Raw genomic sequence first — 281,027 nt, 5'->3', positions numbered from 1 at the left:
TTGAGGTCAAAAAAAATTTTGACTTTTTTTGCCCGAAAAAAACGCCATACTATACTATGACGTTTTTTATGACATTTTGAGGTCAAAAAAATTTTTGACGTTTTTTGTTCGAAAAAAACGCCATACTATACTATGACGTTTTTTATGACATTTTGAGGTCAAAAAAAATGTTGACTGTTTTTGTCCGATTTTGACGCCTTACTATACTATGACGTTTTTTATGACATTTTGAGGTCAAAAAAATTTGTGACTTTTTTTGTCCGATTTTGACGCCTTACTATACTGTGACGTTTTTTATGACATTTTGAGGTCAAAAAAAATTTTGACTTTTTTTGTCCGAAAAAAACGCCATACTATACTATGACGTTTTTTATGACATTTTGAGGTCAAAAAATTTTTTGACTTTTTTTGTCCGAAAAAAACGCCATACTATACTATGACGTTTTTTATGACATTTTGAGGTCAAAAAAATTTTTGACTTTTTTTGTCCGAAAAAAACGCCAGACTATACTATGACGTTTTTTATGACATTTTGAGGTCAAAAAAAATTTTGACTGTTTTTGTCCGATTTTGACGCCTTACTATACTATGACGTTTTTTATGACATTTTGAGGTCAAAAAAATTTTTGACTTTTTTTGTCCGAAAAAAACGCCATACTATACTATGACGTTTTTTATGACATTTTGAGGTCAAAAAAATTTTTGACTTTTTTTGCCCGAAAAAAACACCATACTATACTATGACGTTTTTTATGACATTTTGAGGTCAAAAAAAATTTTGACTTTTTTTGTCCGATTTTGACGCCTTACTATACTGTGACGTTTTTTATGACATTTTGAGGTCAAAAAAATTTTTGACTTTTTTTGTCCGAAAAAAACGCCATACTATACTATGACGTTTTTTATGACATTTTGAGGTCAAAAAAAAATTTGACTTTTTTTGTCCGAAAAAAACGCCATACTATACTATGACGTTTTTTATGACATTTTGAGGTCAAAAAAAATTTTGACTTTTTTTGTCCGAAAAAAACGCCATACTATACCATGACGTTTTTTATGACATTTTGAGGTCAAAAAAAATTTTGACTGTTTTTGTCCGAAAAAAACGCCATACTATACTGTGACGTTTTTTATGACATTTTGAGGTCAAAAAATGTTTTGACTTTTTTTGTCCGAAAAAAACGCCATACTATACTGTGACGTTTTTTATGACATTTTGAGGTACAAAAATATGTTGACTTTTTTTGTCCGATTTTGACGCCTTACTATACTATGACATTTTTTATGACATTTTGAGGTCAAAAAAATTTTTGACGTTTTTTGTTCGAAAAAAACGCCATACTATACTATGACGTTTTTTATGACATTTTGAGGTCAAAAAAAATGTTGACTGTTTTTGTCCGATTTTGACGCCTTACTATACTATGACGTTTTTTATGACATTTTGAGGTCAAAAAAATTTGTGACTTTTTTTGTCCGATTTTGACGCCTTACTATACTGTGACGTTTTTTATGACATTTTGAGGTCAAAAAAAATTTTGACTTTTTTTGTCCGAAAAAAACGCCATACTATACTATGACGTTTTTTATGACATTTTGAGGTCAAAAAATTTTTTGACTTTTTTTGTCCGAAAAAAACGCCATACTATACTATGACGTTTTTTATGACATTTTGAGGTCAAAAAAATTTTTGACTTTTTTTGTCCGAAAAAAACGCCATACTATACTATGACGTTTTTTATGACATTTTGAGGTCAAAAAAAATTTTGACTGTTTTTGTCCGATTTTGACGCCTTACTATACTATGACGTTTTTTATGACATTTTGAGGTCAAAAAAATTTTTGACTTTTTTTGTCCGAAAAAAACGCCATACTATACTATGACGTTTTTTATGACATTTTGAGGTCAAAAAAATGTTGACTTTTTTTGTCCGAAAAAAACGCCATACTATACTATGACGTTTTTTATGACATTTTGAGGTCAAAAAAATTTGTGACTTTTTTCGTCCGATTTTGACGCCTTACTATACTGTGACGTTTTTTATGACATTTTGAGGTCAAAAAAATTTTTGACTTTTTTTGTCCGAAAAAAACACCATACTATACTATGACGTTTTTTTATGACATTTTGAGGTCAAAAAAAATTTTGACTGTTTTTGTCCGATTTTGACGCCTTACTATACTATGACGTTTTTTATGACATTTTGAGGTCAAAAAAATTTTTGACTTTTTTTGTCCGATTTTGACAGCTTACTGTACTGTTACGTTTTTTATGACATTTTGAGGTCAAAAAAAATTTTGACTTTTTTTGTCCGAAAAAAACGCCATACTATACTATGACGTTTTTTATGACATTTTGAGGTCAAAAAAAATTTTGACTTTTTTTGTCCGAAAAAAACGCCATACTATACTATGACGTTTTTTATGACATTTTGAGGTCAAAAAAATTTTTGACTGTTTTTGTCCGATTTTGACGCCATACTATACTGTGACGTTTTTTATGACATTTTGAGGTCAAAAAATGTTTTGACTTTTTTTGGCCGAAAAAAACGCCATACTATACTATGACGTTTTTTATGACATTTTGAGGTCAAAAATTTTTTTGACTTTTTTTGTCCGAAAAAAACGCCATACTATACTATGACGTTTTTTATGACATTTTGAGGTCAAAAAATTTTTTGACTGTTTTTGTCCGATTTTGACGCCTTACTATACTATGACGTTTTTTATGACATTTTGAGGTCAAAAAAAATGTTGACTGTTTTTGTCCGATTTTGACGCCTTACTATACTATGACGTTTTTTATGACATTTTGAGGTCAAAAAATTTTTTGACTTTTTTTGTCCGATTTTGACACCTTACTATACTGTGACGTTTTTTATGACATTTTGAGGTCAAAAAAAATTTTGACTTTTTTTGTCCGATTTTGACGCCTTACTATACTATGGCGTTTTTTATGACATTTTGAGGTCAAAAAAATTTTTGACTTTTTTTGTCCGAAAAAAAACGCCATACTATACTATGACGTTTTTTATGACATTTTGAGGTCAAAATTTTTTTTGACTTTTTTTGTCCGAAAAAAACGCCATACTATACTATGACGTTTTTTATGACATTTTGAGGTCAAAAAATTTTTTGACTGTTTTTGTCCGATTTTGACGCCTTACTATACTATGACGTTTTTTATGACATTTTGAGGTCAAAAAAAATGTTGACTGTTTTTTTCCGATTTTGACGCCTTACTATACTATGACGTTTTTTATGATATTTTGAGGTCAAAAATTTTTTTGACTTTTTTTGTCCGATTTTGACACCTTACTATACTGTGACGTTTTTTATGACATTTTGAGGTCAAAAAAAATTTTGACTTTTTTTGTCCGAAAAAAACGCCATACTATACTATGACGTTTTTTATGACATTTTGAGGTCAAAAAAATTTTTGACTTTTTTGTCCGAAAAAAACGCCATACTATACTATGACGTTTTTTATGACATTTTGAGGTCAAAAAAATTTTTGACTTTTTTTGTCCGAAAAAAACGCCATACTATACTATGACGTTTTTTATGACATTTTGAGGTCAAAAAAAATTTTGACTGTTTTTGTCCGATTTTGACGCCTTACTATACTATGACGTTTTTTATGACATTTTGAGGTAGAAAAAAATGTTGACTGTTTTTGTCCGATTTTGACGCCTTACTATACTGTGACGTTTTTTATGACATTTTGAGGTCAAAAAAATTTGTGACTTTTTTTGTCCGATTTTGACGCCTTACTATACTGTGACGTTTTTTATGACATTTTGAGGTCAAAAAAATTTTTGACTTTTTTTGTCCGAAAAAAACGCCATACTATACTGTGACGTTTTTTATGACATTTTGAGGTCAAAAAATTTTTTGACTTTTTTTGTCCGAAAAAAACGCCATACTATACTATGACGTTTTTTATGACATTTTGAGGTCAAAAAAATTTTTGACTTTTTTTGTCCGAAAAAAACGGCATACTATACTATGACGTTTTTTATGACACTTTGAGGTCAAAAAAAATTTTGACTGTTTTTGTCCGATTTTGACGCCTTACTATACTATGACGTTTTTTATGACATTTTGAGGTCAAAAAAATTTTTGACTTTTTTTGTCCGATTTTGACGCCTTACTGTACTGTTACGTTTTTTATGACATTTTGAGGTCAAAAAAAATTTTGACTTTTTTTGTCCGAAAAAAACGCCATACTATACTATGACGTTTTTTATGACATTTTGAGGTCAAAAAAAATTTTGACTGTTTTTGTCCGATTTTGACGCCTTACTATACTGTGACGTTTTTTATGACATTTTGAGGTCAAAAAATGTTTTGACTTTTTTTGGCCGAAAAAAACGCCATACTATACTATGACGTTTTTTATGACATTTTGAGGTCAAAAAAAATTTTGACTGTTTTTGTCCGATTTTGACGCCTTACTATACTATGACGTTTTTTATGACATTTTGAGGTCAAAAAAAATTTTGACTTTTTTTGTCCGATTTTGACACCTTACTATACTGTGACGTTTTTTATGACATTTTGAGGTCAAAAAAAATTTTGACTTTTTTTGTCCGATTTTGACGCCTTACTATACTATGGCGTTTTTTATGACATTTTGAGGTCAAAAAAATTTTTGACTTTTTTTGTCCGAAAAAAACGCCATACTATACTATGACGTTTTTTATGACATTTTGAGGTCAAAAAATTTTTTGACTGTTTTTGTCCGATTTTGACGCCTTACTATACTATGACGTTTTTTATGACATTTTGAGGTCAAAAAAAATGTTGACTGTTTTTTTCCGATTTTGACGCCTTACTATACTATGACGTTTTTTATGACATTTTGAGGTCAAAAATTTTTTTGACTTTTTTTGTCCGATTTTGACACCTTACTATACTGTGACGTTTTTTATGACATTTTGAGGTCAAAAAAAATTTTGACTTTTATTGTCCGAAAAAAACGCCATACTATACTATGACGTTTTTTATGACATTTTGAGGTCAAAAAAATTTTTGACTTTTTTGTCCGAAAAAAACGCCATACTATACTATGACGTTTTTTATGACATTTTGAGGTCAAAAAAATTTTTGACTTTTTTTGTCCGAAAAAAACGCCATACTATACTATGACGTTTTTTATGACATTTTGAGGTCAAAAAAATTTTTGACTTTTTTTATTTGAAAAAAACGCCATACTATACTATGACGTTTTTTATGACATTTTGAGGTCAAAAAAAATTTTGACTGTTTTTGTCCGATTTTGACGCCTTACTATACTGTGACGTTTTTTATGACATTTTGAGGTCAAAAAAAAATTTGACTTTTTTTGTCCGAAAAAAACGCCATACTATACTATGACGTTTTTTATGACATTTTGAGGTCAAAAAAAATTTTGACTTTTTTTGTCCGAAAAAAACGCCATACTATACTATGACGTTTTTTATGACATTTTGAGGTCAAAAAAATTTTTGACTTTTTTTATTTGAAAAAAACGCCATACTATACTATGACGTTTTTTATGACATTTTGAGGTCAAAAAAATTTTGACTGTTTTTGTCCGATTTTGACGCCTTACTATACTGTGACGTTTTTTATGACATTTTGAGGTCAAAAAATGTTTTGACTTTTTTTGTCCGAAAAAAACGCCATACTATACTATGACGTTTTTTATGACATTTTGAGGTCAAAAAAAATTTTGACTGTTTTTGTCCGATTTTGACGCCTTACTATACTATGACGTTTTTTATGACATTTTGAGGTCAAAAAAATTTTTGACTTTTTTTGTCCGATTTTGACACCTTACTATACTGTGACGTTTTTTATGACATTTTGAGGTCAAAAAAAATTTTGACTTTTTTTGTCCGAAAAAAACGCCATACTATACTATGACGTTTTTTATGACATTTTGAGGTCAAAAAAATTTTTGACTTTTTTTGCCCGAAAAAACCGCCATACTATACTATGACGTTTTTTATGACATTTTGAGGTCAAAAAAATTTTTGACATTTTTTGTCCGAAAAAAACGCCATACTATACTATGACATTTTTTATGACATTTTGAGGTCAAAAAAATTTTTGACTTTTTTTATTTGAAAAAAACGCCATACTATACTATGACGTTTTTTATGACATTTTGAGGTCAAAAAAAATTTTGACTGTTTTTGTCCGATTTTGACGCCTTACTATACTGTGACGTTTTTTATGACATTTTGAGGTCAAAAAAAATTTTGACTTTTTTTGTCCGAAAAAAACGCCATACTATACTATGACGTTTTTTATGACATTTTGAGGTCAAAAAAAATTTTGACTGTTTTTGTCCGATTTTGACGCCTTAGTATACTGTGACGTTTTTTATGACATTTTGAGGTCAAAAAATGTTTTGACTTTTTTTGGCCGAAAAAAACGCCATACTATACTATGACGTTTTTTATGACATTTTGAGGTCAAAAAAAATTTTGACTGTTTTTGTCCGATTTTGACGCCTTACTATACTATGACGTTTTTTATGACATTTTGAGGTCAAAAAAATGTTTGACTTTTTTTGTCCGATTTTGACACCTTACTATACTGTGACGTTTTTTATGACATTTTGAGGTCAAAAAAAATTTTGACTTTTTTTGTCCGAAAAAAACGCCATACTATACTATGACGTTTTTTATGACATTTTGAGGTCAAAAAAAATTTTGACTGTTTTTGTCCAATTTTGACGCCTTACTATACTGTGACGTTTTTTATGACATTTTGAGGTCAAAAAATGTTTTGACTTTTTTTGGCCGAAAAAAACGCCTTACTATACTATGACGTTTTTTATGACATTTTGAGGTCAAAAAAATTTTTGACTGTTTTTGTCCGATTTTGACGCCTTACTATACTATGACGTTTTTTATGACATTTTGAGGTCAAAAAAATTTTTTACTTTTTTTGTCCGATTTTGACACCTTACTATACTGTGACGTTTTTTATGACATTTTGAGGTCAAAAAATTTTTTGACTTTTTTTGGCCGAAAAAAACGCCATACTATACTATGACGTTTTTTATGACATTTTGAGGTCAAAAAAAATTTTGACTTTTTTTGTCCGAAAAAAACGCCATACTATACTATGACGTTTTTTATGACATTTTGAGGTCAAAAAAAATTTTGACTTTTTTTGTCCGAAAAAAACGCCATACTATACTATGACGTTTTTTATGACATTTTGAGGTCAAAAAAATTTTGACTGTTTTTGTCCGATTTTGACGCCTTACTATACTATGACGTTTTTTATGACATTTTGAGGTCAAAAATTTTTGACTTTTTTTGTCCGAAAAAAACGCCATACTATACTATGACGTTTTTTATGACATTTTGAGGTCAAAAAATTTTTTGACTGATTTTGTCCGATTTTGACGCCTTACTATACTATGACGTTTTTTATGACATTTTGAGGTCAAAAAAAGTTTTGACTTTTTTGGCCGAAAAAAACGCCATACTATACTATGACGTTTTTTATGACATTTTGAGGTCAAAAATTTTTTTGACTTTTTTTGTCCGAAAAAAACGCCATACTATACTATGACGTGTTTTTTATGACATTTTGAGTTCAAAAAAATTTTTTACTTTTTTTGTCCGAAAAAAACGCCATACTATACTATGACGTTTTTTATGACATTTTGAGGTCAAAAAAATTTTTGACTTTTTTTGTCCGATTTTGACGCCTTACTATTCTGTGACGTTTTTTATGACATTTTGAGGTCAAAAAAAAATTTGACTTTTTTTGTCCGAAAAAAAACGCCATACTATACTATGACGTTTTTTATGACATTTTGAGGTCAAAAATTTTTTTGACTTTTTTTGTCCGAAAAAAACGCCATACTATACTATGACGTGTTTTTTATGACATTTTGAGTTCAAAAAAATTTTTTACTTTTTTTGTCCGAAAAAAACGCCATACTATACTATGACGTTTTTTATGACATTTTGAGGTCAAAAAATTTTTTGACTAATTTTTTCCGATTTTGACGCCTTACTATACTATGACGCTTTTTATGACATTTTGAGGTCAAAAAAAATTTTGACTGTTTTTGTCCAAAAAAACGCCATACTATACTATGACGTTTTTTATGACATTTTGAGGTCAAAAAAATTTTTGACTTTTTTTGTCCGAAAAAAACGCCATACTATACTATGACGTTTTTTATGACATTTTGAGGTCAAAAAATTTTTTGACTGATTTTGTCCGATTTTGACGCCTTACTATACTATGACATTTTTTATGACATTTTGAGGTCAAAAAATGTTTTGACTTTTTTTGTCCGAAAAAAACGGCATAATATACTATGATGTTTTTTATGACATTTTGAGGTCAAAAAAATTTTTGACTTTTTTTGTCCGAAAAAAACGCCATACTATACTATGACGTTTTTCATGACATTTTGAGGTCAAAAAAATTTTTGACTTTTTTTGTCCGATTTTGACGCCTTACTATACTATGACGTTTTTTATGACATTTTGAGGTCAAAAATTTTTTTGACGTTTTTTGTCCGAAAAAAACACCATACTATACTATGACGTTTTTTATGACATTTTGAGGTCAAAAAATTTTTTGACTGATTTTGTCCGATTTTGACGCCTTACTATACTATGACGTTTTTTATGACATTTTGAGGTCAAAAAAAGTTTTGACTTTTTTGGCCGAAAAAAACGCCATACTATACTATGACGTTTTTTATGACATTTTGAGGTCAAAAAAATTTTTGACTTTTTTTGTCCGATTTTGACGCCTTACTATTCTGTGACGTTTTTTATGACATTTTGAGGTCAAAAAAAATTTTGACTTTTTTTGTCCGAAAAAAAAACGCCATACTATACTATGACGTTTTTTATGACATTTTGAGGTCAAAAATTTTTTTGACTTTTTTTGTCCGAAAAAAACGCCATACTATACTATGACGTTTTTTTTATGACATTTTGAGTTCAAAAAAATTTTTTACTTTTTTTGTCCGAAAAAAACGCCATACTATACTATGACGTTTTTTATGACATTTTGAGGTCAAAAAATTTTTTGACTAATTTTTTCCGATTTTGACGCCTTACTATACTATGACGCTTTTTATGACATTTTGAGGTCAAAAAAAATTTTGACTGTTTTTGTCCAAAAAAACGCCATACTATACTATGACGTTTTTTATGACATTTTGAGGTCAAAAAATTTTTTGACTTTTTTTGTCCGAAAAAAACGCCATACTATACTATGACGTTTTTTATGACATTTTGAGGTCAAAAAAATTTTTGACTTTTTTTGTCCGAAAAAAACGCCATACTATACTATGACGTTTTTTATGACATTTTGAGGTCAAAAAAAATTTTGACTGTTTTTGTCCGATTTTGACGCCTTACTATACTATGACGTTTTTTATGACATTTTGAGGTAGAAAAAAATGTTGACTGTTTTTGTCCGATTTTGACGCCTTACTATACTGTGACGTTTTTTATGACATTTTGAGGTCAAAAAAATTTGTGACTTTTTTTGTCCGATTTTGACGCCTTACTATACTGTGACGTTTTTTATGACATTTTGAGGTCAAAAAAATTTTTGACTTTTTTTGTCCGAAAAAAACGCCATACTATACTGTGACGTTTTTTATGACATTTTGAGGTCAAAAAATTTTTTGACTTTTTTTGTCCGAAAAAAACGCCATACTATACTATGACGTTTTTTATGACATTTTGAGGTCAAAAAAATTTTTGACTTTTTTTGTCCGAAAAAAACGGCATACTATACTATGACGTTTTTTATGACACTTTGAGGTCAAAAAAAATTTTGACTGTTTTTGTCCGATTTTGACGCCTTACTATACTATGACGTTTTTTATGACATTTTGAGGTCAAAAAAATTTTTGACTTTTTTTGTCCGATTTTGACGCCTTACTGTACTGTTACGTTTTTTATGACATTTTGAGGTCAAAAAAAATTTTGACTTTTTTTGTCCGAAAAAAACGCCATACTATACTATGACGTTTTTTATGACATTTTGAGGTCAAAAAAAATTTTGACTGTTTTTGTCCGATTTTGACGCCTTACTATACTGTGACGTTTTTTATGACATTTTGAGGTCAAAAAATGTTTTGACTTTTTTTGGCCGAAAAAAACGCCATACTATACTATGACGTTTTTTATGACATTTTGAGGTCAAAAAAAATTTTGACTGTTTTTGTCCGATTTTGACGCCTTACTATACTATGACGTTTTTTATGACATTTTGAGGTCAAAAAAAATTTTGACTTTTTTTGTCCGATTTTGACACCTTACTATACTGTGACGTTTTTTATGACATTTTGAGGTCAAAAAAAATGTTGACTTTTTTTGTCCGAAAAAAAAACGCCATACTATACTATGACGTTTTTTATGACATTTTGAGGTCAAAAAAAATTTTTGACTTTTTTTGTCCGAAAAAAACGCCATACTATACTATGACGTTTTTTATGACATTTTGAGGTCAAAAAAATTTTTGACTTTTTTTGCCCGAAAAAAACGCCATACTATACTATGACGTTTTTTATGACATTTTGAGGTCAAAAAAAATTTTGACTTTTTTTGTCCGAAAAAAACGCCATACTATACTATGACGTTTTTTATGACATTTTGAGGTCAAAAAAATTTTTGACTTTTTTTGTCCGAAAAAAACGCCATACTATACTATGACGTTTTTTTATGACATTTTGAGGTCAAAAAATTTTTTGACTGTTTTTGTCCGATTTTGACGCCTTACTATACTATGACGTTTTTTATGACATTTTGAGGTCAAAAAAAATGTTGACTGTTTTTGTCCGATTTTGACGCCTTACTATACTATGACGTTTTTTATGACATTTTGAGGTCAAAAAATTTTTTGACTTTTTTTGTCCGATTTTGACACCTTACTATACTGTGACGTTTTTTATGACATTTTGAGGTCAAAAAAAATTTTGACTTTTTTTGTCCGATTTTGACGCCTTACTATACTATGGCGTTTTTTATGACATTTTGAGGTCAAAAAAATTTTTGACTTTTTTTGTCCGAAAAAAAACGCCATACTATACTATGACGTTTTTTATGACATTTTGAGGTCAAAATTTTTTTTGACTTTTTTTGTCCGAAAAAAACGCCATACTATACTATGACGTTTTTTATGACATTTTGAGGTCAAAAAATTTTTTGACTGTTTTTGTCCGATTTTGACGCCTTACTATACTATGACGTTTTTTATGACATTTTGAGGTCAAAAAAAATGTTGACTGTTTTTTTCCGATTTTGACGCCTTACTATACTATGACGTTTTTTATGACATTTTGAGGTCAAAAATTTTTTTGACTTTTTTTGTCCGATTTTGACACCTTACTATACTGTGACGTTTTTTATGACATTTTGAGGTCAAAAAAAATTTTGACTTTTATTGTCCGAAAAAAACGCCATACTATACTATGACGTTTTTTATGACATTTTGAGGTCAAAAAAATTTTTGACTTTTTTGTCCGAAAAAAACGCCATACTATACTATGACGTTTTTTATGACATTTTGAGGTCAAAAAAATTTTTGACTTTTTTTGTCCGAAAAAAACGCCATACTATACTATGACGTTTTTTATGACATTTTGAGGTCAAAAAAATTTTTGACTTTTTTTATTTGAAAAAAACGCCATACTATACTATGACGTTTTTTATGACATTTTGAGGTCAAAAAAAATTTTGACTGTTTTTGTCCGATTTTGACGCCTTACTATACTGTGACGTTTTTTATGACATTTTGAGGTCAAAAAAAAATTTGACTTTTTTTGTCCGAAAAAAACGCCATACTATACTATGACGTTTTTTATGACATTTTGAGGTCAAAAAAAATTTTGACTTTTTTTGTCCGAAAAAAACGCCATACTATACTATGACGTTTTTTATGACATTTTGAGGTCAAAAAAATTTTTGACTTTTTTTATTTGAAAAAAACGCCATACTATACTATGACGTTTTTTATGACATTTTGAGGTCAAAAAAATTTTGACTGTTTTTGTCCGATTTTGACGCCTTACTATACTGTGACGTTTTTTATGACATTTTGAGGTCAAAAAATGTTTTGACTTTTTTTGTCCGAAAAAAACGCCATACTATACTATGACGTTTTTTATGACATTTTGAGGTCAAAAAAAATTTTGACTGTTTTTGTCCGATTTTGACGCCTTACTATACTATGACGTTTTTTATGACATTTTGAGGTCAAAAAAATTTTTGACTTTTTTTGTCCGATTTTGACACCTTACTATACTGTGACGTTTTTTATGACATTTTGAGGTCAAAAAAAATTTTGACTTTTTTTGTCCGAAAAAAACGCCATACTATACTATGACGTTTTTTATGACATTTTGAGGTCAAAAAAATTTTTGACTTTTTTTGCCCGAAAAAACCGCCATACTATACTATGACGTTTTTTATGACATTTTGAGGTCAAAAAAATTTTTGACATTTTTTGTCCGAAAAAAACGCCATACTATACTATGACATTTTTTATGACATTTTGAGGTCAAAAAAATTTTTGACTTTTTTTATTTGAAAAAAACGCCATACTATACTATGACGTTTTTTATGACATTTTGAGGTCAAAAAAAATTTTGACTGTTTTTGTCCGATTTTGACGCCTTACTATACTGTGACGTTTTTTATGACATTTTGAGGTCAAAAAAAATTTTGACTTTTTTTGTCCGAAAAAAACGCCATACTATACTATGACGTTTTTTATGACATTTTGAGGTCAAAAAAAATTTTGACTGTTTTTGTCCGATTTTGACGCCTTAGTATACTGTGACGTTTTTTATGACATTTTGAGGTCAAAAAATGTTTTGACTTTTTTTGGCCGAAAAAAACGCCATACTATACTATGACGTTTTTTATGACATTTTGAGGTCAAAAAAAATTTTGACTGTTTTTGTCCGATTTTGACGCCTTACTATACTATGACGTTTTTTATGACATTTTGAGGTCAAAAAAATGTTTGACTTTTTTTGTCCGATTTTGACACCTTACTATACTGTGACGTTTTTTATGACATTTTGAGGTCAAAAAAAATTTTGACTTTTTTTGTCCGAAAAAAACGCCATACTATACTATGACGTTTTTTATGACATTTTGAGGTCAAAAAAAATTTTGACTGTTTTTGTCCAATTTTGACGCCTTACTATACTGTGACGTTTTTTATGACATTTTGAGGTCAAAAAATGTTTTGACTTTTTTTGGCCGAAAAAAACGCCTTACTATACTATGACGTTTTTTATGACATTTTGAGGTCAAAAAAATTTTTGACTGTTTTTGTCCGATTTTGACGCCTTACTATACTATGACGTTTTTTATGACATTTTGAGGTCAAAAAAATTTTTTACTTTTTTTGTCCGATTTTGACACCTTACTATACTGTGACGTTTTTTATGACATTTTGAGGTCAAAAAATTTTTTGACTTTTTTTGGCCGAAAAAAACGCCATACTATACTATGACGTTTTTTATGACATTTTGAGGTCAAAAAAAATTTTGACTTTTTTTGTCCGAAAAAAACGCCATACTATACTATGACGTTTTTTATGACATTTTGAGGTCAAAAAAAATTTTGACTTTTTTTGTCCGAAAAAAACGCCATACTATACTATGACGTTTTTTATGACATTTTGAGGTCAAAAAAATTTTGACTGTTTTTGTCCGATTTTGACGCCTTACTATACTATGACGTTTTTTATGACATTTTGAGGTCAAAAATTTTTGACTTTTTTTGTCCGAAAAAAACGCCATACTATACTATGACGTTTTTTATGACATTTTGAGGTCAAAAAATTTTTTGACTGATTTTGTCCGATTTTGACGCCTTACTATACTATGACGTTTTTTATGACATTTTGAGGTCAAAAAAAGTTTTGACTTTTTTGGCCGAAAAAAACGCCATACTATACTATGACGTTTTTTATGACATTTTGAGGTCAAAAAAATTTTTGACTTTTTTTGTCCGATTTTGACGCCTTACTATTCTGTGACGTTTTTTATGACATTTTGAGGTCAAAAAAAAATTTGACTTTTTTTGTCCGAAAAAAAACGCCATACTATACTATGACGTTTTTTATGACATTTTGAGGTCAAAAATTTTTTTGACTTTTTTTGTCCGAAAAAAACGCCATACTATACTATGACGTGTTTTTTATGACATTTTGAGTTCAAAAAAATTTTTTACTTTTTTTGTCCGAAAAAAACGCCATACTATACTATGACGTTTTTTATGACATTTTGAGGTCAAAAAATTTTTTGACTAATTTTTTCCGATTTTGACGCCTTACTATACTATGACGCTTTTTATGACATTTTGAGGTCAAAAAAAATTTTGACTGTTTTTGTCCAAAAAAACGCCATACTATACTATGACGTTTTTTATGACATTTTGAGGTCAAAAAAATTTTTGACTTTTTTTGTCCGAAAAAAACGCCATACTATACTATGACGTTTTTTATGACATTTTGAGGTCAAAAAATTTTTTGACTGATTTTGTCCGATTTTGACGCCTTACTATACTATGACATTTTTTATGACATTTTGAGGTCAAAAAATGTTTTGACTTTTTTTGTCCGAAAAAAACGGCATAATATACTATGATGTTTTTTATGACATTTTGAGGTCAAAAAAATTTTTGACTTTTTTTGTCCGAAAAAAACGCCATACTATACTATGACGTTTTTCATGACATTTTGAGGTCAAAAAAATTTTTGACTTTTTTTGTCCGATTTTGACGCCTTACTATACTATGACGTTTTTTATGACATTTTGAGGTCAAAAATTTTTTTGACGTTTTTTGTCCGAAAAAAACACCATACTATACTATGACGTTTTTTATGACATTTTGAGGTCAAAAAATTTTTTGACTGATTTTGTCCGATTTTGACGCCTTACTATACTATGACGTTTTTTATGACATTTTGAGGTCAAAAATTTTTTTGACGTTTTTTGTCCGAAAAAAACGCCATACTATACTATGACGTTTTTTATGACATTTTGAGGTCAAAAAAAATTTTGACTTTTTTTGTCCGAAAAAAACGCCATACTATACTATGACGTTTTTTATGACATTTTGAGGTCAAAAAAATTTTGACTGTTTTTGTCCGATTTTGACGCCTTACTATACTATGACGTTTTTTATGACATTTTGAGGTCAAAAATTTTTGACTTTTTTTGTCCGAAAAAAACGCCATACTATACTATGACGTTTTTTATGACATTTTGAGGTCAAAAAATTTTTTGACTGATTTTGTCCGATTTTGACGCCTTACTATACTATGACGTTTTTTATGACATTTTGAGGTCAAAAAAAGTTTTGACTTTTTTGGCCGAAAAAAACGCCATACTATACTATGACGTTTTTTATGACATTTTGAGGTCAAAAAAATTTTTGACTTTTTTTGTCCGATTTTGACGCCTTACTATTCTGTGACGTTTTTTATGACATTTTGAGGTCAAAAAAAAATTTGACTTTTTTTGTCCGAAAAAAAACGCCATACTATACTATGACGTTTTTTATGACATTTTGAGGTCAAAAATTTTTTTGACTTTTTTTGTCCGAAAAAAACGCCATACTATACTATGACGTGTTTTTTATGACATTTTGAGTTCAAAAAAATTTTTGACTTTTTTTGTCCGAAAAAAACGCCATACTATACTATGACGTTTTTTATGACATTTTGAGGTCAAAAAATTTTTTGACTAATTTTTTCCGATTTTGACGCCTTACTATACTATGACGCTTTTTATGACATTTTGAGGTCAAAAAAAATTTTGACTGTTTTTGTCCAAAAAAACGCCATACTATACTATGACGTTTTTTATGACATTTTGAGGTCAAAAAAATTTTTGACTTTTTTTGTCCGAAAAAAACGCCATACTATACTATGACGTTTTTTATGACATTTTGAGGTCAAAAAATTTTTTGACTGATTTTGTCCGATTTTGACGCCTTACTATACTATGACATTTTTTATGACATTTTGAGGTCAAAAAATGTTTTGACTTTTTTTGTCCGAAAAAAACGGCATAATATACTATGATGTTTTTTATGACATTTTGAGGTCAAAAAAATTTTTGACTTTTTTTGTCCGAAAAAAACGCCATACTATACTATGACGTTTTTCATGACATTTTGAGGTCAAAAAAATTTTTGACTTTTTTTGTCCGATTTTGACGCCTTACTATACTATGACGTTTTTTATGACATTTTGAGGTCAAAAATTTTTTTGACGTTTTTTGTCCGAAAAAAACACCATACTATACTATGACGTTTTTTATGACATTTTGAGGTCAAAAAATTTTTTGACTGATTTTGTCCGATTTTGACGCCTTACTATACTATGACGTTTTTTATGACATTTTGAGGTCAAAAAAAGTTTTGACTTTTTTGGCCGAAAAAAACGCCATACTATACTATGACGTTTTTTATGACATTTTGAGGTCAAAAAAATTTTTGACTTTTTTTGTCCGATTTTGACGCCTTACTATTCTGTGACGTTTTTTATGACATTTTGAGGTCAAAAAAAATTTTGACTTTTTTTGTCCGAAAAAAAACGCCATACTATACTATGACGTTTTTTATGACATTTTGAGGTCAAAAATTTTTTTGACTTTTTTTGTCCGAAAAAAACGCCATACTATACTATGACGTTTTTTTTATGACATTTTGAGTTCAAAAAAATTTTTTACTTTTTTTGTCCGAAAAAAACGCCATACTATACTATGACGTTTTTTATGACATTTTGAGGTCAAAAAATTTTTTGACTAATTTTTTCCGATTTTGACGCCTTACTATACTATGACGCTTTTTATGACATTTTGAGGTCAAAAAAAATTTTGACTGTTTTTGTCCAAAAAAACGCCATACTATACTATGACGTTTTTTATGACATTTTGAGGTCAAAAAATTTTTTGACTTTTTTTGTCCGAAAAAAACGCCATACTATACTATGACGTTTTTTATGACATTTTGAGGTCAAAAAATTTTTTGACTGATTTTGTCCGATTTTGACGCCTTACTATACTATGACATTTTTTATGACATTTTGAGGTCAAAAAAATTTTTGACATTTTTTGTCCGAAAAAAACGCCATACTATACTATGACATTTTTTATGACATTTTGAGGTCAAAAAAATTTTTGACTTTTTTTATTTGAAAAAAACGCCATACTATACTATGACGTTTTTTATGACATTTTGAGGTCAAAAAAAATTTTGACTGTTTTTGTCCGATTTTGACGCCTTACTATACTGTGACGTTTTTTATGACATTTTGAGGTCAAAAAAAATTTTGACTTTTTTTGTCCGAAAAAAACGCCATACTATACTATGACGTTTTTTATGACATTTTGAGGTCAAAAAAAATTTTGACTGTTTTTGTCCGATTTTGACGCCTTAGTATACTGTGACGTTTTTTATGACATTTTGAGGTCAAAAAATGTTTTGACTTTTTTTGGCCGAAAAAAACGCCATACTATACTATGACGTTTTTTATGACATTTTGAGGTCAAAAAAAATTTTGACTGTTTTTGTCCGATTTTGACGCCTTACTATACTATGACGTTTTTTATGACATTTTGAGGTCAAAAAAATGTTTGACTTTTTTTGTCCGATTTTGACACCTTACTATACTGTGACGTTTTTTATGACATTTTGAGGTCAAAAAAAATTTTGACTTTTTTTGTCCGAAAAAAACGCCATACTATACTATGACGTTTTTTATGACATTTTGAGGTCAAAAAAAATTTTGACTGTTTTTGTCCAATTTTGACGCCTTACTATACTGTGACGTTTTTTATGACATTTTGAGGTCAAAAAATGTTTTGACTTTTTTTGGCCGAAAAAAACGCCTTACTATACTATGACGTTTTTTATGACATTTTGAGGTCAAAAAAATTTTTGACTGTTTTTGTCCGATTTTGACGCCTTACTATACTATGACGTTTTTTATGACATTTTGAGGTCAAAAAAATTTTTTACTTTTTTTGTCCGATTTTGACACCTTACTATACTGTGACGTTTTTTATGACATTTTGAGGTCAAAAAATTTTTTGACTTTTTTTGGCCGAAAAAAACGCCATACTATACTATGACGTTTTTTATGACATTTTGAGGTCAAAAAAAATTTTGACTTTTTTTGTCCGAAAAAAACGCCATACTATACTATGACGTTTTTTATGACATTTTGAGGTCAAAAAAAATTTTGACTTTTTTTGTCCGAAAAAAACGCCATACTATACTATGACGTTTTTTATGACATTTTGAGGTCAAAAAAATTTTGACTGTTTTTGTCCGATTTTGACGCCTTACTATACTATGACGTTTTTTATGACATTTTGAGGTCAAAAATTTTTGACTTTTTTTGTCCGAAAAAAACGCCATACTATACTATGACGTTTTTTATGACATTTTGAGGTCAAAAAATTTTTTGACTGATTTTGTCCGATTTTGACGCCTTACTATACTATGACGTTTTTTATGACATTTTGAGGTCAAAAAAAGTTTTGACTTTTTTGGCCGAAAAAAACGCCATACTATACTATGACGTTTTTTATGACATTTTGAGGTCAAAAAAATTTTTGACTTTTTTTGTCCGATTTTGACGCCTTACTATTCTGTGACGTTTTTTATGACATTTTGAGGTCAAAAAAAAATTTGACTTTTTTTGTCCGAAAAAAAACGCCATACTATACTATGACGTTTTTTATGACATTTTGAGGTCAAAAATTTTTTTGACTTTTTTTGTCCGAAAAAAACGCCATACTATACTATGACGTGTTTTTTATGACATTTTGAGTTCAAAAAAATTTTTTACTTTTTTTGTCCGAAAAAAACGCCATACTATACTATGACGTTTTTTATGACATTTTGAGGTCAAAAAATTTTTTGACTAATTTTTTCCGATTTTGACGCCTTACTATACTATGACGCTTTTTATGACATTTTGAGGTCAAAAAAAATTTTGACTGTTTTTGTCCAAAAAAACGCCATACTATACTATGACGTTTTTTATGACATTTTGAGGTCAAAAAAATTTTTGACTTTTTTTGTCCGAAAAAAACGCCATACTATACTATGACGTTTTTTATGACATTTTGAGGTCAAAAAATTTTTTGACTGATTTTGTCCGATTTTGACGCCTTACTATACTATGACATTTTTTATGACATTTTGAGGTCAAAAAATGTTTTGACTTTTTTTGTCCGAAAAAAACGGCATAATATACTATGATGTTTTTTATGACATTTTGAGGTCAAAAAAATTTTTGACTTTTTTTGTCCGAAAAAAACGCCATACTATACTATGACGTTTTTCATGACATTTTGAGGTCAAAAAAATTTTTGACTTTTTTTGTCCGATTTTGACGCCTTACTATACTATGACGTTTTTTATGACATTTTGAGGTCAAAAATTTTTTTGACGTTTTTTGTCCGAAAAAAACACCATACTATACTATGACGTTTTTTATGACATTTTGAGGTCAAAAAATTTTTTGACTGATTTTGTCCGATTTTGACGCCTTACTATACTATGACGTTTTTTATGACATTTTGAGGTCAAAAAAAGTTTTGACTTTTTTGGCCGAAAAAAACGCCATACTATACTATGACGTTTTTTATGACATTTTGAGGTCAAAAAAATTTTTGACTTTTTTTGTCCGATTTTGACGCCTTACTATTCTGTGACGTTTTTTATGACATTTTGAGGTCAAAAAAAATTTTGACTTTTTTTGTCCGAAAAAAAACGCCATACTATACTATGACGTTTTTTATGACATTTTGAGGTCAAAAATTTTTTTGACTTTTTTTGTCCGAAAAAAACGCCATACTATACTATGACGTTTTTTTTATGACATTTTGAGTTCAAAAAAATTTTTTACTTTTTTTGTCCGAAAAAAACGCCATACTATACTATGACGTTTTTTATGACATTTTGAGGTCAAAAAATTTTTTGACTAATTTTTTCCGATTTTGACGCCTTACTATACTATGACGCTTTTTATGACATTTTGAGGTCAAAAAAAATTTTGACTGTTTTTGTCCAAAAAAACGCCATACTATACTATGACGTTTTTTATGACATTTTGAGGTCAAAAAATTTTTTGACTTTTTTTGTCCGAAAAAAACGCCATACTATACTATGACGTTTTTTATGACATTTTGAGGTCAAAAAATTTTTTGACTGATTTTGTCCGATTTTGACGCCTTACTATACTATGACATTTTTTATGACATTTTGAGGTCAAAAAATGTTTTGACTTTTTTTGTCCGAAAAAAACGGCATAATATACTATGATGTTTTTTATGACATTTTGAGGTCAAAAAAATTTTTGACTTTTTTTGTCCGAAAAAAACGCCATACTATACTATGACGTTTTTTATGACATTTTGAGGTCAAAAAAATTTTTGACTTTTTTTGTCCGATTTTGACGCCTTACTATACTATGACGTTTTTTATGACATTTTGAGGTCAAAAATTTTTTTGACTTTTTTTGCCCGAAAAAACGCCATACTATACTATGACGTTTTTTATGACATTTTGAGGTCAAAAATTTTTTTGACGTTTTTTGTCCGAAAAAAACGCCATACTATACTATGACGTTTTTTATGACATTTTGAGGTCAAAAAATTTTTTGACTTTTTTTGTCCGAAAAAAACGCCATACTATACTATGACGTTTTTTATGACATTTTGAGGTCAAAATTTTTTTTGACGTTTTTTGTCCGAAAAAAACGCCATACTATACTATGACGTTTTTTATGACATTTTGAGGTCAAAAAATTTTTTGACTTTTTTTGTCCGAAAAAAACGCCATACTATACTATGACGTTTTTTATGACATTTTGAGGTCAAAATTTTTTTTGACTTTTTTTTGTCCGAAAAAAACGCCTTACTATACTATGACGTTTTTTATGACATTTTGAGGTCAAAAAATTTTTTGACTTTTTTTGGCCGATTTTGACGCCTTATTATACTATGACGTTTTCTATGACATTTTGAGGTCCAAAAAAATTTTGACTTTTTTTGTCCGAAAAAAACGCCTTACTATACTATGACGTTTTTTATGACCTTTTGAGGTCAAAAAATTTTTTGACTTTTTTTGGCCGATTTCGACGCCTTACTATACTATGATGTTTTTTATGACATTTTGAGGTCAAAAATTTTTTTGTCCGATTTTGACGCCTTACTATACTATGACCAGTTTTATGACATTTTGAGTGGACAATTTTTTTTAACTTTTTTTGGCCAATTTTGACGCCTTACTATACTATGACGTTTTTTGGCATATTTTGAGGTCAAAAAAAATTTTGACTTTTTTTGGCCAATTTTGATGCCTTTCTTTACTATGAAATTTTTTTAATGACATTTTGAGGTCTTACTAAAATATAGGTTTAGGCATATTTTGACGCCTTATGGCTAGTGATGGCTGATCGAGGCTTTGTTGAAGCTTCGACATCTGATTCAAACAAAGAGTTCATTACCCGAGGCTTCAATGAGACAGTGCTCGTGAAGGACATCTAGTGGTCAGCAAAATGAAGTGCAATCAAGATGTGTCATTTATTGGTTCATGGATTGTTTGGGATTTTATTCGCCATGCACATTCTTGTTGTATCCTAAAACAAATCTAAATAGTCCATAGCATAAATGATGTTTAATACTGGGTCTTCAGTTTTCAGATGGCAAATCTGATCTCATTCCAAATGTCTAATTCATGAGTTAAATAACACGCAGCTCTGACGGGAATCAAACCCACGCTACATTGTTGCAAGACAACTAAACCAATGACAGGGTTTCGATACTGAATAAAGTAGTTAAATGGTTCATATGTCATAAATCACGTGATTTTTCCTAACCAAAACGCACACATCTGACCTCGAGTCAGATGTGTGGTTGAAGAACAGGGCAGTGGGTGTGCTTGTGTAACTGTTTGAGTTTTGATTGAGACTCAGTCGATTTCTTCTTTTACAAACTATTTCCCCAGCCTTGGAAAAAAAACATTCAATACATTAGTTATTTATTTTGTGTATATTTTTACTTTATTGCTGATAGTAAATTAATTTAATCAAACAAAACTATCTCAAGAGCCACTTGGGAGCCGAAAGAACCGGCTCTTTTTTTCGGCGGCAGCCAAGGAACTGCAGCTTTTTGAACGCGGAAGTGATCCTCACTGCTGAAACCTACAACTCCCCCCTTGGTTTGCAGACAATGTACGTGCGCCTCTCGTCTCGCTAGCATAGTAAGCTCACTCGCTGGCTCTGCTACAGGATGTTTTCTTATGACTGTTAGTCAACAGCTCCACCTTGCGTTTAAAGCCTGTATGACAGCCAGGACTGCAGAGTCAGTGCAACATATAATAAAAAAATAATAATCGATCTTTGGAAATTTAATAATCGTCCATAATATAATCGCGATTATTCAATAATAGAATTTTTTCCACCACCCCTAAGATATATACTTCGCATTTAGTGTAATTTCATGTTGCCTGTTTGCTGATATCCACCTGGCTCATATATCTGGCTTTCTCTAGCAGCTTGTGAGGATTATCCAGAATAACTGGACATGTTTGCTTGAAATGGCTGTTGGATTTTTCATTGACATGAGTAATTTAATTCACCTCCATTGTAATGGGTTGGCAGCTGAAATCTCAGAGGCGGAAGTCTACTATTTGCATGACTACCAGCACACACCAGAAGAGCTTTTTTTTCTGTCATCGAGAGGATCATATTTATGCCAGGAAAAAAGGGAAAAAAAATATATATATATATATTCACAGCACTCAGATCAGCCTTGTGTGAGAACTTTGAGCCATTTTTTGTAAACCACCTCTAATGTCGCCAAACAGCTCCATTCCTCTGGCACTGAGGAATCCCACAACTGTCAACAGCCGGTGCTGACATGAACCAGCATGTCAATGTGTTGCGAATTGTTTTCACCAACGTAGCAGAGAACAGCTCAATGAAAGCAAAAAGAAAAAACTAAACTATTCCCCTCACTCACAATCACCACAAATCACTCCTTTTGCGTTCACTGTAACATCATCATAGACTAGTGGTAAAGCATCCTTGAAAGGTACACTATTTATTAGAGTAATTATAAACAAAATAAACATGTTAGGACTATACATGGTAAGACAGTAAAAGCAGTCCATCATTACACATGCATACTTTCAGACGACACTAAAATATGGACTAAAATACAGATAAAAGTCTGAAGGACAGGCAGATATAATCTAACTCCAGTGTAGGTAAACAGCAACAGTCTTATCTGGCTGTAACAAAGTAGAAAACATTTAGCCTCCAAGGTTTTGTCACTCCAAGGACAGGAACGTCTTTGGTAGGCGTTTTTTAAATTTTGCAGATCTCTGTTGCAGCCTTTGCTCACTTTTCAGTCACGCTCACAGCATAAATTCTCCACCCCACAAATCTGAAACTTTCTTTGCATAAGCTTGGCATGGAATAAAAAAAAAAAAAACAGGGAAAAAAATTATATATATATATATATATATATATATATATATATATATATATATATATATATATATATATATATATATATAAAAAATCATTGCACGCTTTCAAACACACTTCACATGTACACAAGAACACACCACAAATAAATCGTGATTGAACACACACCGAAACTGAGAGACACACACAGACGATGGAGCTTCTGTTTCAAAAGGTTTTAGAAATCTCTGAATTTTTCAAAGCTGTAAAATTGTTGAAGTCCCCAAGTCCCAGAGTGGAGCAGGTCTAGTCTGAATTTCCAGCTAGTGGTTACTGCAGTGTGTTAATTTATCCTTTTTGTTCTCTGCCAGTCACATGTTGTAACGGACTGTGGTAACGGAGCTGCTGTTAGAGAGTGTAGGCCCAGGTTAGTAAGAGTAGCAGTGGCAAGTTCAGTAATGCGCTCATACAGATCCAGAGTAGTTGTAGTGGTTTCCAAGCTGCGAGTCTGGAGGCTGCGGGCTCGGTTTACGTTCCAGGTGTTCGTTCTCTGGTGCGTCTTGCTGCGTGCACGGCGGGGGTCGCTGCTTAAAGAAGTCTGACACATACCGAACCTGAAAGGGATAGAGATAAAAGCATTTCTAAACGATGTAACCACAAAAATACACACTGCTTCAAACTAATTCTAATACTTCAGTAGTGTAATAAAAACTACATTTGTGAAGTTAATCTTTTAGATTATTAAAAAGTTCTTCATCACAAATGGTAAATCGCACCACAGAATGAAGTTTCACACACAAATAATTACAGTAGTAGTAGTTTAAAAAAAACAGTGTTTTAATTGAGGTCATATTTCATACCTGGCTATTGTGCTGCAGTGCTATACATCCCAGACATGTTTGTGTTTGTATATAAACTGTCAAGGCCTGTGCAGTTTTTAAAGCCTTTATTTTGCAGGATGAACCTGCGCATCATTTGCAGCACATTTCTGCAGGTATTTGTGTTAAGATAAGTTCTCTGGAAAAAAGAAAAATTTAGAAACTCAAATCATATAATCACATCAATATCACCTGACCACATCATATAAATTATTTGCATTTCGATAGTCATAAGTCACTGGTATGAATTAGATCAGTGACAAAGTAGCTGCAGTGTGTGAATGATGGAATTAGGCATTAGGCATTAGGAGTCCATCATGTGTTTAACTCATACTAAATCGTATCACGGAAATTCCCACAGGTATTTACCGCTTCGTCAGCTGTGTGGGGAAACGTCCTGTAACAAAAATCACCTAAATGCACCATAATAAATAAATTTTTGGTCTTTGTGAGGTTGGATGTTTCATTTTGAGGGAGGAGGAGAAGGAGGAAGAAGAGGAAGAGCAGGCCTTCAGGCTCTGAACTGGGACGCATGAAATAACTATCAAAATAAAAACTAATGCCCTCATTCAAACTTTTGGGTATAAATGACGAAGAAACACACTCACAGTGAGCACAGCGATGAGAGCTCCCTGCAGCAGCCCCACCAGGACGTCACTCCAGTGATGTTTGTAGTCAGAAACACGTGTATATCCCACATACACGGCAAACGCCACCAGGAAGAACTGGATGGTTGGTCGAACCAGCCGTGTCCACTTCCCCTGCATCCGGGCCTGGACGTAGAGCTGTACACACACACACACACACACACACACACACACACACACACACACAAAATAAAATATAAATCTACTGGTAACCAAAGCTAAACCTGCGTATTTGTAAATTTCATGTACATATATGGATAAGCCATTTGTTTGGAGAAGAGTCAGCCACAGAATTTTTCAAATTAATCCTAAAAGTTCTGTTTTTGGCTTAATCCTAAAATTTCCCTAAACCTAACAAAAAAATTTTAAACAAATAATTGTTTTATTTTGATCACCATTATTTTTTGTTGGTTTTGAGAAGAAAATGTGTGCTTTTTGTGGCCAGTTTTGCAAAGTGCCACAAGAATATGTGGTCTTGTTTTAACCTATAATATTTTAAAAATTCCCAAAGGAGGTGCTAAATTATTAGTCTGAGCAGCTTTGAGTATTTCACTCCTTAATACTCCAAAAGGGATTAAACCGTTGAGTCTGTCATCTTCCGTCTATTGTACATAGTAGAGCATTACAACAATGATGTTTTTAAACTTGAGCTGTGCGTCCATGTTGACCACCTTCTCCTGTTTTGAGTCACTTGTGGGTGTTTGGTAAACAGACACTTTGCAGCTACAGAAAGTCACACGCAATGAGAGCACACTCACCGACAGAAAGAGCATGCAGTACATCCCAAAGGACGAGTGGCCAGAGTAGAAGGACAACCTAAGGAGCGGGGAATGGCAACAGGACACTGTTAACGTACACAATTTTTATTTATATAATATAATAATGAAGGATCAGTCTGCCCTATTTAATCTGCCACTGGACATTTTAATGTGCTTGAACTATTAAAGGATGAGTAGGAGCACGTAGGACAACCTATGGTGGCCTTCAGGTAAACTAAAAATCCAAAGGGCCCTCTCTAAGATCCAGTGCTTGGTTTGCCCTTTCTGGGTCACAGTAGAAACATGAACACGCTCCCTATGTAGATATGAATGGCTCATTCTGAGCCAACGAAAATACGATTCTTAGATTCAGGTGTATATACACTAGTGAAAATATAATTATGAATATTATATTCAATTTCTGCCAGTACAACTCCCCAAATCATATGCACTGGTCCGTAAACTGTGCCGATAAGATTATTACTGTCCTGGGTTGCAATAGGATTTTAGCAACTTGAATCTAGAAGAACAGGAGTCAGTCTTCACTGTATGAAACCTTGCTACATAATAAAGGCAGTGAGGGAGGTGTAGTGCTGAGTAAATCCACCTGGATTCAGTCACGTTGCGGTGGCTGCCGGTACAGTTGATGTGCAGCATGTATCCGTTACAGGTGACCGGGGCGCACACGGCCAAGAAGTTTGGACGGGGGCGACCTATGGTGAACTTTGCTAGGTCGGTCAGCGACTGGCTAACGGCTGCTCCAAACAGGAAGGTGCCCACCACCTTGTAGAGAGCGGACAGGTACTTGTTGAACTGGGAGTTGGAGTGGAGACGATTAGTGTGCACGAGATATGCCTCTCCTGTGGTGATCTGTGGCCGAAAGGGAAACAATGAAGGGTTTTTAGTTTATGTGGAAAGAAATATCTTTGCTTATGTTGTTTTTTGGGTGTAACCACATTTTTTTATGGGATCAAGATTTGGGGACTTACGATGACGATGGAGCAGGTGATGGTGACAGCAGCCATGGTCCCATGGGAGATGGTGTCCCTCCTGTATGGATAGCTGATGCTCTTGTCATCGCAGTAGATTCCTCTCTGGTAAGGGCTGAACATCAGTGTCAGGATGGCCGAGGGCAGAGCCGCTGGAGAAAGAAGAGATGACAGTCTGAGCTCTGCATTATCAGCACACACACTCGCACACAAATGAGACTAAAAACATGACCACCTGGGTGAGGCTAATTATGGTATTAAGTATGAAAAGAAAACAGTTTATAGCTTTGTGTCCTGCACTGAAACCACAAATATGAGCAAAAACAAAAGTGCAGCAGAACAAACAAATTTGCCCCCCTCAAAAAATAAAGATGCACTAAACAAATATTACATATAAATGGATCATCTATCGTCACAGAGTTATCACGCCGCAGTTCCTCTCGGTTCACCAGAACGACTCTAGCATCTTTCGGCTCATTGTTTTGGTTCCCTGGCCTGCAGCTTTCATCACAACTTTTGGAGGTCCCTCCTGAGAGCAGCTAAGACCCATGAACCATAACACAATGAAGTCCAGCTCAGGAAACAGCTAAGAACACACTGATGGACTACTCTTATGGCTTTGGGCAGAAGGCCCAACTCTGCCAAGTAAATTAATTTGTCATCAGCGAAGCTCAGTGGCAACAGCTTCACCTCTGCAGGTCGCATTTACTCTCTACAGAGGAACTGCCTGTCACCATGGAGACACACGGGACAGGACAACCGTGACCTTTGACATCGGGGCACGGTTTACACAGTGAAGGGCCTGGGAGCTGAGGACTGAACCAGGACACAGACTCATATAGGTACAAAGGCATGTGCACCACCGCGTGCAAGAGTGCACATATACACAATCTAGCCTAATAAAACGCAGCCTACCTAAAGAAATTAGTAAAAATAAAAAAAATGCATGTATTTATAGGTCTATATAGTCTGTGTGTAGTTTAACAGTTTCTTAGGGCACACAAAGGACTTAAGAGTGGCACAACAGCAGCAGAAGCACATAAAGCTGTCTCTTAAATCTGAGCAGGACAATAGTCCAATCTATAAGAAGGATGTCAGGAACTTTCTACACTACAGCCTTTAAATAGTTTTCCTGTTTTCAAGAACTCTGTGCTGAACTGCTGAAGCTAATAAGAGCGAGGGATGGACGGAGTTTGTTTTCATAAGTGGGGAGCTGTATATTTATTGGGTAATGCCACAAGAGTGGCTCTCCACTAACACAGATTGCTTCCTTCCTCCGGAGCGTGTGACCGTCGCTCTGACAGGCAGGACTAAATGAAACCACTCGAGGACACACAAACACAGAAAGGAAAACACGTCTCAAACAGGTAATTTGGCGACGATAGTTCCAGCATTATGTCATGCGTGCATATGTGGTGAAGGATGTGAATTAAGTCTGAGGTCATACACGCTGTGGCAGTCAGGTGTTAATATTTATATTCTAGTGTTTCCTCGTCTCTACTTCCTTTTACATACAAGCATATAAAACACATTAAGCATATCAAGCATGACTGTTTCTGAGCAAGAAGTTTAAAAACGGGTTCAAAATTGGTAAAATACATTTAAAAAAATACTTGCAAACCCCAAAGTCTTGATTTTGAGGCTTGTTAACACAATCTGATTTTTAATGGTGTGCTCTGGGTTCAGGAGAGTTAAAAGAATAAGGCTGATGACAATGTAAGACAAAAACCAACACTGTATTAACTAAACTAAACTTTCTTATTGACCTACCCTGTCTGTGGCTTCTGGTGTGTCAGAGAAAAGAGTTTAAAGAACTGCTGCTAATTAAGAAATCTCTTAATGTCTTAAGACCAAGTAACACCAGTGACTGTCTTTTACTGTATGAAAGTTCTCAGCCTGTCAGGCTATAACACAGGAAGCTGCAGACTGCAAAGTAAAGCATGGAGAAGCAGCATTTAGTTAATGACCACTGCAGAGCTGGAATACACTTCTGTATTAATCTTAACTGCCCAATTTCTTTTAAAAACAATTCTATTCATTTGCATTTTCATGTTTTTTCTTTTCTAATGTTTCAGTGCACTATGTGAATCCCTTTGAATCACCTTTGTGTATGAAATGTGCTACGAAAATAAACATGCCTTGACTCTTTGTGCCAAGCCCGCTGCTTCCTGCTGAAGGAATAAATAGTGAATTTGTGAGGGACGATTTCCGGCCACAGATTTGGTCCACTTGTGAGTATTTATAACAGCTGGACAGTGTGTGTGAGATCAACTCAAACACTAACTACAGCGCCCATGTTCATGGTGATGAAGGAACATGTCAGTTATGGGTTTTTAATAGCTTTTGGACAACAATGGAGCTCATTGGCACAGGCAAAAGAGCTGTATCATGCCGACAATACTTTTTAGTGTGAATTCATTGTTGCTGTTCGTCTTTTCAAGAGATCTGTTGACAATAAGAAAAATATAGAATAAAAAACACAGAACTTATCCTTTAACAAGTTTTGGAGCTGTGGTGCCTCAAAGGAGGAGCAGAGATCATACACGTGAGGAAAAGCTAAACAAAATGCAACACATATTTCAACTCATCAAATCCTGAGGCATAGTTAAACCTGCACACTACACGGCTCATATAATGGAGACAAAATTCAGTGGATATAGGTTGAAAGACATCCCCAATCTACGACATAATTCACGATAGTAAGACAAGCACATAATGACATGAACTAGGCAGCAGGAAGTCTACACACTTAACTCAAGCAAAGCTCTGTGCATATTTACAAAGCAGCAGGTACAAGAAAACACACCCAGAAATACGCAAATGATTAAGAACTCCTTCACAGCAAACCTGAGGAAAAACAAGGCATTTTTAAAAGAAAACAATTTTAGATGTTTATTAAAGTGAAATATGAGAAACTATATTCACCTTGTTTAACCTTTCAGTCTCATGATTGTTGCTACGTGTATTTCCTGCTATTCTGCTCCATGTGTGTTAAAAAGTGCTCTCTCAACAAACAATAAAAGAAAAACCCTCACAATCTTCTGTATTTTATAAAAAAAAAACTCACAGCAGATACTATTGAGTTTTGGTACTTTTTTTAAGATAGTGTTCAGTGGCATTGTTGTACTGGATTGCATTATAAAACTTGGCATGTCATTGCGTACATTCCCTTCTATGTGCATGTTTATATCAAGCACCTATTGGTCTGCCCTGCCCATAGGTTACGTTACTCTATAATAAAATAAGCATGCTGCACGCTGCCTTTTTAACACTGACTGAGGAAGACCTAAATGGGCTTTAATGCCGGATGTGATATTTGTCACCATCTCTGAACTACGAGTGTCACTAATGATCTTTGATGACAGGTAGTTTCCTCATTAAAGTGAATTTATTTTCATTGAAGGGAGATCCTCCCTCTGCTTTTCACATCTCAGAGTTCATTATTCCTGCAGGTCAAGCGTGCTCTCAGCTTTGATGTGAGGCCCAACCAGTGTTTATTCTGCAGGGTGCAAGGATAACATTTAGATAAGAGGCTGCCTGTTCGACAAGTCTCTGGTGGCTACACACTGCCAGGGTGGAGATTTGAGTAGACAGAGTTGGGCAATGGCCTTCAAAACACACAAAATACACACACACACACACACACACACACACACACGGTAACCACTGCTAAGCTTGTTTAACAACAGACTCAGCCGATTCCCCTTCATATCAAACATGCTCCAATGGACTCTGGGAGCCGACCCCATAGGGTGTTCCTATTATCTGAGCAGGACTGGCTGTTTTTATCTGCTCTATTATTCCAGAAGGCCTGGTATGTTTTTGTAGGCCTCTTCTGGCTGGGTCAAACTGGGGCAAACCAGGTTCATTCTCTAAATGTATCAAAAAAACAAAAACAAACAAACCCAAAACAAAACAAAACTATCCCATTCATTTATATTTCTCCTTTGTTTTTGTTTACTGTAGCTCACCATTATCTGAGATCCAGTCATAATTACGACTTGGAAAATGAAGTAAATTATATTTACAACTAGGAAACTGTATTTATCCTCACTAATGCTCTGAAAGAAAGTGAATGAGTGTTTTTCCTAAAATGTTTAACTATTCCTTTAGGTACAATTTTGAAGTAAATGTGTTTTTTTTAACAGCCTTGTTTCAGCTTAGTGATATGTTGTACTTTAAAAATGATCTAGAAGAATTTTATAGAATATTCTCACTTAATTTTTGTCATATTTTTATTCTTTATTTCTTCCTCAGTAACTTGTTTCCTTCCTTTTTCCCTATCCCTCCTCAAATCCTTCCTTTCTGTCTTTAACTGATCTGATAATTCCCAAAACTAGAGGTTTTTTACCAGAAACTAACACTAAACTCTAGTCTTATTCACCAACGTCACTTTCACTTTTTTGAGAATATTTTACTCCTAATACTTGTTCTACTTCTACTAACATTGACTGGAGGACATTTGCCTGTAATGGGGTGTTTTGATTATGTGGTAATACTCTGGCATTTCGCAAACTGCTGTTGAGGTTTTGTTTAGTTTACACTTTCTCCATGAACTTTTACAGCTGCAAACAATGTAGAAGCTGCTTCCAGGCCGCCTTTCTAAAGATGCACTCACACGCAGAGTTTCTGCTGAGTTTTTGTCTTCAGTCCACAGGAGAGATAAAAAAAGGAAGAAGGGAAAGTATTGTTTTACGCTTTCACAATCTCTTCTGGAAAGAGCGCACCCCCAATTCCTCTTTGAGAAAATAAACATGATGGAATCTGGGATCAGACACAAGTACAACTTCCCCTTGACCTCTGACCCATGGGGGAAGCGGTAAGCGTTCCTGTTATTCAGCTCTTAAGATGAGCGGCCGGGGCCCACTGTGACTTGTCTTGAGAGCTGAATAATTGAGACATTTACTGGAAAAACAGCCAGAGACAGGGAACAGTGTTGTGTGGGGACACTTGTTTGAGGTCTGCATGTCAAATCTCGACAAGCGACTGTGACATTTGTGGATTCTGCTGGGCAACCTCGCAGTCTGTTAGTTTACGGGGGATTCACGACTGGCGTACCGCATGACATTGAGGTGCTCAAAAAATTTTTTATTTAACTTGAAGATCCGCCTTTTGTTTATTTTAGCAACTTTTTCAGTCCTAAGCACTCGGTGCTGTGTTTATTCTCTACTGCATTCCAAAGAAATCCCTTGGCAAACTGTGTTTAGTGCTGTGATTTCTCTCATGGATTTTTTCGATGCAGTTTTCGTTTTTTGTCTACAGCAGCCATTATTGTTCATCGGTTTACTGGGGGGTCTAATGTACTGATTCTAAGCAAGCTGTTGTTCCAAATAAAGTGCATCACTTCCTGTGAGGCTGGGGATTTTTCCTGGGAAAGTCCTACATGACACTGGGTGATAAAAAGCTTTTTCTTGGTACATCCGCTGCTTTGGAGTCACAAAAGTTTTTGGGTCATTCCATGTCAAAGTGGCTGCTCAGATTTTGTTCTGAGTTTGTTGTGTTTCTGAGTTTTGGGTCCCAATCCTATGGCCTGTAAAATATTTTTATTAAATGCAAATGTTGTATATTTTTGGATATTTTTTTATTTTTACATTTTCAAAGACACCTTATCTGAGTAGCCATGTTTGGACATTAATATAACCAGATGCTGTAGGATGGGGGTGACGGACATGTTCTCAGTATGACTGAATCACTAAAAGTTTGTATTGCATGCCGACTGATATTCTATAGGGGCCAGATTTGGAAAAAAAAAAAAAAGCACAAAATTTCTAAACAAGGGAGATAGTGAGAGGATTATAAACCCATTTTTTGTACCCATGATATCAATCACTATTTTTTCTTCAAATAGAAGTTTTGCGCAAATATTTGAGGTCTCTACCGCTAATGCACATGAAGATATTAAGAATAAAACAAGGTGTGGTAGCATTTTTCAGTCATATTCATAGGACCAAAATGGTATGTGGGGCAACTAGAAAGAGTGGAGTGTGGAAATAGCTTGTTTGGTCATTTATTGTAGAGAAGTACCTACATTTGGTACGTGGCTCGATTCTGTTCAGAGTCAACACTTAATGAAGCACTGTATTTAATAATGGCAGTTAACAGGATGGAAGTATTTGGGGTGGATGGTGGGCGTAGCGCACAACTGTCACACCAGAGACTGGAGTTTGTATCTATGGTTAGGGTTAGGCAACAAAAGCACTTTAAGTCTAGGGAAAAATCATGGTTTTGGTAAAATGTAAACAAACGTCGTGTCTGAAGTCCCTGTGAAGATTTTCCACCAGACCATGATCTTTCCCAACCTTAACCAAGTGAGTGCCTAAATATAACCATAAAAAAAGCTCAATCATTCTGTAGCCACTACAAGTGGATGCTGTACTGCAAGATCAGATATTGTTGCAGAAAAAATATGTTGTCTATGAACATTTTAACCATCATGTTCAGCTTTAACATGCTAACAACACAACAACATACCATTAAGGATATAATAGAAAACATAATCCAGCTACAATTACTCAAAACATACTTGCTGTTGCAGTTTAGTTGTATAGAAACATATACAACAGAAAGGATGGACCACTTTATGGGAAGAAAAAGTCAAAAAAATTCCTCCCAGTAGCTTCATTTAAAAGAGTATGAAGTATGAATTAAAGTACTCTCAGCAGAATTACATGCATCACATTACTTTTTGAAGTATAACCTGTGGAACACCTCAAGCGGAATTAAGCCTTGCCCAGCAGGTGTGAAGCGCATATTTGTACTATCTTTGTCGTCCCGGTAATATTTTCTATTTTTAAATCAAATTTTGTGGCCTGACAATATCTGCTCTAGTTTATGTTACATTCAAGCCATCGATAATTAAATTTTCTGAACAATTGATCCTGCAGGGCTCTGGGGCTCACGTCTAACAGATTTTGATCTTTAATCAAAGACACAGAAAACAAGAATAATTCTTCCTCTAACAGTGAAACACTACCGCACTGAAAAGACCTTCTGAAACCACCAGGGACACTGAATTTAACCACGCACAAACACACACATACATGCACACACACACGCACACACACAAAGTCATACTTCTCACAGCGCTGTGTTTTACAAGCACACACACGTTTCTCTTTAACATCTCTCATTTTCACACAGGAATGTCAGGGAGCAGAAGTCAACACTTTACACTTGACTCTGACACGTATTTGGCAGAAGCAAATACTGTGTCTGTGTGTGGGGGTGGGGTGGGGGGCATGTCTGCCATTAAAACAGCTGAACGAGCATCTCAAACAAGTCGGGAAAATGTTAAAATGGCACATTAATAACCTTCCGCAGCGGCAAACAACAACAGCTGTTGTCAGTCACACGCTGTGTCGCCTCTCAACTGCAATGTCTCTGTAACCTTTCAGTCAAATCATAAGCTTGTAATGACTTGTAAGAGTGGAACTGTATTAATACACCTACACAAGCAAGACACACTTTCATTTCCTCATTGTTGATTCTCAGCTTAACAGAACTTTGACTTTGTGTCACTAGTTCCATGTTATCTTAAACATCAGTAAGAGCTGACATGACCATTCAATCCCATCAGCAGCCATAGCAGCTGTAGAGTACTGGCAAACTCTGCTGGTTCCAGTCAGAGCAAGATCGGTAGATTAAACTGAGTCAGCCCCTATACTACTTTAATGATTATGCACCACTTTCCATGCAAGGCTTGCCTACCATTCAACAGAATGTTTACATAAAAAGTCACACTTCAACACAACTGGAATTTGAAATAACTCATCATTCCCTTTCATTCCACTTATGAAAGAAAAAAGAATGGAAAAAAAGGAAAATTCATGTCCACATTTTGTGACTATTTTATAAACTGCCATGAGCCTGGGTTGTGAACTGTCTGAGATCATCGGACTGATACAAGAATTTTCAGAATGACTGGTATTCGCTTTCATGTTTTAGGGGTGGCTGACCTGCACCTCCCATATTAGCAAACAGGAGTTTGGCCCCTGACACCAAAGCTGGCATGAAATGTATTTGTGGATCCATTTAATGGCTCTTTTTAACCCACTCGATGGGCACAGCACAAACACAGAGTGCTACAAATGAAGTGAAATCAAGTCAGACACTTCAACTGTATAATTTGCTAATTCAGGCCAATTCATTTTTGGAATTACTGTGAAAGGCTCTTTTGACTCTGGAATCCGACCAAAGTACCTGGACAGAAATGAAAAAGGAGTTGCAAGAGTTATAAAAGTAATTAAACAGTGATGGTGAAACTATGATCCCAGTGACCTCGGCATAGTTGAAAAGTGCAGCGACAGCTGGGCTTGGTCTTGCTGAGAGGCAGCCAGAAAGACTACAGCTTCCTCAGTGTCTCTTTATGTACAAACACTGTTACTAAGAACATTGAACCATTGTCAGAGATGAAACTGATGAGTTCAGACAGTTATCTCGGGCGTATCTTCTCAGCTTTGTGGCCTAAACAATTAGAAATTATACAAGGTTTTTTCTAAACAAAATGCTGACATCTCTAAGAATAGTTTTGGGCATTTGGGAAAAATGCTTATTCACTTTCTTGCCAACACCACTCTCATCTCCATAAGCAAAACATGACCAGAGACGGCTAGTTTAGCCTACCTTAACTTCGCACAAAGGCCAGCAAAAGGGGGAAACAGCTTGCCTTACTCTGTCCAAATGCAGAAAAATCTTATCATCACCTCCAAACCCCATTATTTAACAACAACATTGTAGTTTTTCAGGGGGTCACGTGCTGGACTATTTCTTGGCCCTACAATTTCTTCATCTAAGTCTCAGCAAGAGAACTAATAAGTGTACTTCCCAAAAAATAAAAACTATTGTTTCAAAAAAGGAAACATGACAAGTTATTACCGGTATTACAAGGCAAGGCAAGGCAAGGCAAGGTTTATTTATATAGCACCATTCGTACACAAGGTAATTCATAGTGCTTTACAGATTACATTAAAATCATAGAATAAAAGCAAATCATATTACATTAAAATCATAAATAATAGATTAATAGAATAAAAGTAATATATTAAAACATTGGAGCAGAAAAAAAATAGAAAACAGTAAAATAATTAAGTAAGAAGAGTGCAGTTAAGACAATTTAAGAGAATGCGTCAGTAAAAAGGTGTGTTTTCAGGCCTGACTTAAATAAGCTGAGTGTTTGGGCTGACCTCAGGTATTCCGGAAGTTTATTCCACAAGTGAGGGGCAGAATAACTAAATCCTGCTTCACTTTGTTTAGTCCTGACCCTAGGAACACACAGTAGGCCTGTCCCTGATGATCAAACGTATCTGGTTTTCATCACTTGTACGGTTTTTGCCCTTTGAAAGTGTCATAAAATTACACGATCTAGACAGAGTCCAGATACACTACATGTAGGACACACAAAAAGACAGAGACCAGGGGAAAAGTGAAACAAAAAGATGAACAGACCAGCCTGTCTTATTTTAATGATCTTGATCATTTTACTGTCATGCAAAATGAAACTGGAGCCTAAATTTTATGGCTAAAAACACACTTTCTGTTGCGGTGGCATCTGTCTTTGTCAAAGTCAGATCTGGGTGTGCAGCAGTGTGCATGTACATTTCTGTCTGTGCTTGCGTGACCAAATATTGGTTTGAAACCACTGTTCCTCACAACTTTATGGGCTGTTTCAGGGTTAAGACTTGGTTTTAGGGTTCAGGTCAGATTTAGGCTTAGGTGTAAGGTTAGGGTTAGGCGTTTAGTTGTGATGGTGAAGGTTAGCGTAAGGGGCTAGGGAATGCACTGTGTCAACGAGTGTCCTCACAAAGACAGAAGTACACGTTTGTGTGCGTGTGTGTCATGTACACTCGGACGTTGTGCTGTATCTACTGTGTGCAGCGGTAACAAATAATGGCAGGATGGAGGTTTGACTGCAGAGGGGAAGAGGGAGAAATAAAACACTGAGCAGATTCAGACAGTTACAATCTGAACATTCAGCACATTCCTGTCACACACACACACACACACACACACACACACACACACACACACACACACACACACACACACACACACACATACACCCTTTCTAAATGAGGGGGATCAAACCTGATGATAGTTTACCCTCCAAACACAGATCAGCAGATTACTGCTCTTGTGAGAGCAACAAGAGTGGGAATGAAGCTGCGATGATTTAAAGACTGTAAATAGAAATAAAAAAGTAAATGAATGAAACACGCAGGAGTGTTAGTTTGTTCAGAAACACAAGCTTGTTATTGTAATTGTTTTTTTGAAAATAAATCCAGGAACATTATAAAATTATTATTATATGATTCCTTATAGGAAACTGAATGTCTTGGGTTTTAGGACAGTTGATTCAACAAAATTTAATATCTGATAACTTCCCTGTTTGCTGGCATTATGATGTTTATTGCAGTTCTAGCTCAATAAAACATTGAATCATTCTACTTGATTGATCTGGGACTACAACTAACTAATTGTTTTTGTTTGACTAAAACTCTAAAAGATATTCTATTTACTATAATGTTAGACATGGAAAAGCATCACACTAACATTTGAGAAGATGAAACCATCAAATTTTTGAGTTTTTCGATTAATGCTTTATAAGAAGTAATTACAGTGATTTTCTTTTGCTCGATTAATCGTTGTAACTGTAGTTTGATCATCACATTACAATTATAAATTCATCTTTAAAGCGGATCCTTAAGCGCAGATTGTGATCTCTATACTAATATTTGTTTTAAAACATCACCAACACCAACACACACCAGATGATTCAGAGCACAAAACTTTTAAAAAATGTTTTTGCTTTTAGAAAGAGAAAAAAAAAAAGAAAGGTGTATGACTGATTTTCACCTGCCGAAAACCCCACAGGTCACACTTTCACACCCCTGATTGCAAGATGAGAAGTACATGAACTTCAAGCTTAGTCAGCCGAAGACTTTGTAAGCTGAGAAATCTTCAGTGGACGAGTCATTAATCATCATTTGGAAACTATACCACATCTCTGATTTCACAACAGTGTGATTCAATGTTGAACAAGCACTTAATTTTTTTTTCCTATTTTCTTTTCACAAGATTGTATTCACCCAGAAAAGAAAGGACTCTCTCTCTCTCTGGCAGACTAACAATCAACTTTACTCATTAAAAAAAAAAAGATTAAAATTAAATCAGCTAATCAACGATTCAATCAATCAATGTTTAATAAATCCTTAACGTTCCTTATCTTCCTGTCATCCTCAAAAAAAACCATTAGACACTTTTTTTTCCCACAAAAATGGACATATAAGGCGCTGACAGAGGACTCCTCATCATGAGTGTACCTCTTTGAGTCAGAGGGGGTTGAACAGAAGAACGGTCATTATCATTCCCCCCTGTCAGTCACCAGATGGGTCCACAACTGGATATGTACACACACACACACACACACACACACACACACACACACGCGCTGTAATCTTTGGTGTTTCTTGCTGCAGGCATGTTCTCTAGTTTTGACCCCATATTTCACACTGAAAAACAGAAAATAAACTTAATAAAGCAAAATCATCATTGCTGTCAACCTCCCCTTTTCATCATCTCAACAACCTCTGTCAGCTTCACGGTGTCAAAAATTTAAGCAGATGTGACACAGAAATAGGGAAGATGTCAGTTCTGTTAATGGCCTTTTGTCGTCTTCAGAGAGCAGCAGCAGGTCGCAACAAGCTATTTTGTTCCCTGCACAGTAATCACACATACGCCACCAAACAGCCCACCCCCAACTGACGCACACGCACGCACAAACCTGGTCTACAGTTTCAAAAACAGGATTTTTACTGTCAGGGAGACAGAGAGAGAGATTCATTGTCAATGATCTTTGCTCTTCCTCCTAACCCTAAGTTTAAAAAAAAGAAAGGGGCAGGAGGAAAAACATGCAAAAAGCTTGAATGTATTCACAGAGACTGGAAATAATTCGTCAGAGAAAATAAAAAAAGGGGGACAGGTAGAGATGCATGCACACTAAATTAAACTGCACTTTGCGGTTACTTCCAACAACAACAAACTCCATAAACTCTATAGTGAATGTTTTGAAAGCCTGATATTGACATAAAATAATGTGACCTATCTTAACCTGAAGGAGACAGTCACAGATCAGCAAAAGCCCCCCCCCAGCAGCAGTCTTACACAGTGTTGGGAAAGACTCTGGCCTGTTTGAACAAGATAGAGACAAATGATGTCTTACAATGTTTAATTGCACAGCTGAATATACAATCACTGCCAATTAATGTGTCTACTCAGCTTCTTTTTTTCAACTGAGGTACATGTGTAAGGTACATGTTTTGATTTTTTCTGATTTTGCAGAAAGATCCATGAAGCAACATATGGATGAGCTGTGATAGATCTATAAATCATGTGTTGGGCAATCCCACGCGTCACCGTGCAAACGTCTCAGCTTATTCTTTTTTTTTTTCTATGAATATAATTTAGTAGTTGTATTTCTGATTCAGCAGCACAAAATCACAAGTTAACGCACGTTAGATGAGCCGTAGAGCCTGAAACTAATCATATTTTCAGCCATATTGTCAGGAGGAGGGAGGAACAAGAGCAGTAACTCACCAACAAAGACACAGAGAACATCCACCACGACCAGAATCTTCTTTCCTTGCTCGGTCATGTTTCCTCCGATGCCGCTTCCACTGTCATAAAAAAATCGCTTTTTCAAAAAAAAGTTGTGATCTAAAAAAAAAAAACACCTGGAGGAGTAACTATGGAAAAACGACTCAGAACAAGTCGACCTGCTAGTTCTTCCGGCTCCTCTGTCTACCTGCCCGCGTGTGTGTCTGTCTGTCTGTCTGTCTGTACTGCACTGTTTCAGGTGAGCCCCAGACAGGGAGAGCTGCGTCCAGGGTGTGGGCCGGTCTTTCTTACGCACGGCTGGGTGGGGGCGTGTCCCCCCGCAAAAACAGCGCTGATATAGAGGGCGTCTTCCCGAGATCCTTGCCCCCGACTTACTGCGACATATAAACACACGTTATCTACGCTATTTCTTTGTCTGCTTTGCCCACTGGATTTGGTTGATCTATTGCAAACTGTAAAATGAAAAACTTCCGGCTCCACCGCGTGGTTAGGTGTATGTAGTAAAGACATGGCACTTCCCATCTGACTTCAAACACAACAATAGCTTGTTATACTGGGCGACTTTTAACAGCCGAGATATCAGATTAGTAGTGGAAACTGCCACCGCCAGATTAAAGATTTTGATTTCCATGGTCGACAAAAAGTATTTGAAGGCTACTCCCACTGTATTGATGTATTTAGATTAAATTATGCCCCAGATGATGAACAGTGCGCTGAAGAAAGAAAGAAAGACAGAAAGAAAAAGAAAAAGAAAGAAATTTAGGAATGATAAAATGTAAATACTCATTATAAGTCATAATTACCAGATATTAAGTCAGACACATTAAGTCAGACGTGACTCCCTGACCCATAATATTGATCTGAAATGTAAAAAAAAAAAAAGAGAGATAATATTATGATTCTGACTTAGAGTCTCACCCAGAAAGTCCAAAATTTGACAAAAAGTCACAACGTTGACTTGACATGTTGTAACTTACCATGAGTTTTCTCTACCACAGTGAGTGAGTGTGAGACCTCTGATATTTAAAGTCAGCATTTACTATATATTTGCTATGGAGATTGTTGCTTCGTGCCTTTAGCAATACAAGTTTGACTCAGTACCAAATCATTTTGACTTCTGTATTTTAATTTTTATAATATCTAACATTTCATTTTATCTGTACCTCTTTTTCACATTTTGACTCATCACTGTGGGAAAAAACACAGGTGTAAGTATTAAACATGACGGCTGAATTCCATGTAGCTGCCACAGTTTGAGGCACATGGTATTGTATAGTAATCTGCTTGGCTGAAAGTGGCTCATTGTAAGACTGAATACTAGTTAGTAGCTTTTTAATGATAAAAGAAGTCTGAATCTGAGGTATGTGGATTGTCAAAGGAACATGAGCCAACTAACAGAACTCTAAAGGCCAGAAAGTCCCTGTCAGAACTACAAATACACAACAGAAACAAAAGTAATATCTCAAGGGCAAGATAATAAACTGCAACAACAAAGAGAAGCATCTGCCGCTGACCACAAGGTAAATAACAGATATAAAGTACACAGGAGGATGGGAAATACTGGGAAATGGTGCTAACTGGCACACAATCTAATAAGTCTTTGTTTGCAGTGTTGTTTTAGTTACATCAAAGTCCTCTTTTTTTTCTGACCCTTTGAAAATTCACAGATACGTTACAACCCCAGACATCCCAACACTAAAGCTGTCAGCTTCTTTTATCTATACAATAGCACATTCATAAATATAAATATTCTCCGAATAAAGAGAAATTAAACATGCATCTCAAATATCAGTGTAAACAGAATATACAGAAGAAAATGTTGAAGCCAGTGCTTTGTTATTTACATTCCTCAGTATTCAAGTGATGGCTCAACCATACATCAACCATGTATAGTAGCACAATGTGAAAAACACATGAAGACACCTTCATAGTGGCTCAAACACATACAAAAATATAATAACTCAACTAGGGGAGATGTAAGGGTCACACTCCACAGGACAGTAGGAGAAATCCACAAAAACAGGTGGAAGAAGAGATGAAGAATTGGCAGAAGGAGAATTGGGGTTAGTGAAGATGCTCGGCTGGAACGACGGGACCAAGTTGATGCCCCATTGAGACAAAAGGTGTTTGGGTGAACTGACCTCAGGTGGGTGAGAAAGTGAGAAAGAGGATGGAGACACAATGCTGACATCTGAGAAGGAAACGGGACTTTGATGGTTTTTTGGTAAAATATGGGAGGTCTTCAGTTCATCTGTTGGAGAACGAGGTGAATCTAAGCTTGTGGTGCTGTGGCCCTTTTGCTGTCCTCCTGCCCTCCTGCCCTCAGGCGGCTCACTGGCTCCAGCCAGCTGCAGCTTAACATCACTAACGCTGACAGCGCTGCGTTGCCACTCATTGAGCTGGTGATTAGAAGGGGACCAGATGGGTGCTGGAGGATTTTTGAGTGTCTGTGAGAAGACAACGCTGGAGTAGATGGAGGGGCAGGAGGAGAGATCAGTGTTGGAGGTTGTCTTGGCTCTGACTGGACTCCTGTTGAACTTCCTCTCTGATGTCCTGGTATTTTGAGGTGTCTGAGATCCTGAAACTGGGGGTGGAGAGTACCTGTGAGAGTAATATGTTTCTAGATTACAGATGCTCTGGTAGCTGGTGGCCTGATCTGGGCCGTTGTTCTGCAGCTTGCTTTCACCAAGCAAAATAACTTCAGAATTTTTAATTTCAGGCTTCTCTAGCACTGGAAGCGGCTTCATACTCTGAGGAGAAAAAAACAAACAAAAAACAAATCATTCAGTTTAATGTTTGAAGATGTTAGATTGGAATATATTAAGCATTAAATAGAGGAATGTAAACGCAGTGTAATTAGGTCCAAAACTGTTGCTGCAGAAAGGAGTTCATAATGGTAGAAAATGCTGCTTTTGCTGTCATCTAGTGGTTGAAATGTGAACTTTAATGAACATGAATTACCTGGTACCTGTGTTTTAAAATTCCACTCAGACATCTGAGGTCGACTGTTGACCAAAATGTGTTTTCAAGAGTTTAACTGGTTTACAGTCTAGAAATCAAACAATCAAACAATCCGGTGTACCGACCTGAGGTTGTGTGGTACTTTATGTGACAGGTAGCAAGAGAAAATAAAGTAGAAAAAGATCATATGATAATGAATCTTTTTGTAGACATAGTTACAGAGTACTCTGTCGGTACTTTAATTTTTTGATTCAAATTAAAATACAGTGCCCATCATGATGAAGTAACATGTCACCCAGTCAATGCTGTGGGTCACTGATGTGTATGGCACTGAAGCCTTTGGATAGACAAACAATACTTAGTACAATCCTTTCACGGTTGGTTTTCTTGGATTTGTGGATAAAAGAAAAATTCTGAATATTCCCACATTTTAAGACCAGATTCCTTTCAAAGATTTAGAGTACAGATGGGAAAGGACTCAGAGTTACCTCCAAGGTGGTTTTTGGTTTCCAGTGGGCCAGACTGCTGTTGGAAGGATCGGGAACAAATTGACACAGCTTCTGTTTCACCCTCCAAAGTTACATGTAAAGATAAAAAATTAAAATTTATTTCACTAAATGACCAACTCTTTCCAAACAAAGGCACGTGAAACAGTAAAGGTAAAAGGACACTGAGCTTTGAGGAGAAAAGGTATGTGTTTGTATTTGTGTTGTTTAGTGTGGTGGTGTCATTTGTGTGAGACAGAGATCTTACATGTTATTCTGCGCCAGGCAGGCCATCAGTGCCAGCACCATTAAAGTCAGTATGAGAGGAAGGACAACACACATCACTATGGAGATCTCTTCAGAGCCTTCACACACACACATACACACACACAAAGTTAAGTCATAGCAATATATGTTTTTTTCTTTGAGGGGTACAGCGATTGTGTGTGTGTGTGAATGTGTGTGCCCCCTCTTCACCTATGTGCACATTAACCATTCTCCCAGCTGCTCCAGTGCCAGCGTCGGTGTTGGCCTGCATGAAGATGTAATAGTTACCAGGTGACAGGTTCTCCAGGGAGTAACGGTGAACATGACCAGGCACAAACACACCTGAATAAACAAGAAAGGTACATTATCAGTATTAGTATAAGATGGACAGGAACAATTAATCTAGTTCTTGTCCATCCTGTGTCAATTAATCTTAATAAACTTATATTAAGCTACATTTTAGGATTAACTTAATATACTGAACGTGTCACAACTATACCAAAACACAGTAGACGTGTGTGTGAAATGTAGATATATCTTTAAAGCCATCGGCAGAGACAGGAAGCACACTTACGGACATGACTACAGATTACAAAAGCAGTTCAGCATTTGTGTGTGTGTGTGTGTGAGAGTGTGTGTGCGCATCACTCACTCCTGGCTGGTTGGTTTGCGGCGGTGTAGAACAGTGTGTAGTTGCGGATGAAACCACGAAGCAGCTCCACAGGCACAGGCCTCCAGCTGAGCTCCACTGTGCCTCTGGAGATCTGCTGCACCTCCACATTAGGACCAGCTGAGGGTGCTGTGCAGGCAGGGAGATAAGAGCAGGAAGGGTGGTGGTGACGATGATGATGATGAGAATGATCTCTATCTCTGTTTCACAACAATCTGATCTGATGAAGCAGTGTTTGTTTCAAAACGCTGAGGGGGTGATGTCTTGTCAGATGAACAAAGACAGAGGCAATTTTTGGCCTGTGAAGTTATTTATCACAGGGATTTCTCTTTTACAGTTAAACTAAATTAACACTGTCTTCTCACAAACAACATTCACATGTTCACAGTGAATGTGCTTTTCGCTCAGGGTTTTGCGGCCTGTGCACTCTGCATCTCTACCATTCACGCCCCCGGCCGAGGCCTGTGCTGTTTTTGCAGATTTTTTTATTCAGATCAGCACATTTCGGTCAGACCTTTACTGTCACAACTTCTTAGTTGGTCTGTGTGCAAAGACAAAAGATGCCAGTTAGCAAGTCAGGGCTACAATGTAATCCCAAAGGAGAAAACATGTTTTTTTTAATGTAACAAAATTAATTAAAACTATTCAGTCTAACTAACCGAGGTAGTTAAACATGGTGCCAAATCCAAGAATTTAAACTTAGCAGAACGCCCAAGAATGTCTGAATACTCAAATAACCTCTCATCGATGTACTGTTGGAAGTAGTCAGAGAGCTTCCAATTCTGATGAATTCTGAAACTTAAGTGATAAAGAAAGGAGACATATAAATTAAATCCATTTTTAGCAGGTATATGTAAATCAACAGGGTAAGTAGTTTGCCAAATCAGGCTTTTAAATGATTGTGTACTGTGCCTCTGTGTGTGTGTGTGTGTGTGTGTGAGTGTGTTTGATCAACAGCGTGAACAGTGAACTAAAACTGCTTTCATTTCCCTTTCTACACAATCTCCCTCCACAATTCTTAGCAAAATCCTCTCTGCCTCACTTAGCCCTCTGTTCCCTAATGTATTAAAAATTGGGGTTAGTAAGTCCTGATGTCCACTACAAAGGACACTGAATCAAAAATGTGTTTTGAACGGTTTGAAATTATTGTGCCTTTAAAAAAAAATCTTACTAAATTGAAGTTGAGACTTCAAGACTAAAGAAAAAAAAAGTTTTTTAGAAACAGAAACATGATATCTGCAAAAAATCAATGACTTATCTCTCTTGTTGCCATAAAATGTGGAAGTTGGAATTCCCGCCACTTTGAAAAGACAGTGCAATAACAATGCCAGGGTTATCCTCTAAGGTAAACAGGCACACGTGCCACACAACAAACACACTCCCAAACATTTGGCTGTTCTGGAGCTTCTTTTAGAGCTTGGCACGAGGCGACTAGATCACATACCTCCTTGGCGTGTATAAATGTGAAGCGTCCTGTTCTTCCCTGGTCCTCGCTCACCATACAGCACTTTGACAGAAACAGCATAACGCTCCATCGGCTTTACTCCCTCTAAACAACACAAAGATAAAAAGCACTTATCAGTGACTATTCACATATGTTGATTAATTGTACTTGATAAATGACAAATCAAAAAAATACATTCTCTGTAACTAACTGATTTCAGCTCTAAAAAGGCAAAAAAAAAAAACACCATAGTTTACACTTTAAGCTGCCGTATGTGTCGTATTACCTGTGATGACAAGTGACGTACAGGAACTATTCAACTTTTCCCAGTGTCGGATGCTGCTGTTTTTCTCTCGGACAACAAACCACTCCACGACAAAGCCGCTCACTGACTGATCAACTGGAGCCGTCCAGCTAACATCAAAGCTGTTATCATCCAGCGGACTTGCAGTGATTTGGCTGGGGGAGGGTGGCTCTGAACAGAAACAACGGAGAAGTTGACAAAAACAAGTACGTTTGTAAGCAAATGTCAGATTCTGAACAGTAAAAATCAATGGCTGATTTGATTTGAATTTTAATATTTTTAAATTTCAGTATTTCTTCAAATTATCATCAGAGTCATATATGGTTTTCACTTTTCTGGTATGTGTTGTTTGAAACTGCACCCAGCCCACCATTCAGTGATGAAGAACCAAAAGTAAAAAAAACCATTGTATTATGCTTCCAAAATGCTTTTGTATTATCCACAATGGGTGCATGGGAGTGTACAGACACGTGACAAATTAAACAAAGCAGAAACAAACCAGTTTCTACTTTGCAAGTGCCATCCAACTGTATTTAAAAGCGAAAGTTGTGTTTATACCTGTTCGGCACGGTCGGACTTCAAGATGGGCCAAAAAAGATCAGTTAAAAACACTGCACACTTTTCTGTCTGATGTTGTCATAAAGCTTTTGGATGGCTGTGCGCTTAAATGTAGCTGTGCTGTTGTAATAATTAGCTGTCATTTGTCTGTGCTTGTTTGGCACACCTATTGCCCTATTTTAAACTACAGCTTGCTCTGTTGTGCTGTATGATGAGACGAGACTGGGTGGATAGCAGCAGGCTGCTGTTTACAGGCTGGCAGAATTGTAAGTAGATTGAAAACATAGAACAACAATCACCAATTCACTTGTGAGTTTTTCCTTGAAGCCATTCACATTGTTGCAGTCCATTGTATTGCATGCAAATAAGATAGGTAGGTGTTTAAAGAACGACAAAAGAGACCTTGAAAGAATCTGCCTGCGCACACCTGGCCGGTAACTGCATAAAGCAGCTGTAATTGGTGGATTGTCTGTTTTGGAAAGTTACAAAAATTGCGGTAGGGTGCGGCCTCCGCCTATTCTAACATCAGAAAAGTGTATGTAGGGGGGATGATTTCAGAAGCCATGAGGCAAACAAAGTGTCACAGTAGAGACCTGGAGAATCTGAGGTGCACTACCCTGAGGCTGTTCCGGAGGCTCGAGGTTGAACAACAGCTTACTAAGACACTTTATGATGGATTTTTGTCATCCATTTGTGGTAAAAAGCTGTTTAATATGAACAAAGTAACACGCATTTTGAGTACCTTGAGTTGAGTTGAATTCATAATCAATTAAGACTTGATAAGAGTCTTAGGTGATGATCCAACATGACTGCACATGAGTGAGGTCCCACCTGTCTCAGAGGCTCCAAGGAGCCATATTTGGGCTTCAGGAGAGGTCCCTGCGGAGTTGGAGGCCGTTAGAGCACAGGAGCAGCGTTCAGTGGGAAGGAGCAACGTGCAGGATGTTCTTGTATGGTGCAAATCTCTGCAGCTCCCATGATCGTTCAAAATTTGAGCGCTTTCTGTCTGACAAGTCACATTATAGAAAAGACTTCTGCCATTGGCCAGAAAGTGAGGCAAGGGCTGAGTAGTGCAAACACAAACCATGAGAGAAAAGAGAAAACAAGAAGTAAAGGTGAGCTGCTGTGAGATGATGGAGGTTCAATTAGACTATCCTGTGATATAAACAGATGGTGTGACATTTTGTTCTCTCTTTCTCTAGCTATCTGATTGTAGCGCAATAAATGAATAATAATTTCAGGGGGGCATAAAAAAAAACAAATTAGGACAAGTTCATGACTGGATGGTGATTAAAAACTAATCAGATCCAAAAGTTATTAAACTCTAAATCTGTAAAGCTCAAAGAGATAGTTAGAAAATATTATGCGAGCACTCATGTCTCAAATTCAGACACAAACCCACAAACCTTCCAAAGCAGTGAGACGAGTCTCAACCCATTCTTGTCAGCTTGTTCCACTCGCCTCCAGAATGCCGGTGCTGCTGATGGAGCTGCCGGACAGAAAGGAGGGGAAACACAGTAAGACACACTTGGAGGTGATACAGCAGAACATGTGGGGGCTTCACTCCAGGTCATCACACACTGGACAACCATGTGAAGACAGTTTTTTATATCACCTTCTTCTTATTATTATCACTGCTATGAATCAGTGCTGGTTTCATTATTAATAAGGACTAAAGTGATCGAGCTCTTCAATAAACACAATGTACATGTTTGTCCACTCTGTGTCCTCTCACCGTCCTCTGCTGTCCTTCCCTGGCGTGCGTTGCTCCACGGGCTCCAGGGGCTCTCTGGACCCAGGTAACGGTGACGGAGCCTGACGGTGTATGAAGTGTCGGGTCTGAAGAGACAAACCAGGAAGCTGTAGTCTTCCACTGTCACATTTTTGACCTTAAGATCGAGCTGCGTGGGCAAGAGGAATAGGAAGAAGTAACGTAAGGACTGGCTGGTGAAGAAACAACACATTTTCTTTACTCAGTTTAGTTAAGTCTTTGTTCTAGAAAGGTGCTGTGGGAATGTTTTAATATTTGGGAGAGGCAGACCTGCCCCAGTGTTGTGACCTCAATTTGGGAATTCAGTTTTCCGGCTTTGATTTCCGAGTCAGACACAGGGAATACAGACAAGGTGCGGCTCCAGATTACATTCAGACACCGAGGAGTCCCTTTGACTGACTTCACGCTGTTCAAAATGGCTGGAGGCAACATCACTGAGAAAGACAGGGGAGGGCGGAGTGAGAGGTGAAGTAAGGAGGAGGGAAAATGAGGGCACTAGAAGGGGAAGCACAACAGCCTCACCTTCGATCCTACCAGGCTGACACCGAGGACTGGACGATATGTCCCGGCTGCGACTGTGTGCTGTGACGGTGATGCAAAACGTAAACCTCACGGAAGAGCTGCCGATTCCCGCCGTGCAGCTGGTGTTAGACGTGGTGCAGGTGAACGTCTTCAGAGAGCTGTTTGCTGCTAAGAGCACAGCTCTGCACATTCCCACATACATGTGAACACAGAAACACATACCCATAAACACACACACACACACCGATATAAAAACAATGTTTATCTGACTCCTACTCTTCTCTGTCCTCTTGGCACAACAGTCAACAAGCAGACAAAACACGCAAACAGATACCAAACCACAAGCCCAAACAGATGCATGCTCTGTTATGCAAAGAGACATACATGAGCCTGATCTGACCTTGCCCAAACACACATATGACAAGACTGCCTTTAATTATATTTGTGCAGAAATGCCTGCCACCGTATCACCATCTAAAATACCATGATGCAACTAATTTTGGGGGAAAAAAGGCACAAAATATTACCCAACAAACAGATTGGGAGGTGGAAACAATGCAACTCTTAATATCAAACACATTATCAAACCCTCACACGCATGAGAGATCGAGAGGTGATAATAAAACCAAGCATTTGCCTACAGCATAAAGAATTATTGTCAAACAATAGTACTGGCACCAACTTGCAAACATGCCTACATGCAAAAAAATATGGTTTGCTGCTGTTGAACCCAGACTTGGCTAGTTCAATTTGATTGGTCATTTTTGATCTGCCATAAACACCAATAATCACACTGCAGACTGCAAAATACTGCAGACGCTGGGTTGATGAGCAGCATGTTGGAATGACAATTTGAATGACACTGTTGGGGTAAAAGAAGTAAGACTAAGCATAAAAAAACAAACTATATTAGATATCAAAGGAACATCTAAGACAGTTTCCTGTTTGCATGCCACACAGTAGAAAATGGTTGTTTCAGCACTGTAGAAAGTCTGAACTTAGAGCATACAGATTTTTTTACACATGCTGCACACAAGTAAAATGGAAGCAGTTTTTTGTGTGTGCTGAATTTTACAGCCACATAAAGACTAAATTAAAACGATTTGTCTTCCTCTCTCTAGTAACTATATCTAATTACCAATATTAAAAGATGTGGCACTTTTGACACAAACTAAAAATGATTGGTAGCACAAATTTTGAACAAATTAAACCTTGAGTGACTGATTTTTGGCACTCGGGACAGAGGAAAGAGTTTCTTATTTACACGTCTAGAACTTACAGAACTACATTACGCTTCATTAGGGGTTATGTTTGGTAGTCTCATGTTTGTTGGTCTCTACCGACCCTTGAGTTAAAGAGTAGTAGAGACGGGGGGAGTTAACCAAAACAGTAAAGTTGTGGGCCAGACAGATAAACAATAAGCTGAAACTATAAAGCTCTATAAATTCGCTGTAGTTTCTTTACTATGAGCAACCACTTTCACGATGCCATTTGACATATCGTTACTTTAAAATGCTATAATGCTCTCTTAAAGCTTGTTTCTCTGTGATATAGAGCTCTATTGTTGTCCATTATTAAAAACACATCAATACACCACACCCCTGCACCGGGGGAAAGCTCCTTTATTATTAACAAATATCAGCATTGAATTCAATTCTGTGTCAGTCCCACACACTCCCTCCTGCTGTGGTAAATACTTACTAGCTCCCAAAACTAATAGGTGGTTGACAAGAGTCCCCAACAAATGCACATTTTACTTCTCTCTGAGTAACATTTGATAAAACCAGCAGAGCCTGTTACGAAAATGAACTTATATATTTATGAGATGGTTGTAAAGAACTACATCTTCAGCAGGAAAACACAGGCCTGAGGCTGACAGTAAGAAAACTGTAGAATAACACCATCTTTGCTCTTTGAAGAAAAAACCTGAGTGAGTGTGTGGAGAGACAACAAATGCAAATGTTTCCATTCACAGAATAAGGGCCAACTGAACGGGTAATGAGAATGAAAATTATGTTAATCTTATGCAATGACTTTCACAGTCACCAGCACCTAGCCCTGTTGAAAGATATTTGACTGAAGTGTGTGACAGCGTCTCCTCCACCAACAAAACGCCTTCTGTTCATCCCTCCAGCAGAGTTTCAGACAGTGTATGTTGATTTTTCCCTTAAATTTATCACCCATCTGTAAATCCACCTACAAACTGAATATCCTCAAAGTTGAAGAGCAAGTTCTTGAATTACTAAATCAAACCACTATTTAAATGTGCATTTTTAAGTCGCCTATTGTGAAAGCAAATCCTTGAATCGCCTCAACAATATTACAAAACAAGTATACATTATGATAACATAATGTAATATATAATATAAAGTACTCTACAAAATATGGATGAACTGAAGCTGAGGAATTTTCACATACTTGAATGTGTTCTACTGTGATCCTCTAACACATTACAGGAATGATTCGTCTCACCCAGGCATCCTCTGAATCCGAAGAGTGTAGTGAGTCGCTGGGGTGTCTCCAGGTTCCCAATGGCAGGTGATGTTGGCGCGATTCAGGAACACACACCTAATTAGCTGCAGAGGTCGGGGGAAGGCCTTGGAGGTTGTAATGGACAAAGCTGGAGGGAGGACTGAAGATGGAGAGAGGCTGGAGTTAACGGCACGAAGAGGCAGATGCTGCTCAACAAGTCTGGAGCTTTTGGCTTGTTATATAGATTTCTTCAGGCTAAAGAAAAGGCATGTGGTTTTGAATTCAATTTGTGAATTTATCAAAAGCAATGGTCCTGGAAGAAATATCATGGGTTAGGGTTATGATTTTAACCAGCATGAATAGATTTTAGAAAAAAGAGGAAGGTGTCACAGATTAGCAGGAAGGAAATAAGTAATAAGTTCCTCAGGCAAAATGAAATGTCTTATTGAAACCACTGGATTTATCTTGTCAAATATTTATATATAGAGGGCTGTAATTGCTATTTGGCCTCAGGTTTAAACAGAAGCTCAGTCAAGACTGTACAAGATGTTTGCCTACATCTGGCACCACCTTGTTGGCTCAGCTTCCCACTGGGTATGTGTGCAATTAATCAACATGATTATACTAGGGGTGACATAGTTTGAATACCTCCTTCTTAATAAATCTGTTACAGCCTTTTTTCAGTTGGATGCACCTTTTAAGGAAAAAAAATCTAAGGAGTTTGGGAACTACTACTTTCTATTGTTAAAGTTTGAAATAAAGTGTTAATAGTTCCTCACTGTGTAACTGTCTCTTTAAAGCAGCACTAATTAGATTTTTGGACACCACAGGGACAGAACTCCACAATAAGAGCATCACACACACTTTACACACATCACACACGATTTACGGCCTTTTGATACGGCAAACGCGTTAGCAAACTGTTGCCTCTTTACATATCTAGCAAGCACAAACATTAGCATTCATTTCGAGCCATGATCCTCAAACAGGGTTGAGAGATTCAAAGATTCAAGATTAAAAAAAAACTTGTGTGTGCCCCTAAGGGGCAATTTGCTTTACAGATAGTAGACCAACACATATATATATAATACAACACAGAACAAGATCCATATCCAAAGACATGACACTCAGGGTTATAGTTCTTTTAAAAAACTAATAGCAGGTGGCAGAAAGGATCATCTGTTTCTATTAGTTCTGCCTGTGGAGGAGACTAAACCTTCACACTGATGGAAGCATCTGGAACTCAACATGTTAAGGATTTTGAGAGGAGGAAAGACACCAGTAAACAAATTCATCAAAGACCGGGCCATGATGTTAGTGCACACGGTGCGAATGACTAGCAATCACAAAGTCATACTCGTAAATCTTGACGCTCTGACACTCATTTGCACATTAAACAAATAAAAGTGGTGATAGCACACAGCCCTGAATGGATCCAGTGGAAGATGAAAATTAACCCGGACCCTCTGAGATCTGTTTGTTAGGGAGTCTGTGAGCCAACATACTGTACTAAAATCCATGTTAAAGATAGGAGCCTGTGTGCAACAGCATGTGGCTGAACAGAAGAAAAAGTCAATAAGAGCAAAACATGAATGGTTCTTACATTCTTCCAGGTGCCCAGGTCCCCTCCTTGCCCTGTAGGCAAATTGTACGGGATCCAACACACACAGATTCCACACTATGTTTAAATATTTTCATAATAAGGGATGTGAGGGCCTCAGGGCGATATACATTCAGTGCGTTAGGAGACTTAAGCTTTGCCACTGGCACCACAATAGAGTCCTTGCACGTGGGAACTTTCTGTTGTTCCACGGAGGACTGGAAAACGTGAAAAAAAACAAAACGCTGCACATTTACCAGGTACAACACTTTAATAATTTCCCCCCTATGTCATCACCTCTCTGCAATACAAACAAAACATTTACACACAATCACCTCATCAATTTCAATTACTTACAGCCTACATTTCTAAAATTACAAAGCTCATTAAAATCATGGATATTAAACCTTGAGCAGAATTTGTTTCACTCTTCTGCCAATTCATCATCAGGTCTCCCAGCATAAAATACTCTTCTGTTCTTGTTTTGCATCCCAACCATGGACTTGATTCAGCTAATTCAGAACACGAGCCTTTGAATAAATCCCAATCACTAGAGTCAAAGCTTTCCTGCAGTTCCAGTGTACAGTCTTCCACAGGTTTGCACCATCAGGTGTTTACACTGAGGCACCCAGTGATTTTACTCAGAGTTATTATCTGTGCAACTGATTGGCTTCTTTGTCCATGCCACAGAGCTTATAAGAAAAACCTAATAAAAAGACATCAGTGAGCCACACTGTTTGCTTGCAAACAGTTCCACTAACAGCGGTAATCACTTTCACAGTGTCTGGACAGGAGGTTCTGTGATAAAAGCAGCCAAACCACAGTCTGCCTAGATGTGGTGTTAACATTCCTCTGCTTTGTGAAATGATCTAACATAAACACTGAATCATAATCCTGTTCCAGTTATTTCCTCCAACCCCGGCACCTACACTGGGTCTCACTCTGGTCTGGATTAAGAGAAGAAAAAGACACTGAACATTACCCAGTGCGAGTCCGGCCCCCAGCAGGAAGGTCCACACCACAGCCGGGTGCCGCTCCATGAGCACCTGGCACTGCAGTCTTTCTCACTCACTTTCCCCCATCACACTACCGGCAAATCAGCTTTTTCAGTCTCTGCACACTGAAAAGTTGAAAAAAAAGGATACTGTCAAAGTCAGAGCATAAGTGCGAGGTGAATCAGTTTAGTGGTTACATTCACTGGAAAGCCTTCTACTATAACGAAACAAGTTTCACTACAATATTTTCATTGCGGTGAGCCCCATTGGTTGACATTGCAACATAGAAAATGAATCAACCGACACAAAACATAGCCAGTTTGTCTTAGTATGGACATTTTGACTTCCCCAATTGGGTGTGGTGGGTTTGAGCGTGTGAATGGGTTGATTATCACTGGTTCTTTTCTCAAAATGAAGACAGAATCTCAGGTCTAACCTGAGTATAAACCTCATCATGCTGGTGCTGGTAACGTCTCATGCAGGCACCCATGGAGGCTGGTGTGTAAAGAGATTAATGACAATATAGTAAAACACAGCCTCATATCTGTGCACAAATAGCCTACATTATAAAGCATTTATTAATCAATTACTCACCTTGTATGCAGCTGTGAATGAATTAACAAAAGGCACCAGTGAGAACTACTACAGAGCTCAATCAACAACTTTTTTTTTTTTTTTACAGTGTCAGTAAATCTGAACAGTTCAAGCTAATTATTATCACTGATGCATGTTGGCTGATGTAATGTTCATTTAAACTATTGTGTGAATTGTCACCGAAATGCTGATTATCAAAGTAACTACAGCCATTACATAAATACAGTACTTCAATGTACTTGAATAACTTTCCACCTGTTAAATTGCTTTACACTGTAAACGTGTCCCTAATAAACTGTGATGTCAAGTGTCATATCTCACACAGACTTTTTTTTTTTTTGTCAGTTATCCAAAGTCTTCAAATCTTGTTTTTTTGTGTACACATTTGGCAGGTTTTCTTCCAATAAATAAATACATAAAAAATAAAATAAAGTATAAATAAAAAAATAACAATGATGTTGCTGAGTAATAAAACTCTGACAAAATATAAAACATAAGCACACAAAATTCCAACAAATAACATACCTATATATCTCTTACATATCTTTTTTTTTTTTTTTTTTTTTTTTTTTTTAGCGTTTAGTTTTCTCTTGTCTCCAGTGTTATATTAGGCTGTATCCCAGACCGTAGACACGATACGGTAGTTTTGTTGCTGTCAACAACAGTGCAAGAGCTTCAGTCAAAGTCACACGGTGCAGCTGACAGATGCCGGCACTACATGAAACACAAAATCCACTTACCGGGGCGAACTTGTGCAACATGTGCGTTTCACCTAGTCCATCGACTGCGATTACGCGAGAGTAGCAACCCCTCAGCTTTAGTAAACACATCTGTACCGCCCAGCTGTCGGCCAATGTGTGTCTGCGGTTCCCAAACTGGGGTTCGAGGTCCCCCTGGAGGGTCAACGAAAGCTTTCCAAATTTGATTTCACTTTCATTTAGCCCGGGTGACATTTACACAATAAAAATTAAACCTATTAAAAAGGCAGTAGGTGTAACTTTGTCCACAAAGTGAAAGACAAAGTGTCAAACATTGGCCCGTGTTTTAATCTGGATTTAAGGATCACATAAAAAAAAACAAAAAAAAAACATCTCTTTAAAACACCTCCCTGTCTTTACCCACCTTGTTTTATTTAGCCTTTGGAAAAAGTATTATTCATACTTCAACATGCCACTGTAGAGCTGACTCATTGGCTGTCTGCCTCATGTTAACAATAACTTAGAAAAAAAACAATTAAAAAGTGTGGCTACACGATGTGTGCTGCAGGATGTCTCAAAGCAATTTCAGCTGTAGTTAATAAGGATGTCTCCCATGCTGTTTGTTTTGTATCATGATCTAACTATGACGTTCCCCACAATTTAGGCAGGTTGTCTCATTCATTATTACCAGTGGCGCACATTATACACAAACTGATACAGAGGTGTGTGTCATGCACTTATGAGAGCATTCGACAGCTTTTGACTGATGTCTTAAAACCAGCATGACTATAACCAGCTTTATACCTTCATGTAATAACGGCTTTATTCTAAAACTATCCTGGTAGGTCGTTGTTTCAAAAGGGTTTGCTCGGTACCACAGAGGGGCATAGTTTTCAGTAGGTCTGGTGAATCCAGAAAGGCAGGTAAACAAGATCATACACAGTAGGGTGCTGCTGTACTGTTCCTAATCATGTGTACATTCATATAACAGCAAATAATAGGCCTCTGTCATGATTTTACATGGAAAAAAACTTATTCACAGTAACACTCTTGGCTGGGGAAAAGGGGAACAATCAACACTTCCGTGGGGACCAGACATTTGGCGTCCCTCCTACTTTGAGCTACATTTACGAGGTAGAGGCAAACAAAGTTGCTGTATCCGGGGCGAGGGGCTGGCTGAGCGTGCTGCCCGACTAACAATGTATGGGTCATATCCTTCAAACAGAGCCTTCCTCTCCTTAGGACTGGACAGCTCAAGAAGTCTCTGGCTGGCTACGTGATGTCTCGCCCCTCTGGAGACTGGCCAGTACACTGAGCGCTCTCCTTCAAACTTGGGGTGGTCGTGCTTAGGGGCTGAAAAGAAAAAGTAGTCAAACTGAGGTCAAACAGCAAATAGATGCCAAGAAGGAGTTAGATGAGAAGATAAAACAAATAAGTTTATTTCCCAAAATGTTAAGCCATTGCTTTAAAAATTTCACAATATAGCAAAAAAAAAAAAGGAAATGGAAAAGACTAACTTACTGGAAAGTAGCTCAATGTGTGCCGATGCTTTGCATGGCAGGTGGGTCATGGGTACAGGTTTTGATTTGGTGCCAGAACCCTCCAGGACCTGCCTTCTCTTTGGCTGGGCGAGCTGGCAAATCCTTGCGGAGGCGACTGCGGTCTGCGTCGCTCTGCTCAGCTAAAATCATGTTGTAGGTCATGAATGAGATTGTATTAAATACGAAAAAAGGACAATATCAGACCTGAGCTCTTAGGAATCAATCAAAAAAAATGAAACTCAGATTAATTCCACTCAGTCTTGACCCAACCCACAGTGCATAACATGCCAGGTACTTTCAATAGCGACTGAACAAGTAAGAGGGGTGATGACAATGAAATATTTTTAGCTATGCTAGCAAGAGGGCTCTGGGAATGGCTGTCATTGAATATTTTCTTATACATACCATGTGTTAATCCTAAGCTTACTTATTGCTACAGGAATAAAGACAAAACCAATGTCTTCCAAAAACAATCCTCAAGATTACAAAACAGCTGTTATTACTTGTGCTATCATAAAAATCAGAAAACAGTGATACCACAGTTGGAAAAGCAACAAAAAAATCTACTGTAGCAAGAAAAACCGGATAAGAAAGACTCAAAGAAAACCTTTAAAGGCTTTAAGTTTGGCTTTCATACTTTATAAGTATGTGACACGCTGGCTTTACTAACACAGCTGGCTGTGTTAGTAAAGCAGAGTAACCCCCTTGTGATCCACCACATACGCAGCAGTTTCTCAAGAAAGGATGTGCGTGTTACTCACAGGGGCCAACAGCGAACGGTCTGGCTCCCAGTCAGCTGCAGGAGCCCGAGGCTGAGCTAGGCTACACAGTCGCTTGGAGGGAACGGCCCTGAGAGCCCATTCACTCACCTCCCATATGGGAGAAAGTCTGGGGGAGGAAAGAGAGAGAGAGAGAGAGAGAGAGAGAGAGAGAGGTAGAGCAGGAAGTGGAAGAGAAGAAAGGATGAGGAGAAATGAGAGCAGAACAAGAGAGGACACATAAAGAGATAAAGTGGAGCGTTAGATAAGAGGTGGGTGTGGGATGGCAAGGTAACCACAATGAAAGAGGAAGATGAAGAAAGAGGAAAGAGAAAGGAAGGAGGCAGGATGGTAGGTGCTGTGTTACTCATCAAAACACATTGAGCATGTTTGTCTCGACTAGTTGTTATTTCCGTGACATCTAACAAACATGGTATGAATGTATTTCCTTCCTCATTAAACATCTGCAAAGCTGATTTTAAAAAATATATTTTAAATGCTGCATCGTGTAGATGCACGTTTGCCTGCCTGACTTATCCCACTCATTAAAAACACTGCTCCAGAGTTGTCCTTGTGGTCAAAAGCTCCACAGGGCACCTTTAATGAGATGAGTATTTTATCTATCTCTGTGATAAAAGACAGATGTCTTTTAATTTGGTTTAACTTTGATTGATTCTGATACATCTATCAAATACAATATATCAGAGTTTGTCTGCGATAAACCCATCAAGTCCTGGAAATGTCTGATAATCAGCCTCTGATGATTGAACGCAAAAGCTGATATTCGGATAATAGTCAGGGTATGGCCAGCACAAACAAATCAAATGTGAAAAATCTGGAGGACGTGTTGAGGTAGACCCGACACGACTCTTTCTGTACCAACAGAATGTTATACTGAATAGACAAGAATATAATAAACAGGTAAACACAGGATGAGGACGAAACCGTGAATCGTGTGCGCGTGTTTTGGAAACAGTTTTTCAGAAAGAAGACAAAAAAGAAATCACATGCACTAGTAGTCAGTCATTAGCAGTTTTCTCCATTAGTTCTAGTAAAACTTAATATATTTACATGACTTGAGTGTAGAGCTTTTTACTTCTACAGAGCTCCGACCAGCGAGGGGTTAACTCTGTGAAGGAAAACAAGTGAGCGCAGTGTCAGAAAAAAAAATGGTGGGTGGGTTGTAAATAAAGGGAGGAAAAAAAAGTGAGAGTGGTACCAATTTTGGTGGTGGATCCAGTTTTCTCAGGTGGCAGCTTATCCAGCCAGTAAACAGAGCGACTGGAAAACAGAGCAGAGGCCTCGTCAGAGAAGGAGGACAACAGAGGGACAGAGAGACAGAGGAGGGGGTCAGTCAGGCCTACCGGTCCGAATATCTCAGTCTGTTTGGTTTGGGTTCAGCAAGCTTCTGCGTCTGAGTTGCCATGGAAACAGCTGGCAATGATGGGGAAACAGAGCAAACTGCAGGTGAAACTTTCCCATTATACAACTGTTTAACGCTTAATACAGAGTCATGAACCTTCACAGGCACGATGGACTAAATGTTTTGTTAACATGCAGTATGAGAACAACAATAACGTAATGCAGCGGGCTTACTTTTAGGATTTGTGATGATACAACTAGTCAGGAGGCCAATCGTGGTCCAATATGCTTTCAGCGCACATACACAGAGACCCTTCTGTGTTTTAAGACATGTCTTTAGTTGTTTACAGTCATTTATCAAGCTGGTTTCAGGCTATGAAAATGTGAGCACCCACTATGGGCATCTTTTCTACTATTGATTTATAAACAATTAAAAAAAAAAAAAAAGGAGTCATTATGAAAACAATCATTAGTTGCAGCCTTGATTTACTACACTGACTAAAATGGTTCCTTGTAGTGCACTCGATTTGTAATACGCTTCAAAGTGCTTTTAACACATTAAAAACTTTGGCTTATCCTCTAATTCTTTTTTAAAGTAGGTCACATCCTCCCATTAGCAACCGTAAATAACCACACAGCCAATTTAATCTTTAGCTGATTACATTGCATTACTCAAACTCGCTGAATAGACAAATACTATTGATTTTTTTTTTTTTTTTTTTACTTCAACTTAAAACGGTACTTTTTTTTTTTTAGGTTCCCTTAAAGCCACAATGTTTACCTGTCCTGCACCTGCAGCCGCTCGCGATGACACTCGTTGCTATGGTGTCAGGTGTCGTTTGCGGGGTACAGTCAGTTTACCAAAGATCGTCTATATACAGGGCGAGTCGGGATAGCCAACTCTTCCCCCACGTTTCCTGCAGGGAAGCATTTGTCAGTTAGTATGGAAATAAGACCGTGTATGAATGTGTACGACATACGGTTTCCAGAAAAGGGGCCACAGTGAACTCCTCCTCTCAGTTCACAATGACAGTTAATTAGGGAGATGCCGGTTGAGATGTTCATTCAGCTTTTATCGAGCCTGTACACTGTGGTCCAACGTACGAACAATAAAAGAAAAGAGAAGAAAAAAAAAATTATATTGAAGCTTATGAAATTGCCATTGAAAGACTAGGACACATGTTAAAAGGATAAAGAAGGGCATCAAGCCAGCCACAACCCACTGAACATGGGATGTGAGGCTTTCACACAGTGTATGTCTGTAAACTGGAAAACATTTATAGTACATTAATAGATTTTTAAAATGAATTATTTTCAGTGATTTCCTGGCACAACCTTGAAGTGTTCCTCAATAATCTTAATATTTCAAGAGATTATCACTAAAAATTTGCAAATCTTTATTGACACTTGTTATATTTCTTGTAGTTTAGGTTCCAGGCAGCTTTATGCTTTGTTAAATTGTTAAAAGTGAGAAGTCAGACTTACAGTGCAGTTTATGCTGAAAAAAGGACACTATGCATGTGAAGTGAGAACAGGTTTAAAAAAAAAAAAAAAAGACAAAAAGGATTGCAGAGGAAACCAGTGTGATCCTAGAGAGTTAAGCCAAAAAAAAAAAAAAAAAAAAGTAAATGTTGGACACACATTTTTAAAATCGGGAGATCCAACTACAATTCCTCCTGCAGTTGACTCTATCTTTGTGTTAAAATATACTAATAATTGCAATTATGAAACAAAAACAAAATTTTATTTTCATCAATCGCAATTTACAACAGGAGGAAATGATGAACGGGACCACAAATGCAATAGGAGCCATCTAATCTACAATGGGAAATAACCTTCCGTGGCTGTGAGGCATGCAATGTTAAATTTTCAGCTGCTGTTATTTGTTACATAATGTTTTCACCGGGGCCACTTTAGAGGGCTGGATGATGCAGACATGTTCAAGCTCGCAGTCTGTAATTAACCCCAAACCACAGCAAACATGCAACAACAGCACCTTTACCTTATGTCTAATTAAACTCCATGCCTTTATTTACCTTTACCGACTTCTCCTTTAACATTGAAGGCAGAGTGAACATGACATAGTTTAGATTTCTGTGACAAGCCATCAGCTTCATTACTAATGAAGAAAAAAAACTCAGCAACCTGGTGCCAAGCTTTAAAGGTGTTATGCAACACTTATTATGAAGGAGGTGCAGTAAAAAAACTGGTTTCAAAACCGTTAAATTTGAAATTCACAAATTAACACAGAATACAAAATGAAACCAGGCACAGGCAATTTAAAAACAGGCAACACCTTTATTTTCAACTGACATTTAAAATCTTATAAAACAGCACAGTAAATAATCTACCAAAGCTTCTTTAATAACCATGATCACAAAGCCACAAGCTTTCAATATAATACTGTAGTTATTATTCTCTAAACTACTATTGCAGGAGTCTGTTATTGTGTGACGTCAACAAGGCATATCAGTCGTGACACTATACTGTCACTATCCGTTTTTCACACATTAACATGATGAACTGAGGAGAACACTGCAGGGCTCGCAGTTACAGCATCGTATAACATTCACAGGCCTCTGAAACACACATGAAGCCCAGAGTCAACAGACAGCCAGGGTTAAATATGTAGTGTTTGTGTGGTATTTACTAACATTTAAAGGATAATAATCAGTGTTGCTTAGAGTAACAGCACGTTTTTACTGCATTTTTCTACTGCCTATGTCTAGTTTAATGGTCCACGCACCACCACTGTTATTTTGTGTGATTTTTGTGTCACTTTAAAAGATAAAATTCCCATAAAAATAACCGTTGCCTTGGCTGAAAAAAAGAAAAAAATCAACCTGGATCATTGGCACAAGCTTAAGCCAAAAGGAAATACCACAATTATCCTTTAAGTCACCTGGCAGTACAGTCTATCTCTGCACTACTGTAACAGAGACAAATCTCCATGCAGTTTTCTGTAAATTCTACTGTCTTGAGACCACCTCGAGTCTTTTCCTCTTCTTACCTAAAAGTACTCAGCTACCAAACTTAATAGCACTGATCGCTGATTTTCAGGAGTCCGTGGAATTAAAATGCAGGAATTTCAGTGATAATACCAGTTCACAGGTATAGGTTCATGAGGCACTGAGCTCTGTTGTTAGGCTGCCAGTGTAGTTACTGGGGTTATGGAGAAAAGGAAAAGGAAAAGATGGCACCAAACTGTCGAATCTCTTGTGACTAGTGCAGGTAGAATGGCAGTGAAAAGGCATGTAGGAGAAGGGGGCAGAAACTGGGTAAATACTGAGTATATACTGTTTTCAGTAGCACCAGGAAAAAAAAGAGTTTGTGTTTGTCAGCGTCAGAGGGTCTGCACTATGACAGGATACAGTAGGGACATGTGTTCAGCGCCTCTGATTGGCAGCTTGTGTGTAGTGTAGTAGTGGATGACCTCCGGGATGGTGGAGAAGGGAGGGCTGTTCTCCCCGAGCACATAACGCCCGTCTGCGGACTGAGTGAACTTCATGTGCATGAAGCCTTTGCAGCTCCTGAGAAAGGGAGGGACAGGAGAGGTGTGTCTTCGCTTTACTGGATCATTAATTGCGACATTTACACAGCAAGACTGAAAGTGCACCTGTGGGAATCGCAGATACGAATGTTTTGGAAGGAACATGCAAAATCGTTTGTCTGAAAACAATTAGGGCCACATGCACTATTATGGGAGTAGACAAGGAAATAACAAAAGTTGATACCTACTGCTGCTAGTTCCCACAAATTTGTATGAACTCTATATTTCTTGTTGTAACACCCTCGCTGCGCTCTAAAACTCCAGTCTCCAGTCAATTTTCTTATGTCAATAATCTGCTAAATGACAACGTTCATAAAATATAATGAAAAAGAAACAAACACTAAAAAGAAAGTGCTATAATGGGAACTAGGAAGCAGAGAGCTGTCATTTGAACAGTAGTTAGTATCTGTGCTTGTCACTTGATGTGATGAAGGACTTGATCCTGCCTGCACTTGTTAATTTGATATTTGTGTTGTCTTCTTATGTTGCTTGTTTGTTTTTATAAAAACCTCCTCTACCAGCAGGAGATGTTCATTCCTCCTCCAGTTTTAAATTTTTCACTTCAGCTAATTTTGTGCAATTTCATCAATATTTTTATGGCTGGTGGCTACAGGAGATATTAAAGATTTGATTAGCAATGTGGTTAATCACATGTATGCTCAGATTGATAAATGTGTCTTAGTTTTCTTTTTCAGCGCAAAACTTTTTCACTCCTATGTGCTATTCTCAGAACTCTGATAAATGTGGATGAATAAATGTAAATACACTGAGATTTTAATTCCATCTTTCATTGGTGATATACTGTTGTCTTCTTTGTGACATTAAAAACTTGACAGACCCATTGTAGGATTATTTATTTGATTCTGATTGGCTACACGCAAGGGGTACAATGATCAAATTACACTGCTCCTCCGCTCACTGCTTTAAAGGAGTGCACAAGTGAGGTTAGGAACAATACGCAGCATGCAGATGACCTCTCAAGAAACAGCTGCTTTCAAGCTGATTTTATTCATACAAGCTCAAAACACAGTTGCAGAAAGATAATATGGGGTATGGGGAGGGAAAGAGCAACACGGGTGGTTTGGATGTTTTGATGGGAAGAGAGAGAATACAAAAATGGTGAACAATTAAAACTTGCCTCAAGGCTCAAATCTGAGAATATCTTCTAACCACCCACAGACTGCAACAATACCCAAATGAGGCAAAAACTGGATCAGATAATTTTGGAAACAAGCGCAGCGCAGTGAAGTACGCTCTGTTAGATTTCCCCTTTAAGAGATTGCAGTGATATTTCAAATTAAGCATGTGTTTTTGATCCACTACAGCTTACTGTTAAAGCTTAGTGAAGTGCCACAGTTGGTACAGAGGCAAGCCCAGGTTTGAATGGTCCAGAATTTGTTTTAAGTGACTCTTAATGTAAACAAGAGTGTGAGTAGGAGTGTCTACCTGAGTGAGAGCGAGTAGTCGTTGCGGCAGGTCTGGCTGTTCCTCACCAGGTAGGAGCTCTCTTTGCACAGAGTCAGTAGGGTTTCTGCCTCCGAGCGACTAAGGGCTCCATGGTACCATCTGCAGGTGACCAGGAGGAAACATAACAGAGGACACACCATTGCAATGATTAGTTCAGTTTTCAATTAGTCGACTGCCAGAAGGCAGCTGGACTCTGCAAGGCAAAGCGGCACATGGTCTGAATCTCTGATTTGTTCAGTATTTCAAAGAATTCTGGAGTTCAGTCAATTCAAGGATGTTTTTCGACTGGATAGAGAAAAAAAATGGCAGATCCTGACTTTTGCATGTCGCTATTAGGGAGAGTGAACTTGGTGATAAAAGTATAAAATTAAATCATGCCTCATCATCTCTGTGATACAAGTGTTTCATCTGAGATTGCTGTTGTTGCAAAAAAACATCAGCTTCCTTTAATTTCACTAATACATGAACTCAAGTTCTATAATGAAGGAAACAGCTCCGTAACCAACACTGTAAGTAAAAAGTAAATGAGGATGAAAGCAGCCTAAATGTTAACTGCTTACAGTTAGTCTCAGATTTGTTTTAAACAAAATCAAGAAGAAATAATGTAATAAAACAGACTAGAGCCAGGAGACACACACACAGAGAGATTCAGAAGAAATACAGGGGAAGAAAATCAAGCCTGAGCATTTGGAACACAGATGTCCACTTACACTTGTCTCTCCAGTGGCATAGATGGATCCACCCTCTCTCCCAGCAGAGGAGGAGTGTCGCCAACCAAACGCAGTGTAGTTGAGTCCGCTGTGGTAGATGTTGTGCCTGTCTTGGTGAGCCTGGTCTGTTCTGTCTGAGCTCGCGAGCGCTCCCTTTCTGCCCCTTCAAACTGAACTATGGCCAGACAGAGAGACGCAGCAGGTTAGTTTTTTTTAAAAATGAGTCTGAGACACATCTGGTACAGAAACATATACAACAAGAAAACCAATTTACCTGCTAGAGCTTTCGAGATGTTGTCCTTCTTCCACTCCCAGGGTTGGTCATATTCATCAGCCGGCCTCTCATCATCCTGTGGGAGTCTGCTCTCCCTGCTGTCTACCAGGCCGAGTCCACCCTCAACCTTCTGAGTTTGCTGTTGAGCTGATGGAGCAGCTCGGTGGTGGTGACGAGTCCTCTCCTCGTATGGGTTGTCATATAACTGGCCGGGATCTCCGCTCCCAGACCTGTTAGTCATCATGTTGTGCTGCAGCTCTTCAATGAAAACACACAGAGTAAATTACTTTCTGCTTAAATTTCACAAACATGAAAACAATGCAAGTATGTTGATAAAAAATGTGTACACTACAGTTACCTTTTTGCATTTACATTACCAAGTTACTCTTTATTCAGTCAAAATTTAATTCCCCACCCTAAATTCCCACGACTAGAAACAGTGTTTTCAACTGACTGTTGACCACATGATGCTGACTCACATCCTTTCAGTCTGTAGTCAACATAAAAAGTGAGGGCTGTTGGTGCAATATACTCCGCTGCAACAATTTAACAAAAAGTATATATGATAAATTTTTTTTTACCACTATTCAAGTGCACGGGAAAAAAAATGCTGTTGAGAAGTGGCAAACAGCCAGCAACTGATAGTAACTGTTCCGAGAACAATATGTTATTGATTGACTCTCTACATAAATAATTCCTTTTAATACAGAGCCCAAGTGTCTAGTGAAAGATATGGATCTTTTAATAAACCTGAGATGATCCGCTGGGCCTCAAATGGCTCCATGTAACTGCAGCAGTCTGTCGGTGCAGGCTTGGCCTCCCAGTTTGGTCTAGCTCGCGGGTCTGGACGGGCATCAAATGGGTCAGAATAGTCTGTGTCAGTGTCTGATGCCGCTGGGGCAGAGGGAACCACCTTGGGAAGGAGACAAACAAAGGGCATTTAACAATTAAATGAGAAAACACGTGGGACTTATTTGTGTTGTGGGAAAGGGCTGGAAGTATAACAGCGTGCTTGTGTGTATGTGTGAGAAACTGAGATACGTGGCAGAGAATGAAAGGATAAAATGGAATTAAACATCAAATAAAACAAAGCTGAAGACAAAAACAATGCTTACTGGTTCTTCTTGAACAGTCACAGGACTCAAGGGGATTTTACAGCGGCCAAACTCCTGTGAGTCCACTTTAATTAATCTGTGCTTGGGAGATACCACTTTCACCTGTAACATAACCAATGGAAACACAACATTTTTGATTATAATTCAAACATCACCTCAATACTAATCTTCTGGACCATGTGAGCTTTGATAGGGATCAGTCTGAGCTCAGTATTCATAATCCTAGAATACATTTATGTAGTTACACAACACACTGAATCCATGCACATGACTGTGAACGCAGGTCATACCTCCACACCATTAGGCAGCACTGAGCCAAACGCAGGGAAAGAGGGAAGGCTCACTGTGGCACTACAGGAGCTGAAACCGCCATTCTGGTGCTCCTTATCAGAGTGTTGATATGGGTCCTCGAAATCTAGCTCTTTCTGAGCTCTATAAGCCCTCAAAATCTCACTCTCACTGTAATCTGGCCTCGGGGGCTGCGGAGGGTCACGCCTGCTGCCAAAGTTTAGGTAGTCCTTCAGCCACTTTGCCATGGATCTGGGGATAAAATGTTAAAACAGACTGCACTGAATGACATACTCTAGAAATTAGCATTCAAAAAAGCTGACTTGATTTAATGCTTTATTCAGTCATCAATTATGATTATTTCAAACGGTTGTAGCCTAAAAATACCAAATATTTTCCGTTTCATCTTCAGACACTAAGTAACCTAGCTGCTTAAATAATACAATATTAGCCTAATGGCACAACTGTACCAGGGAGTTGTAGTCAGTTTGAGGTTTTAGTTTGCAGCAGTTAGCCCACATGAACTTGGCTGGAGTTATTAAATCCCCCTGAAAAACTGACCCCTGAAGAAAAAAATACCTTTGTCGTTGAAAAAATGAAATAAAAATCAACAGGTCAAGTGAAAATACCTTTGTATAATTAACTCCGATAACTTTTCCTCTGAGGTAAAGCAGAGATTAGGCTTTGATTAACGCTAGACGGCTAAGCTAACTATGTAAGAAAAATCACAGTAACCACTGACAATTGCTAGTTAGCATCAGGGGTAAATCAAAGGTTTCAATCAGATACTTATTCATACTAGTAAACTAAAGGTAGCGTTGACTTTCAGATTGTCTGTGTACCAGGCTAAACGGGTTAATAATCTCGTTCTTGTGTTATTTATTTATTTTTTTTAAATGGCGTGTAAAGTCATACAAGTCGAAAAATTGATGATCGACGAGCTGTAAATATGCCAAAGCTAAGTTAGCTAAGTCCGGCTAACGTCGAATCGTCTAAAGCGTTACCTGCTAACGTTACTTCTTTAAAGCTCACCCTCTCTCTTTGACGGTTGACGGTTCCCAGTTGCAGTTATGTTCTTCTGGTTACCATCCGGCGTTTCGTTTTAGCGTTATCGGGCCTAAAAGCAAAACATTGTCCTCCGTGAAATCTGCCCTGCTTTCGAGCCAAGCAGGTCAGTCAGCTAATGTTAGCTGGACCAGACCAGACCGTGGGGTAGACCGTCTCCGACACAACACTCACTGGCACGGCGGTCTGGCTTAAAGGGGAGTGGGGAGGTATTTTTGGTGGGTCGACATTAAAGCTTCAGAGATGTCCACAGATGCAAGCCTTTTGTCTCACACACGCAGTGATGTGCTCGGTGCCACCATTTGTGCAATATCAAAACCATGCCTCCTACTGTATACTGTTTCTCCCCACCAGATCTTGTCAACCTTTAAGACTGTAGTGTCTTCTTGTGGTCAAATCTGGGAAATACTGTACATCCAGCATCAAAATACCACGATTTGACTCAAAATCTTATGATCATTTAAGCAATATTTAGGATATATGAAAAAGGAACTTGGAGAAAAAAAAAACTACTAATATATACAGTGATATGCATTGTCTTTTCAGTGCAAATCTTGGTTAATTATGTTACTGTTCATTAAGATTATGCCAAAATTACTGATGCAAAATTTGAACATCTACATGACATTATCACATGAAAATCACATTGTCCCCTGGGCTTACAAATCACATTAATATGTCATGTCATCATCTGCTGCTTATCTCGGTCCAGGCCCAGGTCGCAGGGGCGACTCCCACCCAGTCCACAATGCACCAAAGTCCTACAGCACCTTCCAAAGGTGGTGAGCCCATGGGAGGTGGTGCTGTCCAGAGTGGGGCTCAAACCCACAACCCTGAGAGATTGAGTCTCGTGCTATACCAACCGAGCTAACCGGGCAGCACATTAATACTGTCCAAATAAATACTGAATTACATAAGTCAGCAACATTAACTCTAAAATACCACACTCAATGTGCTTTTACATGAGGTTATTTCACCCCTTAAAGCACTCAGTTTGTGTATCACCACTAGCTCATATTCTTGCCTTTCTGATCTATATAAATTCTTATTTGTGTGGGCAGCTAGACACTGTGCAGAACTGAACCTTAAGAACTCAATAATATGATTTCTCATTAACATTCAGGAAAGAAAGAATGTTGAAGTGTTGCAAGATGTCAAAGATTTTTCAAAAACAAAGAGTTAAACAGACTTTAATAAACACTAAAATAGCACAAATTTGTTTCACAAAAATTACCCTTTTTCTCTGGGTTAAATTCTCTGTAACAACAGATCCATGAACCAGTGGATCTGCTAAGGAAGATGGATTTGGACAGCAGACAGTACAGTTCCTGCTAACGACTGTCCACCAACACAATGGCTTCTCATCAGTCATTTCTTTACAGAAAGGTTTTCATAGAGAGAACCCACGAAGTGGTTTACACATGATTTTTGATTTCTGTAGAGAATTACAAAAAAGTCCACATCATTACATTCTTTTCTGCATCATTCATACAACTGTGTGTCAGTCACTAAAGTCTTCTGCCTCTCATTCGCTGTCATTGCTGTCACTGTCTGAGTACGCCCCCAGCAGGCTGAGAGATGATGACCCACTTGGTGCGGTAACGGGCTTCGAAGCATTTGTGGAGTCTGCCGCCTGTGATGCCTTTGAATCTGTAAAACAAGATACACAATGAGTGTTCCTCTTGAAATCATGTGCAAACCTTTAATTAAGGATGTGAACAAGCAGCAAAAGATGACTGATGTGTTACCTGTCTGTGAAGTGGCTGCCACTGGACTGGGTGTGCTGACAGCTGCTGTTGGTTTCTTTCGCACCACCAGAGACCCTAGTGCTCTTCCACCACCCAGCGTCCCCACACTCCTCTCCCAGCTCTCCGTCTTGGCCCTCTTCACTCCTCCAGCTGTGGCTCCCTGTAGAAACACAGCATGAGACAATCGCATACTCCCAGGTCACACCATCTTTCTTTGCCTCTTCATACCAGTACAGGGTATGTGCAAGGTTCAGTCTGTCAGCTTTCAAGACTTTTTACACCTTTTACACCCTGCATTACAATTAAGAATTGATGCTTGATGTGAGTGGTCATACATACCTGTGTCTCTGTGGGTTTGTCAGTTGTGAGGATGTCTGTTGGTTTGTCTGTGCTGGACCTGTCTGAGTGTGAGCTGCTGCTCTCCTCCTCTTTCTCTGAATCAGAGTCAGAGTCCCTTAGTCTTTTTATGAGGGCGCGCTCCAACATCTCGCTGTGAAACAATTTTGGAAATTCAGTTCAGCTGGGATTTTAATGACTATTGCTCAGAGTCTAAGCTGATTATAAGAACATATATGACAAATTTTAATACACACACGTAGAAATTGGGTCAGGTCAGTGAGAACATATGTAGTAAATATATAGTCTTTAGAAGGTTGATAAACAACCTATTATTACTTAATTGTGCAATACACATAAAATGTTAACGTTTTACTTTTGCTTCACTGCCCATTGTCTATCGAAACCTCACCCACTCACTTTGTCTCTCGCTCATCCTCCTCTTTCTCCCGTTCCTTCTCTCTTTTCTCCATTTCTCTGTACTGCTCAATCATCCCCTCGAAGTCTACCAGAGCCTGCCTCTGGTTAAGCTCCTTCAGCTCCTGGAGGTTCTCCAAAACCTCCATCTCCATCTTGGAATCCTTTGTGCGGTTTTCCAACACCTGGTAGAAGATTGGGAAACCATTTAACTCCTCATGCCCAGTGCCTGAATACAGTTCAAAGTCATAACAGAAGCTGACATTTATACACTGACCTTCATGGGGTTGTTCAGTTCCTCCTCTTCTCTCTCCTGCTGAATTCTCTTCTCCTCTTCCTCAATGAGTTTCTCAGCCTGAAAGTTTCGTGTGGCACCATGCTCCATTGCATAGTCTGTGTTCTCTGGGTCTGTCTAAAAATCACAAGATGAGATACGAATACGCAAGACAATTATTTTATGCATAATGCTGGATATGTCTCTTACAGAAAATACCTTTCTTTACCTTAAGAGTACTTGGTTTGTCTCATTTCAGTAAATATATTTGTGATCATTACAATATTAAATTCTCTCACCTTAAACGTAATCTCAGCAAGACATCGAGTACATTTGATGTAGAAACGGAAGATGGGCAGTCCCATGTACAGCTCATTCTGAACAGTTTCTTTACGTGCATTGAACTTCTTCCCTTTGTAGATGTATTCGCCACATGTTTTACATCTACAAAACAAAAGAGGTAATGCTGATGACACTACAGCCACATGACTCACTCAACCAAAAAGAAATAGTTTTTTGCCTTCAAATGAAACCAAGTCAACCAAAATGCCTGCTCTCTCCTCCTCTGCCACGCCAGCTGAGCGAGTTGTGTGGCATGGCGTTAAACTTGCTATTGATGTTATTCATGTCGTATATATGAGTAACATGCGTACTGAAACACACGCTGACACACACATAGATGAGAAAGACATACCTCATATTGAAAGGAGCCATCAATCTGACCACATACTGTCGATCTTTGGGGAGTTTCAGCTTTGGGATTTTGGACGGATCGAAATCCGGAGGATAGTATTTCTGTGGAAGACAAAACACAAATGTGAATCACGGAAAAAACTCCACTTAGGACAATATCACCTATATCACCAAAAAGATGGAAATGTGACCAATGCGGTTTCATTTGTAAGCTTTAAAGCAAACACATGGTGTACTTTCAATATGCAAATTTACCACTTCTATTAGCTACGACACACATTTCAAAGCTAACGTTAGCCTGCTTGGTTTCTTGTGCCGCTTATACATTACTATTTTAAACTTCGCAAAAAAGAGGCACGTCGTTGGCGGCCATGTACTTACATTTAACACTTTTCTTTCGGACATTGTTGCTTTTGCTGGAAACCCAACGAAAAGAAAACGATGGAAGAAATGGGTTGAGGGTTAATTCGGAACAGCTAGTAAACTGTACATTAACTTCCGCTTGTTCCTTCATTAGCTTCCGGTCTTCAACATGTTTCACGTGTGTGCTTTTGCGCCCCCCGCAGGAGGAAGGACAAATTACAACACGAACAGCAAACATTTAAATGGCCTAGTTCTACCCTTTTTATAGCATGTTTCTGATGGCATAAGGTAAAATTATATGAGGGAGGAGAACAAACACACAGCCAGGAAAAATGCAGGCTATAAAAAGACTATTAAATATAAATATTCTGTGAGGAAGAGCACAATTAAAAGATGTTATTAAACAGATGCATTATGATCAATATGTGCCTTTCTGCGGGAATCTCTGATTCAGCCACAAAAATATTCATTCATTCATTCAAAATATTCGTGCATCTATAAGTTTATGAAAATGCTGAAATATGTTGTTTTGTGTATATGCACACATTGGTTAAAATTGTGTTTTAACTTGTGATAAAAGCTGCCTGCTCCAGTGGAGGAGATCATGACCATCACGGTGGAGGAATTGCCCCCTGAGGATAACTTGAATTGTCAGTGACATGGGGTCTCTGACATGGTTGGTGTGTCAACATGAGCTTTCCAGCCACACACATATATTGCTTAGGGGGTGGTTAAGGTTATTCCAACAAAAGGAAATTGGATCCTGATTGCAGATTGGTGTCAGTGTGGGTCAGCCCGAGGTCTGATTTCAGCTTTATTGGACAGAGGTGACAGATGAGAAGATGGGCAGAATAGATTAGCAGCAAAACATGGGAGGGAAAAAGTCTGTGAATGTACTCTCCTCAAGATGTATGTAAGAGTAGCAGATTGTATTTAAGATTTGACAGTTTCAGATGAATAGTTTTGTTGGGTGGTGCTTTCATGCACTGTTTGTGTTGAGTTCTCAGACGTTTTCTGACACATCAAAATGACTCATCAATGAGTCAGATTGAGATTTTAAAAAAGACGATTTTGCTGCTTTGCCCTGTCAAACCAGGTTTTCATAGGGATCTGTGGCACAAGTTAAATAAATCAGAAGCTCACCATAAACGACGGGAAGGAAAAACTTACCTTCAGCTCCTCGATTACTTTGTCAAATATGTGTTTTTAAAATGTAAGTTCACCTTTAACCTTGATTTCATCCAGTCGCCCCTCAGTTAAAGATACAAAGGTGCCGAATAGCGTCACCCTTGCCAAAGTTTCCATGAATATTTCAGAGGCTGGCTGATGTCAACCGCAGCTGTAAAGCAGCTATAAAGAGGGGGCTCTCTGTACAGAAGACCCCCAGACCCTCCAGTCATCCGCCCGCTGAAGAGAAGGACTCCATCTGCTTGTCTTTCAGCACCATGATCAGCGCACGGGCTCTTCTCCTCGCGGCCACCTGCTGCTGCGCCTACCTGTGGCTCGTTCGTGCAGAGGACTCCTCACTGGAGACTCGCTCGTTGGATTTCCCGCTGAAAACCCAACAGGAGAAAGACCTGGTGAGAGATTTAATAAGGGTTATGGGTGTGGGTCTTATAAACAATTTTAGAAACATTTAAGATTTTAAAGAATAACATTCACAGTATACCTGAGATGTTGAACTGTTAATTCCATGTAGGCTAATGATTTCTCCATAATTTTCTCCACGCACAGGTCTTGTTTTAAAATCATGATTTCTTCGTATTGACATTTTTCCTGTCTAGATTGACGCTTTGCAAGAAGTTTTGGAGAAGCTCAGGAGCAAAGAGATGCCCTTAGAGAAAAAGCTTGGCTGGCTGCCCTCGGTAAGTAAACAAATTAGAAGTTACAGAACAGCTTAAAGAGTATTTTTATTTTCAGCACTGTGAATGGGTTACATTTCCTTATTATTATTCTTATTTTTCTTAACAGTATTATTATGATCTAGAAATATGCCAGATTAAAAAATATTGTCCTTGGATGGACTAAGTTATAACTTTGGAAACACAGTTCTTATTGTCAGGTCAGATTACGAAAATAAATCTAAAACCTATATCTGCAGTTTCATGAATTGATGTTGTTTTTATCTTTCCAGTGTGACGCGGGAGAACCGTGTGCCGTGCGTAAAGGCGCGCGAATTGGCACGCTGTGCAGCTGCCCCCGAGGGACTTCCTGTAACTTTTATGTCCTCAAATGTTTGTGAAAGAAAGAAAGAAAGAAAGGGGAAACCAAGGTGCAAGACATGATAGGAGAGAGTTCAGGGGTTTGGAGTGACAAGAATATTTCCCCTCCTGAATGTGTGATATGGCAGGGAGGGCTGCTACTGTTATTCTCTTTGTGATAAAAAAGCAACAACAACAATGTGATGTAATATGTGGCTAATAAAGGACTTTCTTTTATAAACGTGGACCGGAATGTGTTAGAATGTGTTTTGAATAGGTTCAGTGGTCTGTGTACGCGTCTCTTTGTGTATTTGTGATCCTGGCACAGGTGGAACTTATTCTTTATTATTTTAAATGTGGATTTTGTCATAAATCCTTGTTTTTTTTCATACTTTTGTTTTGGTTTATTATTGTTTCTGTTTATGGAAGAAGACATGGTTTCTGAAAAAAACATTTGTAAGATGAATGGGTCATTAAATTAACTTTTGAATTCAAGACTGCGTGTGTCTGTGGGCGTGTGTAAGAGAAAGAGAGACTCAAAAATAGCCGATTATATCCAGTATTGTATAAACTGTATATGGTCGCCTATTGGCACCTTTTTCATTTTGCCACAGTCGTCCCTGGATGGTTATTTGCATTTAATTAAAATGATAAGAAAAATTCTCCTCCTACGCATTCCAGCACATCAGCTGTCGTCTCCCTGTAATAAAAGGCGCTGTCAGGCTTTTTCAATGACATCACATCCAAGTGCAAGTTTCCAACATGGCGTCCAGCCGGGTGCTGGAGAGGGAGGTCCAGGAGCAGCCGAGGCGCGCTGCGACCGCAAACCTCGACTTCTGCCTCCACAAATACTCCCTGCTCATCATTATCGGACGGAGCGCTCACTTCAGACAGACGGGACACATCAGCAGGGAGATCGAACGAGGTACGTTTATTTCAACCCGCCCTCTTATAGCTAGTGTTTATGTCATTTTGCTTTTCTCTATATTCGGGTAGAAATTCAGATGCCTGCAAGTTCTCGTCACCTAAATCATCACCGAGGGTGTTACACTGACCTTATTGCAGTGTTTATGTAATTTCATCCACCCTGCTGACCGAGGATGCGTCACTTGGCGATGCTCCACCATCAGCATCACCTCATCCCTCTGGGCACGTTATAATTAAAAGAGGTCTGGAGCTGGTGGTTTGTCTTTCGCCTCAGTATAAATCGTTATGCAAGGATAAGCTTTAGGGGGAAATGATGCAGGGCGGATATACAGTCAACACATTGCCACTTGTAAACGATGTGCCGTTAACCTTTGTGATTCTGTGTACATCAGAAACTGTAGATACAGAAAGACTGAGTAGTAGGCAGTGCACGACATGCTATCATAACGCATTACAGTAGGTGTTTTACTGTGTGAGTACAGCCATAGATGTGTATGAGGAAGGGACATTTGATTGCATAATTTATGCAAAAAGGCTGTAAAAAGATAGGGAAACAGAAACGGAAACATAAGGCCAGATACTGCGAATGGGAAACAGAGACATAAAGATGTTTATCATTATCACAGGCCAACCAACATTTCACCACTGTCCTATTAAAACCATGTAATGCTGTTATCAACTTTTCATGAGCTAAGAAAAACTTGCAATTCTAGGCAATCCAGTGGTTTAAATGGTTAATTTAGCTTAAAGGAACACTGAACTTTTAAGTCCATTTGCAAAATTCACCAAATTTGGACTTTCACTATATTCTTGTTTATCATTGTCCTTTTTTCTTTCTTACATATACCAATTGTTGCACCATGTGACCAAATGCCTCTCTTGTCTACAGGTATTCGGTCATGGGACATTGACTTAAAATCCTGTAACCTGAACCTCTATCTGCAAGAATTCCTGTCCCATCACACGGCGTCATTCAAGGGTGCAGGTAAGAAACTGGTTGATTTGAGTGATCCTTTATGCTCAAACTCTTTGACCTCACAGAGAGCCCCGTCTCCATGGTAACCCACCAGCTCGGCGGGTCTGGGGTCAAAGAGGAAGGAAGGAAGGAAAGTGGAGGAGCAGTCAGATGATTGTTGAACATGGGTGGGACCTTTGGACAGAAAACAATAGAGAGCGGCATCCAAGCTGTGCCACCTCTCTCTCTCTCTCTCTCTCTCTCTCTCTCTCTCTCTCTCGCTCTCTCTCTCTCTCTCTCTCTCTCTCTCTGTATGGGTTACAGCCTTTTATTGTGAAGTGCTAAGGACAAGAGAAGCTGAGCTGTGAAGTAAGGTGACGAACACAGACGAGAACAGACACATCCCCTTCTAGAGAAGATGAAACTGCAGCCAAGAAGGTTGCCTGCACTGTACATGATGAACTGTAGAGCTTACATGTTATTTTTGGTGTCAGGGTGAAAGGAATAGTTTGGCATTTTGCTTAATTCGCTTATTTGCTTTCTTGTTAAAAGTTAGATGAGGAGATCAGTACTATTACAGTAAATTTGGTAAATGTGTGATTGGAGCAAGCAGCTTGTTAGCTCAGCTTTGCATAGAGAGTGCATAAAATCCATAGACCAGCACCACTAAGGGCTGTAAAAGTGTCATTTCTAAACTTCAGTTTTTGTACCGGCTAAACAAACAAGATATAACGTCTTAATTAATGAGCTGTAGAGATACTAGTAGGTGAATTTTGTTAATCAGGCTTGCTGTTTCCCCTTGTTTCCAGGCTTTGTGCTAAGTTAATCAGAGATGTAAAAAAAAATGTAATTCGGTGCAGTAGCCAGTGAGATTTGTCAGTTGTTTTTGCTTCTGTTTGTTTGTTTCTAACCTGAAATACAGAGAAAGAAACTTTTGTTCCTATTTGGGTCATTGTCTTCCAGTTGGCTGTGTTCGCCTCTGTATCCTCAGACGTTCATCCAGTTCCTCTCAGACTGGATATTCACTGCAGACTGAGCAAACTTGGCATCTCAGTTCCTCTGACTCAGCTGTTCCACTCTTCTTCCTTCCCATTTTTTGGCTCAGTGAATCAATCACCTTCCCGGTTCACTTTCACTTTGACGTCTTTGATTCCTCTCCTTCCCCCTATTGCTTCTGGCCTCTTGCTCACTGCTCGGATCCATGGGCTTGTTTTCTATCTTCCTCGGCTGTGACTCTCTTTCTTGCTTTCCCTTGGTTGTCTGCCTGTCCGTCCCTTTCTTTCTATCTTTTGTTTCTCTCTCTGCCTCCTCAGGGCAGAAGTGTCTGCGGCACAGCACCAGAGTGTTGGACACTCAAGTGCTGATCAGTCCACCTCAGGAACAGGTTCATTCGGAGGTGAGGGGATAAATCCTGGTTCTCTCAGAGATATGGTAGATCAAGTTCTTGGAAGACGGCTGGCCAAGTTAAACACATAATGATACAGTTTTACAATTATTCTGATTCTGACTCATTTTTATTACAATCCTTAAATGATAAAACGTCATTAAATTACAGACCTTTTCCAAATGAACTGATATGAGTCACAAGTAATATTTTGTTTTCATTATCATTAATTCTTTCAAATTTCTGCCTTATTAACAAAATATGTTTTGTCTAAAATAATTACTGAGCCAAAGCAAAGATAACATCTTTTTTCTTTGATTTTTCTCTCTCCCCTTTATTCTTTCATTTTTCTCCACTGCTGCTCTTTGAGTTTTGATTATAAAGAAGTGGCATTGAAAAACAACACATCTCACCATCTCTCTCGCCTGGTCAGGTGTTTGCTCTGCTGTCGCGGGAATCGGCTCATAAGCTGTTGATCTTGGCTGGCCAGAGCTTGGAGGAAAGCGGAGACCTACTGTTTCACAGAGGACTGTTTTCACCGCATCAACTGAAACAAATAATAACACAGCAGGTAACGGCCATATTCCTTCCTGACTCGTACCGTTTTACAAATAAACATAAACATGTGTTAGGTAATGTTACATCAGTTGCTTAAAATCTTGAACATTTACATATTTAGGCTTATTTTGAAGAAACAACTGTTTTCACTACTGGTTAATCTGTAGTTTACTTTTCCTTCATTTTGGTCTATGAAAATAGACAAAGAAATAGCTAAACCCATAGACAGTGCATTTACAGTGATCTAAAAGAGAAAATACAATAGAAACATTTTAAAGAAAGATCCTTTAAATTAGTTTTTTTAAATAATTATGACTAAGATAAGTACTGAGCGGGAGACAGTCTGTCTAAACTGCCTCAAACACATCTTTGCTGTGCTGGCTTTTTGCTGGCAGCGAATGTATTTTCCCAGGCAATATTAACTAAAAAAAAATACTGGATGTTGTCTCTGTCTTCAGTTCATAGGTCAAGAGAGCTCTGCCTCCTCCTCCAAGCTCAGTCTGACCCTAAGCTGTCCCAACATCGGTGAGTGGAGGAAGACTCTCTTGGGAAACCAGCCTCTACAGGGTCCTTTCACGCTTCACATCAATCCCCCAGAGGTGCTGCCTGCCATGGAGGCCCTGGGGGAATTCACCTCCCTCATCTCCAGTACCCTTTGCCCTCCATCCACCTTTGACCTCCTGCCTCCTCCCACCACCGTCGGTTTCCTCAAGCTGTCCCGTCCCTGCTGCTACGTGTTCCCTGCTGGCCGCGGTGACTGTGCCTTCTTTGCTGTTAATGGCTTCACGGTGCTGGTGGATGGCGGCTCGGACACGCTGGCCTGTTTCTGGAAGCTGGTCCGCCACCTCGACCGTGTTGATGCAGTTTTGCTGACGCACATCGGGACGGAAAACCTGCCAGGGGTCAACACCTTCCTGGAGAGGAAGGTGGCAGAGCTGGAGCTGAGCTCTGATGTCAAAGGTAATATAATAATGTTTCTTATGGTGCTGCAGTGAGGAAATGTTGCTTGGGTCCTCTTTATGGATCCTCTTCACCTGTTTCAAGTTAAAATTTCTCATTGTGTGTTTCTCTGCCTCTTTGTATATATATTTTTTTTGAACAGACGACTTGTCTAAAAGGCTGATCTCCCCAGAGCTTGGAGTCGTGTTCTTTAACGCCCCCAGCAGGTTACAGGTGGAGCAACAGCCCTGTGAGTTATACATTAAAACCCATTATAATACAGAGTAGAAGTGAATAAGACAGAACTAAAGAGTGCTATTGTATATGATTGATTTATAACATCAATCACAAACATACATATGTGCTTATATGTGCATCCTTGCTCACATTGCTTGAGATACAAAGAAAAGAGGGACCCTTTTGTTAAAATACCGTAAAATACGAGCTCCTCTGGTTATGAAAAACTCAACAGGATATCTTTAACTCATTAGTCCCTAATCATGTGGTAACCACCACCTATGCAAGGACCCCTGCTAGATTTCTAAATGCAAAAAACAGTGACTACAGAGTGACTACAATCAAGTACAGCTGTCATTATACTTTTCTCAGGTGTGGACAATGTACTGAAGAGTACACACCAGGCAGCCCTAACCCTGCAGTTATTAAAGAAGTTAGACATCAGACCACAACCAATGTTTCGACCCCAAGGAGTCCCCTTTGAGCCACTAACCCTGTTCCAGAAGATGGGAGTGGGACAGCTGGATTTATACATCCTCAATCCCAGCAAAAACAGCCAGGAGTACCAGACTCTCATGCAAAACTGGCCTGATGCAGTGTCATCAGCATCCAAATCCCAAACTCTCCCTCTCACTGCTCTGGCTTCAGTGTCTGCTCTGCTTGTGTGGCATCCAGCGTGCCCTCAAGAGAAGGTGGTCAGGGTGCTGTTCCCTGGTGTTACCCCACAGGCCAAGCTCCTGCAAGGGCTAGAGAAGCTGAAGGGCCTGGCCTTCCTCCAAAAACCCACTGTGACAACCGGTGACCTGGAGAGGCTCGGGGAAGACAGGAAGGCTAAGAGGACAGAGAGCCAGGATAGTAGTAGGTCACAAGGGAAGGAAACAACCTCCAAACATGGGAAAGAAAAAGGGGTTAGAGAAGAGGCTAAGGAGGTATCAGTGAAGGAAAAGGGTAAAGGAGTAAATGGAGTTGATAAAACCAAAATGAAAGACGTGGGTGTAAAGCAAAAGGCAGCTATGTCAGAGAAGAATACGTCAAAGAAAGGAGGAGGGAAGGATGGGAAAAAGGAAGAGAAGACTGGCAATAAAGAGGAGAACAGTGTTATGAAGAATGATCAGGTGAAAAAGGATGGTCTCTCTTCCAAACCAAAGAATGAAAATAAAACTAAGCTCAAAAAGGAAGCAAAAAATGACTCTAAAACAGGGACGAAGAAAACAAGAAAACCATCGGGAAAGGAAGCAGATGATGGAAAGAAGGCACATGTAAACAGTGAATTGCCAAATAACAACTCAACAAAACCTGATGCTGGGACTACGTTAGAAATCCCAAAGCCAGACTGCCCTGCTACAGAACAGCAGAATCAAAAACCAGAGAGAGAACCTGAAGAGAACCCCTGTGGCTCCAAAACATCTACCCCTGAGGATATGACTGCTGATTTTCTCAGGCTGCGGGAGGAAACTGAACGAGGAGGGGCGCAGGTGGAAATAGCAGATGAAGGAAAGCAGAAAAGCAGTGAGTCAGGAAATGAAAAGACCCTTGGAAGTCTGAGCAAAGAGACAAGTAATGAAACTGCTGATACACCAGGGAAAGAAGCAGCAGGTGGCACAGGGATAATGGAAGGACAGAGTGGTGATAATGAAGTGCAAAATAAAGCTGGGACTGGAGAGAATGCTGGTGTAGACGTGCAGAAAGGGTCTGGAGACCAGTCTAGAAGTGCAACCAAACCAGCAAAGGTTGTGGGATTTCCATCTCCCTTGAACAAGGAACCAAAGAATGAGCGCACCGTCCAGCTAGACTTAACCCCGACGGAGTACACCCTCCTGGATGGGGCTTTGAGACACAGCCCTCCCTCAAGATCCTCTCCAGAGAACCAGGCCCCTGCCAGCCCTGACGAGGAGACCGTAGAGCCGACCTCCCCTGACTCACGGCCCAACAGTGCAGGCCACACTCCCTACTGTCTTTCCCCAGATGATGTGTGGTGCAACAGGGCCACTCTTAGCAGGTTACAGGCCCAGATGGCTAACATAGAGTCCACTGATGTCAACCAGCCAAATGGATCAACCAGGCAAAGTGAGGGGCAGCTATGCCAGCCCAAGAACACCCCAGAGAGCCACACAAATCCCAGGGAGAAGCATCTAAGTTTTCTTTCTTTGGGTACATTTAAAGACGGATCCTCTGACCCTTCTCCTTCTGTGGCTACCACCACCACTACACACTCTATGCCAGCAGAGGTGAGCTCACCTCAGTCCACAGAAGTGGATGAATCACTGTCCATGTCCTTTGAGCAGGGACCAACCAATGTGAGCCAAAGAGAGGGGGATGACAGCGTTCATCACTCCCACTCCAATGGAGGCCATTTTGTGGGAATGTCCTTATCAATGAAGAAGCCTCCCAGATCTTTAGGTCAAGTTCCAGAGATGGGGCGACCTCCAGCTCCTAACACACTTCATTTTGAGGCATCACCTCATGATGTGGATCTTTGTCTGGTTTCTCCTTGTGAGTTCAAGCATTTCAAACCTCCTGACTCCGGCTCAGGTGCCAGTGAACCCTCTAGAGGAGCCTTTGCTCCACATCATCACGGGAACAACAATAACAACCCTAAGGACACATCTCCCAGTGAATCAAATGCCCCCGTTTGTACAGAGGACTGTCCATCCACCACAGCAGATGGAGCTCTGGACTCAGATGAGGATGAGTCGTGTAGTGAGCCGACTAACTCCCCTCACGACCTCTGCACCAGTCAGGCTCTGCCCCCAGACCCTCTTCCAGCGCCTCTCAGGGACAGTCCGCCTCTGCCCCCACATCCCGACGCCTCCATGCCTGTTCCTCAGTCTGACACTGATGCGCACGGGAAGAGAGCTAAAGCCGGCAGCATGCGAGGGAAAAAAATGCCAGGGGTGAGTTTGTCCTATTGGCATAGAAGAAAAGATGTATTTAGGCACTATTTGTTGGATGATAAAAGTGGCGTTACATTTGCAGGAGAATAATAGAATTTTTCAAATGTCATACCTTGTGTACAGTTTGGCTTTTTTTTCTGTTACTAGGTTACTGAGGGCTCCCAAAGATCAGGCTCAGGGAAAAGCAGGACAGGGAGCCAAAGTGTAGTTGCAAAAGGGAACGGCTCGTCCACTCGTACACCTTCCTCCAGCATTCGCTCAGCACCAGCAAAATCCTCAACCAATCCAGGTACAGATTTTTTTTTTCCTTCTCCCTTTCCTGTTCTCAAATAGCGACCTTCCAGACTTGTGTTTGTCCACGGACTCTTTTCGCTTGGTGTTGTTATTGTAATTCCGCAATTTCTCCTCTTCCTCCTTTAACAGGCTCTAAGTCTACCTCTGTTGGTGAGGTCAGTATGTACGTGGACCTGGCCTATATCCCCTCTGGAGCCTCCTCTCCAACAGTCAGTGTGGACTTCTTCAGGTGTGTGCGCTCCTCCTGCTACATCATCAGCGGCGACAGTCCAGAGAGGGAGGAACTTATGAGGCATACACTGGACGCTCTGTTGGATGGAAAGATATCCTGGCCTGACACCATGCAGGTAGAAAAACACATGCACAGTTAGATTCATGCACATTGAAACAAATATTACATGATACTGGTGGGTATCTTGCAGTGAGCAGTGAGGTTAAATGTGAGTGACTTCTTATTCATGTTTACACTTCTCTGTATCTTCAGGTGACAGTGATTCCCACCTTTGAGTCGGTGTCGATGCAGGAGTGGTACCAGCAGACCCTGGACAGACAGAGGGAGCTGGGAATCACCGTCCTGGGATCCAACAGCACTGTTGCCATGCAGGACGAGACCTTTCCTGCCTGCAAGATAGAGTTCTGAGGCACGCTGTGAGATGCAGAAGTGGAGGGTGAATATGAGCTAAAGGATGGAAATGTGTGTATGAGCGAGAAAGAAAAAGTGTGCAGTGAAGAGCAACAGAAATAGAGAGTTAGAAGCAGACATTATGGGGAAATAAAGGAAATATAAGGCTCCTTACTGCATGAAAACGACTGAATGGGTAATTAGATGGGGCATTCACCCCATCCTCTCCTGGTTTCCACTGCTTTGTGGGCTTCTTTTGCATCAAAAAGCCCTTATTTCTCTTCACCCGTGGAGAACACACATCCCTGTGGGGAGAACTGCATGATTTGTATTTTTATTTTATTTTTTACCAATGACCCTGTGCCTAACAGGAGAGGAGATCACATTGGCTGCAAGAGAAGCTTGTCTGCAAACATGTAGATTCACATGAAAGCTAACATTGTAGATTAGTCAAAATAGCATACATGGGGTTTTATGGCACTATGTGTAGGCTTGTTTTCTCAATATGTAAAGCACTGAAGTGTGACAGCAGCCTGTGCTATATTTCTGGGCCCATTTAGTTGCTTGTAATATAACATTTATCAATCCATGTGGAAGGAATTCAAGAAATAATCAGCTAGTCAGACAACATAAAAAAAATTCCCAGATGGCAACAGTATGCAAACTTTTGTTTATGAAAGCACTGTTTGCATTGTATTCCTTTTATTTACTAAAATTCACAGTGTATGGCCAGGTGTTTGTTGTGAGCACTGTGAGCAGATGTGAGGTGAGTTTTGCCGTGTGTTGTACCTGCTTTCAAAAGTATTGTGCCACTGTGGCTTTGATACCGAGCAAAACAGATGCAGACGAGTCCACTGCTGGAGAGCGATAATCTCCCACTGAGTCTGAGATTGCTGTACGCAAAGACAAATCTGTCAGCGGGGATTAGAGTATCAGATTAAATTTTATAGCATTACATCAATCATCCTATTAAAAATGGCACTGTAATTGTAATCCATTACAAGTGTTTAGAATCATGCTAATCAGGAATCTGGCAGCAAATGCATTTGTAGAATGTGTTGAATGTGATGGTTACGACCATAAAGTTTATTGCAGACTAATATTTTGCACAGCATAAACACAGTGGGTGTCAATGAGAGCTTTCCAAGTTGTAGTCTGTAAAGAAGAATAAATAAATAAACCTGATGTTATTTAAAACTGGAGGCAAAGTAATCCTGAAAGTTAAACTGAAAGTCATGAAAAATCTCACTGTTGAATTACAAACCACTTTATTTTACGTATATGTAATTGCCCAATAAATTCTAACAACTTTCCTGGAACAAACTATGTAATTTTGTATTAGATATAGGGAAAACGGAGGCACTGTTCAATTCATACATTTGCAATTAGTTGTTAAATGGAGCAGTACCTCAAAGGAAATTCCTGTTTCCTGTTCAAAGGAAATCCCTGTTGCTAGCTTGCCTTTAAAAGGATTAGTTCACACAAATGTGAATGTGGCACATAGAGTTTCATCAATACCAAAGCATGAGATCAAAAGGACACCACTGACCATTTTCCTCTCCATCTGAATGCTGCCTCCAAAAAAAAAAAAAAATGTAATGTTCATTTCATATCTCTAAATTATTTGAAAGATATTTTGTAATTATAGAATGCACTGTTAAACTTTTATCATTAACTTGTATTTTCCTTGAAAAAGAATGCAATTTTTTTTTTTTGTGCAATCAACTTTCTTTTTTTAAACCACTCTCTGAAGTGGTGTATATGGAAGTTAACATGTCACATATGTTGTCCAACCCAAATCCATTCCAGATCTAATGATTCCCCCAAAATATTACTTATTCTTCTCTGCAGAAGGCTGCCATAATTAGATAATTTACTAGGAGTGGAAGGTTGAACTAGATCTGAATTGTGACTTTATGTGTGTGTCCCGCATGTTTAAAATGCTGTTTGTGCTGTATGTTGTTTCATTCATGATATTCATGAAGACAGAGAGCAAAGCACTGTGGGAACGCAGCGGCAGGAAGGTGTGTTGGATGAAAAACTTCACTGCTTTGGTGAACATTGAGAAGCTTTCACTTTGTTATTGTAAGTTCATACAATATCAAACTGTGTGAGTTGTGGGGCCTGGAGTAATGTATGAATAAAGAATGTGCATCACCATTTGAACAGTCTAATTCTGGCACTACACTTATTCTGTCTAGTGTCTACAAAACTGATTACTGTGTCACTAAGTCCTCCAATCAGTTATAAGGTGATGCAACAATTTAAATTACAACCTGATTTAAGAAGGAACTTCTTAAATCAGGTTGTAACACTGGCAAGCAATACTTCTGATAAAATCTGATAAACAGACACACACACACACACACACACACACACACACACACACACACACACACACACACACACAGAATCAGTAACTATTAATCATTTATTCCTGATCTATGAATGACTTAGTAGCCACTAGGATAGAAAGCATGTTGATACAGCTTGTAATCAATGTTAAAAATAAAGCCCATATCAATCAACTGACACGTTTCACATGTAAATAATATACAGGAACTATTTTTTCTGGCATCACAGGAGTTGAATGCGAATTTCTAATATCTTTCATATGTGATGTGCAACACACTCATCACATATGAAAATAGTGTTGGGATATTTAAGAGTTTTTTCCTACTTATCAAGTATTTTGAGTTTTCCAGTATTGGGATTGTAATACAACTCTAATGTCTACCAATAACTAATCTTTGTGGTCAGTGGGCTTTCACTGATGGAGTGAAGGGTCCCAATGGGAAGGTTGCACAGAACTTTCTTTCCCTCAGTCAGCCACTAGATGTCAGACATACTTTTACTCAAAAAACTGTAATACAAAAATTTTGCTCTTACATTTTATTAACTTTTTTTAAGTCAGTCAAATTCGGAATGTGCTAAAGTCTACAGTCTCATTAAGGTTTGAACAAGTCTTATCTCCAGTTAACTAATTTAAGCACTGAAACGCTTGAAAACTCACTATCTCAGAGGACTCTTGTTTCACCTCAGCGTCCCACTGGTCTCGGTTTTATTTATGGGCTATATATAAAGAGTGGAAGCCCCACGGTGCTTGTCATGCAGTGTGACTGACAATCCACTTTCACTTCTGTTTGACCCTCGACGGGGAAACACACAACAACGGAACCACAGCGGCCTCACTTTTTTTTCCAACTGCAGGTAAGTTTGATCTGCAACCACTGTATTCAGATAAAACACGTCCGTGTGGCACGTCCAATTTGAATCCGCCCACGTTATCGATCAGCCTATTAATTTGTTGGGGGGGGTTTGTTCGATACTTTCGCTTTATTCGCTTGTGTGAGACTTTTTTTTTCCATCTGAGAGCACATTTGTGCATCATCATTTAAATGTAGTCGTGAGTTTGAACGATCTTTACTGCAGCGTTTACATTACGTGAAGTAGCTACAGTCTTATTTATATATAAAAAGGTAGTACAGGTATTCACCCAGGTGTTTCACCTGAAACTTGCTCCTTAGGGGACGTCGATGACTTACTTAAAACCATTTACTCTGTGCATTGTAAAAACTTGAACTTAATTTCTTTGGCATAAAGAGTAAATAGAGATTGATAGGCCCTAGGAACTTAAATTATCACAATTTAGAGTAAAGATTTAAATTGGCACCTGAGTCTTATTGCAGAACAATGTTCCTGAATTTATGACTGGCAGTACAGTTTGAGCTGTCATAAAGATAAGGCTTGACACAGTAAATGATTAAAAAAAGAATCCATGCTCATTTCTAAGCCAATTTTTCCAAGAGTGTTCAGCATGCGGTGAGAAACTTTAACTTGGTAAATTGACATTTTAGTTTAGGTAAAAATTCTGAGTTGTGATCATGGAAAATAACTTCTAACATGGAGTATTTTAATAAAAGCTAAAAAAACATAAAAAACAAACAAAAAACAAACAAACACTTAAGCTTTATACAATAGTTCTGGACCCAAAAGTGGGACCGAGACACTGAGACTGAATCAAAGTTCAAAAAGCAGGTAGTTTATTGTTGGAAGTGTTTAGGGCATTGAGTATGTACAAGAGCTGGTATCAGTATAGGCGAGAGCTGTTGTCAGCATTGGACCAGCCATATCAGGGATATGGCTATTTCCTGGAGGCGTTAAGTATGTCTGTAAACTTGATATGCTTGCAAAAATTTAAGTAGAAAACACTTGGTCGTTCATTTTGGCCCAGCATAATATGACAACAAGAATTTCACACCTAATGTCATATGGGACATCCCAAATGTCACATATTAAATTCATTTAAAATGTATATTTACATATGGCCACATGCTTATGATGAAAACTTACAGAACTTACGGACATATGGATGTGTGGTTTTCTTATATTTAACATGACATGATATTTCAAATGTCACATGACTACATGTTTTTTTTTTTTTTTTTTTTTTTAAGGGAAGGAAAGCTTTATAATACAACTCTACCTTAATATCTATTCATTGTGCTGCATCCTAAGGTGTGTTTAGACAGTCTACCATCATGTCTGTGGTCACATCCAGCCTGTCTAAAGATCAGCAAAAGAAGCTGCGCTCTCTCTTCGGTTACATCAAATTCCACCTGCTCTACAAAGCCAGCGTTCACGGCTTCACTGCTGCTGCTTTCCACAGCCGCTGTGACAAACAGGGGCCCACTGTCATTGTTGCCTACAATGCTGCTGGGTTTGTTTTTGGAGCTTACACCTCTAAGGACTACACCCAGAGCGAACAGGCCATCAGTGATGAGCAGGCTTTCCTCTACAGCATCAGTGCAGAGGGAAACAAGCTGCTGAGGGTGGCGGGTATCAGCGGACAGTGTGCTTTCACAGATGGAGGCACGGGTCCGAATTTTGGTGCTTTGATGTTCCTGCATGAGGACAGACCTGAGTTCCTGTCCAACCCAGGGACAAACTTCAACTTTCAAGCAGCAGCAATGCATGGAGAGGACTTAACACTGACTGAGTTTGAAGTGTATCGAGTTGAAGGTGTGTGACAATAAGCGCTTTGTCTTATCAAATATGGAAGGTGTCTTTAACACACAGGATTATACTTTCAAAAACAGACAATCGATGAAGATTAGAATCAAATAAGCCAACGTGACAAAAATATATTTCCTGCAGGTTTGGGAGATGTCCTGGCTAAACCCTGGAGGAACATCGAGTGGACTGCTGAGTATGTAGAAATACCAAAAGGTGTCCTGTGGAGTTTTTCTGTAGTTAAATGTTAAATTGTGCTTTTGTTTCTAACAAAAACACAGTGTGAATTCTACAAAGCTTTGACAAACATGTTGAATTTCCTTGCTCGTAAAACATTTGTAAAAAAAAAAAAAAAAAAAAAAGGCAAAACAAGAATGTAATTTCTGTTTGCTAGCAGCCTTCTTCTTCACTGCCTTTGTTGGCACACTGCTGCATTATCACAGGCCAATATGTGCAACTACAGTGTACTACTACAGTGCATGAAAGCAACTACAGTTTTAGCTTCTCACCTTGCTGCAGTGATGTAGAAGTGTACTATAGGGTGTGCCACCACACTGTGACATTACTGCTGCTCACAGGTAGGTGTGGTACAGACTTCAAATTTTCAGTCTCTCCACATTAAACATATCCATTAATCAAATCCTCTTCAGCTAACACATACTAGACCTGTTAATGTGATATATATTGTTTCTGTTACCTCTAGGAGAAAGCAGCAGTTGATGAAGGCCATCCAGACCTATAAGCCTGACATCAAAACAATTCATGAAGTCCGGGTGTTGTTGGTGGGTCCAGTTGGGGCTGGCAAGTCCAGCTTCTTCAACTCCATCAATTCAGCATTTCGAGGCAACATCACGTCCCAGGCCATCGCTGGAACAGCAGGGACGAGTGTGACCACTCAGGTACAGGACAAAGTTTTGCTCTGTAAAAGTCTGCAGAAATGTCAAAGGGGACATGTTTACATGTTGTAGGTCATATAAGAGGTTTCAATTCCTCAACTGCTTGTAATATAAATGCAAAACTGGCTCCACATGCTCTACATAACATAGAGTATACAGTACGTCTCATTAAATTACATTTCATGTCTCTTCTGTAGTTTCGCACCTACACCATCAAGGTTGGCAAAGGTGGTGGAGCTGTTCCTCTGATCCTGTGTGACACAATGGGGCTGGAGGAAAACACTGGTGCTGGTTTGGACATTGAGGACTTAGTCAGCATCTACAGGGGTCATGTCAAGGATCGCTACCAGGTCTCCCATCTAACCACCTACCTATTTTCCTATGTCTTTATGTAACTGATTTAATGGTAAACATGTAGGCTGATTGATTATTTATTGACCAATAACAAATGTTATTTCTCTTTCAGTTTAGTCCCTCTGCTCCTCTCCTGGAGAATGCTCCTGGCTACAAGAAGCATGTGACCCTGAATGACATGATTCACTGCGTGGCTTACGTGTTCGACACCTGCAAGGTGTCTCTCCTTACCCCGAAAATGTTGGACAAGTTTGCTGCCATCCGGAAAAAGACCAATCAACGGGGTTAGCAGCTGAATAATGCTATTGTCAGAGTATTTCTACCATATCAGTGTACACCTTGATAAATATTATATGTTAAGTACTGTTTTTACAAATCTACATTTATATATTACATTATATATACATTTTTAACATAACACAGTTGAGACCAGAAGTTTAATAAAGAATGTGCCCTTCAATTCTATTCACATTTACCTGTATATGTATGTAAGTATATGTAAGTATATTTCTTTTGCTGGTGTAATGACTCTGTTTGCTCTAAGAAGTCAGCAGGTTTTCATCTTCTCCTCATCATAATCTCCTCTTCTGTTCTGTTGTTCTGATTTCTTCCCTCGTCTGATCTTTTACAGGCATTCCTCAGATACTTCTGATGACCAAAGTAGATGAGGCCTGTCCACTAGTGGCAGAGGACTTGAAAAATGTTTATCGCAGCGCTTACATTCAGACGAAGGTAATGTTTTTACAGTCATTTTCTAAATTAAGTAGAAACTTGTTGTGCTGGTATCTGTAACTTAACATCTGTCTGTCCTCCAGGCTCGGGAGCTGAGTGAGTCTCTGGGCATTCCGTTGTCCTGTGTGCTGCCAGTGCAGAACTACAGTGAGGAGCTGAACCTGGACCAGGACACTGACATCTTGCTCTTTACTGCTGTGGAGCAGATGCTGAACTATGCAGACAGTTTCTTTGAGAACCAGGATGTTGAGGATCACGAGGTGCACGATCACCTGGATCTCTACAGATCCAACGATCACCAACATCCTGTTTTATCGGAACGTACTGAGCATAATGTAGTTTGAAAGACAGAATATTGTCATGCATCCACACCTTATTAATTCAAACGAATGAGTCAGTTGATCAGATATATTTGATGAAATGCAAGGTTTTGTGGAAAAGAATCACTTTTAGTTGTTTTTTTTATTTTCCAGGAGCATAACAACAACGAAAAGCAAAAGAATCAACTATGTTATATACTGGATTCACCTAAGGGGTCAGTTCACCCAAATATTGTCCGAGTGAGGTCCGATTATTTTGTCAGCTGCTTTGTCTGAAGTTAAGAATGAAGCTCAACTTTTGAGATGACATAGATAAAAAGTCTTCAAAGTTCTTAGACACCAGTTACCAAATGAACTTTGGGATGAGATTATATTGTCAGTTTCAGATGTCAGAGACATTAACAAACTGAGCATGTTCATACTTTTTGCTGTAGTGTGGTTTAACTGACCCTTCTAAGCCGCTTCGGTTGTGGCGTTTTCGGTTACTGCTTTTTGCTTCTTTTTTTTTCACACGTGAATGCTGGTTTCATTTTGATTAACTTTTATTGCACTTGCTCGGGTTCTATGCTCAAAGTGCATGTGACTTCACACTCCTGTGACTTTCAGTTTTGACAGGGGGAAGGTTACACAGAACTGTCTTTCCCTCTTTTAACCACTAGATGTCAGTCAGAATTTCATAATCACTGGGATTTAGTTACGGAATCATGGGATGTTAAGAAAAGATGAGGTTCATGTTGCACAACTGTTTTTCATCCAGCATAAAGACGTTTATTTTTTTCTAGGTTGATTCGTATTGATGAATTACTATCATGTGTTTTTGTGCACAGTTTTAGATCAGTAAGTTAGAATAACAAAGCCAGTGTACTTCTATGCAAATATACTTAAATGTTGTTATCACAGTTATCTGTGTAAGCAAACAAATAAACCCACGAGCACACATGACAAAGAGAGATGCTGTATTTTCTTTTCTTTTTTGTGCTAGTTGCAAAACTCGGGTAGTTGTCGCCGCCCTCTTTGCAGCCCTGGTATAAAGAGTGTGTCGCAACGTTGCCAACAACAAACGCTGCGAACGCTCCTCCTGCACGGGCAGGACAGACTGAGGGAATATTCAAATAACCGGATTACTGTCACGCTTTTCCTCACTGGGATTACGTTTCTGATTTTCAAACATGATTCCAGAGGAAAGCTTTGGATCCATCGAGAACAGGTGAGGTTTCTCGCTCGGGTTTCTGCACTCAATGCCAGATTTAGCGATAGTTTTCTGTGTGTCTGTGCCATGTGGATGGAAACCGTGTCTCGTCCTTTGACCCTTGTTTGGGAATTTGGATTTAAGACTGTGTGGCTGGAGTGCAGAGACTTTTCATGCACGAATCATTTTGGAGTTTAAAAGTCAGACCCTCTTTAGTCAAATGTTAAGATTTGTTGTTCTGTGCATGCATGTTGCACAGCCTGCAGTAAGGCTCTTGTCTGCAGCTCTTTATTTTATCCCTGTCATCAACATGCAAATTAAATGCTGCAACTCATGTGACTTTACATGAACCTTTCTCTAACAAGTTTTGGATAAAAACTGACCAAATGCAAAGGATGTTTGACAGGATCAGTGTTTTCTTTTTTGCAGAAAACAAAAGGCTAATATCTCTGTCTCCCCCCTCCTCAGGATGCAGTCAGTAGGTCTGGCTCTGGAGGAATTGCTGGTAACGGCTCAGAAGCAAGACTGCCTCACCATTGGTATCTATGAATCAGCTAAACTTCTTAATGCGTGAGTTGGAACTGTTTACTTTGGCTTCACAGTGCCTATAATGTTTCTAACACACAAGTATGTGCTTCTGTTTCTTTTCAAAGAACAACTCTGCCCAACCTAACCGTCCCAAGACATGTGAGTGCCTAAAACTCACCTTTCTCTCATTTTCTCTTTCCTCCTTTAGAGATCCAGACACTGTGGTACTGTGCGTCCTGGCAGCCGACGACGAAGACGATGTGGCTCTGCAGATCCACTTCACCCTGCTGCAGTCGTTCTGCTGTGACAGCGGAATCACCATCCTGCGAGTCTCCGGGATTCAGCGGCTCCAGCAGCTGCTGGGAGCAGTGGATGCCAACAGAAACCAGGAAGAGCACGGAGACCTTCACTGCATGCTGGTTACGGTGTGTTGACTCAGAACAACAGTTGGCTCTTATGTAACTGAAAGTGGAAATGTATAATTAGAGATCATGTTCATGCAGTAGCTAAAATGTTTCTTCATACTCTTGGGAGCTAAAGAATAAACTTTAGAAATAAACTTTTATTGCATTTTCTGGGAAGTCTCAACTAGTTATGTGTCATTTCCGTGTGATTTTATTTTACCTTATAAATTGCAAATGCTGTCTGCAGACCAAATTCTCCTTAAAGTATGACCATGAATTGAGTGTTGGTTATGTTTCCTGTGCAGAACCCCCAGGCTGACCACTGCAGGCTACAAGAGGTGGGGACCTACTGCCAGGAGAGCCGACGTCTTGATCAGTGGGTGCCTGAACTGGTCCTGCAGGAACGCTGAAGGGTCTGGCTGCCAAACACAGCAGCAAACACTTTCTGGGTTCAGACACTGATGAACTGAAATATCTACTGTAGGTTAAGCAGGGACAGTCTGGAGGGGGACTGAGACGGGCCTCCCTGACTGATGACAAGCAGGAACCACGGACTCACTTTCCGTGACAGTTGGAGTGGAGGCTGGTTTCTATGATCTGTTTTGTGCAAAAGATACAGACAGAAAAGCTGATTCCCATCCAGGCCACATTGTTTTTACATTACCAGTAAGACAAAATCTGAGCTTATATTTCGTGCCTCTGTTTGGCTACTTGCAATGTTTGCGGGGTGTAACATTAATCACCAGCGGAATAGTAGCTTTACAAACAAAACGTCCACACCCCAACTTGTTCCTGGGAGATCTATGCATTTCTATGGACTGGACAGGAATGCTGTAATGGTGAAACTATGCTCAACATTCCTTGTGTATGCTGACATGGGAGAGGTCCTTGGAGAGGAGTGTGTGTGTGTGTAGGTGTGTGTGTGTGTGTGTTTGTATGTGTTTGTATGAATGTGTGGTATGCATGTACAATACTTGAGTCTTTCTTTAGAAAAGACTGGGCGTGCAGCGTGTTCTTTCTCGAAATGAGCAGCCGAACCTGCAGAGGAATCGTCACCATGGAAACTGAAACAAAAATGATGTTGGAGTTAAAGTCACACAGGATTTACTGGCATTGCAGGACTTTAAAAGAAACTGCAAAAGGGGAATGAGAACATGTTGTAATTTGGTCAGAGAAGGATACAGATTGAACTGTGTTGTCTGATTTGATGAACAAGTCGGCTTTGAATTGTTATTGTGCAGAAAAAGAAACCAGTCAACATCTTTGTGCCTTCAAGAGTTCTGCCTTTTTGATAAAATTCTGCTAAATTAAGTGGCTACACTGTTAATTTATTGCTTGTATTAATTATTTGAGTAGTTATTTATTGTCTGATTTTTTTTTTTTTTTGCTCTGTTAACTAAGTCAATAAATTATTGTGTTCATAGCTGACTGCTTTATCAAAAGGTTTCTGCTCAGATTTCATAACAAAAGCCAAGTGTGTGTCATGGAACCAGCTGAGTGATGCAACTACAGTTTACATTTGAGCTAAAGTAATGGCAAAAACATGAGCACTTGGGGCAGAGTCTTTGTCATTAACAGAGCTCAGTAAATTTGCAGCTAAGCTATTCTATTGTAGTAAACATAGGTCAGTCATGGCGAAAAACTGGGGTGGAGACAGAAACTCAATTGTGTTAACAGGCAAAACAAGCTGATGCAGACTTACAATCCCTACAAGTCCTACAAGCCACAGAGCAGGGTGAAAATCTGCAGGAAATATGCAAGCTACCTGTTAAAACCTTAGATTTGATTTCTCAGAAGCCATTTGCAGTTTTCGTTTTCAGTGAACTTGCTTTACGTCAAATGATGCAGCTAAACCTGCAGATGCAGGCTCCAAAGGGCTGAATGCCAAAGCATGTGGAAGTTACTTCTGGTGTAACCCCACCCTTGCCACAGTATCTACTCATGATCAGGTATCAGGATGTTCCTGCAACTCAGTACAAGTGGTTTGTCCTCCCCTCTGCCCTCCTTTCACTCTGTTTTGCTTTTCACTCCACCCTCCGCTCTCACATGTCTCTTCACAACTCTGACCGCAGAGCAGAGGAGAGAGGGAACATTCAGGCACATGGGCCTCCCATTTGTTTACTATCAGTCGGACAGGGGAGTAACTGGTGAGTGGGACTGATTTCTCATTGGCTGTTGTTCATCCACCCTAAACCTGATTGGTTTTGACTTGCAGAGAGGTCTGGGGGAAGTATGGTTTGAAACTTGGAAGAGACTCGTGACTGTTGAAGCACAGCTTCAAAGGGCACACACTCACACACATGGCCTGAGACGGAGGACTTCTAACAATGGCATTCCTGTGAAATTATCCAAGTGGGAGGCTCTACCTTGTCATCCTCTTTGTTTACTGTGTTTTGTGCACTGCACACCATGTGGCCACTAGGCCAGTGACCATGTGTGTGCATGTGCATTTATGTATCTATACAATCAGTGTGTGAAAATGCGAGACCCCCTTACTTAGACGGAACGAAAAGGAAAAACAGAAATTCAATAAACTTCAGTTAATAATTAACAAGAGTCTACAGCCATTCTAGAGGCTCTGTGATGCTGTACTAACGCACGGAGGTGCTAAAAACCATTCTAACATGCTGATGTTCAGCAGGGATAATATTTGCAATGTTCTTGGTCTGAACTTTGCATGTTAGCATGCTAAAATTAGCTAAGTAGCACTAAAGGCCAAAGTACAGCTGAGGCTGATGGGAACATCATCAGTTTTGCAGGCATTTGGTCATATTCCAAAGCACAGGACAAACTGAAATTTTGATAAGATGCTGGCACCAAATGAAAAATATTCGTCCTGAGGGAACATGACTGAACTTGACATCACTTAAAAGCACAAATGTCAGCCTTATGGTAGAGACAAAGTGCCACTATCGAGTAGATAGTGAGATATAGGATAAGTGCACTCTGACCTGCTGGTGGTGCTAAAGAAAAAGGGGATTTCCCAAAGTCATTAAGATTTATCATCAGGGGACCATGAGTGTTTGTGCAAATTTTCACAGCAATCCATCCAGTGGTTGTTGAGATGTTTCAGTCTGGACCAAAGTGGTGGACCAACCAACCAACCGACGTTAGCACCCATGTAGCTATGCTGCTTGTGTGGGTAAAACTAAAACTTATGCAAAGCACATCTTATTATATCATCTTTTTATTAATGTTTCTACTTCTCAATATCGTCTTTTTTAACAGCAATATCCACAAAATATTAACAGTGTGCAAGAAAACATGAGTTATGGCACATCAGAGAACAGTTACAAAAAATAGATATATTTTCTTCATAATCAATCAAGGCAAAAAGATACATATACTGTATGCATACACAGGAGATCAGAACACAAAAGATGAGTCTCGGGAAGGGCTCAGAGCCGATTCAGTGATGTTTGATATGAAAGTCCACCAGTGAGGAGCTTCAACTCTCCCCACGTGACCAGATATGAATTTCACCGGGCTCGCTTTGTGTCACAACACCTGTGGATTTCCATCTCGAGCCATGTGTTCTACTTTAAGACTGTTCATTCTGTTGATCTGATAACCAGAAACACCAGCATTAACACAATATACGCCACTATAAGGCAAACTAACAACCAACCAATCAGACAAACCGTCATCCAAACCAGTAATTTAGGCCGGCTGTCTCTGATTGTAAGCCCAACCAGCTATGGAATGATTGAAAAACAATGATGATTAAACAAACAAACAAAAAAGAAAAAACAGCATCTGTCAGACACCATCAGGACAACATTGGTGTGTGCATGTGTGTATGTTTGTATGATATGCATGCTTATTTTGATAAGTTCTCTGCAGTTGTAATACTGAGTTTAGCAGGGGGATTACAAGGAACTACATTTCCTTTCCTAAACACTTAACAATGATCACAACAATAGATCAGTGTCTGGTGAAAAGTAAACTCCTTCCAGGTTAGTAATTCCAAGTAACTTCCTACCCGCCATTGTGATTTGCACACAGGTTTCTGTTTTCTCCAATTGGTTCCTTGTTTTTTTTTTCTTCTTCAAATATCTGCACAAACAAAAGCAGTTATTAAATTGAAGGGAATAGTTTGGCATTTTGAGATATGAGCTTTTTTGTTTTCTGGCTGAGAGTTAGATCAAAAGAACAGACACTTCCATGTCTGTTTGTTAAATATAAAGCTACAGCCAGCAGTCGGTTAGCTTAGCTTAGCATAAAGACTGGAAACTGGGGTAAATAGCTTGCCTGGCTTTGTATTAGGATAACAAAATCAGCCTGCCATTACCTCTGAAACTCACTAAATAATACTTTTACAGGGATTTTATTTACTGGACTGTTTCTTGACGGGTTGCAGCAATGTTGTGAGTCTTTGCAGCTTAATCCACAAAAATGACAAGACTGCAATGAGATAAGTCAATTAGCAAGCTTTAGAGGTTTACCTTTGGATGGAGCCAGGCCAGCGGTCTCCCCTGTTTCCAGTCTTTAAACTAATCTAAGATAATAGACTACTGATTGTAGCATTATATTTAGCAAAGAGACATAAAAATGGCATTGATCTTCTAATCTAACTCTTGGCAAGAAATCGAACAAGCAAATTTCCCAAAATGTCAAACTATTCCTTAAGGTCAGTAAGGCTTCAATGAAACAACCTGCAGATAATATTATATAGCGGAGACAGGCACAGATATAGATAAACTGACACAGAAGGTCTTTAAATAAATGAATTTGTCAGCTTTGTTATTGGTCATCACATCAAAAATAACTTCTTACACTTCAGAGTGTTACAGCATCCAGTTTCACGCCTCTCCAAAATGTGTGCATTGGCCTTTGACCAATAAAAAGAGCGGAGTGGAGGCCATACATGCTGTTCTGACTCACACAGTGTCATATGACCTCTCCTCTGGTCAGTATCGCTCTGACCTAGAATTGCAGAGCTGCAGTACTGTAACTTTACTATGTGGCACTCTGCACAGCACTAGAGGCCCTGTGTGTTTTTGTACACTGTGTCTCTCTTGCAAATACACAAATGTACACACACACACACACACACACACACACACACACACACACACACACATCTATTTTTCTCTTCTCTGCCTACTCCTCTGCCGAATCATCCTTTCAGCTACCAAACACTAGCATCTGACACACACCCACACACACGCACATGCACACAAAAACACACACAAACCCTCAGCCCTCACTATGGCCTTTCTCCAGCTCCTGCTCTCTCACTTTAGAAACGGCCTGCTCTCTCTGTAAGGAACAAAGGCAAATGAGAGCTGGAGCAGGGCTTTGTATCAGGAGCCATTGCCTACAGTGAAGAAAACAGTGATGTTAATTAGTTTGACATTTGGGGATATATATATATATATATATATATATATATATATATATATATATATATATATATATATATATATATATATATATATATATATATATATATATATATATATATATATTTCTTGCTGAGGGTTAGATGAGATAACTGATACCACTTTTATGCCTGTACATTAAAAATAAAGGTACAGCCAGCAGCTTGTTAGCTTAGCTTAGCATAAAGACTGGAAACAGGGGGAAACAGCTAGCCTGGTTGTGTTTAAAGGTGACAAAATCAGCCTGTTAGCACCTCTAAAGTTCAAAAAGGCAAACTGTCATTTTTACTATTTCAATAAATTAAACATTACATATAGATAAGCGAACTATAGAGGTGTTGGACGGTGGATTTTGTTACCTGTAGACATAGCCTGGTAATCTATTTCCCCATGTTTCAGGTCTTTATGCTGAGCTAAGCTTACTGACTATTGGTGATATCTTCATATTTGCCCTGCAGACATAAGAGTGGTATCAATCTTCTCTCACTCTCAGCAAGAGAGAGAATAAGTGTATTTACCAAAACATTGAACTATTCCTCTAAAGACAAGCTCAGAAATCTGTCAAAGAGATGCCTTATTACGATTAAGATATTTTCATTCTGTCAAAAAGATTCTGAAAATATGGAGAACAGTAACACATTAGGACTGAATATGACACAGAATAATTTTTTAAGGTGGTACATTTTTTGCAGGGTGTCCCCCGTGGCCTTTAGCACACCCACTCAAAGATGAGTAGGTGTGGAACCATCAACACACAAACAACCTCTCACCACCTCCAAAAAAACGCCTGACTCCCAAAAGTCAGTGTGTAACAGGTGGGTCATATTGACCTAGTGATTAGGGAACAGAAAAGCAGTGCGCTCAACCCCCATGACAGTCCATCAGCAGCGGTAAGTCCTGTTCAAGAGACCCCACCCTGCTCTGTCACTGTATGTAACTCCTGACAAAAGCCTCGGCTAAATGCTAAAATGTAAATATGATGGCACAAAGCTCTCTTCTTTCAGCAATTAACCGTCAAAACCAGCTCTCAATGCCAAGCCCTGATGGCTCCTTCGACTTTTGACCTCTCAGAGTCATCCCTCAAGCCTCAAAAGCAACTGCAAGAGAGAGTGTAGGTGTGTGTTGTGTGCATGTGTGTGTTGTCCATGTTGTCTGTTGCCCACCAAAACCAACACTTGAGAAAAACTTAAAATGTGAGGACTGCTCTGGTGTTAAAGGATAGATCAGGAGGTTGGTTTTCGCCACTGGAATGAGGTCCGATGTTGATTCATCCTCTAGCAGGATATAATCCTAAACCTAACAGGGCTTGCGTTTCTACCTTACATTATTTTATTCCTCATCAGGTGGTTGTATTTGTATCTGTGGTTAAAACCAACCTCCGCTATCGCAAGCCTCAAAAACCTGAATGACAAAAAAAAAAAAAAAAAGGGAGACAGACATGATCCTGACTGACAAAACAGAATAAGTAGTACTAAAAAAATCCAACATCCACAGAGGGGGATTCTGTGTTTAGATTTTGTATCTTACAAACACTGTACAGGGTAATACTCAACTGACCAGGTTCCATGGACTCCATAGAAAGAATAAAACTGAAAAATAAACCCAAAACAGCTACTCTTCAACTTATCACTTCTGCACGTCTGAAAGAAAGTTTATACACTTAGTTTGTTTCTCTTAACTTCATTTTTTTTCACTTTATCTTCAGTTTTTACAATCAAGTTTGGTTTTTCAGAGAGAAGGACCGCTGTGGAGGAGAGAAGGAAAGAAGAAGCTGAGAGGGGACCACCGGCTCTTCCAGATCCAGTCCCTGACCAATTTGAACTCACATTAAAAGAAGCAGTCACACTAGGGAGACTGGAAACTTTAAAGACTGGTACAGCCAGGCAATATCTGATTTATAGCCATAATTATTATGCATTAAAACAAGATCTCCTTCTCTACTGCAGAGGCAAATAAAACCCCTAAAACACCTCCATCTCTGCACCATCAAATGCAAACTATCTCTTCTTTTCCTTCCTTTAACCTTATAAAAAAACATAAGCGAAGAAGGCAGGGAATAGAAAGCTTCTTTTTCTTTTACTTTTTGGGACGGTTTCATTTTTTAGTTTTTAAGTTTGGACTTTCTCCTCCAGCCCTACAGTCCTTGCAGACTGATTCTCGGGTGTGGTCAGTCTGCGACCTCGCCCTCTCTCAGGATAAAGCACAGGGAGGCTTGATGTACAGTAGAAACCTTTGTTTAAGATTCTAGCAGGTATCTGGTTAGGTGTCACCCTTGGCTTACAATCAGATCTCCTGTCAGCCAGGGGCAACACCTATGTCAAAGCAAAACAATCAAAAAAATTGTACAGTATTATCTTATCTGTTAAGTAATGCTTCAACAAAATATCAAAACGTACATTGAGTTCACAAACAAGTATTTCTTAAGAAAAATGCAGTAAACGTCCGGGGTTAATAGCTTGAGTTCTGTGTAGAGCGGTGTTCCCCTCATAGGTGCAGATCTGAGGTCAGGTTAGACATCGATTACCGGCCAACAGCAGCCACAGTAAACTGCTGTGGAATCAGTGACAGCAGATCAGCATCTAGAGACGACTTTCTGTACAGGTTGGCACAGCTGGAGGTTTGGCCAAAGGCTGCAGACGGCCATAGAGAGGCCACAGGCAGAGAAGGTCTGCTGATACGGGTTTGGGTGGGAACATGCTATAGCCCGATAAAGGCAAAGGCTTTAGCCACTTGCTCCAACAGGCCCTGCCATGATTTAGCACAGGCAGGTTTAAGGACAAAGCTCTCAGACCTTTTTAACTCCCTCAAAAAAAAGAAGCATTTTTTGAGCTTTTAATGGGACACCAGGTCGTGTTTGGCACGGCTGGCAGAACCACCTACTGCCTATTTCTGTTGTCCACATGCATCCTCCCACTCCCTGCCTATGGCACAGCTGTCCACCCTTTACCCAGCCCCTCATTTCATGACAAAAGAAGGAAAAAAAATCCCAGTTTCCTACTGATTATTAACATCCAAATCCCTTTTCAAGTTAAGCTGACACTTGTAGTTAATTAACCAGCATATATGAATATTACCAAAGCACCTTGGATCATACTCAGTGATATACTGATCTCGGCCACTGTGAGAACATGATACCTGCCCCCTAGCTGTGGCTCTGGGGTATGGCGCTTTTCCAGAGTGGCTATTTTGGGAGTGTGTGTTTCTATGTGTGTATTTTTATGTGTGTTTATGTGTGTTTCTGTGTGTGTGTGTGTGTGTGTGTGTGTGTGTGTGTGTGTGTATGTGTGTACTAGATATAGCCCTGTAAGACTGGACAGGGTTGCTTGAAGTTGTGTGTTTGCATGTGTGTGTCTGGGGAAATCTGGGGATCAATATAAGTACTGAATGTGTACATTTATGTGTGAGTGTCTGTCTGTATGTGCATGAGTGTATGTGAATGTGCGTTCATATGTATGTGTGCGTGAGGGCAGGAGCAGTGGAGCACAGCTATAGGATGATGCAGGGTTTCTTGTCCTTAAAAGGGTTTTCGGAGGTGGGAACCCCAACCAGCAGAGGGTCGCTACGAGCGTGCTGCTCACAGTAACTCATTAGGTCTGCTGCTGCTTTAGACACCTGAGGGGACCAAGAGAGAGGAGGAGGTGAGGGAAGGCCAGAGGGGAAGAGAGATAAGGGTGAGGGATTTTAATGGGAGGATGTGTAGATAGACGTATGGCAAAAGAAAAAGATGATGGAAGAAGATTTAGGACAGGAGAAAAAGACGTTGAGAGCAGCATGAGGGAAGAGGAACAAACATAAGAAACAGAAGGAGCAAGAGGAAAAATGGGGGAAAGGGGGGAAAGAGAAAGGAAAGGGGAAGGGAGGTAAAGAGAGTATGGTCAGATGTTGAGGAATAAGTACACACAAACACACTCACATGTGGCAGTAAACTGTCATCCTACCTTAATGCGTTCAATCCCTGCCTCAATCCTCAGCTGTTCCACCAGTTTCCTGGCCTGGGCGATATTATTAGTGGTAGACATACTGATCCATCAGAATACACCAACACAGGAGAAAACTGAATGAAAGAGAGAAAGAGTGAGACAGAAAAATGTTCACTATGCAGACTTTGATGGATGATTTCATCAGATAAGCTGGCACGCATTAGGTGGATGTGCAGGAATGGCTAGGCCGAAAACATACTGGAAGCACACACTCTACTAAAACTGGACTTTGGAACATAGTTTTGCATGTACAGACTGACATGCTTTTGCAATGTTTTGATTTGTGTCTTGTGTGTAACCAGGACAAGACTGCATGGACTGTCCCACTGACATAAAGGTGAAATGTCAGTTCTGGTTTGGAAATTTATATTTAAACTGCAAATGCATGGTAACACTTTGCTTTAAGTTGATACCTCTTCCACCACTGTTTGTTGCAGATTAGAAAAAAAAAACTTGCTCTTTCTTGCTTTTTCTTTATGAAGCAATTTTTTAACATCTCACTATTAATCTTGTAAAACTTACATAAAGTAATGGTGGTATTATTGTGTTCTGTTTTTTTTTTTAAAGTCAACAGCTAAATTATGATTTACTATAGCCTCAATACTAGCATACTGAACATTGCATTGATATTGTACTGATTTATAAATCAAATCACCATTTAAGTCATCAATCGCTCCATTCAGGGACTATGTGGCTTTAGCTGTAGATTTATAGCACCACTGTGAGGTGAATATGTGGTGGTACAACACTAATAGTCGAGTAACTATAGAAATGTGGCAGCTTCTTCATTAAATACAGTTTATGGAGGCGATGTGCACAGCACAGCTAAGAACAGAGCTGAATATATAAAAAGCAGTTAAGCATGATTAGATCAATGTTCGTCATTTGTTCTGAATATTCCCCAAGCTTTTAGCATGTACCACACATTCTGTAAATATAGGGGAAAACACACACACAGATCAGTAACGTGCAAACAAGGATAATACATCAGGTCGGTAACAGATCAGGCTGAGATGTAAGTTTTGGATGAAAACAACTGCCACGATGTTGTGATCAAAACCTTCAAATCATCAGTGTTTTCCCTTGTCTCCAGGACTCGTGAGTACACTGTGTTAATTCACAAGAAAGCTGGATTTAGTTTAGTGGAACACAAATCAAAAACTTTGCAGGCTAAATGGTCTGGAAACAAACAGAGCATTACCTGACTGATGGTGTGCAGACAGGACTCTCTCTGAACACTAACGTGACTGGATGGAGAGGTCGATCTGAGCGGTGCAGGGACAGCCGTATAACAGTTGCCAAGTCAAAACGACAGAACTGGACGATGGCTGAGCTCACATTGGCTTGACTCTGAGTAGAAGGAGAACAGGTGACATGAACAGGTGACATTAGTTTCCATGTGCAGTTGTGTATACCCAGGGATCTCAACATTTTTTATGTCAGGACTGCAAACAGAGATAAATTAGACACTTACTGGATTTAATGTTTTGTCCCATGCATTTCTATGGGTAGATTTTTGTTGTTTTAGTAATGAGCTGTAGAGGTTTGCATGGGGAGATCAAATTTAAATTTGAAAGTGAAATTGAGAGTTAAACAGTTATTCTTTTAGTCTAATTTTCAATTTCAACTGAAAAACAATTGTCTTCATTTAGAAAAATCCCAAACTACGCCACGTTTTATGTTGGATATTGTGGAACTACATTACACAAGCCAGGGGTGAATGAATGAAACTGCAGTTCAAGTTTTCACATTTCAATAACAAGCCACACATTTTGAGATCCAGAGGATGGTTGATTTGCTTCTTTGCCAAACTGTCATCATCAGCCTTATCATCCGTTCTACAACAACGTCTGTCATCACAACTTAATTTGTCTTCCCAAAGCACCAGTAACACCACTTAATTCCTGCATCTCAGCTCCAAAACAAGGACCTTTCAAGTTTCTTCATACCTTTGCTGACCAAATCTTGTTTAAAAACTCCCCAAAACCTACATTTTCTTTCTTTTATACACAGTGTGGAAGTTTTCTCACCAGCACATATGATCAAAACACACCTCGCTCCTCACGTACATCACCATGAGCGTGTTACGACTGTGTCTCTCACTCTGTCTCTCTGTCTGTCGCCCTCTCTCCCGGGGAGAGAATCCTGCTTTAATTACTCCTACTGTGGAGTAGCTCAGAGATTCATGTCTGTAATTAGGGCCTTTGTGTGTGTGTGTGTGTGTGTGTGTGTGTGCGCATGTGAGAGAGAGAAAAAGAAAGGAGGGAGTGAATTTACTTATATTACTACACCTGATAAAATTCTCTCTCTATCTCTTCACACTCATTTGTCAACAGCCCTAAGCAAACCTCGACATAAACAATAAGCAAGTAATGCAAGTTTTAAACACACACACACACACACACACACAATGCTTGCCAGAGTTTAAGGAGTGTCCCTAAATCACCCCTTGTGCCGCATCACTGACAGTCAACAGATGAATATACAGTAGATATGCATATAAATATCAGCAATGACTTACTCTAAAACACAACATCACACACTGCAGCTTCAACATTGACCACAGAGCTGAATCACAAAAGCTGAACACCACAAGCTTATTGCAGGACTAGTTTTTGAGTGAAATATGCTCAACTCCTCCTCCAAAAAGATAAAAGTGACAGCGTCTCTGACAACATAAGGAGGATGATGCTGAAACGAGATGACAGAAACGGCATCCTCTTTGTTTACAAACTGTTGTAACTTTCAAATGCAGAACTTTTGTGTCTTTGAATGTGAACATTCAAATGCAAATTATTTTATTTATTTATTTATTTTTGCTCAGAAACGATTTTCTCATGTGGATAAACAGCAAATGTGGCAACAAACGTGACACACCTTTAAGGAATACAGTAAATGAGCTGTATCAGCAATTTATTTTTACACTTTCCAGGCGTTAGAAGCCTTATGCTTTGATTTCTTCAGCCTGTTGATTTTTCAAACTTTCTGCTATGGCGCATTCCGAGCCGAGAGAATGAAGCTGTACCCGTAAAAACCAGCACAAACATGAATTTCTGTCCCTCCATAGTCACATCTCTCCTCTCCTACGCCCCCAAATTGAAAATATTTTCTTGGAAAGCCGATGCACAGACGCAAAACCTATACAGTAAGCTGGTCATTTGTCTTGGCCTGGACCAAAAACATCACCAAAGCTGGTCAGGCCCCGGCCAGTCAGCCAGCCAGCCAGCCAACCAGCCAGCCAGCGAGCCCACGGCCGCTCTCAAGACGCGCAAAAATGCATCAATCCGTATTGATCCTAGCAGCTCCTGAGCGCCGATCGGGCCTACAGTACGAAGCCATGTCCTCCACTATAGGCCCTGCTTGCTGCTCTACCGTGTGAAAACACAATGCGGGCATTTTGATGGATAGAACAGCGTGTCCTCTCTCTCCCATGGCTATCCACACACCACACACACACACACACACGCATACGCACAGGCGCGCAGTCACAGGCAGACCTTGTGCACATATCAAAGCCAGAGATATTTTCCCAAGTGAAGACCAGACTAGACCGCTTCAGGTCTGCAAAAAGGCCCTGATTGTTAGCCGTGGGAGCAGGGTGGTGACATGTTTTGAGGGAGGCAGGCTCCAGCAACCAATGTAAACCCATCCAGCGACAATGGGCACAAGACTGGAGCGCATGCCTTTATGTTCCGCTATTATGCAAATTGATCGGCATTCGGCCTACTTCAGCGTATAAGATCCAGAGGTTTTTGGATACAGTGGCTTGTGCGTCCTCAGAGTCCAGCCGAGCTGTAGGAAATCTTCCACTGACCCTGTCCCCGGTCCTCCCCACCCTCTCTGCCGGCAAAGGGCTGGGGAAATCCGGATTCGTGACACTGATGAAGCCCTCCGCTGCAGCCGCCTTCGGTGACGAGATACCGGGGTTGCAGAGACGCGCAGACGAGTTACAATTATTATACACAGGGAGAAAAATAGCCGAATATCTCCAAACTCACCTCCGAATGCGCTGTATTGGTGATTTAAAGGGCCAGATCCGCTGGTTTCTCACCCTCTCTGCTCGTTCACTCCCCGTCTTCACCGAGCCAAACGCCTCCCCCTCCGATACCAGTGTCTGTCCACTCCTCTACCCCCCCCCCCCCCCCCCCCCCCCCCCCTCCCCCCTCCCTTCCTCCTCTCTCCTTCTCCCTCCCTCCATCCGATCCGGTGACAGCAGCTACAACCCATGGGCTCCCAAACAAACATTTCCAGACATTCACACAGATTTACATCGCCCGAATGCATCCTCCAGACAAGAGGATTTTGAATAGGTACATGTTCCATTCACATTTTCATAAGGAAAGAAACAACAGAAAGCCAAAACGTAAATCATCTATTTTGTTGAGGACTTCTGGCGTTTTACTCAGAACTCCTAAAGACTTGGAACATCCAAGTTTGGAAAATTTGGTGGATACCCCCTCATTCAACACCTGCATCAATGAAATCTCCATTCAAAATTAATTTGGCAAATGTCTTCCTCTACATCCTCCCACTGAGTAAACCTTATTTAAGGAAGAAGATAAAAAGTAAAAAAATCTCTCTTGCTGGATCTCCTCAAACCTTGATCTGTAAGACACTAGTTTAGTGGCTGAGTGGCATTTTCCTCCCAACAACAGATCTGATCTCTGTTTTTGTACCTATTGTAAATTGTAGCTGTTCTCAGATCCCAGGCCTGACTTCCCAGAATATGTTAATTGCATATGAAAAAAAAAAGTCAGTTATCTTTAGGTGCCTCTCATTTAAAATGCTATATAATTTATTTAGGATGGCCAAATATTTTATCATTTTTATCATATTTTATATTTTGATTATATTTGTCTCTGACATTGCTTTGCATATCCTTTTAGAGATCACATAACTGTACATTCAAAACTTCATTCTAAATGTGAAAGCTTAAAAAAAAAAAATCTTTTTTTTGATCCTCTGTTTGCGCAGGATTTGCTAAGGGAAATCAAAAATGAATACCTTGATTTCCCTTGAAGATTGTAGTGCAATCTTAGAATATCTCTACATTAAGTGTACTTTTAGAGCAGGGTTAGTTAGGGTTAGTTAACTGGCCTGTCCATTTTCTTTTTCCATGCAAGTTTAATATAAATTAATCCACATCACCTCTCTACTATGACCTTTGCTCCCTATTTATCCAACATGCAAGATGTAATTCTTTCCCTCTGACATGCACATCTGGATCTTTGTGCCACACAGTAAAAAGGACTCTTTGCGACAAGAGTCCTTTGCCATGGCGCCACGCGGTGGCGCCATTGGCTCAACCGTATTTCCGCCTTCTCCTGGGAGGTGTGGGCCGCTCCTTCTATTCCTGGCAGGCCCGAGAGCGAACACGCATACTCCGTTTCCACCGAGCTGTTGTCCGCTCCTCCACACAGAGCTAAAAGAGCTGCACCTGCTGCATGATTATAGGCCGAATTTGGACCGTTTCTCTATACCGGAGGGAGACAGAGGTCTGATGTCTGATGTCAAATGTCTATCTTGGGGCTTTAAAGCCTGCTAATGCTGACAGAGGTGTAGATGTAGGTACAATTAGGCTTTCATGCACACACACTGTAGAGGACTACAGCCACGTCTTCTTCGTGGATGTGTGGAAACCATTTCAAGCTGCTTATTATAACCACAGGAGAGCTATTTATAACTCACACAGATTTACCGCATTGGCCTCATTTCCACTGATGTGTGAAATTATGCTGATGCCTATACATTTTACTTACATTTCCTCACCTTTTTTCTCTACCCTTCTCCTTCTCCCTCCACTATTCTTCCCCTCCCTCCTTCATCTGTCTCACTTCCTCCCTCCATTTCTCCCTCTGTATTTGCCCTCCCTCTCCTTGCTTCCTGTGTGTGTGCTGTTGAGGAGGCAGTAGGTTACAGTGGATTACAGCAGGGCTCTTCATTTTCTAAGAAATAAGTGGTGGAAGCCCATGAGTCACGACTTAAAGATGCTCTTGGGCTGACAGAGGTGGCGCCTGAATCCACACACATTTGTTGTTTCCTGCTCTCAAGGCTGGATTACCACCCAAGCAAAGCAGGGAACTACCCAGGGTACCCACACCTGCAGGAACCCCAAAAGCCTGAGGTTTACTCTGTATCTGTCAACATAATCTGATTAATCACAAATTTGTTAGAATTTTTCACCCCTTTAGTGGAAAATCAACTATATTGGGTTCTCCATCTTCCATCTTGTGGCCCTGGTTCCTTTGTTGTAAAGTTTGTTTTATCAAATTGTGTTAATTTTTCTTTCTGTGTCAAGTGATTAACACACAGAAAGCCCAGGGCAAGGTTGTATTATTCCATCACAGAAGGACTGTAAGGCTGCAACCAACAAGAATTTCCATTATCAATACGTCTGACAATTATTTTCTTAAATAATTGACTGATTGTTCAGGGTAAAAAAACATTAAAATACAAACATTAGCATATTATTTTTGCATTGTTTTGTCTGACCAACAGACAAAAACCTCTAAACTTTCAGTTTAATATAATAGAAAAACAAAATCAGTTATCAAAATTATTGCCACTCATATTCTGTCAAACGACTGATTTCGAGTACTGGTGGGATTTTGGGTGTCTGGAGGTCAGTAGGGACCCACCAACAAATTTCTGCCCTGGCTTCCCCCCAACTGCCAAGAGCTTAATCTGTGGTGTGTGTACCGCAAGTTTATGACTTCATACACAGTTTTTCCTGGATGTCTATAAGCACATGTGTGTGTGTGTGTATGTGGACAAGGGGAGGGTTTGCCTCACTGGCCTGGGGTGGGTGTGGGGTAAGAGTTTTCTTTTCCCTGCTTTGTTATGCACCCTAGCACCAGCAGCAGCAGCAGCCTGGGAGACCTCTGCCTGTCGTAACGCATCTCAGTCCCCACCAGGGTCACACCACACTCTGATGCGACAACCGTTGTCAACGTCACTATGTCGCCATGGCAACCGCGCTGGGCACAGCATCCCCAAGCAGATGTTAAAGGGTTAAGGGAGAGTGAAAGGAGGAGTGGGAGACTGTGAACTCAGCATCTCTCTCTCTCTGTCTGTGAGTGTTGTGCGTGTTATGTTTGCAGTGTGAATTCAGCGAGGAGAAAACAGGAGCCTGCGGCCATACTGGCAGCTCTGTCAGGCTGTGCTCACAGGTACAGCAGTGCTTGGAGCTAAATGCTGACGTCAGCTTGCTCACATGCTAACATGTTAAGCAGCTGTTATATTTAATATATTCACCGTCCTGGTTTTGCTTTGTTGGCATGCAGTGGTGGAATGCACTCCACTACGCTTATTTGATAACTTCTTTGCAGATTAAGATTAACAATAAAAAACATAATCCACAGGTAAATTACGATGTATGTTTACAGGGTAAAAGAAGAAGGATAAATTAGCCCCGTCTTTATCAACTGCAACATTAAAATGATTTTATGCATTGTGATTATAATCCATTCACACACACTTGTCTAAACTGGGCCATTCTGCACAATAAGTACTTTTACTTTTGGCAGTGTATTTTCATACTAGTACTTGTGTACTTTTACTTAAGTAAAATTTTCAATGCATGACTTTTACATGTAACAATGTATTTTTACACTGCTGTTTCTACTTTTACTCAAGTCAAGGATACTTCTGCCACTACTGCATAAACTTATGATGAACTGAACCTGTTTCAATGAGCTCTATTTCAACCAGATACAACAGTAAAATGCTACTTACATACATACTTACATATCAGTGCATCAGTACATCCATCAGAGAATTTATTCACCTGCTGGTTGGCGCCAGAGGAAAAGTGGATGGATGGACTCACAGGCAAACATTGTCATCTCCAGAACTGCACTGCTGACATGCAAAGGACAATCAAACCTATGTTAGCAACGTTAGCAAAGATTGAGACAACATACACACAACAGACATCAACATCCATCAAAAAGGCGAGAAACACTCCTCAGTTCACATTTTTATTAGGAAAATCATTTTGCAGATTTGATTATTATTATTATCATTATATATATATATATATATATATATATATATATATATATATATATATATATATATATATATATATATATATATATAGTTATTTTCAGTTATTCAGAGGATGCATCAGCACAGTATATCTTAATAGGAAGACTATTGCTAGAATAAATATCTATACATCATAATTAGTTAAATAAAAAAGTTCCAACAGAAGAAAAAAAATCAGTTGAATAATTTACAAAAAACAATAAATGCGTAAAAGAAATAAACCATTTGCAAAACCGAAGCTGTAAATGCTGCTGAGGAATTTATTTAAAAAATACAAAGATGATTCACAGTTTGTGTCCTTGTTCTCATGCTGGCTGGAACACCAATAGGGACCATGCAGGAATGAAGCGCCAGAGCGACAGGATAGTACCAAACTACATTACCCACGAAGTCTATATGCCCCAGTTAACGCACCTCTCCCATTCCCCGTCCGCAAAAAACAGCTTGAGAGGATCTGAGGCAATCAGACGAGAAGTAAAGGGGTGAATCGGAGAGGTTAACGGGGTCAGTGGGAGCATTTTTTCTATTTCCATCCTCCAGAACTGATTTCCTTTCATTCTCTGACAGCCCTGTAACCTGCCCTCGTTGGTAGAAATGAGACTGATGGACTAGAAAAGCACAGCTTTTCCCCTGTATTCAGGTTCTACTGACTGCCCTTTGTTTCAGCGTCGCTGGGTCATGTTTCCCATCCTGCTATGGAAGAACACATGTGAACCAAGCTTCCTCTGCTGTACGAGACTCTTCAGCAACATGACCACTGAGTACCCTGTTACCTCACTGATGGCAAACAACTGAGGTGAACTCTGACTGGTACTAATCCAAAACTGGGATAAGTGTTTCCCATGTAGATTCTATGGAGACCCAAAGTTCTCAACATTCACAAGAAATATGATGTTATGAAATAAATACTCATACGAATTACATTAAGACAAACCATATAATTTAACCATGAAACTGCTGACTAATCATAAATGTTTTTAAAGCTCAGCTCAATATGATGAGAGGTTATTTCATCATTCTTTCCTCAAAGACAGACTTTGTTTTAATCTCATTTCAGCCATTCTGATATTCCAGTGTAATTTTTCACAATGCTTTTTTCTGTTTATGTAATGATTCAACTTTTGACCAAAGCAACCCGGGAAGATCCTGTCACGTGATTGCAGCCAATCCCATAACTGGCTCTGTCTTGTTTGTTTTGATTGACAGACAAAATGACAAATGTGGCATTATAACACAAATTCATTTGGGAAAATAGCAATGTGAAAAAAAAATGAAATTAAAACCTGTAATTATGAGAGGAAAGAAGATGAATGAACGTTTTGGATTATTTCAGATTTACATCTTATTTTTTCTTGTAATATTGGTCACTTTGGGTCTCCATGTATCTCCTGTTTTACAGAGAACTAGCTGTTCTTGCAGAGAAAATTCTAGCATACTTTGGAAACAGCCCAAAGTTTTAATGACTTCATGGCAGCTGGTGAAGTTGACATAAAGTCATCAAGTAGCTCTCTTCTGAAGTAAAGTAAGGTTTGATTTGCTTCCTAATGGATGCTTTGACTACAAGAAAGAAACGCAGGCACCTTCCCACCACAGCTTCCTTTCCTCTGCACACTATCCTCTTTCATCTCTGAAATATTAAGTCCTTTGGACACTATTTACAACTATCTACAATCGGATGTGAGCAGTGTCGGCCTTCAGTCTGTTTCAAGTGCAACCGACTCACAAACATAAAAAAAAACAAAAAGCGTCAAGGATGAATGTGAAATAAAGTTAGAGGAGAGATGATTTATGGAGAAGCAGTGCTGACAATAGCACCTGTACAACAACGCACAGCAGAAAAACAGCCAGTGATGAGGCCTGTGTGAATGTAATATATGTGTATAAGTGTGTGTGTGCAGCTAGAAGGCTGCCTATTTTGCCTCCATCCTGTTTTATATGCGTGTGCGTGTGTGTGTGTGTGTGTGTGTGCATTGAGCAGCGAGGGATGACTCATGCAGAATGTGTAGGCATTCTCCACAGGAAAGCTTCAAATATCTGACAGACACTTCATGAGATGCTACAACAACAGCACACAAAAAACATGCACACATACACACTCATGCAGGCCAGTGTGAAGAAATGCAAATAGGTGGCTGATTGCGCACATACATGGATGCACTCACAGTCACACACACATACACAGCAGCAGTGAATATGCTTCACTGATAAATTAAGTGAGACAAGCCATGGGAGGACGGGGGCAGAGGTGTCTGTCCTGATTCATGCCAGCGTTTAACTCACACAGCCCAGAAACTCGGCGCATGCACGCCATCTTCTTCTCTCACAGTCTCCCCACATGCAAGCACGTTTGAGTCCTATACAGGCCACGGTTAGTGCAGTTGCACTCCATATTTTCACACTATTTCTATTAATAGCACAGCTCCCTTGTTGTCCGTGCTGCTCTCGAACGCTGCCTCATTGTTTTTCCTCCCCGCTGTATCATATTCCACGCAGGAACATGAACAACCAAAGTCTCCTATAGACGTCAGCAGAACGACAGATTGCACAAACATGCGCTCACAATCTGGCATTTGCGTGAAGCAATCAGATGTGTCAGGCTGATATTTTATGCAGCGTGTGCAACACTGCTGCCGGTAGCTACACATCAGATCAGGCCACGACTGGGTCTGATGCAGATTATTTCCTGCTTTTGTTTTTCAGCTTTAGTGCTTCAGATGGCCACATCAGGTAGGTAGCATTCCGTCCATCTGGCATCTTAACAGGCCAAAAACAAACGGAGACAAACTATTACAAATGCCACTTAGCCCAGATCTGTTTCACATGTCTTGTTTCTTCAAAATAAACTGGGTGTGAATGAGCATCCCTGGTGTCTAACAGGTAAAGGGTGTGTTTATGATGCAAATTTTTGAGTTTAACAGGACCTCACATTAGTGCAAAAATACAACACATCGATAACAATGCATTCATTGAACTCTGAAAATTAAAAAAAAAGTAACAGCCATGGAGTGGAAGCTTTAGTTACATATTCACATTTTGCTAGTATTATCCGATTGATAGATCTGAAGAGTGGATGTGTCAAATACAATATATCATGAGCATCATTATTAAGCTGTATATTACAGTACATAGCAACATCGAACCTCCTACTGTAACAATATTTCCTGGTTACAAATGACTTATTCCCAAATACAGTTTATCTTTACATGGGTAACATCTTACTTGAAGCTCTTTTAAACATTTCATTGAACTACCACATGTTTATTTACAAAAACTACATGTTTGAAATAGTTTTATGTGAGTCTATGGGCATGAATAATGCAGGAGGGGCATTTTACATCATGCTTATAAATGAGGCATTGCTGATTGATAAGCAAAACTTCAAGTAAAATGTCACCCTAAAGTGCCCAGTTGTTGATTCTGCTGCACACATAACAACAGAGAAGGAGACAGACGAGAACTGTTGCTGTGCTTTTTCTTTTCTTTTTTTTTTTTGTCTTTTCTCCAGAGAGATGGACACACAGTTAAAAGGGGCATCATCTGTGTCTTTGGGTTTAACAGTACAGGAGCAGACTATCCACCGAATTGTTGTTAAAACCGCCTGAGAGATGGAGAAAAGTAGACAAATAATCTGACCCTCCTCTGCGTCCTACGACCTGTGATCGCGTGGGGGTTACGTCACATGTACACACTTCACGACCACAGCTAACGGGTCACATCACGATACCCTGTTGTTCAGCAGAACCGCAACCTCATTGTGCCATGTACCGGACAAATAAAACATTTTACAATCTACACTGAGACTGAGAGAGCTACCTGTGATCACGATGCAATTGCTCCTTCATGTTCAGGACTGGTGAGTAAATGCTAAAGATGGAAATTGCACACAAGACAAAAAGAAAAAAAATATATATACAAAAAAGAAAGAAAAAAATGTACAAATAGATATGTTGGTAAAAAAGTATTGTGCTTTTGGCTGTCCTGTGTACAGTGTGTACAATTGTCAGAGCTCCTGCATGGAAAAAAAAAAAAGGTGTGTTATGCACTTTGGACATAGAGCAATGGCTCCAGAATATTCTGTGTTAAGCAGAGATTATTAAAACATAATGTAGGCAAAAACATGGCAAATTAAAGTGTGTGTGTGTGTGTTTGTGATATAAAGTGCAATGTGAGGGCATTTAGGCTGAGTGAGCCCTGTTTGTCTTCATGTAATCCGTCAGAAGTGTTACTCAGATTGACTACCACAGCTCTGCGTGTCTGTTTGTTTTTTTTGACACTTGCATGAATGCATTTGTGCACATGCTGTGTGTGTATATATTTATGTGTGTGTGACCCATTCTGTTCCGTGAAGCCTGGATGAGCGTATGAGAGGTAATGTGACCAAACCAACCAAAGAGGAAACAGAATTACCGATTCAGGGTCACACTGAATAATCTGCTTGGAGCAATTTTACATCCATCCCTTGTTGTTATTATTATTTTTTTAATAATTATTGTTATTTTTTTTCTTCATGTGCTTTTTGTTTAGGGAGGTTTTTTTTTTTTTACTTTACATGAATTTAAAGAGCATCATAAAGCAAGAACAAAAAAGGCAAAAAAAGAGAAACCTTCACATGAAAAGTGCCAAAGCAAACTGACATTCTTGACCTCAGAACCAAAAACCATCCCAGTTCGCTTTCGTCTTACCAGCTTGGCAATGATTATCCACGTGTATCGTCCTCAAGGCAAACTTGTATTTCTGTTTCATATTTTGATGAGAATCCAGCTTCCTTTCATCCAGAGTTATCCTACACTAGATGAGAGTCTTAAAAGGATTGTTGCGTCGTATCAGTAGCGCGTTCACATGCCCTGCCGCTGGATGAGGACACTGACAGCTCGATAAAGGTAACAAGGGTTTTTCTTTAATCTTTGTGGAGGAATGATCAGGATGAGAAGATGGTCGAATTTGTCCTCTAGTCAGAAACTTAAGCGTTAATGCTTCAAACTTCACATCAAACTTTCTGCGACGGATATAATAGTAGGGGCAGGACATGTGTAGACCAGATGGAATATATTTAAATATCCCATGTTTATGTACACTGAGGTCCTCAGGTGTGGCTCTGGGATGTGGCTGGGTCATGTGTTTTTGCATGCTACCAGTCTCAAACCTTTGAGTCCTGTCCTTACTTGAGTGACGGACACCTAAAGACACCTCAGTTTCTTAAAATAGTGTTTCTACCAGATGAGCTTAACTAACTTTGTCGACTCTGTTACATATACATTACATTTCTCTATAGCTGCTATAATAGGAGGTATGCAAAGGATGAGGGTGCTGGGATGTTGAGGGGGTGTGAGCTGAGCAGGGATGGAGAGAGGGGTGGGTGTAGAGGTGAGAGAGGACACTAAATGTTTTGTGTAGATCAGAAATCTTCAGTCTTCATCAAGGGGTGCTCCGGCCTGGTCTTCATCGCAATCCAAACTCTTGGTGAGATCCTCAGCCAGGTTTTGTGGCACTTGGACAATGCATAAGTCCACACCCACTGTTTCCAATCATGGCTGATGTCCACGAGTGCTCTTCCGTGACACACGCTTCTTGTTTTGCTCAGATTTGCTTCTCAATATTCTGTGACAGGCCCCCAACAACTCTCCATTAAGTAGAATGCACATGGATGTAATGCTCCAAGCTGAAATCCGGTATGTTTCCGGTAAGTTGTAAGTTGTGTTTGTGAATACACCAATCAAACGGAGGAGGATGTGGATGATGAGATTCCCGTTTCCTTCTAGATGTTTTGCTCTGAGTGATACATTTAGCGAGTCTCTCTTTGCTCTCATCTCCCTTCTTTTCCTCCCTTTTCTCTGTATTTCCTCCCCCCTCTCTCGCCTCCACCTCCCCTCTCCTTCTCTCCTGGATTTACATTACACTGCATTTGCCCTTCAGTCTCTCGGCGCGGGACTGCTTCCCCGAGCGCTTGCCGTCGATGTTGAGGCTCATGTTCCTCTTCTTGTCCAGGTTGAGGAGCTCCTGGAAGAGCTCGGTTACGTTGTGGTTGGTCTTGGCTGATGTCTCCATGAAGGCGCACTTCCACTGGTTGGCCTGAGCCTCCCCGTCCTTGGTCTCCACTTCCCGCTGGGTCTCGTCGCTCTTGTTGCCCACGAGCATGATGGGGATGGCCTCAACGTTGCCCTTTATGGCCAGGACCTGCAGTGGGCGAGGAAAATAAGGGAAACAGTCAACAGTCAAAAAAATGTAGATTTCCAAGATAAAGTAAAAAAAAAACCTAATTTTTAAAAAAAATGAATTCAAGTTTCTTCAGGACTCTAGCAAACAAATCTGATATATTTCAATGGGGAAAAATAGCTCTTTGGTGACAAGCATACTCAGTGACAAATGCTCACACACTCCCCACCTGTTGGTAAATGGGTTTGAGCTCCTCCAGGGACTGTTTGCTCGTGATGGAGTAGACCAGGATGAAGGCATGGCCTTTGGAGATGGACAGGCGCTGCATGGCTGGGAACTGGTGGCTCCCTGTGGTGTCGGTGATTTGAAGCGTGCACACGCTCTTGTCGCAGCTGATCACCTGGCGGTAGGTGTCCTCTACTGTGGGGATGTAGGTGTCCCTGAAGGTGCCCTTCACAAAGCGCAGGACCAGGGAGCTCTTCCCCACTCCCCCTGCCCCGAACACCACCACACGATAGTCGTTGCTCTGCTCCGGCATTCTGCCCCCTCAGGCTTAAGACAGTGTTACACCTATGATGTTGAGGGTGGGGGAATGGAGGGGAGGCAGGGTCAGAGGAGGGCGTGGGGAAGAGCAGGAGAAGAAGATCAGAAGCAGCAGATACAAAGCAGAGGGAGTAAAAGGAAGGGTAACTGTTGGCGGGACGCGACCTCAGGTCAGTGGGTGTGAAAGCATTCTGTCTGTCCTCCTGGTCTGACCATGAGCCAGAGTACAAATTAGAGAGGATGAGTTTGGTAAGGCTCCAAGTGTTTCACCTGACGCAGACATTTCCCTGATCAATACTGTTCGCAGAGTCACAGTTTCTCAGTTTCAACCCCAAAAACATCTGAGCGCTTCCTCATTTATCAACTTAAGCAACTGCAGTAAACCCTGGAAGAGACAGAGTCCTTGCAGTTTAGGAGAATAATCTCCAGCAGGCCCCCAGGGGGTGGACACAATAACATGAATTGCACTGTCCCAGTTTAATTTAAGAGCTGTTATGATTTAATGTTTTGTTTTTTTTTTTAATACTTGCTGTGCGCATCTAGTGTGAATACCTTTAGGATAGCTTTTCCAGAAATGTGGGAACTGAAACAAAGTCAACAGGGTTATCATAGCTAATCTACAAGTGGACATAGTGTGCAAAAATGAACTAAAATCTAAGTCCACACTTTGTGCTGTCAGGTTATAAAAATTTAAATATATACACAATTAAGTGAAAAAAAAAAACATACAGATGAAAAGAAATACCTTCAAAGCTTCAATAACTGTGGCTGGTAGCAACACTGCACAACGAAGGACTCTATAAATCTTCCCTCTTGGTATTACCTGCTGCAGCTCATACATATGCATCTGAACAAAGTCCTCACACCTAATCTATTGCAATCTTTGTGAGCGCTTGTGTGTCTGCTGAGTGTCTGTGCATGATTACGCATTGCATCTTGTTACATTATTCATCTGTTGTGGTTCTAAACTTGCTTTAAGGTCCCATAATAAGATGCTCCTTCAGTTGTGATCATGTGCTGCTCTCTAAGCTCCAGCTGTAATGAAACAGTAAATTTACATCAATACTAGATGGAATAAGTGGATTTCTGTCATGCTTGCACTGCTGGAACCCACTATTGATGGCAGAGCCCCTGTAATTGCATTGCCAGGTTCTAGATAATATCAGTCAAGGAGTTCAAAATAAATGGAGATTCGGGGAGTGCCTCTTGAGTTTTATGGTCAATCTATAGCTGTAAGTCTGGGTGACGTATAAGAGTGTTTTATATCCATGCTGAACACAACCACTTTTTAATTTGCAGGTAAGTTTGTGTTTTCTGCCCATAAAGCCTGCAGACTGTTAACAGTTTTACTCTGTTCTGGCAAAGTATAAAATCTTACCTAATGGCTCTCCAGTGCCTTAGGATGATGATACACTCTGCACTCTACGCTACTTTTTTTTTGAGATAGTGAAGGATACTGTAAGAAAAAAAAACTGTCTGAATGGCCAGTTTTCCAGTGCGATTGAAGATTAAACTCTGAGATAAATGCTCAAGCTTCAAGCCTGGATTTCTCCTTTAAATCATGACAGATTGTTTTTAAGACTCTGGAAATAAGAAACTGTGAAGACAGGTGAATATGAAAAAACCCAAGAGGGTTAAAAGACTTAATAGTAATAAGAAACATCACAACCAGGCAAAATTGGTAAGAACAAATGCTCATCTGCGTTGCCTTAAACCTTTAGATTTAATGCGGCCTTCAGTAACTCCGAACAATTGCGGTCTGAGCTACCAGAGCTGCACAGTCATTTCTGCTGAGGCCTGTTTTATGTCAGACAGAAACAAACAAACAAACAAACACACACACTCACACAAACAAACAAACAAATAAACAAACAAACACATAATCACTATTGGGCATAATAACATTTCACTCTTTAAACCAACTGCAATCAACATTTTTATATTGCCAGAGGATCACAAATAACTAACTGTATGTGCTAGTTGTTGTTTATAGTGATGAACCCACAAAGCATTTTACTGACTTTCAGCTCATTGTTTTGGTTTAACAACCCACAACTTCAGTTTTAGGTAACTCACTGCACCCATCAGTGTCATTTCCAGCAAAAAAACAAAACAAAAAAGTCTGAAAACTACACGCTACTTGTTCAGCACCAAACAGAAGACAAACATTAGCAACTAGCTGTTGAACAAAGTCGAGCATTTCGTGGCTAAAGAGCCAAATGTGTCCCCTCAGGAGTTGGTGGACACCAAACATTGAGCTAAAAGAGCATGATTACCGGACTTGCATTCATTAGATGGGCACCAAATGGAAACTAATGAAGCTCTGTGTCTGCTGAATTTGTAATTAAGCAGCTATTTGCAAACAAGTTGGCCATATCTTTCTACGTCAATAGCATATCAATGATGTGTTCTTGTGCAGCCTCCAAGTGGCTAAAAAGATCAATTAATGTAGGTTTGAAATAACTGCAGAGATCTGGGAACAATTTCGATGATCAGGCAGTAAAACAAGCCAACAGCTTATCCAAATGATCTCGGTCCACTTTATGTAGTGGTAAAACTGAAAGTGAGTGCATCAGAAATGTTGGTAGTACTCCTGGTAAAAATGGTACTGGTAAAAATAGAACCAAGAAGTCGATCGGTGAGCCGTGATGGATAATCACAGTTTGCATAGTAATTTTACTTTTCTCTTCTAAATACATTTGGCTAAACAAGGGATTTCCTGTCATGTCTGAGTTGCTTTTAGCAGTGCAGCCACGTTCCCAGATCTCAGCCACTTGGTGAGTACAAGGTTATTATTAGAGATAGAAACAGTGGATAAAACTTCTAAAATAAGTTTAACCCAAGTTACAATAAACCAGAATTATCCTTTGAGGAAAATAAAGACTGCGGTGCTTCTGTTTTGTTGAAAATTTGACAGTTGTAATGAAGTAATGCAAGGGAAAGGATCACAAAAATACAAATTCCACAGTTGGCCAAATATCTAAAATGACTGGTATCATTTCTGTGTTTTAAAGCTGATGTATCAGTGCATCTGTGATGGACTCTTTTCTCTTAATTCATGCATCCTGAAAATGTTTTTCTTTGTCTTGCTCCCTCGGCTTGCTCTTGTTGTTTCTCCGCTGTCTCCTGCTCGCTCACTCCCCAGGTCTCCGTGCTGTTTGATCAATAAACTAAGGCTGCTGTGGTTTTGATCGATGTGGCTCGTCTGTCTGGGGCTCTGTCAGTCTGTCATCCACCCTCACTTGGTGCCTTGTTTTTTTTTTTTTTTTTTTTTTTTTTTTTTTTGGACGGGGGATTTCAGCTCCGTCACAACGATTCTGCTCATCAAAACCTTCCTCTGCTCCCTCCCTTCTTTCACCTGAACTAAAATTAGCTGTCTCCCTCCCTCTGTCAGCAGCTATAGCTGCACACACAGGTGCAACCTCACAGTGACACACATGCACATGAAAGCACACATACACACACTGTACTTCCGCTCCATCATTCGTCCTTGACACCAGGCCTCTGAGATTAATGACAACTCCTCCCAAATGCAAGCTGTCTCTCTCCCTTTCCCCCTCCTCTTCTCTTGTTTTATTTGAAATGAGAGGACTGCAGTTCCTTAATGAATTAATGGTATACTATAAATGCATCTGTGGCAGTGCAGCCAAACTCCATTAGCAGATAGCTTTGGCACAGGCCAAACAGGCCCTCCTCTCCTCTCAGTCAGAAAATAGATGCAACACAGCCTTCTCCACTCGTTTATTTCACAGAGCGAGCAAGGAAATGTCACCTTTAGCGAAAACATGCACATAATTTCCCTCAAGAGAGCCACTTACGCAGCGGCACAAAGGAAGCGCATTAACCAATATCAAACACAATGCCATTCAACAGATCAAGAGCGTGATTAAATAGACACCCACAAAGCGGTCCCATGGTATCTTGTGGAGAAAGGGTTTTAATCAAGCCACAGATACTGGAATGCTGTGGACACACGGCTATTTGGTGATGAGAGTTTTACAGGATCAACAGATTTTCAGCTCACGATATTTCTCAAATATTCGTCCTCTTCTGGCCACAGCTGTACACACACACACACACACACACACACTCACATACAAACTCATTACAATGTCTGAAACCTGCACAAAGTTTCTATCACTGCCAGACTGTCAGGTAGTGTATGAGCATGGGTGTGTGTGTGTGTGTGTGTGTGTGTATGGTTTGAGATGTGTGTTTGCGTCTGTGCAGTCAAGCAGAAGATTCCCTTCTCCCTGTGCACACATCAGCTCAGGCTTTTTCAAGTGTGTGTGTGCGTTTCACCACGGGAATGAATCTGCGTTTTTAGCAAGGCAATTTTTAGACCCGGGCGTTTTCATTAGGTTTGAGCAGACTGAAGAGGTTCAATTTATACATTTTGATTCAGTCTCACGCATTCAGTCATGCTCCTGCTTCGCTGCGTTCACACCTGCTAAACACAGAAATGGAAAGACCAGAGAAAGCAGCTCACATGTGCTTAATTTAAAACATTCGATGAATCTTTTGGGAGTTTCTAAAACAAAGACTGATAAGACCATGTATTTCTCTTCCTGCCTCACCAAGCCTGTGTGTCTGAGTGTGTGTTTGAGGGCGATGATGCAAAGAAAGGAAACATTCCCTTCATGTCCATCAGAGCTAGAGCTATAAAATATGTTCCATCAGAATTAATGGATCCTCACCACTGAATATGGACAGTACAGTGTTGTGTGACTGGTTTTGTTAAGTGTGTACTAGTGTGCACTATTAGTTATGTCCATACAAAGGGATATGAATTTAAAAAGTACCCTTCTGGATTTTTCTCTTAGTGCATGAATGTTTTGTTGTGGGAATACATGTTTGTTTTTAAATTGCTTCTTTTTGTTCTTTGCAGGTTTTAGGTCCCTCCAATAAATCTTAACACTGGTTCTTTCACTTCAGAAACTTGGAAAAGCCACATTATTTGTTGGATGACGGTGCATTTTTTTTTTTAGTTAAAAGGAAGGTTTTACTTCACTTATTCACTTGCCAAGAGTTTGATGAGAGGATTGATACCACTCCCATATGTGTGCAGTAAGTTATAGCCAGCGGCTGATTAGTTTAGCTTAGCTTTTGCTCCACTGTGTGATTCTGAATTGTTTAAGTAATAAGATGCCAATGTCAGCTTAAAAAAAAAGCTAGATGTGAAATATGTGCATGAGAAAATAATGTTTGTATTTATATATGTGTGCATACCTGCTGAGTTTAAAGGTGTGTGGGACTGGGTGTGAATGCCTCTCATCAGTGCCAGTCTATACTGTGATTGAGCTTATACTACTGTACGTGCAAGAACTAGGTGTGTTAGACTGTACAAGAGATTGCAGCACTGTGGTCTTGGCTTAGTAGCTAATCATTGAGCTTAACCTCCTCTGTGCTCCTGGCCTGCTCTGCATTGACCCAATTCCCAGGACTTAAGTTACCAGCGGTCTCCCTATAAGACTGCATGCAGCTCTTGATGCACACTGAAGCCCTCTGATACTCTATGCACATCCCTTTGACTCAGCATGCACTGACACTAACACCGTGGCATGGGAATATCAGCAGAGCCAGACACAAATAATGTACGTGACTATCATCTGTCTATTGTTATATCACAACACCACATTTGGCTTGGACCAGGAGGTTTGCAGCAGAATCTATTAACCACAGCATAGGCTCTGTCAAATACAAGAAATGTGCACATTTTTAATCTTTCCCAATATGACCAGTTAATTTAGAGACATACTGTTGGCCTGGAAATGTCAGACAATGATAAATTTCTTTATGAAATACTTTCAAATACTGGTGACAAAACTGAGCGTCATCATCCGGTCACAAAAAAAACTGTTTTCTTACAGTTTCTGAAAAACTGAGCTGTGAAATTTTCACCACAAAAACTGCAGTTTTCACATTCAGTTTGGCATGGATTGTTGCACATGACTGTTTATGGTGGTGAGAACTTCACACCTTACTTTTTAATTTTATGCCTTTGTTAGACAGCACCAGTAGAGAGATGACAGGAAATGAGGGAAAGAGGAAGGGAGGAAAAGATGCAGAAAGGATCCTCAGCCGAACTTGAACAAGGGATGTTGTGGTTCATGGTTTGTATCGTGACCCCTGAGCCACAGGGGTGACAATTCACACCTGATTTTGTGAAAATCTCACCTCATTCAGGTGAAAACAAGGCTGTAAATTGTCTTTTAATGTATTCACAAAGCCAGAGTTTGTAGCAATTCCTCACCATACTGAATTATTGACCATCTAGTCTTCCGATCCTAGATCTACAGTATATCACTGCAACGTCTGTACTGTGCTGCAACATGAGAAAGAATAAAGTTTGGCCCTAAACCATTATCATAAAATAACAGGGGGTACATTTCTTACTTGGAATTATGCAGGTCACGCCTAAATTGTGGCCAGCTCATTGTGGCACTTGCAAAATACTGCTATTGATTATCACATTTATGCTCAAACAAATAACATGTGTTTGTGCATTATATAGCATTTGCACACAAACAGAAATTCTTAGCACAACAACATCAAAATATCAGTGAAACAAATAAAACATAAGGCTCTGGGTTGAGAACAGAAAACTGCAGATTCAAATTTCTGGACAGGAAAATGAACTTTTAATGACTTGCCCTGATATATGTCTTTTATAAGCAAGATGGGGACTAAAGTGTGTAGCTAAAATCCATCTACCTGGAACTACTGTTTAAGTAATTCACAATGAAAACACGTAGCAAATGTGCGCTTGCACAAACATTTTCCCCTCTGGCGGACTGATTCCTGAGTTTTAATCAGACATTGTAATCGTAATCACACTGATCCTATGCAGCAGTTCTACACAGGACTAGATGTAAGATGCCCCTGTAATTAGTCTTTGAGTGTGTTTCAGTCCTGAGTATTAGTTTGACCTGTGGAACCCTGCGTTGCTCCGTCTGTACTCTCCATAAGACTCTGCTAATACCTCAGCCTGACAATCTGGGAAAAACACATGCACCTGGCTAATAACACCAGGACTTGGCCAAAGAAGTGTAAAGAAAATCTAACACTGGTAACAGAGAAGTCGTGTTTGTTTTCAAGTCTCCATTGTATATTCAAACATATTTATTTTTCAAGAAAGATTATTCTTAAAAGCTAAGAAGGCCCTGACATGAGTGAAGAGCACATTACAGACGGGTGGAGTGTGTTGCAGAAGCATGCCTGCAGTGACAGATGGTGACAGGGTTGGCAGTTTTGGATTGACTCCACTGGTTTCTACAGGCGAGATCAACCAGGCACAGCTTTTTTTATAATACCACTTGATCCAGGTCTGATAACAACGCAGATGGTTAAAAGCAGAAACAACAAGGGAATCCTGCTCCAGACGCTCTTGTGATGCAACTGGAATTATAAGACACTGACTATTAACTTTTCCTCATCTCCAACCACAGAATACTTTCTTTTTTTCTCTTTTCAATCCTCATAATTTCTTAAAACAGATTTAAAGATGGGTGGCATTTTACATCAAATGAATGGATGATATTTGAGCAAAATGTCAAATAAAAGGCTGTAACTCAGAGGTCACAGTGTGCATAATTGACCAGAACAGCCATCCTGGCCTGCGATTAGTTATGCACAAGACCAAGAAAATCCTGCCTTAATGCCATGTATAATGAAGAGTGTATGGCCCTTTCAAATGAGCTGATGCTGTCAGAACAACCAAAACACTTTAGCATTGATCTGTTCCAGCATTAAAGCAGAACGTTATACAGTTATATATAGCTCGGAGGTGCTCGACGGTGATGGTGCACTTGACTGGACCTGTGCTGTCAAAGCAACAGACAGACTTAAACATCCCGAGGAGACAACAGTTAACTATTTGAATCAATACAAATAACCAGGGGAAGATAAGACCTCTGCCGCTACTCGTCTTGAAAAGCATCAGAGCGGTAGGTGCACTGTTTGAGAGGAGAATCCATTTCTGTTTAATTCTTTTGCGATTAAACTGACTTGTAAATCAAGCCTGAAATAATATGCCGTGTCTATTTTCTGTGATTAAAATGCCACAAAGGTGCTGCAACCTCTCCGAGTTAAATGTGATGTTGTGAGTATCCACACAATTCTGATTTATTATTCAATTAAATACAGTTCACCAAATTGGTTGTTTACTTCTCACTAAATAAAGACAACAATCCATAAAAACTGTAAATGGACAAATATGGGCACAAACACAGATTGGGACACGTTGCATGCTCCTCTCACACAAAGCACAACACACCTCAACCTGACTAAATTAGCCTCCTGTAGTACTCCTCTTTACCAGTTACTGCAAAATAAGCATGTTCTACTGAGCAGTCCAAGGTGTAAGTACAAGGGATAGGTCATTGAGCATGCATGGTGTTCTTGAGCAGGAAACTAGTTTAAATTCAGTTTTAGTCACAGACTGTAGAAACAAGCTAAATATCCATCTCAGAAATGGCACCTAGATATTACTAATAATTAATGTTTTTTTTTTTTTTGAGAGCCACAAAAACTTCTCTGAGAGGCAAATTTGACTCGTGGCTGCAGCTCTGGATGGACCTGATCATGATAGCTGCAGAAAACTGGGGTTTCTGTGGGTGTGTGGAGCTGCAAAACTGTCCAGAAAGCCAGTCTCCAGACATTAGCAGGCATGAGTGAATTCACGTCTTTCTCAGCTTCTGGAAATCCTGATCTCAGTTATGTCACATGGCCTATAGTAAGGCACTTTTGCTGGGCCTTAAGTACAAAACAAAGCCACCAAAATCATTATCAATTATCAGCATCATCCCCTCTCTCTGTGTTTTTGTTCCTTGTTACCATATATTGAGTCATTTCTTTTTCCTGCCTCAGATGAGTGAAGTATTCTTATGCAACCGGTCTGTGGCCATTCAAGACAGACAGACAAACAAACGGATAGACGGGCAGGCAGGCGGGCAGGACATCGACACTCCCCCACGCTTCCATTTATCCCCCCATCCTCGACCAGCACATGCACGCTTTAATACATCCTGCATCTCTATGGTCCTCTCAACCACACACTTTAAAGCTTAATCACTGGATTTACAGTCAAACATCTCTCTTCTCCTCTCTCAAACCCTGCAGCCCCCCCCCCCCCTTGCCACCATAATACACACACACACCCATGACTGGCAGTGCTCAATGCATACAGGAAGTTGAGTCACATACATATGCACACGCACACACACACGCATAGAGAAGGCCTAAATGATTCACAACTCCTATTTCGTGTCATGTTGTCTTTCCTCTCCAGCCATGAGACCCACAACACACATCCCACCAGGATGGAGGAGGAGGCATGGAGAAACACAGATCCAGATGGAGGATTAACCATGGCATTTGCCACAGAAATCGGACTTTATGCGTCACGCTGGCGTCATTAGTAGTGTATAGTCTAATGTTGACGTGCATCTCCGCCTCGGCTGTAGTCAGGAAGGGGTGGCAGGAGAGGGCTTGCCGTCGGTCCGCAGATTGTTGCGCAACGCCATTACAGACCACCCTACTCTGCTTGGTTCATTCATAAATACCAGAGGATCGCCATCTCGCAGCTGTGCCATCATTTCGCAGTCGCAGCGATCCCCCCCACCCCTCCCTCTCCCCCTCCTCCGCCACCACCTCCCTTTACTCCTCAAAGCAATATGATAATCCCGACACCCTCATATCTTTGCCCTCTCTCTCCCTCTCCTGCTGACTGCCAATATGGCTGTGCGGGAACGGGCTACATACAATTCACACGACCGAGGTTCCTAAACACAAATAGACGCATTTAAATCAACATTAACAAGACGGATAGAGAAAATGAGATTGGAAAATGAGTTGGCCGTGAACAGCAGGAATCGTGTGCGCACAGCAGTCAGCCAGGCAGAAGGACCGCGGTTACGCCACTGAATACCAACATCTAACCTCCATGTAAGATGTGGGAATGAGCAGCATCTTCATACCTGGTCGTGAAGAATAGCTCCGCTTCAGGCTCGTCCTTGGTTTAGACGGATGAAAGACAAACGCCGAAAGCGTCCTAAAGCATTTTACGCGGTTCATGTAGAGCTCATGTCGTCCGATTTCTAACACCACCACAGCAGACTCTCTCTCTCTCTCTCTCTCTCTCTCTCTCTCTCTCTCTCTCCCTCTCTCTTTCTCGCAGATAGGACGTGGGAGGTGCTATGCCGTCTCTCCCTTTTCTGTCCACACTTGATTTTCTTTCAGTTCATACACTTCCTAGGGGTTTGATGCCAGCAAAATAAGCTATTTTAAACAGACTTCCCCCTGTAAAAAAATCGCGTTTATGACCTGGGTGGATGCAACCGTGGGAATTTGACCGCAGGATCACAACAAAGCGAATTAACAACAAATTAAGAAAAGAAAGAAAATGAGATTAATAATAAGAAACAGCCCAACTAATTCTAATATTCACAAAGAGCCACAATCTAATCGCATGCAATATAGAATATCTAAGAAATCTAGAGTTAAAAATATTGTCAGTCCCTGAGCAACAAATCACATTAAAGTAGCCCAATTGATGAAATTACATTCACGGTCAAAAATGTAACCTAAGCAGAGCCCCATTTCATTTCCAAATGATTTTTGTCGATGTTTCAGCCACAGCCAAGTATATTGTAGCCACCAGATACCTCCAGGGTCAGGGCCAGATGCAGCATGTGCCAGTTACACTTTGGTCGAGAGCAGGAGAAATGAAAAGACGACTAAAACTGGTGAAACCCTGAGCGAAATTTCGTGAGAATAAAAGGTCAGAATAGTCGGATTCCTTGGATCATTGGATTTGGCATCTGGGTACTCATCTTAAATTTTGCAGACATTGATACATGCGCTTCAAGTACGTTTAAAAAAATACTTTTTGATATAAATAAGAGTGATGGTGCCATAAAATCAAGCAATAGATCTGAATGAATCAGAGATAATGAACTATGGTTATTTTTTGAGATAGTAGACACGATTGAATGATTTGTAGTTAGTTTTATTACTGATGCCATGTGTGGAGTCAGCTTGGACAGCTTAAAAAAAAAATCACATCCCTGGTTGTCTGATCAAGGATCAGCACCACGGACAGAGACCTCATTGTGTTTCAGCACCGTGGACAGAGCCATGATTACATGAATGCAGTAGTGTATGCAGTATAGTACAGTACAGTACAGTATAGTACAGGCTATGTACTACTGTACACACACACACACGCACGAATAACAGAGCAAAACAACAAGCAATGGATCAAAGAAGGAAGGAGATGACACTTACGGGCTGGTAAACAGGAAGTATACCAGCCCAGCAACCACAAAGACGCTCAAATCACTTCAGTCCACGTCAGGAGAAACGAGCATATCTCATTAACTTCGAATGAACTCACAAATAAATGTAAATAAACCCGTCCCGGGTGCTACTAAAGGCCTGTGGCCGAGGCAGACCAGGCCTTGTTTTGAGCTGTGTGTGTGTACGTGACGGTCTCCCTGTATGACTCACCAACTCTCCATCAGGACAGGCTTGTGTTTGTCTCCCTCTGTCGGCGAGCCGGGGACCTGCAGAAAAGGGGGGAGGGGGCAGCGGTGGTCAGACAAGCACACAGGGTGATTACAAGTAGCATTGATTGTTTTAGTCCGGGGGATAATGAGCAGAAAAGCAGGGAGGGGCAGGGTGATGCAGGGTTAGGCAGGAGAAAAAAAAAAGCAAGAATATTCAGATGGAAAGTAGTAAGCTTGGAAAGAGGAAGGGAGGGATCCAGAGATTCAAATCAGGTGTCATTATTCACCACAAAACTGAGTGTTTCTTAAAACCCTCTTATGTGAGGCTGTACACTTGCGCTTATTTTCAGAATGAAGTCTTCTTATCATCCTAGGAGAGTAGCATTAGTTTATTTGTATTAAGACTATATGTATTATCTGCAGCAGAAAACAACAACTGAAGTTTCCAAATATCATTATTCAGTTTTAAGAATCTGAAAGCTGACAGCTGAAACTTGTTTGTGTATGTATATAAAACATGCTTTCATACATTCACTCCTTTCCTTCTTTGTCCCTTCTCTTCAGCTTTTCTTCTACTGTCCTAAGTCATTACAGGCCCCACACTAAATACAAAGCCTTGGATCAATCCACACAGCAACACAATGCAATTATGGGTTTCTGTGTCCCATTTCTGTTAAATCAATAACACGTCAGTGACCAGTGGCTCAGGGGATACATAACAAACACCCAGACACATCTTCACAGAAGCCATTTCCAGATGGGTGCCTTCCTCTCCCTGTGGCAGTGTGTGGCCATCACACCGGCTCCATCCACCATTTCCCATGTATTACACCCAGTGCACGAACACAAAGGGGCCTCCCATTCAGAGCTCGTCAAGCGCGAATACAGAGCCAAACACAAATTAAAGCGTGGGTGGTTAGGCTGTCTGAAAGCCGGTAAATGTACTTGAGGGTGACAGGTTAAAAGATCAAGTGGATATGTAGGATGGCAGAAACAGAAACAAATATCAACAAAAAAGAACATTTCCTTCTATACCAAATCTGAAAAAATACAAAATTATCTACCACTACATCTGGAAAATTGGTAGCAAAAACTGTAATTTACTACTGTAGCTTGGTGCTAAAAATTGTGTTCAGAGATGCTTAACAATAATAATAATAATAATAAGAAGAAGAAGAAGAAGAAGAAGAAGAAGAAGAAGAATTAAATTATTTTCATAAATGGTTGAAATTAAACCTTTAATGTTTCCTAAGGAACAGGGAGCCATACCTGGGCACTGTTAACAATCACTGCTGATGAAGTTCATTAATGAGAAATATTTGCTCCTGCAAAATTGACCAAACTAGCAGAAACTATGGATCCAGAAAAACAATTTCCCTGACTCGCCTCTGCTAAAAAAAAAAACAAACCCCCCCCCCCAATTACAGAAATTACTGGGGTGTGAACATTGTAATTTGGACCAAATAAAATCCATTTCCCAATTTGTGAGGAATGACACTGCTTGGAGAGGACGAAACAGAAGAAACGGAAATAAATCTCAAAGTTTAAAGTCAGACACAAAGACACTATTTTCAGTTCATCAGGTTCCAGTTTTACTGTTGCATCATTAAGAGATGATAAATTAAGACATATCAAAAGACAGAAGTCATTCAGTTAAACAAAGAGCTTGAGAACCTTCCCAACAGCTCAAACAGACTTTAAATTCTGCTTAGCACATGTGAGAATAAGGCTTGTAAGACCAATGCAGACACCAATGACATGTAAATGTTCCAGTTTTGATTAGCAAAGTTAGAAAATGCTGCTTATGGACACATTTCAAAGCAAACTCCTTTTAAAACTGTATTGGTATCAGCCTCAGTTTTCTGTCACAAATGGCTCAATCAGTCGTAATATTGAGTACACCGCGCGTGGTGCAGAAACCTGCAGGTTCACAATCATAAGTTTTACTATCAACATATTTCTTTCCACTTAATTTGTCACACTGCAACAACGAAAATAAGATCTCACAAAAAGGTCACAGTTTCACTGATTGTCATAACAGTACCAATGACAGTAAAGCGATGTGGATGCACAAACAAGATATTTAATTTAAGGACTGTGAAGCTTCAGTTCACCTCATGATAGGGAGGTCGATCATCATCATTTGTCACGGAAGGGGGAGGACAAACCAAAGGCAAAACGACAAACACACACAAATACTCCCTCAGTCACTCTTTCAACTACCCACACACACACACACACACACACACACACCCACACACACACACACACACACACACACACACACACACACACACACACACACACACACACACACACACACACACAAAGCCTTCCCATGTTTCTCACTGGTCCTTCTCATGGCTGAGGGCCCGGTTAACAGCTGATGAAACAAAGAAAGAAAGAAAGAAAAACACTACATTTTGTGGAAAAGTAAAAAAAAAAAAAAAAGATATAAATACAACTGATTATTGTATTTGGGAATATATTTTTACAATTTGAAACTGGGAGGTCGTGCACGTTTGTCCGCTGTGAGGATGCAACACTGCAGCACATACAGTATGTGAATGTGGTTATACTTGCATGTATACTGTGTGTGTCTCACCCTCCTTTGTGGCAGCCTCAGTTATGTTCCTAGCCTTGGCGCTCAGATCGCTGACGACATTGTCCATGGCAGCCTGGTGTTTCAAGAAAAATGGCCGGATCACACGCTTGTACAAGATGTCAGAACCGTTCCACGTCACCGGAGCCATACACCATATCAGGAACAAACACTGAAGAAAGAGGAGATAGCAGGTTTTATGTTGCTGGAACTTCCTAGACGAAGTAACTAAACTGGTTCTGTATTTTAAGAGATAAAAAACTGCTTACCTTTAGGTTTCAACAAACAAACAAACGATCTGACATAGTCACAGTGAATTTTTCAATTTAGCTCCTCCATTTCCTTTGTGCAATGCATTGTGGGACAAGTGTTCATGAACAGGTCACTTAAAAATCAAATTTAGTTTTGGTTTTAGTCGGAATATACTGACACTTTTGAGTATACTATCATTTTCAATCAAAACCTGGTAGGCATTGTGTACTGTGGGGCAAAATAATGAAAGAGATTTCTAAATGTTTTGACATTACACAAACTGTCCACAAGAGTGGGCTATTGGCAAGCTATGACATAGAAAGGCCTATAGACATCAACCCTTGTGATTCAACCAACACAGTGTCTGCGGTTTCACAGTGAAAGCAACTGGCTTAGGTCTGTTGCCAACTCACTTCATAAAAGAGACGACTGAGAGTGAATATAGTACAACAGAAAGAAAAAAATGGTGCCAAATATCACAAAAACAAAAACACCCTACAAACCAAAAGGTCAGCCTACCTTGCCAGCATAGTAAAAGGGGAACCAGAAGAGGAAGATGTCAGAGAAGGCCTCGACGATGCTGAAGAGCCCATAAACAACCCAGTAGGTCAACCACTGTGTGTCGTCATCCTTAACATTGCTCTCGATGGCCTTAATCCTGAATGGACAGGACAGGTTTGATTCAGGAGACTGATGAGGTTGTAACATCAACAGTACATAAAAATAAAAACCTGACCGTATCTAAAGGTACGCTCTGGATTTTTTGACAACGAGCAGTACTGCTCAGCAAAGTTTTAATGAAAGCACTGGCACAATTCGTTCAAGGATGCTCGTGTATGCCAAGGTTACGGGGCTGACATGACACACACCTTATCAGAAGCCTGTGGCAGTAATGTGTTTAAAAGGCAACAATGAGCCCATAAATGAGGGGGAAAGACAAATGAACAATGTAATAAAAAAAACAAACAAAAAAAAACTGTAAATCTAAATCAGTAATCAGTACTGTAAATTTTGTGAAGCAGTAAATCTACTCAACATTTTTGTTAGGGCCGAAGGATATTCACAGTATGATTTGGTGAGTGACACTCAATGTTTGCTTGTTTGTTTACAGTAAAAACTCCTCAGGGCACCTTTATGCAGTACGTAAAGGATAGCACTGAGAGTTAGTAGTCAGTGTAATCACTGCTTCTCTGTGTTGTAATGTGATCCCTTCCTTGAACAACTCCAATGCAAGCAATAAAATCCACAGTCCTAAGTAATCAGAGTTAGCCAAATAAAGTGGGTATTTTCCAACGTTGGAGTCTTTCTGGAACAAAATTCTCTTTTTTTAATTTCTCTGATAGAGCTTCTTTAATGAAATGCAGTGGAGTGGTAGTAACAACAAAAAAAGACTTTCACTTCATTAATAAAAAAGAAATCAGAGACTATCCTTTTCTCATTTGTCTAACTTATACTACGAAAAACAATGAAAGAAAAACATGAAAGAACAATCAATAAAGTACAGAAATTAAAATGACTATTCTTTTATTAGTTGCAATTCTAAAGGCAAAATGGACAGTACACATTTTGACATGCTGCAGCAGGAAAAGCACGGCTGTAATCAATGACATTTAATAATTAATAATGGCTGCATTCCATTAATATGTGTCAGTTCCAAAGCTCTGGTATCGTGCATACTGGCTGACTGGACAGAGCTATAGTTATTTTTAAATTTACTTGTGCTTTTCCTGCAACAAATCAAAATGTTTGCAAGCTGGTGCTGAATTTTGTATTAAAATATGCATTCACAAAGTAAAAAACAAAAAAACAAAAAAAGGACTTCAGTTTATAACCATTTACATATTTAAATGCACAGATTTTCTACATACTCTACGGTTTTGGTATTTATTGGAATAACGCTTCACTTCATACATACGAGAAATATGCTGGATAGATAAAGCCAATCAGGTTGCAGAGCAGTGAGGCTCCATATCCAAACAGAAGATACAGCCCGAGAAAACTCAGAGCACCTGCAGAGGGAGAAAGATGAGAAGTAACACTGAGGTGAGAGCAGAAGGCGGGACAGGAAGGGGGGGCTGGTCAGGCTATCCGGTTACCTGACAAACACGTCTAATGTCAAGCGACATTTAGCAGAGTGTGTGTGTTAGCAGGATGTCAGGACTGCACAGTACCAGGATTAGGAGGAGCACTAAACACAAGTTAAACACTGATATTCAAATCCCACAGTGGAAGAGCTGACTTTAAATACACCTCAGAGCTCACACAGTCATGTGGCCAATACACCTCATGTATGTGAAAGATTCCACAAATGCCAATCTAAATAGATGCTGACAGAGAATTTTAGCATTAGAAACAGGGGTACCTAATGAAGCTGTCACTGAAGTGACGTAGAGGTGAAAATAAGGTTTTTTAATGCATAAGCTCATCAACAGAATAATTTCAGTCTTTTTTTTTCCACGCAAAAATGCCAAATATTTGCTGCTTCCATTTCTCAAATGTGAGGATTTGATTCTTTGTCATATATGACATTAAACTAAATATCATGGGATTTGGGCTTGGAAAAAATAAGCAATCTGAAGATTTAAACTTAGGCTCTAGGGAGTTAGGATAGGTTTTTTTTTTTTTTTTAACTATTTCACATAATGGCTGCAGGGCACACGCATACGCCGATAAAATCTGCAGGACAATCAGCTCTGTGTGAACTATGTGTTGCTTACTCCCAACAACAGCACTTTGGCTTCATTGCTTACTTTAACCCCTGAGAGGGATATAAACAGCCTGTTTATTGGATGGCACTGAGAAGCTGACTTCACATAAAAATTCACTGCAATCTGACCAGCCATTTTAGCCTATTTCGTAAAGTAGTAACTGATTTCTCATTGAAAATGCAAGGTTCTTCTTAACTCTCAGTGATATTTGACATTTTCTTCAAAACACTCCCACCTGTAAAACAATTTCAGATCCCTGATCTTTCCCAGAGTCATCATGTCTGTGGGAACAACATTTTCATGCAAACCCGGAAATGGGTTTAGGTTAATACAGAAGATGAGAAATGACTGTATCACCCTTAAGCAGCTGTAGACACCAGATAATGCCAAATATTATTCAAATTTATGCAAAACTCAACTTCTGATATATAATTCAACTGCCATGAATGCCATAAAAATAATGAATGAATGAATGAATAAAGAATTCAAAGCATTAAAAGTCTTGGATACTGTTTCAGCCATTGTCTGCTCTTTACATCTCATTTGTTTGTCCCAGTTCATATACAAATATCCCTGCAGTTCCCAGTCTCTTTGATGAAGGAAACCGGAAGAACTGGTTGAAAAGGAAGACACCAAAGAGTCAACTGCTGACATGAGCTGACACTGGAGTGTGCACAGAATAAGGAAATCATAAACTGACGCTTTTAATTAGTCAGTGATGGTTATCAAAAAGCTAACTGCAGGATCTCTTCTTCTGTCACAAACATCTCCAAACCCGCATACCATCTGGCCCTGTGCTGTGAGTAAGCAGCTCCCGCACTGCTCTATGAAAACAAACAATGAATGCATCCATGCGACGTGCTGCAGATTGTACAGCCTAAAACGAAAACATATGTCTTTCTTGTGGAAAAACTGAAACCATAAAAGCCATTATACAGTTGTGTAATCCTGTAATGTACCTTATGACTCAAACTATTCATTACTGAGTTGCATGACTTGTAATTTAGCCACAAATCCAGTTCCTCATAACATCAAATTACCACAAAAAAAAAAAAAAAAAACCTAGTGTTAAATGTACAGTGGGTGACGGGCTGCTTCAAAAACGTCAAGTTAACAAACAACAGCCACTCACTCAGTGAGTTTGGCTGCGCACACGGTAGAGATGAGACCTCTCTACTCCAGTCAGCACATAAGTCTTTACACCTCTGGGTGTTACAAGGGTCAGCATGAATTTGAGACGTTCCTCGGCTAAACAGAGGACAGACACACAACTTTGTAACTGTGCTCAACTGACATGCCTGGATGAAGGCAAAGTACAACCGGATTTTATCGTGAGCCATCAGGGAAGAATTTCTTGTGTGCAACCCATTATCAGTGCACACGTTTGTGACAAGCCTTCAGTGCGGTCAAAGTACCAAACGAATGGCTGTAGTTGTCTCACTAACAAGCTAACAACACAGTTCTGCAAGCAGGACAGGCCACGGTGTAATTTGGCTGCTCTGTCTGGTTCTAACTTCTGCTAACTGAAGGGCAGAGATGAGTCAACTGGTATTTACATACAATCCACAATATTTGTTTTGCAAGCCAGTCTGGTGATGTGCGTGGGACAAAAAAAAAACATACAAAAAATTGAGGTATTTAAATGCAGATCTGACAGAGCTTCAAGACAGACACCAACTGAATCTGAAAAATTCACATTTTGTGATCATATATATAATTCTGAGAGGGAAACAGTGGCTAAAATAGACCCTGAAATGATCTGGACGATGCCATTTTTACTCAATACTTCATTAGGGCTGACGATGGTTAGACCCCAGGTCAATAAATCACCTGGACTCATATATATGCCGTAATTAGCCTACTGAAGATACATCTGTACTGTAGGAAATGTCAGCTGATAAGAAACAAGAAATTACAGTTCAGAAACATTTCATGTTAGTAATGTTTAAAAAAAAATGGGTATCTGTTGATATGTTATTAGATTTTTTTTTCCAACTTTCAAGTACTGACATGAGCCTCCAAACTTTAATACCCGTCGGGTTATAATGTTCCAGTTACATCTATGAAGTTATTAATTGGTACATCTGATGCGAGCTGAAAATAGCAAAAACCTTCAGGCTTATTTGCAAACATGCATGTGATCCAGATCTGATATAGTGCAACTAAATACAGACAAAGGATTTCACATGCAGCATGCAACACCCATAGACATTGACATGTGTGACGTTAACATCAGTGGTTTAAATGCATACTTGTGTTTCGCTGTCAATAAAGATCAATTCTGAGTAAAGACAGTGGGTCTGAATGTAGGCCGCCCTGGCTAACACGCTTCCTGTGGCTGAGTGGCATCGCAGGCGAAATGTTGCTTACATAGCCGGAGGTGTTTGGCCTTTATTGACTTATACTGTGCACACTGACAAGAGAGCAGTGTGAAAACACAACCCCTAAAAGCTAACGGTGAGAGTGGCCTCTAGTTGAATAACCAGTCATCCTAGAATCTCCTTCCCATCTGTGCCTACCACTGGATATTTCAGGACAAGATAAAAATACCCCTAGTGGTGGTGGTGGTGATGGCCCTGGGATATCGGAGGCAGTTCATTCACCAGCAATATTTTTTTTTAAATAGAAGTGTGCAAGGCAGATTATATACCAGCTCTAATCTTGTAATGTAGCACAAAGGTCTTGAGCTGGATGCACTTTGGTATTCGGGGCCAGCAAAACAGTGGCACAGGATATGAAACCAGACGGCAAAGTCAAGTACTCATGCAACAGCGTGGCCACAAACGCCTGCCGTCTGCCGTTGGCAGTTCGAGTGGCAACTTTTCAGCCAAACGGACTAACGGTTGGATTTGCGGCTTGAATAACGTGGGTTGTTTTCAACCCCAAACGAGCAGCATGTTTAAAGTACATTCAAGCATTTCGTTTTACTTTTCACCGAGCAGGTTAACGTACCCAAGGTGATATACTCCCGCTTCACTCCCGTTTTTTCCTCCAGCGCTGCCAGCTGATCTGTGACAAAGTTCTTCTCATGGAGCAGAGTCACGAAGCGCTCCTTCAACTGACTCATGTTTTCGGGCTATCCTGAGCCTGTGGTCGACACAAAACGCACCAAAAAAAAATTAAAACAAAGCAAATGTTATGCGTGTCGACGCTTTAGGTTTTTATGATAAAACAAGGCGCTACTTCACTAACCTTGGTTTGTTAATATGCCCGAAAACTTGCGGCCGAGCGGCTGAGTAGCTGACTACGGCGTCTTGCAGGGACAGTTGGGGGGGAGGGGTTTGAAACCGCCCGCTGACCAATCACAGAGCTCCGGTGTGTAACGTTCACAGCCGCAGGTGACCATAAAACAGGTTTATCCTGTGGACTGAGAGTTTACTACATACATAAAATTAAAAAGTTCTCCTTGTCCCCCGTGATTGATATGTCATTCTACACGACATGATTAAATTGTTAATGGATCGATGTGCAGGCACATCGAGATGTGACGAGGGGCTTTTTTGTAAACTAAAACGGGAGGGAATTACTGGTAACCGGAGTAAAAAGCACAATGTTTGCATCTGAAATGTTGTGGAGCTGAAGTAAAAAGTAGAAATACATAGATTACTCAAATACAAGTACTTTAAAATAAAAAACATTTTTAGTAGTTTAACATGGAAGTGTTTCTTTGATAGTGACGCAAAAAACTACTGGATTTGTGAAACGTGACAGGGGCTTTTTTATTGTAAACCTGAAACGGAGAGAATTACAGGTTTAAAAGGGGAAAAAAAGTTAAATGGGACCAATATTTTATGTGTGCACTTGTAATCCAAAAAACAAGTAGTAATTATAAAAGTCAGTTAAATGTAGTGGAGTAAAAATTACAATGTTTGCATCTGAAATGTTGAGGAGCTGAAGTAAAAAGTAGAAATGTACTTAGGAACAACACTTGAATGAACAGTATTAAAGTGCAAATACAATGGACTTGTTTGTTTGCTTCAGTATACCAAAGTATTATCTGACCTGCATGTTTGAGATGTTCTAACAAAAATAAAGCTGAAGTAGACAAAGGGAACTGATTCTCTGGGCAAATGTTCAGTCTCTATACTAGTTAATTTTATTTCTGTTTACACAAAGTTAAACAAGCTATAAGTCTTAATGTTATGTCAATTAATATTCAGAATGTTCAGAACTTCTAGAAAATGGTTCAGTTCTGTCCTTTAATGTCACAAGCAGCATTCCGGAACCGTCTCCTCCAAAATTCAAGACTTCAAGACCAAAGAAAAAAATTGTTTTTTAGCAACAGAAACATGATATCTGCAAAAAAATCAATGACTTATCTCTCTTGTTGGCATAAAATGTGGAAGTTGGAACTTCCTCTGACTACTTCCAACAGTGCATTGATGAGAGTTTATTTAAGTATTCAGACATTCTTGGGCGTTCTGCTAAGTTTAAATTCTTGGCTTTGGCACCATGTTGAACTACCTAGTTAGACTGAATAGTTTTAATTAATTTCAATGAATCAATGAATGATTTGTGTTTGTCTGCAGGATGCAGCGGTCAGGTGACTGTGACTCAGCCTCCAGTCGTGACATCTACTCCAGGATCCACTGTCACTCTGACCTGTAAAACCAGCCCTGCTGTTCATTCTAACTGTGGTAATGATGGCCAATGTATGTTCTGGTACCAACAGAAATCTGGAGAACCTTCAAAGCTCCTAATAAGACATGTGAGCACACGTCATACAGGAACACCAGCTCGGTTCAGTGGCAGTGGAAGCGGCTCTGACTTCACTTTGACCATCAGTGGAGTTCAGACTGAAGATGCAGCAGTTTACTACTGTAAGAGTATACATGTAATAAACAGAGATACTGTATATTAACAATACTCCTACCTGTGCAGTTAATATAAGAGCATTCCTCTACATTCCTCTACAGTGCATGTGTACAAGGCACAACCCCAACCCAGGGGGCTTGGCTGGGTGGGTGTGTGGCCTCCTGCCACCTCCCATCCTGCACCACCCCGGTCTTCCAGTGTCCAATGTTTGTGCTCTTTTGCCCATCTCAGTCTTTTCTTTTTATTGGCCAGTCTGAGATATGGCTTTTTCTTGGCAATTCTGCCATGAAGTCCAGTATCCTGAACTCACCTCTTCACTGCTGATGCTGACACTGGTGTTTGACGGGTACTATTGAATTCAGCTGCCAGTTGAGAACCTGTGAGGCGTCTTTGTCTTAAACTACTCAGATATTTGTCTTCTTTCAAAGTTGTGCATCGGGGCATCCCACTCCCTTTTCTGTCCTTGTTAGAACCAGTTTGTGCTGCTCTCTGAAGGTAGTAGTTAACAGCATGGTATGAGAATTTAAGTTTCCTTGCAATTTCTCACATTGAATAGCCTTCCTTTCTAAACTCAACAATGGACTGGACTGAAAGTTCTTTCTTTCTGGCCATTTTGAGCCTATAAATAAACAAACTGCTGATGCTTCAGATACTGAACTAACCTAAAGAATGCCATGCACTCTTTTCTTGCTCCCTTATTAGTACAACCGTTTTCAGGTGTGCAACACAATTGCAAAAAGGTTTTTTTTTTTTTTAATCAATTAGCCTTATAAAGTGATTAGCAGCCATACCAGGAGATTGATACAGAGGTCTGACAGTTACTGATAATAGGACTCTATGCAAAAATGTAGATCTTTCTTTAAAAATCATCTGATTTTAATTTTTTCTGAAATGGATAAACAGAGAGATCTATCTACAGAGTTCAGTGTGGCCTCCGGGCCACCTCCCGTCATGCACCACCCCGGTGCATGTGTAAAGGCACAGCCCCGACCCAGAATCTGTCCTTTTTGCGCTATTTGTTGATCTTGCTGCGTGCATTGTTCAAGACGAGGATTAAATGTTATTGGATTGGTGACAGGTGACGTAGGCACAGACACTGTGGGACGGGAGAGATTCAAGTTTGGATCTGTTCCCAGGTCAGCTGTGACGTCTGCAGACGTAGGGCGACTTCAGAATTAACAAGGCATGCAAACATTGCATAAGAATAGACAGCTAGGACAGCTGATAACAATGGCATGCTGGGATTTCTGTTACAAGCTTTTATTGGTTGCTTTTAGCCAACTGTTTTGTTTTTGTTTTAAAACAGTGCTCATTCCTCATTTAGATTGTTATATACAGTCATATATAAATAGATCTGATTCCACCTTTTAGAGATTTAATAATACCGGAATCACAGTAAAAGTGAACAGTTTATACCATGTTCACATGGCAGTGATCATTTGTCTCAGCTGGAGCAGAGTGCAAACACATTCCCCTCAGTTTTAAGCTCACGCTGACACCCGCAGGTTCATCTGAGGCTGGATCTCTGGGCCAGCCTAACATCATGGTCTCACCTTTGGCCTGTGCCCCCTGGCAATCCTGCACACAGAGTTCAGTTCTTTCGCTCCCACTCAGTGAAATCAAAGTCCAAGGTCACTGTTTGTCCCCAGGAAGCAATAATAGGACACTGATCATTTATGCAATAACAGTCTGATTAGATGTCATGTTACACTTATTAACACAGCACACTTGTTTATAGTTCTTTTTATTTGCGTTCCATAACTGTCCATCGGCTGTACTGCTCATCCTGTGAGGGTTGCCAGGGGACAAGAGCTGATTGGAGGATGTAGGTCCAAAAAGTTTTGTTGAAAATAACTTTTTCCTCAAAGTGCAAGCAACCGTTTTATGAATGGGATGACTTGGAGGCAGGAAGTAATAATTCATAATGAGCTATGAATGGAGGAGCTAATCAGTGCTGAGGACTTGTCTTCAGCTCCTTTAATAAGCCTGAGTGACTGGGAAGAAGCTTCTCTTACCATGGGATAGGGATAATCCTTTTAGGCAACGCTTTACCAGGAATCAGTCAGTCAACACTTCCTCTCTCAGACTCAATGAGCTCCTCAGTGTGAGACAGGACCCACATTTGATCAGGTTCGCTGTCTTGTGGGATACATACTGACCTACCACACTCACAAAGAGATCCGGATCTCTGTAGTCACTCAGGGGGGTGGGGGGGCCTGCTGGGATACGGACCGAGCCTGAATCAGGATGGAGTGGTTGAAGAAACCGTTGAAGGGTTTGGTCTCTGTGAAAATCAGGGAGTACGTGAAGGACTACTGCAAGAGGAACGGCCTTCTGACGCTCTCGGTCTTTGCTGTGGTGACGGGCTGTGTGCTTGGATTTGTCCTTAGGTCGCTCAACCTGTCCACACAGGTATGGATGAATGGATGGAAGTAGAATATTGAGAAATTAAAACAACATTCAAGATGGGAAGCAACAGCCAGTCTGTCCTGTAAAAGTGAGAGTGGAAGCAGTGAGAAGCAGAAAATCAGGGAACCAATGGTGTCAGAGGAAGTGAATAAATCAGCTATGAAAAATATTTTTACATTAGCACAGGGTCAAAAGAGTGCTTGTATGTGGACGGCGTTGTCTAAAATGTTAAACCCACAGAGAATTATTACCCAACTGTAGTTCCCCTCAGTTTTATTGTGTTCTGTAGCATCTGTTAACTCATTGTTTTGGTTTGAGTCCCACAGCTTTAAAATGTAGAAATGTTTGTCTGGGTGAAGGTCAGGGGAACTCCTGATATTATGTTGTAAGATGCTCTAAATGGACAGCGTGGCTTACGTATTTTGGCAGAGACTGAATCAGTGATTAGAGTGCACTGCAGTGTGTGCAAAGTAGCCTTTGTGCTGGCAGCAGCCCATGAAACATGCAGCATCCTCATCTGCTGAGCAAAGAAAGAAACTGTGAAACACAAACAGCAAATTGCAGCAAAGGGCCACATTCACAACTACCGCGACCATTCAAAGCAGTTGTTTGATCTGTCAGTTGGGAATGTCAGTGTCTTTACTGTGTTAAATCTAATGTTAATCAGAAATTAGCTACATGTGATTTATAAAACACCAAAAAGGTGACATTTTGATGTGGATCTCCTTCATTTGATCTTAAACAACTTGCATAAACAGTGTAGTGCAATTTACTAAACAAAAGCAGTCAATTCACACTCAAAGTTGAATTTAAACAGGAAAAAAAAATCAACAGAGTGCATGAGAATGGTAAATCAGTTTGCAAAACACATGCACATCTTTCTTGTCCAGGTGCTGACTCCAAAATGATCAAAATCATGAACATAAAGGGAGCGTTTTACAGTGTTGCAAGTCTTTGGGAGGCATAAAACAGGCACGAATATTCTCAGCATGTATCAGTGAAACGTATTTTTGCTCTGCTATACTGTACTGAAAGTGTCTCACACACAGTATTTCTAATTGTGGGATGTTACCTGGTGCTTAGAGTATGATGCTAAACAGTGGAAAGTTAAGTTATTTTAAATGTAGAAATAAGGTTTGCTGCAGGTGTTTTTTTTTCTCTCACATAGGCCAAGATTTATTTCTCCTTCCCTGGAGAGCTGCTGATGAGGATGTTAAAGATGTTGATTCTGCCGCTTATCACCTCCAGGTAAGCAGAGTTCTTCCCAACTGTAAACACATGCTGTGTTTTGAAGCTGATATATCACACCTGTCATCTTTTATCTTTACCTGGTCAGAGAAGATCTATGAAATCTGTCACTCCTCTGATACACCAACTTTCTGATATTAAAACTGTAGGATCAACCACACAATCCTTGACATAAGTAAGGGATGTTTTGCACCTGTTTTTCCCATCACCTGCAACTCTAGATGAAAAGTTTGTACTTGCATGGCTTAATGCAAACTCTGTTCAACAAACAAGTAAGAGCTGGGTCTTCAATTTAGCATGTGAAGGGTGTTTTTAAAAAAATAATATTTGTATAATACTCATAAAAATCATTCCTAAAGAAGAAATATGAGCATAAAGTTTTCCCATGTAACCTATTTGTAGCAAAAAGAAATATTCACACAAGATGCTTGGACTTGGAATCTGGTCTGGGAAAAAAACTGTTCCACATCATTCCCTCCTCTTTGTACCAGTGTCTTCAGTTAAATGTAATTAACCTGTTGATCCTAACAATAGAAAAACATCTAAATTGTGAATGAAGAACAGCTTTAATGAACAATCATCAGCTCATAGTTTTGGGACTACACTGAAACGAAATGATAGTTGATTTGAAAGTAAACATATCATAGTTCAAACAAGAGTTAAAGTTATCAGTACTCATCACACATCTGCTGTTCTCCAATCCAGTCTTATGTCCGGTCTGTCATCCATGGACACAAAGGCAAGCGGTCGGCTAGGAGTCCTGACCATCACTTACTACCTGTGGACGACCTTCATTGCTGTCATCGTTGGCATCGTGCTGGTGCTCATCATTCACCCGGGAACGGGCTCAGAGAAGGATGGTCACCATGCAAGCTCAGGGCCTGTAATGACCTCTGCTGATGCTCTACTGGACCTCATCAGGTAAGCATCACACTCTGACAGAGTGAACACAGTAATAGCATCGCTGTCACTCAAACTGCATGAATGGGTGAAAAAAAACAAACTGCTTGTGGTGCTAAGTGACAACTCATACAAAAAAAAACAAAAAACAAAAATGGCATTTCATCAATTAGTTGTTGAGGAATTTCAGTCCGGATCAAAGTGGTAGACAAACTGTCACTTCCATTCCTAGTGCATGGATAAAAGCTACTAATACAGACTGTTTGCATTTCATAAGAGCAGCTTATAGGACTACACAGCATTTTGTCAAAGTAAACAAACAACCAAATTAGTCTTTCCTGGTAAACAGATTTTCTTCCATTTGTTGTGTGGGGATTTCGCATTAGAACAATAAGAAGAGACAGTGGCACACTTGCATTCTCTACTATTTTTAGACAAGATCTGATAACTGGAATACGTTTCCCACCTTCACTTCTTCTGTAAGGATGGAGAAAATCCCGTCCTGCTTTGGACTTTTCAGGAGATTCCATGTTTCTTATCTTATTAGTGTTGTTTTCCAGGATTAAGATCTTTTAACACCTGGGGAAAACCAGTACAGACTAAGTAAATCCAGTGCAGATCCAGTTCAGAACTTGTAAATTCCCTGTGCTTCCTCAGGAACAGGAAGCACCTTAAGCACAAAATCTCAACGGATGAGTTAGATCCTGGGAGCTGACATCATAAGCTTTTACAACATAACAATAGGAAGTCAGAAATAATGAGATGCTTGTCAGAACAATGTGCCTTGTTCTGACATTTTCCTTTGTTCTCACATTGAGTGAACTCCAGTGACTCCAAAAATTATGATAAAACAAATAAAATGGCAGCAAATTTGAGTCATATAACACAAGACAAAAGAAATCAGCATCTGAATGTATATCTGACATTACACTCTTTTGTCAGTGCTTGCAAGACACTTGCGCTGTCACTCCCACGCAGCAGGTCAGCTAAGAATAGGGAGACACTTAATTGTGATCTGTTAAGCTTGTGCTTTCTCAGAAGGTCCTTGTGCAGCGTTACACTCTGTAAGATCGAGCCCACTGTCTGGTGTGTGTGCTCAGGCTTACTGCAAGGCCATTCATGTCAGAGATCCACTAATACCTTCTTCTTAAACCTGATTAATTTTAGAGAGCTGCAGCCAGTGTGTATCTGTTGCTGTAAGCCAAAGGTCAGGTGTACGTTTCAGTCCTCTTACGTGTTTGACAAGATTGCTGCCTGGGTTTGGTGTCATTGACGTATGCTGTATAAATACAGTCCCAGTACAGGATACTGGCTGTACCATCATCTACCAAAATCCACTGCTGTTTCTGAGGTCAACAATGACCTTTAAGACTCACAATAAAACACATACATAAGTACAAATACCATACTGTTTCACTACAGACATGATCTGATATACCTTGTTTGTCTGTATACTGTCTTCTTATAGGAATATGATCCCATCAAATCTGATTGAAGCAACTTTCCAGCAGGTGAGTGGACAACAGGACATAACTCACAGTGGATTGTAAAATACTGCTCATTCATTCATTCAGTGTTCAACATCCACATATTAACAAATCTCTGTGGTTGTTCTCTTTCATTCCACTCCAGTACCGGACAGACTTGGTACCAATTGTGCAAAACTCTAATGTAAAAGAGTCACAGGCCAACTATGTGTACGTCATGCCCGACTACCACAACCCTCAGCTGGGTCACCCAGTTTTCCTGGAGATCACCCCTGCACCTGACATTAAGTATAAGATCGTCCCTAGTACGAGCAAGGGCATGAACGTCCTGGGGATTGTCATCTTCTCAGCCACCATGGGTAAGACCATCACACAGCTCATTATATCACAGAAAACACTGCAAAACTCTAACCTTAGAATAAATACATCTAAAGGGTCATGGGAGGGTTAATGAGAGGGGAAGCTATACAAATCTTTTCTTTCTTTTGCTTTTTTGTGAATTTTACCTCATTAAATTGTTATTACTGGTAATAACTTACTGTTAATGTATTACTAACAATGTTAATTTCAGAGATGATAAACATCTAGAGGGAGTTTTCCCTGGCTAGAAATGCAAAAGTTTCTCTTATTAACGGCTTATGTCTGATCTGTAATTAGTAAATGATTTATTAACCATTAACCAAGTAAACATTTACGAACCCTGTCTCAGAGGTAAGAAAGTGGTACCGTAATTACTATCTACAAACACACGTGTCAATGTACTGTTTGTTCTCAGGTCTGCTGCTGGGGAAGATGGGACAACGTGGAGCACCGTTGGTCAATGTGTGCCAGTGCATCAATGAGTGCGTCATGAAGATCATTAATGCAGCTATGTGGTAAGGCTGCACTCTCTCTCTCTCTCTCTCTCTCTCTCTCACACACACACACACACTCTCAAGAATACACTGTCACGCACATATGTCCAAAAAAAGACTGACTACACACTGTTCACACAGCTGAGTCGGATTATATCTAAAAATAAATGTCACACAGCAACTCAGGGGAGAGTCACTCGTGGCATCTGAGGAGTCCTTACTGCTTCTCACTGGAGTTAACTCACAGATTATATTGTGTGAATGGAGCAATGAGGCATTTTCATAAATAAGATTAGTGTTAAATAATAATATATACAAATAAACATTGTTGGGGTGGTGGATAGTATCATACAGTGAATGGCTAAAAGCATGCCGACACCTGAGAAAACACTGGGGCCACCTGAACATTACACATACATGTGATTTTTGAAAATCTCATTCCAAAATTGAATTTGCTAATTTAACAGCCTCCACGCTTCTATATCCTGGCTTTAGGGATTTGCTGCTTTTCAGCCACAAGAGCATTAGTGAGGTTGACCATTAAAGTTGGGTGATAAGGCCTGGCTCGCAGTCGGAGTCCTAAGTAATCCCAAAGGTGTTTGGATGGGGTTGAGGTCAGGCCAATCAAATTCTTCCACACCAGACTCCTAAAACCATGTCTTACCATTCCACCATTACCTGGTGTTGTGTGCAGGAGTATTGTTAAAGGTTCCCTGTGGAGTTTTAAGTTTATTTACATTCAGTCTTTCTCGTCAAAACACATTGTGTGTGTCCATTGGGCATAACAAACTAGGGACAGACTAGGGCAAGGACTTGGACCCAAACGCACGACCCACAGACGAAATCAAAATAATAGTTTTATTCTTGCAAAGTATCAAATAATAACCACCCAAACAGGGAAGAAGGCAATGAAACAAAAGTACAAAACGTCAACACAAAATCACTCTATCGAGGAAAAATACTAGACTATGAAATAAACCAAACAAAGAGGCAACAAAACAAGACAAAAGATAGAAAGAACAAACTATGAACAAGACCTGACGAGATGAGGGATTTGCTAGTTCTACTGACATGAGACCGGACAAAAGACATGAGACAAGATGTAAGACCAGGGAAAAGAGACAAAACAAACTGACAAAGAACAAAGGGAGACGCAGACAATATATACACTCGGTAATGGGGAACAGGTGACACCAATTAGGGCAGGGCAGACAATCACAGATGGCGGGAAACAAGACAAAGACAGGAAGTGGAACAAGACAAGATACACAAGGGGCCATGACTTCAAAATAAAACAGGAACTATGAACAGAACTTAAGAAACTAAACAAGAGTCCAAAAGAGTTCACAACATCATAAGACGGTTCTGAAAACAGCCCCCTTAGGGGCTAGTCATGACACAAACATGCTGAGTGCATTCTTTAAAATATATAAAAACGCAGACGTCTTCTTCCTTGACTTTGTCAATGCGTTACTACATTTCTCACTGAAAAATATTGCTCTGTTGTACCACTACTGGTCAAATATTCCACAGGGTTACTTTAAGTTGAAACAAGAAAAAGCTTCTCCCCAAAATGTTGTCACGAAGTTTCAAGATTCAATCACATTCTCTCCTCTCTTCTCCTCTCCTCTCCTCTTTGCAGGTACTTCCCCTTTGGTATTGTGTTCCTTGTGGCTGGGAAGATTCTGGATATGCACGACCCAGCCCACTTGGGGGAGAAGCTGGGCATGTACTTCATCACGGTCCTGTCGGGTCTGTTTGTGCATGGCCTCATCCTGCTTCCTCTCTTCTACTTCTTCTTCACTCGCAAGAACCCCTTCCCTTATATCAGAGGGCTGCTGCAGGCCCTGGTCATTGCACTGGCCACGTCATCCAGGTGAGAGGAAACAGATCTTCTGATTATTTTTTTGTTCTTTATCCCAGCCATGTAGATGTAGTCCAGTCTGAGTCCACTGAGTACCTCCATCCACATCTTTTGCCTTTCTCCTCTGCAGCTCAGCCACTTTGCCAATCACCATGAAGTGTCTCCTGGAGAACTGCAGAGTGGACCGGCAGATCGCTCGCTTTGTGCTGCCAGTGGGAGCTACCATCAACATGGATGGGACAGCTCTGTATGAGGCAGTGGCGGCCATTTTTATTGCCCAGGTCAATGAGTATGATTTAGACTTTGGCCAGCTGGTCACCATTAGGTGAGAATAAACACTGAACTCATTATTGCCCCATTACAAGTTCTGTGTGTTGAAATGACTGGATTTTTCATCTCCAACATCGTGGCTCTTGTCCCATCAGTATAACGGCAACAGCAGCCAGCATCGGGGCAGCTGGGATACCTCAAGCCGGTCTGGTTACCATGGTGATTGTCCTGACTTCTGTGGGGTTACCACCTGCTGACATCTCACTGATTGTGGCCATTGACTGGGTTCTGTGAGTTCCACTATAACTTATTATACTACATCAGTAGGTCTTATGGTGGCTGTTGGGACAATGTGTGAATATATTTTTCCCATCTCATTCTCAGTGATCGCTTCCGGACGATGATCAATGTTCTTGGTGATGCCTTAGCTGCTGGGATAATGGCTCATGTGTGTAAGAAGGACTTCGAGAAAGCAGCCGCTGCTGCTGCAGCTGCCAACACCTCTACCACCACTGCTGCTGATCGCGGAGGTGGCCCCCAACGGGTGAGGAGGACAATTTCTATTTGTTCAAATAAATGTCAGCATGTTATCATGCTCAAAATGGCAAAGCTAACATGATGTTAAGCAGGTATAATGTTTACATCGCCTTTTTCCAGCTTTTCCAGGTTTTAAATAAATCATAGAATTTGGAATGTGGATTCAGTGCAGGTTAAAAAAAAAGCCAGAGCATTTTGGTCACTGTAGTTAATATTTGTGTAACCATGTTTTACTACTACATTATCTATGACCCCTTTGTATCATACTGGTTATTTTTTGTTCATTCATCAGTATGTGTGGAGGTACATACTTGTAAAAAAGGAAAATAAACAGGAAAAAGCTTCCTGGTGATTGTGATTGGATAAATAACCTATTGTGATCCATGTGAAACAGTGTTTACATTCACACATTTTAAATTGTAAATAGGATGTAATAAAAATGCTTCTGCTAATTATAGACATTTTAACTTACCATTTTCAGTTTTATTGCCATTTTATAAACGTTTTAGGCCATGTTTGCTCTAAGCCTTGGTTTATTTCTTTTTTTACATTTTTATGTAACTCTAGAAAACCCCAACCTTTCAGAACTACTTTCGCTGTCTTAACTAACTGTGCTGCTGTTTGCATCTCCCCTACAGAGAGACACAGTAATCTCCTTCGGTAATCAGAGCGTGGCACTGTCTGATGCTCCTTTGATCGCACACCGCTGCGATTATGTGTTTGAGGTGGATGGAGACAACGTGCTTGAGAGACCTGTGGCCTGCTACAACCTCTGCCAAGTCTGAGACTCTTCCACTGGATGGACAGCAAAGGATAATGCCTTCTACAGCACATTGATTTACCTTTCAGGATTAAATGGACTGTCAAAAAATCCAGTTGGATTTTTATGATAAATGAGACCAAAGATCGAGTATATTGTGGTGTCAGGGTTAAGCGGCTTAAATGGATTTTACCTGTGCCATGCTGAAAACGAAAACCTCCATTACTTGATACATACTGATTGTCTCTATTCAGTGTTGACTAGATGACAAGAGTTGTGAGGAAATGCATTAAGTTTCACATGTAACCTAAATTTCATTCAGACACTGTACACATGAAAATGTGTTGCAATGACATGCATCAGGTGGAGATTAGTATTTATCAGTTAGTGGTGAGAGTTAGATGTTCACAGTAGGCCTGTCCTAGGAAAGTCTGATTGTAGCTTTAGACTTAAGTCAGGGTTTTGAGTTGCCTTAACCTGATCTCAGCTTTGACAATAATGCTGAGAACCTGAAAGACTTAAAAACTAAACAGAAAGTGACAGACATGAAGCAAATTTTGTTGAGGTGAACTTTATCTACATCAGACAAGCTGTTTATGGATAGATATTAAAGCAACATTTACAAAAATATTTACATTAATGTAGTACGAAGAAGTTGCATTAAGATGATCGTTTGCGTTTTTATACGTATGCTTTTAATTTTGTGTTCATGTTTTTCTAATAAAAACCTGCTGCACTCCAAGTCCTGTTAATGAGTGGCTTTATTTTGAAACCAAATTCTGCAAAAATAGTTTGAAAATTTTTTAGAACCGATTTGTGCTTTAGATCAGTGTTTCCCAAACAGGGGTATCTCTTGCCTTTTACTGAGGTATTAGACGTTGACTGATTTTCTAGTATATTTACTATCACAATAACATAAAAAGTTATGGTGGGCTTAGAGTTCTGTCCCTGGCTTCTCCTGTCCACACATTGTTTGAATTGTTCCTAATGTTCAGGCCTGGGTCTTAAGAATTAAAAATGTGTCAGGAATCCAGCGCAGATACTCTGCAGTGACAAAAGTTTAAGTAACTCCTCAAAGCTATCCCATCTTCTGACTACATGACTTCTTTCTGCAAAGATGCTAAATGAAATAGATCTGTAATTCTTGAGGGTGGACGGTAAACATGCAGCCACTGAAAGTGCTGCAGAGATGGTGTTGATGGTACTGAGAGTTGCCGCAGAAAATAGAGACACATCACCCCCATCTGGTCTCGGAAGGTAATAACTGGGCCTGAGCCACGTGATCAGCTGAAGGCCAGGTGACTGTACAAGATAATTCATTCATATTTTTAAGTAACCATGACACAAGTGCTCCTCCTGAATCGTATTTTGTTGCTATTGTCTTCCATCACTTCATTTCTGTGTCTACTTGTTGGCATGCTGATGAGCAAAACAGGTAATATAGCCATCTTACAACAATGCTATTGCACCATGTTTTTATTGAAATGATCCAATGTTAGAAGACATTTAATGGACTTAAACGTAGTGTCCGTTCAAAACCAAAAAAGGAAAAAAAAAAAATCAATAATCCATTAAAAACACTCCAATAAGTAACAAGTATAACCATATACAGTGTCAAATAAATATTTGCGCTTCCTCTGATGTAAAATACACCATTTCCACTTATAAATTAAGGCGGAATGCAGTTTATTCTGACTGCTCCTAAAACAAATTCACTTGCATCTTTCATGCAAATCCAACTAGACTGCTGAAAAAAAACCAAGCAGTAACATAACGTCAGTAGAAAAAAAAGAAATTATCAAAAAGATGACAATCCAAGACTACAACAAATTACTATCACCTGCTTTGAGCAAGTCACGAAGTATTGCACAAAGTTAAGGATTGTGACACAAAAATAACATGGAAATACTAACTCAGAAAAGCACTTTTAAGACCAAAATCTTGAGAGGCTTGAGATGGAAATACTCCGTTCAGAGATAGATCAAATAGATTTAATACAAGTTCAATGAAGTGTCAGGTGAATTATTGCTGGGGGGGAAAAGATGGTTTTAAAAGAGAATCCTAAAAAGCGTGAGCGGGTACTGTTCCCAAGAATCTTTTGCTACTTGGAAGTCCTTCACCAAGTCGCCCCTCTGTTCAATTTGTGGTCAGGTTAAATCAGAAACAATTACAATTATCAATGCTAATTCTGCACCTTTCAAACACCTTAGAGAACAAGACAACCTACCAAATTTATCATTAGAAAAAGATCAGCGGTGATATGGCAAAAATGGACAATATGAGAAGAGCTTCACTGTGCAAGTAAACAAAGCTAAGTCTTCACTAATTAACAGTAACCCCCATTATACAGTGGATTTGGGTCAAAAGCTGTGAACTGTCCTTTTTTTGCTGTTTGCTCAGGTTTCAAAAAGCAATAAATAATGCTGACATTCAACTCACAACTGATGGAAAGACAACCGTACCAAAGTGACTTCACGCAGCTTCAGTTTGCTAATTGTTACTCTTCGGTGGTTTATACTTAGTCGCCATCTCAGAAATGTTGCTTCACACAATGTTTGCTGGATAGTCACTTTCCTTCATTTGTCTGTGTGCAGGTTAAATAACTTTATCTCAACTAACGTTGGTCCATATGTTGTTCATCTTTCAAAAAAATTTTAAGCCTGTCTCCGATGTTTAAAAGCCTCCAGTGGAAACGCTGTGCAACAGCCTGTTTTTACTTGACAAGGGATTTTTCCTGATATCAGCGCTGCAGATTTGCTACTAGAAAAATAATAGAACAAAACTCCAAACCAAATCTAAAAACGGTAAATCAAAAAAAGAAACAAACCAAACAAAACTTTCAGCAAAATGAAATAAAATTTAATGGTTTATGTTCAAAGTGAAACAACCAAAAGAAAGGAAGAAAAGAAAGCAAATCTAAACTGAAATCATAAACAAAGGCCATTAATTTCTCTCCAAACTTGAGATAAGCACTCGTTAAAACAAGTTTGTAACTTACATTGTGACAAATAAAAATCTACGCCTCTAGAAAATCCAAACAAAAAGAAAACAAATGAACTCAAAATGAAAGAAAAAAACAAAACAGAACGGCAAACTGAGTCTGAATGATGTTGCTCTCAGTCAGCATCAGATATAACCTTAGTACCTCTTCAAAAAAAAACAAAACAAAACAAAACAAACAAAAAACCAAATCAAAAATATGTGAATTTACCTTGTGAAAATCTGCTCAGAAAAAGTCTTCTGGGGCTATAGGATCAGATCTCTCCCTGTCTTTGGTCCATTTTAATTCCCTACTCATTGACTGGGGATCATTTTCAACAGGACTCTCCTGAAATACAACTTAGAATAAAAAGACACTTTACACAGGGATAACAACAAAAACATTCCCCTCCAGGGCTCGTCGTGTTTAAAACATAGACCTGGTCGGAGGGTGAGCAAAAGTCATAGATTCACATCAAAAAGACTGATATTCATAGTAACCTAAAACAGACTGGTTAAAAGTGCTTTGCTCTGAGATCGACTCAAGACAGTGAGTGGTACTGTAGGTCTGTGTGTCCACTGGATGATCGTTTAAGGCATCTATTTCTACTTATGATGAGGATCCAGGACAAAGCACTGCTTTCCCAAAATGAAACAACCACTGGCTCCAGGCAAAACACTGTTCTTCACCTGCTTTAGACTATGAACTATCCACTAAAATTTTGACACTTGGAGAACAATTTACAGGGCTTTCCTTATGCTCTGCATTTTCAGTGCACTGTTTGCATGCCTCCTTTATCTAGTGCCCACAGTTTTACATGCAACAAATATGGACAGCATTTTAGCTTTTTAAGATAATTTTCCAACGTTATCTTGGGGGTATGTTGGGATTTTGCCCTCTACATCCTCTGCCTAAAAATTATAACTACTGAGTGTCCTCAAGCCCCAAGCATGAATATAAAGATGGAAAAAAACTGCCTAGACACTCTTTTAGACAAATACAAAGGTGCAGAAAAATGAACGTCATTTAATTCTGAATACACTAAAACCCAAACTGATGTGCCAGACTTTGCAAACGCATACTTTTGCTCTCAAACAAAAGTCTGGCGCAGGCCATTTCCCTCTCTCCTCTACACCTGATTGTCCAGCTCACTCTACTTGTGGCCCTTGCTGGTCTTAAAGGACACTTGCAGTATCTTGTCTCCGAGCCGGTAGCCGTTCAGGCTGGCGATGGCCATTGCCGCCTCCTCGTAGTTTGTCATGGTAACGAAGCCGAAGCCCTTGCACTTGTTGGTGTTGAAGTCTCGGATCACTTTGACGTTGGTGACAGCGCCAAAGGGGCCGAACATCTGCCACAGGATGCTCTCGTCTGCATCTTGACCCAGATTGTAGATGAAGATGCACCAGCCGGAGGTGGAGTTCCCAGGGACGCTGACGCCTCCCATGCTGCCCATGTGATCAACACCCATGGGGGAAAACCTGGAATGAGAGGTTTTTCCATTGAGCCAGGAAAATTCATACATGCCAGCATGTCTACATAAATTTAAGAACAGTCTCACAAAATGTTCACAATGTCCCTCACCTAAACCGCTGTGCCTGGTGGTGTAAGGGTCCTCCGAAGCGTCGGGACTGGTTGTGGTAGAGCTGAGAAATGAGCTGCGTGTTCTTTGCCTGGTTTGGGTTGGCAGCAAATTTCACTGTGATTGGCTCAGAGGCTCCCGGTGGTTTCTGGCCATTCAGGTTTTTGACGGCATCCTCTGCCTCTGCCCGCTTGTCAAATCGGATAAAAGCCACCCCACGGGACACACCTAGGTACGAGACAGCAGCTGGTGACTGCCTATTCTGATACAAGCAGTCAGACTACATCTTACAATATAACTGCTCCCTGACTGTTACTTTTTTTTTTCTCAAAAACAGAGGTGCTATCTGTTACTGACAAGAATTTTAGAAAGCAAGGAAGTCATTCACCTGTCGTACCTGTACCCTGATCAACAAGTACCCGGGAATTAATGATGTGTCCATAACGTGAAAACATGTCCTCCACATCTTTCTGGGTCATGGACTTTGGCAGGCCGCTGATATACAGGTTGGCATCCTTTATTGTATCAGAGCTGGGCCGTGCATATGAAACCTGGTAACAGGAAGCAACAACCGCCTGATTAAAACTCTGACACACGTGCAAAAAAAAAAGTAACAAAAAAAAAAAACTATCAAAAGTACAACAAGCACTTAAATCTATTAAACTGTTGTTAACTTAACAATTTAACGACTCATTCATCTGAGTGTTCTTGTCTACTTATTAAAAACACCACTTTTAAAGTCTTTTAAAGAAAACTCAATAAAATGATCTGCTAAACTGTCACCTAAGTGGTTTTTAGGTGTTAAGTCTTCCGTCTGAACAAAAATGAGTGAAGTCGGAAGCATACAAGAACATTACAGCAACAAAAAAATGAAATCAAAAAGGTAGTTTTTTGTAAGGAATTAAACAAATGAAATACATTGAATCTCACAGAATGTGCCAAATAAAATAAGTCAAATTAAAGTCAAACTCAACAGACATGTCAGATAGGGCAGTAAGTGAGCTGTAAAAGCAGTATCACTTCCTCGGGCTGACATGTACTAGCTAGTTAGCGGACAGCACAGGAGCCACAGGAGAGTTATATGACATGACATCTTTGGTTTGAGAATTGTAGAACACCTTATTGCACGTTACCTTGATAGTTTTGGACTGTAGCCTTAGTCCATTCAGTGTACTGATAGCTCTTTCTGCATCACTAGGGTTAAGATAGTTAACAAATCCGTACCCTAAACTGTGGCCTAGAGAAAAAAAAAGGAAAACAATAAAATAAAACAAAAAAACGTTGTATCGTTCAAAAAAAGCTGCAAACAAATAAATATTTAAAAACAAAAGCAAATCTTAACATTGCATGCTAGACTAAACAAACAAACAAAGAAACTGTCTACAGTTAAACAGGGTTGGACTGGCTGGAATAAATAAATCAAGTCTACGGTGGTGAAAAACTGTGAGCAAACTACTACCCAACTCAAGCAGGAAAATCAATTTGGGAAATTTTTCAAACAAAAGTTACATTATAAAAATTATTGAGGACAAAGGAGCCAGAAAACACTCCTTTAGCAGATATACCAACAGTAAAGACAAGCTCATTTGAAAATGAGTGATATGCCAAACTGTTCTGTAAGTCATAAAGCTGGACTACCACTGATATACTCAGAGGTTGTTGCCACAACTTTTTTTTTGCCAAGTGTGTAAAAGGAATCCCTTGCCATTTAAAACAAAATCTTGTGTTTAAGTGTCGATCTGGTGTGTTACAGGTCTTATCACTTCAGAGAGTGGCATACCTGCGACTTTGTCTCGAATGAGCTTGGCAGACTCCACCTCTCCGATGCTGCTGAACAGGCTTCGCAGCTCATCCTGCGTCATGCTCTGAGGCAGGTAGTTCACTATCAGGTTGGTCTTGGCATCCTTCCCCTCGTCCCCTCCCATGTGGTCTTCATAACCGTTTGACATGTCATACACCTCCTGCAAGTCGGCCAGGTGGGCCAAAAAAATAAGAAAGCAAGGTAAGCACGCAGAGTATGCAGAGCTAAAGCTGAAACAAAACCAAAAAAATAAACAGATAAAAAAGCTTTTCAAAAAAAGGGAAGAAATGGAGTGAATAATCAGTGTCCCGTGTATGTCCTATAATTTATACTCTTCAGGCTCCACTGACCTCGCCTCTTCCCTGCTACCTCAAACAACCCAATTACATCACTGACAAGGATATAGAAACACAGAAACTAGAGCATACGGTGGGTACAATAACACAACAGGAGGTGCATGCTGTCTGAAAAAGCTCCCATTTAACAGAATGTTTTTATCTGTAGGAATGTTTGCTTTTTTCTCTACCTCTAGTCTTTTAAAAAAAAAAAAAAATAATAATAATAATAATCTGTTAGTGGCTAATTTCTCAAGCATTATGTAAATTCATAAAAAGCACATCGAATTATCAGTCGACCAGAAAAACCAGGGACTAAATTTAATTGCTGCATGAAAAACTCCAAGCAGTACAGTACAGCTCGAAGGGAAGTACATTCAGAAGCTTGGAGTTTTGAAGACTCACTGGTCAAAAACAGACGCCACTCTCAACTAATCTACTACTTCATTCATGAATAAAGGAAGGAGTGCTGATGTTAGAAGGAGGAGCAGAAATTTCTTGTTATTTCTAAGGCAGAAATAAATAACCATCACTTTGCTGAACATCTACTTTGGAGACAGTCTCACTGTTGTTTTCAGTCTCCTTTTCCACCTCTCTGTGCCTCTCTTTTTTCAATTCATCACATCCAATCAAACATTAAAGTAATACCACCGTAAATACAAAAAAAAAAGAAAAAACAAAAAAACAGGATGACTGTGTGTTGTTTCCTTGTGTTTGACAATGACATTTCACCACTGTTTTTTTTTTTACTATTTTGCCTAAAATTGACACATCTTAAGATGCAGTGGAAATGCAAACAGTAAAGTGCAAAAGGGAATTTCACTTGAAAAGGGTTAACTCTGCCCATGCGCTGTAATCACACTTTTTAATACAACAGAATTGCAGGGGTAGAAAGTTAAAAGGCCACACAATGGAAACTATTACACAATCATGTGACTGGATTTAAGCTGCAAACCGGTCTCAGTGAAGTGGTTTGCACTGAGCCAACATGAAATTTAAACAAGGCCACACACAAAAGGTTTGCATTTGCAAAGCAGGCAAATAACTCTTTTATCCCCAGATAACCTCAATCACATGCCAGACTGTGATTTAGCCTGATAACCAGTCTGAAGGGTCTCAGATTAGTTTTGTAAACAATGTAAAGTGGCCATAATAAGAATGAAGCTTCACTTCATAATACTTAAAAAAAAAGTCGTGTCTGCTATCTGTTCAGCAGAGCGTGTCATGGTGGACACATTTGCTGGTGGCTGAAATAGGATCAGGCTTAAAATGGGAATTGGTCCAGCGGTCAACCTGACAGAGGTCCATTCATGCAAGAGAAGGGTTGTGATTGTGTATTCTGGTGGGTAAGATACGCTGCCTGAGAGGATGAATGAGAGTCCTGTATTAAACCAGTAAACACAGGCAAAGATGGTGGGAGCAGGCATGCGTGTTTGTTGTTTTTTTTTCTTTATTTCTCTTAATGTCATCTTGCAAAGAATATAAAATCATTAGTTCCAGCAAAATAACTGTACAGCGTTCAATTTTTGGTCATGCACCTCACCAACAACATCTGGTCATACTGCTAACTCTCAGTTGATATGGTCACATACTATGGTTTGAAATGGGAGCTGGGATCTCATACTCACTTTCAAGTACTTAGTGTGTCCTCGACGAACTGCCATGAAGACACTTCACTGCTCCTGAGGCTGGATAAGGACAAGACAGCAACAACAACAAAAAAAAAGTCATTGTGGCAGTGAGTAAACAAGATATACTTTTGTTTAAGGACAAAACAAAACCTAATACTTTATTAAAAAGAAAAACACATCATGTGAAACATTTTGCATAGTTCTCAACTCTTTTGAAGTTGACAGTTCAATGATAAGGTTTGTAAAGAGGGGGGCTGCTTTTAGTAGCACTGAGTTTGCAGCAAATATCCCTAAATTAAACTATCTGCTAAACTATGACAAAGAGACTGCTTTCTTTAGTGATCATTTTTTTAGTGATTATTTTTTCAGATGCGTGGGTATCTGGTCCTGTATTTTTTGTAATCAATTAACTGCGTGGCATGAAATAACTCGCTGGATGTACCCAGTTAGCTAGCGCTGGCTTGTTTGATCTGCAGTGCTGGTATATCGGTCTTTAGTCGAGCCGTCGTGGCAGAAGGATTAGGTCAGATAACGGTCTACAATATTTGAAAATATTTCAGTTAAGTGTCCTCACAACTCCAGCAGAGCACACTTAAACTGCTCTGGTTCAAGACAGAGACGGGAGTTGAAGATGTCAGAAAATCCAGTTTCTTACATTGCAACAAACAGGCGATACTGCTTTCAAGTTAACGTTACAGATTAGGCCATCAATGGTGGCGAACATTAAAACTCCTACTAAAACAACATTGTCCTCTGCTACCACAAATCCCGTTTTGATAGAGCGCTTTTGTTCATTTATCACCGGTCAACAGTACATCAATTCATGGGCTGCTCTCCATCTCGAAAACGTGCGAAGGCCTGACTAGCATTAGCAAGCTAGCTGCTGCGCGCTCACTCCTCGCAGATTAGGGTAAACATATGTCCAACAAGGCTCGATAAAAACAAGGTATAGTATTACAATTGCGAACCTTAATGCATACCCATGAACACAACCATTCGCATTACGTTAAAAGGATATTATACGTGGCGGTCTCTCGTCGGCTAGCTAACGGAAAGCACCGTGGCCCTATTTTGGAGAGCGTCGGATCACTGCGTGTCTGTCCCCGCGCCTAAACCCCAGCGGCCTGCTAACAGGCCACGGAGGCTAACGTTAGCCACCGCTACCTAACCACCGGCTGCAAGGGCCGCAAGTGCGGCACGGCACTCATCTGACAAACCTACAACGAAATATCAGCGTAGACATCTAAGACGAATCAGGAAACATTTGTCAGCATTTCAAATCTTACCAGCTTTTTTTGGAGGTGGCTGATGTTTCTGCTTTCTTCTCCTATTTTTTTCTCTCTCTTAGCAACGTTCACTTCCCTCCAAGTCGACCTCACGTAGTGCAGGCACAGAGGAATGAGCTACGTGACGAATCCAACCACGCCCACTCACGTCCGGCCACGCCTCTGCAGAGGTGGTCAGCATACACTCATTTTAAAGTATATTGCTGAAACGAATGCAGTCTAATACAACGGTACTGTACAATGCAACCCAGTTCACGCGAACCACAAAACGCATTCTCCAAGATTACCATAAAGTGGAATTAACACCTCTTTAACACGGCTTCAACTCAAAATGAAGATTTTAACCTTCATGAATGTTGGATTTATTGCAGAACCAATGGCGGTTTTTGGCACGAGCGAACCGGACAGACGCCCGGGGGCGACACATGCGACACATGCGCGGTGGCTTAGGAGGCAGTTGTATTGAACCACTGTGCCGTCCTACGGTTTGGTCACAAACCATTTGAGTGAAGTACTTGAGTGACGAATCACCTGATTGGTTGGGTTTGTCATGTGAATCACGTGGCGGGATCGAGTGTGTTCAGAGATAGAATAGCTCTGTATAGTGGCGGTCATTTGAATTTTTCTTTGCAGAGTATGTCAGCAGAGAATAATAATATAAAGTAAAAACAATATAATTTTATTACTTTAGAATAATAAAAATAAAAGAATAATATAGCAATAAAATATAGAATAAATATTCTGAATAGCACAAATCCATCACACAAATGAAAACACACTAAAGGAAATCTAAGTACATCACTATTAAAAGAAACTAACAACCGAAAACTAAAACCTGACCTTTCTGGCCTTCCTTAATGCAAAATCATCAATAATGTCATCATATGAAACCTGCTCCCATATTGAGTGATTGATACCGTTGACAGCAAGGCCAGTGGGCCATTCCTGACACATGGTTGACCTCAGGTACGACTTGATCAACTGTAGCTTTGAAAAGCTCCTCTCTTCTTGAGCCACAGTGACTGGCAGAGTAAGTGTGATCCTGGGAGCAGGATTATCAGAAAAACAAAAGCGCGCAAGAATCATAGGCCTGTATTTATAATATGAATGAAATGTGCGTTATTTGGAAGAAAGTTGAGGTGACTTTAGCCCACTAATTCCATTAGAGTACGTGTTTACATAACCTTAGTAAAATCTTTTGAAAGTTTTCTGTCCCAGTTGGCGCTTGGCCCGTCCCTTCTGTCACAGTCTTGCTTTATACACACAGCTCAGAGGGTGAATTACCCACAATGCCCGCCGCCCATCCCTTCTGTCGCGGTCTTGCTTTATACACACAGCTCAGAGGGTGAATTACCCACAATGCCCGCCGCCCATCCCTTCTGTCGCGGTCTTGCTTTATACACACAGCTCAGAGGGTGAATTACCCACAATGCCCGCCGCCCATCCCTTCTGTCGCGGTCTTGCTTTATACACACAGCTCAGAGGGTGACTTACCCACAATGAACAATAAAGTTGTGTCTCATCAATTGGTCCCACTTTTTTTTTCCTTTCAGATAATTAATAGACAGAAATACAGTCATCATCAGGAGATCTGACAACACATCTGCATTATATCTTTCAACACTTCTGTGCTGGATGTTTTGTAGTGTACTGGAGTAAACCTGTATTAAGTTCAATTCAATTCAATTTTATTTATATAGCGTCTTCCACAATCAAAATTGTCTCAAAGCGCTTTACAGAGACCCAGAGCAAGCACTTAAGTTGACAGTGGCAAGAAAAAACTCCCTTTTAACAGGAAGAAACCTTGAGCAAAACCTGGCTCATATGGGGGACCCTCCTGCCGATGGCCGGGCTGGGTTACAGGAGGAAAAGGAGGAAGATAGGACAGCTGGGAATGGAGCTGTAGTGGAACAAGTCAGAGGTCACAAGAGTGTCTGCAGCTCAGGAACAATCATTCTAACAATAGTCACAATAATAATTTGATGCACACTGACATGCTATGTAATATTATGGTATCTGTGCAAAGTACAGTGTTGTCCAATCTGTCACGGTGTTTTTAGTTTTTGCCCAGTATGCGATATTCCATAGGTGGTTGGTCCCTCATCAGTTGTGCCATCGTCAGCAACAGAACAACCTAAAGGACAAGAGGAAAGAAAGGAGAAGGTGATTCTGTTTAACTGGCAAATTAACCTCTGAAACTTAACAGGCACATTTTTCATTTGAATAAATAAACATCACAATACTGCTGCAGTACAGTAGCTTATTTGTTAGACAAAGCAAGTCATGTGACCTAAATTCACTGGGTGGTCAGAACCATGACAAATTAATCTAATATAAACATTTTGAACATGTTCCACAACAACTTTATGAGATGATAACTTTGTGTATACAGCTTGTTAAAAAAATAGCTTTAAGGAATCACCACCCTAATAACAACAAAAGTTCCTCTATACCTGTGTTTCATTTTTCTATTAGTGTGCATATCAAGTGGACACAGAATAAACAGTTCTGAAGTGTTTCCCACCTCCACCAGAAAAACCACTGGGGAGCACCAGATGATAAAACTCAGCACAAACTGTAAAGTCATCACCAGCTTCACCTGGCAGCCCTAAAAGAGTAAGAAACAGAAGTGACCAATCCGACATTCATGCTGAGGCATTTTTGTTTTTCGTGAGGGCTGAATTTATCTTGATGTCTACCTGTGTGTAAAGCTTCCATGGCTGGTCCAAAGTGCCATTGCAGGAGGGGAAAGTAGAGTTGCAGCAGCTGTGAGGAACTACAACTCCTCCAGTATGGTTAAACCAGGAGGTTTCAAGCCAGTCCCTGTAGTCATGGACACCACAACACTGCAACTAACAGGGATCAAAGCACAAAAGTGTGTGAGCGGCCAACTATCACAGCTGAGAGTAGCTTGAGACATCTGTCAATCAAGACAAATACCTCCCAAACATACCACTTTTTACAGTGAGCCTAAATGTCCTCTTGATTGTGGATGGACTCCGAGACAACAGGCCCCCAGGCACAGACAAGGAAAGGGCCCCACCCCTCCTTTGCAGGAGCAAGACCCCCAGATTAAAAGAGAGGTTGTTTGTGATGGTTTTGAGGTTCTTTGTAGCTACGTCACATCTCTTTGTGGTCATTTTGCATGTCTTTGTGACCCCCTGACCCCTCAGTTCCCTGAGCCTGTGTCTGTTGGGCACTTTCAGAAATCCATCCATGCTCTTAATGGAAAAATAGATTTCCAAATGGCCACCGAGAGAAACTGGAGGAAATTTTCCCTTCTAAATAAGCATTTAATAGCCATTACAGGAAGTGGCCCCAAGGGGCTTTATCACTAACCTGTAGTTGTTGCTGCTTGTTTTCATGCCCTTGCTACTTGCAATCTTTTAAATGCTTTTGGTTTGGATAATGATCATGTGTTGTAGATCTTTTTTGAAATGCTATATTGATCTTTACATATTTTGCACAAACATGCTTGGAGTATACGACTGCCTATATAACTCAGTTCCCATGGGAATGATTGAACACACACCTTCTCTTGTGTAGCATCCACAGCTCGAGAGTTGGGGTCCTGGTTGTTGCCTGTGTAATTCTGAAACACTCCACTGAGGGAAGCTATGTCTGAATCCAGCTGAATAAAGGGGCAGAAGACACAAATAACATAAACATACCTTTTCTGTCCCAGAATAATGTGCTCCAAAAATCTACTAACTCAAGTCCAGTGGCCATGAATTTTGGTGTAACTTGTATACCTTTGTAGAGTGGAAATAAGCCAAAGCTGAAGCCGTACTTTCCAGACAAAAGACCACAACTAGTAGATAAATGAACTGGAGAAGAACACACTTTATTAGATACAGTCCAAATAGTGTTGCATATACAGATACCCTCATTCACACACACACACTGACAACCTTACCAGTCCCTGCAGAAAGGTGGAATCCCTGAAGCTCAGCCGCGAGCCAAGGCACCCGCTGGCAAATTGGAAAGTAGCGCTGGCGAGAGCGAGGATAGCTGGCATGATGATGTAGATGTGAGAAAAAAATAAGCTGCTCTGTTTGTATTTCATCAGCAGATAGACTCCACCCAAGCCCACCACCATCCCCAGCACCTGAAGTAAAAAAATTAAAAATAAAATAAAGAAATACAATCATTTTTTTTCTTGATTCAACATTACACAACAGACAGTGTACTATGTGACTGACCTCTCTGAGACCAAGAATCTATTAAGACAGAGTATTGCCACATGGTTTTGCGATATGTCAACGCCTATGAGCTCTCAAGAACTACTCATTAGTTTTAAAAGAATACATTTTTTAATCTAAATAAAACTGAACAACAACTTGTGGGTTTTACAAAGGGTAATGTGACGGATAATTTCTTGGTTTGAAGCTGTGACTAAATGACCAAAACAGTATAAGCCCATGTAAAATGTTGACTTGATGTTTTTATGCTTCAGTTTTTGTAGTGATTTTGATCACACACAACATCTAAGGTGTTAAAGTTAATTAGTGAGCTATAGAAGTGCTGGTAGGCTGATTTTGTTATCTTTGAATAAAGCCAGGCAAGATGTTTGCACTTGTTTCCAGTCTTTATGCTAAGGTGTCCTAACATGCTCATTCATGCTGTGTTTAACAAAAAGAGAACAGAATGTGTGTGTTATTTATCCTCTCATCTAACCCTTGACAAGAAAGAGAGCAAGCTGATTTCCCACAGGCTGTGTTCGTGCTCAAAAACTCACAACAGTCACCACAGCAGATAAGCTTATTACAACAGAACAGAGTTACATGGCTGCCAAAAAAGAGAGAATTAAATAATCAGGTGTGTGTGCAGTGCGCTGTTCATTGTGTACTTCCTGCTCTCGCATGCATTCTTGTGTCATGTGACCTCAAAGATCATATGACACAAAGTCTGTGAAACCATGTGTATTATAAGGCGAAAAACACACACAAACAACAAATTCAGGTGATTTCTTCGACTTGTTTTTGCTGTCGTTGTTGTTTTTGGTTTTTTTTTAACCTTATTTTAAGTAAAGTATAATGTATAATATCAAGCATGGGCATAAATTTGAACCTCGTTTATGACAAAATAATATTTAGTGGCAGAATAAAAGGGAAAAAAAGATATTGAAAATACAGCAACACTAATAAAGTCTCACCTACCCACAGAAGTTGACACACCAACAGAAGTGTTGTTTTGAAAGTTTTTCTTCTCTGACCACTCATTTTCAGATTTCAGCACCAGTGAGGAACGAGCGCGCAATAAACGAAGCAACCTGGATACGCGCCGACGTTAAGGACGCACAATCAGAACCAAAACCAAACCTTTAGGTAAAGAAAATAACAATCTACCCGATGAAAAGGAGAGTTGTTGGCACGTTAGTTTTTATGGCGCTGCAGACGAGTGCAACTTTCCTTCCGTAATGATAAAAGCTTATCCAAAGAAGGCGGAAATATCCCTGTGGTTTGCGGATACAATGCAACACAAGATGTTTTCGGTGGTTATAAGAAGTGGAATCGGTACTATGAACTGTGCTGTTACATGGCTCTGCAGGAGAAGAATGCACAAGACCTGAATTATTTGCATGTTGCATCCAGTTTGCTGATATAAAAAGCATTGTTTGTAGAGGACCTGCAAAACACTTCATGAGTTCAAAATCACCATTTTACTTAACACTTATAAAAGTGGAAAAGTAACAAATATCAGTTAAAACATGGTTAAGTATTTCTTTGAACCCTGAAGGGACATTATTTCTCCTGTGTTTCTCTTCCCCAGGATGGATGGTTTACTGCTGTCCATCTTGCGTTGGACAAGCAGCACCTTCCTCCATCTAATTCTCTCCATTTCAGGTTTACAATAAAAAAGCCCCCTGTCACGTTTCACAAATCCAGTAGTTTTTTTGCGTCACTATCAAAGAAACACTTCCATGTTAAACTACTAAAAATGGTTTAATCTCGATCTAATGTAAACTGTTTGATACAAAAAAAAGGAAAGAAAACTTCATTCGAAAAAGAATAAAAATATGCCCTTTGCTTTCTTTGTGGTCACCTGTTGCTGTCAGGTGGTATGGTGCAACAGGGGTTTTGTTCCTGAAAAGATGACATTTAATAATTTAAGTGAAGCTGAGTTTGTTACAGCTATATTGATATCCGATTGATGACTCTTATGTTGCGTTCACTGAACCAGTGATCTCTTCACAGTCTCTTCACCAGACCTCTGCACCTGCAGCAGGCCGTTTTCACTTCAGTCAAACTGAGGGAGGTTTTTCTACGGCTCTGAATCACTGTGTGAACACTCCACTGCCATGGTAGCTCAGACAATTATAATCTTCAGCCTGAACACCACTAAAAGTTAGTGTATTGAGAACCAGATATCCTGCCACTGAATCGAGATGATGCAGCATATATAAGAAGTTTGGGAGCCTGTCCAGGTTTCTGAAGGTACCAACTGAGATCATCACCAATATCTGAACTCCCTGTGGCGCTGATGGCCACAGTCCCTCCAAGACTAAGAGACTTGGATTTGTCAGTCTGAGTCAGAAAGTTGTTGGCAGAAACTGAGAGGGAGAGCTGAGTTTGAGTAAGAGCAGGTTACATCCCCATGTGGTCTGATGACACACACGTACAACAGTACTCTTTTTCTTTCGTCTTCTGCCACATGACTTTTGCTCATTAACAGGTTCATGGCGCCCCCTGCTGGTTAAATGTGTCCACACTGAACTCAGATTTAACTGAATCAATGCTTGTCTGTATAAATAAAATTGAATTGAATTGAACAAAGATTTGTGTGGCTCAGCAATGAAATGTGAATGTGCTTAATAACTGTCATGCTTTTCAGGGGCAGATTTGCTGTTAGTTTCTGTGTGTTCTTGATTGGTTGGAACAAAAACCTGCAGCCACACGGCCCTTTGTGGAACAGGTTTGACACCTCTGATTTAGGGGATGTTAAACTTGCCAGTTCATTTTCCGGGACTTGGTTTTTGTAATCAGCCAGTCTGAACTTTGGCCCAAGTTTTTGTTTTAAAAAGTTGGATTTAAAAATATCCTTCAATCTAACTTTAACAATAATCTGAGTACATGAGTCGGAACACAAACATTCCTGACTGTCAGACCTATAAAAATTGTAACCATGATCCAATTATCGCTTGTCACGACTGAACAAGGACAGAACCCAATCACTCATGCGAGGGATAATGAAAAACAAAGGCAAGACCACTGATGAGAATTAAAAGCAGCAAAGAACAAAAGAACAACAAAACCTGACTTGAGATACAAGGGCTAGATACAGACACTGGTTCTCTTGACAAAGGACAAGACGAACTGGCACAGAACAAAGTGAGACGCAGACAATATATAGACACAAGGTAATGGGGAACAGGTGGAAACAATTAGGGCGGGGAAAACAATCACACTGCCGGGAAACAAGAAGAAGGGCAAGCAACCTGAAACAAGAGGAGATAAAATCTCAAAATAAAAGCAACACTCACAGGACAACATGAACGCGAGACAAAACATGACAGAGCATTACTTCCTGACTATGACAATATTAATGATCTGCTTACTCTCTTTATCACTGTCTACAATAATATAAAGAACAGATTGAAAAAAATTAAAATCAAATTTAGACTTTTATAGTGAAATGGAAGAGAAATTAAAACTTTGACAGTGTATCAGTTTTGATATGTTTATTGTGCTTGGTGAGGTTACTGTCAGCTCTGTGTTCAGTGGTCTGTGTCAGAGTCTCTTCCTGCTGTAACAGCTCAGTGTCTCTGCAGTCTGACTGAGGGAGGTTTTTGTACGACTACAAATCACTGTGTGAACACCCAAGCACTGTTTATATTATGTAGACTCTGACAGTAGTAAACTGCTGCATCTTCAGTCTGAACTCCACTGATGGTCAAAGTGAAGTCAGAGCCGCTTCCACTGCCACTGAACCGAGCTGGTGTTCCTGTATGGCGTGTGCTCACATGTCTTATTAGGAGCTTTGGAGTTTCCCCAGATTTCTGTTGGTACCAGAACATACACTGACCAGCATTGTTACAGTTAGAATGAACAGCAGGGCTGGTTTTACAGGTCAGAGTGACAGTCGATCCTGGAGTAGATGTCACTTCTGGAGGCTGAGTCACAGTCACCTGACTGCTGCATCCTGCAGACAAACACAAATCATTCATTGATCAGCAGAAAGAAATGAGAGAACAGGCAGCACATCATGTTTGAAATGTTGCTGAGCCAATCAACCTGTGAAACAGCAGCAGACCAGCGTCCAGATGAGGATGGTGATGACAGTCATGGTGATTGTGCTTCCTGCTGTGTTGACTGACAGATCTGAGTCCTGCAGTCTTCAACTCACAGGACTATAAAGCTTCTCACTTCACTGGAGGATCAGCTGACCATGCAAAGCCTCCTCTCTATGGAAATCATTTCTCTGCTCTCAACACACTGAAGCCAACGTGAGACACAAACTCAGGAGAAATACTGCTTGAAGTTACACTAAATATGTTCTCTGAGGAAAAGAATAAATTTTTATACTAATTTATTTGAAGATTTATGGATATTTTTGCATCTTATACAGTCACTAAATGAATGTGTTTCAGTTCAGGCTGCTGTCTTGTGGTAATGCAATGCCACTCCTAGCTTACATCATGTAAAGTGAAAATGTTTTAATGATTTGCAAATATTGTAACAACAATCCTGTTGAGGAAAGGTTGAATTTCAAAAACATCAGTGAGCAACAAGAAAATGTTGAACTGCCATTAGAAAGTAATGTGTGCAGCTCAGCAGAAAGATAAGTCTATTTTACTGTCATGTTCTTGATTGATATCTAATTAATGAAACTTAATGTTGAAAGGAATAATTCAACATTTTGTGAAATACACTCACTGCTCGACCTGTTGCAATAGGCTTTACAGTGATTCACTCATTCACACTGTGCATCTAAAAACATCCAGTCACATTCATTCAGGTGGCACGTCATCACTGTTATCAGTTTGCAGCGGCAGCTCCCTCCACCACCCCAATATCCTCCTTATATTTCATGGTTGAGTTAACTAACATTTACCCTCATGTTTATTAAAAGGGAACATTTCTCTCAGCAGAATCCACATTGCTGCTCAGATTCACTGAAACACACCTGGAACAGCAGAAGCTTTTCCTGCCAAATCGAACTTTATTACCATTTCCTACAAACAGTCACTTCCATGACGTGTCTCTGACTCAGCTTAGCTTAGCACAAAGACTGGAAACAAGGGGGAAATAGCGAGTCTTTTCGTCAAGTGAAAAAGTATCTTGATAAACATTAATAATTTTCATATTTGTTAAATGTGAAATAAAAAAAAATAATGTTACCTTTGGTTTCCCTGCTAATTCTTAATGAGCACAAAATTGAAAAAAAAAAAAACTCAAACCCTTGTAATACCACTATTTATGTTTTTCTACCTTTTGCTCTGTTCAAATTAGGCAAAAAGAAAGAAAGAAAGAAAAAGAAAAAAGAAAAAAGATACAATGAAATAATTATTGAGCTTTAAAGCTGCTGGAGGGCAGGTGTTGTTACCTCTGCACACAGAAAAGGGCATGCTCATTATTCGTCACCTGGCTACTGCTTATAAATTCATATACTTTTTTTAAGTGGTAAAAAACATGTTAAATTTGTCTGTTAAACAAATATGAATGTGTGGTTTGTGCTTGGTGAGGTTACTGTCAGCTCTGTGTTCAGTGGTCTGTGTCAGAGTCTCTTCCTGCTGTAACAGCTCAGAGTCTCTGCAGTCTGACTGAGGGAGGTTTTTGTACGACTACAAATCACTGTGTGAACGGCCATTCACTGCCTATATTATGTAGACTCTGACAGTAGTAAACTGCTGCATCTTCAGTCTGAACTCCACTGATGGTCAAAGTGAAGTCAGAGCTGCTTCCACTGCCACTGAACCGAGCTGGTGTTCCTGATTCAAGTGTGCTCACATATTTTATTAGGAGCTTTGGAGGTTGTCCAGATTTCTGTTGGTACCAGTTCATACACTGACCAGCATTGTTACAGTTAGAATAAACATCTTGGCTGGTTTTACAGGTCAGAGCGACAGTGGATCCTGGAGTAAATGCCACTTCTGGACCCTGAGTCACAGTCACCTGACCGCTGCATCCTGCAGACAAACACAAATCATTCATTGATCAGCAGAAAGAAATGAGAGAACAGGCAGCACATCATGTTTGAAATGTTGCTGAGTCAATCAACCTGTGAAACAGCAGCAGGCCAGCGTCCAGATGAGGATGGTGATGACAGTCATGGTGATTGTGCTTCCTGCTGTGTTGACTGACAGATCTGAGTCCTGCAGTCTTCAACTCACAGGACTATAAAGCTTCTCACTTCACTGGAGGATCAGCTGACCATGCAAAGCCTCCTCTCTATGGAAATCATTTCTCTGCTCTCAACACACTGAAGCCAACGTGGGACACAAACTCAGGAGAAATACTTTTTTCACGATTGGCTCATTATACATTTGACTATTCTTAATTTATTTTCAAAAATATTAAATAATCTAAAATTCTATTTTGAATTAAATTTTTGTTGAAACAAATTTGATTGAACAGTTGATCTGAGGAACATTTCAGCTAAATATAATATTCCTTTAAAACCAATTATTGGATTTACATTAACTCCAAAAATAGTTGTAGTTTGAGTTCACAGTCCGTTAGTTTGATGTAGTGAAAAGGAAGTGAAACAAACAGATGACAAAGTCTTTAACTGTTAACAGACATCACACTTTTTTCCACAATAAAATCATTTCAGAGATGAGATATTTACTGTCAAACAATATGTCAAAGAATATGTAAACATTTCACTTAATGATCATTAATGACTCTTTACCATTACATTTCCACCTTTGTCATGTTTCATGTTGTTGTGTAATTCTTAGTGATTAATGATGAGTCCCACAGAAGAACAGTCATCACTTTCAATGTTGTCTGTCCTACAGTGGACATTAATCTGCTCCTTGTGTGTCTCTGCTCTCCTCTCCAGCTGGCTCCATGGTCAGACCCTCAGTCTCTCTGCTTCCCCCCTCCTCTGAGCAGCTCTCTGGGGGCTCGGCCACGCTGGCCTGCCTGCTGACTGGCTACTCTCCTCAGGGAGCCGTGGTGAGCTGGGAGGTGGACGGCACAGAGGTGACAGAGGGGGTCCTGACCAGCTCAGAGGAGGAGAAGAGCGGACGCTACAGCAGCATCAGTACTCTGAGGCTGAGCCAGGAGCGCTGGATGGGAGGAGAGCTGTACTCCTGCAAGGTCCACCATCATGACCACAGGCAGAGCCAGTCCCTCCACAGGAGCAAGTGTCAGGGCTAGAGGGGCTGAGTAACAGTAACAGTAACTGTAACTGATACTTTTAAGTGGAAACACACAAACAGCTAAGGATTTAAACGATCATGTAAACAGAAAAATGCCATTTTGTTTCCTTTTGAATGAAAGTATGTAGTAATTTGAAAAAAAGGGAATATATATATATTTTGCAATAATGAAAATCCTTCGCAATCAATTTTATTACAACGGTTTTCACAAAATCATGACTGAAATGTGCAATCGGGCAAAATTTATGCGATTTGACAGCTGAGAGGAACAGAATATGGTGTGGTGTCATTAGATTTTTAAGAATTCCTCAAAATTAGCAATAATATGTTAGTTTTGATATATTTATTGTGCTTGGTGAGGTTACTGTCAGCTCTGTGTTCAGTGGTCTGTGTCAGAGTCTCTTCCTGCTGTAAAAGCTCAGAGTCTCTGCAGTCTGACTGAGGAAGGTTTTTGTACGACTACAAATCACCGTGTGATCACATCAGCACTGTTTATTACATGTACACTCTTACAGTAGTAAACTGCTGCATCTTCAGTCTGAACTCCACTGATGGTCAAAGTGAAGTCAGAGCCGCTTCCACTGCCACTGAACCGAGCTGGTGTTCCTGATTCACGTGTGCTCACTTGTCTTATTAGGAGCTTTGGAGTTTCCCCAGATTTCTGTTGGTACCAGAACATACATGGACTACCACTACAAGTTGCAACATTTTGGCTGGTTTTACAGGTCAGAGACACAGTGGATCCTGGAGTAAATGTCACTTCTGGAGGCTGAGTCACAGTCACCTGACCGCTGCATCCTGCAGACAAACACAAATCATTCATTGATCAGCAGAAAGAAATGAGAGAACAGGCAGCACATCATGTTTGAAATGTTTCTGAGTCAATCAACCTGTGAAACAGCAGCAGACCAGCGTCCAGATGAGGATGGTGATGACAGTCATGGTGATTGTGCTTCCTGCTGTGTTGACTGACAGATCTGAGTCCTGCAGTCTTCAACTCACAGGACTATAAAGCTTCTCACTTCACTGGAGGATCAGCTGACCATGCAAAGCCTCCTCTCTATGGAAATCATTTCTCTGCTCTCAACACACTGAAGCAAATGTGGGAAACTCAGGAGAAATACTGCTTGGATTTACACTAAATATGATCTCTGAGGAAAAGAAGAAAATATTTCTTTCAATGGAAATTTGAAGGTTTATGGATATGTTTGTGTCCAATTTATTTTTTTTTTATGTCTGTTTGCCTTTAATTTACTTGTTATGCTTCCTGTAGGTTAATAATACGTCTTTTCAGTGGTTAATATCATTTGGTAAATAATTGTGATTAAAAATATCAGACCCATTCAACCATGTAGAAGTGGATGGAAAATTGGGAAAAACATGACTCTGTTACAATGTGACTGTTATTGTTTTTCTTTCAGGTGGTGAAGTTTGAAGCAAAATTAGAAAAATTAATCTGTTGATATAAATTTTTCAATCCATGTCATTACCAAAGATGTGTATATTCAGTAAAGTCAAAACCATTTCAGTGTTTCTAGAAAAAGCTGTGGTTTTTCAGCAGACAGATGCTTGTTCACAGTGCAGGAGGTTTTTGTACGGCCACTTCATGACTTTGTATCACTGTGGTGGACTTTTGGTGGAGGAACCAAACTCGTCGTTGACTGTAAGTACAAGATATTTTTATTCTGAACAACATGTAGCAGTTTTAAGTGTTAAAAAATATTGAATGAGACTGTGATCAAGTTCAGTTTTTGAATGTTGATTGAATTTTTTTTTCTGTTTTTCTTAATGACTTTTTGTATGCCAAAACATTTTTGACAAAAAAAAAATTAATTCTCAAAAACAAACATCAATAGTTTAATTTTTTTTCATTAGATTGTTAAAAAAAGTATATAAAATTAGATTTTGATCTTGATTCCTGTCAAACATAAATAAGATTTTATCAGTAACTGCAGCTCAGCTTTCTGTTCACGGTTCATTCATTTTCCATGTAGTGAAAAGGAAGTGAAAGAGACAGATGACAAAGGTTTGAACTGTTTTCACATGAGTGTTTCAGCTCTGTCAGTTTAAACAGAAGAAAATCATCAATCATCAATCATATGAGAACAAGAGTAGAACAAGTCCTTCTGTTTCATCTGATAAAATACAAGAAATGACCAGTGTGTCATGTTTCTTTATTACCAAGCCTTCACTTTCATTCCTCTGTCTTTCCTCCCCCCTCTTCTCCCCCTCTCTCTCTGCTCCAGTGGGTGTGGTGCGGCCCACTCTGACCGTCCTCCCCCCTTCCAGAGAGGAGGTGGAGAAGGGCAGTGCCACAGTGGTGTGTCTTGCCAACAGGGGCTTCCCATCAACCTGGAGGCTGGGCTGGAAAGTGGGGGGCCGCAGCACCTCCTCAGGTGTGTCACACAGCCTGGAGGTCCTGGGGAGTGACGGTCACTACAGCTGGTCCAGCACCCTGAGCCTCAATGCAGACCAGTGGAGGAAGGCGGGCTCAGTGAGCTGTGAGGCCAGTCTGAGTGGACAGAGCCCTGTCACTCAAACCCTGGACCCTGACAGCTGCTCAGAGTAGAGCTTCAGCAACACTTCCTGTCTGGAAATGATGCTGCTTCTCTGATAGAGATCTTGATGAAGCCACAGATCTCCTCTATCCACATTTTTCTAGAAACTCATCATTCTGTTTTAATGGGCATCCAGCTCTCTGTAATTAATCTTACTTATATTCTGCTTCATAGCTATTATTTCAAAAATGTCATTCAAAAATCTAATTGATAAAATAAAACTACAGCTTGTAATAAATCACTGTCCTTGTGTTTGTTATGCAACATATTATTCATGAGAAGTGAACACTGGATCACACCTTATCTTTCCATCAGATTTCCATCAACTTCAGGTCTGGTGTCTATTCATTAATTTACATTGTATTTAACAATATAATGATAATCAGAATAATATGTTCTTAATTTGAAAGCCACATTTTTATGTGACAGTCAATTGTTTGTTTTGTGCTCATACAAGTAAATGTATTAATGGAAATACTGATGGAAATCATTTTCTATCAGTGCATTTATTTATAACAACAACCTTGTTCATAATGGAAGAGATTTAATGAGAATTTAAGTTAAAGCTGCTTGTTCGAAACTGTTTATGAATTTGTTTCAGTTTTATTTATATTCATTGTGGTTCTGCTTGATGACTCTTGTGTTCACTGTACCATTGATCCTTCTCACTGTCTCTTCACCAGACCTCTGCACCTGCAGCAGGCCATTTTCACTTCAGTCAAAGTGAAGGAGGTTTTTGTACGGCTCTGAATCACTGTGTGAACACTCCACCACCATGGGCACCAAGACAATAATAATCTCCAACATCTTCTGCCTGAACACCACTGATTGTTAAAGTGTATTGAGAACCAGATCTACTGCCACTGAATCGAGGCGGAGTTCCCGAGTTCAGAGTTGATGCACTGTATATAAGCAGTTTTGGAGCCTGTCCAGGTTTCTGAAGGTACCAACTGAGATCTGCACCAATATTTGAACTCCCTGTGGCGCTGATGGTCACAGTCCCTCCAAGACTAACAGCCTTGGATTTGTCAGTCTGAGTCAGAAAGTTGTTGGCAGAAGACTCTGAAATGAGAAATATTAAAAAGAAATGTTTTAAACATATTAAACAGGAGTCCAGGTCATGATTGAAGAGAACAAGAGGAAACAACATGAACAAAAAATAAAAAGGAGATCACTGACTGAATTTGCTCCAAACATTATTGAATTCTCTCACCCTGACTCAGAAAACCCAACACGATCAGCAGAGTTATTGGAAACATCATCCTGAAGCAGTTCTCAGTGTGAGTGAATGGAAACAGTTCAGAGTCTCTGTGACAGATGAACTTAAACTCTGAGGAGCAGTGATGCATAAAAGTCATGCAAAACACATCTAAGAAGGCAAACACACACCTGTTCATGCAAAACAGGAAATAGCGATGACAGAGAGTGAACCTCAATCCTGTCTTTTATTTGGCTATTTACTCAGTTGTTGGGAAAATTTTAATTTTGATGATTTTTTTGTCTTAAATGTGAACAGGCTTTCATTTTAAGTACAGTACAAAACGCAAAACAAAACTTGAAGGCAACACATGGATGTCTACAGATACCAAGCTCAGGCAAAATCAACATGAATAAACTGGGGCAAGAACAGGTACAAGCTTCAGAAGAGACACAGACCAGGGTACAACAACAGACCAACACAGACTCCAGAGCAAGAACAGAAAAACTGACAATGGGTCAGGAGAAGAATGAGGCTCATATACACAGGGGTAATACACAACAGGTGAATCACATTAGGGCGGGGCAGACAATCAGCAAAGGTGGGAATCAAGACAAGACCAGGAACAAAGACACAAGTAACAGGACTTCCAAAAATAAAAGACATATTGAAGAAAAGAAAGAACAAAAAAACAGTACCTCTCAAACAGGATTTCAAACTAAACAGGAAACACTCAAAGTCCACAACAGTCAACAAAGAATTACACATAATTCAAGACAGCCCAAAATAACACAACACAGAGACAAACAATCATAACAAACCATGTTAGCAAATGTTGGACTGACACTAGAAAGTAATGTGTGCAGCTCAGCAGAAAGATGTGAGTCTATTTTACAGTCAGTTTTTTTTTATATCTAATTAATGAAACTTAAAGGAATAATTCAACATTTTGTGAAATACACTCTCTGCTCCAGCTGTTGCAATAGGCTTTACAATTAATCACTCATTCACAGCTGTGTATCTAAAAACATCACATCATCGTCACATTCATTCAGGTGCACATTGTGGACATTATGATGTGACACTTCATCACTGTTACTCTAGTGATCACACTCAGGCAAATTCAGTCTGCAGCGGCAGCTCCCTCCACCACCCCAATATCCTCCTTATGTGGCTCATGATTGAGTTAACTAACATTTACCTTCATGTATGTGTTTATTAAAAGAGAATATTTCTCTCAGCAGAATCCACATTGCTGCTCAGACTCACTGAAACACACCTGGAACAGCAGAAGCTTTTCCTGCCAAGTCGAACTTTATTACCATTTCCTACAGTCACTTCCATGACGTGTCTCTGATTCAACTCAGCTTAGCTTAGCACAAAGACTGGAAACAAGGGGGAAATAGAGAGCCTTGACGTCAAGCGGAAAAATATCTTGATAATCATTTTCATATTTGTTTAATCTGATATTAAAAAAATAATGTTTCCTTTGGTGTCCCTGCAAATTCTTAAAGAACACATAATTCCAAAGACACCAACCCATGTAATAACACAGTTTATGATTTTCTACTTTTTGGTTCTGTTCAAATTGGGCAAAAAAGAAAAAAAAAAACATACAATGTAATACTTATTGAGCGTTCAAGGTGCTGGAGAGCAGGTGTTGTTACCTCTGCACACAGAGAAAGGCAGGTGATAAAAAAAATGGTGATATGCATGTTTTATCTGATAAACAAATATAAATATGTAGTTTGTGCTTGGTGAGGTTACTGTCAGCTCTGTGTTCAGTGGACTGTGTCACAGTCTCTTCCTGCTGTAACGGCTCAGTGTCTCTGCAGTCTGACTGAGGGAGGTTTTTGTACGACTACAAATCACTGTGTGAACGGCCAGTTACTGCCTATATTATGTACACTCTGACAGTAGTAAACTGCTGCATCTTCAGTCTGAACTCCACTGATGGTCAAAGTGAAGTCAGAGCCGCTTCCACTGCCACTGAACCGAGCTGGTATTCCTGATTCACGTGTGCTCACATATCTTATTAGGAGCTTTGGAGTCTCTCCAGATTTCTGTTGGTACCAGAACATACCCTGTTCTCCACCACTGTATCTGTAAACATCTTGGCTGGTTTTACAGGTCAGAGTGGCAGTGGATCCTGGAGTAAATGTCACTTCTGGAGGCTGAGTCACAGTCACCTGACCGCTGCATCCTGCAGACAAACACAAATCATTCATTGATCAGCAGAAAGAAATGAGAGAACAGGCAGCACATCATGTTTGAAATGTTGCTGAGTCAATCAACCTGTGAAACAGCAGCAGACCAGCGTCCAGATGAGGATGGTGATGACAGTCATGGTGATTGTGCTTCCTGCTGTGTTGACTGACAGATCTGAGTCCTGCAGTCTTCAACTCACAGGACTATAAAGCTTCTCACTTCACTGGAGGATCAGCTGACCATGCAAAGCCTCCTCTCTATGGAAATCATTTCTCTGCTCTCAACACACTGAAGCCAACGTGGGACACAAACTCAGGAGAAATACTGCTTGGATTAAAAACATCTGTGAACTTAATGGAATGGATGAAAATATTTCTAATAGATCTGCCTTTTAGGATTTATTTCTTTGTGTCCACTGTGGTTGGTATGATATGTCCATTGGTGTACCTTAATTTTACTGCTCATGTTTACTGCATGTTCACAATATGTTTTAATGATGTGTAATATGAATCTATATCACTGAAAAATGGATGGATCATCAAAGGATCATGTTTATTTAACCACAGATTAGCTGGTATAAAATTATGAAAGGAAAGTGACTGTTATTGTTTCACTTTGTGTGCAGAAAGGTTGAAAAAAGTGAAGAAATAATATTCATGTCTTGCATAATTTATTTCTTTATCATTAATTAAGCTTTGTAGGTTAACAAAAAAACATATTTTACTGTGTTATCAGAATAAGCAGAGAGTTTTTTCAGCAGACAGATGCTTGAACACAGTGCAGGAGGTTTTTGTACGGCCACTTAATGACTTTGTATCACTGTGGAACACTTTTGGTGGAGGAACCAAACTCGTCGTTGACTGTAAGTACAAGAGACTTTTATACTGTACAACCTATGGCGTTAAAAAAAGATTACTGAATGAGACTATGATTAAGCTCCTTTTTTGCATGTCATTTATATATATTTTTTTATAAATAAAAAATTATCTGATGATCACTGTGACAAGACACATTGTAGATTTCAAAGTTGATGTAGTATCAAGAAATAATGAATTTTAAGAGCATTTAAACACTTTTTTTTCTAATATTCAGTTTGGAATAATGCTTTGGCAAAACTCTTCAGAACATGATGTGTCAAACTGAATATTTGTCTATTCTGAAAAAAAAAAAAGAATTGAAATTTCATCTTGATTCCTGTCAAACATAAATAAGATGTTATCCGTAACTGCAGCTCAGCTTTCTGTTCACGGTTCGTTCATTTTCCATGTAGTGAAAAGGAAGTGAAAGAGACAGATGACAAAGGTTTGAACTGTTTTCACATGAGTGTTTCAGCTCTGTCAGTTTAAACAGAAGAAAATCATCACAGGGATGAGTTATTCACTGTCACACATTATGAAACAGATATGAAGATGTCATCAATGATCATCAATAATCATTATCAGTGAACATTTTTATTTATATTTACACTTGAATCATGTGGTTGATGGTCTGATGCTGAGTGATTTATGAGAACAACAGTAGAACACGTTCTTCTGTTTCATTTGATAAAATACAAGAAATGACCAGTGAGTCATGTTTCTTTATTACCAAGCCTTCACTCTCATTCCTTTGTCGTTCCTCCCCCCTCTCCTCCCCCTCTCTCTCTCCTCCAGTGGGTGTGGTGCAGCCCACTCTGACCGTCCTCCCCCCCTCCAGAGAGGAGGTGGAGAAGGGCAGTGCCACAGTGGTGTGTCTGGCCAGCCGGGGCTTCCCCTCAGCCTGGAGGCTGGGCTGGAAGGTGGGGGGCCACAGCACCTCCTCAGGGGTGTCACACAGCCTGGAGGTCCTGGGGAGGGACGGTCACTACAGCTGGTCCAGCACCCTGAGCCTCAATGCAGACCAGTGGAGGAAGGCGGGCTCAGTGAGCTGTGAGGCCAGTCTGAGTGGACAGAGCCCTGTCACTCAAACCCTGGACCCTGACAGCTGCTCAGAGTAGAGAGGCAGCCACGAATCTGTCCTGAGACAAATTCTGCCTTTAGAATCAAATCCAACAAGCTCTTCTTTAGATTTGATTTACATGTAATTTTCTGCCATTCTGCCTTTCATGTAACTTCATACCTTTTTTTTTTGAAAATTCAGACAGTATCACAGTTAAATGATGTATTTTTGTTCCTCTGAAAGAGAAATAAACATTTCAGCTTTGTGTTTTCGTGCACTCATGTTATACTTGGTTGCCATTACTTTGATTAGCATGGAGGAGTCTAAAATGAATCATTACTGGGTTTGGTTGAAGCTTTGCCTCTATCACATTCCAGCAGGAACAAAAGCTAAACCTCATGTCATGTTCATGTAAATCTTATATTTAACATTGTGGATCTGCATGGAAACCATGTGGTGGGAAAATAACTATATAACTACACTATATCAACTCAATTTAATGTGTTGATAATAGTAAACCATTTATTCTCTGTGTTTATTATACTTTTCTATAAGAATTTGCTTTATAAAGCAACTGGTTGTAAGATAAATGTAATGGAAAGTCAAGGAAAGATTTTATGGAGGTCAGTTTCTTTGAAACCAACTTAATAAAAGAACTGGAGTGAAAACACTTTGTTTTACTCCTCTGAAACTACAGTGTGCTGTTCAGTCAACCAGTCATCCATGTCACAGTCTGCTACAGAAACTCACAGCTGCAACACAGCAAACTGTATGTGGCCTGACTCAAAGAGGTTTTTGTATGACTCTTTATCACTGTGGTAACACTGGGCCCCTATAAGCTCCCATACAGTAGTAATCTCCTGCATCTTCAGCCTTCAATCCATTGATTGTCAGAGTGAATTGAGGTTCAGATCCACTGCTGCTGAAATGACTCGGAGTACCAGATGCACGTGTACTTATTTTGTAAAACAACAGTTTGGGAGGCTGTCCAGGTTTCTGTAGGTACCAGCTGAGATCATCATCAACTCCTGTACTGGCTGTACAGCTCAGAGAGACCGTCTGCCCCAGACCAACAGACTTTGATGCAGGAGACTGAGTCACAGAATGACTGGCACCTGAACCTGGAAATTAAAAAAAAAAAAAAAAAGATGACACTGTGAGGTTAAGTACAATTTAAGTACATAAGTGATAATACATTTCACTTACATTGTACAGGCTTAGACTTCAGTTGAACAGTGAATAAGTTGTAAGGTTGTAAAAGAAACAAACTGCGTCTCACCTTGAAGTGTGAGCAGCAGCACGGTCAGAAGTGAAGTCAGTAACATTGTCATTATGATTGATCTCACTGTCAGAGAGATGGCAAAGACTTGGCTCAGAGGTTCATCTTTAAGTGGTTCAGGAGCAGTGATGCACAGCAATCATTCAAAACACCCCCAGCACAGTCAAACAAGGCCTTTGTATGTGTGAGGACAGAAAACATCTGTCAGATTCAAAATGAAATGATCTGTCTGTCAGCACAGTTACAGCAGTGACAGGTCAAAACTGGTCTCAGCACAAAGTCACAATAACAATTTTAGTTTTTAACAGGACATCATTCATCACATGATCAGGCTGCATGTTCTACAGTTGTGTTCAAGTTCACTTCAGTCACTTTCAAATAATGATGTTTAGGATTTTCCTCAGTATTCAGCTGGTTAAATGTTCATCAATGATGGTAAAATACTTTTATATTCAACTTTGATTATTATTAATAAAACTGTTCAAGTTTCTGTGGTGTCAGTTCAAGTCAGTTCAATTTAATTCAATTTTATTTACATAGCGCCTTCCACAATCAAAGTGAACTCAAAGCGCTTTACAGACACCCAGAGCCTGACCCAAGAGAAAGCACTTAAGGTGACAGTGGTAAGTAAAATGAAAAAGCAGTCCAATGGGTTTTCAAAGTGAAAAGTTTTAAAATTAATATTCTGCGCTGTGATGTTTCTGTACTTTTTAGGAAAGATAACAGTTGTTTGTCATTGTTGTTTTCATGGGTTGGACATGTCTGGGTGCTTTGTGCGAAGAAGGTTTTTGTACAGTGACTTTACAGACTTCAGTCAGCAAAGTGCTGGACAACAACAGCTTAGAGAGTAATGTGTGGAGCTCACCAGCTGAATGTGAAGGTGCTGAATAACTGTTATGTTGATGATTGATGGTTTTGCTAATAAAGTTTGAACTGAAATAGAACATAAAGTGTTTTGGTCTTTCGTCTGATGAAGAATAGTAAGAAATGAAAGGGTTTTATAACTGTAACTGGTACTCTTCTGTGGAAACACATGAAAAGCTGAGGATTTAAACGATCATGTAAACATACATGGGACTTTTTTTTGAATAAACTTAACACTATGTAGTAATTTGATGAAAGAAAATAATGTCTTGCCATGATGAAAGTCAATTTTATGAAGAAGATTTTTTTTAGCAAATCGTGACTGAAGTTTCGAGTCAGGAATCATTTATTGGATGTGAAAATTGAAAGGAACAGAATCTGTTGTGGTGTTATTAGATTATAAGAATTCCTGAAAAAAAGATTAAATAGCTTATTAGTTTGATTTGTTTACTGTCCTTTTTGTGCTTGGTGTTCAGTGGTCTGTGTCAGAGTCTCTTCCTGCTGTAACAGCTCAGTGTCTCTGCAGTCTGACTGAGGGAGGTTTTTGTACGACTACAAATCACTGTGTGAACACATTAGCACCATTTATTTCATGTTCACTCTGACAGTAGTAAACTGCTGCATCTTCAGTCTGAACTCCACTGATGGTCAAAGTGAAGTCTCTGTCTCTTCCACTGCCACTGAACCGAGCTGGTGTTCCTGATTGACGTGTGCTTACAGAGTTTATTAGGAGCTTTGGAGTCTGTCCAGATTTCTGTTGATACCAGTGAAGACAATCATCACTAGGACAAATTAGGTTAACAGTGGGGTTACTGTTACAGGTCAGAGTGACAGTGGATCCTGGAGTAGATGTCACGACTGGAGGCTGAGTCACAGTCACCTGACCGCTGCATCCTGCAGACAAACACAAATCATTCATTGATCAGCAGAAAGAAATGAGAGAACAGGCAGCACATCATGTTTGAAATGTTGCTGAGTCAATCAACCTGTGAAACAGCAGCAGACCAGCGTCCAGATGAGGATGGTGATGACAGTCATGGTGATTGTGCTTCCTGCTGTGTTGACTGACAGATCTGAGTCCTGCAGTCTTCAACTCACAGGACTATAAAGCTTCTCACTTCACTGGAGGATCAGCTGACCATGCAAAGCCTCCTCTCTATGGAAATCATTTCTCTGCTCTCAACACACTGAAGCCAACGTGGGACACAAACTCAGGAGAAATACTTTTTTCATAATTGGCTGATTATATATTTTGGGATTAACAATCTTCAGAGATTTTAGATGAGACAAATCTTAATTTATTTTCAGAAGTATTAAATAATCTAAAATTTTATTTTGAGTTAAATTTTTATGAACAAATTTGATTGAACAGTTGATCTGAGGAACATTTGAGCTTTAAAAATACAAGACTCCATGATGATGTTTAAGAATTCAACACTTATTAGAAATGAAATGTAATATTCCTTTAAAACCAATTTTTGGATTTACATTAACATCAAAAATAGCTGTAGTTTTAGTTCACAGTTCATTAGTCTGATGTAGTGAAAAGGAAGTGAAACAAACAGATGACAACGTCTAACTGTTTATAGACATCAAACATTTTTCCACAACAAAATCATTCCAGAGATGAGATATTTACTGTCAAACATTCAGAAGCAGATGTGAACATTTCACTTAATGATCATTGATGACTCTTTACCATTACATTTCCACCTTTTGTCATGTTGCATGTTGTGTAATTCTTAGTGATTAATAATGAGTCCCACAGATGGAGACTCATCACTTTCAATGGCCACAAACATTTTATTCCTTTTTGTTTTATGCGCAAATTCTCCTCAGTCTCTCTGCTTCCCCCCTCCTCTGAGCAGCTCTCTGGGGGCTCAGCCACGCTGGCCTGCCTGCTGACTGGCTACTCTCCTCAGGGAGCCGTGGTGAGCTGGGAGGTGGACGGCACAGAGGTGACAGAGGGGGTCCTGACCAGCTCAGAGGAGGAGAAGAGCGGACGCTACAGCAGCATCAGCACCCTGAGCCTGAGCCAGGAGTCCTGGATGGGAGGAGAGCTGTACTCCTGCAAAGTCCTCCATCATGACCACAGGCAGAGCCAGTCCCTCCACAGGAGCAAGTGTCAGGGCTAGAGGGGCTGAGTGAAGCCCAGGACAGGAGCTGTGACTGGGAGGAGCAGGAGGAAGAAACCTGCTGCTCTGATCAATATGAGTCTTAGGGTTTGTAGAGGAAAGTAAAGCTTTGTGTGACAGAGAACAACACTGCTGCAAAGTGTTGGACAACAACAGCTTAGAGAGTAATGATGTGGAGCTCATGTGTGAATGTGAATGTGTTGAATAACTGTAATGTTGATGATTGATGTTTTTGCCGATAAAGCTTGATTTGAAAAAGAACATAAGAACGTTTTTTGGTCTTTTGTCTGATTAAGAATAGTTAGGAGTTAAAGGGTTTTATAACAGTAACTGATACTCTTCATGTAAACACATCAATAAAGTTTTTTTTTTCCTTTTGAATGAAACTACAAGTATGTAGTCATTTGAAAAAAGGAAATAATCAATACTTTGCCATGATGAAAATCTTTGGTGGTCAATTTTACGAAAAAGATTTTTGGAAAATCATGACTGAAATATTTAATCAGGTAAAATTTTTGAAATTTGACAGCTGAGAGGAACAGAATATGGTGTGGGGTCATTAGATTTTTAAGAATTCCTCAAAATTAGCAATAATATGTTAGTTTTGATATGTCTATTGTGCTTGGTGAGGTTACTGTCAGCTCTGTGTTCAGTGGTCTGTGTCAGAGTCTCTTCCTGCTGTAACAGCTCAGTGTCTCTGCAGTCTGACTGAGGGAGGTTTTTGTACGAGGACAAATCACTGTGTAAACACCCAAGCACTGTTTATTTGATGGGCACTCTGACAGTAGTAAACTGCTGCATCTTCATTCTGAACTCCACTGATGGTCAAAGTGAAGTCAGACCTGCTTCCACTGCCACTGAACCGAGCTGGTATTCCTGATTCACGTTTGCTCACATATCTTATTAGAAGCTTTGGAGTCTCTCCAGATTTATGTTGGTACCAGAACATACCCTGATCTCCATCAGACCATCTGTGAACATCTTGGCTGGTTTTACAGGTCAGAGTGGCAGTGGATCCTGGAGTAGATGTCACTTCTGGAGGCTGAGTCACAGTCACCTGACCGCTGCATCCTGCAGACAAACACAAATCATTCATTGATCAGCAGAAAGAAATGAGAGAACAGGCAGCACATCATGTTTGAAATGTTGCTGAGTCAATCAACCTGTGAAACAGCAGCAGACCAGCGTCCAGATGAGGATGGTGATGACAGTCATGGTGATTGTGCTTCCTGCTGTGTTGACTGACAGATCTGAGTCCTGCAGTCTTCAACTCACAGGACTATAAAGCTTCTCACTTCACTGGAGGATCAGCTGACCATGCAAAGCCTCCTCTCTATGGAAATCATTTCTCTGCTCTCAACACACTGAAGCCAACGTGAGACACAAACTCAGGAGAAATACTGCTTGGATTTACACTAAATATGATCTCTGAGGAAAAGAAGAAAATATTTCTTTCAATGGAGATTTGAAGATTTATGGATATGTTTGTGTCCAATTTATTTTTTTATGTCTGTTTGCCTTTAATTTACTTGTTATGTTTCCTGTAGGTTAATAATACGTCTTTTCAATGGTTAATATCATTTGGTAAATTATTGTGATTAAAAATATCAGACCCATTCAACCACGTAGAAGTGGATGGAAATTGGAAAAAACACGACTCTGTTACAAAGTGATTGTTTTTCTTTCAGGTGGTGAAGTTTGAAGCAAAATTAGAAAAATTAATCTGTTGATATAAATTTTTCAATCCATGTCATTACCAAAGATGTGTAGATTCAGTAAAGTCTAAACCTTTTCAGTGTTTCTAGAAAAAGCAGTGGTTTTTCAGTGGACAGATGCTTGTTCACAGTGCAGGAGGTTTTTGTACGGCCACTTAATGACTTTGTATCACTGTGGAGGACTTTTGGTGGAGGAACCAAACTCGTCGTTGACTGTAAGTACAAGATATTTTTATTTCGAACAACATGCAGCATTTTTAAGTGTTAAAAAATATTGAATGAGACTTTGATCAAGTTCAGTTTTTGAATGTTGATTGAATTTTTTTTTCTGTTTTTCTTAATGACTTTTTGTATGCCAAAAGATTTTTGACAAAAAAAATTTATTCTCAAAAACAAACATCAATAGTTTAATAGTTTTTTTCATTTGATTGTTAAAAAAACTATAAAATTAGATTTTGATCTTGATTCCTGTCGAACATAAATAAGTTTTTATCAGTAACTGCAGCTCAGCTTTCTGTTCACGGTTCATTCATTTTCCATGTAGTGAAAAGGAAGTGAAAGAGACAGATGACAAAGGTTTGAACTGTTTTCACATGAGTGTTTCAGCTCTGTCAGTTTAAACAGAAGAAAATCATCACAGAGATGAGTTATTCACTGTCACACATTATCAAACAGCTATGAAGATGTCATCAATAATCATCAATAATCATTATCAGTGAACATTTTTATTTATATTTACACTTGAATCATGTGGCTGATGGTCTGATGCTGAGTGATTTATGAGAACAACAGTAGAACACGTTCTTCTGTTTCATCTGATAAAATACAAGAAATGACCAGTGTGTCATGTTTCTTTATTACCAAGCCTTCACTCTCACTGCTTCGTCTTTCCTTCCCCGTCTCCCCCCCCCTCTCTCTCTCCTCCAGTGGGTGTGGTGCGGCCCACTCTGACCGTCCTCCCCCCCTCCAGAGAGGAGGTGGAGAAGGGCAGTGCCACAGTGGTGTGTCTTGCCAACAGGGGCTTCCCCTCAACCTGGAGGCTGGGCTGGAAGGTGGGGGGCCGCAGCACCTCCTCAGGGGTGTCACACAGCCTGGAGGTCCTGGGGAGGGACGGTCACTACAGCTGGTCCAGCACCCTGAGCCTCAATGCAGACCAGTGGAGGAAGGCGGGCTCAGTGAGCTGTGAGGCCAGTCTGAGTGGACAGAGCCCTGTCACTCAAACCCTGGACCCTGACAGCTGCTCAGAGTAGAGCTTCAGCAACACTTCCTGTCTGGAAATGATGCTGCTTCTCTGATAGAGATCTTGATGAAGCCACAGATCTCCTCTCTTCACATTTTTCTAGAAACTCATCATTCTGTTTTAATGTGCATCCAGCTCTCTGTAATTAATCTTACTTATATTCTGCTTCATAGCTATTGTTTCAAAAATGTCATTCAAAAATCTAATTGATAAAATAAAACTACAGCTTGTAATAAATCACTGTCCTTGTGTTTGCTGTGCAACATATAATTCATGAGAAGTGAACACTGGATCACACCTTATCTTTCCATCAGATTTCCATCAACTTCAGGTCGGGTGTCTATTCATTAATTTACATTGTACTTAATATTATGATAATCAAGGATGATATGCTCATAATTTGAAAGCCACATTTTTATGTGACAGTCAATTGTTTGTTTAGTGCTTATACAAGTAAATGTATTCATGGAAATACTGATGGAAATCATTTTCTATCAGTGGATTTATTTATAACAACAACCTTGTTCATAATGGATGAGATTTAATGAGAATTTAAGTTAAAGCTGCTTGTTAGAAACTGTTTATGAATTTGTTTCAGTTTTATTCATATTCATTGTGGTTCTGCTTGATGACTCTTGTGTTCACTGGACCATTGATCCTTCTCACAGTGTCTTCACCAGACCTCTGCACCTGCAGCAGGCCGTTTTCACTTCAGTCAAACTGAAGGAGGTTTTTGTACGACTCTGAATCACTGTGTGAACACTCCACCACCATGATCACCCAGACAGTAATAATCTCCAAAATCTTCAGCCTGAACACCACTGATTGTTAAAGTGTATTGAGAACCAGATCTACGGCCACTGAATCGAGACGGAGTTCCCGAGTCCAGAGTTGATGCTCTGTATATAAGAAGTTTTGGAGCCTGTCCAGGTTTCTGAAGGTACCAACTGAGATCAGCACCAATATTTGAACTCCCTGTGGCGCTGATGGTCACAGTCCCTCCAAGACTAACAGCCTTGGATTTGTCAGTCTGAGTCAGAAAGTTGTTGGCAGAAGACTCTGAAATGAGAAATATTAAATAGAAATGTTTAAAACATATTAAACAAGAGTCCAGGTCATTAATGAAGAGAACAAGAGAAAACAACATGAACAAAAAATAAAAAGGAGATCACTGACTGGATTTGCTCCAAACATAATAGAAATCTCTCACCCTGACTCAGAAAACCCAACACGATCAGCAGAGTTATTGGAAACACCATCATGATGTAGTTCTCAGTGTGAGTGAATGGAAACAGTTCAGACTCTCTGTGACAGATGAACTTAAACTTTGAGGAGCAGTGATGCATAAAAGTCATGCAAAACACATCTAAGAAGGCAAATACACACCTGTTCATGCAAAACAGGAAATGCAACAATGACAGAGAGTGAACCTCGGTCCTGTCTTTTATTTGGCCATTTACACAGTTGTTGGGAAAATTTAAGTACAGTACAAAACTCAAAACAAAACTTGAAGGCAACACATGAATGTCTACAGATACCAAGCTCAGGCAAAATCAACATGAATAAACTGGGGCAAGAACAGGTACAAGCTTCAGCAGAAACACAGACCAGGGTAAAACAACAGACCAACACAGACTCCAGAGCAAGAACAGAAAAACTGACAATGGGTCAGGAGAAGAATGAGGCTCATATACACAGGGGTAATACACAACAGGTGAAACTCATTAGGGCGGGGCAGACAATCAGCAAAGGTGGGAATCAAGACAGGACCAGGCACAAAGACACAAGCAACAGGACTTCCAAAAATAAAAGACATATTGAAGAAAAGAAAGAACAAAACAAACAAAAAAAAAACAGTACCTCTCAAACAGGATTTCAAACTAAACAGGAAACACTCAAAGTCCAAAACAATCAACACATAATTCCACATAATTCAAGACAGCCCAAAATAACACAACACAGAGACAAACGATCATAACAAACCATGTTAGCAAATGTTGGACTGACACTAGAAAGTAATGTGTGCAGCTCAGCAGAAAGATGTGAGTCTATTTTACAGTCAGTTTTATTTATTGATATCTAATTAATGAAACTTAAAGGAATAATTCATCATTTTGTGAATTACACTCACTGCTCCAGCTGTTGCAATAGGCTTTACAATTAATCACTCATTCACAGCTGTGTATCTAAAAACCTCACATCATTGTCACATTCATTCAGGTGAACATTGTGGACATTATGATGTGACACTTCATCACTGTTACTCTGGGGATCACACTCAGGCCAAATCAGTTTGCAGCAGCAGCTCCCTCCACCACCCCAATATCCTCTTTATGTGGTTCATGGTTGAGTTAACTAACATTTACCCTCATGTTTATTAAAAGGGAACATTTCTCTCAGCAGAATCCACATTGCTGCTCAGATTCACTGAAACACACCTGGAACAGCAGAAGCTTTTCCTGCAAAATCGAACTTTATTACCATTTCCTACAAACAGTCACTTCCATGACGTGTCTCTGACTCAGCTTAGCACAAAGACTGGAAACAAGGGGAAAATAGCGAGCCTTGTCGTCAAGCGGAAAAATATCTTGATAATCATTTTCATATTTGTTTAATCTGAAATAAAAAAAATAATGTTTCCTTTGGTGTCCCTGCAAATTCTTAAAGAACACAAAATTCCAAAGACACCAAGCCATGTAATAATACAGTTTATGATTTTCTACTTTTTGGTTCAGTTCAAATTGGGCAAAAAAGAAAAAAAAAACATACAATGTAATAATTATTGAGCGTTCAAGGTGCTGGAGAGCAGGTGTTGTTACTTCTGCACACAGAGAAAGGCAGGTGATAAAAAAATGTTATGCATGTTTTATCTGATAAACAAATGTGAATGTGCAGTTTGTGCTTGGTGAGGTTACTGTCAGCTCTGTGCTCAGTGGTCTGTGTCAGAGTCTCTTCCTGCTGTAACAGCTCAGTGTCTCTGCAGTCTGACTGAGGGAGGTTTTTGTACGAGGACAAATCACTGTGTGAACACTGCAGCACTGTTTATTACATGTGCACTCTGACAGTAGTAAACTGCTGCATCTTCAGTCTGAACTCCACTGATGGTCAAAGTGAAGTCAGACCTGCTTCCACTGCCACTGAACCGTGCTGGTGTTCCTGATTGACGTTTGCTCACATATCTAATTAGGAGCTTTGGAGGTTCTCCAGATTTATGTTGGTACCAGAAAGTGTAATCATCTCCATCACTGTCTCTGTAAACATCTTGGCTGGTTTTACAGGTCAGAGTGACAGTGGATCCTGGAGTAGATGTCACGACTGGAGGCTGAGTCACAGTCACCTGACCGCTGCATCCTGCAGACAAACACAAATCATTCATTGATCAGCAGAAAGAAATGAGAGAACAGGCAGCACATCATGTTGGAAATGTTGCTGAGTCAATCAACCTGTGAAACAGCAGCAGACCAGCGTCCAGATGAGGATGGTGATGACAGTCATGGTGATTGTGCTTCCTGCTGTGTTGACTGACAGATCTGAGTCCTGCAGTCTTCAACTCACAGGACTATAAAGCTTCTCACTTCACTGGAGGATCAGCTGACCATGCAAAGCCTCCTTTCTATGGAAATCATTTCTCTGCTCTCAACACACTGAAGCCAACGTGGGACACAAACTGAGGAGAAATACTGCTTGGATTTACACTAAATATGATCTCTGAGGAAAAGAAGAAAATATTTATATTTGAAGCACATTTTAAGATTTATGTATATGTGTGTCCAATTTATTTTGTATGATGCGTCTGTTTTCAAATCATGTTATTAAAAAATATTTGTAGATTTAGTGAAGTCAAGCTTTTTCTGTGTTATAAGAAAAAGCAGTCTTTTTTCAGTGAACAGATGCTTGTTCACAGTGCAGGAGGTTTTTGTACGGCCACTTAATGACTTTGTATCACTGTGGTTGACTTTTGGTGGAGGAACCAAACTCATATTTCACTGTAAGTATCAGATATTTCAGATTTCTGCAACATCAAAGATCAGACTGAATTTTAGGTCAGAATGTGATGAAATAAGAATGAATTCTGGGAATTTTATATGTTGTCTAAAACTGTAAAACTGTCTTTTAGTTTTGTAGATGAGTCTGTTTTTAATTACATTTCAAAAAGTTAAATAATCTAAAATTCTATTTTGAATTGAATTTTTCTTAAAACAAATTTGATTGAATGGTTGGAACTGAACTGAGGAACATTGTAGCTTTTAAAACAAGAACATCAGACACAGTTATGATTTTTAACAATTCAACACTTATTAGAAATGAAATCTAATATTCCTGTAAAACCAATAACTGGGTTTAAATTAACATCAAAAATAGCTGTAGTTTGAGTTCACAGTTCGTTAGTTTGATGTAGTGAAAAGGAAGTGAAACAAACAGATGACAAAGTCTAACTGTTTATAGACATCAAACTTTTTCCACAATAAAATCATATCAGAGATGAGATATTTACTGTCAAACATTAAGAAGCAGATGTGAACATTTCACTTAATGATCATTAATGACTACCATTACATTTTCACCTTTGTTATGTTGCATGTTGTTGTGTAATTCTTAGTGATTAATGATGAGTCCCACAGAAGGGACCTCATCACTTTCAATGGCCAAAAATACAGTTCATTCTTTTTTATTTTATGTGCAAATTCTCATTTTGTCATATTTCTTGCCTCTTCTCCTTTATCTGATCACAGAATCACCAAACACAGCTAATCCACAGTATATTAATCTCTGTCATGAATAATATCTCTATCATGAATCATCAGTGTGTCATATTCAGTTGTCTGTCCTACAGTGTCAGGGCTAGAGGCGCTGAGTGAAGCCCAGGACAGGAGCTCTGACTGGGAGGAGCAGGACGAACAAACCTGCTGCTCTGATCAATATGAGTCTTAGTGTTTGTAGAGGAAAGTAAAGCTTTGTGTGACAGAGAACAACACTGCTGCAAAGTGTTGGACAACAACAGCTTAGAGAGTAATGTGATGAGTTCAGCAGCTGAATGTGAGTGTGTTGAATAACTGTCATGTCGATGAGTGGTATTTTTTGCTAATAAAGCTTGAATTGAAACAGAACATAAGAAACTGTTATGGTCTTTTGTCTGATGGAGAACAGTAAGAAGTTGAAAGGATTTTATATTCTGTAACTGGTACTGTTCTGTGGAAACACACGAATATCTTAGGATTTAAATGATCATGCAAACATACGAGACTTTTTGTTTCCTTGCTAAATGAACCTGAAAGTATTAATTTGAAAAAATCAAAAAACTGTTTTGCCATGATGAAAATCCTTAGCAATGAGTTTCATGAGAAAATTTTTAAGCAAATCGTAACTGAAGTATTGAATCAGGGAAAATTTGTTGGTTTTGACAGTTGAGAGGAACAGATTATGTTTTGGTGTCACTGGATTTTTAAAAATTCCTAAAAAAAAAAGTTGGTGGTGGAGTGGTTTGCACAGTAGCCTCAGTCAGCAAGAGAGGTTCGAACCCCGGTCTGGGCTCTTCTGTGGGCCCTGTGTGGGTTTTCTCCACATACTCCAGTTTCCTCCCACAATCCCTAAAACATGCAAATCTAAATTGCCCCTAGGGGTGAGTGTGTGCATGATTGATTGTCTGTCTTTATGTGTCAGCACTGCGATTGACTGGCGCCCAGTATAGGGTGTACCTATGTTGCTGAGATAGGCTCCAGCTCCCCTAAGACCCTGAAGGATTGAGTAGTATAGAAGATGAATGAATGTTTATTGTGCTTGGTGAGGTAACTGTCAGTTCTGTGTTCAGTGGTCTGTGTCAGAGTCTCTTCCTGCTAAGCTCAGTGTCTCTGCAGTCTGACTGAGGGAGGTTTTTGTACGACTACAAATCACTGTGTGAACACCCAAGCACTGTTTATTTGATGTGCACTCTGACAGTAGTAAACTGCTGCATCTTCAGTCTGAACTCCACTGATGGTCAGCGTAGCATCAATGCCATCTCCCTGTCCACTAAATCGAGCTGGAACACCACCATTGGATGGTTTATTTATACCGTTGTACAACAGCAGTTTAGGAGCTTGTCCAGGTTTCTGCTGATACCAGTGTACTCGACTACCTCCATCTGTCCAAACATAAACTTTTGGGGTTGTTTTACAGGTCAGAGCGACAGTGGATCCTGGAGTAAATGTCATTTCTGGAGGCTGAGTCACAGTCACCTGACCGCTGCATCCTGCAGACAAACACAAATCATTCATTGATCAGCAGAAAGAAACGAGAGAACAGGCAGCACATCATGTTTGAAATGTTGCTGAGTCAATCAACCTGTGAAACAGCAGCAGACCAGCGTCCAGAGGAGGATGGTGATGACAGTCATGGTGATTGTGCTTCCTGCTGTGTTGACTGACAGATCTGAGTCCTGCAGTCTTCAACTCACAGGACTATAAAGCTTCTCACTTCACTGGAGGATCAGCTGACCATGCAAAGCCTCCTCTCTATGGAAATCATTTCTCTGCTCTCAACACACTGAAGCAAATGTGGGAAACTGAGGAGAAATACTGCTTGGATTTACACTATACAATATGATCTCTGAGGAAAAGAAGAAAATATTTCTTTCAATGGAGATTTGAAGCTTTATGGATATGTTTGTGTCCAATTTATTTTTTGTGTCTGTTTGCCTTTAATTTACTAGTTATGTTTACTGTAAGTTAATAATATGTCTTTTCGATGGTTAATATCATTTGGTAAATAATTGTAATTAGAGACATCATTCAACCACGTAGAAGTGGATGGAAAATTGTGAAAGAAAAGTGACTTTGTTACAAAGTGACTGTTATTGTTTCTCTGTCAGGTGTTGAAAATAGGAACAAAATTAGAAAAAATAATAATTACTTATAACATTTTTAAACCATGTTATTAAAAATGATTTGTAGATTCAAAAAAGTCTTAATTTTTCCTTGTTTTGAGAAAAGAAGAGTTTTTTCAGCAGACAGATGCTTGTTCACAGTGCAGGAGGTTTTTGTACGGCCACTTAATGACTTTGTATCACTGTGGTTGACTTTTGGTGGAGGAACCAAACTCGTCGTTGACTGTAAGTACAAGAGACTTTTACTTTGAACATGTGGCATTTTTCAGTTTTAACAAATATTCTATTAGTATGTGATCAAGTTTAGTTTTTGATATTGTAGATTTTTTCTTTTATGAAGCAAAGATTTATGAAGCAAAGGTAATGTGTCAGTCTAATGATTTTTGGTCAGCCAAAATATTTTTGACAGAATTTTTTTATGATTTCAAAGCAAACTTCAATGGTTTATTTTTGTTTTCATTTGATTTTTAAAAACTATAGATATAGATTTTATCAGTAAATGCAGCTCAGCTTTCTGTTCACGGTTCGTTCATTTTCCATGTAGTGAAAAGGAAGTGAAAGAGACAGATGACAAAGGTTTGAACTGTTTTCACATGAGTGTTTCAGCTCTGTCAGTTTAAACAGAAGAAAATCACTACAAGGATGAGTTATTCACTGTCACACTTTATCAAACAGACATGAAGATGTCATCAATAACCATCAATAATCATTATCAAGGAACCTTTTTTTTGTATTTACACTTAAATCATGTTGATAGTCTGATGCTGAGTGATTTATGAGAACAACAGTAGAACAAGTTCTTCTGTTTCATTTGATAAAATACAAGAAATGACCAGTGTGTCATGTTTCTTTATTACCAAGCCTTCACTCTCATTGCTTTGTCTTTCCTCCCCCCTCTCTTCCCCTTCACTCTCTCTCCTCCAGTGGGTGTGGTGCGGCCCACTCTGACCGTCCTCCCCCCTTCCAGAGAGGAGGTGGAGAAGGGCAGTGCCACAGTGGTGTGTCTGGCCAGCCGGGGCTTCCCCTCAGCCTGGAGGCTGGGCTGGAAGGTGGGGGGCAGCAGCACCTCCTCAGGGGTGTCACACAGCCTGGAGGTCCTGGGGAGGGACGGTCACTACAGCTGGACCAGCACCCTGAGCCTCAATGCAGACCAGTGGCGGAAGGCGGGCACAGTGAGCTGTGAGGCCAGTCTGAGTGGACAGAGCCCTGTCACTCAAACCCTGGACCCTGACAGCTGCTCAGAGTAGAGCTTCAGCAACACTTCCTGTCTGGAAATGATGCTGCTTCTCTGATAGAGATCTTGATGAAGCCACAGATCTCCTCTCTCCACATATTTCTGCAACTTTCACAACTCTCTGTGTTATAGTTTGCTTGCTGCTTTCTAACACTGATCTTTTCATTCATCAGAAATGTGGCACAAACATTTTATCATCATTTAATAAAATTATATATTAAAATCAGTCAGTGTCTTTGTATTTCTTTTATAAAATATTCATCATAAAAAAATATGTTCTTTATAATCCAAGTATCACTTGGATTATAATATGAGAATATACCTATACCTGAGAATATACCTAAAGTACAGGAGATGGCTTCAGATTTATTACTTTTTGACATTTTATTAGAAAATGCTTTTCTATAGCATGAAATCATTGGGAAATTAAAAAAATTGCAATAAATTGGAAATTATTGTTTCTGATTGGACTGTTGTTATCTCAACCTTTTTTTTTTTTTATAAATATTTGCAGAAATCAGCTTCAGCCCAAAAATGATGTTTTGAGCCTCCCCAAAAACTGATGGAATTAAATGACAGGAATAGAAGTCTGAAACTGTTCATGGAAATGTGCCAATTCACCAGACTCTGCACCTGCAGCACGCTGTTTTCATTTCAGTCAATCTGAAGGAGGTTTGTGTGTGATTTTAAATCTCTGTGTCAACACTCCACCACCATGGAAGCCCAGACAGTAATAATCTCCAACATCTTCAGCCTGATTACCACTAATAGTTAACGTGTATTGAGAGCCAGATCTACGGCCACTGAATCAAGACGGAGTTCAAGAGAACTGATTTGATGCTTTGTATATAAGAAGTTTTGGAGCCTGTCCAGGTTTCTGAATGTACCAACTGAGAGAGCCCCAGCTCTCAGAACAGCAGAGTCATTGGAAACATCATCCTGATGTAGTTTTCAGTGTGACAGCATGAAAACAGTTCAGACTCCCCTTGACATAAGAACCTTAACTCTGAGGAGCAGTGATGCATAGAAAAGTCATGCAAATCACGTTTGAGCACACCTGTCTTTGTGAAACTGAGAGGGAGTGATCAGGTTATATCTTCATGTGGACTGATTAAGTTCATGTATAAGCTTCAGACTTTCTGTTCCTCATCTCTATGCTATTTCTGTGTTTGCAAACTTCCCACAGGCCTTTGTGCTCATCAGTAGATGTGCACTTCCCTCTGTTGACAGTTCATGTACATAACATCTCCACATTGACATGCGATTGATTTTGATTTCAGTCCTTAAACTACTAAATGGACCATGAGGTGAGAATGATTTGACTACATTAATTCTTTTACATCAAAGAACGTGTTGGATTTTTTTTTCTTGCTTTGACCAGAAGATTTGTTCTTGTTTATATGGTTGTATGGTATATGATTGTTATTTACCAGCTGGTACACAGGGAGCTATTTTAATTTTTCTCCACTACATCTGTTTGATTTCTGAACCAACTATTTGATCATCTTATTCAACAAAATTATAGGTTACATTAAAATTACCATTTTTAAAGTGGGTGGGTGGTAAGTGGTAATAATAGGGCCTATCACAAAGAATTGTAATCACACCAAACAGGGAAACATCTCATATTTTGTATGTTAAATTGCTTGTATGTAAACTATTTGCGTGTGTCCTATGTGATGAGTTTATTCAGATGTTTTAAAATACACAGTAAGATTGTAATGCTCATAAGGAAGTTAAAAGAAATGTAAAGGAAAAAATTGTATATAACAATTAAAATGCAGCGATGTATTTCATGTCATGTATTATGTTAGTAAGCTGTAAACTCTTGTAAGGGATATGTGTGGACAGGTGTTTCGGGTCACAGGAAAGGTTGACGTGTATAGATTGGGTCATGTGATGGAGTAGGAGCAGGGGGGACCGTTTTTTGCTGCCCACGAGAATGTAAACCAAAGTGTGCACGAGCTTGTGTTTCTAACGTGTTTCCAGGGATTGTTAGCAAGATAATCCGCGTGGGGACATGTTTTGCGAGTAACTGAATGTTAGCTTAAAGTTTTAATCTGTTGTGGACTGAGATAGCTGCTCGTTAGCTAAACAGTAGAGAGACTAACTCGACGGACTTTGCGCCGCTTCAAGCTAACACGGCTAATGCTAATAGCTTCGTCGGGAGTGTTTGGCCTCTGTATGGACTGTTTTCGACCTGAAAATGGGAGCCAGCAACCGGACGCCTCTCTGAGCTTACCAGGGATACTCAGAGTTTTGCTAGCAACGGTGGACATCCTCAGGACATAATCCAACGGTGGACATCCTCAGGACATCGTCGCTCTTCCTGTATGCTGCTGTTTTGTTTCCAACACCAGGGTGAGGGACCGGTAACCTTCTCTGTGGACCACGCATTTCTGAGAGGTACTGCTTGGATACTTTTTTTTTTTTTTTTTTTTTTCTCTTTAGAGTGAAGGGGAAATTTTTTGTTTCACGATACAGGCCTGCAACGAGGTGTTTTAATTTATTGTATTCTGTTTTTTTAGTAGTGTTTTGTATGAGTGGGGATAACCCTTGAAGGACTGGGTTTGTTCAGAAACTTGCTGTTGAATTTTATTTTCCAAGGTATTAGTGCAATTTCAGACGGAAATTTCTGTGAGGGAATACCAAGGGTTAAAGTGATACATTTATTATTATTCTTTGTATGTTTATTAATATAAGCAATTCTCTCAATTTAAAATATTGTCTGTGTGTGTTTATTGCATTGTATTGATATTACCTAGTGTTAAAGGACATTACACCTAAGTCACTTTACTCAGGTCAGACAAATTAAGGTATTTTACATAGGTTGAGTTGATTTGGTTGTTTTGGTTTTGGACAAAGCGTGGGGTTAACTTCTCATCCCACCTACCGACCTGCGCACCTGTTGTTAATCTAGTCATCACTTCATCCTCCACTGTGACTACATTAGACCAGACTTGCTTTCCATTCTTCATTCTTCAGACTTTGACAAATTCCCTGTTTGTGAATAAACATTTAAACTACTTCAAGTCTTAGTGTCCTGGGTTCTGTATCTGGGTCCAGTCTAGTCTGCAAAAGCACTTACTACACTATGAGACTGCATCTTAATTGGGCCATACCCACAGATCTGTACCTTCATCCCAGAGTCTGGACCTACTGGACAGGTTTGACTTACTGAAAGACTGCTTCACTGAATTTGCAACAGGACTGTGGATTTTCATTTCCAAAGTCCATTTAATTGAACTGAGATATCAAATGCAATTAGGATGGATGGTTTACTGCTGTCCATTTTGCATTGGACAAGCAGCACCTTCCTGCACTTCACTGTCACTGTGGCTGCTTTTCTTCTTGCGAGCCCAGCTCCAGTGGCCCCGTTTCTTCTCCTTCGTCTTCTCCTTCTTTCCAGCCTCAGGCAGACAGACTGGAGCCTCCTCATCACTGTTCTTTTTTGGCTTCTTTTTTCCCCAGAAGCCTCGTCTGCTGTCTTTTTTCTCTTTCTTTTCGCTCATGTTGCCATCCACTCCAGTCTGAGCCGAACACTCTGCAGCCTCCTCCTCCACAGTGCTGGCTTTCTGTTTTTTGGTCCAGAAGCCACACTTCTTCTTCTTTTTATTCTTTTTCAGGACCAGTTCCTGAAAGGAGAAAGACACTCTATGCTGTTCAACTTTGAAAGGCTAATTCTGAAACAAACTCTTCCAATTTGAAGAGCCATTATTACAAATACAAAGCAGTGTACCTGAAGATGGATGGTTTTAACTATGACAAGCTTCAGTTCTTCCTCTGCTTGTCTCGCCCTTTTCAGCAGTGCATCTTCTTTTTCGGCCCACATCTTTTCTTGCTCCTGCTGTCTCTTCTCCCAGCTCTCCTCCTTCTCAGCGAGTTCCTGCTTGAACTCCTCACCCAGAGCAATGAACCTTTTTGTGAGTTGGTTTAGCTCAGTCTCTTTCAGGCTCAGCTGGGATGATAGGCTCAGCTGCTCTTCATTGCAAGTTTTCATTTCACTTCTGATGGTGCTGATCACATTGTTCTTCTCTGCGATCTCCTCTTGCAGTTGGCTCACCTTCCTCTCAGCTTGCATTTGCTCTTGTTCAGCGTTCTTCTGGGTGTCTCGAAGCGAAGAGAGTTCACTTTCATAATTTTTTACAGTTTCCCCCATCTGCTGCAGGACGCCATTCTCTGTCACCAGTTGTTGTTTTTCTTCCTGCAGGCTGGAAATCTGCTGTTTCAGTGCAGCATTCTCAAAGGCCAGCTTCAGGTTGTCTTCCTCAGCAGAAAGAAGGGCTCGTCTGAGGGCATCCACGTCGGAGCTGGGAGGCACTCCAGTGGGTGGCACATAGTGCTGTAGTTTGGAAGACTGGCTGGTGTTGCCAGTCTGAGCTCCAGATACAGATCTTCCTCTCTACAGTGATGGAGGAAGTAGTCAGAAAAAAAACGATCTTACAAGTAAAAGTACTGAAGTAAACATATTTAGCTTCTTTCTACCACTGTCCATTTCCCTTTATTGTGTTTTTCCAAACTTTATACCAAATATGAAGCAGAGAAAGAGTAGACTGTCTTAGCTAAATAAGAAAATCTTACCCTGGGTCTCAAGTTGTATCTTCCATCCATGGTGAATCTGGAAGAGATGTTGTTCTTTTAAGATGAATGATAGGTACTTCAGGGTGTAGTGCGTTGGACAGTTGTCCTCTGCTGCTGATGTAGTCTTCCACGGCAGTTAAACTCTGATGACTGTAGTCGACAGGTTGCTCGTTGAAGTGAGTGACTGAGTTAAAGTAAGACTATTTAAGAGTTTTGGAGGAGACGGTTCCGGGAATGCTGCTTGTGACATTAAAGGACAGAACTGAACCATTTTCTAGAAGTTCTGAACATTCTGAATATTAATTGACATAACATTAAGACTTATAGCTTGTTTTACTTTGTGTAAACAGAAATAAAATTAACTTATATAGAGACTGAACATTTGCCCACATTTACTACTTGTTTTTTGGATTACAAGTGCGCACACAAAATATTGGTCACATTTAACTTTTTCTTCCTTTTAAACCAGTAATTCTCTCCATTTCAGGTTCACAATAAAAAAGCCCCATGTCACGTTTCACAGTAGTTTTTTGCGTTGCTATCAAAGAAACACTTCCATGTTAAACTACTAAAAACGGTTTCATCTCAATCTAATATAAACTGTTTGATTCAAGGAAAAGGAAAGAAAGAACTTTATTTGAAAAAGACACGACATCGTTAGTTTCTTAGATTTCCACTTGATCTGACCTGCTCTGACGAATGAAGCCTCATATTGGTTCAAACCCTCTCACCATGTAGACTGTTAATTAGTTAAAACTAGTTCCAGCTGCAGCTGTAAAAGACTGCCTACACATTGATGCATCAATGCATGCAGTTTAATCATGTCGTGTAGTATGACATAACAATCACAAGGAATCTTTTTATGAAAAAGGAGAACTTATGATTTTATCAAGTATGATTTCAAATGCAGGACCTTTACTTGCAAGAGTATTTTACATTGTTGTACTGGTACTTTTACTTCAGTAAACCTTCAGTCCACAGTATAAACCTTTTTTTTATGGTCACCTGCTGCAGTGAACGTTACACACCGGAGGTGCCAGAACATGCACTGACCAGTGTTACCACAGCTGTAATTAACAGCACTGCTGGTTTTACAGGTCAGAGTGACAGTCAAAGAATGTGGCAAAATTTTCTGCCGTTTCTCTGTTTCTAGAGAATCAGTCTTCTTGATGTAGCCTGAGATTGTTCAATGAATTTCAAATTTAAAATAAATTTCAGGTTTAAATTCCATTGAGTATCTGAATTTGTGTATGTATTATTTTATTTTTTCTGCATTTAAAATATGCCCTTTGCTTTCTTTGTGATCATCTGTTGCTGTGAGGTGGTATGGTGTAACAGCAGTTTTGTTCCTGAAACATTTTACTGATTTTGAGCTACCTTGTTCTTATATTCATTTATTTTTTTCCCATCCTCTTACCAGTGCTACATTAAGGATGCTGAGGTAAAAACGGAGGTATTTTGTTTTGTGTACAGCATCTTACACGGCCATTAAATGAATGTTGTTCAGTTTGTGGTAATACAATGATACTGCTAGCTTACATAATGTAAACTCTTAAAAAAAAAAAAGTTGTGAATCATCTGAAAACTATCACGTTGGTGAAAGGTTGAATTTCAAAGGCGTCAGAGAACAGCAATGTTAGAAAATGTTGGACTACAACTAGAAAGTAATGTGTTAATTAGGCAAAACAATGTATATAACATATTAATTTTTGAGTTTTCAAGGTACTGGAGGGCAAGTTTGTTGTTCCCTCCTTCTTCCAGTGCTATTCTTGATCAACCTGCCTGTTGCTCTTAAATTCTTCCACTTTTTGTTTAAAGTGATAAAAAAAAAAACATGTTTTATTTGTTAAACAAATGTGAATGTGTAGTTTGTGCTTGGTGAGGTTACTGTCAGCTCTGTGTTCAGTGGTCTGTGTCAGAGTCTCTTCCTGCTGTAACAGCTCAGTGTCTCTGCAGTCTGACAGAGGGAGGTTTTTGTACGACTACAAATCACTGTGTGAACACTCCACCACTGTGGTAACTCTGACAGTAGTAAACTGCTGCATCTTCATTCTGAACTCCATTGATGGTCAAGGTGAAGTCAGAGCCGCTTCCACTGCCACTGAATCGAGCTGGTATTCCTGATTCACGTGTGCTCACATATATTATTAGGAGCTTTGGAGTCTGTCCTGATTTCTGTTGGTACCAGTACATACTCTGAGTTCCATCTGACCATCTGTTGACAGCTCGGCTGGTTTTACAGGTCAGAGTGACAGTCGATCCTGGAGTAGATGTCACGACTGGAGGCTGAGTCACAGTCACCTGACCGCTGCATCCTGCAGACAAACACAAATCATTCATTGATCAGCAGAAAGAAATGAGAGAACAGGCAGCACATCATGTTTGAAATGTTGCTGAGTCAATCAACCTGTGAAACAGCAGCAGACCAGCGTCCAGATGAGGATGGTGATGACAGTCATGGTGATTGTGCTTCCTGCTGTGTTGACTGACAGATCTGAGTCCTGCAGTCTTCAACTCACAGGACTATAAAGCTTCTCACTTCACTGGAGGATCAGCTGACCATGCAAAGCCTCCTCTCTATGGAAATCATTTCTCTGCTCTCAACACACTGAAGCCAACGTGGGACACAAACTCAGGAGAAATACTGCTTGGATTAAAAACATCTGTGAACGTAATGGAAGTTCTCTTGGTGCCCAGATGATAAATCCCATGTTCCCCAAAGGATTAATTGTAAACTTTGGTGGTCTATTCAACCATCATCTGCTCAAAATTTTTATATTTCTAATTTCTTAGATTTGATTAGAGTGAACATGGTAAAAAGGGATTAAGTTGTTTTTTATAATTGTGAGCATGCTGACATCAGAATTTAGGTCAAAGCCTTTAAGAGTACAAAATCATTTTGTTAACAATTAGTGAAGTTTGTAAGTCATTTTAAATACTACTGTAAATGGTAGTGTGTGATCTACTAAGACTAATACTCTGGAACCCGAACACGCGAGTAGAGCCGTGCAGTGCTGAATTGCACCGGAGTGGAAATCTTTCTTCAGAGTCAAATCTAACGCGTTGTATGTAAACTCTCTGACACAAGATATCAGTTTAATATTTCATCAGGAATGTATCTACCATGCATTCTGCATTTTGTGTTATTTCCTGGTCAAATGTACAATATCGCACATCACTCTTTACAGAAGATTATGTGATAGAAATGAAATGCTGTGAATATATTTTGCATTAATTTCTGATCTGAGTCAGCCTTTTTTATTTTTCTTAAGTGAGGAAGGCTGTGTGCATAATTGACCATCTGGAGCTGTAAAAGGGAACAAAACCCGACTGCCAGGCACATGAAAATCTGAGTTTCACTTCCCCTTTGACTGGAGATGAGCGTGGAAGTTTCTCTAAGTTGTGGTTCTGCTTGAGGTGACCGTGCTATGTTCAGATGAACACTGGTGCATATCATTATCATCACTGAAGGATGAACACACCTGTGAGAAGACGAATACTGCCCCCTTGTGTCGGAATAAGAGAATAGAAATTAATTTGAATCATCAGATGGATTACAAGATAATATTCCACCAAGAAGTAGTAACAGTCACTTCAAAGAGCGGCTCTGGCCCAGGATCCCCCTGACCCCCTGTGTGCTGCAGGGGCATTCAGTAATCCAGAAACAAGTCTATGGAGGTCCAAATTTATTAATAATTTACATACTGAATGGATTTAATCAATGCCAGAAGTTGGTGCTTTCATAATCAAAAATAAGGCATTTCTTTGAAATTCTTCAGTCATTCATATTACACGTGTAAGTGGAATGTGTGCTGGTTAAATGCCTCATATTGGAGTATTCCAGCCTGTTAACAGTATTGGCAAGTACTCAGTATCTGTGTCAACCTGTTGAGTACCATATGACTGGGTTTTACAGCATCATGCATCTTTTAAAGGTACAGTTAATGAACATTTTTTTCTTGTTATAGGCTCCAGCTCCCCCGCGACCCTGGCGGATAAAGCAGCATAGAAAATGGATGGATTGTCTACACTTGCTGGAAAATAAGGTAAAAACCAAATTTATCTGGTACTCTAGTTAAAACAAACAATCATTTTCAAATACTGATTGGCAGAGGTCTGGCTCGAGTTTCTCAGGCTTGTCAATATATTTTATGGTTTGGCGTTCATTGAGTTCAGGGATGAACTGGTATACAAAAAAAAAACATACTGGAAAAACAAAAGAAACTGTCTTTTGTTCTGTTAGTTACAAATATAAAACAATGATATACATACTTTTTAAAAGCTGTTTAAAAAGACAGGACATTACCAATATATAACATACGAAAAATGCTGTCTTCCTCCAGTTCAACAGACAATTTCATACAGTATTTGTGTTTGACTTACACCAACACACTGACAGTAAGGCATCAATTGCAAAAGGCTGAGATAAAGACAAAGAGAACATCTTGACAAAACACCATATTGAGAGAAATGTGGCAGGTACAAAACGCCTGAGCATTCAAGGTGTTTTTTTTCATGCAGTAAACATCAGAGTGTTCAGATGGGTTTTGTATAGTTTATAGAAGAGCCAGCAGAGAGACTTTGATAGCAGAGGTGTATGAAGCCTGAGTCAAGTTAATGATAGTGTGTATTTTGGTGCCTGGTAAGACCCTAAACTGCCATCAAAGGTTGAAACTCTAAACACAGAAAATCGAGACATTTTCCATCTACCATTGTAAAACAATAGAAGGTTTCATGTACAAAACCAGACTGGACAAAAAAAAAAAAACTCTACAACTCCCAGCGCTTTACTGGAATGGTGAGACACAGGGTCAAACAAGGACACTGGTATGGCTTTTCCACTGCACAAAGACTGCACTGTCCCATATGCACATGCGTAACCGTGGCAACAGCAGCCATGGAAACCAGTTGCTAAGGTTCCAGTCTCTCCACACACCAAAATTATAGAAGTCCTCACGATGGACAAGTTGATATGATCTATATTCAATTTGTTTCCCATGTCCTGAGGATATATTTTACTTAGCTGACACAGACTGGTTGCCTCAAAATTCAGTTTATTCATGAAAGCTGTGGCCCAAATTCATACTACGCACTAACGCTATACAGTATATACAACAAACCAATCTGTTTTTGCAGTTACATACTTACCTGTTTTATAATAACAGGAAACTATGATGTCAATTAGGCAGGAAGAACAAAATACCACCTTAAAATTTAACTTCACACAAAGAAAGCAATAACTGAATAGTTCTTTTCTGGTTTCTAAGGCGTGTCTGGAGCCATTTTGCGACAGCATACAGTCATTTTGTAGGGGAATAGTGTTCATCAACAGCACACTGAAAAATAAAGTTTTTTTTTTTTTTTTTTTTTAGTCAGCGTACGGACTATTTTGAGTATAGTGTAGTTTATTTTGGCACTTCTTCAAGACGAAAGTACAGCTTTCTCACAAACTACATAATTAGTATGCAGTATGGAAGTGGGGCACAGCATTGATGTCATCCATAGCAAAAGAGGCCCCCCCCCGTCCCTTCTCTTCCTCTAAGGAGTTCCTCATTTCCTCAGTAAAAGCAGCAGGTCTTAAGAGGAAACTCTAGCTAAGAACTTTTAGAGCCCTTTAGGAGGACTCTCAGTGGTAAGATAAGATCCTTTGTGAATGCGGCCCTTGGTGTGCAAAGAGTCTTGAACCTTTGCAAAAATAATCCTGCTTTCCTGATATGCACAATAGCCAGTGTGAACATCAACAACACACACGTGCTATAGGTGCAACAAACAGAGAACACTACGGCTGTATGCAGCTTTGGAACATGGCACAAAGGTAAGATAAATATGGCTTCAGTACACAAATACTGGGAGGAGTGGAGATGAATTTTATGACCCTTTGAAAAAAAAAGAAACACAAAGCAGGTTGCTGGTGATCATGATATGTAGACCAGTAGAAGATACTGGCTGCTTTGGACATCATTGGCATTAGGTCTTATAGTCCTTAGAGACTGGGATTTTAACGGTTGCTCCTCATGGCCTCCTTGGCAGCCAGGATGAGCGGGGTGAGGCTGGACAGAGGCTTGGCCAGTTTCAGGAATGGATGCTACAGACAGACAGAAACAGGAGTGCACACGTGAAAAATTATCAAGCTGGGGACAAAATCCAAAGTGTAAATAGTTTTTGGACTATTTCTTGGCCGGGACAAATTGCCAGGCAACCATCAGAGACAGAAGTTACTGGGTCTGTGCTAAGCTAAGCTAACAGCTGCTGGCTCCCTCTACATATGAGAGAAGTAGATGAGAGAAGTCCCAATCTTCTCCTCAAATCCTTGCCAAGAATGCGAATGTGCATTTCCTAAGTGTCAAAGTATTCCTTTAATTGAAAAAAAAAACGATCAACAGATTGATCAATAATGAAAATAATAATTAGTTCCAGCCCTAAACATATTTCTTCTCCCAAATATAACCTGATTTAAAAAGGAGGAAATAGGCACAGAGGAAGGAGCAGAAGCATTTAGGCCCCATTCACACCTTAAGAGTCTCATAAAATCCAGATGCAATTTAATTAGGAAAATATTTAGTGAGCAGATTTAAATCTGTCTATGATGCTTCTTGGCTGCATTTATGTTTTGCTTTTTTGATATTATATATCAGTCTGCTCTGTCCAAGACGCATAAAGTGAATGTAAATGAGATATTACAAGCATACCTGAAATTATTACTTACAATTAATCAATTAGTCAATCAAAAAATGAAAGAGATGTATTGATATGTTGATATGTTCTACCTGCAGCAGTTCTCTGCCTGAACCTCGTTTCTCCACGTCCATCTCCAGACAGCGGGACAGGAAGGCTTTGAAAACAGGAGACAGCTTCTCTGGACTTTGCAGCTCAGGAGTCCCATTGGTGGCAATTAAATACAGTGCCTAAGGCCAGCACAATAACATGGTAAGAAAAGCTGTATGATTTAATCTTGAAGCATAATATCATTAGAAGTAATGAAATTTTTACCTCATGGTGGTGCTAGAGGAAAAGTCACAAAATCACTACAGTCTTTGTGATTCATATTGTACAAGGCATAAACGTGTAAACGTTTATGTTATGTTTACTATGGATACTTGTACTTGGTTCCAGCAGCTAAGACCTGAGGAGTTTCTGGTGTTTTTCTGTTTCATTTTGATTTAAATTAAATATCTTTGAGGTTTAGACTGTTTGCTCAGATAAAACAAGCAGTCTCTTATGAAATTTTGTAAGCCAGTAGATCAATTGGAAACTTATATCCATGATAGTTAAAATAATTGTCACTTGCACTCACAAACACCAAACGCCCGTTCTTCCTCCCAGCACACACTCACCCTGAGAGGGTTCTCGTTCAGATATGGAGGCTCTCCCTCCACCATCTCTATGGCCATGATCCCCAAAGACCAAATGTCCACTTTAGGTCCATAGGCTTTCCTGGTCACCACCTCTGGAGCCATCCAGTATGGAGTCCCCACCATAGTGCTGCGTTTGCTCTGCTCTGGCGTGATCTGGGCACAGAAGCCAAAGTCAGCTGCAAAGAAAAAAAGAAAATATGGGTTGAGATCATTTTATTCACAGCTCTTAACATGGTTAAACGTACACATGCAAAATTAAAATGGAGTGATATTCAGCCAGATACAATATGTGGATCTATGCATGTTTGCGTGTGCCCTCTTTCTATCTCTCTCTCACTGAGTTTGACTGATCCGTCCATCCCCAGCAGTACGTTGTCACTCTTGATGTCTCTGTGGATGACCTGGTTGGCATGAAGAAACTCTAGAGCCTGAAGGACCTGAGCGCAAAGAGGGAAAAAAATTAGCAACCCCAAAATTTAATGCACTGTACATAAGAGAGAGTCACATTCTGGGATTGGTTCATAATAACTAAAAAGTAAAATAACCCTATAATCTTTATTTAAAAGTCCACAAATACTGCAGATTGCCACTGTGGACTACCATTCACAAATTGTGGTAACTTCTTCCAGGAGGCCTGATGAGCCACGGGAAGTCGTGAGCGGATTTAGCACAAATGGTTTACTGGTAATATTGTAGTAAAATGTCTGTATCTACTGAGCCTAACAGTGGATATGTTGAATTAAGCAACACAAGTGCTTTGATAGGTTATCATCGATATCTTTTGTAAGCTCAGCTGTGTGAGAAAAATCCTACCTCCCTGCAGACAGCTGCGATCTGAGCCTCGTCCATGCATGTCTCCGTCACAACATCAGTTAGGGAGCCGCCAGCCAGGTACTCCATCACCACGAAAAGCTCATCTCCTACGAGGAAACTAAAAATACACATGGCCGTGATGAGATTCACAGAGCAGTGGAGTACACATTATTATAGATGTGTACCGTATGTTTGTCTGTATAATGTGTGTGTGTTAGGTCGGTGTTACCTATCTAAGAAATTGACAATGTTGGGGTTCTTCAGCTCCTTCATGACCAGAATCTCGTTAATAATTAGCTCTTTCTTTGGCTGCTTCTGCAAGTTGATCTGTTTGATGGCCACCTGTGAAACACAGCATCCAGTAAATGTGATACCACAGATACACACAATATGTCTAGGTAAGGTGCCACAAATTAATTTAAAAAGCTACTTGTTTATATTGTTAGCATAATTTTAACTCCCTGAAACTTGGACTCTCAAATTAAAAAATGTAGCCAAGACAGAATAAAGATAAATAGGCTGTTAAACGTGTCTTGCCTAGAGATGGATTTGCGAGGGGAAAATGCCTATTCCTCTGATAAGGGATAAATGCCGGGAAATTAGGTCCTGGCATTTCCCAGGAATCCTTGCCAAAATCTGTTCCTGTTTCCCGAGAAAAATTCTCACTAAGTCCCGTAAATGCCATGCTATAGTCCGACCATAAAATTCCAAATCATAATGCTAAAAAGTGTGAACGAAGAAGAGAGCAAAATCTGTAAATGAAAGCTCTGCAGGTGGTTCAGCAAATGCCTTTATTTTGCCGTGGCAGAGACACAGGACGAAGTAGCCTTACCTCTTGTCCTGTGGCAACATCTATGGCTGTGTAAACTGTCCCAGATGCCCTGAAAGTGGTGAAATAAAATTAGATTTAGATTAAATTAGATAAAATAGATTTTTTTATTGTCCATCTGTCAGTTTGGTTCAGCAACCTACTAAACAGCCTCCTTTCAGTGTTCACATTGTCCTGACTCACCCCTGGCCGATCTTCTCATAGCGGGTGTATTTCTTCTTAGGATCGCCAATACTGACAATTGTTCCTAAGAGCCGCAAAAAAATTGTTAAGTCAGAGCTACTGGAGCCAAAAATAGATGTGGTTCTGCCTACAGTGTGTCCGTTCCAGCGTGTGTGGTTTACGTACTTAGTTTCTCCATGATCTCCTCATCAGTCAGTTTGCCTCCCTTCTTTTTCTGTTTGTCAGCTGCCTTAGAGGCAGCGTCTCCCTCTGGAGCTGGGAGTGGATCTATCACCGATCTTGTGTAGACCTGGCACAACACAGGAATGAAAAAAAAATCAGAATTACCCCTCACCCTAACCCGTGGATGACCTCTTCCTTATAATGTTTAACTGCATGTATTTTTTGGTGCTTGGCTGGTCAGCTTACTTTACTGTAATAAGACTAAATAACAGTATTTATATTATATTTTCTGCTTTTATAAATATTGGACAAACAGTGCCTTCTCTAGTGCTGCTTTCTTGGATTTTCCAGCTACTAAGAACTCACTGATTTTGTGTGTTCTGGCCGCGGGGCCACAACTGGCGGTGGCGTGTCGTCATCATCATCATCATCGCCGTCCTTGCCACCTGTTGGGGATGTCACCGTACCTTGCTTGCCCGGCTGCAACAGCAAACATGTAGATAAAACGGAATGAAGTTCACTGAATGTATTCAATGTCATATTATGAATGAGAGTGGATGTAATGAATGGATCTACTCACTGACTGTGAGTCTTTATCTGAAAGAGACAAGATAATACAAGAGAAGGTGTAAGGACAGAGGTGTGGGTCTGCACAGTTACAACATTGGACTTTTACTTATCTGTTGCGCAAACAAAAACTGACCCGAGGCGGAAAAACTGAGGTATTTCTGTTTTCCACTGGTGGAGTCATAGAACTTGAGAATGTCCAGGACGGCCTGAGGATTTTGTTTCTGTTCTGATTTACTGATGTTAGAGGTTTGAAGGAGACGGGCCCACTGCTCCGGCATGCCCTGGACAAACAAACATACACATGCGCATTGAAAAAAAAGGTTACAGTTTGTGATGTTAGAGTGACCTCCTATTAACATAGTTGATGGCTTTACATTGGACAGAGCTCTAGATGTTTCCAAGCAACTAATTTACACAAGTCAAGCAACTGCTTGAGTAATTTCTTAAAGGAACAGTTTGACCTGTGGTGAAATGTGCTTATTTGCTCTCTTGCTGAGGGTTAGATGAGTGGATTGATATTGTTTTCATGAGCATTAAATATGTAGCTAAAAATCAGTGGGCTTTAAAGGTGTCGAAAGGTGAACTTTGGACAGGCTAGCTGTTTCCTTTGGTTTCCAGTCTTGAGGCTAAGCCAATCTAATCGGGTGCTGGCTCCAGCTACATATTAAGCATACAGGCATAGGAAGAATATTAATGAGATACTTACAGTGAACTCTCCAGTGACAGCATCAAAACCCACATGGATGGTGTGTTCAAAGTCTGATGGGGAGGATATCTCAGGTCTGTCCTTGTCCCGGTCCTTCTTCCTGCCTCCTGCAGGCAGAGGTCAAGGGTCAGTGTGTTGATCATCTAGCGCCATGTACATGGTCTTTTACTGTATGTGTGTCTATGCACATATGTGTATTCTCCAAATCCCTCACCTTTCTCCGAGGCAAACATAGAGATGATCTTGTTTCTTGACTTCCTCTCCTCCGGTACAGACGGCAGTGGCCGAGAGCTGTGATTGGCTGACTGGGGGTCCTTGGTTCCTCCTCCTTGGCTGCTCATCCTGACAGGGGGGGCGGGGGGCTTGTCCTCACACACTCCGCTGTCACACATCTACACACACGTACACCTGCAGAGTCGGGGTTACATGCACAAATTCAAATGCATTCAAGGCATACAGGCATGTCTGTTGCACGCTCAATCAGTGGCTCACCTCTTCCTGTTTCTTTATATTTCACAATGCTAGTCAAAGTATTACGTTAGCCCAAAATGCTACTGAGAAACAGCTACACATCAAGTAAAGCTTTGCCTCCATTACACAGAGAAAGAAACAACTGAACCACAAACGCATATAAACTCACACAGACCTAACTAATCCATCCAGGCCACAATCTGTAGATCAGCACCGAGTGTTGGAGAGAAGGGAACACAGAGCGCGAGCAGGAAGCAACGCTGAATGGGCAAAGTGACGTGTTGAGTCTCGTTCACATTTAGAAATGAATGAGGAAGGAAAAGAGGCAGCAACACAACGAGAGAGAGAGAGAGAGAGGAGTGTCTTTAAGTGGGTGACTGAGAATGGTATGACAAATGGAGTAAAAGTGAGAGGAGTGAAGTACAGCTAGTAAGGAGAAAAAAACTCAGAAACATGATGTTAAGTCCTCTATTTAGTACAATTTTGAAGTACATGTCCATTTCCTGTTATTTAATACTTCAGCTCCACTACATTTCAGACAGAAATACTGTTCTTTTCACTCCCCTACATTCATGTGACAGTTTACTAGCTGCTTTTCAGATTTTGATTTTACATAAAAAAGATTTTCTTTTTAAATACTATACCAGTGATTACCGGGCTATTTTAGCTTTTAACCCTTTACAAAAGCAGCGCCTTGTGGCATGTGTAGGACTTTCATAGTATTTTGTTTCATTTTGTTTTGTTTAGCTATGTACAGGATTTGTGTACTCCTTCCACCATCTTCCACACTCGAGTTTCATCCATTACCCTAATATGGTGAAACCTGAGATTGTAGTTACTCATCCACAGACACAGACACAGACACGCGCACACATGAGACCATCAACCACAAAAGCACCACTTCCAGTCTTGCAGAGCAAGCAGTTCGAGCGACTCTGGGCTGCAGACTGCATCAACGGTGACATCACAAGACAGGAAACAGGAAGCAAACAAAGGTTTCCTCACTTCCTGTGTCTGACCACTGATGACACAGCACGAAACGCGACTCGGGCAGGTATGCCTATGACCCCTTCTTCACATCTAAGCCCTCCTCCTTTAACAGCTCTGCTGACATGACTCACTTCTGGTACAAAACACCACAAAATAAATTCAGCCAATCTCCAGCTGTGAGGATCTCTTGATAGAGATGACTCCTTTCTTTAACACATTAACAAATACACATAACGTTAGGATTTTTATGTTATCAAAAAAGCCATTTCAAGGTTATATTATTCCCCTCCCTGCTTAATATCTGAAACCTTGACTGTACTATAAGTTGGAGGCTATGATTGAAGCTATCCCAGCTGTCACTGTGTGATGATTTTGAATCACAAGATGGCTGCATGCTACCTGTAGGGCCTTCTCTGACTTTAGATCATTAAAACTGATCACAAACTTCAAATTGTCCAATGTGGCAAGACTCACATCACTATAAAAACGCAACCCATGGAGCTTGTCCACCTTCAAAAAACAAGACACTCCCTTACATCTCCTCATGCCTCCAAACGTCTTCTCAGTAATTTGGTCTCTTTGATCTAAGTTGCCAAGTACTCACCTGTTCGTCGCCTCTTCTGCGTCTTACAGAAGACCAGGTAAACAATAAAACCTGCCGTATTCCCAGTGAGTGTGTGCACCTACTGCCTCTAGTGCTCATTTATCTACTTAGCTCTCATGGTTTCTTTTCTTTTCCCCTCTTTCTCTCTTTTCACTCTTCTCGGGGCAGGTCTAAGCAAGCTGCCTCATTCCTCAGTGATCTTGGACGGGACAAGTGTATTCTTGCCCTGGCAGGATAAAATTAGAGCCTGTCCTGCCTTAATGTGCATTTTCTAAGTCTCTGAATGTATCTGTGCGCGTGTGTGTGTGTGTGTGTGTTTTGGAATGAATCTTGGGTACTGGCCGGCCAGGCTGAGACAAGTTGTCTCTTGGTAGAAATTCCATAGCTGCAGGGCTGCAGCAGGCGTGTTCTCCTGTTCATACACAAGGCTCCTCCTCATGCAGAGGCCATGTCTCACGCATACACACACACACGCTCCCTGCCCTAAAACTTACACTCCCCTTGTCAACAGGAGTCCCATTGTGAGCACTTGGAGATCTTTTATGTAGCTTCGAGCTAAGCTTACTGAGCGCAGCAGCAAAAACTTTGAGGGAATCAGGCAGGTGCACATGCAGGCACTGCTGACAACATGCTTGTGTCTGTATAACTACCCACACCCGACTACTACTGACGCGATTAATAGATCAATAAGCTTCCCTCTTGGCAGAATCATACATAAACCCTGTAAAAGTTTGAACAGAGCTAGGCTAGCAGTTCCCCCTGTTCCCAGTCTTTCTGCTAAGCTAATCGGCTACGACTAGCGGCTACAAACAGATATTACTTTGTTAGTAATAAAAGTACGTGCATTTTTGAGCTTTTTCAAACACTAAGTAAACAATTTTCAAACTGTGCTTTCAGTTTTGCAGATGTTAGTTATTTTTCTGTCAACCTACTAATCGATTAGATATGTTCCTTTTGCAGCTGTAGGCTGCATTTTTCTTTCACATTCCTGTCTCTGGGCCATTTTTTTTTCTAATTTTTTCCCTCGAACTCTGCATTCTTGGTTACCAAACATGCTATTTTACATCCAGACAACCTCCAACTCCATCTCTCATCCAATCTCAGTTCACAGATTCTCTTTTCATCACTGCTGTGCCTCAGAGCCAATCACATCCCTCTGCCTTTTATAATTTCTATTCCTCATTCTCTACTCTCGCGTTGTATCAGAGTACTTTCTATTCCCTGTGGTTGGCCACTGTCAGGGGAAGCCCACTTCCTCATCCTGGAACTCCCCAAGCCCCACAAGGGGTCACAGGACCGGGCCTGCCAACCAGGGCGCTGCAAACACGGCCGCCAAGCTGTTTACAGGAAGTGGACAGCAAGCCTTTTGTATTTGGCTTCTATAAAAGGAAATTCTGTGGAGAACTTCCTGGAAGGAGTGATGAAGCTCTCACACACACATACATACAAACACACACACATACACACACACACACACACACACACACACACACACAGTAACCACTTCCACCCCCATTCATTTAATGACAGAGAAACATAAAATACATGCAATCTGGCATAAAAACACACACACATATACACTATATATGTACACACACACTCTGTCTGAGCTCAGTACCTTCTACAGACACTTCACTGATTATTGGTCTGGCAGTGAATGAAGTGTAAACATACGGTCCAGCTGCACACCCACACTGAACACCTTATCCTGTTATTCAAACAGCTGCCTCACGCCTGTGTCAACATTATGTTGGATCAAAAGCACCAACCTGGCAACCTGAGGTCCCAGGCAACTGTCAGAACTTGACTCCACAAATTTGGACCAGGTACAAAAGTAGTCTCAGGACTCACAGCTGAAGTCTGTTACTTTCAGGGTCTAGTACATGAATGGTTCAGTGTACCTGCAGGATTAACAGTCTGCACTGAGCTATCACAGTCACAGATTTGATATGTAGCATTCACAGGCAACACCAGAGCCAGGATTTTAGAAATACTGATTGATGGACAAGTCGTTTTAGATCTGAATTGGTGTTTTCTCTGGCAGTGTAAAGCTTTTTACACTGCCAGAAATGTTATTCTGTAGATTTAAGAAATGCAGAGGTAGTGAGCAACTAAAGGCCGGCCATGTTTTTACTCCAAGCCAGTTCACTGCTTCTCTTAAGTAAGACTATGAATAAGGAATATATATAATAGGTAAGGAATTCACCTGCATATTTATTTCGACTCTATGTACATGAACTTTTTTAAACCCTGATCTGAAAAATTTCCATGAATCCACAAAACATAAACATAAATAGACATGTAGCCTACTGTAATTTAAAAACACAGTATATTTTTCCTTGTGTGTTTTGTATGTTGCTGTACAGTTACAGTGTCTACAGCTTGATTAAATCACATTTTAGCGTCTGAACTGCTTGTCAGACATTTAAAGGCCCATTAAAGTCATGTAGACCAGCCTCCACTGGCTGTTATCACAGATGTTTTGTATAAACATCACATGCTACTACAATACTATAGTGTCGCTGTACACTGTCATTACTTTGGTTCAAATTAAAAAGGAAGCAAGCCACGAAACCCACTAACACTAGGATATGAATCTCTTGCCTGCTGTACTTTATTTTTATCCCCTTCAGAGACAGGAAAAAATGTCTCCGCAACAATTATGGAAGAAGATGACAGTCTGAATGCTTCCTGTGCCAAATACAGAGGTTGGTAGTAACCAAAGTAAGCAATGTGTAGGTAAGAACAGATTCAGACTGACTGTGCTGAATGAGTAAATCTAAACTCACCGGTTGATGCCAACCACAAAGTATCAACCACACTCCAGGCAAAACTCCTGAAACTCCGCCCCGTGTTTGCTGATTTTCAGTCCGTTTAAAGCTCAGATTTGACGCTGAGATTTCACAAACTTTCCTGGAGGCGTGAAAAACTATATCGTCCTCTCAGACACGGCGCTTCGTTCCCGTTTCTCTCCCCCTTGAGTACACTCTCTGTCTGGTCCTCTGCTGGGCCCGGGGAGGAACCTGGCGAAGAGGAAGCGGAACGTCGTAGACGCAAACCGAGGGATCGGAACCTCGCGGCTCCCGTAGCGCTCACAGGGCAAAAACTCAAAGGGCGCGCAAAACGCAGCTGAAAATAAGCTTCATCTACTTCTGTGTTTACATTGGAAGTTAACGGACACAGCACCGGAAACAAGGGGTCTTGGATTTTCAGAATAAAATCTACTAACGGGACTTTTTTTTTTTTAATTAACAATAAAGGCTGCAACAAATTATTTTCATTTTTGATTAATCAACGGATTATTTTCTTGATTAACTGATTATTTTGTCAATAAATGCCTTGCCCAGGAAATATTAAAAAAATAATTATATGGATCACATTTTCCCAGAGCCTGAGCTGACACATTCAGATTGCTTGTTTGGTTCATATTACAGTCAGTTTACAATATAAAGCTTAAAATAGTGCATTTGAAAGCTGGACCAGCAGGTGCTGCATTTTGGCTTGAAAAATATCTCCAACAATTCACCGAATTCGGTTATAAAATAATTTCCAAGTGTGAAAACTTGTACGGTGCATCCTGTGGTTGCATCATTGTAAAATGATCAAAACTTTATTTTGAAGGTTCCTACCGGAAGCTCTACACTAACTGCAGGTGGTCCGACACCTCCTGTAGTAGCTCAAACATCAGAAACGCCAACAACAGTCCCGTCTGAAAAGAAAAAAACTACTACGACTACTGCCGAGTGGAAGATAAACAGTATGAAAGAACTGTTAAATACAGATAAATAACGTACTCTGTCTGTAACTGTATATTTGGATATAGGAGCATTAATAGACAAAACAGCGCAGGACTGACTTAGCTAACAAGCTTGTAACGTTAACTCAAACCAGCTATCGCAAGCTAACAGTGAGATTGTAATTGTAGGCCACTGACAGAGTCAGTGCTGCTTTAACGTAAGACAGTGTTATTTTTACGGCTTAGTAATTAAGCGACGTGTGTAATAGTTAAGGCTGTGGGTTGGTCACTTGGCTAGCCAACTTTTCCATTTAGTAATTCAGTGTCAGTGTAGGAATACGTTTGTGCTACTTTCCTGTACCTACACCTTCGTGTCTTCTGAGAGCAGCTCCAACTCCGTGCGCCCTAAAAACTGGTGTTTATCGTGTCAGTTAAAGCTGCTCTCTGCTGCCTGTTTTCTGTTGCTTCCTTCTTTTAGTCTGGTTTGTGTGTTTGTTTGTTTATTTATTTATGTTTCTGTGTGCGCTCCAGGTGTCATGTTTTCCCGCAGGTGGAGGTTTAGCTGGGACAGGAACACTGAGGTGGACCTCTTCACAGACCGCTATGAGAGCAGTGCAGAGACTCTCTCCCAGGCCATCAGAGCTGCAGCATCTGAGGAGCCGGATGCAGACGGCAGTGTGCTGTTTGGCCATCTGCAGGGCACTGTGGTCGGCCTCAGATATTATACAGGCGTGGTGAGGATCAGTCAGGGTCACTTTTATTCCTCTAGTGCACTGATTTCACAAAGGAGACAAAACAAAGCTGCCATGTAGTTTAGATACACATTGAGAAATTACCTGTTTTACTCCCCCCGACAGGTGAATCAAGGGGAAATGGTGGGATTAGTGCGACAGCCCCAGAATCCATACGACCGCAACGCAGTGATGGTCGCCAACATTTATGGCAACCAGGTGGGACACATCAAGCGGGAGCTGGCAGCAGCTATGGCCTACGTCATGGACAACAACTTGGCTAAAGTAGAGGGGTGAGTAGATTGTTATTGGCCTTTTAGTGTTGTGCTTGTGTTTGGATATGATTTTTCACAGCCTCTTTAGAAATATCAGCCGCACTAAAACCTGACTAATATTGAACAGAAGCAGTAGTAGTTATTTCTTTTTAATGCGTTCATTATTCATCTGTGTTGAGAGGAACCACGAGCTCTTATGTCCAGCATGATAACAGAGGGTTAGAACTGAGCATCTGTGTGTGTGTCATTGCTTGTCTCTTTTCTGTCAGGGTGGTGCATTCGGGCACGAAAAACAAGTTTAATATGCCAGTGATGCTGTCTTTCTGGGGGAAAGAAGAGAACAAAAATGCAGTGATTGAATGTATGGCACGTCGTGGTTATAAGCTGAACACAGGTGGGAGCAAATCAGCAGGTACACATATACACTCAGCTGTCCTATCTCTCTTGCCTTCTGATGGAAAGCCCTTTACACGGATGCATGTAGCTCACATTGTTGCCTTACAAGTTTTTAGTCATTGTCATTAACTTGATGACTGATTTTGTGTGTGTGATTTCAGGTGCAAATCAAACATCACATAATAGTCCATGGGCTCATGCACTGGCATCTAAAAAAGGTTTGACCATCCAACTAACTGCGGAGGAGGTAATCTACTTAAATTTATTTGTGTAATATATTAGGGTATAGCATGAAATTTATACAACATTTAATTCAGTATTTATTGAAACAAAAATCTAAGCATTTGTTTTGGTCTGTTGAGGAAAATTACTGAGTAACATCCTTCCTCTTTTGTTACAGTAGATTCTGGTTTGTCGTTTACTTTTTAAAAATTTTCTGAACTGTAATATTAGAACTGAATAAATCAAATTGTGTCCACGTCATCTGCTGGCGGTAACACTGATGTTGTTAGAAGCAGCAAAAGTAAGGTGGAAAATGGTGTCAGTGCAATGCTGCATTTATAGGAACTCATAGTTATAATTCTTAAGCCAGCAGTTGTAATTACGTTACCTTTTTTTTTTTTCTTTCAGCTGAAGAATGCATTTGATAATCTGTTTGAAGGCTTGATGGAGAGTAAAGACGGCGAGAAAGAAGCAGCCAAGGTCTGCACTTGATCTATTTGTGTATCTACATTTTGTGCATCTGTGGTCAGAAATGCTTTTATCTTGTCTCATATTGTTTAATTATTATTGCAAATCCCAGATTTTTCGTTTCTACAAAGAGATTATTAGAGTCCTGTGGCTTAGAATCTTTTATATTGATCTTGTGTAAAGCTGTTGAATTCTGAAATCCAAATGTAAAATGTAGTTTTAAGTGTAAGATGAGTGACTTAATGTGACTGGATGACATCCATTATTCTTCATTTCTACTTTCACTCTCTTGCTGCACTTCTCACCTCTTGCAAAAAGGCTGCATTCTTACAATTCCAAATAGCTACTTAGCCTGGTAAGATCTGTGTTGTTTTTTTGTTTTTTTTTAAATCAGAATCTTGCATGCGTCTCTCTTTCTCTGTAGTCTGTGGGTACTCCCCTCCTGCTTCACCAGAAGCAGGCGCTGTCCTGGATGTGTGCTCGAGAAAACAAATCTGCGCTGCCACCCTTCTGGGAGAAGAGAGGCGAGATGTACTACAACACCCTCACATGTTTCTCTGCCAAGGAAATACCAGAGAGAGTTTGTGGGGGAATACTGGCAGATGACATGGGACTGGTGAGTCACACACACACACACATACACATATTTCACACATGCCTGACTGCACAAATGCTGAATGTGTTAGTTGAGGACTGTTATGTGATGCAATGTCATTACATTTCATAAAATGTGTTTATTAGTGAACTGCAAGTTCATTAATACATTTATTGATTATGTTACATTTGTTGAGTTGCTGGTTACTGTATAAAGTGTAGTGTAAAGTTGTAGGGTAAGTGTTCTAAACTTTTGTTTGTGTGGTTGAGAGTCAGGCAGGAAATATTAAACTTTCAAGTTAAGGTATGTAAGATGATGTGTTGTCTCCAATGAATGAGGAAGGACAAGATAAAGCCACTCTTATCAGAGTATCTGAATTTACAACATAATCAGGTGTCACACTGCAGCTATCCAGTTCAGACACAAAACACTACAATGCCTGTTTGTGTTTTTCAGGGAAAAACTCTGACAACCATCGCTCTGATCCTCACCAACTTTCACAATGGAAAGCCACTGCCTGTGGAGAAATGTGTAGGTGTAGCCTTGCTGAACAATGTTCCATTCAATCAGTATGCAGTGTTGTGAGTTGTGGTCCATATTTGTAAAGAGTTTGTTTACATGTGTGCAGGCAGAAGGGTCTTCACCTACCAAAGCCAAAACTAAATCACAGATGTCCAAACTGAAAGGTACACGCGACTTTCATTTGCTGCTGCAGATTTTTTTCAAATTTAGGTACAGTCTTCTTTCATCTCTGTCTTTGTAAGTATACATGAGGACATTTGCACAAACTTACATGTAAGAAAACAGAAGATGAGCACTAACAGGAGAAGCGATGTGGCGTCTGTTTCAGGAAGCAGCAGTGCGAGTGATGGAGCAGGAGTGAGTCATGTAGCTGCTGGCCCAGCCCTGTAAGTGTGTTTTAATTGAAGATGGCATGCTGGCATGATATTATCACCATTATAGTTTTAATTATAATTCAAATTTCCATACATTTGTCCATCTGTATGTTACATTTGCACACCTGCTCTGTGAAATATATATGTTCATGTATTGGTCAGTCCCCAGGCAGAGGTGATCGGTGCTGATACACCAGACATAGTACAGATAACAGATGAGTCAGAAAAAAGTAAGAGCTCCATCTATTTTACCCTTTTTCACTTCTAAGTGTTTGTTGTCACTGTTTACACACTGTTTTCTTCTTCCATGGATTGTGTGGTTTACATAAATTTTATTTGACTTCTCCACCTACAGGTACGAGCAAAGGAAAGATGAAAGCCACCAAGCGAAAGCCCAGTAAGCAACATGTCAAAATATGTGCTTATTTGAAGGCACTAGGTGACCAGTGAATTGATGTTTGTAATTTATATTTTGTTTGGAAGGCATACCTTTTGTTTTATTTGGCTTCTTTATAGTACTAATTATGATTCTCCATGATTCAAGTCATTGTAATCTGTATGCCTAAAATGCAGAGACCCCTGTATTGCTGGAAGATATGGACTTTGCTGCAGCCCTGGGTGGCTTAGCATCAGATACAGCCATGAAGAAAAAGAAAACTGCCAAGAATGCCACTCCCACACTGAGTGAGTGCTAACAGTATGTTTTTTACAGTATGTAGTGAAAGAAAAGTTGGACTATGCAGTGACAGAGACATCTGTGCACCTTTTGTATGTACAGGTGTGGAATCCTCCATCCCTGAAAGCGCAGATGATTTGTCAGCTAGTGCAACTCTCATCATCTGCCCGCTCTCTGTGCTCAGCAACTGGCTGGTAGGAACGCTTTTCTTTTTCATATAGCATAGCAAATTGAAAATCTTTGAGTCTTGGACTGGTGTTGGGCTAAAATAAACAATTTGAATAATGCAAGTTGGGCTCTGATAAATTGTAACAGGCATTTTCTGACATTTATATTCAAATTATTTATTAGGAAAACAGTCAGCAGAGCAATTGGTAATGAAAATAATCATTACTTGCGGTTCCAGTGCAGTTACCGTCCTGTTATTTTACCCTTGGACAAGATAAAGAGAAAGGATAGCTTGTAAGCAGCTCTCTGTGAAACTGTATACTGTTACAGCATAGAGCCACATTGTAATGTCAGATTCAATGCTGCCTTCTCATCTCTGAAGTCATTGTGTGTCACGTTTTCTTCCTCTGTCCTTTGTGTGTGCATGCAGGACCAGTTTGAGCAGCATGTGCGTGCCAATGTGAAGCTAAACTTGTACCTGTATTACGGCTCAGAGCGCAACAGGAGCAAGAAGTTTTTGTCCTCCCAGGACGTGGTGATCACCACCTACAACGTTCTGTCTGCCGACTTTGGGGTGAGTAAATACAGGTCACGCGTATATCCGTGGCTGCAAGATGAACCAAGGTGTTCACACAGAAAAGAAACATGGGGGATAAACATAATATGGTTGTGCAGACTGTGCATTAATGCAAATATATGTATCCTGCACCTGCAGAGATAAGTTGCTTCTCTTTTAATAACAAATAAAATGTGTTCTCTTTTAGAATAAGAGCCCCCTCCACAGTATCAGTTGGCTGAGGGTCGTGCTGGATGAAGGACATGTCATAAGAAACCCAAACGCACAGATGAGTAAGGCCGTGCTCGACCTGAAAGCTAAGCGGCGCTGGATTCTTTCGGGTATACCTACCTTAAAACACACACAAGCATGCATGGATTATTGGATGGTTGGTCATCTCTTCATATATACAAATATTCATGCTGGACAACCTTTTGGGTGACACACTCAAGTATACACAGATACAGTCTCAAAATGAAGGCAGTCATTTTGTGTTTGTGTGTGTGTGTGTGTGTGTGTGTTTGTGTGTGTTTGTGTGTGTTTGTGTGTGTGTGTGTGTGTGTGTGTGTGTGTGTGTGTGTGTTCACTCTTCATTCTTCTAATTCTCCAGGGACTCCTATCCAGAACAGTGTGAAAGACCTGTGGATGCTGCTGGCTTTCTTGCGTCTGAAGCCATTCGATGTGAGAGAGTGGTGGAACAGAGTGATCCAGAGACCCGTTATTCAAGGAGACAGAGGCGGCCTGCAGTGAGTGCTCACTGTCACAGTTTATTACACTACTGCAATGTGGTCATAATACTCCAGAGGGAGCCATTTACTATTAGCAAGCAGTGGTACAGTCGGTCTGTGTAGCATCCTGAGTGAGTGATGGTTTTTTTTATGCAGGTGTTTGTCATATTATACTATTAATAATCAGACATCAAATATTAGTAAACTCAGGAAATTGATGCGGTGTGCAGGAACCTTCAGACCCTGGTGAGGTGCATCACCCTGCGGCGGACCAAGAGCAGTGAGGTGAATGGGCGCCCCCTGGTGTCTCTGCCTGCGAAGATCGTATGTGTGGAACAGGTGGAGCTCAGCCAGGCGGAGAGAGAGGAGTACGAGCTGGCACGCAATGAGGGAAGGAACATAATTGGCAGGTATGTGTGCGTGTGTGTATGTACACGTGCATGCATTTAGACGGCAGCTTCCTAAGGTGGCGACTCAAAAGAGTAATTAAATACAAATATGTTGAATGCTATTATTATAATATTACATTGTTTTGTATAATTGTGTGTGTAGATATGTTGCAGAAGGGACCCTGCTGAGGAATTACGCTGACGTGTTGGTCATCCTGATGAGGCTTCGACAGCACTGCTGCCACCCTGATCTACTGGCAAAGGCGTCCTCAGAGTTGGGTAAGATCTGCAGCCTGACATGATGATGATGTGATTCAGGCTTCCGAACGCCCTAGATATGCAACCCGGGTCTCAGGACATTTCTAAAAATTATTTTTTTGTTTGTTTGATGTACAGTGTGTTTAAAAAATAGACCTAGGTTCACCTCTGGGCATTTCCCAAATTAAGTTACTGGTTGAGGTTTTGAGTTCAACAACTGTTTTTTAGATAGCTTAGATAGTTCCGTCATGATTGTTTAAGGTCAGATTGATTAGACTTATTTTCAGGTTAAATTTGGTTGAATCTATGTCCAGAATTTCCTGAAATCACAGTAGGTTGTAAAGTAAGGTCCCTTTTTGCCCTTACTTCCAGAGGTTAATTTCACCAAAATAAAAACCAAAAAGAAAGTTCATTCATGCTGTTGAGGTTGAATTCAAACTCCCCAGCATTGCCCTACTGTATCTTTGTACCAAAGCAAACAAGTGACTTTATTAAGAGCATTTCCTCCACATACCCACAGTCCTGAGAACTAATCAGCCTCAGGAATTGAAAACACCTGTGTGGATGGTACCATGGTTGTGTAGGGGTTTTTTCTCTCTTTGTGGATGATGTCATTGCTGACTGTGTAGACCTTTACACCAGAGGTGTAATTAATAACATTAACGATGGGTCAGCTGCAGTTAAGTTTACCAGTTCCAGGGCTCTGGTGCTGTGTCTGATGTTCACTTGCTCAGTTTACTTAAATGCTTTCTTTACCTTTTCTATATTTTTCTTTCTGCCTTTAGTTTTTCTTTTTGCCTCTTTCTTCATTTGTTTGTTAAAAAAATCACTGCCTCTGATATTTGTTTTACTTTATATACTTTATATATTCTGTTTTGTCACTTGAAATTTTCTGTGAGAAATTTCCTCTGTGAGAATGACTGCACAATCAAGCTTTTGGGGCTGATTCCAATTATGATAACACTATATTTTGCTAATTGCTAATCACTGTAAATTTAATCCGTGTGTTCAAAGTACCTTGTTAAAATATGTAGTTCCTTTTTCTTAATACAGGTTGCAGAGATATTTCTCTCCTCTGAATTAACTGGCTTATATATTAGTATCAAAGATACTTTCCCTCTTCATGCCCTCCCTTTGTCTGTAGGTGCTACAGCAACACCTGCAGAGCTGCGGGAGCGTCTGATAGAGAAACTGCGGTTGGTGTTGGCCAGCGGCTCTGACGAGGAGTGCTCTGTGTGCCTGGATTCAGTCCGTCTCCCTGTCATTACACACTGCGCCCACGTTTACTGCCGGCCCTGCATCGCCCAGGTCATCAGCACTGAGCAGGTACATGTTCTGCCCTCGGCAGAGAATGCAGGGGTTTGTATTCCTGTCATCTACTCTACCATGTAATCAATTATTCAGCTGTTAATCATTAACAGATGCATTTTTCCCTATGTTGTGTGTTTGTGTGTGTGTATACAGACGGCGCGCTGTCCTCTCTGTCGAAGTGAGATCAAGACCAGTGAGCTGGTGGAGTTTCCACAGGAAGAAATGGAGGAAGGGAACAGTACAAATTCTGAGAGGTGGAGGACAAGCTCAAAGGTGCACTGCACATACTGAGGGTGTAATAAAAATAAATAAATAAATTGCAAACCACAAAAAAAAAAAATGTAGGATAATATGTCGTCAACCCTAAAAAGAGAATGTTCTTGAGTTGGACTTCCACAAGATGATCTGGTGAAGAATCTTTCAGCTCAAGACGTCTTGGAATCATTTTAGTTGTGTGTGTGTGTGTGTGTCTTGTGAGTGTGTTGGTGTTCGTCCTTTGACGTTTGTTAGTGTCTCTGCAGGTGCAGGCACTGATGGGAAACCTGCTCAGGCTGCGATGTGAAGACAGCAGCGTTAAGTCTCTGGTCGTCTCTCAGTTTACACGTTTCCTCACCATACTGGAGACTCCACTCAGGTAACACACACTCACAGCAGAGGTCTGGGATTTTTAGAGGTCTTTGCTAATGCTGGTTTGAAATTGGATCATACATAGAGTTGGATTTGTGGTTCTTCAGTTACTGATACAATTTCTCTTACACGTGTCTCCTTTTGTTCAGGGAGGAAGTAGTAGTTATAAGGTGAAGACAACACCAAGGTCAATTATCTATTACAAGAGAGATACAAAAACCTAAGACATTTGCGTGATCTGCTCTTGAGTCGAGAATTTCTGAATATCTGCTCATTTCATCTTCACTGTTGTCCTCCTTCCTCTTCACCAGAGAGCATGGTTTCAGTTTTGTGCGTTTGGACGGCACCTTGAGCCAAAAGAAGAGGACCCAGGTGATCCGGGAGTTTCAGAGCTCTGCGGCCGACAGCCCGACCATCATGCTTCTGTCACTCAAAGCCGGAGGGGTGGGGCTTAACTTGACTGCTGCCTCTCATGTTTTCCTCATGGACCCTGTGAGTACGGATTTTGGCGAGGAACTGAATGCATTCACACATACACTGACATGTACCAGTGTACCCACCACCAGTACTTTTTTTTTCAAATGTACTGGTCAGCATACCAGTATAAACCTTGCATAATATTACGACTATTGAAATTTTAAATCAAAGCGTAGTTATGACATCTCAAGCCCTGGCAGCAGCTAACATCTGGATGTTTGAGTTAAGGATAATTTTGAACATGTTCAGCAGCAATATTTTCCACTGCTCCATCAACCAGTTCTACTACTGTTAATACTGCACAAAAATGTAGTAAATTTAATCTAATTATTGACAGGGTATTGATTTTATTGTAGTTGGGATCTTAAGTGAAGCATGCAGTCTGTGTGTGTGTGTGCTTAAATGTAACTTGTGTGATTGTGAATGTGTTTTAGGCATGGAACCCGGCTACTGAGGAGCAGTGTATCGACCGCTGCCACCGTCTGGGCCAGAAGAGGAAAGTCTTTGTCACCAAGGTCAGAAAACCAGGGCTCTGTGTGTTTGTGTTGTTGTATTAGGGTCTGAAGTCAAAGCTTAATACATGTTTTATTGGTTGTATGGAATCACATTTGCCATAGCACATTCTATACAGTTTGTTTGTATGTGTATGTTTATTTTGTGTGCGTGTGTGTCTGTTGCTGCAGTTCATTGTAAAGAATTCGGTTGAAGAGAACATGGTGAGGATCCAGAAGCAGAAGCAGGACCTGATGGAGAAGGCGTTCGGCTCCACAAACACCGACAGGAAAGCCTCTCGCATCGAGGACATCAAAGCTCTGATGGAGCTGTAAAGGTCACAAGATGGACTTGGAAATGATATATTGGTATGAAAACAACACAAGCATTCAGTTGTATTGTACACTTTGGGGTCAGACACGTCACATCAGTCTTTTGTTCATATTTGGAAAGGTTTTTGTTTTTTTTGTTTGTTTTTTGTTTTTTTACTTTTTGGCTGATCATTAATGTTCTATGTCCTTGTGTTTTATTTCTGATTTCATTTAATGATTCATTTACAAGATGCACCAAATTGGTAAACTTCCAGTTTTGTTCAGCTGTGATGCAAAGGATCTGTTCATCTCGATTGATTTGATCATAAAAACAGTAAAGCTGTGCTCAGGTGTGGAAAGTTAATACCGTGGGCTGAAGAATTAAAGTCCCACCTGCTGCAGCTTAAAGAAATGCAGACTGCTGATACTGTACCTTTGTAGTTACTGTATTTAACCAGACATAGAGCAGCTTTTTTAAAGTGCTTTTCTAAGAAATACATGAAAATCAAGATAAAAATGATGTCAAACCTTATCTGGTTGTAGTTATTTAAATGTGGAGATTCGCTGCCTGCACTTTTAATGTCATCTTAAACTGTATATCTTTGAGTTTTGAACTGTTGGTTGCACAGAACAAGACATTGAACTGGCAATGGTGTATAATAAAAACAAAACAAAACACATAACGGGTCAAGGTGGATAAAAGGTGGTTTTTAACCAATTCTTTATTAGCGCTTTAACAGTTAACAGCTGGGGAACAGGAGGACAACATCAAGTTCCACTTCCACCATCATGCTACTCAGGATTTAGCAAACAAGATTAATAAATCACTCATGGACTTTTCTCTCAACCTTGTCAGCTTTTTGTAGGAAGGTGTATAGCTGAGTAAGGAGTGTAATTTAATTACTGTTAGGAATTGTAGATTATAGTTTAAGAGCACACAAGCTGGAGTGAAGTAAAGGAGGTATTCGCAACAAGATAGGAAGGGCTCAACAAAGTTTGTTGTGCTACTAGCAGCAGTTACAGTAAATGAGGTTTTGTAAACAGTGAGCGGCAATAAGGCAGTTGGTTATACTACAAACAGGAAGTGATGAAACCCAGGTCATGGCACAAAGATACACCGATGTGGGTCCGGCAGGGGACATAACATGCAGGGCACGTGTGACGGGTGACAGATGTCTGGGGAGCACACTGGTGTTTAATCCCACACAAATACATACAAAACTGACTGACAACATCACTTTAGGATGTGGACGGAAGAACTTCATTACTGGCCCACGTTTAAACTCTGTGCCATGCAAATACAACACAACAGGCCTAGCCCTAATACAACACCAGACATCACAAAGCTAAGGTCACAGGGAGCTGGTGAATGTCAGAGGCACAGACGTTAATCTATGTACTCTGGTGAGGTGAACACTGTCAGGTTAAAAAGGAGAGCATGGGCGGCAAGAGAGGAGTGAGCCAGCTGCTGCATATTTACTTCAGAGTGGTTTAGGTAGAGACTTATTGCAGGATAGGAGTAAAACTCCAGAAACAACATTTAAACTTACTGATTTCCCTTCAGCCATAGTTTTGACATTTTTCTGTTGTTGCTGAAATTATCCACAGGTTAGGAAGACTCAGGACGATGAATCCATCTCCATCAGAAGCACAAGAACAGTTGGACATTTTGAGACGTACGCTTATTGGCTTTTGGGTCGAGAGTTGGGTGAGAGGATTAGCTATATGAAGTTACCACCAGCAGCTTGGCATAAAGACTGGAAACAGCTTGCTCCATTCAAAGGTAAAAGCCACCTACTAGCAACACTTAAGCTCACTAATAAACATTTCTTTGTCGTTTGTTTAATCTGCACAAAAAAACAGTGTAAAAATGAAAATTTTCTGTTAAACTAATTTTTAACATGTTTCATGTGCTGGACTCTTTCTTGGCCTGAATCAGTTGCTAGGCTCAGATTAAACAAACAAAACACAACATGTTTTTTTGTGATGTTTAGAGGGGCTGGTAGGAGGATTTTGTTACCTTTGCACAGAGCCATGCTAACTGTTTCCTAGCCCCATGTGTAATCTCAGCACTCCATACTTCAGTTTGTGATTTGGTTACATAGCGATGCACAGGTACACTTCTTTTTTTCTTTTTTTTCCTCTCAGCAGTGAATTGCATCTCCAGAGATATTTTCATGATTTCACAAATGTTTTAATCTCTGCCCGGAATTCTAAAATGTTTGCCTGCATTGAAACCAACGTTTAAATTCAACATTTAATTATGGCCTATCACAGGCAACAGCTGTGCAGAGCCGAGCGTAAAGACAATGCAAATATGTATTGGTTATAAACATTGCTTTCGCCTTTGGGTAAACATTTTGTCTTCCTGAGCAGATCATGAACATCTGTGGGATTACAAAAATATGACTGAAGATGTCATCTCTGACTGGATAATGTTAGAAAAATAAGATTTGCATATGGAACGCTGTGCAACCACATCACAGAGTAGATGGAGAAAGCTGTTTGTGCCTCTATCGTGTCTTTATGCTAAGCACAGACACGTGAGCGGTATCAATCTTCTTATCAAACTCTCGGTAAACAAAATGTCAAACATGCCCTTTAAGAGAAAAGAAATGAATGGTAAGAGTGTGTGGGAATTGTGTCAAACTGTCATTTATACACACTGACAGGATGCAGAGGGTGAGGCTGAAACTTGCACAGAGGCATTCATTCAGTCACCTGCTAATCAAGCCCCTGTGATTGGCTGAGTGGTGGTAAAATCCCCACCCTCACAGAGCTTCAAATGGTTCTCTCTGTCCATCTCGATCCCTCGCCCCGACTGCTACTTCAAGAAGGAGTCAAGCTTTCGCTCGATGTTGGCGAAGGAGTCGTCGCCCATGTAGTCGATCTGGCCCGCTTCCCAGCGCTGCTTCCTCTCCTCTGATGAAATCTTCTGGGGAGGAGGCGCACAGGCTGCCAGCTGCTCCCTCACATCCTCACGAAGCTTACCCTGTGTGACAAACAGAGAGAGAATGACTGAATCACTCAATAAAGTTAGAGCACTACTTTATAAGGACTGGTTTCCTCAGGTTCAGCCATGCTCGGCTTTCCCTCAGCTGGAATTTCCTCACAGGGGAGTTTATTCTGTTCTGCCCTCGAGACACAATCGGTGCGTGCAGGCGTTTCGTCAGACGAGTCAAAGTGCAGCAAGACGTTTTGCAACGTGCTTGCGGCAGATAAGAGTTGAGTATGTTTCTGAAACATAAATTGTTCACCGTAACATGATGAAGCAGAAAAGCTTTCCACAATGGATGTGCAGTCAGAACTCGGAGGGAGTGCAAGTGAACTACATTAGAATAAAAGACTTTAACTTTCTACATTTACTCTTTTTCTCTCATTGACAAAGAATTTATGAATGTATAATCATTTTTCATTCTAAAAGTTTAACTGCTGCACATGTTGCATGTCTGTATAAACTCGTCGGCGTGACACAACATCGCACAGCGTCGGGCAACTGGGCAAATTTGGCAGCTGTCCTTTTGTCTGACTAACTCACAATTATTTCACTGCAGTTCTGTTACAACAGAACGGTACAGCAGACAGCATGGCAACTTCCTGCTACTCTGCTAAGTGCAGCACAGTTGTTGCCGGCCTGGCACCGTGCGTATTTCACTGAAAACACCAAGCTATTGATAAAGTCATGGCACTGCTGAGAGGCCTGGCAATACCAGCAGCAACAAACACGGCTTTTGGCAACAGGCTGGTGCTGAGGAATGTGGAACCAATCAACTTCTACTTGTTACTGTTCCGACTAAAGCTAGTCAGCATTTTTATCAGGAGCTTAAAAAGGACTTTAACAGCTTGGCAACCGCACGCCACGATAGATTCTCACGGTTGAAATACATGCCAGAGAAAGGAGAGTTCACCTTCAGTGATTAGGCTTCAACAGAGCCGGGACATGACGATTATGCAACATGCTACAACAGATAAACAGGCACAAGCACACACGTTCACACCTATGCTCGTCCATGTTTCAACACATGCAATCAACGCTCTTCTTCCGCACACACTCCCAACACCACAGCCGCTGACATACGTTCTCGCTCGCCTCCACAAAGCCGCTGTCGAAGGCCGCGTCCCCGTAGGCCTGCTGCAGTAAAGGCTGCACAGATTTGGCGTAAAGTTGCCACCACATGAGCAGGTAGTCGGGGTGTAGGTGGCACGGGTCAGGCGACAGGGAGTGACCTTTGACCTCGCCCCTCTGAGCGTCATAGGAGTAGTTCCATGGCTTCACCTTGCCCAGGAAGTGGACCACCTTTGCGTCATGGCCGTACCTGTCCAAAAAATAAAAAAAATAAAAAAGTAGGTGAGGTGGTGTGAGAGGGGTGTGAGAAAAGGAGGAGGGAGACACAGGGAGAGGCTGAGAGACAGGTTAGAACATCCAGTCTTGTGGTCTTAATTTGACAAGAGGCCAAACTCAATATTAACTACTCACTGATTGTTGTGCAACATTACTGACTGGAGTGTACAGCAATATCACTGTTCCAATTTAACACTTTGGCCAGGCAAAGGGGAGCACATCCTAAATGTAACTGACTCTCAGTGCACAGGAAAAGTGTTTGCCCAATAGTACCGGAAACATGGTGAATCTGAACCAGGAAGTCAGGCCTGTCAACTGTTAATGATGTTTACAGCTCGCTGCTTGGGTACTGATGTTACTGTGAGTTTCTGTTTTCTCCTCCAAATCTACTCTGCCAACCCGAGGATTTGTTTAAAAACCTGTGTGATACTCCGCCTGCTCAGGTTTCTTACCCCATCTGACTTCTCTTTAGTCATGCTGTCAGAGGTCAGCGTAGTACAAAGATATCATTCACCATACAAATGATGACTAAAACCACCTCGGCTACACCCGCATTTTAACAACACTTACTGAACCACACTCCCCCAGGACACTCCCCACTTGCATAAAACAGAAAGCACACAAGTGTTGGTGCGGTAGCTCCTATACATGTACTTACTGTTTGAAAGCTGGCAGGTAGGAGTAGATGGCGATACTGCTGAGGTTGTAGATGAAGGGAAGGTGTTTAGAAATATCTGCTGTCGCCCAGGTGTTAAAGAAACTGTTGAGAACCCCCTGATCTCCACCTGCAGGCGTTAAACACACACACACACACAAATATTCTCAGAGAAATAACTTTAGATTCAATAGTTTCTGGTTAAAAGCAAAATAATAGACTTCTAGGAGGATAACAGTCTCCTGGATTGGCACATTTCAGTATGCAAAAATTACCTTGACTAACCTCTCTCCCCTGGCTGCTGAAGCCCAGTCGGACACACTACAGTGCATACCTGAATGGTCAACACCACAAACACGTTCTGAACACTCTCACAGACCGTGTCCTTTCTAACACGTAAAAATAGAAACTGGAAAGGGGTGTTGACAGTGCTGTGAGAGGATGCTGCATATGGTGAATTCCAAGAACGCACTCGCACAAATAGATGGCGGATGTATGTGACAGCGGGAACAGCAAACAGGGAGCTGGGGCGAGCAGGCAGGGTGATATAAAGATTATCCCGAGTCAGGGTTAAGATTAGAACATACGTGTAGAGAGAGAGAGAGGGTGGGGCGACAAGAACCTCTGGAGATTAATCACATTATTTAGCTGCAACCATAAAAGTTTTCTCATCCAAAATGGTTGCGATCGCACCATACAGTTGATTTTCTCTGCTCTGATCCACAGTGGGAAGATATGATGCTGTCTTCTGTTTGGTTCGTGTGCGCACCGGGTTCTCCTCTCCACTGTTTCTTTTAATTTGTCCTACAGTGTGTTTGAGGTCAGGCATACACACTTTATACTTGCAAAACAGTGCACTTTGGTGTCATTTCCTCTCTTTCTTTCAGATTATGTAAGAGATAAAAACATCCAGCTCTCACCGTCAAAGCTGCCGTTTTCACCGCAGAACGCGAGCAGCTTCTCGTGTGTCTCATTGGACGGTCTGAAGACGAAAACCCCGGAGTTGAAACAGTCTGGCCAACCAGGATCCGGTGCTGCAGATAGCTCCTCCCTTTCAAAGAGCTCATCTATATTTGACAGCACCTGAATACATTAAAATAAAGATACTGACTCTCTCTGATACACAGTTTCATTTATCAATATTTCTACTATTGTAATATCCTGAAAACATTATCAGAAACATGTATTTCAAGTGTTTAAACTCAATGTCATCTAATGTGTTGATGAAACACCGAGCAGCAGGAGATAAAAACAAAAATGCTTCTTAATAATGAGGTGATTATTTTGCTTTGTTTTCTTTGTTCTTTGGGTTTGTTTCTCACCAGTGTGTCTGCGTCCATGAACACACACTTGCTGTAGTGTGTGAGTGTCCAGCAGTGCAGTTTGGTGAATGTTACTCCCAGGTCCGGACGCTTCATCAGGGCCAGATGAGCCACATCGCCTGAGTCCATGAGGTCCACCACACACACCTCATCAAAAATGGAACTTAGTGCATCCCTACAATACACACACACACACACACAGACACACATGATTTAGGTTGATGTGTAAGTTGGATAAAATGCATGTCTTGGAGTTAGTGTATTGAGAAAGAGAAAAAATAATGGCTAAAGAGTGGACATTTTTTTCCACCCAGTGTTACTGATGTGTCACCTGCAAGGTTCTGCAACATGAGGTCCTACAAGCGCAACCAGTTTCTTGGTTGTGTTGTGATTACGTAACGACTGGCCGAGGACCATTGCTCCCTTGGCGTAGCTGTCGTTGGTGGCCAGTGTCACAAAAGCTTGGTCTGCTTGGACAAAAACACAAACACACACACATCTGCAGTATGAATGGTGACATCTGCATTTTTCACATAGTTCTATGTATCTGCCTCTTAAAGTCCCTTATTACTGGGCAGCAGGAACGGACAGTGTAAAAAAAAAACTTACAAACTTACTTCCTGTGCTGTAGTGTCACAGTAATGGTTGACTTATTAATCATGCTGGTGATTAAGATAAACAAATCAACACCAGTTATGGAAATATACCTTTTTTCTGTTTTCAAACCCTCACATCTAAGTTCCCACCCTGTCTTTTCCTAATAACCCGCTGCACCAGAGTCAGTGAGTCCCCGTTCATCTGCAGGCCTATTGTGTGAAGTTCAGTGTCTGATGAGTCCCCCATGCATACATTAACAACAGCAGGAGACACACTGCAGACCCAGAGCCAGCAAACAGTATTCACCAAGCAGAATGTGTGTGTTGTCGGGGGTGGGCTTCTGGGAAACCTGATATGTGTGGAAGTGTTGTACAGTTGCTAAGGTCTGATTCAGATACTATAAACTGACTGTCAAAAGTGTGTGAGGCCTGTGTCGCCTGCAAGGCCATACAGGAAGCATGTGTTGTGTTCCCATCGACTTATCTGTGGCTAAATGAAACCTTATGACTTATGCACCTCTGGGTCAAAACAATGACCACAGATATTAATGAATAGAACATTCTAGAAAACCAGTTCAAAATGTATATATTCAAATGTATATGGAAATATCGTAAATTTTATAAATCCTTTCTTGGAAAGTAAGAAAGGATTTTCTAGGGACCATCTTAATAGTAATACACTAAAAAAAACATGTGACACTATGAGACTTTTATAGTATCAGAAGAAAAAAAAAACAGCTTCAAGGCCACAAGCTGTAGCGCATGTCCACACAGAGAAACAACTGTCAAGTTAATCTAAGACCCCACACTGCAGGAAGTTGGTCGCGTCTTCTTTAAAAATAAAACAGCACATGAGTTGTGGAAAAAGTTTAATCAAAGAACTTTTCAAAACTGTTAACAACATAGTCCACTAGACCAAACTGCCTGTGCTTTTTGGCTTTTTTTTGTAGCCACAGCCCGCAGCTGATTTTCAGTCTTTGTGCTAAGCTAAGCTGACTGGCAACAATTTACATGGCGAAATCATCAATGCTGGTAATGTAGTGTGAGTAATTTTTACTTGCCCAATTTGTGTCAGCCAGATGTGCAATGTCACAACCTGTACTTCCACTCTGACTTCACTTTGGCTGTGTGAACACTAACCAGACCTCAACGTTGGAGCTAGACCCATAAATCAGCCGGGCCAATATATAGGCCAAAATTACCTTAATGCAGATATATCAATATGCAAACAATAAATATATAAATAAATTCCAATATTTATGCAAACAATAGTGAGCTGAACATCTTTAGGTTTTGGACTGTAGCCAGGACAAAACAAGGCTTTTGAAGATGTCAGCTTTATCACAGAGGACATTTTTCACGATTTTCCATCATTTCACTGACAAAACGATTATTCAGTTAATCAAGAAAATAAGCAGCAGAATAATCAGTAATGAAAGCAACTGTTTGATGCAACCCTGGACCTGTCTATGATATGATTTTAAGTGAAAACAGAGCTGATACACCATTATTACATATAAACTAACTACTGATATCACTGGCCTCAAAAGTCCAGCACAGATTGGACCATATCAACATGGAAAGAGTAGCAAAGTGCAGTGGCAGCCTGGAAAAAAGACGTGATGACAAAAATCTATTCAAATAATGGCACTTTACATAAGTAGAGCTGTCGTTTAATCGACAGGTTGATCGACAGGAAAATAGTCAGCAACTAATTTGATAAGTAAAATAACAGTTTTTGTTATTTTTTTTTAACAAATAAGCCAAACACTTGCTGGTCCCAGCCTCTCTAATGAGAAGAATTTAATGCTTATCATTGTTGTAAGTCATAGTAAACTGAATATCTTTACGTTTTGGACTGATGGTCAAACAAAGCAAGACACCTGAAGATGTCACAGTGGGCTGTGGAAAATTACAACTTGTTTTCATCATTTCCTTAAATAGACAAAACAAACAATGACTTAATGGAGAAATGAATCAGCAGATAAATCAATAATGAAATAATCCTAAAGTAAAGTATTGTAATTTTTCTCTTTAAGTGTCCGTCTTTTGCACTTTGGTATTTTGTGTCTCTCAGCGCCAATTGCTTTTAAAACGGTCTGACTTTGAAAGTTGTGACCGGATACTCTTTTTTTTTTTTATTATCGCCAGCTTCACTCTGGTCCAAACCGCTGCTGCAAATCATCAGACATGCAGAGCAATAACTGTGCAAACGATCGTGACAAACTCATCGCCTTATCTCTGTCCACATGAGAGGCAGCGAGTGTCGCAGCTGCTGTTTTCTGCAGCGCTTAATAAATTCGCGATATTTTGGGAGATTCAGAACAGTTCGCGTACCCGCCTCCTCCCCCTCCCCGCGCCGCCACCCCCCTGGGTCCGGTCCGGTGTGACTGTGTTCCGATGTCAGTGTGGCGGCTGCAGAAGCCCCGGTGCATCTTACCCGACATGGTGGGCTGAGGAGAGTGCGCCCGAGGGTCGGAAGTCGCGATGGGGATGACGGACGGTTTGCACTGCGAAGGGCAGAGGCGCAGCAGCTGAGAGCAGTCCAACACAGGAATTAAGCCCCACATTTTCCGGGTCATGTGACCAGTGACAGCTGACACGCCCCCTCTGCGTTTTATCTCTCTCTCTCCACAGTTGAACTTTATTTATAACGGGAAAAATCCCAAACATCAGACATCACTTGTGGGATTATGTTCTGTAGAAATGATCAGATCTTTCATTTAAGGAAAAAAACTATAAAAAAAAAACTCAGTATTTTTAATCAAGTATATTTTTAAATGCAGCACTTTTACAAGCAACTATTTAAACTTTTACTGATGTTACTTATGTTTATCTGAAAACTAAAAGGTAGTGAATATTTCCCTGTTCTGACCCAATCTACCAGGTTGACAAATACAGTCAAATACAGAAGTTTAAGAATGGGGAATAAGTTATGTCTGATTACAATCTGGATTGCATTTTTAAAAAGTCAGAAGAAAAAGAAAAAAAAATTTTTTGCTCTCTGCCTCAGTTTAAGCTGCGGCATGTCAGCGCCAGGAGGACCTCCATCTTCATCACTGGGGTGAACTTTTCTAACAAAAACAGGAAGATCCTCTCTACTCCAGCAGCTCAGTGTCAGAGGCCAGCTTGAGCCAGCACTGCCTCTGAGTGGCCGTGTCCTCACATTACAGCTGATATGAAGGCATCAAGGATGTCACATCCAACTGCCACTACAAAAAAAAAAAAATTGAACTGGGTAATGATGCATTCAGCATTTCATTTATAAGAAGAACAATATGTCATTCCACCTTTTAAAAGTTATATCATCTCACTTCAGGCTCTCACATTGGAATCACACTTGTTATGATCAGCCCCTGGGGCAGCTCTTTGAACTCCTCGTGGTCTGTTTGAACACTGTTTTGGACTTTTGTCCAATTTGTTATGGGCTGTCTTCAACCTTTTGGATTCTTTTCCTGGACTCTTTGATCTGTTCAGCCCATGGTGAGTATTTGAAGCCTGTTGGATTCTTGTTGAAATCTTCATGGGCCTTTTGGACTTTTGAGAACTCTTGTTCTGGTTTCCTGAGCTTTGTTTAGTAGTTCATGTTTTATTTTGTAATCATGTTACTCTGGTTACGCGTTTTCTTGGCAGCAGCACCATAGTCATACTAGTAACAGTTTTACAGCCAGTATGAACAAGAGGAACAATTAACCTCTAACTTGATATGAATTTAGGGCATTTCCGATCTTTTATACTCTACTTGTGTGCACGTATGCTTGTGTATGTGCTGTACGTCTCTGTGGTTTTCACCTTATTTGCTTTTCTGCGCATGCACTCTTTGGTGCCAGTGAATAATGTAGGAGGCTTATGAGAAAGTCTTAGGCCAGCTGTTATACTTTTACACCAACAACTGATCCTGGCTCAGGGTCCGCGACCAAAACTGTGGCTGGAACATCAATGGCTGGAGATGGAGAGCTTGCCTGAGGCCTGCGATGAGCAGGAGAGAGTAACCGGAGAGCACCTCGGAGTCACAGAGTGAAACTGGGCTGATCAGGTGTCTGAGAAAGAAAAGAGCTGAAGGGGAGGAAGAAAGATGGAGTCACTGGGCTGTGTGGAGGCACTGTATGACTTTGTAGTGATCAGGGTTGAAAATGTATTTAGCATATTTATCTGATACAAGAGGGAAACATTTTGCAGAGTCTTGTCTTTACAGTGGCAGAGGTGAAAGGAGAAGCTGACAGGTAAAAACAGAGAAAAGGAGGGGAGATCAGAGCGAAAAAGGAGCAAGTAGAGAGGAAAAGGGTTAATAATAAGGGAGGGAATTATAAAGCAGGGGTTGGAAAAGGAAATTAAGGAAGAAAGGGGCCCCAAAACTAGTCTTCAGCAAGCTGATTTTCTACTCTGGACTGGCCCTGCTCAGGACTATAAGCCCTTCAGCCTGCCCAGGACTGAATGTAAGCTCCTTACTTTTGTTCTTTCCTTACATTTTAGTTTTACCTTGTTATTCTTTAGTAACTCTAATAACTTTTCTGCACTTTCTACAATTCATTAATTGGCTACAGAAAAATTTGCTTACCAAAAAAAAATGACACCGATTTAGGAAGAGCTATCTTTCTGAGATTTTAAGAATAAGGGAAAGAAAGAGCCATACACTAGTAAATTTACACAGAATGAGCTCTGCAGTAAAGTGGCAGAGTTGTTGTGAAGTGGGGCGGTTTAATCTAAGTGATGCAGTTGGCCCTGTGCCTCAGGTTACAGAGCATTGTGTGGCAGTGAGGCGAGCTGTGCAGACAAGCACAGGCCCCGTGTTTTAAGCACGTTTGACAGAAACACAATATGTGAGAAAAGACATCAAGGTGCTCTAGAAACACTCCATCATCCCATAGTTCTGTTTTTCTGCTAAATGCAGCAGAAGCAAAGGTAGATTTAACCAGGTGTATTTATTTCTGCTGTTGCTACAGTCCAGGTGAACTGGGGTTAACTTTAAAGGAGGTTGAACTCAAGGCAAAAATGGCCCACAATCGCACTTGTTTCAAAAATGTCAGGTTTTGGCTATGTCTTGTATCCCATTTTGGTGTTTTTATTTTTTTCTTTTTCTTTTTTTCCCTACTATAGATGCATAGATCAAATGTGTACCTTCACTGAAAATTAGTTGACCTAGAAGGGACAAACAGATTAACCTCTCTAGACAATAACATGATGACACAGCTGAGGTGTTAAATGTTAACCGTCCGGCTACGCCTGTCGCAGGGTCCAGGCAGGCCAAAGGTCCACTCCTTGCCTCTCATGAATGACTCCTCCTTGGAGAGATAACCAGCTCTCCAGCCTCTCCGGGATCCAGCTTCCTCTCTGTCCCGATCTAAAGCCTCGCAGAGCTCTGGGAGACTCGACTCTTGTAGCCAGGTCAGAGGGATCTGCAGCGAGAGAGGCTCAGAACTCAAGACAAAACTAACAGGAAACACACAGGCTCTTATGAAGGTACGTCTTGGTGTCTCAGTCTTGTTGTTTAGTCAGGAAAAGAACCAAACAGATATTTAATTGTGAACTGCTAAGAGTATGTGTGTGTGTGCGCATAGTGCAAATTAAAGAAATGCCACTTCCTAACTGTTTATCTTCCTTTGTCTTATTATAAACTTGTCAAACTCATTTAATTTTCTGAGGGTGATTGATTTTTTTTTTAAGTCCCTACACTTATAGTAAATGTATACCTGTGTGGCATTAAAAGAAAGCCTGTTCCTTTTTATGTCATATTGCTCCAACTGTGTTTCAGGTACACAAAACGGAAGCTACTATGGAGAATCATGTCACACAGATTTCCCGAGAGGACCTGGAAGATCTCAGAGAGGCCTTTGATAAAATTGGTAAGAGCTCACACACCTAACCTGACCTCGTAATTGCATTTGAGGAGAACTGTGACCAAAGTAAGAATTTTACAGCCGACCATAAAGCGTAATCTTATGTAAGAGATTTTTATTGCTCAGGCTGTTGAGTGTAGGTACTTTGTGTGTGAGGCCTTTTCAGATGTAATGAGACATTGTTTTATCAGATAATCATCATAAGAGTATGATTACAAAAAGATGCTGATAGCTATATAAATAAAGCATATCACCTGTTCAGTGCTATAAGGTTTACAAATGCCGTGCATGAAATACAAACAGGTGAAAAGGTGAGGTAATTAGTACGAAATTACACGTAGTTCCTCCCCAGAAATTATTAGGGAATTAATGGCCTGTTAATAAAGATCTTTGTTTGTCTTTGTTTTTAGTATCTGTGGATTATGTTTACATACAAGTATTATGGTCATCAGTTTCAGATTAATTTTCATGAAGATAATTGACTTAGTACATCTGCGCGTGTGCTTCTGTGTGTGTCTGTTTGCGTTCAGATATTGATAATAGCGGCTACGTGAGCGACTTTGAGCTTCAGGAGCTGTTCAGAGAGGCGAGTTTCTCCCTGCCGGGTTACAAGGTGCGAGAGATCATTGAGACCTTCATAGCTGGAGACACCAACAAGGATGAGAAGATCAGCTTTGAGGAATTTGTGTCCGTAAGTTCTGATAACATGTTGTGAGCAAATACCCGGACTTATACGTCCAACCACACATGAAGTAACGCAGCTTGTTCATGTTCAGATCTATCAGGAGCTGAAGAGCAAGGAGTTCAGCGAGACGTTTAGGAAAACCATCGCAAGGAGAGATGGGATCCGATCTTTTGGAGGAACTTCAGGAATCTCCAGCGAGGGAACGCAGCACTCCTACGCTGGTGAGAGAGTGTATGCTATGTGTGTGTGTTTAGGGTTTATTAAAATGTATGTAGTAACAACCCTAACTTCTCCTGTGGCCACCTATCAGTGGAGGCTGGCAGTGGTCACAGGAGCAAAAATAATTGTTGACAAATGCTTTACATTAATGACCACTTAAAATGTCTTTACAGCCGAATACAGCTACATTATCATGTGTCATAAACCATTTAATAAATGTTTGGCAGACTTGGTGTTATCTACAACTACCAGTTATTTTTGTTATCAATGAATCTGCTGATCGTCTTCTCAATTAACTGGTTGATTGTTTGGTTTATTAAACATTCAAAAAAAATGTATTATTGTTGTCCAGAGGCCACAGTGGCATCTATTGTCTGACCAATAATCAATAACCATTTACTATCATACAAAACAAAGAAAAGCAGTAAAACCCTACAATGGGGAAGCTGGAATCAGCTAATGTTTGGCATTTCTGCTTTAAAAATGGCAGGAAATCACTGGCCAAACTGGTTGTTCCTTCATTTTCTGTTGATCAACCTAGCAACTAATTGTTTCTGTTCTGATGCATCCAAATGTGTGTGTGTGTTATTTAGATGAGGAGAAGGTGGCTTTTGTCAACTGGATCAACAAAGCTTTGGCGAAAGATCCGGACTGCCAGCATCTGCTGCCCATGAACCCTGACGATGAAAGCCTCTTCACCTCTGTCCGCGATGGCATCCTATTATGGTAACACACACACACACACACACACACACACTGATGCACACAGGCATGCATATACCCAAGTGTGCATGTTATATAATCATTTTCATGTATGCACTAGAGCAACTGTAACACCAGGGACAGACACACTTAATCACTTTGCTATAATGTGTTTGATAAGCATGATCAGCAGGTTGAACAGTTCAGTCTGGGTGATTTCTGACAGCCCAGGTTCAATATCAGTGTTACCTCAAATATCCTCTCTGCCATTTTACTGATTCCAAAAATTGATTGCAAATAAAGATGGAAAAAAATAGCCTCCAATGTGACCTATTTGACTAGATAAATGAGTTGAATGAACCTCCTCTCATTGTGTTTCAGTTTTGAGGATGGCCATTTAGTCTTTTATGTGGCAACAAAAGTTATGGAGGATACTGTGATCCTGTTTTATTAGTTTCTATAGTGGTTCACTCCTCCTGCTTTTTCACTTTCATTCACCATGAAGATTTCACCTCATTAAAGGACAGAATACATTTCACAGAGTCAAATCACTGAGTGAGGAACAGTCACCTCTGAAATTAGACCCAGCCATCATCTCACTGACTCACTCACGCCCTCACTTACCTTTTTTCCCCCCACACGCTGTTTGCTTTCTTTCAGCAAGATGATCAACCTGTCTCAGCCTGACACAATTGACGAGAGAGTCATCAACACGAAGAAACTCACCACCTTCAGAATGACAGTGAGTGGTAGCTTTTTCATAGCACCTGCGTAACGCCCATACACTCCAGATGAAGTTTGCTGCAGCTTGTTTAGGTTGTTTTAACTACCTTATATACAGTCAGGTGGTTTTATCTATATAAATGCATCACATCACATTTTGTGAAATTTTAATCTGCAGACTAACCAATAACTCCAGTTCTCAGATAAATAGAGTTCTACTTAGGCACAGTACAAGTAATTGTATTTTATTTATTTACTGAAAGTATTTATTCCTGTGAAAGTATTTATTCCTGTCGTATTTATTCTTGTGGCTCTAGTTTAATGTGTACATCTGTAAAACAAAAGACCAGTTATCCAATAATGTTGGACGGTTCAAAAAGAGCTTGTGATACATTAACTTTTTACTGCACACCTTTGTTTTTTTGTCATATCTGCTTTGTATCTCTTGTATTTCTATAATTGCCTCCTCTGTGGAGAAGTAAGGCAAAAAAAAGCATAGTCTTACATACTTGGCCTTTTATTTAGTTCAAAGTTTAGAGTGTTGCAAATACAGTTATCACTTGGTGGATTCAGGCCACAGTCTTTGTTTTTTCTGAGCTGCTGCAATAACAGAAGCTGCAGTAGTTTGGCTGTAGAATTATCCCTAAATTTTAACTGAAAATGAAGATGCTGATACGCAGTGTGTTTGCACTTGTAGGAGAATCTGGTCCTCGCTCTGAACTCAGCCTCCGCCATCGGCTGCACGGTGGTGAGCATTGATGCCCATGATCTAATGGCTGGAAAACCCCATCTGGTTCTGGGACTGCTCTGGCAGATTATCAAAGTTGGCTTGTTTGCTGATATAGAAATCAGTAGGAACGAAGGTCAGCATGCACCCACCCACACAGACACACACACACACTCTAACTACACTATAACACTATTAATCTAGCTGGAAAGAAGTTCATGTTCTAAACATTAATGTCATTACTTGTAAAAAAGAGAGGTTTGAAGTTAAGACCGAATCAACACAAGAGTTGATGACATCTTAAGGAATTCTTTAGTCAGTGGACCTTGAATAGAGAATGAGAGAATTTTGTCCGCTGCTGTTTCCAAAATCAAGAATGAACTGTTGAGCTCAGCAGAATACACATTTAATGACATCTTACTGTATGTGTGGTCCAGCAAGAATTACTGATACAGTAGCAATAAAAGTAATGATCCAACATTTATTTTCACTTTCATCTGACAATAGAGACACTCACAGATTTTATTGCTGTACTTTCAGGAATTTTTTCCTCACCTTTCTTCACTTGTATAACGTTTTTTCTCTAACAGTGTGTATTCTTGAATTTAACATGTCAAAACTAATTCAATCAACAGTCAGTGTCAGTATCAATTACCATGTAGTATGATCAATTTCCACTGACAGTCTTTTGCTTTAATGGTAAACTGACTGCACTTCTGTGTGTCTCCAGCTCTAATTGGCCTTCTGAAAGACGGAGAACTGCTGGAACACCTACTGTCTCTCTCTCCTGAGGAGTTGCTGCTCCGCTGGGTCAACGATCATCTACGCAACGCAGGAACACAGACAATCAGCAACTTCAGTGAAGACATCAAGGTGCCCTGGACAGCATGCACACACACACACACACAATTATACAAAGACATGAGTGTAATCTTTTCTGTACTGTGCCACTGTAGGACTCTCGGGCTTACTTCTACCTGTTGGACCAGATAGCTTCCCAAGGAGAGAATGACTTCAAAATGAGTGTCAGAATTGACATGAGGGGCCTCAGTGTAAGTTTGTTTGTTTTATAAACTTTTCAAGTCACAAGGAGAAAATGTTAAATGTGAAAGCGAAAACTGAGAAAAACATACTGAGAAGTGTATCCGTACACTGTATCACCCCTGCAGATTTAGTGTACGTATATTACACTAAAAAGAAGTGACCTCCCTATTAGACTCTGGTATAATTATGGGTATACAGTGTCTGTGCTGTGCATTTACATGTGTGTCTTTTTCATGTGTATGTGAAGGAGCCCGATTTGAATCGAAGGGCTGAGCTGATGCTGCAGCAGGCGGCCCTGCTGGACTGCAGACAGTTCGTTTCTCCTCATGACGTCACATCTGGAAACAGCAAACTCAACTTGGCCTTTGTGGCCAATCTGTTCAACACGTATCCTGCTCTGCAGAAAGCTCAGGTCAACACCAATGGCTTAGAGACTGCACACATAGAGGGTGAGATGCACCTGTCATAGAACAAAAGATTTAGTCCAGTATGATTTGGCTGTATCGTCACATGATCTTAAGGCCGTTTCAGTGGTTCTCAATGAATAGATTCAGTCATAAAATACTGACACGTAGACACGCACGTTCCAGACATCCAGAACATGTACCATAATCTAGATGTACTAGATGTTAGACACACAGTTCACAAGCCAATAAAAAAGGAATGTTTCAGGGTGTAACAGGTTATGGCAGCCATAAATCTACATTTACTGTATGTAGGCTATAGCTGAATTCAGCTATATGGGGGCAACTGGTAGAACACATGATTACGTTTAACACATTTTCATGTCTTTCCAGGTGAGTCCAGAGAAGAGAAAACATTTCGCAACTGGATCAACTCTCTGGGCGTCTCTCCTCACGTCAACCACCTGTACTGGTATGTCATGAGTTACACGCCAATGTGATCAATATTAAAATATCTGCAAAATGTTAACAAGAGTACACACATCAACCTTCCTCTGAAGAATATCCTCAGTGGTAGCTAAGGCCCTGGTCATGGATTACAGTTACCTTTGCTGTAACCCTAAATACATGTAATCTAACTCTTCAAAGCCCCTGACAGATGTATGGAGAACATATATGGACTTTTGTCTCTTTCTTTGTGTTTATCTTTTGCAGGGACCTGTGTGACGGCTTGGTGATTCTGCAGCTCTATGAGAGGGTTAATGTGCCTGTGAACTGGAAGAAAGTCAACAACCCACCTTACCCTATGCTGGGGGCAAATATGAAGAAGGTACAACTACCTACAAACACACAAGTGAAACACAATAAAACAATTTGGTTGGTAAAAAAAAATGTTTTTCTCTCTCTCTTTCTCTCTCACTCGTTCACATATATATATATATATAGCTGGAGAACTGTAACTACGCTGTGGAGCTGGGCAGGAATGTAGCTCACTTCTCTCTGGTTGGTATTGGAGGAGAAAACCTGAACGAGGGGAGCACCATGCACACTCTGGCACTGCTCTGGCAGCTGATGAGGAGGTACATGTGCCATCCAGAGCCGTGGGACATGTCACCATTTTCATCTGTTTCACTGGTTTAGATATAGCTGCTCTTTGTACAGTATCAGTTATCACTCCTGCTTGTTACCCTTCAGGTACACAGTGCTGGTTTTGTCAGATTTGGGCCATGGAGAAAAGGTTGGCGATCAGATCATACTCAGCTGGGTCAACTCCACCCTGAGCGAGAAACGCAAGGACACACAGATCAGCAGCTTCAAGGTTTGTGTGTGTAAGTGTATATTGTGTTTGTGTAAATAGAAGGCTATATGTGTACTTGACCTTGTTTTCATATCCTCTGCAGGACAAACTGATCAGCACCAGTTTGCCAGTAATTGATCTGATTGATGCCATTGCTCCCAGTACTGTCAAGTGGGACATGGTGAAGAGAGGAGAGAGAGGAGTTCTGAACGATGCAGATAAACTCAACAATGCCAAGTAAAAGAAAAAAATTCAACTGGTTTTGTTCCTTGTATTTGTCTCTTGATTATTGTCCCCTAACTCTTCTGTCTTCCTGCTCCTCTTCTAGGTATGCGATATCATTGGCCCGTAAGATCGGAGCTCGTGTTTACGCGCTGCCCGATGATTTGGTGGAGGTGAATCCCAAGATGGTGCTGACAATGTTTGCCTGCCTCATGGGCCATGGCTTGAAAAAGGCCAAACGCTGAAAAAAATACAGACATGAACAAACCTGGGAACCAACCACCAATACTTTCATTACAGCACTTTGTTTCCATTTGCATCTATCTTTTTTCATATTTTTCTTATCATTGTAATTCCTTTTTCTTTGACCTTTGACCTTGCTGACATCACTCAACAGAGGCATTTCTATTCTGTTCATGAAAACAGTAAACCCATCTGAAGCTGAAAATCATTTCTCATCAGCAAAGCCACTGCATTTGTTTGTGATTTTTATACAACAGGCTCCTAATTGTTCTGTGCTATTTCATATTTAATACATTGCCTTCATGTGCTTCTGCAAAATGAGCAGGAACTACAGCAGATGGAAAAGCAAAATCATACACACGTCCCTTCTTTCAGCAATACTTTAAGTCTGTAAATGTTGTGCATTGAATATTGCTATTTAATTATTAAAAATCTATTAAATGAACAGAGCAGCCTTGTGTGCGTGTGTCAGACCTTTCAAAAGTTTAGGTCAGGTTGCTTTTAACAGTTGTTAGTCCATAAATACATAAAAAGTAAAAATCAGCCTTCAAAGTGTCTAAAACAGACAGAAAGCTGAAAGCTCCACGGAGAAAAGTATAAAGTATAAGATAAATATATTGAAATTTATTAGGGTAAATAATAATAATAAAAAAGAAAAATTGCTCTCTTATTATACATCTTGATTCTTGAGTGGATAGTATTTGATTTGTTGTGTGAAAATTGTCTTTGCTTGTTAATTTTGCCAACATCAAGCTTTTTTGTTGTAGGTTGGAGATAAAAGGGGCAACCAGAGCCCATTGAGACACTGTATACACAAACAAAAAAATTCCCCAATAATAATAATTATAAAATTTCAATATCGAACTGACAAAAGAAACAAACTCAAAACGTCATTGTATTATACTTCACTCTTATGGGAAGTAGTTGACAAAAAGCCAGGGGGAGCAATTCAACGTTCGAGTGTTTATTTGGGTGTGGTGACCCTCGGTGGCTGCCGTAGCAAAACAAAAACGTCATTTTGGAGCGAAAGTTTTCGAAAGACATGGCAGCATGCACGGGAGAGGTGGTAGTGTCCTGGTTAAAACTGCCCGACAAATCGTTGATATAATGTCTTGACGAAGTTGTTAACATATCGAAACAACAAGCTGCTGTAAAAATGGAGGGACTGGAGATGTCCGCGATGATACCGGCTCTTCAGGAGCTAGCTAGGTGAGTAACCGGCTACGTTTGGCTAAGCTAAGCTGTTAACAATATGTCAGATTCTGAAACTGCTTCAGGTTGAACCGAGCCCTCCTTTTTAATCACAAGGCACTTACCGACGTTAGTGAAAGACTTTGTTGTGCCATGTTTCTATAAATAACGTAAGACCATGTTGGTATTGGCAGTGCCAGCGCGGCTGAGTACGATCAGGCGGTGCAAAAACCTCGGCAGATCCTCTGCCAGTTCATTGACAGGATACTGACGGATGTGGATGTCGGTAAGTCACGAGTGCCAAGCGCATACAGGAGGTGGACACAACAACAGAAACACCTGACAGCATAGTACATTATTGTTTGTGTTATAATTGTTGTTTTGTATCTTAACTAATATGCATTTCTCCTATTCCTAATCGAACCTGTTAGTCAGTGTGTGACCTTTCAGATTTAACATCTGTGTTCTTCCAGTTGCTCTGGGGCTGAATAAGAAGTCCAGTTCAGAGCCACCCTGTGTGATGCTACTGGACTTTGTGCAGCATATAGTCAAATCCTCATCTCTGATGTTTGCCAGTCCTGCCTGCCAGCCTGCTGAGTATCCAGACACCACACGGAGCTGTACCAGTAGGACACACTCATTACAGCCTTACAATATTACAATAAAGATATCTGAGATTAAAAAATATGCTAAGAATATGATATAAGTGTGGTTATTTGTGTTTCTCTCTTTGTTTTCCACTCTGATGTCTATTCATGCCTCCTTTCATTCAGACTTCAGTAAGTGGGTGGCAGTGCGTTTGCTTCGTGTGGCAGCAGCTCCAGACTGTGACGTCATCCACGGGCGGGTCTCTGCTGTGTTGTGCTCCTTACTTCACACTCTGAGAGTCAGGGCACCATTCATCTTCAGTCACCTCACTCAGGAACTTATATTTCTGGCCCAGGACCTCAGCAACATCCTGTACATCCACATTTACAAACTTGCAGGACGAGGACACACTTTAGGCATTCACACACAGAACCAATGGCCTGTAACCCTCCAGTGCTTCAGTATCTCACCTGGTTGTGCCTCCTCGTACCTCACTCCTTCTCCTCTTTTACTCTCTTCGCCCGCTGCACTGGAGTCGCTGACTGCCGTGACAGTTGGCGTCATAACTGATGCCCTGAGGGGAGTGGTTTCCCGTCATGACCTGAGTGTGGCCTGGGAGACGGCTTGCTCCTTCCTGGCCAACGGCAGCACCAGCCTGAGGAAGATCTCCATGGTGATGCTGAGGCAACTGGTGGAGCTGGGAGGGTTTCCTGAGATGCAGGGCCATGAATTCTTCACAGCCTATCTTCAGTTGCTGGAAACACACTACTATACATGCACAGCAAACACATGCTTAGATGAGAAACAGCCCTATGAAGGGGAGCTGCTACACCTGACTCGCTGTGTGTTTCAATCGTCAGATGCCTCTCACACACACTTTGAGCCCATCTATCTCTCACAAATGTTTGAGTGTGTTTGTACACTCGGAGGAGCAGGCGTCAAGCTGGGGACAGAGGTTACTGAATCACTTTGCCTGCTGTTCACCTTCTTGCTATCTGTTGTCCCAGTTTATGAGAGTGCTGCATTGTTAAGGAGACAGAGAGTCACTGAAGTCAGCAGGACTCTGGCAGGCACCGTTGGAACAGAAAATCAAGCCGAAGTATGACTTTTTAAAATCTATCTTTCTGGTACAGTATGTGTCACGACTTTTTACTCTGGCCATCTTTATAATATCTGTATTGCATGTGTTTTGCAGTGTGCAGAGGGGTTTCTCCGAGCCGCACTGAAGGCTGAGACAGCTGTGGTGATGCAGGACTCAGGAGATGGAGAGACTGCTGCCAAGAAATCCTGCAAATCTGCCCGTACCTCTGTCAGCAAAACAACAAAAACATCATCAGCGTGAGTTCATAAACGTTCAAACTGTTTTCTATTATTACGTACCACTTGTCAGGCTTAGTGTTGCGATATATACATTATGCCTTTGATGAAAACAGCTTGCAGGTGCAAAATGCCATAAAAAAAAAAATTAGCTGAAGCTAGTTTTTTCAAGCAAATTAAACAGTCACTTACTCACATAGTTTTAGGAATTGCCAGTAAAGTTTGATCATAAATCAATAAACCAGATCTTCTGTTTTTAAACAAACAAAAAAAAAAAAGATCTTGACATTTTAACAATCACGTGTCTCTGTGTCCTAAGTGCTTTGGACATGCGTGTCCGGAGCGAGGTCTGGGCTGTGGTGAACAGTCGGCTGGAGGAGCTGCTGACGCTTTTGAACTCAGACTCTGTTGAACCTGAAAGCACACAGACTCTCTCTGCTCTGAAGGGTCTGGCCCTCACGCTCCACCTGGCAGCCCTCTGCTCCTCTCCCACCAAGTAATGAACTGTTTACATATCGTGTCATTCTTTCACTCTTTCTTAAACTTTGTCTTCTCCTTTCTCATGTAGAAATGCCAACTTTCTATTGTTTTCTTTTAATCAACTGATTAGATCAATATCTTAATTTGCTGACGTGCTGCACTTTTGTGACAGGTCTTTGTCACATATTCTGATCCTTTCACTCTTTCTTTCTCTGTCTTTGTGTTAACAGTTCTTCTGCTCCCCTCTGGGTGCCTACTGAGACTCTGGGCAGGGCTCTGAAGAGCTGTCAGTCAGTGTTAGAAGGAGGCTCTCAGCCTGTCTCAAACCAGAACTACTTTCAGTCTGCTGTCCAGGCGACTGTCGAGATCCTTGACTCGGTCTTGTACCTGACAAGTAAGGACAGACACATTAAACATGCAGATCTTGTGGATTTATTTATCTGTTTTTTATGTCACAATAAAATCACACTGTCAGCTCCAGAGCACATCCTTTTGACAAAAGTATGATGACAATTCATTTTGTCCACCTCTTGTGTGTGTGTGTGTATGTGTGTGTGTGAATATAGTGAACAGCCAGAGTGAGGATGGGCTCCAGCGGCGTGTGTGTGCTCTCTTATCTCTTCCCTGGGTTTGCGAGAACAAGTCTGCCTCAGCCTACAAGAGTTCAGGATTCCCCTCCTGGCTTTCTGCCTTGGCTCAAAGATTAAGCCACTGCTACTGTGAGTATCCCTACAGCATCACCACACAGTAACATTTTAGATGAATTTGTTGTCGCCTGCAGCTGATGTCTGGATCAGTTTTGTGAAATCAGGACGCAAGTTCACAATCACTTAAGGAATCCTAAATTTAAATGACTTCACCAGGCTGTGATATCATTGTGAAAACTTAACGTCCAATTTGTGTGTCTTTCCAGTGTCTGAGGTCCAGGTGAACTGTGTGTCGCTGCTGGCTATCCTGCGTCGCGGTGTGTGTGAGACCTGGCGCGTGTGTGTGTTTTCCAAGGCGCTGCAGAATCCAGATGAGGTGGTGAGAGCGGCAGCGGTCAAGGCCTTTCCTCTTCTTCTTCACCACCTGGGAAATACTCATCAGGACCTCATCAGCAGAACTCTGCTGTACGTACACTCCCACGCTTTGCTTTTCATTGTCGGGTTTATCTTTTGGAGTATGACTTATTTCATTGTGTAAACTGGAAATTTTCAGTTCCAGGCTGGAGGACAGTTCAGAACAGGTGAGAAAGGAGGTCGCGAGGGCCATCGGTCAGCTGAGCTGTATCCAATCAGAGCTCTCCCTGCTCAGTGACACTCACGCAGAGTCCACCTGTCCATCCAAAATCCTCTGCCTCTGCCTCAGCCTTGCAACGGAGCATGCTGGGAATGCTTCTCCATCCCTCCGTGCAACTGTTGTCAAGCCCTTTCTGCCGTTGCTCAGACATGAAGCTCCAAGTAGTGTCAAACAAGGTGTTTTGGATTTTATATTTAATATTTTCTTCAATAATGAGCTTACATGATACCCAGTCTGCAGAAAAGTGTGTTTACTTCAGTATACTTGACAGTGCACAGCTGTGATTGTCTTTATTATTCAGTTATTTTCTAGTGCAGTATTATTGCATACAGGTTTGGTAGGAAAGCAGCGATCTTAATTATGTATTTCACTGTTCCAGCTTTCCTAGAAGCTCTGCCCCACCTCTGCCAACATGTGAATCTGACTGGTGGAGACAGCGACTCTCGCGCAGTTCTCTGTGCTCTGATTGGTCTGATGGAGGACTCAGATCCCGTGGTCAGAATACGTTTCAGCCGATCAGTACGTTTCCTGCTAACGGAGACCACAAGAAACTCCGAGCAGGGCTGTCTGAGTGAGGTAAATCATTTCAGTGGTAAGACTCAAACATCTATGCTTTGCACTGAAACTAAAACGTTTTCATTATAAATATGAAGAGCAGAAAATGTGAGCATGAGGTGCAGTGTTAAATTTAAAATTTCGGTGGGTTTATACGTCTCTTCTTCTCACTATCCAGCTCCTGATTGCACGTCTCAAGGAGGCTTTCAACAACGCTAAGCTCAACAGAGACGACGACCTGCGCAACACTCTCATCCTGACTACTGGAGAAATTGGCAGGTATAGATTATACACTATCTATATTACTGCCACTGTCACTCTAGTTAGGTAATATACAGTGGCTTGAATGTGTTCTGTTTTTATTGCTTTTGTAAATGGAATCATGGTCAATATAATACATTACTTAGAAATCTGTTTTCTCTTTGACGTTAAAGAGTTTTTAATGTCAAGTTATATTGACCATGATTCATTTATAAAAGCAGTAAAAGGGGAAAACATCCAAAGGGGTGAATACTTTTTATAGGCACTGTTCCTAAAGTACAGTTCTGAAAAGTGCTTTATAAAACACTATTTTGGTTGAATTTGTTTATTCATTTGTTTTTCCATCCCTCTCATCTTCTGTCAGAGCATCTCAGGGTAGTTTGGTGTCGTTCTCTCTGCTGCGGCTGCTCCACTGTCTGCTGTCCAAGTCGTCCCCGGTGTCTGTAGCAGCTTACACTCAGATCAGAGCTCTGGCTGCCGCCAAAGGCCTTAAACTGCAAACTCTCTTCAGTCAGTACAAGAACCCCATTTGCCAGGTATAAAATCTTCTTAAATTCAATGCAGAAGTTGCTGTTGGAAAGATTTTAGGCCATCTGGTGGGTATTGCTGTAAATAATAATTAATTGTCTCTTCCTCTGTATCTGTACGTAGTTCCTGGTGGAGTCGCTGCACTCGCGTCATGCATCAGCCCTGCGGAGCACGCCTGACCAAGGCAGCGAGTCAGCCAATCAGAGAGAGCTGGCCCTGGACATCCTGGCTCAGATTGCTCACGCTTTTGACTTCCCAGACCTCCACCGCTTCCTCACTGTATGTTCAGTCATGCACGCAGCCATTCTCACAAACAAAACCTTCTTCCGCCTGGTCTTCCAAGCATTTATATTTTTGTGCTCACTTGTATATGCAGAGGACCCTCCAGGTGCTGCTGCCCTACCTGGCAGCAAAGGCAAGCTCTACAGGCTCCTCCCTCATCCGTACATTGGCCAATGAGCTGAAGGCAAACAGGAGAGAGATCCTGATCAACAACTTCAAATACATCTTCAGCCATCTGGTCTGTTCCTGCACCAAGGAGGAGCTGGAGAGGGCCTTCCACTACCTACAGGTTGGTCCCAGCTGTGTTGAAAGACCTTCTCTGACAAGGTCATTAAATAAATGGTTGTTCTCAGCAGTAAATAATTAGATTACCAGAATGATTTATGTTTGTTTTCCTAATGTCCTCGCAGAGTGAGACAGAGATTGAACTGGGTTCCCTGCTAAGGCAAGACTTCCAGGGTCTCCACAACGAGCTGCTGCTGCGCCTTGGAGAGCACTACCAGCAGGTTGAGACACAGACACATGAAAACTCAAATTCCCCTGCAAAGTCTTCACTTATGTGCTTTAAAAACTAGTTATCTTTCCCATGTATGTTTTATGATTCTGTTTACCGTAGGTGTTCAATGGCCTGGCAATCCTGGCCTCCTTTGCATCCAATGATGACCCGTACCGGGGTCCCAGAGACATCACTACCCCCGAACACATGGTACATTCCAGTGTAACATACGGTTTGACACCCTTATGTTGTGCTTTGACTAAATAGATAGTTTGGAGTTTTTTATTTATTTGTTTATTTTATTTATATTTTTTATAACAGATATGCTCAAATGTAACTCAGTCTTACAAATTATAATAATTACAAAGTTTGTCAATTGTCTGTCTTTCACTGTGCGGCAGGCTGACTACCTTCAGCCGAAGCTGCTGGGAATTCTCGCCTTTTTCAACATGCAGCTGCTCAGCTCCAGCGCAGGAGAGAAGGACCGCAAAAAGCTGGTGAGTGATCCACTACTGAGAACTAATCTAATAACTGCATATTTAACAACCTATCACGATAGTCAGAGGGTTTAATGAGGCCCTCGTAGTGTCCATTTAGTTTAGTGAGAATCACTCAGATCCTTTCACTTAAAAGCATTTTGTGTCTGAGTGGGGAAATGTCGTTTGTCCACTGCAGCTCCTCTTGATTTGTAACAGGCCTCGTCTGTTTTCTCTTCTCTGTGCAGGCTTTGACAAGTGTGATGGCTCTGATGCGACTGATGGGCTCCAAACACATCAGCTCTGTCAGAGTGAAGATGATGACAACGCTCCGCACCGGCCTCCGATACAGAGAGGACTTCCCTCTGCTCTGCTGCCAGTCAGTACACGCTCAGACCCTCACTCTGGCATTTACCACATCAAACCTATACTCAAACTCAACAATAATACTTAAACGTAACCATGTCTCCTTTTAAATATATTTACCAGCCGACTGACCAAAACAACCATATGTAAGCCTTTGATTACAAACTTCATAAGACCTTTAATCAACTATCTTTGTCTACTGCCTGTGCGAACAGGACCTGGGATTGTTTTGTGAGGAGCGTGGAGCCTGCACACCTGGGCCCTCTACTGAGTCATGTGATTGTTGCTCTCCTCCCCTTGATCCCTCTGCAGCCCAAAGAGACCTCTGCCATTATCCATTTCCTCATACTGGACAACAGGTAACACACACACACACAGACAAAGTTAAACATTGAACCCATCAATTGAAAACTAAACAGTATTTTTCACGGTTTTCCTACTTTCTTAAAACATGGTCAATCACCATTTTTCACCATTCTTTCTTGTGAGTCCACACATTACAGTGATTTGTGCTTTGCAAAGACTTGCGACACTGTCATTATCCCTTAAAAATGTTTGCAACATCAAAAACTTTGAGTGAACCCAAAGAAAAGTGTCTGTGATTTAATGCAGCTAAATCTGTTACAGGGAAGAAGTCAACGACTACCTCCACGAGATTTACTTTCTACCAGACCACCCCGAGTTAAAGGACATCCACACTGTTCTGCAGGATTACAAGAAGGTCAGTATGGATGTAGGGATGGTCATGATTATTATGAGTGCAATGAAGGATAGTATACAGCAACAAATATTGGTGTTAAAGTTGAAAATATACAACAAATAGTGATATGTCCTGTCTGATTCCACCCAGCTGACAGCCAGCAGCAGCGACCTGGCCGCAGCGCTGCAGCTCTCTATGAGAGCCGTGCAACATGAAAACGTTGACGTGAGGATTCATGCACTCACCAGCCTCAGGGACATGATGCACAGCAAGCAGGTACTGTAACCCGCAGGTGCATGTTGTTAGATGAGGTCTCAACAAAGTAAACTTGTTGCTTGTATACTACTTGTCTTTGACACCTACCTGGCCACAGTCCTGCAAATAAACTGTAATGCTCCATACTTTACAATAAATTTTTTTTTGTGTGTGTGTGTGTTGTGGACTGCAGGAGTGGCTGCTGCGGCAGGTTTGTGCAAGTGAAGCGGTGGAGCCAGTCATCTCCAACTTGGTGTCAGTGTTGTTGAAGGGCTGCCAGGACTCGTCCCCAGAGGCCAGACTCCTCTGTGGGGAGTGTCTGGGGGAGCTGGGGGCCGTGGACCCGGGACGTCTGGACTTGTCGCACACACACACCCATGGTGACGGCAACACATTTGTGGTAAGCTAGGCTTGACCATCTCTGAGCAATGTATAATACATTAACAGAGTGTATCTAATAGCACAATATGCGCACATAGCCATACACAATCACAGTCACTGAAATATGTAAATGTTTTCCTGCATTACAGAGTGGGGTTGATGATGCCAACTTTGCCCATGACCTGCTGACTGAACTCACCAGGACTTTCCTGGCTTATGCTGATGATGTGAGAGCACAGGACTCAGCTGCCTATGCTATTCAGGTACACACACACACATAGAGTGTGCCTCTCTCTGTTTTGGCTTTTATCTATTGTATGTTTATCTATGTCTTTTGCTTTCATTGGCACTGTAGGAGCTGCTGTCTATCTTTGAGTGTCGTGAGGGACGGGCCGACTCTGCAGGTCGGCGTCTGTGGAGGAGGTTCCCAGAGCAGATCCAAGAAATACTGGAGCCTCACCTCAACAGCAGGTGCTGATCCTTTCTTGTAATGGTCCACAAAAATTCAGCAGATGAAATCCCTCAAGTGATACTTATTTTTCTTCTTTGTCCTCCTTCTTTCCTTCTCTTTCTTCTTTCTTCCCTGTCCACCTGCAGATATAAGAGCAGCCAGAAGCAGGTGAACTGGTCTAAACTGAAGAAGCCAGTGTACTTAAGCAACAGAGGCAGCAGGTTCTCTGATTGGTCAGCCACCTGGGCCGGATACCTCATCAGCAAGGTTAGCCGAGCTTTCTTTGAATTTAGCAGAGCCGAACGGCCCAGCTTTTGTCTCTTTGTCCTTCAAGTCACAGGTTTTAGCAGCTGGTTTTGTGTTTCTCCAGGTGAGACATGAGCTGGCCAGTAAGGTGTTCAGCTGCTGCAGTTTCATCATCAAACACGACTACAAGGTCACAATCTACCTGCTGCCTCATATTCTGCTGTACATGCTGCTGGGCTGCACACCTTCAGAGCAACAAGAGGTGAGGACACGTCTGTACGTTCACTCACGCACAAGAAGATAAGAAGACGTTTCAATAATAACACACCTTCTTCCAGGTAACGGAGGAGATGCTGGCTGTACTAACAGAGGGTGATGGACGAGGACGGGTGTGCGTCCAAGAGACAGCCTCGAGCCTATCACAGCTCAGCATTCAAACCGTGTTCAGCATGTTGTCTCACCTCACACAGTGGAGCCGCCACATCCTCTACTCCAAATCCAAACACAACGGTAAGAGACTTGTTCCCCCAGTATACACAATACACACAATATCTGAGGTAGTCAGTGATAAGTTCAAAAACACTTGCATCTCAGTTTCGATGAACTGTGTGTGAAATGTGTTATCCCAGAGAGTGGGGATTATCAGCGTGTGGTGGCCTTCCTGAAGGGTATTCCACAGGACCTCCTGGCCAAGGCCTCTCTGCGATCCAAAGCATACACCCGTGCCCTCATGCACTTTGAAGCCTACATCCTCGAAAATAAAGAGAACATCCAGGACCATCTCACCTTCCTGCAGGTGAGTAAGAGTGTAGTGAACTAAAAAATCTTTGCTGATGCAGTTTGATAGTTAACTACTTTTAGTCCATGTTGTTTGACAGAGTTGTGGTTGAAGGAAAGTTGCAACTCTGTGAATGTATGAGATACATTTTGGTGTGTGTTGGTTGTCGCAGACACTGTATGCTGCAATGCATGAGCCTGATGGAGTGAGGGGGGTCAACGCCCTGAGGAGGGAAGCGCCGTCGCTAAGGGAACAGATACTGGAGCATGAGAGCATTGGCCTGCTCCGAGATGCCACCGCCTGTTACGACCGGGCTATACAACTGGAGTCAGACCAGGTACACACACGCACACCAGTGTTCACATAGCGCTTGTGTGTATGTTTTCTTACACTGTTGTGTCTTTCTTGAATTCTTTCTCTATTTGATCGTTTTCACTGTCCCTTTGTGTATAGATTGGTCACTATCATGGGGTGATGACCTCTATGCTCGGCCTGGGACAGCTGTCCACAGTCATCACTCAGGTTAATGGAGTACTGGCCAACAAGTGAGACACGCACACACACACACACACACACACACACACACACACACACACACACACACACACACAAAAACAGAAACAACAATCACTTATGGCCCTGATTCCTCACTAAGGGTAAGCAAAGTTAAACACACTTTAACTGTAGATGGGGAACAAATCAATTGTTTATCATAATGTTTATGTTGATTTTGTGCCTTGACCTCTAGTAACTAGTATCTAGTATCTACATGTTACTACTTAAATAACATGTAGGTTAATCAAAAAGGATGTGGCAGGTACATTGCTGGATGTTATTGTGCGTAGCCATTAAACTAATTGTGGTATTTAACTAACTTAGGTTCAAGTGAACTGAACTTTGTGTACACATTTAGGCACCAGTGGAAATCGGAGCTCAACACTTACAGAGTGGAAGCAGCCTGGAAACTTGGGAAATGGGACCTGCTGGAGGATTACTTAAGTTCAGGTAAGCAACCTGAAGATGACACTTTGTTTAGCTTTGGTAACTTGTGATGTGTATTTTTCATTATTGTTGACATTTTCTACACAAAACAACAAAATGCCTGAGCAGTAATTGCACTGCTATTTGCACTTGTGACTCCAGACAGTCAGTCCAATACCTGGGGCGTTCGGCTCGGCCAGTTGCTGTTGTCAGCTAAGAAGCAGGATGGCGAGGCTTTCTATGAGAAGCTGAAGCTCGTGAGGAAGGAACAGGTCGTCCCTCTGTCTGCAGCCAGCTATGAGTGTGGAACCTACCAGCGAGGATACGAGTATATTGTCAGGTCTGTGGTTTAGGTCTGTTGTCAGTCCTTGGTCATCAGCAGCAAAGACTTGTGATTCTAAAAACTGTGTCTGTGTGTTTAGGCTCCACATGCTAAGCGAGTTGGAGCACACTTTTACTGAGCTGCAGAAACAGAAGGAACGCTCTGCCCCCAGTCTCAGCCAGCTGCCGCCCCATTGGTCAGATCGACTGGAGATGACCCAGAATTCCTTTAGGGCCAAGGAGCCAGTCCTGGCTCTCCGTCGTGCCCTGCTCAGTCTGGGATCACAGTAAGGACATATCTGCAGACACACACACACACATTATTACTTAAGTTACATTATCACATGTCCAGCTCTCTCCTCATTATGTCCCTCTGCATTTTTTTCTTGATGTAACCTAAGAAATGTCTGAACAATATCAACATGTCAGTGTTTGTTTCTTAGATATATAATCCTTTTTTGACTTATGCGTATGACTTAACTTATGCGTACACCTACAGGCTCCTTGGTCTGTGTCTTTTTTTCTATTAATTATTCAATAAAAGCTGTCAAAGCGTGTAAATCTGAACAAAGTCTGTGCCAGTTACCCAAGTCCAGACCACATCACAAATCCAGTTCTTGCATTTGCTCTGCAGGTCTGTGTGTCAGGAGCTGGTAGAGGAGTGCTGGCTACAGAGCGCTCGAGTGGCCAGGAAGGCAGGACACCACCAGACGGCTTTCAACGCTCTTCTGAACGCAGAGAACACACATCCGGCCGAGCTAGTGACTGAGAAGGCCAAGTGGCTTTGGTCCAAGGTAAAAGCAGCCTACAGTATAAATACAGAGTAGGGACCAGATTTCTTGTGTGTTGTTTTGCCTGCTGGGATACTTTTCGCTTTGTATTTTGAATCTGCAAATCTCACTGTACACAGACACGCACATACACAAAACAACACTAAAAAACTCTTCTGTGTTGGTCTGTCATCAGGGAGATGTGCACCAGGCCCTGATCGTCCTGCAAAAAGGTGTGGCCCAATGTTTTCCTGATGATCAGCCCTTAACAGACCCCCGCAGCCTGCAGACCAAAGGCAAGGCCATGCTGCTGGTGGGACGCTTCATGGAGGAGACGGCCAACTTTGAGTCAAACGCCATCATGAAAACATACAAGGTACAAGCCACAGAAGGAATGAACCACAGGAAGTGCAGGAAAGTCAAAGGCTCTGATTAAAAGTGACCAGTGAGTTTTTAAAAAACACTGGACATCATGAATACGAAATTGCATATCACAGGCCTCCGCTCATGTTCATTTTCAGACTACAACTAGGGCAACTCCTACGTTGCAGCTGCTTATCAAGGACGCCCAAAAAGCCATGATGTTTAAAGTGTGTTTGTTGTGTTTTTTTTAGGATGTGACAAACCTTCTGCCTGAGTGGGAGGATGGAAACTTTTACTTGGCCAAATACTACGACAAAGTGATGCCAATGGTGACTGATAACAAGCTGGAGAAACAGGGGAACCTTATCCGATATATTGTCACGTACTTTGGAAAGTAAGAACAGATATTTATTTTGTTTTATTTTATTGAGATCAAAGTTGACCAAATGCTGTTCTAACTTTACTCCACCTCGGACCCATTAGTTTCTTCATTAGTCATTTAATTAGGGTTGTTTCCCTTCCAGAGCCTTGCAGTACGGAAACCAGTACATCTACCAGGCCATGCCTCGCATGCTGTCTCTCTGGCTGGATTTTGGAGCCAAAGTGTGTGAATGTGAGAAAGGTGAGTGGCCAAGATTTCCTGTCTTAAGTGTTAAATAAAGATTCACACAGCAGCCCCAACACTTCACGTCTGTTTACTTCAAGCTTTTCAAACACCTGCTAACAATGAAATTCTGTCTATGTATTCCTGCACCTCAGCTGGGCGAGCAGACAGACAGATGCGACAGGAACTGGGCAAAATCAACACAGCGGTGAGCGAGCACTGTGCCAACTTGGCGCCGTACCAGTTCCTTACGGCTTTCTCCCAGCTCATCTCCAGGGTGTGTCACTCCAGCGATGAGGTCTTCACTGTCCTCATGACCATCGTGGCCAAAGTCTTCCTGGCGTACCCCCAGCAGGCTATGTGGCTAATGACTGCTGTCTCCAAGGTCGGTTTTGCTAATGTTATAAGTCCAGTACCATATTTTGTGTGATTATTGAAAGGCCAGATATTTCAGTGCCTGCACAAACTCACAGGAGAGATAAATAGTGTTTCTGAAAATTATCACATACGCTCCTGACTTTGTGTTTATGGGTTTGTTTGTTTTTTTTTGTCAGTCTTCCTACCCCATGCGCATGAACCGCTGTAATCAGATTCTTAAAAAAGCGATCAGTCTCAAACAGTCTCTGGAGAAATTCATTGGAGACGCCAACAGGCTGACTGACAAACTGCTGGAGCTCTGCAACAAGCCGGTATACACATACAAACAAATACAATATACACAACATACACAGACAATATATAAAAATAGCACCAGATATATATTTCTGAATGTGCCCTGCAGGTGGATGGTAACAGCACCACCCTCAGCATGAGCATTCACTTCAAGCAGCTCAAACGTCTGGTGGAGGAGCCGACCTTCAGCCAGATTCTGATCCCGCTACAGTCGGTGCTCATCCCTACGCTGCCTTCGACAGGCGGGGCAAACACACAGCACGACGCCTTCCCCGGACACTGGGCCTACCTGGATGGCTTCGAAGACACTGTAAGAAAAAGAGAGTGAGGGTGTAGATTATTCTTGTCATAAATATTTTGGCAGGAAGGTTCCCTGATGACATCAACCAAGGTTACAAAACCATTTTTCAGGCAGAGCCAATAGCACTCATACAGTAACATGTTTTTAAGATCACAAAAATCGTCTCTATGTGGCATTTGCCTTGCAACCCTGTGCACTGTATTTGTAGGTGGAGATCTTGGCCTCCTTGCAGAAGCCTAAAAAGATAAGTCTGAAGGGTTCAGATGGGAGAAGCTACACCATGATGTGTAAACCTAAAGATGACCTGAGGAAGGACTGCAGACTCATGGAGTTCAACTGCCTCATCAACAAGGTGTGTGTGCTATTTGGTATATTTGTTTACCTCTACAATCTTTTCAGTTATATTACGATACTATATTTATACCATCTGTACATGGTTTCTGTGTGTGTTTGTATATGTGTAGTGCCTACGTAAAGACGCTGAGTCAAGGCGGAGGGAGCTACATATTCGTACCTACGCTGTGATTCCCCTCAATGAGGAGTGCGGCATCATCGAATGGGTCAACAACACTGCTGGGCTTCGGCACATTCTCACCAAACTGTATAAGGAGAGAGGTATCCTCACGCATGAAGCTTTAAAATAAAGGCAGAGATAAACCAGCTGTTTTGAGAATTTCATTTGGTTGTGTGTGTTTTTAGGTATCTACTTGTCAGGTAAAGAGCTCAGGAAGCTTATTCTACCAAAGACAGCTCCCTTTGAGGAGAAGCTACGAATCCACAAGGAGGTGCTGTGTGCTCGACACCTCCCTGTATTCCACGAATGGTTTCTCCGGACCTTCCCTGACCCCACGTCATGGTACGAGTCACCCCACATCTCTCCCACAATTACACTTAAAGTGGCCACTTTTTTACAAGCCACATCTTGTTTTATCTGTCTACATTAGCACTTTTGAGAAGAGCAGATTTGGTGCTGGATTTAAAAAATTGAGTTTTTGGAAGGTTGTAAATTTGAAAATCCCACATTATGCTGCTCATTGTGTTTGTTTACAGGTACAGCAGTCGTTCTGCGTACTGCCGCTCCACTGCTGTGATGTCAATGGTGGGCTATATCTTGGGTTTGGGAGACCGCCACGGAGAAAACATCCTCTTTGACTCTTTCACTGGGGAATGTGTTCACGTCGACTTCAACTGCCTCTTTAACAAGGTTTGTCTTTGTCCCAAATTAAATATTAAAAATTTTAATGTTTAATTGTAATTAACATTTTACATTTTGTCTATAGAAATCAGGAAAAAAAAGAATAGAAATAGAAATGTATATGTTGTTTTCATTTATGACTATTTCTGTTTACTCCCTTTTCACTGCATTTTTCTCATGCTCCTTCTCGCCCTCTCCACTAGGGGGAGACATTTGATGTGCCTGAGGTTGTTCCCTTCCGTCTGACCCAAAACATGGTCCATGCTATGGGACCCATGGGCACCGAAGGCCTCTTCAGACAGGCCTGTGAGGTCACACTGAGACTAATGAGAGACCAGAGAGAGCCGCTCATGAGGTACACACACACACACACAAAAACTTAATGATTATCGAATAATACTTCTTCATAATCTCAGTACACACATAAAATGGTGTGTTTAAATAGAACTAAAACTGTGCTTGAAAAACACTGACTTGAGTAAGTTTGCTAAGCAAGAACCAATTAACAAGCTAAATTTATGTTCAAGACCAAACTGAAATCAGTGGATTTCATATGTACTTGGCGTTTGACCCTTAATACATGATTATATTGTGTCTGTGTTTTTTTTCTGTTACTACGTTATAAAGTGACTTTAAACAATGTTTCTAAATTCAGTATTTCTCATTTTAATTTTCTATCTAAGTGTGCTTAAGACCTTCCTTCATGACCCGCTGGTGGAGTGGAGCAAACAAGCCAAAGGACTTTCCAAAGCTCACGCCAATGAGACTGGAGAGATAGTTAATGAAAAGGTATGTGCATGTTTTGGAGTTTTTCCTCTGGAAGTTTGTTTATATCGATTTACAGCAGCGTGTGTGCAGGTCTAATGTCACATTTTTGGAATTAATATTACTGGATTGTCTTATATTTCCCTCTTCTTCTCTGCCAGGCTAAAACCCATGTGTGTGACATCGAGCAGCGTCTGCAGGGAGTGATAAAGAGCAGAAATAAAGTGCTGGGTCTTCCTCTGTCTATAGAGGGGCATGTCCACTACCTTATACAGGAAGCTACAGACGACAAACTGCTCTGTCAGATGTATCTAGGTTGGGGGCCCTACCTATAAAACACACACCTACACCTACAAAATGGGAGGACAGCATTTTGTAGGCAGTTCAGGAGGATTATGGATGCTTCACAATGATAAAATGCCTACACAGGGCAACTTTAAGTGCTATTATGTGGCTCACAGCATGTAAAAAAAAAAAAAGAAATATCTGCACAGTAAGAACATAAAAATATAAAAGCATAAAAATATTCCACACATTAAAAGGCCTTTACCTTTTGTAACACCATTTGTTAGTTTTGCTATTTCCATCATTGTTTAAAGTTTCCCGTTTTCTGGAAACAATGGATATGTGTTCCATCACTGTACAGTATCTTAATATATTAGTAGCATCTTGTAATAAAGGGTGAGTTTTCCTTATTTTATTTTGTAGGTAAATGTGTCTGTAAGAAGTGTGTCTTCTAATCTCTTAACCCTCCTTAGATTCACTCTAGCAGTCAAGACTGTCAGATGATTGTTTTAATCCCCTCTCTCCTCTCTCTGTTTCACTCTTGCACACACCCAATGGCCCAATCGGCTCACGTTTTTCCACACAAGCGCCTATTAGAGCTAAGTGTTTGCTTATGAGAGCCTTAAGAGGCTGAGGACAGCTGGGTGAGGATACCAGCATGAAGTAAAGGTAGTGGAGGTTCTTGTTCAGTCATGAGTTCAGACACTCAGAAGGTCACTGTATTTTTGATCATTACTTTTCTCCTTTTTGTCAATGCTTGGCTGCTGTTGCAACTTTTTGGATAGAGGCCGTTAATACTTGTTTCAGATCAAGAGGAGGAAACAAACACAGTTTGGACATTTACCTTTTCTGAGGATGTCAGTGGGTGACCTGCTTGTCTTTTACATTGTGCGGCAAGATCATCCTTGCATTAATGTCTTTTGGGGAGACAACCAGTTATGGGCACAGTGCCTCTCTTAACTCTCAGAAGATCCAGTTTATTGGCTGACAAATTTCATTAGAACTGTTTCTACCACAGAAAATTGTACAGGATGCTTAGTTGTACTTTGCAGCTAAATTACGTTTTCTTTCTGCACGTTTAAGTCGGAGATTGTAGAGATTGTGCTTTTATTTTGAAAAATCGCTGCTGGTATTTTAAGGCAATCTGCTTTTGTCACTGAGATTCATGTAATTTTCTTCGCAATTTAAGGCAAGTCCACATTTAACTGTTAAACTACCAACTAGCTGTCAAACATATCACTGTTTTTATTTCTTTAAATGAAACGTTATATCTTTTGTTAAGTTTAAAGTTTTACAAAATAGCGGAGATAACCCGTGTTATGGCCAGACCGAGGCTGTAAACCAGCAGTAAATACAGCCAGCTTGACAGAGGAAGACCTCGACATGGCTGGAGGATAAACTGTCAACCACGCACGCAAGCAGACGCTTGCACTTGCGTCGGCTTCATGTGCTCGGCTGGGGTCGGTGTTAACGAACCGTAATCTGGCTAACAAGCTAGCGGCGGTTACCGGTTGAGGCCATGGCGAGGTCTGTCGACTGTTTGTCGGTCACTGGGCTTTTTATTAGCAGCTAGCTCAGCCCCGCTCGGCCGTTAACGCTCTGTAGGACCACCGGGGACGGCGCGCGACCTTGGGGACGTTGTCATGGATTTGACGCGGTTGGCGGTGGATGCCGGGCAGTTCATCAACCGGGCTGTTCAGGTAAATAACGAAAGAAAGAAAGAAAAAGAAAAAATAAATACTTTTACTGAACCGCGTAGAGTCCGCTAACTGTTCAGTTAACAGCTTGTGGTCGCTGTTTATTTGTTATTCAGCAGGGCTGAGATGTTTAGGTCACCGTTAACGACGGTGTTAAGACATCGAGTCACTGTTATAGCATCTTAATGAAATGTTACACTAGTTCAAAAATATGTTAAATTTTTTAAACTTAAGTGTTATTCTGTCATTCCGCTCCAGTTCACGGGGGAGAGTATTGGCCAGGCGGACAAGACAGAGTTGGACCCCGGTCTGGAGGAGCTCCTGGCCCTGGCAGACGCCACCAAGACTTACACGGACAAGATAATCTCCCAGACTGAGGTTTTACTGCAGCCTAACCCCGGTGAGAGAGACTGGATTGTTTATTTACTCTTAGGTTGTCAATAGGTCCTGAATAGAAACTTGAAAGACACTTAGCAATGTCTGCTCTCAGCACAGACAAACATTTCTGTTTTTGTCAGCATTTGTCTTCTACAGCAAATTCAATGGTTTTATATGTTAAATAATCAAATAATTTCGAGTATTTACTTTTATTGAGAAAAGGGAACTACCAGCAAGTGGGCACTAGAGATTATAGTGCTCTGCATAAAACCACTGAACGATGGCAATGAATCTTTAACTCTGGGACCCAGTATTTCAGCTTTATTTGCCCTCCCACAATAAATATACCTCCTGTGTGCTCTCCTGTTTGCTTTGTCTGTAATTTGCCTGTTCAGATGAAACGGCATGGTTGTTGTTTTGCCTCTTTGAATCCAATTACCTCAGCTAATGGAATTATGAGTGGATGCGGTCTGTTATCTATCAAATAAGGCGACCATTTAGCTGCCAGAAATAATAACCTTGTACCTTTATTCGCCATCGAGGATTTGCACATCATGTCTTGTTTATCTATCGACCGATGGCTTTTAGTTGCTCTGCAGAATCATTTTTGTTTACCTTAGGTATACCTAATGTGCATGGGCCCATGGGGAGGGCCAGTAGTTTGCCTGCAGATGCTTACTGTTTTCAGCAGCTGTACAGTTTTCAGTGCTAGTAGAATACAGTATTACATACGTGCAGGAGGTTAACTAGTGTGTTTAGTGGTGTGTAGACTGCCGTGTCCTGACACCAGTTTTTGACACAGATCTTAAGGTTGAACTGTGTTTTGTGAGGCATTTGTTGGTTTGCAAACTGCAACCTGGCCTCTCTAGTTTTTTTTTTAGAAATGAAAACTCTTTAACCTGAATTTAACCCTGACACCTAATGAACAGGAGCGCGGTTAGAGGACCGGCTGTATGAGCATCTGGATTGGAACGCCCCACCCCGGCCTCGTGCCCTTGAGGATCTAGGAAATCAAATGACCCAGGCTGGGCTAGAGATTGGGTCCAACACACCCTATGGTGAGTGTAGTGTAAATCATTCTGAACATTCTTGGTCTGAAAAGTATCATTTACACACATTTATAAATTCTGCGCAGATGCTGGGTAAAAGCTATTCATTCTTAAAATAGGATATTAGGATAGGCTATATTAGAGTTATTCATTTATGTAGACAAGCTGAAATGTTCTCAGCATGTATTCTTTTTAAACTGGAGTATGTTTTGTGTTTAGGAACTGCACTGCTAAGATGTGGAGAAGTTCAGAGGCAGCTTGGTGAGACAGAGAGAAAGTTTGTCCAAAGCACGAACATCCACTTTCTCACCCCTCTGAGGAGTTTCACTGAGGGGGAATACAGAGCCATACAGGTAAACACACCAATATACCAAGACATTTTCAGGTTTTAAATCTCTATTTAATCTGCTGTTTGTATACTAAAAGAATGTGTTTGTGTTTTTGTTCGTAGGACGAGCGCCGGATGTTGCTGAATAAGCGTTTGGACTTAGACATAGCTAAAACTAGGCTGAAGAAAGCCCACGAGGCTGACCGAGAGAACAGAGTGAGTTACCGTGATGGCGTCTTGACCTTTAATGATTTCAGAACAGAGCCTTTGAATACATATTGGTTTTCTCCAATAACTTAATCAGGCCCAGAATATTATTTACTATTTTACCTTCCTGTTTTTTTTCCGTCTCTTTGTCAGAACCTGAATGCAAACCCACTGGATGATGACTACATGTCCCATGTCTCCTACATGTTCAGCTTCCTTCGTGTTAAATGGCTAAAGGTCAGTTGTTGTATACAGGTACATGAACATGGACAGACACAGCTGAACTTTCTGTTTGGTCTCTGAGTACATTACTTGTCCTCCCCTGTCTCTTTGCTCTATACAGATATGGGCTCAGGAAATCTCTCAGGTAAGTTCATGATTATCTTTGTTATGCCCACAGGACCTGATAGAAATATTCCTCTTGCTGTAATAGAGGGAGACTGTTTTAATACTGCCAGTAGTTATAAAGTTGTATAGAATTGAGTGCAGTTCTAAGAGTTGCAGTAATAGTTTTCTTGCTATTGTGTAAATGATTTAGACTTTCGGGGCTAATGGGAAATTTTCAGAAACAAAGCTGGTAATTTGCAAACATGATTGGAAAGACCACAAAAGATGATTGTGTGTGTGTGTGTGTGTGTGTGTGTGTGTGTGTGTGTGTGTGTGTGTGTGTGTGTGTGTGTGTGTGTGTGTGTGTGCCTGCATGTGTGTGTAGGCAGAGATGGAACTAAGAATCTGTCAAAGTCTGTTCGACCGGCAGTCAGAAATTACAAGACGGGTTCTGGAAGGAATCAGGAACACACACGTATGTGTGCACGAATACACACACACAAAGACAGAAAATAAGATTCACTCATATTGTTCAAGCCTTTTTTGTAACATTCGTAACATGAATTTGTTTTTAATTTTTTGGTCATCATCATTGAGGGTAGCTATTATTTATTTATTTATTTTTAATGTTCACTATTTTTCTTTCAGAGCCAAACTCTGATGTCATTCCATCTGCCTTGTGTTTTATTTGTCTCGTGTTGTTTTTTCAGACCAACCACATGCGGAGCCTGACTGACTTTGTGGAGGCTCAGGCCTCTTACTTTGACCAGTGCAACCAACATGCGCAAGAGCTTCAGAAACAGCTGGCAAGGTCTGTGTAATCTGGTTCAGGCTTTTATTTCGCTCATAACAGAAGGAATATTATTTCAAGCTATTTTCAACAGTTCTCTTATAAATCTTGTAATTTCAGAAGCCAATTACCACTCCAAAATGCATATAATAAATACAACATGAGATCCAATCCATTACTTTTTTTATTTGACAATATAACCCAGTTGGCAAAGGTTGCTGTTAGCAAGAAGATGCCCAACCACATCTGGTCTCACAAAGGAAACAAGACTATTGGGAATTATTCAGAACTAATTCAATTACTGACATTAATGACTTGGTTATGATTTTGTTTCTCCTTGCAGCGTTCCAGCAGTCCTCTGCTCCAATAACTGGCAGTCAGCAATTAGTAATCAGCCATCAACAAGCAACCACGTGGCCAGTGAGCCCGTTGGATTACATCAGGTCACTCCAATTCCTGTAGTTGTCCATCAACTTCCAGACTTCGACCAGGACTCATGGACTCCAAATCCACCACCCGGAACTGAAAAAATCTCATCAGATTCCTCTGTAACCTCACAGCCTGTGGACCAGACAAATAACAACAATAACAACAACGTCTGCTCAAGTGACAGCCAAGAAATCCGGTACCGTTCAGCATTTGATGATGTCCGTATGTCAAATTCCGACAGTCACCCGACAGATCAGCACTCAGCACCCACCAGGATGGTCAGCGCACACGTGACACCTAACGGAACAACTGCTGAGTCTTCAGCTTCAAGCCAGACAGCGACATTTAGCGCGACAGCTGCAATGACTAATGGTGCAGGTAGTGCAATGACAACAACATCCTCTCAACCTTCACAACTCAGTGAAGCTGTGAACGAGTCTCAGACAGCAAATGCGGTGGCAAATGGGACCATGACAACCAGTGCCGTGGCTGATGAGCCCCAAACTACCAATGAAACGGCTAGTCAGCAGCCGACCGCTAATGGAGACGATGTCCGGGAGTCATCATCAGCCATTCAGGATGTGGTTCAGTAGAGACTAATATCTGGTGGGCGATGTGATGCGAGGCCAAAGCGTATCAGCTGAGGCTGGGTTAGATGGAGCTTCAGATGAATTAGACCAGTGGTAATTAACATCATACAGCTGAGAATACAGACTGTATTAGAGAGGTGCAGATATACAATCATTATACTGTGGTACAGTGAAAAAAATAAATACACATCTAATTAATCCCATAGGAAAGATAATATGAAGCCATTGTATAAGTGCTTATTTTTCTAAACGTGATATAGTGCCACAATAATTTCAGCCTTTAGGGTTTTTCATATATTATTAATGTTGTGTGAAAACGATGACTGTTGAGTATCAATCCTGTCTTGTGGCAGTAGATGTAATGTTTCCTGACAGTTACATCTGCAGCACGCAACTGTGAAATGTTGACTTATATCAATATCTGTGAAATTAGAGCTTTATTTTTACATTTAGTAATATGAGAACTAGCAAACAGAGGAAAATTAATCAAGCTTTGTGCCAAGTGTATGTGAGTATATTTGTTGGTGTGAATACGTGAATTTGTGTGTGTGTGTGTGTGTGTGTGTGTGTGTGTCCATGTCTGTCAGTGGCCCATGTGCACTCTGTCACTTGTGTTTACAGCTCACCAAAACCCGTGACACCTTTAGAAAGACGTGTGAGTACATGTGTGTGACTTTCTGCAAGTTGAGGTCATTTTCCACATGAAACATGTCACTTGTGTGTTGGTGATCAGAGCGAGGTGACAAAACACCAGGCTGAACAGGATCTTTATGCTGTAGCATGTTGCAAAATACTCTTCCTCACGCGTGCTCTGGGTGTTTCCCCCTGCACACACTCAAATCACATACTCGCTTTTACCCTTTTACCCCCTTAAAGCCCCCATTAGGTGAAATGGGTAGAAGTTTCCATGTCCAGATGTTGTTCATTTTCATCGTGAGGGCAGCCCTGCTCTACTGTGGTGTGGGTCCACTCTGGGGACCCTAGATGGAAACACACACATTAATGTTGCATTGGCCCTACTGATGTAATCATCCTTTAACTTATGTTTTTGTCCCAATACGTAAAGATCTGTGTGGGTTTGGATAGAACTGCAGCATTCAGATTCTAGTTGCTCCCTGCCAGATTTAAGCTGCGTGTACAGGCAGTCATGATTCAGTCACATGTTGTCGGTTGAGCTGATGTCAGTGCGAAGTGCGGAGTTTTCATTTTATTCATCTGAAAATGTGGAAATAAATATGCAAACAGTGATGTAGTGTGAGTGCGGTTTCTATCTTTGTTCTCCAGTTGAGGTGTTTCTGTCATTTCCTCGTTAAAATCTGCTGCTCGCCGTTTCGCTCATATACTTTCTCCTACCAGCCAAACCTCTCGACCTAGATTTGCACACACACAGACACACACACAATTATTTCCAAGTTGCAGTCTTGATCAGGCTTTCCAAGTCTAGTAAAATTTCACATCTCTCTAACTAACACCATCCTGACACTCTGTGAAGCTTGTGATTAAGCTTTGCTCGCTTCCCTATTATTAATAGTTTTAACCGCATTACACAATGATGATGTCTAGTTGTGTACAATACATACCACATCCTCTTATCACATGCACACACACTGAAATACTACCCCCCCAGAAACACTGACAAAAGTGTGTGTTTCTCCTGTATTTTGCTCCCACTTCCTCACCTCCCTCCTATCAGAGGCTGCACAAACAGATTAGATCGATTCCGCGCAGGTTGTGTGCTATTGATCTCAGGAAAGTCAGGAGGCCTGTGGTTCAATAGCATCATAAACACTTACATCACGCCACTATATGAGCTCTATATTTTTAGAGAGCCCTCACAGGAGCTGCAATCAGTGCTTGAAGGCAGATTAAATAGTGTTTTGTCCCTTCACCTTTTCCTATGATTTAGCCAAACACGAATATATTCCCCCCTGTTCTGTCACTAGCTGCTAGTGCTTTTCTGCCACGCTGATGCAGATACAGCAAGTCCTTGTTACACATTTCCAACTTATTTTTGTAATTTCCGGTGTGCTTCATGTCCGTCAGCAGAGACCGCGGCTCTATCTCTGGTCTTCCAATGACGATCTCCCTGTGGTGCAGGAAGGACAGGGAGGCGGAGATGATGTTTCGCAGACTGGTTGAGATGAGTGAGTAATGCAACCTGATAAAAGGAGCTGGCATGCGTCTAATTATATTTCAGTCTGACTGAGGGACACAGACATAATCTTTCTGTTTACATGTTTACTTACTTTTTTTATTTATATAATTTTATTTAATGGATACATTACCATAGAATTTATAATAGTCTTGAATTACGCCTGAAGCAGTTATCTAAATGCTATTTTCAGCATTCTTACATGTTGAACATTAATCCTAGTTTAGTGTGTTATCATGCTAAACTTTGCTAATTTGCAAAAAACACAAAGCACATTTAAGGACTGAGGCAGATGTGAATAAATATGAAATGTTTTACTGGACAAATTAGAATGTTTGACCTGACGATGGCACTAAATCAAAAGTCAGAAGATCACACCAGGTATTACATTTAATCCTGTGGGGGGCAGGAATGTCTGCAGCAAATGTTGCTGAGACATTTCATCCAAAACCAAAATTGTGAACCTCTAGGATTCATCATCTGGGCACCATGAATGTTTGTACCAATTTCATAGCAATCTATGTAGTTGTTGAGATATTTTAACTAACACTGCCGTCTCTACAGAGCTATGCCACCAGTGTGGCTAAAAAACCCCAGTGACTCAGTCAACTCTGGAATAGAAAGTACCATGATGTGTGAATGATTTTGATTTGAGGTTTATCATTTAGTACAGTAAGGCAGTTGAGCTGTTTTTAGTAAAGGCTAAGACAGTCCTTTAAAATCATTAAAAATTATTACATGTCTATTCTTACAATGGATGTATTGTTTGTCTGTATGCTGTATTGCAATCACATCTCCATGGTTTCCTCCCCTACACTGGGGACAAAAAAGGGAAACACCCGAGAATGCCACACACTTCTCGTAAAACTGGCCCATGTTGGCTGATTTAACCGTGTTAGTGCGGTTTGTTCATCAGTAAAGTCCTGTTGCTGTTTTAAATCAGCTGTTTTTAGCTGGTGTAAATTCTGCGGACAACACCCATTGTCCCATTTTCCCTTGGATCTGTGGTTTTGTCGTGTGACAACAGGATCTGTTCTCGTCCCATTCTCTATGGTCTGAATAAAATTAGAGCTAATACACGACCCAACTGTCATCACCTTCATCTCTGTCTTTTTCCTTCCCGTCTTCCCTTCTCTGTTTGTTATGTTTTCATCTTCCCTTCATCTCTCATCACTCAGCCCCCTCACTGCCAGCTGGGAGTGTTTTGTGTGACAGCTAAACTGGAGGTGTGGTGTGCAGGTGTGGGTGATAAACAGTGTCTGGCGGCTGCTGATAAAAGTAGCTCCTCTGTCATGGAGTCTCTCAGTGACCTAAATAGAAAGATGACCTATAGACGGTGAGAAAAAAAGGTGGAAAGGTCCAAGATGGACACCGGTGAGTCGAAGATGAAAATACCAACTGTATCTGACGTGCATACAAACCAAATTTTGTACTCCAACTTCAGGCTTTAACAAAATGTATTGCTTTCCTGAGGGGATGCTAATTACTTCCATTTTATGGAACTGGGCCAGGGAAATGCACAAACTCACATCCACAGTGACGAATTTTTGTTGCAGTGAGAAAAGGAAAAATGATATAAATATCCTCCTTCCTTCCCTCTGTACCCTTCCTTGCCAACTATTCACCTGTCTGTTTCCATCCCTCTCCTTTCTCTCACTAACTCTTCCTCTGCAGGTTCTCTCTTTTCCTGAGATAAACCTGCCAGCTCCCATCCCAATTAGTCCCTCTGCTACAATTACAACCCGTCGAACAGAGAAAATCTGACATAGTTACCGGCAGACATGCTGACATTTGCAGCTAGGAGCTTCAGTCTGGAGGTCTGCAGAGAGTAGGAAGGTCAGGGCTTTTCCTCTGACCTTGACATGTCCTACTTCTGCTGCTTAACCCCAACACCTGTTGGCCAGACCACTGCGTGTATAAGAATAAGGTCATTTGACCTCACTTAGAGTCCAACAACTCCTGAATCCTCTTCACAAACTGTCTAATCCACAGTGTAACCAGGCAACAAAATACAATCACAGCTAGAAACCAAATTTCACAATGTTGCTTAGCAACTAAATTTAATTTCAGGAGGCAAAAACATACTCACTGCAAGCTTAAAATATAATCCTGACTCTGCAATGTCGTAACTGTTTTTTTTTGTTACTTTTTTAGGTGAAGGGATTTAATGTTAATACACAGAACACGGAGCGACTCTGACTAATCAGTGAATAGTTTAAAAAGGCACACACACCTAGAGAGTGTGTGTGTGGATTGAAATGCTCTGTGAAAACGATGTATATACGGTTGTAGATGACTTTACCTTCAATTTAAGAATGAAGATCAGTACAATGGTATTCTCCTAGAAACAACAAAAAGTACCTGCATGCAGGGATCATTAGATCTGGGTCATTAACTACAAAGCTATTTTAAAGAGAGAAAATCATTAAGTCCATATTGTGGGTGTGTTTCTTTCTAGGTATGTACATATTTCTTTCAGTGTAGATGTAATATAGTTTTTTCTTCAGTGCTGCAACTGCTGTGGTGTTTCTACCTTGTTCTATGACCTCATGAACCATTTTATATCTCATATATATATATTGATTTATATTTGTTTGTCTAGGATAGATTTTATTTGGTGTAATTGTGACTTTGCACTGACAGCCTGGCAACCTTTCAGGCAGGAGAAAATTCTCCAGAATTTTTTTTTTTTAATTTTTAACAAAATTGGGGCATAAATTGTTGGAGAAAGTTTTCTTTTTGTACAGAGGCATACAAACTTTTAAACTGTTTTTGTTCGATGGTGGGTCTTCCCCCTCATTCCTCTCCTCCTTCTATCCCTTTTTTTTCACCCCAGTTTTCCCGGTGCCCCTGTAATTCTCCCTCTTTCTCCATAATGCCCCAATTTCCCTCTCAGTTTTGACATATTACCTCCACCGAAGCATTACTCACCCAACCTACACAGAACACCCACCCCTGTCCCACCCTCCTTAACTTCTTCCCTCCTTCTTCCCTCTTGCTGAGTTTATAAGTCAGCACCCACAACAGTTGGCTCAGTGTGAAGAGCTCCACATATAGTCAAAGGGGGGTAAGAGAAGAAAACTGGGTGACAGACACATCTGATATTAACAGATTCTTTCTGTTACAACACGTTCAGAGCTTCATCATGCATGTGTTCAGGATCTGGCATGTGCTGTGTGTGCTTGGCTTCGTGGTTGCATCCTTATGTGTGAACGAGGTTGAGTTTGAACAGAACTACGCAGACAACTATGACAATGAGATTTCTCAGGACCAGCAGGAGGGTGAGTTATGTTTATGTGTCCTTTTGTCTATTTTGTCTCCTGCGTGCTTAAACAGATGGGCTCGTTGTAAAAAACAATGTTCTCAGTTTTGCCATGACTGATTTTATCAAGCCAAATACACTGTTGCCATTAAAGTTGGAATAATTTTGTTTTCAGACACATTCCTCTTTTTATTCCTATTTATACACATACACAGTTTAGAAGGATATCAGTGATTCCCAAACTTTTATTTTGCAGTACTGTACCTTTAGGTATACAGTATTTACAAAAATACCCCTCCACTAAAATGCTCTATTGTTTATCCCTTGTTCCCCTTAGTCTCGTTTTCTTCCACTTGTAGGAATTCTTAAGTGTGTTATTGATACCTGATTTATACACTGAAGTAACAGCTTAACAAAATTAAGTAACTAATGATAACATTTTGGTTACATTTGGTTTACTTAAATATTATGATTATTGTTATTATTAAATATTTAAAACCTTTACGTGGCATATCCTACAGTATAAGTGATGCATTCCTGTGGTTGTTGTCCTCAGGGGACTCTCCAACCACACCATGCCAGGCCGCAGATTTCTCCCGCTGGGACAAGCTTTTCATCGCTCTGGAGGACTCCCACATGAGGCAGAACATGCTGCTGCAGTCTCTGGAGCAGTGCTGTGGAGGAATGGTCTCTCTCAGGACTCAAGTGGAGAAGCTGGCCAGGGGGGCATGCCAGCAGTGCGTACCCACCATGGCGTCAGCTTGCAGGGCACAAGCAGAGCAGACGAGTCTTAGGTTGCAACAAGGTCTGGTGGAGCTCAGAGAGGAGGAAGCAGAGAGGGAGAGGAGGTTAAATTCTACCTTGGAGATGCTCCTGCACAGTAGTCATGAGGAGAATGCACGGCTGAAGCGGCTGGAGGAAAGTAGTGGTCACAGAAAGGTGCCATCAGGACCAACAGACAGCAGGATGGGACACCAACCAACACCAAGACCTGGAGGTTTAGGGTCAGTTTTTACTCCGGGGATGAAGCCGTTCCCATCTGGGCTGAAAGAGCAGGAAGTGACTTCACCGCTGGACATGGCCTCGATGGAAAGAGCCCTGGTTGCCATAGCAACAGAGCTGCAGAGGGTTCACCTGCAGCTGAGCAGAGTGATAGAGCAGGCAGGAACATTGAGGAAGGACAGAGGAGACACATAAATTGTCCTGAGGGAAAGAATAGTAAAAGATTTACTGGGAACACTCCAGTGGTGATGATTTTGCACTTACTCGTTTTTAATGTTGTTTTTAACAGACCTTTTGTTTTTGTTTTTTTTTACTGTGAGCTTGTTTGTTTATGGTAACAATGAATTTAAAAGTACCATAAATGTTGTGGGTTTACTATAATTAATAAAAAATAATAATTAAACAACCTAATCAGCCTCATGGAAAGGTTTCCTCCCTCCTCCCACACAGCAAATCAACTCATTTTCAGAGCTGCATACCGACACGTGCATGCCTACACTTTTATTTGTCTGAGTCAGCGCATGTGCTTTGCAGAGTTTACACTACTGCCTCAGTGTTTGTGTAGCTGCGGTAATGTCTACAAATACCTACAACCACAAGAAAGTCTGTCAGAGGTTTTGGATTGTGTTTAATTCTGGGCAGGTCTCTCCCTCTCATTAGCTGCTTTAAGAGTCTGTATGCTAAGAGACCGCGACTTACGATGCTCTGGGTGTTTACGATTTATGAAACCCTGCCAGAGCTATTATCCTGCCGCCAGTCCCTCCTACAACCACACACTCACTCACATTCATTTTTATAAACCACAAAGAGTGGCTTGTGTTGATTGGAGGTACTTTCTGTGTGATGGTCTTTGCTCCCAGATCCCTTTTTCATTCATTTTGAAAGTATTCATGTTTTTGTTTTGTGGAGTTTCATTAGAGCTAGGGAGGAAACTGGGCAAATGAGAAAGTAGAAAGAGGGCTGAATAGAGAGAGAAAAGGAAGATGAGGACAGAGTGAAATCAGTGGTGGAAGATATATTTAGATTCTTTACTTAAGTAAAAGTATTTATGTGTGAAGTGTAAAATCTGCAGGGTAATTACAGGAATTACAGCTGTCAAATAAATGTAGTGGAGTAAAAAGTAAAAGAAATCTCTCTGAGTAGGGTAGAAATATAAATAGCATAAAATGGAAGTACTCCAGGAAAGTACAAATATCTCAAATAAGTGTATCAGTAAATGTACATTCCAGCACTGAGGAAAATATAGCAACAAAGAACATTTGAAATTTTGTGAGTTTAATTAGGCCAGTGCACTGACATCACACAAGTCTTTACACTAATGAATGGCTTATAACCATGGCAGAAATGTATACTTGTGCCCATGCGTGTGTATGTGTGTGTGTGCACGCACCTTTCCCTTATTAATCTGCAGCTGGGTGGAGCTGAAACTGCTGGCAAGATCTGAAGGTTGTTTTTTTTTCTGGCCTATTTCTTTAAATGTCACTACTAACAGGATGCACAGAAATATCGAGATGGAGTAACAAGGATGGTACTAATATATCCCATGAAGAGGCTTCTCGCTACACCTGTTTCACCATGGTATCCACACTGGCTTGTTGTTCAATGCGGGGGCACTTGTGTTCATTTAAAGTCTCCATCTGTGTGCAATGTGTGTGGAGATTTTAGTGAATGGAAGCTTTGTCGTGTGTTGTTCATTCATTTTTTCAATGGAGAGAAAAAAAATGACAAAGAGGAAAAAAGGAAAGCAGAGGGCTAACGATGAGGAAAAGAGAGGAGGATAGTCCTAGAAAGAAGCATGCCAGTGCCTATGTGTCTGACAGGTAGTTATTAGACATAATGACTGTTCCCTACACAGAGAACAGTGGTTTTATCAGCCATCTGTCCAGACACAGCACAATAAGCAGCCACCATCGGCCTCGCTTTCTGCCCAGGCTTCCTTTCGTTCTGCTCCTTCCCTTTCATCTCTGTTTTGTCATCTGCCATCACTCTCCTTCCTCCCCTGCTTCTTATCTGTATGCCAATCCCATCATCTTCTCTCTCTCTACCCCCATTAATCTTCCTGTGATTGTGTGTCTCCCTCCTCTCCCTTGCCTCCCATCCCCTGTTTTCTCTTTCCCTCACCAGCAGCCAGCAGCCAAATAGATGGCATCAATCCTTGGCCAACCCTCAGCTGGCTGGTAAAAGTGACTGACATTACACTCTTGTGAAATGTAGCCAATACACACACACACACACTCTCTCTCTTAAGAAGGCGAGATTGTGATTACAAGTGGCGTCAGGAATGCACTGTGTTCATCAGAGAGATTTTAATGTCACATCACATAGTCACTAGAACAGACAACACGATATTGGCACTTTTTTCAAAAGCAAAGAGGACGATACAAAATAGATAAAGCTCCAATAAACATTTAGCAGTCTCTTATGTACACTGGAACCAATCTTGTTATGGAGGGAGTGAGCAGAAGAGAGAGTGGAGGTGTGAACAGCACAGAGTTGGTGTCTATTTGATGGGCGAGTCCAGAATCTCCTCATACTCCTCCCTCTGGCGCCGCCCGCCCCCTCGAGAGGGGAGCAGCTTCATCGCCACCAGCCAGCTAACGCTCAGTATGACCATCGCATTCCCGACGACCTCAGGCGCAGTGGGAACCAATGGCAACACGGCCAGGTGCAGCAGCATGGCAACAGGTACCTCCAGGCTCTGAGAGGCGGACACCAGAGCTGGGTGGAGTCGCGTAAGGGCGTGCGTCATCCCCAGGAAGGCTGCTACCGAGCAGGCAACCAGGCCCAGGATCAGGCCCCAAGCTGTGCCACTCATAGGCCAGGACCAGCCCTCCTGGAGCAGAGCCAAGGAAGCGGGAGCGAGCAGGCAGCCCGTCCAGCTCACTGTGAACAAAGCTGTGCCAACTCCCACCCTCTCCTTCAGGGAGCGATACCCAACCAGCGCTAGGGCCATCCACAGTCCTGCAAGTGCTGAAAGAGACCAGCCGAAAGCACCTCTCCAGAACACAAGTGGGTCAGTTGGTGAATCGGAGTTGCTCTCATCTGCTGTGGGAAGTAACACAAGCCCCAAACCACACAGCCCGGCAGCTAAGGTGATCCCGTCAGCCAATCCCAGCCTTTCCTCCAGGAGCAGGAAGGCCAGTGTCGCTGACAGAGCTGTGGTTGCCAGGCGCCAGGTTGTTGTGGCGTTTCCGGGAGAGATGAAGGTTAAGGATGAATAGGCGCAGCAGAGGGAAAGTGAGTAGGCGATGCCATAACAGAGGAGACGCAGACGATAGCCCTCTGGACCGAAAGGGTTCTCCCCCCTGTGAAGTGGTACAGCCACAGAGAGGAGCTGGACGATGGATCGAACTAAGAGTAGAAACAGGGGGCCAAGGTTGAAGCGCTCAGAGGCCAGGCGGGTCAGAACGATCAAACAGCCGTGAGCCAGTGCGGCACCGAGCAGCCCCACCCAGGTGAGCCGAGAGGCAGACACAGACGCCTCCCCAAAACTGGCCAGCTGTTCCCCCACCCCTCTTCCAGACCCCTTGGTTGCTTTGGCTCCCCCCTCACTCCCATCTCCTCCCCCGGCAGCTTGAGGTTTGAGGGCTGTATCCTTGTCTTTGTCTCTGGAGCCAAACAGAGTCAGAGGCCACCTCCTGCTCTCTGTCAGCTGTTTCCTGTCTGATGTCTCCTCCAGAAAGGAGCCAAAGTCCTCAAAAGATGGGGCATCGTCGTAGCCTTCGTCCCCGGGTTGAGGGAAATGTGTGTGCACTCCAGGTTGAGGGGAGTATGGGGTGTGTGTGGCGTACTTGGCTGTGACAGTGTGAGGGTGGATCTTTACTCTCTTCTTAGAGCTGCCCAGGAGGTGAGTGGACTCCATTTTGAAACTTCAGAGAAGAAGTGCCTGCGAGCAAAAGAAAGCACACTTTTAGAGACACATGCCATTTATATTTAACACATACACTCTTGAAAATCCTCCCTCACGCTGACTCTCTCTGAGATGATGTTTCATATCTCATATATCTTTGATGTCTGAGATAATAATAGCAGTGACTCACATCTTCCCATGTGCCCCACGTGTTTGGCAGTGAATGTACATAAGCTCTGCCCATCTGAGCAATCACCAGTTTTTTCTGTTTTTTTTTTTTTTGTGATGAGAAGCCACAATAAGTCCATGTCAGCAGAACAGAACCATACAGAACCATAATGGCAGATTAGCAGCATTATTATTCCACCTTTTAATCTTATCTTCTTGTCAATGACAGTTGCATAAGTGTCTGCTTCCTGACTCATTTGTCTGTTATTGCTGTCTCTTTCCCTTCCCTTCCCTTCCCTTACTCTGTACATTCAAGCAGGGAAATAAGAAATATAACATATAAAATAAGAAATACAAAGTATACATAGCCTTGTACTTAAAAAATAGGTACAATATATAAATCCCATGTGCGTCCCATGTCTTATTTGATCTACTTCCTTCTCCATAATATCCTTCTCAGTATCTCCCCTCCCCTCCACCTTTTATTCTCTATCTCTTTAATTTTTCTCCTCAAGGTCCTGCTCCACGTTTGACTAACTTACAACTGTCGTAGTAATAGCTCTCTGCAGCAGAGCAATATGACCATGCAGGTGCTATACTGCATTTTAGGTTGTAAAACACACAACAGTCCACTGGTTACTGTGGGGATGGGGGATACTTTCACATGACATAATGTTTATCCACACAAAAGCATATGAAGCATAGCGCTCAGTTATTTCCCTGGAGTTGTTAGGTACTCAACAGTAATTTGGCTACCAAACAAAAGGTTTTTTTTCCACCCTTGTCTCTATTGTATTTGGAAGAATTCCATATTTGGAACAAGACATTTGCAAAAGACAGTACTTCCATTCTTTAGTGCTGAAACCTTCATTTACATTTTGTTTGGTTGCCCATCACAATGACCCTAAGCACCCAGACAAGAAAACAAAGGAGTGACTTAAAGACAGCTTTTCTTTAGGTTCTTGATTTTATTGATTTATCATGCTATAGCTATTTGCTCAGTCTCAGCTAGCTCATTTTTTTAAAGAACAATGGTATATATCATCACATCACCAAACCTTGATAATTATCATACAAATGTACATCGTATCATGCTGTAAAAAGATAATTGCAGTTTTGTTTAAAAGCCAGGGTGACTGATCTGACTGCAGCAGAATTTGTGGCTGGCTATGTCGCGTTTGCCCTCTCCGGAGATGTGGAACAGTCCTACTTCCAAGCCTGAATTGCCTATAACAGCTAGGAGGGTCTTGGTATGAGTGCTGTTTGCTATGTGCTTTTCCCTGGTTAATGGCAAGTGCTCATAAATTATTTAATATAAAAATAGATGGTAAATATCTGGCTTTGAAGTGAACAAGTCGTTCGACTACTGAGCCTCAATTCTTCCAAAAATTCCCTGTGATAAAATGGCGAGAGGTGAATCTGGACTGATTTAAATTCTAAGTTGCAGCTTTATGATTTTACAACTTCACAGCTCGCTTAATGAATTAATAAAATATCCACAAGGCAGGAAGTTGCACGGATGACATTTGAAAAGATCTATACTCTCACCAAAGGTTAGAAGAAATCTGATCAGCTGCACTATGAAAACACAAAGGGGTACAAAGGGATCCTGATGTTCCTGTCTGACCCTTCTCTTTTCTCAAGTCTGTGAAATTTACTGGTCTGGATGATGCAGACTGCCTCTGCAATGCTGCTGCTGCCTCTGTCGCGTCTCTCAAAAGCTTGTTTCACACCTTACACAACCTCAAAGTGAGCCGCTACAACCGAGCCCCAGACCTTCTCGATGTGACGACAGCGAGAAGACAAAGCTCGGAAGAGTGAGCATGTCCTCCTAGAGTATTTACTTGCATCTTCTACTATATTTTATTTACATGCTCTAAAAGCAAACATGACCCTTAAAGCAATAACATCTTTTATACTGACTATTAATATTCCAATCACCTTCTGAATGGCACTCCTATACTGTTAATAATTGAACAGTTTGAATGCATGATACAGCTGTCAGTGCTTATAAATACAAAGTAAGGCTGATCAGACTAACAGACTGAATAATGTGTTATCACAGAGGTGAAATATGTGTGTTTATATTGCTTAAGGGTTACTGTCTACATGTCATTATGTAAATGCATGTGCATGTGTGTTCAAGTGAGTGGGTGTGTGTGTCTGTATGTTGAGGGAGATGTTATTCTCAAGGTTATCAGGGTTTCTCGGTGATGCGCCCCTGTGACGCCAGAACACACACGCACACACGCGCGTACAATCACACACACACACACACGGAGAAACAAAGAAGGATTGTGCAGCATTTAGATTCATCCTTTTGCATCATGAAACATCATAGCCCTGCTTCTTCCGTCTCCAAGGGAGATGGTTCGATTCCCGCCTCTGACAGATTGAGATGTTATGTCAGCATCTATCAGAAGTCGCGCGGGTGTGTGTGTGTGTGTATTATGTTGTAGCCTACAGTGACAGCCCGACCCGTGACCCATGACGAGTTCTTGAATGGAGAGAAGCGCGCACTCGCTCACACTCTGTGGGTTATGCGCCCGCGGACTGGCACACGGCAGTTGAATCAATGAACCCCGACTGGGTCTTCAGACGTTTTCCTAATTTGTGATTAATTGTAATTTCGTGGTTTTTGCAAAATACGGTCCAATCAATAAACCACCATTTGGGTTATTTATAGCCCAGTGCCTCCTCCGCCCCAACTCACCTGCTTACCCGCAAACCAGCGGACGATCCCACCGGGTTGAACTTCACTCTCGGTCAGCCTCAGTCATTTACCGAGCATCTCCACCGCTCCATCACCTCTCCTTGGCCATTTGTTCTTCTGCTTCTTTTGACCTCTCCTCCTTTTTCTCCTGCGGCGGTCGGGAGTGTCCCTCAAGGGCGCCGCGGCACGCCTCACGCCTCAGCCCGGCCAGACCAGACACCTGCGGTCACCTCACTTCACTCAGCTGGAGGAAAATGTGTGTTTTCTGCAAACCTTCCGCTCGTTCACCGCTCTTTGAGCACTGATACAGATGCTCCTTCTGAACAAGGAGAGAGAGAGAGAGAGAGAGAGAGAGAGAGAGAGAAAGAGAGAGAGAGAGACCTAATCATAACGTCTGAGCATGCGTGGCAACTACTGAACACCAGCACTTATCACTGTTATCTGTCACCCCACTGTGCGTGTGTGTGTCTGTGTGTATCTATGTACACAACACAAACACAAAATTTGTATTTTTATAATATAATTTATGAAATATGATAAAATCTAATAAAAAACGTGTCAGGCTCCACTGTCAGTGGTGACCACAGACTGGGACATAAAACCATGAACAGACTTTGTTGATGTCTTTTCAGAAACTGATTGTTGGGTTATATTGTTTCTAGCATTTTAACAGTTTGTTTTGACAACTATTCTAAAAGTAATCATGTAGTGTTGCACTCTGTTAGCACTAGATGACACACCTATCTGGAAAAACCATTAAAGTACGTAATTGATAACTATATTTATAAACAGTCTACATATTATTAGCAGTTATTGTGTTAGACTAATATCGCAATGGTTACATTAGTACTCGTGTTTTATGAGAGCTGCAAAAACCACAACTCCTGCTCTTTCATTTTGCAGTAAAATGTCATCCACCCCTGGTTTTCCATCACATAACCATAACACCCTGCTTTTTATCTCCCAGCAACAGGCAGGATCTGAACCCAGCACTGCAGCACACGTGCACAACAACCAAGTCCTCCTTTGCACTGCTGGGTGCTTCTCTCTGAGCACTCTTCAGTTTTCGCTTTGAGTGTTGAGGTTCAAAATTCACTGTACCTCACAGGACTTAAGCTCACAACCTCAAAACCTCCAAGCTCTTCTCTAACATTGTAAGATATTTGACAAGAAACACCTGAGCTTCATTTCTTGCCTCTTTGAAAACAATCCAAAGAACTATCAGTTACCAACAGTCCTCTAGCACACTGAAATATTTAGTTAATGTTTTTTTTTCTCTTTCCTTTGGATGATGTTCAAAGGATAAGTTGGGTGCACCATTGTCAGCGTGGAAGTGGTGAGAATAGTGAGAGGAGATTTGATAAAGTAGAGGCAGGTTCTGGAGGAGTTTCTTTCTCTGCTCTGTCTTCTGTGTCCAACATCACAGGCTTTCATCTTTCTGCAGCCTGACAGTGATTGCTTTGACATTTCGCTGCCATAACGCTTGTGCGCTCTGCTCCATTTCAAGCTGTATTAACCTTTTGCCAAATGCAGCTGGGTTCACTGTTGTTTGGTTGGACCATTGTGCTGTTTAATAAGAAGCCTCTGGCTGCTGCTACGATGTTAGCACAGGAGACTGACTCCTCCTCTGGGACTCTGGGAAATGCCCGGCAGTCAATATCAAGATCAAATACGGTGGGTATCCATGAGCATGTGCTGAAAAGAAAAAAGAGCTCCCTCCATCTTCATTAATTACTCCAAATATTTGGATTATATAAATAATAGAGCCCGTAAATATCAACAAAAGTCTATGGAGCAAAGGTAATCAGTCTCTGTGGTTATTTCTTTAATCATCTGTTTACTTTGTGATGAAAATGTGCCAGGTCAGATATCATTTTAAACTGAGAAATTTGATACTTGCAAACACTTCATAAGGCCTTTTTCACAGCAGACATTTTGACTGGTGGAACACAGGTGTTACTTATTACATTAGCAAAGGCTCTGTTCCCATTAAGTCATGACAGTGTGACAGTGAGGCAGCACGCAGACTACCAGGGTTATTTACACCAGTACTTTTCCTGCTGTGACATGTCAAAATGTCTTCTGTGAAAACTGCACATGGAAAATCTGTGTCGTTGATTGTGTAGCACTGATGTTTTTACGAGGAATCCTGGGAGTTTCTGGTTATTGTCACTGGATTAATCTTTGATATACGTTAGGAGTGTAATTCACATTCATGGACTTTGTGGATTTTAAAGATCCAGCATAATGATTTCATGCAATGCGTAAATATTTAGGATATTTAGGATTTTTCACAACAGGAGTGTACCTTTTTCCAGTTTTTGATGGTTTGATGGCACAAGCTTGTGAGACAGTGTGAGAGTATAAATCCTCTCACTAAATGCGCCAGTCACTGTACCAGTATCTTTGTCTGCAAAACACCAATGTCCAGCTTAAAGCTTTGATGCTCATCCATGCACAGTTCCTGCACTGACATGCCAAAATGTCTGCTGCAAAAAGATCTATTAGCAATGCAGGCTGTCCACCAATCATGGCATTTATTAAAATAGTATTACTGGATTTATTTATTTATTTATTTGGCTCTTTGGGATAGTGGAACAACCTGTTAACTCTAACAAATTGTCACAATAAAAGGGTGAATGTGTTAGCAAACAATTGCCCAATATCACATCCAGCAGACACAGACATTGAGCAACATTAACATCAATGTGCAAAACCAAATCAGTAAAGCTTTGGGCCGTAAAACCAAAACAATTAGCTGATGCTGCAAATGCTTAACGCTGGAGCAGAGGGGAACTGCATAGTTGGGTGATAATTCTCTGTGGGTTTCTCATTATGAACACAATACACACTGTCACGTGATCCTTTGTTGGTACAGATATACTGATAAATGCACATTAGCATGCCACTTGTGATTACTTTGTGTCCCAAAGGGCAAGGTTTGTTAACTCAATGAAGATCTGAGCTCATTTTCGATGTTAATTAGATGAGGCCACCCATTCAAACACCCTTTATCAGAGCAATGTATATACCACACAGCACTGCTGTAAAAATCTAAAGTCTGGTTAGAAAATGCTGGCATATGGCAGGGATTATGGTTGTTTTTTTGTTTTGTTTTTCAATACATTTTTAGGATAGAAACTGCTGTGCTTCATCTTTTTGCAGAGGACTGAATTTGAGCTTCCACTTGAAAAACACAGACAGCGTTATGGAAATCAGGGGCGTCATTGAGAGCTGAACTTGGGCTGTTTATTTATTTAACACAACCAGTGTGATGTGTTCACATAATTGCCCTAGAAATGCTGCTCAGATTGGCTCAACGTGGACAAATGGAGCACTGATAGAAAAAGTTAATTTGCTCGTGTAACGTTTTGTCCCTGAGGCTATTTTTTCAGCATCCATGCGCCTGAAAGAGCTGTATGGTGGTCGAGAATTTAACAGACCACATGTCTTTCTTTCTTTCTTTCTTTCTTTCTTTCTATCTTTCTTTCTTTCTTTCTTTCTATCTATCTTTCTTTCTTTCCCTATCTCATCCATGTATTTGCTTTAGGCTATTTCTCTCAGGATGAGGAGGAATGTCTAGTGTTTCCATGGTTACCGTGAATAGGAGTAGATCGGACTCAGCTATTTAGAGCACTGTTTAAATCCCATCAACTACTCTGTAGCCAGGTTTTGGGAATAGGTTCATCATATTCTGACTGGAAGGCGCAGCCTCCGGGGAGGAGTAGGTGACTTGCTGTGATAAGAATATGCTAAGGGAAGCAGAGCAGAGCTGACAGCAGGGAGGAAGTGGTGGAGGAAGAGAAGAGGGAGGGGGGAAACTGTAGTGGAGAAAAGTGGGAGTCAACAGAAGGATGGAGAGCATGGAAGAGGCAGAGAGGTTTTTTGATGAATTCTAGCACATGTGAGTCAGAGTCAAGAAGCGCTCTGTACTGTTAGCTGCTCTCACTCCATCTCTGCTCAAGATGAAATGAATTATAGAGCATGGTGAAGG

General features: G+C 40.2%; 24 protein-coding genes and 6 gene segments (V, D, J or C); 13 read left to right on the top strand and 17 right to left on the bottom strand.

The window, feature by feature from the left end:
* Positions 1 to 23,108: 23,108 nt before the first annotated feature.
* On the bottom strand, positions 23,109 to 39,661 carry plpp2a (phospholipid phosphatase 2a). The gene is made up of 6 exons (XM_041061393.1): positions 39,366 to 39,661; positions 26,775 to 26,926; positions 26,393 to 26,655; positions 25,786 to 25,843; positions 24,989 to 25,165; positions 23,109 to 24,116 (listed from the first exon to the last, which is right to left on the bottom strand). Exons 1-6 carry the CDS (start codon positions 39,421 to 39,423, stop codon positions 23,967 to 23,969), a joined length of 858 nt encoding a protein of 285 aa, XP_040917327.1. The 5' UTR covers positions 39,424 to 39,661; the 3' UTR covers positions 23,109 to 23,966.
* An 844-nt stretch (positions 39,662 to 40,505) lies between these two features.
* Positions 40,506 to 54,889, bottom strand: LOC121197332 (interleukin-31 receptor subunit alpha). Its single transcript, XM_041060897.1, has 15 exons — positions 54,770 to 54,889; positions 53,423 to 53,560; positions 50,841 to 51,000; positions 48,369 to 48,550; positions 48,117 to 48,280; positions 47,811 to 47,976; positions 47,482 to 47,564; positions 46,907 to 47,138; positions 45,500 to 45,688; positions 45,214 to 45,318; positions 43,752 to 43,898; positions 43,310 to 43,441; positions 43,101 to 43,197; positions 42,836 to 42,917; positions 40,506 to 42,136 (listed from the first exon to the last, which is right to left on the bottom strand). Exons 2-15 carry the CDS (start codon positions 53,478 to 53,480, stop codon positions 41,348 to 41,350), a joined length of 2,586 nt encoding a protein of 861 aa, XP_040916831.1. The 5' UTR covers positions 53,481 to 53,560; positions 54,770 to 54,889; the 3' UTR covers positions 40,506 to 41,347.
* A 262-nt stretch (positions 54,890 to 55,151) lies between these two features.
* theg (theg spermatid protein) lies at positions 55,152 to 58,482 on the bottom strand. Its single transcript, XM_041061279.1, has 6 exons — positions 58,391 to 58,482; positions 58,246 to 58,307; positions 58,098 to 58,155; positions 57,030 to 57,156; positions 56,249 to 56,408; positions 55,152 to 56,080 (listed from the first exon to the last, which is right to left on the bottom strand). Exons 1-6 carry the CDS (start codon positions 58,450 to 58,452, stop codon positions 55,839 to 55,841), a joined length of 711 nt encoding a protein of 236 aa, XP_040917213.1. The 5' UTR covers positions 58,453 to 58,482; the 3' UTR covers positions 55,152 to 55,838.
* A 2,154-nt stretch (positions 58,483 to 60,636) lies between these two features.
* shda (Src homology 2 domain containing transforming protein D, a) lies at positions 60,637 to 67,170 on the bottom strand. Of its 2 annotated transcripts, none has more exons than XM_041061343.1 (8): positions 66,797 to 67,170; positions 65,795 to 66,044; positions 65,505 to 65,606; positions 65,140 to 65,302; positions 64,390 to 64,647; positions 64,116 to 64,290; positions 63,385 to 63,504; positions 60,637 to 61,918 (listed from the first exon to the last, which is right to left on the bottom strand). In XM_041061343.1, the coding sequence occupies exons 2-8, from the start codon at positions 66,038 to 66,040 to the stop codon at positions 61,732 to 61,734; spliced, it is 1,251 nt and encodes a 416-aa protein (XP_040917277.1). In that variant the 5' UTR covers positions 66,041 to 66,044; positions 66,797 to 67,170; the 3' UTR covers positions 60,637 to 61,731. The 2 variants fall into 2 exon arrangements, with proteins under 2 accessions (XP_040917277.1, XP_040917276.1); XM_041061342.1 differs by having other exon boundaries at positions 60,640 to 61,918; positions 66,825 to 67,170.
* Positions 67,171 to 68,034: 864 nt separating this feature from the next.
* yju2 (YJU2 splicing factor homolog) lies at positions 68,035 to 70,837 on the bottom strand. The gene is made up of 8 exons (XM_041060835.1): positions 70,707 to 70,837; positions 70,327 to 70,427; positions 69,932 to 70,076; positions 69,636 to 69,770; positions 69,362 to 69,543; positions 68,945 to 69,095; positions 68,606 to 68,765; positions 68,035 to 68,507 (listed from the first exon to the last, which is right to left on the bottom strand). The coding sequence occupies exons 1-8, from the start codon at positions 70,728 to 70,730 to the stop codon at positions 68,383 to 68,385; spliced, it is 1,023 nt and encodes a 340-aa protein (XP_040916769.1). The 5' UTR covers positions 70,731 to 70,837; the 3' UTR covers positions 68,035 to 68,382.
* Positions 70,838 to 72,133: 1,296 nt separating this feature from the next.
* On the top strand, positions 72,134 to 72,930 carry LOC121197450 (cocaine- and amphetamine-regulated transcript protein-like). The gene is made up of 3 exons (XM_041061060.1): positions 72,134 to 72,268; positions 72,473 to 72,553; positions 72,823 to 72,930. Exons 1-3 carry the CDS (start codon positions 72,134 to 72,136, stop codon positions 72,928 to 72,930), a joined length of 324 nt encoding a protein of 107 aa, XP_040916994.1.
* Positions 72,931 to 73,651: 721 nt separating this feature from the next.
* Positions 73,652 to 83,015, top strand: LOC121197601 (microtubule-associated protein 1S-like). Its single transcript, XM_041061278.1, has 10 exons — positions 73,652 to 73,814; positions 74,706 to 74,801; positions 76,085 to 76,167; positions 76,589 to 76,726; positions 77,172 to 77,673; positions 77,816 to 77,902; positions 78,262 to 80,783; positions 80,931 to 81,072; positions 81,207 to 81,424; positions 81,562 to 83,015. The coding sequence occupies exons 1-10, from the start codon at positions 73,652 to 73,654 to the stop codon at positions 81,715 to 81,717; spliced, it is 4,107 nt and encodes a 1,368-aa protein (XP_040917212.1). The 3' UTR covers positions 81,718 to 83,015.
* A 3,225-nt stretch (positions 83,016 to 86,240) lies between these two features.
* Positions 86,241 to 89,048, top strand: LOC121197490 (interferon-induced protein 44-like). Its single transcript, XM_041061121.1, has 7 exons — positions 86,241 to 86,721; positions 86,857 to 86,908; positions 87,416 to 87,611; positions 87,806 to 87,958; positions 88,075 to 88,246; positions 88,594 to 88,694; positions 88,778 to 89,048. Exons 1-7 carry the CDS (start codon positions 86,241 to 86,243, stop codon positions 89,036 to 89,038), a joined length of 1,416 nt encoding a protein of 471 aa, XP_040917055.1. The 3' UTR covers positions 89,039 to 89,048.
* Positions 89,049 to 90,085: 1,037 nt separating this feature from the next.
* On the top strand, positions 90,086 to 92,556 carry LOC121197491 (growth arrest and DNA damage-inducible protein GADD45 beta-like). The gene is made up of 4 exons (XM_041061122.1): positions 90,086 to 90,221; positions 90,672 to 90,773; positions 90,940 to 91,156; positions 91,441 to 92,556. Exons 1-4 carry the CDS (start codon positions 90,184 to 90,186, stop codon positions 91,543 to 91,545), a joined length of 462 nt encoding a protein of 153 aa, XP_040917056.1. The 5' UTR covers positions 90,086 to 90,183; the 3' UTR covers positions 91,546 to 92,556.
* Positions 92,557 to 96,596: 4,040 nt separating this feature from the next.
* Positions 96,597 to 104,581, bottom strand: gng7 (guanine nucleotide binding protein (G protein), gamma 7). 2 transcript variants are annotated; one of them, XM_041061325.1, is made up of 4 exons: positions 104,498 to 104,581; positions 101,701 to 101,849; positions 100,458 to 100,573; positions 96,597 to 100,131 (listed from the first exon to the last, which is right to left on the bottom strand). In XM_041061325.1, the coding sequence occupies exons 3-4, from the start codon at positions 100,536 to 100,538 to the stop codon at positions 100,006 to 100,008; spliced, it is 207 nt and encodes a 68-aa protein (XP_040917259.1). In that variant the 5' UTR covers positions 100,539 to 100,573; positions 101,701 to 101,849; positions 104,498 to 104,581; the 3' UTR covers positions 96,597 to 100,005. The 2 variants fall into 2 exon arrangements, with proteins under 2 accessions (XP_040917259.1, XP_040917257.1); XM_041061323.1 differs by lacking the exon at positions 104,498 to 104,581 and adding an exon at positions 103,997 to 104,100.
* A 9,794-nt stretch (positions 104,582 to 114,375) lies between these two features.
* Positions 114,376 to 126,819, bottom strand: diras1b (DIRAS family, GTP-binding RAS-like 1b). Its single transcript, XM_041059999.1, has 3 exons — positions 126,753 to 126,819; positions 114,931 to 115,271; positions 114,376 to 114,722 (listed from the first exon to the last, which is right to left on the bottom strand). The coding sequence occupies exons 2-3, from the start codon at positions 115,237 to 115,239 to the stop codon at positions 114,435 to 114,437; spliced, it is 597 nt and encodes a 198-aa protein (XP_040915933.1). The 5' UTR covers positions 115,240 to 115,271; positions 126,753 to 126,819; the 3' UTR covers positions 114,376 to 114,434.
* A 1,500-nt stretch (positions 126,820 to 128,319) lies between these two features.
* On the bottom strand, positions 128,320 to 135,635 carry zgc:101744 (uncharacterized protein LOC541409 homolog). Of its 3 annotated transcripts, none has more exons than XR_005896200.1 (6): positions 135,266 to 135,489; positions 131,521 to 131,614; positions 130,125 to 130,263; positions 129,357 to 129,525; positions 129,047 to 129,134; positions 128,320 to 129,004 (listed from the first exon to the last, which is right to left on the bottom strand). XR_005896200.1 is itself a non-coding variant. In XM_041060000.1 (6 exons), the coding sequence occupies exons 2-6, from the start codon at positions 135,378 to 135,380 to the stop codon at positions 129,097 to 129,099; spliced, it is 555 nt and encodes a 184-aa protein (XP_040915934.1). In that variant the 5' UTR covers positions 135,381 to 135,400; positions 135,506 to 135,635; the 3' UTR covers positions 128,320 to 129,096. The 3 variants fall into 3 exon arrangements, 2 of the variants coding, with proteins under 2 accessions (XP_040915934.1, XP_040915935.1); XM_041060000.1 differs by adding an exon at positions 135,506 to 135,635 and having other exon boundaries at positions 128,320 to 129,134; positions 135,266 to 135,400; XM_041060001.1 differs by having other exon boundaries at positions 129,075 to 129,134; positions 135,266 to 135,490.
* Positions 135,636 to 137,058: 1,423 nt separating this feature from the next.
* LOC121196853 lies at positions 137,059 to 171,188 on the top strand. The segment is given in 4 exon segments: positions 137,059 to 137,158; positions 137,447 to 137,459; positions 170,024 to 170,061; positions 170,645 to 171,188. Coding segments are annotated over 3 exon segments (369 nt in total).
* Positions 139,376 to 147,482, top strand: slc1a8b (solute carrier family 1 member 8b). The gene is made up of 11 exons (XM_041059991.1): positions 139,376 to 139,540; positions 140,706 to 140,785; positions 141,491 to 141,706; positions 143,154 to 143,196; positions 143,318 to 143,531; positions 143,948 to 144,047; positions 145,669 to 145,902; positions 146,021 to 146,215; positions 146,316 to 146,450; positions 146,545 to 146,704; positions 147,336 to 147,482. Exons 1-11 carry the CDS (start codon positions 139,376 to 139,378, stop codon positions 147,480 to 147,482), a joined length of 1,689 nt encoding a protein of 562 aa, XP_040915925.1.
* On the bottom strand, positions 148,919 to 157,172 carry elavl1a (ELAV like RNA binding protein 1a). 5 transcript variants are annotated; one of them, XM_041059992.1, is made up of 7 exons: positions 157,070 to 157,172; positions 155,781 to 155,840; positions 153,797 to 153,998; positions 153,150 to 153,253; positions 152,405 to 152,567; positions 152,019 to 152,244; positions 148,919 to 151,915 (listed from the first exon to the last, which is right to left on the bottom strand). In XM_041059992.1, the coding sequence occupies exons 2-7, from the start codon at positions 155,814 to 155,816 to the stop codon at positions 151,591 to 151,593; spliced, it is 1,056 nt and encodes a 351-aa protein (XP_040915926.1). In that variant the 5' UTR covers positions 155,817 to 155,840; positions 157,070 to 157,172; the 3' UTR covers positions 148,919 to 151,590. The 5 variants fall into 5 exon arrangements, with proteins under 5 accessions (XP_040915926.1, XP_040915927.1, XP_040915928.1 ...); XM_041059993.1 differs by having other exon boundaries at positions 152,414 to 152,567; XM_041059994.1 differs by having other exon boundaries at positions 153,797 to 153,989.
* tspan37 (tetraspanin 37) lies at positions 158,532 to 162,538 on the bottom strand. The gene is made up of 7 exons (XM_041059998.1): positions 162,229 to 162,538; positions 160,986 to 161,177; positions 160,822 to 160,896; positions 160,602 to 160,700; positions 159,769 to 159,921; positions 159,594 to 159,677; positions 158,532 to 159,203 (listed from the first exon to the last, which is right to left on the bottom strand). The coding sequence occupies exons 1-7, from the start codon at positions 162,289 to 162,291 to the stop codon at positions 159,126 to 159,128; spliced, it is 744 nt and encodes a 247-aa protein (XP_040915932.1). The 5' UTR covers positions 162,292 to 162,538; the 3' UTR covers positions 158,532 to 159,125.
* Positions 168,832 to 174,595, bottom strand: LOC121196849. The segment is given in 3 exon segments: positions 168,832 to 169,158; positions 174,035 to 174,357; positions 174,450 to 174,595. Coding segments are annotated over 3 exon segments (669 nt in total).
* A 2,494-nt stretch (positions 174,596 to 177,089) lies between these two features.
* Positions 177,090 to 177,604, bottom strand: LOC121197600. The segment is given in 2 exon segments: positions 177,090 to 177,400; positions 177,559 to 177,604. Coding segments are annotated over 2 exon segments (357 nt in total).
* A 373-nt stretch (positions 177,605 to 177,977) lies between these two features.
* LOC121197599 lies at positions 177,978 to 183,743 on the top strand. The segment is given in 3 exon segments: positions 177,978 to 178,054; positions 182,453 to 182,487; positions 183,200 to 183,743. Coding segments are annotated over 3 exon segments (435 nt in total).
* Positions 183,744 to 184,157: 414 nt separating this feature from the next.
* Positions 184,158 to 187,099, bottom strand: LOC121197598. The gene is made up of 4 exons (XM_041061276.1): positions 186,956 to 187,099; positions 186,533 to 186,863; positions 184,723 to 184,898; positions 184,158 to 184,571 (listed from the first exon to the last, which is right to left on the bottom strand). Exons 1-4 carry the CDS (start codon positions 187,005 to 187,007, stop codon positions 184,261 to 184,263), a joined length of 870 nt encoding a protein of 289 aa, XP_040917210.1. The 5' UTR covers positions 187,008 to 187,099; the 3' UTR covers positions 184,158 to 184,260.
* A 3,248-nt stretch (positions 187,100 to 190,347) lies between these two features.
* On the top strand, positions 190,348 to 191,834 carry LOC121196852. The segment is given in 2 exon segments: positions 190,348 to 190,599; positions 191,299 to 191,834. Coding segments are annotated over 2 exon segments (504 nt in total).
* Positions 191,835 to 198,163: 6,329 nt separating this feature from the next.
* Positions 198,164 to 198,742, bottom strand: LOC121196854. The segment is given in 2 exon segments: positions 198,164 to 198,504; positions 198,597 to 198,742. Coding segments are annotated over 2 exon segments (378 nt in total).
* A 1,120-nt stretch (positions 198,743 to 199,862) lies between these two features.
* LOC121197154 (serine/threonine-protein kinase PAK 2-like) lies at positions 199,863 to 211,894 on the bottom strand. 3 transcript variants are annotated; one of them, XM_041060584.1, is made up of 15 exons: positions 211,662 to 211,894; positions 207,022 to 207,215; positions 206,808 to 206,914; positions 206,235 to 206,382; positions 206,112 to 206,128; positions 205,898 to 206,011; positions 205,535 to 205,658; positions 205,370 to 205,433; positions 205,190 to 205,238; positions 204,587 to 204,699; positions 204,358 to 204,475; positions 203,882 to 203,981; positions 203,524 to 203,720; positions 202,957 to 203,094; positions 199,863 to 202,274 (listed from the first exon to the last, which is right to left on the bottom strand). In XM_041060584.1, exons 2-15 carry the CDS (start codon positions 207,197 to 207,199, stop codon positions 202,188 to 202,190), a joined length of 1,554 nt encoding a protein of 517 aa, XP_040916518.1. In that variant the 5' UTR covers positions 207,200 to 207,215; positions 211,662 to 211,894; the 3' UTR covers positions 199,863 to 202,187. The 3 variants fall into 3 exon arrangements, with proteins under 3 accessions (XP_040916518.1, XP_040916519.1, XP_040916520.1); XM_041060585.1 differs by lacking the exon at positions 211,662 to 211,894 and adding an exon at positions 208,873 to 209,096; XM_041060586.1 differs by lacking the exon at positions 211,662 to 211,894 and adding an exon at positions 207,454 to 207,592.
* Positions 211,895 to 212,527: 633 nt separating this feature from the next.
* hltf (helicase-like transcription factor) lies at positions 212,528 to 223,892 on the top strand. 5 transcript variants are annotated; one of them, XM_041060018.1, is made up of 26 exons: positions 212,528 to 212,629; positions 213,140 to 213,342; positions 213,466 to 213,632; positions 213,884 to 214,026; positions 214,172 to 214,257; positions 214,641 to 214,712; positions 215,125 to 215,316; positions 215,752 to 215,826; positions 215,924 to 215,981; positions 216,146 to 216,203; positions 216,354 to 216,421; positions 216,547 to 216,588; positions 216,765 to 216,875; positions 216,970 to 217,061; positions 217,466 to 217,609; positions 217,800 to 217,932; positions 218,202 to 218,337; positions 218,550 to 218,729; positions 218,872 to 218,987; positions 220,111 to 220,292; positions 220,431 to 220,550; positions 220,799 to 220,911; positions 221,054 to 221,074; positions 221,216 to 221,396; positions 221,816 to 221,896; positions 222,065 to 222,853. In XM_041060018.1, exons 2-26 carry the CDS (start codon positions 213,145 to 213,147, stop codon positions 222,206 to 222,208), a joined length of 2,913 nt encoding a protein of 970 aa, XP_040915952.1. In that variant the 5' UTR covers positions 212,528 to 212,629; positions 213,140 to 213,144; the 3' UTR covers positions 222,209 to 222,853. The 5 variants fall into 5 exon arrangements, with proteins under 5 accessions (XP_040915952.1, XP_040915956.1, XP_040915953.1 ...); XM_041060019.1 differs by adding an exon at positions 223,793 to 223,892 and having other exon boundaries at positions 212,541 to 213,342; positions 222,065 to 222,241; XM_041060020.1 differs by having other exon boundaries at positions 212,542 to 213,342; positions 213,884 to 214,008.
* A 389-nt stretch (positions 223,893 to 224,281) lies between these two features.
* On the bottom strand, positions 224,282 to 231,681 carry LOC121196866 (glycogenin-1-like). The gene is made up of 7 exons (XM_041060025.1): positions 231,540 to 231,681; positions 228,835 to 228,970; positions 228,504 to 228,678; positions 228,102 to 228,264; positions 227,185 to 227,311; positions 226,263 to 226,500; positions 224,282 to 225,176 (listed from the first exon to the last, which is right to left on the bottom strand). The coding sequence occupies exons 1-7, from the start codon at positions 231,679 to 231,681 to the stop codon at positions 225,009 to 225,011; spliced, it is 1,149 nt and encodes a 382-aa protein (XP_040915959.1). The 3' UTR covers positions 224,282 to 225,008.
* An 807-nt stretch (positions 231,682 to 232,488) lies between these two features.
* LOC121196865 (plastin-1-like) lies at positions 232,489 to 241,633 on the top strand. Of its 2 annotated transcripts, none has more exons than XM_041060024.1 (17): positions 232,489 to 232,582; positions 234,332 to 234,559; positions 234,852 to 234,942; positions 235,467 to 235,627; positions 235,713 to 235,842; positions 236,434 to 236,566; positions 237,203 to 237,284; positions 237,963 to 238,128; positions 238,723 to 238,865; positions 238,949 to 239,044; positions 239,284 to 239,485; positions 239,834 to 239,912; positions 240,155 to 240,269; positions 240,386 to 240,519; positions 240,635 to 240,758; positions 240,841 to 240,974; positions 241,066 to 241,633. In XM_041060024.1, the coding sequence occupies exons 2-17, from the start codon at positions 234,554 to 234,556 to the stop codon at positions 241,202 to 241,204; spliced, it is 1,935 nt and encodes a 644-aa protein (XP_040915958.1). In that variant the 5' UTR covers positions 232,489 to 232,582; positions 234,332 to 234,553; the 3' UTR covers positions 241,205 to 241,633. The 2 variants fall into 2 exon arrangements, with proteins under 2 accessions (XP_040915958.1, XP_040915957.1); XM_041060023.1 differs by lacking the exon at positions 232,489 to 232,582 and adding an exon at positions 232,591 to 233,535.
* A 611-nt stretch (positions 241,634 to 242,244) lies between these two features.
* Positions 242,245 to 258,484, top strand: atr (ATR serine/threonine kinase). Its single transcript, XM_041061208.1, has 48 exons — positions 242,245 to 242,411; positions 242,588 to 242,679; positions 242,867 to 243,019; positions 243,167 to 244,080; positions 244,177 to 244,319; positions 244,618 to 244,794; positions 245,009 to 245,172; positions 245,345 to 245,497; positions 245,692 to 245,890; positions 245,979 to 246,235; positions 246,439 to 246,635; positions 246,793 to 246,893; positions 247,240 to 247,411; positions 247,527 to 247,682; positions 247,780 to 247,974; positions 248,096 to 248,191; positions 248,302 to 248,391; positions 248,583 to 248,678; positions 248,906 to 249,036; positions 249,239 to 249,382; positions 249,651 to 249,744; positions 249,874 to 249,999; positions 250,172 to 250,378; positions 250,509 to 250,622; positions 250,715 to 250,830; positions 250,957 to 251,077; positions 251,181 to 251,318; positions 251,395 to 251,566; positions 251,686 to 251,852; positions 252,007 to 252,171; positions 252,288 to 252,379; positions 252,748 to 252,839; positions 252,978 to 253,155; positions 253,238 to 253,423; positions 253,771 to 253,930; positions 254,103 to 254,282; positions 254,521 to 254,663; positions 254,794 to 254,891; positions 255,029 to 255,258; positions 255,428 to 255,562; positions 255,655 to 255,855; positions 256,055 to 256,198; positions 256,311 to 256,461; positions 256,546 to 256,702; positions 256,897 to 257,050; positions 257,245 to 257,396; positions 257,725 to 257,830; positions 257,968 to 258,484. Exons 1-48 carry the CDS (start codon positions 242,359 to 242,361, stop codon positions 258,139 to 258,141), a joined length of 7,836 nt encoding a protein of 2,611 aa, XP_040917142.1. The 5' UTR covers positions 242,245 to 242,358; the 3' UTR covers positions 258,142 to 258,484.
* A 706-nt stretch (positions 258,485 to 259,190) lies between these two features.
* Positions 259,191 to 264,348, top strand: LOC121197717 (endophilin-B1-like). Its single transcript, XM_041061441.1, has 10 exons — positions 259,191 to 259,791; positions 260,047 to 260,188; positions 261,096 to 261,224; positions 261,435 to 261,568; positions 261,667 to 261,759; positions 261,904 to 261,987; positions 262,094 to 262,117; positions 262,463 to 262,552; positions 262,788 to 262,888; positions 263,211 to 264,348. Exons 1-10 carry the CDS (start codon positions 259,735 to 259,737, stop codon positions 263,887 to 263,889), a joined length of 1,533 nt encoding a protein of 510 aa, XP_040917375.1. The 5' UTR covers positions 259,191 to 259,734; the 3' UTR covers positions 263,890 to 264,348.
* A 4,796-nt stretch (positions 264,349 to 269,144) lies between these two features.
* On the top strand, positions 269,145 to 270,555 carry LOC121197482 (pentraxin-related protein PTX3-like). Its single transcript, XM_041061109.1, has 2 exons — positions 269,145 to 269,319; positions 269,857 to 270,555. The coding sequence occupies exons 1-2, from the start codon at positions 269,184 to 269,186 to the stop codon at positions 270,495 to 270,497; spliced, it is 777 nt and encodes a 258-aa protein (XP_040917043.1). The 5' UTR covers positions 269,145 to 269,183; the 3' UTR covers positions 270,498 to 270,555.
* A 2,104-nt stretch (positions 270,556 to 272,659) lies between these two features.
* On the bottom strand, positions 272,660 to 274,245 carry slc35g2a (solute carrier family 35 member G2a). The gene has a single exon (XM_041061065.1). The coding sequence runs from the start codon at positions 274,162 to 274,164 to the stop codon at positions 272,803 to 272,805; it is 1,362 nt and encodes a 453-aa protein (XP_040916999.1). The 5' UTR covers positions 274,165 to 274,245; the 3' UTR covers positions 272,660 to 272,802.
* Between the last annotated feature and the right edge of the window lie 6,782 nt (positions 274,246 to 281,027).

The sequence above is a fragment of the Toxotes jaculatrix genome, chromosome 17 (assembly GCF_017976425.1).
Source record: "Toxotes jaculatrix isolate fToxJac2 chromosome 17, fToxJac2.pri, whole genome shotgun sequence".
Classification (NCBI taxonomy): Eukaryota; Metazoa; Chordata; class Actinopteri; family Toxotidae; genus Toxotes; species Toxotes jaculatrix.
The sequence above is the reverse complement of the archived record's forward strand: the minus strand, read 5'-3'. Positions and strand labels throughout refer to the sequence as shown.

Coding starts and splice junctions, on each gene's coding strand:
- atr (XM_041061208.1), top strand. CDS start 242,359: ATGGAGGGACTGGAGATGTCCGCGATGATACCGGCTCTTCAGGAGCTA. Junction 246,236..246,438: donor TCCAAGTAGTGTCAAACAAG/GTGTTTTGGATT, acceptor TCACTGTTCCAG/CTTTCCTAGAAGCTCTGCCC. Junction 252,840..252,977: donor GGAGGATTACTTAAGTTCAG/GTAAGCAACCTG, acceptor TTGTGACTCCAG/ACAGTCAGTCCAATACCTGG.
- LOC121197598 (XM_041061276.1), bottom strand. CDS start 187,007: ATGACTGTCATCACCATCCTCATCTGGACGCTGGTCTGCTGCTGTTTC. Junction 184,899..186,532: donor AGTGCTGCAGTGTTCACACA/GTGATTTGTCCT, acceptor TTGCATGAACAG/GTGTGTATTTGCCTTCTTAG. Junction 184,572..184,722: donor GTTGGGTTTTCTGAGTCAGG/GTGAGAGATTTC, acceptor TTCTCATTTCAG/AGTCTTCTGCCAACAACTTT.
- diras1b (XM_041059999.1), bottom strand. CDS start 115,239: ATGCCGGAGCAGAGCAACGACTATCGTGTGGTGGTGTTCGGGGCAGGG. Junction 114,723..114,930: donor TCAAACCCATTTACCAACAG/GTGGGGAGTGTG, acceptor CGCCCACTGCAG/GTCCTGGCCATAAAGGGCAA.
- LOC121197450 (XM_041061060.1), top strand. CDS start 72,134: ATGATCAGCGCACGGGCTCTTCTCCTCGCGGCCACCTGCTGCTGCGCC. Junction 72,269..72,472: donor CCCAACAGGAGAAAGACCTG/GTGAGAGATTTA, acceptor TTTCCTGTCTAG/ATTGACGCTTTGCAAGAAGT. Junction 72,554..72,822: donor AGCTTGGCTGGCTGCCCTCG/GTAAGTAAACAA, acceptor TTATCTTTCCAG/TGTGACGCGGGAGAACCGTG.
- yju2 (XM_041060835.1), bottom strand. CDS start 70,730: ATGTCCGAAAGAAAAGTGTTAAAT. Junction 70,077..70,326: donor ATGGCTCCTTTCAATATGAG/GTATGTCTTTCT, acceptor TTTGTTTTGTAG/ATGTAAAACATGTGGCGAAT. Junction 68,508..68,605: donor GGCAGCCACTTCACAGACAG/GTAACACATCAG, acceptor CTTGTTTTACAG/ATTCAAAGGCATCACAGGCG.
- slc35g2a (XM_041061065.1), bottom strand. CDS start 274,164: ATGGAGTCCACTCACCTCCTGGGCAGCTCTAAGAAGAGAGTAAAGATC.
- shda (XM_041061343.1), bottom strand. CDS start 66,040: ATGGCAAAGTGGCTGAAGGACTACCTAAACTTTGGCAGCAGGCGTGAC. Junction 65,303..65,504: donor TGACTGTTCAAGAAGAACCA/GTAAGCATTGTT, acceptor CTCCTTCCCAAG/GTGGTTCCCTCTGCCCCAGC. Junction 64,291..64,389: donor CATCTCGAAAGCTCTAGCAG/GTAAATTGGTTT, acceptor GTCTGGCCATAG/TTCAGTTTGAAGGGGCAGAA.
- LOC121196866 (XM_041060025.1), bottom strand. CDS start 231,681: ATGACCCGGAAAATGTGGGGCTTAATTCCTGTGTTGGACTGCTCTCAG. Junction 228,679..228,834: donor CATGTTGCAGAACCTTGCAG/GTGACACATCAG, acceptor TGTGTATTGTAG/GGATGCACTAAGTTCCATTT. Junction 228,265..228,503: donor TCATGGACGCAGACACACTG/GTGAGAAACAAA, acceptor TAATGTATTCAG/GTGCTGTCAAATATAGATGA.
- plpp2a (XM_041061393.1), bottom strand. CDS start 39,423: ATGACCGAGCAAGGAAAGAAGATTCTGGTCGTGGTGGATGTTCTCTGT. Junction 25,844..26,392: donor CGCAACGTGACTGAATCCAG/GTGGATTTACTC, acceptor CCCGCTCCTTAG/GTTGTCCTTCTACTCTGGCC. Junction 24,117..24,988: donor CTCTCATCGCTGTGCTCACT/GTGAGTGTGTTT, acceptor TATCCCTTTCAG/GTTCGGTATGTGTCAGACTT.
- hltf (XM_041060019.1), top strand. CDS start 213,145: ATGTTTTCCCGCAGGTGGAGGTTTAGCTGGGACAGGAACACTGAGGTG. Junction 216,204..216,353: donor GTAGCTGCTGGCCCAGCCCT/GTAAGTGTGTTT, acceptor TGTATTGGTCAG/TCCCCAGGCAGAGGTGATCG. Junction 220,912..221,053: donor ATACTGGAGACTCCACTCAG/GTAACACACACT, acceptor CCTTTTGTTCAG/GGAGGAAGTAGTAGTTATAA.
- LOC121197154 (XM_041060584.1), bottom strand. CDS start 207,199: ATGTGTGACAGCGGAGTGTGTGAGGACAAGCCCCCCGCCCCCCCTGTC. Junction 205,239..205,369: donor TATGAGAAGATCGGCCAGGG/GTGAGTCAGGAC, acceptor CACCACTTTCAG/GGCATCTGGGACAGTTTACA. Junction 202,275..202,956: donor CAGGCAGAGAACTGCTGCAG/GTAGAACATATC, acceptor GTCTGTCTGTAG/CATCCATTCCTGAAACTGGC.
- LOC121197332 (XM_041060897.1), bottom strand. CDS start 53,480: ATGGAGCGGCACCCGGCTGTGGTGTGGACCTTCCTGCTGGGGGCCGGA. Junction 47,139..47,481: donor TCGTCTCACTGCTTTGGAAG/GTTTGTGGGTTT, acceptor TGCACTACTCAG/CCCTTGCCTCACTTTCTGGC. Junction 42,918..43,100: donor TGCCTGGCGCAGAATAACAT/GTAAGATCTCTG, acceptor GTAACTTTGGAG/GGTGAAACAGAAGCTGTGTC.
- tspan37 (XM_041059998.1), bottom strand. CDS start 162,291: ATGAGTGGTCAGAGAAGAAAAACTTTCAAAACAACACTTCTGTTGGTG. Junction 161,178..162,228: donor TGGTGTGTCAACTTCTGTGG/GTAGGTGAGACT, acceptor TTTTTACTTCAG/GTGCTGGGGATGGTGGTGGG. Junction 160,701..160,821: donor CTTATTTCCACTCTACAAAG/GTATACAAGTTA, acceptor CCCTTTATTCAG/CTGGATTCAGACATAGCTTC.
- LOC121197491 (XM_041061122.1), top strand. CDS start 90,184: ATGATTCCAGAGGAAAGCTTTGGATCCATCGAGAACAG. Junction 90,222..90,671: donor TTTGGATCCATCGAGAACAG/GTGAGGTTTCTC, acceptor CCCCCTCCTCAG/GATGCAGTCAGTAGGTCTGG. Junction 90,774..90,939: donor TCAGCTAAACTTCTTAATGC/GTGAGTTGGAAC, acceptor TTCCTCCTTTAG/AGATCCAGACACTGTGGTAC.
- LOC121197601 (XM_041061278.1), top strand. CDS start 73,652: ATGGCGTCCAGCCGGGTGCTGGAGAGGGAGGTCCAGGAGCAGCCGAGG. Junction 76,168..76,588: donor AGGAACAGGTTCATTCGGAG/GTGAGGGGATAA, acceptor TCGCCTGGTCAG/GTGTTTGCTCTGCTGTCGCG. Junction 81,073..81,206: donor AAAATCCTCAACCAATCCAG/GTACAGATTTTT, acceptor CTCCTTTAACAG/GCTCTAAGTCTACCTCTGTT.
- theg (XM_041061279.1), bottom strand. CDS start 58,452: ATGGCAACTCAGACGCAGAAGCTTGCTGAACCCAAACCAAACAGACTG. Junction 57,157..58,097: donor AAGCTCTACACTCAAGTCAT/GTAAATATATTA, acceptor TTCCTCCCCCAG/ACTTTCTCCCATATGGGAGG. Junction 56,081..56,248: donor ACACATTGAGCTACTTTCCA/GTAAGTTAGTCT, acceptor TTTTCTTTTCAG/CCCCTAAGCACGACCACCCC.
- LOC121196865 (XM_041060024.1), top strand. Junction 235,843..236,433: donor AACGCAGCACTCCTACGCTG/GTGAGAGAGTGT, acceptor TGTGTTATTTAG/ATGAGGAGAAGGTGGCTTTT. Junction 239,486..239,833: donor AGAGACTGCACACATAGAGG/GTGAGATGCACC, acceptor ATGTCTTTCCAG/GTGAGTCCAGAGAAGAGAAA.
- LOC121197482 (XM_041061109.1), top strand. CDS start 269,184: ATGCATGTGTTCAGGATCTGGCATGTGCTGTGTGTGCTTGGCTTCGTG. Junction 269,320..269,856: donor TTCTCAGGACCAGCAGGAGG/GTGAGTTATGTT, acceptor TGTTGTCCTCAG/GGGACTCTCCAACCACACCA.
- LOC121197717 (XM_041061441.1), top strand. CDS start 259,735: ATGGATTTGACGCGGTTGGCGGTGGATGCCGGGCAGTTCATCAACCGG. Junction 261,569..261,666: donor GGGAATACAGAGCCATACAG/GTAAACACACCA, acceptor TTTTGTTCGTAG/GACGAGCGCCGGATGTTGCT. Junction 261,760..261,903: donor AGGCTGACCGAGAGAACAGA/GTGAGTTACCGT, acceptor TCTCTTTGTCAG/AACCTGAATGCAAACCCACT.
- slc1a8b (XM_041059991.1), top strand. CDS start 139,376: ATGGAGTGGTTGAAGAAACCGTTGAAGGGTTTGGTCTCTGTGAAAATC. Junction 141,707..143,153: donor GCTCTACTGGACCTCATCAG/GTAAGCATCACA, acceptor GTCTTCTTATAG/GAATATGATCCCATCAAATC. Junction 145,903..146,020: donor GCACTGGCCACGTCATCCAG/GTGAGAGGAAAC, acceptor TCTCCTCTGCAG/CTCAGCCACTTTGCCAATCA.
- zgc:101744 (XM_041060000.1), bottom strand. CDS start 135,380: ATGAGTCAGTTGAAGGAGCGCTTCGTGACTCTGCTCCATGAGAAGAAC. Junction 131,615..135,265: donor GCGGGAGTATATCACCTTGG/GTACGTTAACCT, acceptor CTCCCTCTGCAG/GTGCTCTGAGTTTTCTCGGG. Junction 129,135..129,356: donor TGAGGCTGCCACAAAGGAGG/GTGAGACACACA, acceptor TTGTTTCATCAG/CTGTTAACCGGGCCCTCAGC.
- elavl1a (XM_041059992.1), bottom strand. CDS start 155,816: ATGGCAGTTCGTCGAGGACACACTAAGTACTTGAAA. Junction 152,568..153,149: donor TACAGTCCAAAACTATCAAG/GTAACGTGCAAT, acceptor TCCTGTTACCAG/GTTTCATATGCACGGCCCAG. Junction 152,245..152,404: donor TCAGGGTACAGGTACGACAG/GTGAATGACTTC, acceptor TCTCGTACCTAG/GTGTGTCCCGTGGGGTGGCT.
- LOC121197490 (XM_041061121.1), top strand. CDS start 86,241: ATGTCTGTGGTCACATCCAGCCTGTCTAAAGATCAGCAAAAGAAGCTG. Junction 87,959..88,074: donor ATGTCAAGGATCGCTACCAG/GTCTCCCATCTA, acceptor TTTCTCTTTCAG/TTTAGTCCCTCTGCTCCTCT. Junction 88,247..88,593: donor GAAAAAGACCAATCAACGGG/GTTAGCAGCTGA, acceptor GATCTTTTACAG/GCATTCCTCAGATACTTCTG.
- gng7 (XM_041061325.1), bottom strand. CDS start 100,538: ATGTCTACCACTAATAATATCGCCCAGGCCAGGAAACTGGTGGAACAG. Junction 100,132..100,457: donor CAGGGATTGAACGCATTAAG/GTAGGATGACAG, acceptor TGGTCCCCTCAG/GTGTCTAAAGCAGCAGCAGA.